At 44.2% G+C, this 288,358-nt stretch overlaps 1 protein-coding gene and 1 non-coding gene across 2 annotated transcripts; both read left to right on the forward strand.

The window, feature by feature from the left end:
- The first annotated feature begins 13,017 nt into the window (after window positions 1–13,017).
- On the forward strand, window positions 13,018–142,434 carry INSC (INSC spindle orientation adaptor protein). Its single transcript, XM_008150999.3, has 13 exons — window positions 13,018–13,116; window positions 49,255–49,355; window positions 75,695–76,040; window positions 77,022–77,074; window positions 78,208–78,331; window positions 92,955–93,068; window positions 100,215–100,340; window positions 118,199–118,370; window positions 122,256–122,434; window positions 131,314–131,380; window positions 133,500–133,655; window positions 135,605–135,681; window positions 142,306–142,434. Exons 1-13 carry the CDS (start codon window positions 13,018–13,020, stop codon window positions 142,432–142,434), a joined length of 1,743 nt encoding a protein of 580 aa, XP_008149221.2.
- On the forward strand, window positions 78,897–79,003 carry LOC114234958 (U6 spliceosomal RNA). The gene has a single exon (XR_003621139.2). It is a non-coding gene; the product is annotated as a U6 spliceosomal RNA (small nuclear RNA).
- Window positions 142,435–288,358: the final 145,924 nt, after the last annotated feature.

A 288,358-nucleotide genomic window follows, 5' to 3' on the forward strand; every position in this document is an offset into this window, starting at 1 on the left:
GCAGGCAGGTGAGCGGTTAGGAGCCAGCAGTCCCAGATTGTGAGAGTGATGTCCGACTGCCAGTTTAGGCTCGATCCCTGTAAACCGGCAGTAGGACATTCTTCGAGGGGTCCCAGATTGGAGAGGGTGCAGGCTGGGCTGAGAGACCCACCCTCCCATGCACGAATTTTGTGCACCAGGCCACTAGTATATATATATATATATATATATATATATATATATATATATATATATGAGTAATATGCACACTGATGGAACAGCGGAACAACCAGAACAACTGCTCGACCAGTCGTTATGAGTTGCACTGACCACCTCTTGGTCCCTCCCCCTGGCCGACAGGCTCCGATCCCTCGATGGTGAGTGGTGAACTGGGGGTGGGTGGCAGCAGCTGCTGGCAGCCAGGGAAGATGGCCCTGATCACAGGCCAGGCCTAGGGATCATACCTGTGCATTAATTTTGTGTGCTGGGCCTCTAGTTAATAAATAAAAGGCCACAAAGCCCATCGTTATTTCTGGAATTCAGCTGTTTCTGTTAAATAATTGCTTCTTGAATTGCTGCAAACCTTTGACTAGTTGCTAGAGTTTTTTGTTTGTTTGTTTGTTTTTGTATTTTTTTAGTTGCTAGAGTTTTGAAAAAGTAAATTGGACAGTTTTTATCACTCTTTTCATTGCTTTTATGGAGGAGGAAATTTTTGGAGACTCTTACTTCACTATTTTCACAGACAAAACTATTTTTGCCTTCATTCATGAAAGATATTTTCACTGGATATCAAATTATGGATTGGCAGTTTTTTCCTTTAGCATTTTAAAGATGTTGTTTTATTCTCTTCTAGTCTCTATGGTTTCTTAGTAGAAATTTGCATTCATTTGAGCCTTTGTTCCTCTATATGTAATGCATTGTTTTTCTCTAGCTGCTTTCAAATTTGTTTTCTTTAAGTTTTATTTTTTACTATTTGATTAACATGTGTCTAGATATAATTTTCTTTTTTTCTGCTCCAGATTCTCTGAGATTGAATCTGTAAATCTATGTTTTCTATGAACTTTAAGAAGTATTTAGCCATTAATTTTTATGTGCCAATATTTTTCTTTCTTTTTGGGTCTCCAGGGACAAATGTTAGGCCTTTTAATATTGTCCCACAATTTTATTCTGTTCAATTTTAAAGTTTTGTTTCTCTGTGTTTTTCAGATTATATAATTTTTATTGACTTATCTTTAAGTTTAATGATTCTTTTTTGTTATCAATCCTTCTTTTATTGATCTCAATGAAATTTTTTGTTTTGGATATTATATTTAAAAACTTTTGTTATGTCCTTTTTTTCTAGTTTTTATTTCTTTGTTAATTGATGCTATCTCTCCATTGATTTACAGACTATTCAATATTACCTCATTGAATATGCTTTTCATAGGTTTGGGTTTGTGGAATTTAAGTTACCCTTGGACAAAGCATTAAAAGATGAGAGAGTGAGAAAAAATATTCCTCTAAAACTTTGGCACCCAAAGAGCTCCCTTTGCAAGTACCTTTTGTCAGAGACACAGGTTTTAGTTGCCCACACCACTGCTATCACTGTGACAGTGCAACACTGACCCTTTCCTGGCATTGGAACAGAGCCAGGAGGAAAGAAAGAATAAACAATGGCGACTCTGGATTTGAAGGGGTTCCTCTGGCCAGAAAGAGGGGGATTCTCAGGGTTTTTGTTATGTGTGCCCATTGCACAGCTCCATGACTGAGACCACCCTTAGGTTAAATTAAGAGGGTAAAAGGGGGAAAATAATACCTTAGGAAACTTGCTGGCATTTTTACCATTTCTTCCCCCTCCCTGGTGCAACTGCTATTGCTTACTTTTTAAAAAAAAATGTTTTTATTGATTTCAGAGGGAGGGAGGGAGAGGGAGAGATATACATATCAACGACTGAATCATTGATTGGCTGCCTCCACAGCCCCCTGCCGGGGATTGCACTCACAACCCAGGCATGTGCTCTGACTGGGAATTGAACCATGACTTCCTGGTTCATGGGTCAATGCTCAACCACTGAGCAACACTGGTGGGGCACTTTTGCTTACTTAAAAAAGTCCTCAAGCAGATTCTTTTTGTGTTTTGTCTGGAGGGTTTTGTTGAAATCAATATATTATAGTTATAAAATTATGAGATACAGATTGTAATGGTCTTTCTTCATCTTGGTCAGCACATTTATTGACCAAAATACAGTTAAGATAGAAGGTACTTTTAATACTTGAAATTGTATAAGATTTTAAATAAGTCAGGATTCAAAGAGAAATCATAATGGAAATTTAAAAATATTTACAATGAAAATACCTCACATCAGAACTTGGAGGTGTGGAAAAGTGGTAAATTTAGAAAATTATATAGCCCTATATAATGTTAAAGAAGGAAAATGGATAAAATGTAATGAGCTAAGTTTTAAATTGAATACTTAAATTGAGGTGTTTAATTTGAGAAATTAGAAAAAAAAAAGTGGAGAAAACCCAAAGAACGTGAAAAGGAGATAATAGAGATTAAAATTAGAAATTAACTATAAGATGAAGATATAACAAGGAGGATCAATGAAGCCAAAAGTTTGTTATTTGAAAAAGCTAACAAAATTGCACACGTCTAGTGAGACTGAGCAGAAATAAAGAGCAGACACAAATAATAAGGATAAAAAAATAACGTATCTGTATGTTCAGCAGAGATGAAATGATAATAAAAACACTACAGCTATCTTTATACCAATAATATTTATAATAGATTAAATGGAAAAATTCCTAGCAAATATAAAACTTATTAGAACTCACTTGAGTAGAAATGGGAATCCTGGATAATTTTATAACTATAATATATTGAATCTGTTTTGTAAAATCTTATCACAATAACAACACAGACCTGTTGGATTTACAGATGAATTCTCATTCTTATCTCTGATGTCCCAGAACAATGAGCTAAGGGTCTAAAAACTTTTCAAGGGCCCATGAAGTAGTTGAGTTTCCAAGTTATGTTATTGACTTCAAACTACAAAAAATGGTAAAACAGATACAAAATATTTGCATGTCCATTGATCTACTCCAATTCAACTCTTATTTAGTTGTATATAAATTATGTTTAACGTGAAATACCGGCACATTTTACTACGATGTGAAATGAAGAAGTCAAAACTAAAAGTAGGGGCCCCGTAGTATTGTAAAATACCCTCTCACCCCATCCCTCCCGTTGGGTGCGATGGAGACCCTTATCCACTAGAGGGCGCACTAAGCAGGCACTTAAGCTTGCTTTGCCAGGATCCTCTCCTCCCATTTGGTCCCAGATTCACTTCTCACTCTTCCCTCTCTCTGAGCCTTGGTTGCTGGCTTGTAAATTTGGGATAATGACGCTTCCTTCACAGAATTGAACCAACGTCCCACCAAAGGCACTTAGGATTCTGGGGGCAGTTGGTAGTCCTTAGTATGGAGGTAGGCTGGAAAGTTCCACTTGTCCAAGGGGCCTTGACTGAGAAAAGGGCAGCCTTTTCTTGATTTTCCTCAAAAGAACAAAGGCTGGGGTAGAGATGGAGAAATGGTGGGAGTGGGGACGCTCTAAGGCAGTGGTTCTCAACCTTCCTAATGCCGCGACCCTTTAATACAGTTCCTCGTGTTGTGGTGACCCCCAACCTTAAAATTATTTTCGTTGCTACTTCATAACTGTAATTTTGCTACTGTTAATGAATCGTAATGTAAATATCTGTGTTTTCCGATGGTCCTAGGGCTCTACAGCAGTGGTTCTCAACCTGTGGGTGGGTCGCGACCCACAGGTTGAGAACCGCTAGCAGGGTCGCCTAAGACCATTGGAAAACACAGATATTTACATTATGATTCATAACAGTAGCAAAATTACAGTTATGAAGTAGCAACGAAAATAATTTTAAGGTTGGGGGTCACCACAACACGAGGAACTGTATTAAAGGGTCGCGGCATTAGGAAGGTTGAGAACCACTGCTCTAAGGGCATGAACTGGGGTCTCACATTTAGACACAGAACTGCTCTTCTTCCTGAGCCTATCTTTCCTCACAAAGATTCATTATTTCAAAATACTGTCTGAGCTCAGCGGAGGCTTAGAAATCTCCCGGCTGGAGTTGGGGGGTGGGTGAAGACAAATTAGGGAGTTTTATGGAGGAGTTATTCTAGAATTCAGTGTTAAGGAGCTGGTAGCTTTTTTTAATTTAAAAAATTAAATAACTTTTTAATTATAAAAATACTTGATATAAAAAATACAGGAAAGCAGCCCCAGCAAGGGGAGCAGTGTGTTTCTTAGTTGTTTTATCACCCAGAGAAATCCACCAGTAAAGTATATTTTTTAAATATTAAGGTTTAATTTATTAGTATTATTTTTTAAATCCTCACCTAAAGACATGCTTCGAGAGAGGAAGGGAGGGAGGGAGAGGAGAGAGAGAGAGAGAGAGAGAGAGAGAGAGAGAGAAGAAGTTGTCTTTTGTAAGTCCCCTGACGTGATCGAACAGGCAACCTTTCGGTGCACAGGATGGGCGTCACTCTGGCTGGGCCACCAGTAATATTTTGGTGTATGACCTTTCCTTTATATGTTATGCACATATTTATAAAAACATAAAACCATTTTGAAGCTGCCTTTTCTCAGTATACATTTTTCTGTGTCATTCCATGTTCTTCTATTGCATAATTTATGCCCATTTCACATTCCATTGAATAAAGGTGTCAGTTTATTTAATTAATTCCTTATATACAGTAGGTCCTCGGGTTACGTGGGAGATCCATTCCTATGGCGCGATGTAACTCAGTTTTTGCCATAAGTCGGAACACACCTACATAAGCACCTACGTCGCTCACATGGAGCACATACACAGCAGTAATGAAGTGAAACAGTAAAAAAAAATTTAAAAGAAAGATAACAATTCCTGGCCTTTACTTGTGGTAAATAAGTAATAAAAAACATAAAGCACATATGTACATAGGTCGAAATGACGTAACTTTTCTTTTTTATAAATAAATAGGAGATGGTGACGTAACCACAAAACCATGTACGTTGAGTCCGACGTAACCCGAGGACTGCCTGTATAATGCAAATTGTTTCCATGCACACTGTTGGCATCTGATCCCAGATACGCTTGCTTCTTCCACTAGTTGCAGTAGATGGGCCTTCCATGGTCCTAGCTAAAGCCATTTCTTCCATTTGTGCCCAGAATCCCATCCCTTTTCTAGTGCTCACGTGCCGGAAACCGATCATCGTCACTAATAGAGAAATGTGAAAAGGGAATCGGGGTCAACCTTAATTGCTCTGAATGGTCGGAGCTAATCACTCATTGTTTAGTTGAGACATTGGTAGTTAAAGCCACCTCCACCTGTTAATCATATGTAAATTCTTGCTGATTGTCTATTATTGGAATTTCCTGCCTAAAGGATATGGGTGTATCTCAGAACCTCAATAAAAGGGATGGCAAAGGCCAGAGCAGGGTAGTCCTCCCCCTAGAGGTGACTTCCACCTGGCCCCCCAATTTCCCAAATTAACTCTTTTCCAGTCTCTTTTCATTTGTGTGCGGCCTTCTCTAGAACACGGGAACTACACGGGACGTGGAAGGGGCTCCCACACTCATGGGCTATTCTCTGTCTATTTTTTCCCTCATCTCCTCCTCTTCCTCTCTAGGATCCTTGCTCCTGCTTAAAGACACCAGGCACACTCCTACCTTAGAGCCTTGCCTTTGTTTTCTTTCCTTGGAGATCTCTTCTCACAGATAACCATTTGCATGGCACACAATGCCTTTACCTCCATTTACATTGACTGGATGAAAAGAATCCCCACACACGGGCCTAATTATAGGCTCTTTACAAGAGGCATCTGAAACATAACGCTATCCAAAGGGAAAAAGGAAACGAATGAACAATTTACCATAAAAAACGGTAACCAAGATAATGGTAGTGCTAAATTAATTTTGAATAAAATTGACTTTAAGGCAAAGAGGACCAGAGAGATATTGAAGGCTATCTTATATCAATAAAGATTTGCTGGCAGAATGTAAGAATTCTAAATATATATGCACCTGATAATATAGCCTCAAAATATATAAAGTAAAAATCCACCATTATAGTGAGACATGTTCACACACCTCTTTCATTATCTCCTACCATGGGGATGGTCTAATAAAACTTTCTCCACTCTGAGACTGTGAGTATCCCAGGGTCAGAGACTACCTTGATCATGGCTGTATCCCACGTAACGTGCACAGTGCCAGGCACAGGCTGGTCTTCGTTCACTATTTTCTTCCAGCAACAATGAAGTCACCATGCTCTGAAGAAGCACCTTCTTTATTCGGGAATGCTCTGACTCCTTGCAGGGTCTTAGTTGTCTGGATTGAAACCCATTCTACCCCCAGTTTTCTTAATGTGTCTTGGGCATGGAAGGGTTCTGGACAATTTCCCTCCGTGAAGAGTAAGTGTGTCTGAGGCCAGACTTTTAAAACCATAGGTGGGTATTAATTGCAGAGAATTTAAAGTAGATCAATTCTTTTTTTTTTCTTTCCTACAAAGTCCAAGGCTGAGCATGGTTTGTATTAGAGGAATCCTTTCTGGGTAATTACCCATCCATCCTCAATAATGTATCTGGGCATTGGCATTAAGGCTTTTCAATTATTCAAATTGTCAGAGTTTTCATCTCCTGGTGAAACTTTTCTGGAAGCCCCTGTGGCAGCTCTTGTGTGTGCTCGATAGCGTAGCTAAAGCTCTTGTCTTTGTCTTTGGCAGGCCCTTAGCGAAAGGTTGTAAATCTGGGAAATGATCATGGCAATTCAGTGGTTTTTCTGGAGGGTTCAGTGCGTCTCTAGAGAGATTTAGATGAGAGGGAGGCTGTGAGGATTTAGAGTCTGCAGTCTCGGCTTTTCTCCGGGTTCTAGTTATTTTCCATTTGTACTGGCCACCCTCCCCATAGCTTTTCCATGCTTCTCTGCTTTGCTCGGTGCCCCCAGGAGCTGGGCCTCCGATCACATCACCTGGGCTCCCTGGTCAGGTTCTGCCGATGGAGGCCTGGGCTGGAGATCAGAGGGAGGAGCAGAGAATTTCTTCTGGCCTCTGATGCCGTGGTTTGGGGATTAGCCGTTCGATGGTTCCATCGAACACCAGCAAGCCATTTCCCCCGTGCCCCTCTAGACTTAGAGGTGGTAACAGCTTTCCAAGTTGTCTGTTGTTGGGTAGCTCCAACCAGTTTTTATTCTATTCACACTGCCCATCAATAGCCCTTCATTAAATTGTCTTCCAGATCCTACCCGAGCGGACTTCTTTTCCTGCTGGGACCTGCCTGGGGTACGAAATGGTGCAGAATACGCCTTATGTCTGAAGAGCAGCCCTGTTCTCACTTTACGGGCTCAGAGGCTCTGTTGGATACATCCGAGAGGACTCTTGGACTCGATCTCAGATCCTGCGACCCAGAGAAGGAAAGACACTCAGGGTCACAGAGGTACGAGAGAAGCCTCAGCTTCTTAGCCCCTGTGCTGTGCTAGTCCCAGGACCTGCTGGGCCTTCCCTGGTGCCGTCTTTATTGAGGAGCTATGGGGAGGAGGTACTTCCCATGCTTTACCTCATTTATGCCTCGCCGCAATGTAATCCTGTAGTTATCACTACCCCTGCTGCAGAGGTCAGGAAAGGGGGGGCTGCGAGAGGTTAAGTAGCTCGCCAACATCACACAGCCAACGAGTGGAAGATCAGAGTCAAACCCAGTTCTGTCTGAGTGTAGCCCCAGAAGTTTCTCAGGTGCGCCAGAACACAGATGCAGAGATCCCCCTGGGACAGGAGGAAGTGCACCTGCTGCTGAGAGGAGGCCAGGCACTGGCTTAGATAGGATGGGGGAGTGGGGAGAGGTAGAGTTGGAGGCCACGTGAATACAGGGACAGGAGTGGGGGAGGGTCGTGAGGAGTCAAGGAAGGGACAGAACATGCTTAGTGTGACAGAGCTGGTATACAGGAAAAAGGCAATACCTGTTAGTGTAGCCATAGTTACTTTTATTATTATTTTGTGGAGAGGCCAAAGCGGCTTCTAGAGCCAGGCCCTTGGCAGGCTTCCTCCCAGGACACCTAAAGCCATCTCCAGGCCAGCAGAGCAAGCCCCCCAGAACCCAAGTGGCCAGGGAATGTCCACTGAGTCACCCCCTCAGTTAGACACCAGGACAGTGACAGAAGTAGCATTTCCCTGGCAGGTGTCTGCTGCGGTTGGCCGGGTGTGTTTGGAAAGGTGTTGCCCCTCAGACTTTGGATAGAGGGCTCTGTCTTAGCTCAGGGTGCATGGCCACTGCTCAGGCTCCCCAGTTTCCTCAGGAGTGTGGGGCTAAGCAGGCTGGCCAAGAAGGAGTGTGACTGGCCACACAGCCGGTGCTGGCCTGGCACTCAGATGGCCTTCGATTAGTTGTTAGGGAGGCAGAAGCTCGGCTCCTCCCATCAGAGCGGTGGTCCTCAAAGTTCAGCAAGCGGCCAAATCACATGGAAGGCTTGTTAAAACATAGCTCACTGGCCCTAGCCCGTTAGGCTCAGTGGATAGAGTGTCAGCTTTTGGACTGAAGGGTCCTGACCATGTACGTCAGTTGCAGGCTCAATCCCCTGCCCTGGTTGGGGCACGTGTGGGAGGCAACCAATCAATGTGTTTCTCTCTCTGTCTCTCCCCCTGCCTCCCACTCTCTCTAGAAATCAATGGAAAAATGTTCTCAGGTGAGGATTAAAACAAAAATGAAAACAAAACAAGACACAGCTTGCTGGACCCTAGCCGGAGAGTTTTTGGTTCAGTGGTTCTGGGGGAGGCCTGAGAACATGCATTTCCTAAACAATCCCAGAGGTTGCTAGTGCTGCTGGACCAGGGTCATTCCTGGAAAACTGCTGCCCTGGGAAACTGGGTATTTGCACACACTCCTTTTCATCCTGTCTGAGGGCTGGATCTAGGGGCAAGGCAACAGTGAAGGAATCTTGAGTTCTTATTTCTACTAACTTGCTCCGTGACTGCATTTCTGAAGGTGGCCTTGGTTGTAATGGGAAGTAGCTTGTTACTTTAAGCAAGACAGGGAATTTTTTGGGGTTTGGGAATCTCTCTGAATTTAATGAAGAGTTGAACAGTTAGGGATTGGTTAGGGCAGGGCAGGCCTGGAGCCCTCAGTATCTGGAATTCACATGCTGGCTGTCCAGGGCACCCCAGTCAGGTGATCTGGCCGCTACTAACCTCCGGTCCAGCTTATTCCAATTCCAAATGTGGATGAGAGGTGATCTGATTGGCCCACAATGGGCAGGACCTTCCAGCCCTTCTCTTACTTAGCCAATAAGCCACAGCCAGTGAGTGGTGGAGAGGATGCAGTTTTGTGGTGGAGAGGACTCCGGAGAGGGTCTGGAAAACAGGCGGGGCTCCCCCAGTCCCTACCGCCTTGAACAGAGCAGCTGTGATCCCACAAGGAGCTTATTAGGATGACCGTGACTAAGATTCTTCCCCTCACTGGGCCTCCGTTTCTCTACCTGTACATGAGGGTTTGGGGTTAGAGCCTCATCACTGGGTCATTGTTCCTTTCTCAAAACGGGCCTGCATCTTAACGGCTTGGGATGCTTGAAAACAGAGGCCCATGTGCTCCACGCTGTGCTGCTAAATGGTCCATGACCGGTATTTCAAAACAAAGTAAAACAAAACAAAATGCCCTGCTTTGTAGTGTTTGCCCAGTTTCCAGGGTGTAAATAAATACTCTCACTATGGCCAACTGCACTAGTCAAGTGGAGCCACTGAATAAGGAGCTGGGAAGAGAGCTGCACCAGGCCCCACCTCACCACCCGCCTGCGGACTCAGAACCTCAGAGGGGGCCTGGGTCTCTGCATTTCACCCCCAGGTGATCCTGGTGGAGAATACAATTTTCGAACTCTGCACCCAGAGATCTCTGAGGGCTTTTCCGTCCTTACATTGCCTCATTCTAAATATATTGTAAGTTGCCAAAACCGGTTTGGCTCAGTGGATGGAGCGTCGGCCTTCGGACTCAAGGGTCCCAGGTTCGATTCCGGTCAAGGGCATGTACCTTGGTTGCGGGCACATCCCCAGTAGGGGGTGTGCAAGAGGCAGCTGATCGATGTTTCTCTCTCATCGATGTTTCTAACTCTCTATCCCTCTCTCTTCCTCTCTGTGAAAAATCAATAAAATACATTTAAAAAAATATATTGTAAGTTCTCACATTGGCTCTGGGGGTTGGGGAAATTTTTCTCTTTTGAGAGCAATGCATGGGAAGGCCTGGAGAGACTGATGGGCCCAAGTGAGTCAATGGTGCATCTGCTCCAGCCTGTCTGGTACCCTGGGGCCAGATCCACCTCTGCTGGTCCCCCGTGAGTGCCCGGTCCCACCATTGCTCCTGGAGGCAGGGCAGCAGCATCTCGATGTGCAGGTCTCAGCGATGCAGGAGGGGACTGCCGGACATGGGGTTGCAGCTGTGGGCACTGGGATCCTGGTCCATCTCTCATCTCTCTGGGTGGCCTGGCCTTTCAGCTGCCATCATCATGAACTTCTGATCTGATATCTCCATCCCCAGGTCAGAGAGCCTGCCAGGTCATCAGGTATTTTTGTGCAGGTTTCTCATCTTGATGACCTTTTCTGAGCGGGTGGGGACAGAGTGGACACCATCTCTTACTTGACTTGAGATGTGCTGAGTCAGAGAGAGCCATCACAGAACCCAGGGGAGACCCGCCAACACACAGCAGGGCTGAGGCAGAAGCTGGGAAGCTGGCGGTCGGGGAGGGGAAAGTACAAACTACTGGCAGGAGTGTAAAGTCTTTCTTTAGGGACCTTTCAGAAGAAACCATTTAGTTTTGGGCTAGAATAATCTCTGACTTCCTCTTGTGCTCTAAAGTAGTGGTTCTCAAAGTGTGATCCCCAGACCAGTAGCATCTGCACCACCTGGGAACTTTTTAGAAATGCAAATTCTCAGACTCAGAATGTTCCCCCTCTTAGAGCCATTGCCTGACAACAGGATTCCAGGTCCATTTGTGGGGGGTCAAGAAGTTCTCGCTCAAGAAACCCTTTCTCAGTCCAAATGCGTCACAGGACGGCTATGCTGAGCTTAGGCCACAGAGTGGATGAGCTGTGACTGTAGAAGTGATGGGGGTTCTGGGATGGGGATGGGGGTGGGAAAGCACAAGAGACAAAAGTGATCGCTCTGGATAGGACAGGTCTTTCCAGGTGCTCTCTAGTGGGGATGCTTGTGAGAAGGCCCAGGGCCATCACAGCCTCTGCTTGGAGATGTCCTGCTTAGCATGGAAACTTCAAGCAGTGGACAAGTTCCTGGACTGCTAACTCTTCTCTCTTCTTCTGCAGTTCTCTTAGCGTTCTTGGCTCTGGATTTTGCTGCTTATCCTCCATCATGGCCCTGCCCCATCTTCCCAGCCACTCTGCCTCCCATCAGAGTCTTGCCATCTCTGCATTGTGGTTCCGGCTCCCTTGAGCAGCACATGCTCTGTATTACTAGAAGTTTGGGCTTTCATGCCGTGCTTTATTCTACAGCCCTGTCCAGCCTCATCTGGTCCTGGAGGCCAGAACCCTCCTTGGCCAGCTCCTGGACAGTGCCCAGAGTCTCTGAGGAGCCCCCTACATCAAGCATGTCAAACTCAAAGGCTAACATGGGCCAAATATACAAGGTTTAAGTTTATGTGGACCGCAAAAAAACAAAAGCTTCAATTTTCATAGAAATGTAGGTTTATTTCAATAGAGACATGCTGAATACAAAGGGATGAAATAAATAAGTCATCGTTAACATAAAATCATAGAACATTTTAATAAAAATTAATATTTTTTCTTGAACATTAACTTATTAGACACTAAATAACTGCACAAATTAATAAGCATAATGCAAATAAACCTATTTTTCTTGTTCTCTGAAAGTGAAATATTTTCTGTTGCACACACCAAATAAGTCAGTCCAAGACTAATGATGTGGTAATTGGCTGCTAAATATTCGCTGCTAGTATTAGTGGAGAGAAATGGTGTACCTGCATGTAAGGTGTGTAAGGGAAATGAATGCAACACGATTATAGTAATCAGTCATTAGTGAATGTTATAGTTATTAATAACTAGAGGCCTGGTGCACGAAATTTGTGCATGGGAGCCGGGGAGGGAGGTGTCCCTCAGCCAGGCCTGCACCTTCTCACAATCCGGGACTGCTGGCTCCTAATTGCTCGCCTCCCTGCCTACCTGATCACCCCTAACCCCTCTGCCTGCCTTCCTGATCACCCCTAACCACTCACCTGCCTGATCACCCTTAACAACTTGCCTGCCTGCCTAATCGCCCCTAACCGCTTGCCTGCCTGCCTGATTACCCCTAACTGCCTCTGCCTCAGCCCCTGCCACCGTGGCTTTGTCCGGAATGATGTCTGGAAGTTCGTTCAACTGTCCAGTCTAATTAGCATATTATACTTTTATTATTATAGATGCCTCATGCAAGTTAACTTAGCCTCTTCATGCATCAGTTTCCTGATGTGTAAATTGAAGTAATACCAGAACCTAGTGTTGTGAGGATTAGGGAAGTTGCTATTTGTATTTACTACCTTGCAATAACTATTTGTGGTCATAGTGCCTATTATCTTTCTGTGTATGATGTGTCTGGGCAAGAATCTCTGAGTTTGTAAATGTCTTGTGTGTGTATGTACGTATGTGTATATGTGTGTATCTGTGTTTATATGACCGGGCAGGCCTCCTGTCTCTGGGTGGAGTTTGTTGTTGGCTGAAGCCTGGATTCCGTGAGCCAGCCAGGGCTGGCGCCGGGGATGGAATTTCCATTAAGAATTAAGCAGGACAGCACTATGAAGCCAGGCAGGCCGAGGGGAGGGGATGGAGGGGGATGATGCTCCAACTCTGAGCTTCCTCCAGCAGCCTCAGTTTTGGACTGTCTCAGAGAAGGCCTCTGCTACCTTTGCTTTGAGTTTCAGGCCTTGCTGGGGCCATGGCCCAGAAGGATGGGCAAGGAGAGAGGAGTTGCCCTCATGGGCCTTGGTAGGGAAACTTGGAGTTGCTGCGGCCAAGACTGGAGCCATGAGGCGGCCTCCCGAGAATGGAGAGGCAGCCAGCGAGGAGGGTATAGGCGGCTGGGGCCTATGGGGCCAACAGGAGACAAGGAGGCTGGGCTGTGCAGTACGTATCTGGGAAAGTGGATGTGTGTGTCTCTGTGTGCACTCGCATGTTGTGGGATGCAGGTGGGGAATATTCATATCAAAGGTCCTAAGGGAACATCTAGCAAACCAAGTCTGTTTCTTTCTTGCCCTGAAACCCAGGCACAGAATTTGGTCCTGGAAATAAAAGATCTCTTAGGCTTTTTTTTTTTTTTTTTTGGCTAATATTTATCCTGTTTATGATCTAAACCTCGTTCCATTTCTAGCACACTAAAAATATCTTAGCTTTCTAGGCAATTTTACATTCCTGATCTCATCTTATACTTTCAACAATCCATGAGCTATTATGATCACCAACGTAGCTATGGGAAAACTGAGCTTCAGAGAGGTTAAGTGACTTGTCCAAGGACACACAGCTAGAAAGTAGTAGAGGTAGGACGCAAAGTCAAGTCTCTTTGAGGACAAAGCCCAGACTACTTTTATTACACTACCTAACCTACCAGAAAGGGACTCAGAGAAAAGATTTTGCAAACTCCAGTGTTTATGCCCAGCCATGTGGGTGGCTGGGGCCCAAACTCTGTCCCAGGCTCTGAGATAGCCTTTGTTGAGATAGGAGATGAAGCTACTCTCAGGGAACTTGGTTGGGGTAGTGTAGAATCAGGCTGTCCACAAATGGATGGAGGCCAGGGTCGAAGCTGGCTTGTCCCCGGGGGAAAATGACGTGGGCACCCACAGAGCTTGGGGTCCCCAAGAGCTGAGGCTGTTGAGTTAATATCAGGAGCTGTATTGTGTCCAGGGCAGGAATCAATGGTCATTGTTAGCCAGGGCCTGAAGAGAACAGACGACTGAGATGGGACCTTGGAGTGGTCATTGTGTTATGGAGATGGAGCCAGCCTCCCTCTCCCTGGACACATAGTGGGGACACATGGACATAGTTTGCGCACGAGGGATTTAGGTTAGCTGCCAAGTGAACTTCCTGCCAATGAGAGGGCTCAAATTTGGGAAGAAGGCCCAAGGGAGGCTAGGGGCTGCCTCTCCTTGGTTGTCCCTAAGGGTGGGTAGAGACCCCCCCACCCCAGCGTCCTCCTCCCCCCATTCTTGGCAGAGTGGAGGGAGTTGGACGGAGTGACCTTGAAGCTTCCTTCCAGTTCAAGAATGCAACATTCCTGAGCTTTTGGGTAGGAATCAGCCATCTGACACAAGAAGTCCGGAGAAGTTTGATGAGCCCCAAGTTAGAAGGAGTCTCTGTCATTTTTGGCAGGTCTGTGATCTGGAGGCCGGTGTTCTTCTGTGGGACTGAGGCTCCAAAGGGAAGCACCTGTGGTGAATAAACCAAGTCGCATTCCAGGCATTGGGGACTGCTCAAAGTTTGGCGGCTCCTCCGCGGAGCCTGTGAACCGCACCCACACCCCTCCTTATTTTGTTTCAGCTCCAAGGGAAACAATCACAGCGCATTCCCTTCCTTCTCCAGATGTTGGCATGAGGGGCGCATGTGGGCACCCCCGCCCGGCCGGCTCTCTGAGGCTCCCGGGCGCTTACCCGCGGTGACTCCCGCCCAGCCCGGGGTGAGCCAGGTCTCTAATTAGACGTGACCGCGTCCCCATTCCAGTGCTCCCCACCGAGGGCCCAGAGCGACGTCTCCAAAATAGCCTCGCAGCAGCGGGGCTGGGACTCCAGGCAGCGGAGGCTGCCGCGGGACGGAGGCTTGGCAGGGAGCGCGCTGTTGTTGAAGGACCTGCAGCGGCCCCGGGAGGCGTGGGGCGGGCGGGGGCGCGGGGCAGCGGGCGGCCCCCGGGGGCTGGGCCGGCCCAGCGCAGCCACTTGCGCGCGGCCTCTGGAGCCCCAGCTGCGCGCCGCCACCGCTGGCCGCTGTGCGCACCCCTCTAGCCCGCCAAGTTCCTCCGAGTAAGTAGACGCACTGCTGGCTGGATTCAGGGGCCGGCGCTGGACCCGCCAGCAGAGTTGGGGACAGAGCATGTTTGCGACTATTTGGACAGTAGGTCTAAGTGTGTCAGTGATGCCAATGGTTGGGAGTGTGTGTGGGCCGCTGTGCTAGCATGTGGAACTTTCTAACATTGTCCCATATGAGTGTGGGTGGCGGAGTTGTCAGTGTGTGTAGAGACTGGCATGTAGGGGACTGGAGTGTGCCCACAGGTGGCCCGTGTCTGTGGCCGGCAGCCCTGTGTGGACCATGTCCGCTGCCCTGGAAGTGCACTCAGGGGTGTGGGAGGAAGGCTCCCTGCGGGCTGAGCGAGTGCAGTGTAGATGGAGAGGTGTGTGTGTGTGTGTGTGTGTGTGTGTGTGTGTGTGTGTGTGTGTGTGAGCCAGGGCTGGCAGGAGCCGGGGGTAAGGAGTGTTATCTGAACTCAGACTTTCTAGGGTGACCTGACTTGTCCCTACCTGGGGTGTCTTTTCTGTGGGTCATCTGGCTTTGGTTTCTCAGGACTAAGCAGGGCAAGAGCTCAGAGCCTTCACCCAACACTACAGGGACCTCAGCTGGCTGGCGGGGGTGGGGGAAACAGCTTGGGGGGACCCCACTGTCACACCAGAAGAGGCAGGAGGAAACGGAGAGGGGATGAGCGGACACAGTCATGCCCACCCGCACACACTCACAGGGCATCCACACCCACATGCACAGCTGCTCATGTGTACAGACATCCCTGCCCACACACTGCAGACTTGCAGTTCCTCTCAGGACATCCATGCAAACATTCACGTACTTCCAATGTGTACAACTGCAGGCAAGGACAAAGAGGCAACAGACACCTACATGTGTAAAACATGCATATACGCAAACATGAATCCCTGGTTAGACCTGCTCTCAGCCTGCAGCCCCCTTTTTAGGCCCCCATTAGCCTATATATGGCACTTTGGGCAATGAGTTCAAGAAACAAGCCAAAACCGGTTTGGCTCAGTGGATAGAGCGTCGGCCTGCGGACTGAAGGGTCCCGGGTTCGATTCCGGTCAGGGGCATGTGCCTTGGTTGCAGGCACATCCCCAGTAGGGGTTGTGCAAGAGGCAGCTGATCGATGTCTCTCTATCATCGATGTTTCTAACTCTCTATCCCTCTCTCTTACTCTCTGTAAAAAAAAAAAATCAATAAAATATATTTAAAAGAAAAAAGAAACAGACCTTGGTAGGGAATATCTTTTTTAAAAAAAATATATATTTTATTGATTTTTACAGAGAGGAAGGGAGAAGGATAGAGAGTTAGAAACATCAATGAGAGAGAAACATCCATCAGCTGCCTCCTGCACACCTCCTACGGAGGTACATGCCCTTGACCGGAATCGAACCTGGGACCTTTCAGTCCGCAGGCCAATGCTCTATCCACTGAGCCAAACCGGTTAGGGCAGTAGGGAATATCTTAAGTCAGGGGCTTTGGCTGGGGGTCAGGGCAGATGGTGACACAGTGCCTTTGGAGTGCCCTATTTGATCTGGAACTGAGGCTGCCGTGGAGCCTGGGGTCTCAGGGTTTGGGCTTTACAAGTAGCTTTTGCTGTCTTACAAGTGAAAAGGCCATTCTGGCGGGGCTGAGGTGGAGCGCACACCTGTAATTTGCTCCAGGCTCTAGTTTATACTCTGGGTCCCCCTGTAGCAGACAAGCAGTGTGGTCCTTCTGTGTGTGGCTGGGGTCTGAACTGCCCGGTGCCAGGGAGGAGTAGTGAGTTGAGCTGGGCTGATTCCTTCTCTTGTTTGGTTTTAATCAACACTATTTTGAGTCTCCCATATGCAGGTGAGGATGGAAGAGCTGGCCTTTGCTTTGCTCCTTTCTCCTCTCTCTCCCGTTCCTTTACAGAATTTGTTCTCCTTGCCCTCCTTTCCCTGGGGGTTTCCGGGGACACACTAAACAGTGCTCAGAAGAGTAGGTGCCCTCAGATATCAGCTGGTTGTTGTTGTTGTCATTATTATTGCTTCTAGACCTCTCCCATCCTGGCCATTCTCCTATGGACAGCCTTCAGTGAGGCGGTCAGACTAACTGTGCTCCTTCAGTTGGGAAGTTAGAAGATGACATTGGCTTTCTCTTCCTTAGTGTTTAGGGTTCGGTTGGAGGAGTGCCTGAGCTCTCACTCCATCGACTTCCCTAATGCAGGGGAGCAGATGGGCGTCAGCCATTTCCTGAGGGGTTGCACCTGGCCTGGTCCCCGCCTGACCTTGGAGATGGTTAAATAGACAGGCTGTGCTTTGCCTGGTAGCCTTCTTGCAGAGTAAAGATGGGGGTGAGGGGTGGGAGGAGGAATTCCCTAGATCTCTCCTTAGTGAGGGTCCCCAACAACTTTATGACTCCAGAAAGGCTCCCGAAAACTGGAGGAGTCATGGTGACTCAGTCTCAGGCCGCTTCCCCATTCTTTATTTCAGAGAAACAATAAGGAATCAGAGAGCATCAAGGACAACCCCACTAAGTTATCATAGTTCCAGTTTAAAGACGAGAAATCAGACAACAGAGCAACAATAATAACAACCACCATTTGTTGAACCTTTAATAAATGCTTTATTTCATTTACTTTTCATAACAACTTTGTTAGGTCAGTAGTCCTCTACCCCCTTTTTTTCCTGACAAGGAGATTAAGGTTTAGTAAGCTCACGGGATTTCTACAGGTTTGTGTGACTCCTAGGCTGTTGATATAATCTGTGTATTTCCCTTTTTACTCTGGCTGCTACGAAGCTCTTAGTCTATCATATTGCTCCATTCTAGCAACTGTTACTCCAAATCTTGGCTTCGACTTTTAATTTCTGCTTAAACAGCTTTATAGCATTCACATATTTAACTCCCACATCTTTTGTAGAGAGAGATTAGAATAAGTGAATGAACAACCAGCAGTTGAACATTCTCTTGGTCTCTGAGGATGGGAACCATATTGCATGGATTTTTTTTTTTTTTTTGAACATCCCCATTTGCAAATATTTTATCTGGTTTTCAAACCATATGTCTCAGCTTTGGCTTCTGTATCTTGGGACTCCACTTCGTGACCATGTCTTAGAGCTTTTCTTTCTAGCAGCTCTGAGAGATAATGCCCATCTCTGTGCTGGCCCAGACAATGGGGATTGTTGGGAATGAATTGGGCCATTGATAAATGCCCCATGCTCTGAGTGCTTTAGCTGCCAGCTCTTCCCTGACTCAAAAGCGTGAGTGTGTGGGTTCCTGAAGGAGTTTGACCCCTGCCCCAAGCCTGGCCCTGGCTCCATCACCACCCCTTCCTCATGTGACCTCGCCTAGGCCTAGGGCTCTGCTGGGAGGTCTGTGTCTCTTGGACCTCAGCTCTGCCTCCCCCTGGGCCACGCAGTGTCTGATTAGGGATGGCTCTTCTGGAACAGAAGCTTCTTAGGACAAGGAGCTGCCCCCTTACCTGGATCTCTGAGGCCATTGACTCACTTCTTTCTCCTTCCTCATGAGGGGTCTCAAGTCTCCCAAGTGATTCTAACCACATTGCAAATTTGGGGAAACTTTTAACTAATTCACTCCAAGACTGATTCTCTTACCCTACCCAAGGCGAGTAATGTTTGGAAAGGGGAGCAGTGGGGGCAATGTATAGCACTAAAGAGTGCTTAGAAGGACCCTGATGGTGGGTTTTTAGGTATCATGTTGAGATTCTGCTTCTCAGTAAGCAATAGGTCACTCCATACTGGTGGCTGTTGCCCACATTCAAGACTCATCCTTCCAAAAGCATTTGGCTACAAAGTGGGATGGAGGACTCTTTGGTCTGAGGCTCTGGGAATGCCTGGCAGTGGGTGGTGTGCTGGTGGGTTAGTGTGGGCAAGTTGTTTGTTCCTTCTCAGGCAAATGTCATCTCGGAAAGGTAAGACTAAGACTTGATTGCGTCTCTGCCGAGGATTCTGGTTGTTCCCTGGACTTTAATCTTAGCCAAGTAAAAACAGGCTTAAAAATCCAGTAAGATCATATTGGGTGGGGCGGTCAGGAACTTTTGTGGGGAAGTCTCACCCACGGTTACTCACACTTATTTAGTGTCGATTAAGGCCAACCTTTCTGTTAGGTTATTTGCACCTTTCACTTTATGAAACCTCTGGATGAGCCCTGTGAGACGGGTGCTACTTGTCAAGACAGGGAAACTGAAGCACCTGGGGTTAAATGATTTGCTTAGGGTCAGAGCCAGGACTGAATGTCTGCTGATTTTCCCCCCAGTACAAAGGCCGGCCTTAAAAGCAGGGGAATCCGCCCCCGTGGGCCACCTGGAGAAGTTCTAAGGGCCTGGCTTCTCTGACCCAGGACCTGAAGGTCATCAGCATCATTGGCCTTTCCAGCCTGTGCCAGAGACTGCTGGTCTGTGGGAAGCAGGGATGGAGTGGGGAAGGCCTTCTGGGCTGGCAGGGATTTCCCCCTCTCCCACCCCTCCCCTGCCTAGGGGTTGGGCAACACTGGGCTTCTGGGGCTTCACTTCTCCCCTCCCCCCCTCACCTCGGGGCAATCTCTATCCTGGGAATGGAGCCTTTGCCCAGACTGTGCTGCATACAGCCAGCCAGGCCTCCCCTCCCCCAGCTCCAGGGTCCCCTCAGTGCCAAGCCCTGGGGGAGTCCTAGATCCTCTGAAGAACGTCTCTGGGCAGACCAGACTCCGTTTGGCGTGATGCAGTGTCTGTAAGCGTCAGCAGTTTGGCTGGATAATTGTGTATAGTGTTCACTTTCTGCCGGAGAAATGGAGGTTTTGTCTTACAACCCAAATATCCCGGGTTTGGAAACCATGCGAAATGAAGCCTGTGGTCTGGGGGTGTGGGCCATCTTGTGGGCCCGCGTGTGGTGCTGGTTTAAAGGATGCGGTTGAGGATGATTGGCTCAGGCCTCTCACATCCTCCGATGGAGGGTCAGAGGTGGGCCTCCGTATGGCAGTGTGCAGAGAAAAGGGCACGGGCTTTGCAGTCAGATGGATTGGACGTGGAGCCTCAGTTTCCTTGTCTGCAAATGGGGTTCCTTACAATGCAATGGTGATGCTAGAAACAGCAAGTTTATTCGAAGCCGAGAGTCTGACATAGACTAGGCAAACCGCAAATGGCATCTCCTTCCTTATTTTCTCACCCACCTACCTTCTGGGAAAGAACTGATAGACAAGCGATCTGGATTGCAGCTATAGCTCAGCTCTGGGGACACTGTTACCTTATCCTCTCTGAACCTCACTTTCCTTGTGTGTAAAGTAAGGGGAGAACTAATTTCCCGCACTCATCTGTATTTTTTGAAGATAATGAAAGAGACTGAAGTCAGGACTTCCTCCCTTGGAGGATGCAGAAAGTTCAGACACTGGTATGCATGCTGCAAATATTAATTGAGCCCCTGTGATGTGCCAGGACCTGTGCAAAGCACTGGGCTTACAGGTGAGTGGATAATCCCTGTCCTTAAGTAGCAATCAGACCCCTGTGACAAGACAGACTTGTAAACAAAGAGTGGCCGGCCTGTCTGTGGGACATGACCGTGGCAGGTCCTGGAGGTGTTGGTGTATCAGAAGAGGTGGTGTCATCTCCGACTGGGGTAATCAGAGAGGCCTTCCTAGAGGTGAACATTCTTGGTCTGGATCTTGAAACATAATAAGAAGTTGCCAGGAAGATAAGAGAAGGTCATTCTGGGCTCAGAGGCCAGCACATAGTAAGGCACAGAAGTGTTGCCTAGTGTGATAAGCTGGGGGATTGTAAACAGTTAGTATGAATGGAGCTTGTAGTGTGTGCGGTCAGTAGTGAAGAGAAATGAGATAAAAGATGCTACAAAGGGCTTTCAGTGGATGTCAGGCCTGGAAGGCTGTGCTGAGGTGTTTGGACTTTTTTCATGATTGTTATGAGCAGCCACTGGGGTATTTTAAGCAGGTCGTGGTTGGACATGGGCTCAATCAGTCATTCAGCAAACATAAAAACAATACTCTCAACAATAAAGATAAAAAAAACCCCTGAAAATAAAATGAAGAATCCCCTTTAAAAAAACCCTAAAAAACATAAAAACAAACCATTTATATGTTTCTTTTAATTTTGATATCAGACCAAATTGATGAAAATTTGCAAGACTGGTAAGAGAAATCCCTCTTTATCCATATCCCTTAATCACTTATAGAATGTTCCATTTACTTTATTATTTTCATTGCCTTTCTCTCCAATGATTTAAAAATATATCTTTATTTTTTATAAAATTTTTATTTGTTGTTCATTCATTATTATATTTACTGTTTTTATATGTACATATAACTATATATAAAATATTCATAGTTTTGATTAATTGAAGAGTAAATTGGAGATGTGGTGCCTCTTTACCCCTAAATACTCAGTGTGCATTTCCTTAAAAGCATATATTCTTACCACAGCACAATTCTGTCCCAACAATGTCTTTATAGCTCTCCCATCTCCCTCACCCCACTCAGGATCCAATCCACAGATTGCATTTAATTGTCATGTCTCTTTAGTTTCCTTTAATCTAGAGCAAATCTTCTGCTTTAGCTTTCATGACCTTTATGCTTTTGAGTCGTACAGGCCAGTTATTATGTTGAGTGTCCCTCAATTTGGGTTTATCTGATGGTTCTGCATGATTAGATTCAAGCTATGCCTTTTGGGCAGGAATACCACTGAAGTGAGGTTATCATATCAGCAAGCACAGAATGTGGGCATCATCCCAATGCTGGCAAAAGAAGCCTTCATCGCTTGTTTAAGGTGATGCTCACCAGTTTCTCCACCGTGGAATTACTATTTTTCCCTTTGTATTTAACACATAATTTTTGGACAGATACTTTGAGATTATGGAAATATCCTGTTCCTCATCAAAACTTTGCTCACTAATTTTACCATCATTGATACTTTTGGGTCCATAATTTCTTTTGTATTGATTAGTTGGAATTCTAGTGTAAGAAAGAACTTTTCCCCTCCCTCCCTCCCTCCCTTCCTTCCTTCCTTCCTTCCTTCCTTCCTTCCTTCCTTCCTTCCTTCCTTCCTTCCTTCTTTCCTTCCTTCCTTTTTTCTTTCTTTCTCTTTCTCTCCTTCCTTTCTTCCTATAGACTCACATATTCTTAATTTATTTACTCAGTGTATTATAATCAATTAATATATTTTATTTTGATGTTCAAATTGTCCCAGATTTGATAGTGGGAGGCTCTACCAACTGGCCTTTTTTCTTAAAAAGTTTTTTTATTGACTTCAGAGAGGAAGGGAGAGGGAGAGAGAGATAGAAACATCCATGATGAGAATCATGGATTGGCTGCCTTGTGCATGCCCCCTATTGGGGCTTGAGCTCGTAACCCGGGCATGTGCCCCTGACAGGGAATTGAACAGTGACCTCCTGGTTCATAGGTCAATACTCAACCATTGAACCACACTGGGGGAGTCCTAGATCCTCTGAAGACAGAGGCTTGGCCTGTTTCTCTTGACTCGTTCCCATGATTTTCTAAGCACTTGCTTACTATCTGCTATAGCAGGATGTCCCAGGCTCATTTTATTGTTTCCTTGCTCCAGCCCTGGAATTAGCCATAGATCCAAGAAGCCCTGGGTCCTTTTCATGGAGAATGGTATTTAGAAACCAAGCTCTGGGGCTACATGTGTTTCTTGTTTTGGGTGTACCATTGCTTCTATGCCCTCTTAGCAAATGGAGCTGGTCATATATGTATATGTCCATATTTATTTCTATAATAAAACCACAACTCATTATTATATGTTTTCAGAAAGTAAAAACCCCAAGAGACTGAGATAGAGAGTAATAGGATAAAGGTACTTTAGATTGGGTAGTCAGAAAGGGCTTCTTGGAGAAGGCGACATTTAGAAAGACCTACAGTGTGGAATGGATGGATTGGAACGAGAAAGAGCCTGGAGATTATTGTAATTATCCAGGAGATAATTATAAGGGCCTGAATTAAGACAGAATGGAGAGGAACTAGAATCAGGTGTCTGATTGAATACAGAAAGTCAGGGAGACAATGGATTCAAGGAGACTTCCAGATCCACGTTTCAAAGGCCTCTCAAACTCAGCATGTCCAAACAGAATTTCTGCATTGTCCCTCAGCACTATCCTATTCATATGTGCTCCTCCTCGGGTATTTCATTTCTCACTGAATGGCTTTTTCATTTAAGCAGCTTCAAAAGTCAGAGAGAGATGGTGATCATCCTCAACACCTCTATCCCTCAAAAGCCCATATTCAATCCATCACCAAATCTGATCAATGTTCTTTCTTTTAAATTTTTCAATTACAGTTGACATTTAATATTATATTAGTTTCAGGTATACATAGTGGTTAGACATTTATATAATTTACTAAGTGGTTTCCCCCATAAGTCTAGTACAGGTTGATGTTCTCTTGTAAATCTTCTCAAATCCATCACTTCTCCATCTTCATCAGCATCACTCTAGTTCAAGGCACCATTTTCATCTTTCTGGGGTACTGCAGGAGTCTCCTAACTGGTCCCCCTATATCCACGCTGCCTCTTTCCAGTTTGTTCTGTACTCTGTGTATTTCAAAGCACAACTTGATCATGTAATTTTCTTCCTTAAAAATGCTTCAAGTGCTTCATATTGATCTTAACTCTTTAGTAAGTCCTGCAAGTGTGTCAGACCTGTGCTATCATTGTGTATATTACCCTTCCCAGCTCTCCCCTGGCTCTCTCTTCATTCACACTGGCCTTGTCTCAGTCCCTTGGGCTTGTAATGTTCCCTCCTGCCATAGGCTTTTGCATTTGTGGTTTCTCTGCCTACAACATTCTTCTTTTATGTTTTTGCTTATGGAATTCCTCCTTATCTCTCAGATCACAGCTCAGTTGTCACTTCTTGACCTCAGTAGTTAGATCAAATCCTATTTTATAAAGCTTTAAAACACCACATTCCTCCTTCAAGGCTTTATTATAGTTGCAAGTTTATATTTATTTGCAATTATCCTATGTAATAAAGAGGTAATATGCATATTAACCATCACTCCAACACACAAGATGGCTGCCCCCATGTGGACACAAAATGGCCACCACAAGATGGCCAGCAGGGGAGGGCAGTTGTGGGCAATGAGGCCAGCAGGGAAGGGCAGTTGGGAGGGACCAGGCCGGTAGAGGAGGACAGTTGGGGGGGACTGGGCCTGTAGAGGAGGGCAGTTGGGGGGGACCAGGCCTGCAGGAGAGGGCAGTTAGGTGCGACCAGGCTGGCAAGGGAGGGAAGTTAGGGGCAATCGGGCCTGCAGGGGAGGGCAGTTAGGTGCAACCAGGCTGGCAAGGGAGGAAAGTTAGGGGTGACTGGGCCAGCAGGGGAGGGCAGTTAGGGGTGACCAGGCCGGCAGGGGCGGGCAGTTAGGGGCAATCGGGCTGGCAGGGGAGCAGTTAGGCATTGATCAGGCTGGCAGGGAAGTGGTTAGGGGGCAATCAGACAGGCAGGCAGGTGAGCGGTTGGGAGCCAGCAGTCCTGGATTGTGAGAGGGATGTCCGACTGCCCGTTTAGACTTGATCCCACTGGGCAGTCGGACATCCCTCGAGGGGTTCCAGATTGGAGAGGGTGCAGGCTGGGTTGAGGGACACCCTCTCCCCCTCCATGAATTTCGTGCACTGGGCCTCTAGTTATGTGATAATTAACGCTCGTTTTTCCTACTTGATATTGAACTCCATGAGGTCTGGGACCATATCTGGTTTTGCTTATTACTTTGTCCTAGCAAGGTAGTATGTTATTGATACATGCCACAGATATTTGTTGGATAAATGAGTGAATGAACTTTTATCAGCTGAGCAATCAGATAAATGGTGGTGCCATTCAGTAGAATAAAAATTTTAAGGGAGTAATAGGAAGATAATTCATTTTAGAACATGTTACTTTTGAGGTGCCTCTCGGACACATGTTTGACCCCCAAAGTGCTTGCCATCTTCTAGGCAAACAAATTAGAATGTCATTCAGGAGCTTTAGGGGGACTGGTGGTAAGTGACATCTAATTCCTGGATGATTCTAAGGAGCTCCCTGAAGGAGATAGCTAAGTTACAGGGCACCCCTGAGCTATGGCTTCTTCACCATCCCCTCGGATTTGTAGAGGTTATAGGAGATCTGAGGGGCCTTCAGTGGTTTTGAATTGGCTCCTTGGCTGCTTGTATGAAGAATCTTTACAAACCCTTATGAAGGCTCCTTGGACCTCGAGAGTTACTTGCATTGCATAATTTCTATCAGTCAGGAGTTGTCAACCTCCTCCCCACCCCTACCCCACCCCACCCAATCTTCATCACTAGACATAAGCCTAAAAAGGAATTCAGAGAAAGGGTCTTAGTAAGCCCAGTGAGCCATTCTTGCAAAAATGCCATTATCAGTAAGACAAATCCTATTCAGTCACTCTGGCTCACTCACTCTTGCATTCCTCATTCACTCATTCAATTACCTATTTTGCCTCAGTCTCTTACCCATTTACCCACCTAGTACCCACCTTTTCATCCACAAACAGGAATTTTTGTTGGATTTATAGTGGGACTCAAGGCTGAGTCACCCTCACACCCCTCTCCCTTATACCTCTTTCATATGGTCCTCCTAACCCAGAGCCCAGGTGAGGAGACTGTTGAGGTGGGGAGATGTCACTGTGCTGATTGAGTGCTAGGCCATGAGTGATTGCAGGGTGTTAACAGGAAGAGAGGGAGACTAGAAGCTGCCACACTGATTGCTCCTCTTATCTTGCCTTTTGCTTTCCTAGCTTCCTGTTCCCTCTTCTAGTGGTGATGAGAGCTGAGGAATTAGGCTCCTTGATCAGATAGGCACAAGGTGGTGGCTGCAGAGGGGCTTGGGGTGCAGGCCCAAAGAGCAAAGAGAAAACAGCTCCCTCTGAGCCCTAGCATGGAAAAAAGGATACGTTTGTTTTCTTCATTTTCTACTAGGATTGCACTTTGAACCCTGTGGAATTTGCAGGGAGGCTGGGGGGAAGGGTGGGAGAATGGGATTTAAAAATGTGGCATTTAGAAACCAGTCAGTAGACTAATGCTGGCCACGTCCCTCCAAAAGGGTTGTCATTTACAAAGAGCCCCATCCCCCAAGAATGCGTGCTGTCCATCTGTCACGACATCAGACAGGCTGGAATGGAGCAGACATAGGACAATGGCATCCACATCAGATAAGAGCATCTTGGAAAATTGCCCAAAGGTGCTAAAGATCTAAGTTACAGACTCATTCCCTCATTCCCTCCCTCCCTCATTCATTCAACAGCTATCTATATAGCACCTACTCTGTGCCATGCATTGTTCTAGGCACTGGAGATACAGCAGTGAGCAAAACTTGTGCCCTTGTAGAATTTGCTTTCTGGTGGGGGAAGACAGACAGTAAACAAGCTGATATACAGCGGTGCTGAGTGCTATAGAGAAATATAAAGAATGGTAAGGGGGTTTCAAGGGTGGGAGAGGGTTTGTACATTTATCCAGGGTCATGAGGGTCTCTCTGATTTGCAGATATTTAAACAGAGACCAGGAGTAAGGGAAAGAGACATCTATGTCGATATTTGGGGCAGTGGGGGGTGGGGGTGGAGGGTGGGAGGAGAGCAATAAAATAGAAGAAAAAAGGCAAAAGTCCTGAGGTTTGAGGAAGAGCATGAAGGCCAGTCAATATAACTGACGAGTGAAATGAGAGTCAAATGAGTTGAGGTCAATGCAAAAATGGGGGCCAGATCATGAAGGCTCTTGCAGGTTATTTGGAGAACTTTGGCTTTTAATTTGAGTAATATGGGTGGACATTGGAGGTTTTGCTTAATGTAGCGTCTTTTTTTTGCTTGACTAGTAGTGCTTTGAAGTTAATTAAAAGAAAACACGCAAGTTACAAAAACAGAAGAGCAACTTACCAAACCTGACCTAACAAGCACCCCTGAAATTTCCCTAAGACCAGGTAGATTTCCTGTACGTTGACCCAACTATCTGGAAGAAAATGACTGAAACTGTCTGCATTTATTACCTGATGTAATGAAGCTTATTTTCATAAAAAATGCTCTGGCTGCTATGAAGGTAATAGATTGTTGAGGGGAGGGGAGAAGATAAGTTAGGAGCCTATTATAGTAATGTAGCTGAGAGATAGTGGCAGATGGAACCAAATTTCACTTATTTATTCATTTACCATCACTTTTTGTTCTACCCATTTCTATGCAACATTGCCTATGTATGACACCCTGCCTGTGTCACTATTCATCCATTCCCTCTGTCCTTCAGTGATCTGTCCAACTATCTTTACTGCCTTTGAACAAATCTTTCCCTGCTACATGTAGAGCATTGTGCCAGATGCTGGTTGATTTGGGCATATTTTCTGGGACTTTGGCCCTAGCAGGGGAGACAATAAGAGAACACCAGTCAGTTACAAAACCTAGTAGTCCCTTGAAGGCACAGGATGAATGGTGTCAGCCCTTTAGTATTCTAGGTGCCCCGTGGTCTGGGGGTCGGAATAAGCTTCCAGAAAGAGGGTGAGTGGGGACAGCAAGCCAGTCTTGAAGAATGGCAGGGAACTTGTCTTGAAGCTTGAATATAAAGGGACATTTTGGGACTACAGGATGGTAATGCCAGAAGAGGTGGGGTGGGCTGGAAGCAGGGTCTTAACAATAGGCTAAAGAGTTCAGACCCGAGTAGAGAGACACTGGGGAAACATAATAGCTATTCAAGATGTTACAATGAGAGCTGTGCTTTAAAAGGCTGAAACTAACATTAGCGCGAAGAGGGATAAGCTTGGAGCAAGGAGGCCAACAAGAAGACAATTGCTCATGTAAGCCGTCTTGGCCTTATTGCCAACAGGGGTCCTGAGTTGGTGGGACTGTTGGGGTGGCCCCCAGTTGCACACTGGGCCAGGATGCAATGACGTGGGAGTCTAATGGCTAGCACATGCAACAAGTTATTTGAGTGGCCGTCATCAGGACAAGCCACACATGTCTCCTGTAAAACTTGAAGCCATCTTTGGGCAAAGAACACACAGCAGCCTGGGTTCTGGGCAGAGCAGAAAGGAGTTGGAGCTGGCCTCTGGTCATGAATGACTCTGCTAGGACCTTCTGGGGAAGGGGGTGGGCTATTGAATCATAGGAATATTAGAGTCAGATTAGGAGCTCATCTAAGCCAGACTTCTCCTCTTACAGAGGGGAAATTGGAATCCCAGCAAAAGGGCATAAATTGTCCAAAGCCAGATAGAGCAGTTGTGGCAGAGAAAGGTTAAGCATCTTATTTGTGCTCATGTTGGAGGAATTACTGTTTTATTTAATCATGTATTTACATATCTCTTTCAATGGAAGAGGAAATTCTAAGGAGAAAATTGTTTTCGTTGTCTACTTCTCTGTCATCTAGCTGGGGCCTGATGCAGAACAGATGCCCTGTTGACCCAGACCAAGGCTGGTGTTAGACTGGTCTCTGAGTGGGCCAGAGGTGGGATCAGAAAGACTGCCTGTGGATGGGGCTAGAGCTCCGACTCCTGATCCCTCATGCAAATAATTTGTTTATACATTTCAGAATATTCATGGCCTGAGCTATGATCATTTCTTTTTTTTTTATTTAATAAATCTTTATTGTTAAGATTATTACAATTGTTCCTCTTTTCCCCCGCCCCATAGCTCCCCTCCACCCAGTTCCTACCCCACCCTCTGCCCTTACCCCACCCCCCGACTGTCCTCATCCATAGGTGTACGATTTTTGTCCAGTCTCTTCCCGCACCCCCACACCCCTTTCCCCCGAAGAATTGTCAGTCCACTCCTTTTCTATGCCCCTGATTCTATTATATTCACCAGTTTATTCTGTTTATCAGATTTTTTATTCACTTGATTTTTAGAATCACTTGTTGATAGATATGTATTTGTTGTTCATAATTTTTATCTTTACCTTTTTCTTTTTCTTCCTCTTCTTAAAGAATACCTTTCAGCATTTCATATAATGCTGGTTTGGTGGTGATGAACTCCTTTAGCTTTTTCTTATCTGGGAAGCTCTTTATCTGACCTTTAATTCTGAATGATAGCTTTGCTGGGTAAGGTACTCTTGGTTGTAGTTTCTTGCTATTCATCACTTTTCTTGCCACTCCCATCTGGCCTGCATAGTTTCTGTTGAGAAATCAGCTGACTATCGTATGGGTGCTCCCTTGAAGGTAACTAACTTTTTCTCTTGCTGCTTTTAATATTCTCTCTTTGTCTTTTGCTCTTGGCATTTTAATTATGATGTGTCTTGGTGTGGTCCTCTTGGGGTTCTGTGTGCTTCCTGGACTTGTAAGTCTATTTCTTTCACCAGGTGGGGGAAGTTTTTTGTCATTATTTCTTCAAATAGATTTTCAGTATCTTACTCTCTCTCTTCTTCTGGCACCCCCATAATTCTGATGTTGGTACGCTTGAAGTTGTCCCAGAGGCTCCTTACATTATCTTCAACTTTTTGGATTTTTTTTTCTTTTTGCTTTACTGGTTGGGTGTTTTTTGCTTCTTTGTATTTCAAATCTTTGACTTGATTCTTGTGATCCTCTAGTCTGCTGTTGGATCTCTGTATATTATTCTTTATTTCAGTCAGTGTATGCTTAATTTCTAGTTGGTCCTTTTTTATATCCTTGAGGGTCTCACTAAATTTATCGGCCTTTTCTAGGAAATTCTTGAAAAACCTTATAACCGTGGTTTTGAACTCTATATCCAGTCGTTTGCTTTCCTCCATTTCTTTCATTTGTGACCTGTTTCTTTGTCTCTGCATTTTGGCTGCTTCCCTGAGTTGATAGAGTGTCTTTGTGTGCTAGGTGTCCTATAGGGCCCAGTGCCTCAGCCTCCCCAATTACCTGAGGTGGACACTCTTAGTGCACCCCTTTGTGGGCTGTGTGCACAGTCTTGTAGTTAAGCCTTGATTGTTGTTGGTATCACTGGGGGGAATTGACCTCCAGGCTAATTGGCTGTGAGTATCAGCTGTGTCTACACTGGGAGAACTTCTGTGCTGGAGACACCCTTATGAGACAAGACTTGCAAAAGCCTCTGTGGTCAGCTTGGATGGGGCGGAGTCTCAGGGTGGAGCAGACAGCATTGACTTCCTGTTAGCCCCGCCCTAAGAGGCCCTGGATCTCAGTGTCCCATGGTAATAGCTGCAAGCACCTCTGAGAGAAAGCCACCCTCGAGTTTCGTCCGCTGCCAGACAGTCCAGTTTTTCCCTGAATGAGTCTGGGTCCCCAGAGTCTCGCCTGGAACTGGAGTTCAGTGCAGTCGGGAGCTTTTGTCTCCTTCCTGCTTGAGAAAGCCAGCCGCATACTCAGTTGCCAGTCCTCTCTGTGCGCGTGTCTCTGTACCTCTGCCTTCTGCAGATCCTCTGAGTCTCAGTGTGCTTTTCTCTTTCCTTCTAGTTGTAGAATTTCCACTCAGCCAGCCTTCCTGTGGTTCTGGATGATGTCCGTTTTGTCTTTTAGTTGTAGTTGTGAAATTGTTGTGCGAGGCAGCAGTTTAGGTGTTTATCTATGCCGCCATCTTGGTTTCCCCCTCTCCCCCATCTCTTTCCTGAGCTATGACCATTTCTACCTCAATTATACTCCCAGCCCTTGGCAAAGGCTCACTAGGAGACATGAAAACAAATGAGTGAAGGAGGCTGTTGCCACAAAGGTGCCTGCTGAGAGGGAGAAGACACAGGGGTGGGTGAGGACTGGCATGTCCTGTACCTGAAGCCACAGCAGGAGATAAAGTCCCTGCCCGGTTTGAGAGAGAAGAGCAGCTCACAGAGGGTTTTACAGCCTCCAGATGAGCACCTGGGATGCATATTTTGAGCTTAAGTCCTATACTTAGTCTGGCCTAAGGCTGAGCCCTCAGGGATCTCATTGGACCCACTTATTTGCTCCCTTGCTGTCCAGATGAGCTGAAGGCTGCTTCTTTAAGAACAGGTCCTGTTCTCTTCCCACTATCATGCAGTGCTCCATGACTTAACAGCAAGTTTTCACATGGAATTGTCTTTTGTCATGTCTCTATCCTTGCATTCAGGATCCTAGTGGGGAGGGCTGAGATGGAGATATTTTCCTGAAAAGTCAGAGGGATTTGGGCTATAGCTCCTGCCCAGCCCAGGGCCCTGGGTCTGTGTCAATACTGGATAGGTAATTGCTTCTCAAGCTCTTTGTCAACATGTTCTGTTTGTCTTGTGCTTTGGAGTTGGCAGAGGGATTTGTAGCATTATGGACTAGGCCAGGTTGTGGACAGAACCTGAGTGAGAGAGAGAGAGAGAGAGAGAGAAGGAGGATTTGGGTTCCAGTCTGGGTTCAGCCACAAATTTACTCTGTGAGTTGGGCAAGTCGTTTGCTCTCTCTGAGCCATAGTTTCCTTGTTATAAACCACAGGATTGGAAAAGAAATTCCTGAGAATTTGTCCTCTGTCTTCCTATAACGTTCTAGGTTCCTTGCTTACATTATGCTAATGGAATTTTGGTTAGGACTTTAACTTGCAGATTTCTGTTTTGGCTAAGGGCTCATTTTTCACTTTGCCTGAAATTCCACCTTGATAGATTCATTTCTTTGGGTCTTTTCAGAGACTATTATTTCCATAGACCATGTTCCCTAACAAAATCCCTCTTATTTTTATGACCTTATATAGGAATACAAAGCAGTGTCATCTCCATTAGTATATTTCAGTCTTTTAAAAAATATATTTTTATTGATTTCAGAGAGGAAGGTAGAGGGAGAGAATTCATTTCTTTTCATCAAGAATCATTGATGGCTGCCTCCTGCATGCCCCCTACTGGGGATTGAGCCCACAACCCGGGCATGTGCCTTAACTAGAAATCTCGAACAGTGACCTCCTGGTTCATAGATCGATGCTCAACCACTGAGCAACACCGGCCGGGCTATATTTCAGTCTTTATAACAACTGTGCCAGGTAATCAAAGATATATCCAGTCTGCATATGAATCACCCTTACATTCCAGGGACAAGTCCCGCTTGATCATTCAAACCGAATTCAAAAAAGCACATTGAAAGGATGATATGCCAAGTCTTCTTAATTAAACTTCCATTTCTCATTTTCAGAAACTTTTCCATCTGCTTGTCCTGGAGATGGGCTGGACTTTTCTCTCTGCAGAAGGGGGCTCTTAGAGCAACCCTGTGAGCAGTTTCTCTCTAGCTCAGACCAGTTAGATCTTTGCTCTGGGCCAAGAGGGAGCCTCAGAGGCAGGAGTCTGTGGCAAGAAGGAGCTCTCCCCTCATACGCCAGACAGGAGCAAAGGTGGGCATCTCCTGCCCCTCACCCAGTTCCCCTTCCCCTTCTGGTTTGGATGTGCACGTGCGTTCTGACTCTGTCTCCCTCTCACTGCCTCTCCTCTGTCATTAAGCAAGTGTCCTCATTTTCTTTGATCTATTTTGGGGCTCACTATTTAATTCTATATGTTTATTCCAGGATCAATATCACGTTGTATTTACTGTTTGAAAATGTCATGTTCTAGCAGGAAAGTCCCCTTAATTTCTTTTCCTTTTTGAGGAATAATTTGTTTATATATTTTAGAATCAACTCATCTGGTTGCAGGAAAAAATCCTGTGGGGATTTGCCTGGGATTATATTGAATCTGCAGATGACATTATTGTGGAATTCACGTTTTCCTGTCTAAATACATGCACTACTTCTTCATTTAATAATATTTTGTAATTTTCTCAATGAGGGACTTGAGCATGTAAAGATCCATTTTTATATACCTTACCTATATGTTTTGCTCTTGTTATTACATCCTCCCCTAAATTTCACTTTATGTTTGTGCTGGTGTCTAGGACTAGACCGTACTTGACTTTTGTATATTCATTTCTAGCCAACTTTCTAAGGCCTTTTATAAGTTAAAATAATTTATTTGTAGATACTTATGGGTTTTCTACATTGACAATGAGCGTGACTTGTTAGGTCATGCTACATGTTTATAAGAATTAAGGGAAGAAACCGTGTCTGGGAAGACATAGCCCCATGGAGACTTGGCTTGCCCAGTGGACTGCAGGTTTGTGCTGGTGGACTCAGGCCCGGGTAGGGTGTGTGGCTCAGTGGGCACAGCTTCACTCACTTCCTTGGTTGTGAGCATTTGTGCCCAGGCAGATGTGGTAGCCCTGTGGAAAATCATATCAACTGCAAATAATGACAATTTTGTTTCTTTTCATTCTTATACATTTAATTTCTTTCTACACCAGCTAAGATCTGCAACACAATAATGAATAGACGTTGGAAGCTGAGCATTTTAATTTTATTTCTGATCTCACAGGAAATGCTTTCAACATGTCATCATTATGTATGTTGTTCTTGTTTCTCTCTCTCTCTCTCTCTCTTTCTGTAAATGCCCTTTAGTCCGTTTAAGGAAGGTCTCTTGTATTCCTAGTTTGCTAAAAGGTTTTGTTATAAATGGCTGTTGAATTTCATAAAATTATTTTTCTTCATCTATAGAAATGATCAAGTGTTTTATTCCTTAGTCTACTAATGTAGCAAGTTTCATTAATCTATTTTCTAATGTTAAAACAGCCATGTATTTTTTAGGCTAACTTATACCCAACTTGGCCATGCTGTACTATCCCTTTCATGTGTAGCTGAATTTTGTTTACTAATATTTTAATATATTTTCATCTATGCTCATACATGAGATTGGCCTATAAAGTTCCTTCTTTGTTTTCTTGCTTAGTTTCAATGTGAAAATTATGTCAGTCTCATAAAATGAATTAAAGTGTTTTTTCTTTTTTCTTATTCCCTGGAAGAGGTTGGGTAAGTTTATTTTTCCTTTGAAAGATAGCAACTTACACTTTGTGCCTGGTGTTTTCTTCTAGGAAGATGTTAAATTACTGCTTAATTTATTCATTGGTTCTAGGTCTATTTCTTCATGAGTCAACTTGGGCAAATTGTCCTTTTCTAGGACTTACCTAGTTTATTTATGATTTCAATGATATTGCATAATATTACTTTATCTCTGCTGTATTTATAGGAATAGACTCCCTTTCACTGTTAAAATTATTGGTTTCCTTTCCTTTTATTCTGATTTAGAAGAGATTTATTTGTATTTTCAAAAACTAAGTTTAATTCTATTGATCATTTCATTTGTGTTTACACTTGTTTTGTTTTTGTTGTGTTTTGCTTAATATTTGCTCCTATCTTATTGTCTTATGCTATTTTCTTTGGAATTATTTTTCTCTTCTTTATGAAATTTCTTATGTTGTTAGAAGTTAGACATTCTAATTTTCAGATTTTCTAATTTATGGCTATAATTTTTGCTATCAATTCTACTCATCTGTATAGGATATTATTTTTATGTGTATTTTCATAATTATTCAGGTTTATTTTCTAATTTCTGTTATAATATCTTCTTTGACCAATTATTTTTATGTTTAAGATATCCAAATGTATGAGGGTATTTATATTGGGGTAGAGATTGCAATCTGTAGAGAACCAATCATTTGAAATTTGTGGAAGCTTGCTTTGAGATGTAGGCACTAGTCATTTAAAAAAAAAAATTCATTAATCCTTGAAAAGAATGTGTAGTTCCAATAAGTTGAATGCAGTGTTCTACTCATAAATATTAAATCTAACTTAACTGTGTCACTCAAATCTCCTATATTCTTACCAATAATTTTTCTGCTTAACCTATTAATTAATGACAAAATGTGTTGATTCTAGATTTATTCATTTATTATTTATTCATTTATTCATCTGTAATTCTAGATTTATTCATTTCTTAAAATTTTATCAGTTTTTACTTTGTACAGATTAAGACTATATTATTGTTATTAGGTACATCCTCATTATTATGTCTTCTTGATGAGCTGAACTTTTTATTTTTATGTAGTGAATCTCTTTATCTTTATAATATTTATTATCTTAAAGTTTGTCTTATATTTTTTTGAATACATTAGCACCAGAATTTTTTAGCTTTAACTTTAAGCTATTTTGCTTTGTGTCTTTTATTTTACAAGATTTCTAATAGCCAGCACATAGCACACTTTTTATCTTCTCTAATGCATGCTTTGTAATCTTTGCTTACAATTGGCTAGGTTAGTTCATCTCCCCTTACTGTGATTACTATTATACATTGATACTCCCGCCTACACACTCATTTCTTTCCTCTTTTGTTTTTTTTCTTTATTACTTATTTCCCCCACACTCCTACATATTTGAAGGTTAATATCTATTTCTTTCTTTATGTATATTCTTTTCGTTGGTTTCCCTAGATATTGCAACCTTAAAAATAAACTAAGGTCCTGACCAGTGTGGCTCAGTTGGTTGAGCATCGGTCCCCAGTAGGGGGCATGCAGGAGGCAGTCAATTGATGTTTTGCTCTCACATCAATGTTTTTTTCTCTCCCTCTCCTTCTCCCTGCCTATCGTTCTAAAAAAATTAAATAAATAAAAACATATTAAAAAATAAAGTTAATTTTCCTCCTCCCAAAGTGAAAGAAATTTAGAACACTTTAACTTACTCTAGTCATCCTCTTCTAAATTTACTTACAATATTTTAGATTTATCTTATTTCCTTATGCCACAAATGAGGTATTATAATTATTTCTTATAATAAAGATTTGTTTGAATTTACTCACATAGTTACATGTAAGTATGTTTAGCATTCTTTCTTATATCTCATACCTTCCATTTGTTTTTCTGCCTGATATAAATCCTTTAGAATTCCCTTTACTGTGGGATTTTTACTTGTTTGAAGAAACCTTTATTTTATCCTTATTCTTGAAAGAGAGTTTCTCTTAGTATAGAATTTTAGGACAATCATTTCTGTAATAAAGTATTTTCTCACTGTCTGCTGACTTTCATCATTGCTATTAAGCAGTCACCTGTTGAACTAATTTCTCTCTTTGGTGTTCTTTAGTCTTGTGAGTTGTCTAAGGTGTGAATATCTATTGTATTTTTCCTGCTTAGGATTCATTGGTATTCTGTATTTTTTAAAATTTAAATTCTTTATTGTTTAAAGTATTACATAAGTCTCCTCCTCCCCCCCACCCCATTGACCTCTCCCTGGCCACTCCCACCCCCTAGCACATGCCCTCACCCCCCTACTATCTGTGTCCATTGGGGTTATGCTCATATGCATGCATACAAGTCCTTTGGTTGACCTCTTACCTTCTCCCTTCCCCCACCCCCCTGCCTTCTGTCTTCCCTCTTAGGTTGGACGGTCTATTCAATGCTTCTATGTCTCTGGCTCTATATTTGTTCATCAGTTTATGTTGTTCATTATATTTCACAAATGAGTGAAATTATGTGATATTTATCTTTCTCTGAATGGCTTAGCATACACTTAGCATAATGCTCTCCAAGTCCATCCATGCTGTTGCAAATGGTAAGAGTTCCTTCTTTTTTATAGCAGTGTAGTATTCCATTGTGTAGATGTACCACCATTTTTTAATCCACTCATCTGTTGATGGGCACTTAGGCTGTTTCCAAATCTTAGCTATTGTAAATGTGCTGTTATGAAATATTCTTTTATACTAGTATATTCTTTCTGATTGGTATTTCTGATTTCTTGGAATATATTCCTAAAAGTTGGATTACTGGGTCAAATGGGAGTTCCATTTTTAATTTTTTGAGGAAACTCCATACTGTTCTCCATAGTGGCTGCACCAGTCTGCATTCCCACCAGCAGTGCACGAGGATTCCTTTTTTTCCCACATCCTTGCCAGCACTTGTCGTTTGTTGATGATAGACATTCTGACAGGTATGAGATGGTACCTCATTGTCGTTTTGATTTGCATTTCTCAGATGATTAGTGACTTGAGCATGTTTTCATATGTCTCTTGACCTTCTGTATGTCCTCTTTTGAAAAGTGTATATTTAGGTCCTTTGGCTATTTTTTGATTGGATTGTTTATCTTCCTTTTGTTAAGTTGTATGAGTTCCCTGTAAATTTTGGAGATTAAACCCTTATTAGAGGTAACATTGGCAAATATATTCTCCCATGCAGTGGGTTTTCTTGTTGTTTTGTTGATGGTTTCTTTTGCTGTGCAGAAGCTTTTTATTTTGATGTAGTCCCCTTTGTTTATTTTCTCCTTAGTTTCCATTGTCCTAGGAGCTATATCAGTAAAGATATTGCTACGACATATGTCTAATATTTTGCTGCCTATGGATTCTTCTAAGACTTTTATGGTTTCCTGTCTTACCTTTAAGTCCTTTATCCATTTTGAGTTTGTGGTATTCTGTATTTGTAAGTTGTTTTGTCTTTTAAAAATTCTTGGAAAAATTTCAGCCACTATTTTTTTTTTTTTACTGTTTTTGCATCTTCACTTTTATTATTATTATTTTTATTTATTTTTTATTTATTTTTATTTATTTTTTATTTTTAATTTTTAATTTCTTTATTGATTAAGGTGTCACATATTTGTCCTCATCCCCCCATTCCCATCCCACACCCCTCCCCACGGATGCCCCAACCCCCTGTTGAACTTAACCATTGGATAGGCTCATATGCATGCACACAAGTCCTTTGGTTGATCTCTACCCCATCCCCCCAACCTCCCCTATCCTCCGTCTGAGGCCCGCTAGTCCGATTGATGTCTCCTTGTTTCTGGTTCTGTTCTTGTTCATCAGTCTATGTTGTTCATCATTTCCCCTAGATGAGCGAGATCATGTGTCCCTAGAGATATACTTATAAGAACTGAATGTGAGACGAGCAATAATAGTTATGCTGACAGGCAAATGAATCAGTCTGTAGTGAGTTTCTTTCTGGACCAACAGTTCTTTAGAGACCCAATTTCAATGTCCACCAGTTCCTTATGTGTACATGTCAGCACTGACCCCTCAGCTCTGGATGGTAGACAAATGGTGGTAACGTAGGTCCAACTCCCTCTGGTTTGGTCTCGGCCTGACCTAGGGGCACGGCTTCACCCGGACTCAGGGGCACGTGGCCTCACCCAGACCCAGGGGCGTGTGGCCTCACCCGGACCTAGGTGCGCGAGGCCTCACCCGGATCCAGGGACACATGGCCTCACCCGTACCCAGGGGCGCGTGGCCTCTCCCAGACCCAGGGGCGCGTGGCCTCACCCGGACCCGGGACCCAGCCTCACCCGGATCCAGGGACACATGGCCTCACCTGGACCCAGGAGTGCGTGGCCTCTCCCAGACCCAGGGGCGCGTGGCCTCACACGGACCCGGGACCCAGCCTCACCCGGATCCAGGGATACATGTCCTCACCTGGACCCAGGGGTGTGTGGCCTCTCCCAGACCCAGGGGCACGTGGCCTCACCTGGACCTAGGTGCTCGAGGCCTCACCCGGATCCAGGGACACATGGCCTCACCTGGACCCGGGGGCGCGTCATCCACTATTTCTTTATAATTTCCTCCTCTATTCTACCTCTTGTCTCCCTTTAGAAATCTGATTAAATACCTGTTAGACTATTTTACTCTCTATTCCTTAGATTTAATTCTCTCCTATTTTCTCTCTGTCTCTCTGGGCTGCTTGGATAACTTTTTTTGTTCTATCGTTTAATACAGCAATCCATTCTTTAGCTGTGATCAATCTGTCCAATGAGTTTTTCATTTTAATTATTATATTTTTAATTTATAGAATATAATTTGGTTCTTTCTCAAATCTTCTTGGCTATATTTCATAGACGTTGTTCCTTGAAAATGTTTCCAAGATTGTCTTTTATTTCTTGAAACTGAAGTCTTTGAGTTTTTATTCCCCCTCACAGATAATGTGTGTTCAGGCCACAAATCTATATGAAGATCATATTGCGATAATTCGTTTTTAAGAGTGGTTTTGGTTCCTTTTACCTAAGTTAGGATAAACAACTTTTGTTGTTTTGTACCTTCTGTATTGAAGATTTATTTCTCACTTACCCTTATACTGAGTTGCTGATCTTCTGGACTCCTATTTGATTTTTTCCCTATTCCCTAGGCCTTGTCCCTAGTCTGTCCTGCTCTATACACACATGAAACAGAAGCTTAGGGAATATAACATTCAGCAGATGTTCTTAGGATAAAAACTCCCTTCATTTATTGCTTATTATTCCTGGTTCCTGCTTTTGCTTTCCTTTCAGTCTCTTTAGATTTCATTTTCAATAGCTCAGTGATGCATTAAAAAACACACAGTAAGATCATCTTTATCAATTCTCTAAAATTCTTCTTATGGGGAAGTATTTTAGAATAATGGTCTATGATATTGCTGAATATAGAATATGCTTGTGAGCTTTCTTTATAGGAAGAAGAATCAATTGCCTAGTAAAAATCAGGTGCTAAAAAATAGCGGCATGGTGTGGAGTTCCTTAAAGAGAGGATAGAGTCTTTCCCCCCACTCAACTTACCAGCTGTATACCTTAGCAAATTATTGAATCTCTCTGCATCTTCATTTTAATGTCTTTAAAATTGGGTAATAGTAGTATTAATTATTTTGGATTTTTGAGAAATAAATGAATTTATTTATATTAATCCCTTAGAAGAGTGCTTGGTACACAGTGCCCAGAACCACATTTCCACTGAATTTAAGATGCCACAGATTGTAAACTTACCTGTTACTTCACAAAAAAGAGATTATGCTTCCAACTAAACTATGAAACAATGCCAAGATGTCATCAACTGAAACATACATCCCAATTGCAGATGTTAAAATATGATAAAAATGCACCTTAGAAATACCTGTAATAAATTTTGGCTGTTATTATGAATGGATGCATAGGAACAGAGAAGGCACAGGCTGAGAAACAGAATCTTAGTCTCAGAAGTGATATGACTTCAAATGTTTGTAAGTATTTATTTCATCACACCCTCATCTTATCAACTTCTGGACCCTGGCTATATTGTGCATGAACTAGTCGGTGTCCAGTAGACTGAACAGTGTCCAGTAATTGTCAGTAGACAAACACAATATTCCACCCTCTTCTCCAAGACTGTGGAAGAAGAGAAAAGGAACTTATATTTATTAAGATACCAGTATCTAGCATACTTATAGGTACCTTTAATATATCATTTACTTTAATTCTTATAATTAGTCAGATTAATGAAAATTAGTTGCTGTAACAAGCAAACCCCCAAGTATCGGTGGCTTAGCACATTATGTTCATTTCTTGCTTACATCACAGACTGTTGTAGGTTGGGTGGCTCTACTCTAAACTGTGATTTGGGACTCAACTTCTTCCATCTTCTGGCCTTGCCATGGTGTGGCTTTTCAGTTGCTCTGGCATCATGCCGTAGGCAGAAAGGGGAAGAGAGAGGGACTAGGGAGAAAGCATGCTTTGTCTTATAATTTAAAATTGTTCAAGACCTCACAGTTTTATTTATTCCTAGGTAACTTTTTGAAGGGAGCAATTACTATAGGTTTAGGGTGATTGGGGAAGTCCTCTCAGATGAGGTAGGATAAAAGCTGAGTCCAGAAACACTGGTATCACCTGGAGATAGAAAAAGGGGATTGAGGAGATTTCAGTATGGATGTGCTGGGTGCAATGAATTATGGAAAAGCAAGGTGTTTTTGGAGAACCAGGGAATACTCTGTTGGGGAATGATTAACATTTATTGAGCTCCTACTTTGTGCTGGATATAATGCAATGCACTGTTCAGATGCCACTGTGACATGTGACACAGTGACATAAATGAGCCTTGATAAGATAGCAATCTGTAAAAGGACTGCTTGACCCATTCTGTGCCCCAGTTAATTAACTCAGATGGTTACTAGTATATGTTGACCATGTGGACCATGTTCCTGACACCAGGCTCCCACATAAAAGATTCTTTATCTGAGGATGTTATGGCAATGACAGTAGGATTTGTTGAGATTGGTTGCATTGTGTTCACACTTGAGGTTATTCCATTTGTATATACTGTGACCCTAGAGTGGGTTCTGGTTCTCTGTCTTTGGTTCCTTTTATTAATGAACTGGTGAGAACCCTTTGTCATTGTGGCCGAACCAAGGTTCTGGTTCCGTCTGGATTTTCCTTAGAATGCCCTATACTACTTAGGTCACAGAGAGTATGAGTAGGATGTTAATTATTTCTTCAGGGCCAGTGTTGCGATCACAGAAAAAGTTTTAGTGTTGTTGTTGTTTGTAATTACTCAAAGGGTGGTCTTTATGTACTAGGTCTTTATCAAATCTCTTCCATGGAAGGTTTTTTTCTTCCCATATATTAAATATATTTTGCTTTTTAATCCCCTAGTGGGTAGCAACTTTTTGGGTCTGATGTCTGGGTCGGAAATGGATCTTTTATTGGGCACAAAGATGGATATCATGATATTTCCTGTGTAGCACCATTAACTATCCTTCCGGGTCAAAGCAGCTTATTTTATTATCACTTGTTCTTGTAAGAATCATGCAAGATACATGATCTTACTGATTATATCCACAGCCTTGAGAATAGGTTCTATTCCTATTTTTACAGATGAGGAGGCTAAAGGTAGGAGAGGTCTAGAAGGAGACAGAACTGGGATTGGAATCTCAATCCTGAACTTTGGATTTCCATGATCTCATCATGCGATCTTCCAAATGTTATTGAGCAAACTGCAGCTTGGAGGATTTGAGAAGGAAATAAAATTGGAAATGAGAGTTGGATTATTATGGTTGTTAAAATAGCACTATCACCTACCTGCTCATGGCTCTAGAAGAACATTATATTTGTGAAGTTACAAAACATTGTACAGTTCTCTCTCCTGTGTTCACTTTCCCAAGGGTATGTGGACCCCCTCAACCTGGGTCTTCATCATGACTCAGAGAGTGAAATAGCTTGCCCAGTGACCTCTGGTCATGATTTATGAAACAGGATGTATCCAAATTTTCACCACGTTGGAGCTATTCAATTTTCTCTAATGGCCCTTATCTGAGAATTATGTCTATTCGTGGCAGCCACAACCAGTAAGTCATTAACTTAAAGTATACTTATTGTTAATTTTAGCACCCTGGGACCTGCGCCCAATGAGAGAGGGCTCTCACTTTTGCAAATCAAGGCTGACGGACATTCGAGCAGTTGGCTAACATTCACATGAGGAAAAGTTAGAAGTAAAAAGTGATAATTAAAAAGTTAAAGAGTAAAAAGCAGTTGACTAGCTGCACATAGTTCAGAATGGCCTCCTTCTGGCTGCCTCCCTACTGCTAGGCACTGTCCTCACCAGAAGAGAGATTGAACCAATCTTTATATGGAGCAGCCCTGTGTGCCAGGTACTTCCCTTATGTGATCTCACTGATCCGCACAGAGTGCCACGAGGAAGGAACCATCACTCCCATTTTATCCTTTATCAATCCTTTAAAATTCATCTTGAACCTGAGCAGCCCTGAGGTCTGGGCAGGCCCCCTTCTCCCTGATACACAGTCCTTTTGGGCTGTCCAACCAGGGTTTTTAGTGCCTCAAGGGACAAGGCCTGGCTCTTTGAGGTCTGGTCTGCCAACTTGCTGGGCTCTGTCGCCTGGCAGCTGTGAGGGGCCACTGGGGCTTCCTCAAGGGAGCCAGAGCTGTCTATATTTCATGAGGTTCAGCCCATTCATCAGGGCTGGGTGACAGCTTGGATCTCCCCCGGGAATGAGGATTCTTAAAGTATCTGGTTGCTGCAGAGTGCTGGCCACCACACCTAGCAATACTGAAATATCTCTGATGACTGTTGCCACCCTCCTATAAGTCAAACAGAGACCCCGAGTCGGGGTGAGAAGAGAGGCTTATTGTTGTTGCTTCCCAAATCCCATTTCAGTCCTCCTTGCCCCTCCAGGTCCCCACCTCTTCGGCCCCAGGCTTTTGTGGTCCCACTGGGGGCTTACATCGTTCTCTTAAATAAACTGCTGCTGCTGGTCTCATTCCCTGGAGTCCATCCACTCCACTGGTCACCGTGCGTGCTGAAATTCCACGCCGATCATTTCGCCCTCCCTCGCAAACACCTTCAGTGGCCCCCCTCACCATCCATAGCATAGAGTCCAAAGAACCAACCTTTCATATGCAGGGCCATAGAGGCACCTTCTCTCCAACCCCTGGGAGATATCTGGGTCTCTGGATACCCACTACATTTTCTGGTCTCCTTGCCATGGCTCGAAGTGCTCTCCTGGCACGGAATGTCCTTGTCCCATTTACATCTGGCAAAATCCCACCCTGCATGCAAGATCCAGATGTCACCTCCTCTAAGAAGTCTGCCTTCCTCCCCTAGCTGAAAGGGACCACTCGTTTTCCTGCATTCCCATGCCACTGGGGTAGTTTCCTCTAAACTCCACCCCCAGCCTAGCATGCTCCACTCAGCCTTCTAGAATCTCTTCTGTACTCACGATCCTGTGCCTTTCACGTGCTCTTCCTGCTGCCTGCATTCTCTTCCTTCCGGTCCCCTCTCCTTCCTTCGCTTCCACATTCTTTCAAGTGGCAGCTTTAGGGTCAAGCCCTGAGAAACTTTCCCTGACCTCTTCTCCACACCTTCCATTCTCACCTAGTACTGGTGGAAGCCCTCAGGACCTCTCTTAGCATCCTCTTGGTTACCTGTGGCTGTAGTTTTCCTGCAGCAGTGGGATTGTCTGTGGAATGTCTGTCTGTCTGTAGAACGTGGTGAAGACAGAGCTGGGAGTGAGGAGGGAGGCTGTCCAGCTGGGTATGACAGACAGTGTAGACTATGAGAACTCAGCAGGGACAGGGGGCTTTGTCTCAATGGATATTAGGATGCCCTTTCCAGGTATATGTATAGTCACAAAAGACCCTCCCACAATTGTCTCACCGAGTACTCATAACACATGCTGCGATAGGTACCTTCATCTCCCATTACCAATGAGGAAGCTGAAGTTCCTTCAACAAGAAGCTGCCTGGTCAGTCAGCAAATGTTCATTGATTTGATCGTTATGCACAAGGCACTGCTTCAGGAAGGTGGGCCTGGGGATACAGTAGTGAACAGGACAGACCTCCAGTCCATGCCCCTGGGACCCTCAGCGAAGAAAGATGTAAAGCTACTAATTCCAGAGAGAAATGTTTAAATACAATTGTGAGGGCTTCTATGGGGTGAGGAATAAAGAGGGGTAGGGGATCATATAATGAGGGACCTGACTGCATCCCCAGGTCTCATTCCTCTCTTACCTCCACCCCTGCCTCCTACCTAGCATTTCAGCTGGAGCTTAACTGCTTTCCCCAATGTTTACCATCCTGCCCCCCCCCCCCTCCCCGTTGACAGCCATAATGGCTTCTGCAGATTAAACAATTTTCGCCTTGCCGTGAGCTGCACTCGGATTGGCCCATTAGACAACAGCAGAAACCTCCCTTTCTCCTGGTTCTAATTGAGTAATTTACTGTAAACAGGCTCCCTTTCCTCCAGAGCCCAGGCTGGCTCATTAGCCAAATGGAGGTGAGCAAGCGCTGCCTCTAATGGGATGCAGGAGAGAAATGAGCTGTCCAAATGCGCGGCTGTCCCAGCAGGCGTTGAACTAAATCAGTGAACTTTAAGGCTTCAAGTCTTTTTTTGTAAACCAGCCCCTCCTAGTGAAGGAGGCATAGAACCAAGGTTGAAGTTCCAGGGTGAGATTTTCAATGAGTTAGGGAGCCCTTTGAGGTGGGGTAGAGGTGATAATGGAGTTTCCTCTTTCCTGCTCACTCCGACATGTGTCCTCATCTCTTTTGTGGGCAAGGTAGCATCGCTGCCTTGAGATGTGTCTCAACTCCTACTGCCATGAGGAAGGACGCTCCTTCTTTGAGGCTACCATGTGCCAAGCACATGATTGATATGATATTTTATGATATACTAGAGGCCCAGTGCACAAGATTCGTGCATGGCGGCGGGTGTCCCTCAGCCCAGCCTGCACCCTCTCCAATCTGGGACATCCCTCTCACAATCCAGGACTGCTGGCTCCCAACCACTTGCCTGCCTGCCTGCCTGCCTGCCTGACTGCCTGCCTGCCTGACTGCCCCTAACCACTTCTGCCTGCCTGATTGATGCCTAACGGCTCCCCTGCTGGCCCAATTGCCCCTAACTGCCCTCCCCTGCCAGCCTGGTCACCCCTAACTGCCCTCCCCTGCTGGCCCGATTGCCCCTAACTGCCCTCCCCTGCTGGCCCAGTCATCCCTAACTGCCCTCCCTTGCCAGCCTGGTCCCCTGCAACTGCCCTTCCCTGCAGGCCTGGTCACTCCTAACTTCCCTCCCCTGCTGGCCCGGTTGCCCCCAACTGCCCTCCCCTGAAGGCCTGGTCCCCCACAACTGCCCTCCCCTGCTGGCCTGGTTTCCCCCAACTGCCCTCCCTTGCAGGCCTGTTCCCTCCCAACCACCCTCCCCTGCTGGCCATCTTGTGGTGGCCATCTTGTGTCCACATGGGGCAGCCATCTTGTGTGTTGGAGTGACAGTCTGCATATTTGGAGTGCAATTTGCATATTATTCTGTTATTAGATAGGATGATATGATATGATATTATTAGGAACTCTTGTGAGTGGTTTCATTTAATCCTCATGAAGCTCCTAGGAGGCAGGTATAACTGAAGAAAACACCTTCATGGGGGCTGATGATTTTCTCAAGTTCATGTACTAATGAGGCACAGTCTCTGGATCTGTCAGATTCCCAAATTTAAGTTTATGTTGCAACACAGATAGCTTGGGGCAAAGAGGGTGCCTTGAATCTATTCTTGGCTTCCTGACATGCTGTATAGCTTTGGAGGGGTTCTACTCTGAGCCCCTGTCAATAGAATGAGTTCAGCCTAGGGCAGTGGGAAGGGGTGGCTGTCAGGGCAGCAGGCCACAGGGGTGTCCCTGAGGGCTGCATGCTTGCAACAGGTCTCTCTATAAACCTAGTGACACTTTAGGCTTAGCTGGGACTGCGGTGTTCCCTCCCCTAATCCCTTTACGCCCCATAACTCTGTCCATGTGACTGTCATGAAAGAAACCTACAGATGAGGAACAGGGAGATGGCCCCACTGTCTGTGCTTCTCTTCCTCCCACCATTTGGTTGCAGTTTTTGTGATTTGTTTCATTTTTTCTGAGGACTGTTCTGTCCTCTCTCTGGCTGTGTCATTGAAGGGCATCCCTAGAAGGAGCTGGGAGACTCACAGTCTGGGTGGTGGGAACAGTGGGAGGTGCTGGTGAGAGAGAAGAGGGCTTGGCTATGAAGTTTGGGGCTGGAATTCAGTCAGGCTGCCTGTTATCAAATGCTGAACACATGTCACCTGTTCATTGCTCTCATCATCATCTGCAATCATAAAACTTGGATTCTAGTCCTCCGTCACTTACTAGCTGTGTGACCTTGGGCAATGGACATAATTCCACTGAATTTCAGAGGTCTCACCTGTAACAAAGGGATGATGATAATATTAAATGAGTTAATACTATATGAACCATTTAGAACAGGGCCGGGCACATAGTACCTAGTCAATAAATATTACCTATTGTTTTCATTATAGAGGTACTTTATAAACATCAGCTGGGTTAAAGTCTTTGATATTCCCTCTGTCACCTTATAGATTTCTCTAACCTGTTTCTTATTCCCATTGAATGTGAAGTGTAGCTCCTCTGAGATCTCATTGGAATCATAATCTCAGTTTGACTGAGCAGTTCATTGTGTAGGGTCCTGTGCCTAGTCTCACACTGAGCAAGATGTAGTTTCAGACATCAAGGAATCTTGTCCCATTGGGGAAAGGAGACAGGCATCATAATGCAGTCTGTGAAGGCCAGTGGTTTATATACAGTCCAGATGTGCCCAAGAGGCCTCCCCAGGTTTTGTTAGCGGGCAGCCTCCACCAGCATAACTGCTGGGAGACTATGAATGAAATGGATGAGCAAAGACATCTCACCAGGGTGCTTTGACAAAACAAATCCATCTTAGATTTAGTGCATTTCCCTCAGCTAAGAGCCCAGTGTCCCTAACGAAAAGGGTATAGATTTTTGGGGCATGACTTGTTCCTACTGTGCCTTTGCTGGCCTCTTGTGCTCATGGCTTTTGTCCAAAAGGCCCCCCATCAGTGATTAGGAATCTGTTCTAGAATTTTATGCACTGCAAGCTGTGTTCCTGGAATCTGCCTCTTAGAAATTCAAAACATCCAGGCTTTTGTGCCCAACAGCTCTCCCTCTGGGTCCCTCCGATATGACTTGATCAGATCCAGAGGTTCCTTCAATATTCTAGAGTGTGCTTCACCTAGTTACAGAATCCTGACTGGTTCATACTTAGTTATTTAAAAAATATATATATATATTTATTGATTTCAGAAAAAGAGAGGGGGAGAGAGAGAGAGAGAGAGAGAGAGAGAGAGAGAGAGAGAGCTAGAAACATCAATGATGAGAGAGAATCATTGATCGGCTGTCTCCTGCATGCCCTCTATAGGGGATCGAGCAGCAACCTGGGCATCAAACCGTGACACCGGCCTGGACTGATTGGTTCACAGCTTAAAGGACCTCAAACTTCCTGATCGTCTCTGTCTCCTCAGCTGCTCTGAGCTTTAATTCCCTCTTCGGCAGTTTTTCTCTGCCCCCCTTCCCTTCTCCATGACAACGATGGCGGTAAATTAAGGCCTGCTTGTTCATGCACTCTGAACACATCATAACTTTTGGAGAAATTGGTATTACTTTCTGGTTCTTTAGTCAGACACATCACAAAGGGAATTTTGTTATTTCTAACTTTTTCTTTTGTGTCATACTTTTCAGGCGAGTGACTCACTGGGTTCCCAAAATACATTTTCTCAATAACGATGGTAATGGTAGAAATAACAATGCTGACACCAGTGACGCACATTGTCCCTGTGCGAGAAGCTTCATACACTTCATCTCATTTTCCTCATCACCTTTATCTGATCACGGGGCTGAGCACACAGCAGACTCCCAGGACACAATAATAATAACAGCTTCTATTTATTTAGCTCCCGTCTCTGTTACTTATCTCACGTCATTGTTATAGAGTTCTGTGAAATAGATATCAGCCTCAGTTATAGATAAATAATTAGGGCTCAACATAAAGGTATTAAAAATCCATTCCACCCCTTCTTTCAACAGGCAACATAGAGTGCTTGCAAGTGGTTCTTGCCCTTGAAGGGCTCACAGTCTATCGGGGCCCACAGTGGCCGTGAGTCCCTGGAATTAACCAAAGCCTTAGTTTATTCTGGGCCTCTGCCTCCCCATACTTTTTCGATGGACACACGCATTCTTTATTCCAAGCATCATAAGGGGTACTTTATGTCCAGCCACACCACTATTAATTGAAGTCCTCCTCTGCTCTTTTCTCATAAGGGTCACTGTAACCACAGAGTAAGAGTTTAATTTTCCTGGACTTAGCTTGCCCACCTCCGCTGTATCTTTCCACCAGTTCATTCTTGTGTTTTCTCTGAATGTCTTGAAATCTGCTGTCCTCAAACCAGGGCATGTCAGGGGACAGCCATCCCTCTCTTTTATTACTTTGCCCAGGCAACAGTGATAGAATCTCCATTTCCCACAGGGAGGGCTTCTTTATTGGCTCAGAGAAGGAGTTGGCAGAGAGGGAGGACTGGGGAAGGGACAAGGCAAGGCAGGAGGAGACAGAGAGGTGGGCAGCTTGTTTTATGGGGGAAAAAGGATGCTATTGTCTCAATCCAACCTGTGAAGCACAGACAAGCCAAGTGGGTCTTCAGTGCTGGGACTGGAGCCCCTGGGACCTGGTTCCCCTTTATCAGTCAGCCTGCTTTTGTCTACAGAGAACCCAAATCCTCACTTAAACAACAACTTCATTATCTTACATAACAGGAAGCCTAGAGGTGGGCCCAACTCCAGGTTCAGGGATCAAGGACCTTTCTTCTCCAGCTAGGTCCTCTCTTGATTGCAAGATGGTTTCTAGCAGCAATGAAATGATATTCTTTCCTTGTTCAGGTTCAATGGGAGAGATCCAGTCTTACCTTGTAGTTAGGAGAATATTTTTCCTAGAAGCACTCTGAACCAATTACTGGCAGTCTGGGTGAAATTACGTCATCTGAAGTGGAATGGATTTTGGGAAGCAACCACCATGCCCATTACAGAGTCACATTTTCCAGGCATAATCAAAGTGAATAACCCAGTGCTGTGATGGTATACAGTTAGGGAATTAGCATGTAGAGTTGCCAGATTTAGCAAAAATATGGGATGCCCAGTTAAATGTGCATTTCAGATAAACCATAGACTTAAGTATAAGTTTTCCTCCTGTTATGTTTGCTGGTCCCTGTGGTCCAATATTTGGTACAAAGCAAAATGGGTCAGGCACATATTTGACAATGGGATAAAAGATTGCGGAAGTTCATAGTGGGCTAGGGACTTAGAACCAAGATCAGAGTCTTGTATTACTTGTGTGAGGACAGCAGAGCATAAACTGGTTCAAAAAGCAGAGGAGGGCTAGGGGGTCTTCCTCCACATCTGCCTTGACTCCTTGTGGCCAAGATCTGGGAGAGAAAGTAATTGGGTCTCCTCTCTTGGGGCCCTCATTGACCCCATCCTTCCTTCTCTTTCCAGGGTCCCGACCGCTGTGGGCAGGCTTTGCTTCAGATTGGGATCAACATGATGGCGCTGCCTGGAGGCCGCCAGGTGGACTCCATCACCCTCCCGGGTCAGCGGTAAGTCCCACAGCTGACTCTCAGGGTCAGACCTGGGTCCCAAGACCGCAGGTGGTGCCCTCTCCATGCACCATCCTGGGGAGGAAGCTCAGGACAAGGTGTTGGGGATACCAGGTTCACTCAGCATATATGCATGGAACTGCACCCTGGGGCATGGAGGAGTCAGGCACATCCTATCTCCCAAGGAGCTACAGTCTAAGATCCAGGCAGGCAGTGAAGCAAAGAATCAAGTGGGGTGTGCTGCTAAGATAGGGGACCCCAGAGGAGGTTCCTGATCCTTCCTAGGCCAGGAGGCTGGAGTCACTGGGGGCCCTCAGGGTTTGTGACGGTCCTCTCTGAGCCTCTTTGAAGGGTTAGTCTACCTTTAAGTGTCTCCTCTTTCCCCCAGAGCTCCAGGGAGAGAAGTGAGCTCAGAGCTGGTCCTTGGGAAATGACTATTGCCCTGAGTTGGGCAGTAGAGGGGCAGGGGGGTGAGGGAGGGAAGAATGCACTGAACAGGTAAAGTCCAGATGATGAAGTTGGGGAAAGGAGAGACTCATGGCCCCAGAGGTGCCTTCTCAGCATCTTGGTTCCCTCATGTGTCAAATGGGGAGATAACAGTACTACTTCATAGGGTTGATGTGTGGATTAAATGAGTTAATATAAATAAGTGTCCGTCATACAGAGAGAGCTACATCGGGGGAGCTATGGTTTAATGAGGGCCTGCTGTATCTCAGAGGCCCTCTGTGGCTCCTCATGTAGGTGATCTTGGGGAGTTCTTCCAGAAATCCCTCCTCTGATCTCCCTTAGCAAGTGACCTCACTGAGAAAATAAGCAATCACAGACAGACACTCTCAGCAGCCTAATATTGTAAGCCAGGAGAAAGTGGAACTGATGTAGATGAAGTAGACTCTTAGTTTTACAGCTCCGGTGCCAGCCAGGTGGGAGGTCCATAGCTATGGAGCCAGGTGGGCGGTATCAGCTCTGACAGTAGTACTTTGGGACACCTCCACAGAGCCTGCTGGGTCCCGGGATGGTCAGATCAGAGCTTGTGGGAAGGTGAGGAAGATATCCTCACAGGGCCGTTAGGACAGTGATTAGGAGTTGGGAGAGTCTCAACTTGATTCTTGGTTCTGTTACTTATTAGCTGTAACCTTGGGCTTTAGTTTCTGCATCTATGAAAGGGAGATATTTATGCTTACATCATCGGGTTGTTATGAGAGTTTAGGAAAATTTGCATAAAGCACCTGCCTGACATGGGAGCTGCTCCATCAATGTCAACTTCCTCAGAAGAGGAATAGCTCCCCGGAGTAGGGCACGTGGGCCAAGGTAGATCAGCTCCTGGCGCCCTTCCAAGCTTCTGGGAACCACTGATATCTCTTTCTCACTTCCAACCTCCCCAGAAGTTATAAGGATAAAAGGAAATTAAATCACACAAAAATGATTTAGAAATTAGATTTCATTTACCCGTGGTCTTCCGAGATCTGAAAATATTAAATGGAAAGTTTCAGAAATAAACAATTCATAAGTTTTAAATTGTGTGATGTTCCGAGTATCATGATTAAATCTTGTGCTGTCTTCCTCAGTCTCGCCTGGGACATGAGTCATCCCTTTGTCCTGGCTGGAGACGCTACCTGCCTATTAGTCACTAAGAAGCTGTCTCAGTTATCAGATTGCCTCCTGCGGTGCTTGTGTTCTAGCAACTTATTTTAATAGTCACTTTAAAAGTTATTTTAAAGCGAAAGAGTAGTGATGCTGGCAATTTCAACCTGCCAAAGAGAAGCCATATAGTGCTTGTTATGTATCATCAGAAGGTTACTCTTAGCCTAAGGCCATGTCAATGCCTCCGTCATTCATTCACCTCATTTCATCTCATCACATAGGCATTTTATCATCTCACATCACCAAGGGAAGGGTGAGGTCAGGGCAATAAGATATTTTGAGAGACCACATTCACATAACTTTCATTACAGTATATTGTTCTATTTTATTATTAGTTATTGTTGTTAATCTCTTACTGTGCCTAAATTATAAATTAAACTTTACCATAGGTATGTATGCATAGGGAAAAAACAACAACAGTATGCCTAGGGTTTGGTGCTATTATTCACAGTTTCAGGCACCCTCTGGGAGCCTTGGAATGTATCCCTGCAGATAAGGGGGGATACTGTATACTTTTAGAGGCAGGATAGGGCTTCTAGTTGATATTATATAGCAGATACCTTGACAGGAAAACTCTCAACTAAGATGACTTCATGAGTTCTGGCTGGCCACAAGCATTGCAACCTGAGAAAATGCTTTTTTAGAATGTCTTCATCCTCACAGGGTGGGCTGCAAAGAGAAGATGTTATTTCCTCTAATATAGCCACAGCCTGAAATTGGCAGGCTTTCCCAGAACACTGGGGGAATACAATCCCTGTGCCTACCAACATATCAATCATGTGTGTTCTGGGGGCAGGTGCATAGGCCAAACTCACAGAGAAGACTCATGTGTATTTACAGGATGTGGGAGGGGTTAATTCATTGAATCTGAGTCTGCATTGGGGGCAGACAATAGCAGCCACCTCTTCTTTCCTCTTGTTCCAAGTTGCGGAGGCCTCTGTCATGGGGAACAACACCATGATTATTGTGCCCAGATAAATAATTCATGTTAGATAATTGGCTTCTTTCTGTTGCGTTCCACTGAAACTCAATTTCACTCTGTGGTGCCAATGTTCACCTCAATATACAAAATAAACAAATGCTGCGAAGTTGTGTGGGACCATCCATCAGCCTGGGTGAATCATATGGGTCAGGCTTTTGGTTTTTGAGACCCTTATAAGTAAACTAGAAGCCTGATGCATGAAGATTCGTGCAAGAATGGGCCTTCCTTCCCCTGGCTGCTGGCACTGCCTTTCCACCTTCCCACACTGCCCAGAGGCCTGGAGCGGCTGGGGCACTGTGGAACGCAAGCGTCCTGCCCTGCCCCCGGCTGCTTGGTGCCTGTGTATGCAAATTAACCTGCCATCTTTGTTGGGTTAATTTGCATATTCACTCCTGATTGGCTGGTGGGTGTCACGAAGGTACGGTCAATTTGCATCTCACTCTTTTATTAGTGTAGATAGCATCAAAAGGGCTTTTCTAGGTGCAGGCTCCTGGGTGAGAGTAGAGGGCGAGGAGCAACAGCATCCCTGTCCAGGGCTTGGGATCCTATGCTGAACTGACATGGGTGTTAGGAGGGGATGTGACAGGCTTTATAACACTGACTGTATCTGAATCTCCTGGGGAACTTTCATATTTAAAAGCAATAAAATAAGGAAGCCAAAGTACAAAACCCTTTCTTGGAAACTTTAATGTGGGCCTAAGTGGCGACAACTTATAGGCCTTAGAATTGGACTTGGGCTCAACTCCCAGCTTCGCTTCCTACCAGCTGTGTGCCCTTGGCTGGCCCTAAAGCCATGTAAGCACCAGTTTCATCTTCTATAACAGGGTGGCAGTGATCGTTACTTTAAAAGTTTGTGTAAGTACTGGGGTTCAAGAAGGAAGGTCTCTCTAGGGTGCAGGGTGCTTGGTAGTGCACAACCCACACTTCACCAGCCGTCCTGGTGACAGAAACTATCCCTCCCTCCATCCCTCAGTAGTGGAAACCTTGCCAGCTCAGGTCCAAATACCTCCCTGGAGGGTCAAGAATTTATGAGTGGCAGTGAAGAGGGCAGGAGATCAGCTCTCTGGAGAACAGGAGACTGTGGCTGCTATGTGTCTAGCTGGAGCTGTTTGCTAATGATACTCCCAGCAGCTAGAGACAAGTCCTTTCTTAAAGAGGAATCAGAGCGCCATGTACAACGTTCACCTCATGAGGAAACTGAGGCTGGAAGCGGTGAAGTGACTTGCCAAGGACAGAGCTGGGAAGGAGCAGAGCTTGATACATGCTCCCAGAGGGAGCTTGAGCCTGAGCACTGGCCCATCCTCGATCCAGTCTGTCTTTTCCACAGTATTCCTGGGAGCATTACACAAGCAAATTGTTCACTCCTTTATTCATTAGCCTTCAACTAAATTTTTCCTATAAATACTAGTAATGTATTAAGTGCAGATCACATGCCTTGTGCGTTGCTTATATTGTTAACCAAATAGGGCACGATCCCTTCCTATGGAACTCACTTGACTTATCTCTTGACCTGATGAGGCCTGGATCTGTAGCCAGTGTACAACGTGGTTCTTTCATTCGGGACCCCTCACTGTCCGAGATGAGCCGGGACGGGGGAGTGCAACTGCTGGGTCACCGCTGGCCTGCTGGCGAGGAGCCCTCCAGCTTCCTGAGCCAGTGGGGACCTTCGCAGGCCAGCCTGTCTCCAAGGAGATAATGGCTTGCATGTGTGTGCCCCTGGTCTGTGGCTGGTTTTCTGCTGCTGGGCTGATTTCTGGGCCTGCGGTGAAATGTGCAGACTGTAATTGTCAATGGGATAATTGGATATTTTTCTGTTGTTTAAACCAACAGGAAGGCCAATCAAAGTTAGAATCAAATTCCCTCCCTTCTCAACATCTCCCAAGAGAAATCCACAGAGACAAAGGGCGTGACCTGGTGAAGGCAGAGGGACAGTGATTCAACAGTTGTTTTTAAGAAGAGAGGTTAGATTTAAATTCAATACAGTGCTGGGAACTGGGATCATAGAAGCATGGAACATTGTTGCTGGACATGCCTCAGAGCTCATCTGTGTCATCCCTTCATGACAAGATGGGGAAACTGAGGCCGAGAGAAAGGAATAGAGCTGCCAAAATGCTCTTCAGGCTTCCTCCTGCCCATTGTGGAGTCCTGCCTTCTCTGGGCTGTCTCTTAAAGCTCATTCTCCCACCCAGCCTCCAGTAAGTCCTAGAAGCTCTGTGTCCAAGCCCCAGAGTAATTCTCATTAGCAATGATCTGTAACAGACACCATTTCATTCATCCACTCATTCATTCAAATGAGATTTACTTTGGGCTAAGAACTTTAGGCCAGGCCCTGGGTAGTACAATAATGATTTATGTAAATACTATCTTTCCTACTCAGTGATAAATGTCCTGAGGGCTGAATTCATTTCTGATTCATATTTGTGCTCCTGTGAGCATTAGAATACACACAGTAGGAGCTCAGTAAGTGGTTGAATGAATAAGTGTTTAATAAATGTTTGATGAATGAAGGACACATGGCTGATGGGTCTCAGGTGACTGTGAGAATTAGCTTGGATTTTGTTTCTTTCTCCAAAATATCCCTACTTCCAGCAAGCCGTTCTCATTCTTTTTGGTAGAAAACTGCTGCTTAGAGGGAAAGAGTAAGCTAGCGTTTTATCTTCATTAATTTAAATACTCTTTCTGAGTGAAAGCCAAAGGTTTAATTGCTTGATGGAGTCAGAGAGCTGGAGAGACATTTTTCTCCCTTCTAAAGAATAGTAATTCAGAAATATTTTCAGTTTTTAGTTTTAAATTCACTGGAAAATAGGCTGCAGTTTTATTATGCAGTCTGTTGCTGAAGAATAGAATGCAGTGGGGAGCAGAGACTTAGAGGCAAAGACTCCCTCCCTCCCCCCCTCCCTCCCTTCCTTCCTGGCCCTGCTTTTTATTTACCTGCTGTGTGTCATCAGGCAAATCCCCCCACCCCCTGCCGCCCCCGGCCCCGCTCAACTGCCCCACTCTATGAGGGTTAATTTCTTTGTGTGAGGATGAGGAGGAGACAAGTTTCCCCAGGGACCCTTTCAGCCTTTACTATTCTAGAAGTCTGTGAGTGAGTTTTGGATAGTCTGTTCCCTGTTCTGGAAAAAACAACAACATTCCACTTCAATGCCTCAGGGCTGGGGAAGCAATCCCATTGACCAAAATGAGGTCTTCTATTCCTTCCTATGACATGCACAGAGGTCTAGGGTTTGCCTTGTAGCTGGCATGGAAGTTGTAAGACCTACCGGCTTGGGAGTCCCTTCCAGATTCTGAGGCGGTGTCCAGTTCAGGTTTTATGGAAGCTTTTGGTATATTCAGGAGAAGTGTTCTAGGGGGAGGAAGAGGTTGCCCTACTTTGATGGGATACAAAACAGATAAATCTATAAATCCCAGCACTCCCACATGCTTCGTGATTTCAAGTCCTTGCTTTTGACTTCATCTTCACCCCTCTGACTATACTTAGCAACTTGCCATTTTCTCAGCGTGTGGTCTGATGCCATCACTCATTTGCACATGCTATTTGTTTCTTCTGTGGGAACCCTCTGCTTCTTCCGCTGGTGAACTTGAGGCATCCTTCCGTGCTGGCCTTGGGGAGCTTTCTCAGAGAGTCTAGCTTGGGCTAAGCCTCCATTCTCTGTGCTTCCAAAATTTGTTGTGCTCACCTCCAAATGCCACGTGAAGGACAGTGAGCCACAATTGCTTATTTGCAGTCATTCATTCAGTAAATAGTATCCAGTGCCTACGGTGTAGCAGGTGCTGAGCTTGGTGGAGGGACCATGTCATTTGCATTACAAGGTCCTGCCTTCTCGGAGAACATGTTTTCATCATCTTCCCTCTGTAATCCCAGCGACGTAGCCCAGTACCTGACACACTGGGGCGCCTAGTAAGGGTTGGGGGCCGTTACAAAGTGTTCTCAGCATAGTAGAGTGTTCCCTTACAGAGAATTCACCACTTCACACAGTAGGTGGAATAGAGTAAGGCAGAGACATCCAAACTCTAGACTTTGAAGGAACAATCGAAGTCCATTTTAAGTGAAAAAAAGACACTAAAACGAACCAACAAGAGTGTAGACATAGCTTTCCATAAACTATTGACCTCCAACATTTGGGGGAACACTGGATGGCAGGCCAACAAGATTAGCTGGGGGTGATGAACTGGTACCAGCAGCTGGCGGGGGGGGGGAGTTGGGGGGCAAGGTATGGGTCTGTTGAATTGGAAAATAGTGTTCCCTTTGGCATCTGAAGGATGAGGCACTATTACCTTCCCCCAGTGATGGGATTTGATGAATGAAGGTGGCAATCTAAGGACAGAAGCAGAGACAGAGCAAGGCCAGTGAGGGGGTGGGAGAACTCTTTGCAGCTGGAGTCCTGAGAGGGTTACTTCCCACCTTGTGTACATGGTCTTCCTGGCTCCCTGCTCTGGCACTTCTGGCACAAACTTGTCAGATGTGGATGGGGCCACAGGCATCTGACAAGTTTTGTCTTGACTTGAAACAATGTATAAACAATTCTCTCCCAGAAAGAAATGAGACAAGGGTTTGAAAAATGACTAGATATACCGTAGTCAAATCAGCGGTCGCCACCTGGTGGTCTGTGGACCACTGGTGGCCCATGAGGTCCGAAAGGTTGGCGACCGCTGGTCTAAATGATCACAAGTTTTAAAAGGGCATTGATATGTCACATAGGGTAGTCTAGCATAGTAGAAAGAGCTCTGGCTATGGATTTGAAGGTGAGAATAGCACCTAAATTGCTAAAGAAATCAGAGAGCCTAGTATGATAGTCAAGAGCAAGCTCTGGTCTTAGACATCCTAGGTTGTTTTTTTTTTTTTAATATATTTTATTGATTTTTTTTTTTTTTTTACAGAGAGGAAGGGAGAGTGATAGAGAGTTAGAAACATTGATGAGAGAGAAACATCGATCAGCTGCCTCCTGCACACTCCCTACTGGGGATGTGCCCGCAACCAAGGTACATGCTCTTGACCAGAATCAAACCTGGGACCCTTGAGTCCACAGGCCGACGCTCTATCCAGTTAGGGCAAGACCTCCTAGGTTCTTATTTCTACTTATCCACTGAATGACCTTGGTCAAGTCATTTAACCTACCAAATCTCAGTTATGTGAGGCTCGAGGAATTGTTTTGAAGGTTAAGTGAATAATTAAGATTGAATTAAGCCCTTAACACAGTGCCTAGTATGTAATAAGCATTCAATAACTTTACTTTTATTGTCACTATTGGCAGTGAGTTTTGGACAAGTTATATAATGTTTCTAAGCCTCAGTTTCTAAATCTGTAAAATGGGATGGTAATCTCCAACCATGTAACAGCTATAAGGGCTAAAGGAGAGAATGCTTGATACACAGAGGTACTCTATTGTTGATAATCCTCTGCTTGCTGTGTGGGCAGTTAATTCCCTCTGACTTTAGAAATATTTTAGGGAGCCCATTGTTGCATACTGCAATTTCTTGGTCTGTTACTATGCCACTCCCTTCTCTTACACCAACTCCACCCTGAATAAATCCAGCTTAAAAAAAAATGTATCCAACCAGTAGCCTGGTATGTGGAGATGATTGTGGTCACATCTGGCTTTGTGTTTAGAATCTGCCAGACTCCAGAAAGCCCAGGTTTTGAGGCTTGGTCACCTCCTTCCAGATGTTCTAGGAAAGCTGCCATCAGAGAGCAAGGAGTGGGGTTACTCGGGGATTAGGCATTTGCTTATCTCAGGGGTTCTGCTGAGTACCTCACAGGAGCCCCACTCTGGGATGCCCTCGCTGCTCCCAGGCGTGGGGGCAATGTTTATAGCATCAGGCTCAGATTCTAGTTCACTGTGGAGACAGAGGAAATTCAACCCCGGTCCCGGCCCCTGGCCCCTCCAGCTCTTTGGCTGGAGACCCTACGGCTCCACAAAGGGAATGTGATTCATTGCCAGTCCATCTGCTTTGACCTCAATTTTCAGTTTCCTTCCTCTGTGTGAGTAATCGGAGCAGTCGACTGTACTCGCAAAGGAAAGATTTCATGCACAGTGAGATGGCACCTTGAAGTTCATTGCTTAAGACAATTGAACCACTGGGAGTTGCGAGATGCAGGGCCAGCAAGCAGCCCCCACTGCACAGCAGGCGCTGCCCAGTTTAACCAGACTTTATGTATTAGAGTTAATCGACAAATCCGATAGAAGAGGTGGAACCCAGAGGACCAGAAAGCTAATGACAGAGTCAGGCAAGCTATGCAATTACGGGATGCTCAACAGGAACACGGGCCAAACCTTAATGAGCCTCAGTCCCTAGACTCTCAAATTGAGAAGAGCAGCTCATTATGTGGCGGCATGGTGACTGAGTCAGGGAGTGGACTGGCGAGTGGTGGGGCCATGCGGGGCTCACCAGGCCTGGTCCCCTCCTTCTCCGGGAAAGTTTGGGGCCTCTTTGACGGACCTCTCTGCAGGGCCTGGCCCCTTCTGCTGTGACCTCGTATATCCCACTTGTCATGGTTCCTCACCCTGCAACCAAGCAAAATGAAGCCCCGGCTCCTCCCTGGGTGGGCTTCCTGTCTCGGCCAGGGCAGTGGCTTCACCCAGAGCAGAAACCCAAGGGCCAGCCTCACTCTTTCCTTCTGCTCATGTCCCTCCCAGGTCATCTGCTTTTCCTATCCCACGTCACTGCCCTCGTTCCGGCTTCTGTCCTCTCTTTGTTTTATAACCGTCATCTCCCAGCAGGCCATCCTCCTATCTGCTCTGGCTCATTTTTCATTTTCTACTAACTCTCTGCATAGTTCTGTCACTGCCCTGCTCTAAGATGTTTTCCGTGGCTCCAAACTGCCTCCAGGGTTACATTCAAATTCCGAATCATGTCAAGGTCTTTGATCCATGGGTCCCTGTTTTTCCCTTTAAGCCCCTTCCTGGCCCCTCCCTCACGGGCCCCCGACGCTTGATTGAGTCCAATGAGACTTCTTGTGGTATTGCTATTTTTATACCTCAAGGCCTTTTCACATTTATGTGGAAATCGTTTTGTCCTTGTCATCCTGGCCAACTCCCCTCCTCTAAGAACCGGGCAAATGTCATTTCCTTTGTGTACACATTCCCAGGCGAAGTCAGGCCTTGTTTGCTAGGATCCTGGGCTCCTGCTCACAGCTTTGTGGTGGCCCATGGCCCTGCGGCGGTCAGTTGATAAGAGCAGAGACGCAGGACTCCAGAGACTGAGTTTGAGTGATGGCCCCACCACTTACTCACCATGTGACCTCTCCGCACAGAAGTCTCCGGGTCTGTAAATGGGGGTAATAATAGTCTTTCTCACTGGGTCTGGGGGCCCTTCTGGAGGGCCCAGCATGATGAGTCTTCCCACAACTGGGGGTAGAGAACCCTTGGTCAGGGCCTGAGGCTTGGGGATAGAGCGAGCGTGTGGTGGAGGAGAGGGGTCCAAGTGGTGGGGCCTGGAGGCTGATGAGGCTCCGCAGCCCTGCAGACTGGGTAGATTGGCTCTTGGCCACCCTCTAGTGGTGGCTTCTGTATTCTCACCTGCATTTTCTAGAACCACACGGGGGTATCAGGATGGCAACTAGCATATTAGATCTGTGAATTCTCCTAAATGTTTCACTGCAGCAAATGAAAAGAATTCTCCTTAAAGTAAGGAGGAGAACAGAATGGGAAAGACAAAGCCAAACCCTTTTAGTTTACACACCAGGCCCCTTGTTTAGCCATGAAGGTTGAGGGCAGCTGAGGCTGACTTAGTGCCTGTGAGAATGCAGTTATAATTTCACCTGGCAGTACTAACATGCCATTTGGACAGAGTAACATTAAGGACATGGGGTCCAGAGCCCGATGGGCTGGGTTCAGAGCCAAACTTGGCCACTCACAAGCTAGGTGATCTCCAAGCTTCAGTTTCCTCATCTCTAAAACTGAGATACTACGAGGCCCCTCCTCACAGGGTCGTTGTGAAAGCTAAATGAGATAATACACATGAAGCCGACCACATGATTGCTGGCACAGGGCCCAGCCTCAGTAAATGTTAGCAGTAATGATTATGGATTTCTTTTCCTTGACCCTCACACAACCCAATGAGACAGACCGTACAACTGTATAGATTCTTGTCCTTCCCGTTTGATACTTAATTCAGTTTTATAAACAGACACTGAGCATCTACAGTGCTAGAGGTGGCATGTAGGAAGGACATGGCAGATACAAGCCCTCCTCTGCTTGTAGTCTATTGGACACAGCAGATGTTAATCAAGGAGTTAAACACTTGAAACTGGTCTCTTGATGGGGGAAAGACAGGGTATTGCAGACACGTGTGGAACATGGGACATAAGTTCATGTCAGAGAAACCTGCTTCAGAGGAGACATTTAGGCTGGGATTTCGAGGATGCACAGGCATCAGCAAGGCGAAGGGGAGATGGAGAGAGGGGGGTCCGTATGTGCAAAGTCTGGAGGCTGGAGGTCATAGCAGAGGGACTGAAACCGTGGCTGGCACAGTGGTTGGAAATGAGGGAGAAGGCAGGTCAGGGACTGGGGCTCAGAGAGGGCAAGCATCCTGTAGAACGAACATTTAGCGAGGGGTAGCAGCGGGAGGGGGACCGGATGCTGCTTCCGCCTCAGGTGTCCTTGCTGCTAGCATCGTCATGCTGACTCTCATGCGTACATTGGCAACGCACAAGTGTATCTTTTTTAGATGTTGAAAATGAGTTGCTGCTGAGCTAATAGAGGCCAGGAAATGTTCAGAGCGCCCCCGCGCTCTCTGAGGGCATCTGAAATGCCAGTGTTCGACAGCGTGAGATGATGAGCTCTGAGTCATGGAGAGGAGGCGGTTGTCAAATGCACACACTGGCTCATTGGGCTGGAAAGTTACCTGAACTAACTTCATGTTTCTTAACTTTCTGAAACAAATAACAGCCCGCTGTCTCAGGGTGCCGGACGGACTGTGGAGGCGGCCAGGGCTTTGGAGCCAGGCAGACCTGGATTGAAGTCTGGGCTCTGCCATTGATTAGCCAGAGGCACCTCTCTGAGCCTCCGTTCTGTTCCTTCTCTGTAAAATGAGGATAATAAAAAGTCTTGCTGTGAATACAAAGTAGATATTGTATATGCAAGCACTTGATATGTGCCCGGCATACAGAAAAGTACTCAATAACGTTTTCTGTATAGCAAGCTTGGAAACGAGCTAGATTTTTTTTTAATGGGTTTTTAGAGTGGTCGAACCTCTTCCTTAACCTTCAAACCCTTCTGTAGACTGATGGAAGGCCACAACCTGGAGAAATGGATAGGGCAAAGTGACATTATTCATGCCCCTTCACAAATGACTCCTGGTGTACGGTGGGCCCCACTGCCCCTTCCCCAGCATTCCTGAGGATATCGGAAATGTGGGATCAACCCACTACGGTGTTAGGTTGGGGATTTCTGGGGAACAATCAGGAAACTCCAGTGCTACAGCTTGGAGCAGAGGGTCGGTGCAGGAGATGGCAGAGAACATGGGATCACAGAGGGAAAGAGGCCAACCCAAGGTAACAGGTGGATGCAGGAGGCTTTTTGCAGAATCCATGGAAGGAGAGAAAGCCTCCTTCCTGGTTCTCTGGCTTCGATGCTGCACAGATGGATCCACAGCCGGTCGGGAGCAGGACTGCTGTGAGCTGTCCAACACCAGACCCTGGGGAGGCTCTGCACTTGAAGTGTGAACTCGGAGTCAGGCCTGGAGAATGGTCTGCTCCTCACACGGAAGCCCCGATGCACAGAGGCCCGTGCCGAGGCAGCTCAGCGTGGGGTTCGGAGGTGGATCAGAAGCAGGGTCATCCTGACAGCACTGGACGATTTGAACAAACTCAGAGAAGTGACATTTCCTTTAGTCACAACCGGCTGGGGCTTCAGTGCCTTAGTGAGGAGGGGCTGAACTTAATGCCCCAAACCACACTGTAAATTATTTATAGCTTGTTGCATAAATAATTATGCTCAAGTTAACTGTTTAGTAAACAGTTTATACTTCACTGCATCCATCAGAGGTTAAGGCATTCTAAAACAACCTGTGTTGTTTCTGTACAGCCCTTCGCCAGAGAGCCTTCCAGGTTGGGTTGAAGAGAGATGTCAGGTGGACCCAGCTGCCATCTGGTGACATCAGATGACTCAGAGAGAATTCTCCCGTGTGTTCAGTGTGGAACCCAGCGTGCTTGCAGTGGCTTCCTACGTGGCCTAGCCCGAGTCCCTTCTCCGAGTGCACGTCCTCTCACCTTTCCCTTGCTCTCGGCACTCTAGCCCACTTCTCTCCATACTGTTTCCCCGAACAAACCAGGCGCACTCCCGCCGAGGGCCTCTGCCTGTCTGTTCCCTCTGCCTGGAATGTCTGTGTCCATATTTCGGCTTAGTTGATTCTCTAACCTCTTTGACATGTTTACTTAAGTCTTACGTTCCCAAAGGCCCCACCCTGACCACTTATTTAAAGTGGCCATTACCTTCCTGCTTCCCACATGGACAAGCTTTTCCCCACTTATTCTGACTCTACTTTTTTAAAAAAGGATCTTTATTATTCAAAGTATTACAGCTGTCCCCTTTTTGTTCCCATTGACCCCTCCTCCCCACTCCTAGCCTCTCCCCAGGCCTTCACTATTGTGTGTCATGGGTTATGCATATATGCATGTAAGTTCTGACTCTACTTTTTTTTTTAAAAAATATTTTTATTGATTTCGGAGAGGAAAGGAGAGGGAGAGAAAGATAGAAACATCAATGATGAGAGAGAATCATGGATCGGCTGCCTCCTGCATATCCCACACTGGGGATCCAGCCTGTAACCCAGGCATGTGGCCTGACCGAGAATTGAACCATTGGCCTCTATGGTTCATAGATCGATGCTCAATGACTGAGCCATGCCAGCTGGGTCCTGGTTCTACTTTCTAATAGAAGTTATTGGCTTGTAACATACTATATACTGTTAAATTTATTATAGTCTGTTTTCCCTTGCTATAAAGTACCCTTCATAGGGACAGGGATTTTGTACTTTTTGTTTGTAATGTATCCCAAGCAGCTAGAGCAGGTCTGGGCACATAGGTAGGCACTAAGGAAGTATTTACTGAGTGGATGAATGAATATTCAGGGTGGGAACTGTGAAAGCACGAAGGCTGCACATTCCGCGAGGATGCTGGGAGTGCCTGGAAGTTGTGGGGATGCAGTTTTTTTGGGGGAGGTCCAGTCGGTGAGAGGGACTGGGCATCCTCAAAAGAGGAGACAGTAGTCCCATTAGACTTACCCTGTGGGACTCAAACCGAACTCATCTTCCTGATTTTCCAAAAATTGTTTCTTCTAATCCACTCAGCAACTCAAGTAAAAAAAAACCCACGTCACATCTTTATTTCCAGTTATTCATTATCCACATGAGTCAGTATCTGGGTCCTGCTGATTTTATCTTTTTAATTATTCTGGCATAATTATTCTCCAGCGTCACCGCAATCACCGCCAGCATTCAGAGGGAGGCAGGGTTCAGGAAAGCTGCTCTACATACACAGAGCTTCATCATCTTTTGTTTTTGCGTAGGATTCAAAAATCTGGTGCGTGCCTTCCGAGAGTTCCCCCAGCGCTGCTTCCGCCCCTCCCACCCGAGGACCTGAGCATCCTTTGTCTCTGCCGTCCCTGCCCTGCTCACTTGCCATTCTAACCCCAGAAGTTTCTTCCCAGTGTGGTACGTGGTTGTAGGGTTGGATCGGCTTTGAGAGGATGTCTTGCTTTCACCCGACATCGGAGAGGCCGCCCTCCTCGGAGTTTCAGTTACTGTTCTCAAATTGTCCTGCTGTGCTTCCCGGTCAATACCTGCTGGTTGCTTTGGGGTCCTCCGTTCTCACATGCATCAGATGCCACCTTCTTGCTTCCCTCTTCTTCCTCTCCTACAGAGGACACCAGGCAGGCCTTGCAGCTGTAGGGGGCTTGTCCCACCTGCCTGTATTTTGAGGTTTGTGGGGGCTATTTGACCATCTAGTTTTGTTGTAAAATATTATCCACGGGGTTTGGATAGTGTTAGCTAATGGTTCTGTCAGTTCTTATGTGGGGATTTGGAGAGATTAACTATCTATGCTGCCATCACTGCCATCTTTCTAGAATTTTTCCGATTTCTCTGACTTTTAAGTAACTAAGCTCTGAGGATACAGCTTTCTTTTTTAAAAATAGAATTTTATTGGTTTCAGAGAGGAAGGGAGGAAAGAGAGATGGAAACATCAGTGATGAGAGAGAATCATTGATTGGCTGCCTCTTGCATGTCCCACACTGGGGATCGAACCTGCGACCCAGGCATGTGTCCTGACTGGGAATCAAACTTTGACCTCGTGGTTCATGGGTCGATGCTCAACCACTGAGCCACACCACCTGGGCGTCTTTTATTTAAAAAAATATAAATTCTTATTGATTTCAGAGAGGAAGGGAGAAGACAGAGGCAGCTTCTTTAATTTAAACAGTTTCAATAATCATAAGCACACATAGCACTGCCTGTCAGGGATGCTTATTCTAAGCAAATGTGTATGTAAGTGAAATGGTGACTGTGACAGCCAGAGATGTCTAGTGGAGTCCAGACAGCATGGCACTGCCCAGAAGGCAAGGTGGTTATGTGGGGTGGGCCTGGCAGGGCCTGGCAGCTAGAGTGATACCCAGTGTGAGGTGCTGAAGGGAGAAAGGAGGACAGTTGTCCAATGCCACTTTGTGGCTGCCTGAACTGGTCTTTTTTTGGGTGTGTGTGTGGGGGTGGGTATACATGAGATGAACTCTAGGGACTCCTGGAAATACTTGAGACTTCTGGCTGTTGTTTTGGGATGAGGGTGAGGTTGAGTTACATCTCTTCTCTGGGACCACATGAGCTTTCCGAGGGCAGGCAATGATCACCAGCACAAGGCCTGGCACACAATTAGCATCAAACGTGTTCCGTGAAATCAGGTGCATCAGGGATTGACTGAGAGACACTGCTTAATGTTTTAAACCTGGTTGAACTGGTTGAGAGTATCATATGTCTGTTACAGTATCATGTGGGGCAGACACTTCCCCGAAGAGCTCAGATCTCCCTTCAGCCTCTTCCCCTGGGCTTGAGGAAATATACCTCACCTCACCAGAAAACTGTCTATTTCTAAGTTCTGAGAATTGGGACAATGGTTGCTAAGGGTACAAGCTCTGCCCAGCCACAGCATTGCTTTAGTTGAGTATAGGAATGTTTAGAAAATCCTATATAATAAAGAGGTAATATGCAAATTGACCCTCACACTATCACAAAAGATGGTTGCCCCCATGTGGTCAAAGATGGCTGCCACAAGATGGCCGGCAGGGGAGGGTAGGAGATCAGGCTGGCAGGGTAGGGCAGTTGGGGACGACCAGGCCTGCAGGGGAGGGCAGTTAGGGGTGACCAGGCTGGCAGGGAAGGGCAGTTAGGGGTGACTGGGCTGGCAGGGGAGGGCAGTTGGGGGCGACCAGGCTGACAGGGGAGGGCAGTTGGGTGTGACCAGGCCTACAGGGAAGGGCAGTTGCGGGGGACTGGGCCAGCAGGGGAGGGCAGTTGGGAGTTACTGGGCCAGCAGGGGAGGGCAGTTGGGGGTGATTGGGCTGGCAGGGGAGGGCTGTTGGGGGCAATTGGGCTGGCAGGGGAGCAGTTAGGTGTCGATCATGCTGGCAGGGTAGTGGTTAAGGGTGATCAGGTTGGCAGGCAGGTGAGTGGTTGGGAGCCAGCAGTCCCAGATTATGAAAGGGATGTCTGACTGCTGGTTTAGGCTGTGGGATCAGGCCTAAACCAGCAGTTGGACATCTCCCAAGGGGTCCCAGAGGGTGCAGGCTGGGCTGAGGGACACCCCCCAGTGCACGAATTTTATGCACCGGGCCTCTAGTTACTTGTATAAAAGGCATCTCTGGTTCTATTGATACCTGCTTCAAGTATTTCTATTTAAGACAAAAATTTTATTATTGTCTTTTGTTACTTGCCCATCTTTCACACTTTTACCACAGTGCAGGGAACTCACCTATATTTTGCCTGAGATCCCAGCCAAAGACAGAATCTGAAAATCCTGAAATCTAGTTCCAGAACAGAGGAGAGAGTGAGTTCAGAGGGTTCCTATGTGCCAGGCCAGGGCAGTCATGCTCATCTTGAGTAACACTCTGCAAGTTCAGAAAACACTTGCAGCTGCTGTAGCAAGGCTCACATGTTTGATGTTTCCCAGGCAGTCTTTGGTTTACTTGATTCGATTAAATATTTATTGCTGCCTACTATGTGTCAGACTCCATGCTGAGTGCTGGTGATGCTGAGATAAATCAGACAGTGCTTGTCATTGAGGCTCTCTCCAAGTCTGCTGGAGGAGCGAGACCGGTGGAGAAACTCGGTGGTGTGGTCGGTAGGTGCAGTCTTTGGAACCAGGCTGTTTGCATGGAGTGCTGGCTCTCTTCAGTCACGTAAGTCTCCTGTACCTCCACATTTTCACCTGTAAAATGGAGACAATAATAGTGTGCACTTAATCAGGTTACTGTGTGAATAAAATAATGCATGATGAGTGCACAGCCTTAGGGGGTGCTGTAAGAGTCCAATAAAACTTGGTTATTATTATGGGTGGCTTTTGTCTACTGTGATTCCCTTTTCCTGTGATTTCAGAACTGCTTTCCACCCTATTCTCCATTTTTTAAAAAAGCTAAACACAGCTATATTATTATCGTAATGATTTAGCTGTAACTTGGGCAGTTTGGGTGCAAAACATGCTGGGAGAAGTCAGGCGGGATGGGATGCCTTGACCGGCCAATCTATTGTTCCCTCCACCTGCTGGTGGGCCAAAGTCCCTAATGTCCTCCCGTGTCTTGGGCAGAGTTGGCCTTGGACCTGGCAGGAGCTGGGGACTAGCCACTGAGTAGGGTTGAGAAGAGGCAGGGATCAATGGCTTTACTTGTTGGCTCGGTTTAGTCTTCTCTGTGTTTGGTTCCTACTTGGGGAGGAGAAGGTATCTGTTTAACGATCTCTAAAGAGAAGTTATTTTAAGCTCATTCTTAAAGAAAACCAGATTCCTCTTTCCCCACAGGTGTGCACCATCTGTCCTCATTTCGGAGGCTGTCACCCTGGAAGTGGCTCCTGCCACTGGACAGCCAGGAGTGGGTGTGGCCTGAAAGCAGTAATTACATTTCTGGGGCCCCAGATCCTGGTCTGCCCGCCATTTTTTTTTGTTTTGTTTTGTTTAGTTTTGTTAATCCTTACCCAAGGATATTTTTTCCATTTATTTTTTTTTAGAGAGAGTGGAAGGAAGGAGGAGAGACAGAGAGAAACATCAGTATGAGATGTTTCTCCCACATGTGCCCTGACTGGGGTCAGGGATCGAGCCTGCAACTGACGTATGTGCCCTTGACCAGAATTGAACCTGAGACCCTTCATTCCATGGGCCAATGCTCTAACCACTGAGCAAACCAGCTAGGGCCATGTGGCATTTTAGACAGAATCGGGCTCACAGCTTCCCTTTGTCTTCCTATTGCTCATAAGCTGCCCCGAAATGCTTGCTTGGAAATGGTCCTTCCTGTCTCCCTGTGTTAAGGCAGCCTCATCTTGCTCTCTGCCCCTCTATTTTTCTTTTTTGAGGGGTGGGCAGAGAGGGAAGCAGCAAAGCATAGAGGTGAAGAGCAGACTCAAGTCAGCAAGACCAGGGTTCCAATCGCAGGGCTACTACTTTCTACCTGGTGATTTTTCTTCTCTGCATCTCAGCTTCCTCATCTGTAAAAATGGGGATAACAATGGGACCTAGCTCAGAAAGTTGTCCTGAGAAGTAAATAAAATAATCCATGTGAAGCACTTAGCACTGTGCTCACCACGTGGAGTGTGCTAAATAAATGCTAGCCCTATTATAGTTATTATCATAGGTGCTAACGTGTTACATATGGGAAAGGGCAGCAAAAAGAACTAAGATTTTTGAGTATCTCCTTTGTGCCAGTCACTGTTCTAGGCCCTTCACATTCACCATTTAATTATTCCATCAACCTGGTGTGGAAAGTTCAATTACTCTGTTTTATAGATGGATACATTGAGACTCAGAGAAGTTAAGAATCTTACTCAAAAGACTAAGGTATCCTGTCAAAAGTCAGGATACTGGTTGTCCTGGTTGGGGAGTGACCAGCTGGCGGCACAGGGAGACTTCTGGGATCTGGAACTATTCTGTTTCTTTATCTGGCTCCTGGATACAGGGGTATGTTGACCTCATGAAAATTCATTGAGCTGCAACTCGATATTATGATTTACTAACTGTTATTTACATATGTTATTTCAATAAAAATTTCAGAAACAGGAAAACATAAATGGCAGCAGTAGCAGCAGCAGGAGGCTGCCCTTGGCCACAGATTATGGGGAGCACAGCCAGCTCTTCCTACCCCCGCACACTGACGGGAAGCCTTGGTCTGCCGAAGCTCCTTGTGGGCTCAAGGCCCTTTCACAATGGGCTGTTCCGTCCCAAGGAAGCTCTGGTTCAAGGCCTGTTCATGTAATGAAGGAAAAAGCTGGGTTATCATGAGCCAATGTGAGCACCTGACTCTGCCAGAGGGAGGCCTCTCTGAGGCAGCTAAGCACAGAAGGTGCGGATCCTAGAGGCTTGCCTGGGGGTCAGCCACTGGTGGGCTCCAGGGCGGATAATGGGCCGACTGGAAGACAAACCCAGCTAGGCTTGCCATGTTTCCTTCTCCTGAGAGAACAACTTCTATTCGTTGGCCCACCTGGGGACCCCCTTTTCACCACTTTCAGATTAATATATACTTAAATTAATTTCAGAGAGGAAGGGAGAGTGAGAGAGAGATAGAAACATCAATGATGAGAGAGAATCATTGATCAGCTACCTCCTGCATGCCCCCCTCCCCGCCACTGGAGATCTAGTCCACAACCAGGGCATGTGCCATGATGGGGATTGAACCATGACCTCCTGGTTTATGGGTCAACCCTCAAACACTGAGGCACGCCAGCCGGGCACTTTCAGGTTCCTTGAGGAAGCTTCCACTCCTGCTCCATAGCCAGGTCCCTCCTACCCATGCACTGGAGCTTGGTTTCTCTAGGTCTTCCATCCACGGGGCACGTGACACGAAGTCAGAGAGATAGTCCGTCTCAGCCTGTGCTTCTGGCTGGGGAAGAAGCAAACGAAGTGAAATTCTTTCTGGGGGAATGTGGTGAGACATCCTCAGGCCTATCCTCCAGACTCCACCTCCAACCCCAAGCCCTCTATATTTTTAAAGAAACTTTTTTAAAATTTGAAAATAGTGTTAGATTTACAGAAAGTTTCAAATGTGGCACAGAGTGTTCCCCCACACCCCACACCCCACACCACACACCCCACACCCAGTTCCCCTGATTGTTCACGTCTTATATGAGCAAGGGACATTTGTCACAACCAAGGAACCAGCACAGGTCCATCACTATTAACTAAATGCGAGACTTTATTCAGATGCCACTAGTTTTCCATGAATGTCCTTTCTCTTTCAGGATTCCATCCTGGGTGTCCTATTACACTCAGTCATGTCCTCTGGCCTATGGCAGTGCCTCATTCCTCCCTTGTTTTTGGTGGCCCTGGTGACCTTGAGGAGTTCTGGTCCTGTATCTTGTAGAATGTCCCTCAGTTTGGGTCCCTGATGTCTTTCCCATGATGAGACAGAGGTTGTGTATTTTGGGGAATAATGCCTTAGAAGCAAAGTGTCCTTCTCAACACATTGCATCAGGATCACATGCTATCAACAAAGCTTATCAAGTGGCGAGATTCAGTTCGATCACTTGGCTAAGGTGGTGCCAGGTTTCTACACTGCAAAGCTACCTTTTCCCTCCACTTTCTCAACTCTTTTCTCTGGAATTGAGTCACTAAGTAAAGCCCACGCTCAAACCCCATCCCATCTGTTTGTAATCGTGTTTATCTGATGCAAGGCCTGTAAACACACACGCATCTGAGTCCGAGAGATACACAGACTCACACCCAGGCACCCAGACTTGGGCATACAGATAATACAGACATTCACCCAGACGAGTCCATATCCACAAACAGATGCTCACAGGAACAAATACGCAGATACTGAGAAATCCATAGTTTTGTCATCCCATTTCTCTGACCAGCAGAGTGATAAATCAATTAGGATTTTAATGAACACAGCATCTGAAATCCCACTTCCTGTCTACTTTGTAAGTGTCTTAGAGAGCAAGAACTAGGTATGCCTCCAGGGAGTTGGGGGTGGAGGGGGGTGACAGAAATGCAAGTTTTGGATCTAATCAGGCCTCTGGTGGCTCCCCTTTCTTACTTCCTGTCTCTTTCATGGCCCTTTTCCACCCAGGCCAGAAGGAAGAGGGTGTGAATGTCTCCCCAGAGCTCTTCCACCAGGGAGGTGCGCTGAGATCCCACCCCAGGACTGGTTTCCTTGGTGCCAGGTGCTGCGAGGCAGCAGTCTTTCAGCCCCACTAGCCACTGCCTCTGTTGCCCTTCCCTGTCCTCCTTCAATAGCATCTCAGAACTTTCAGCATAAACCTGACTCTGGCTTTCAAAGCTTCTAAGATCAGGGTCCTGGCCACCTCTCCTGTTTTCCCTCTCACTGCTCCCTCTTTTCCAGCCCAACTGACCATCGTCCTGTTGTCTGCCCCCTGGAATATGCTCCCACTTCTTCATGTGTCCAACCCTCCCCGACTCTGAAGCCACCTTCTCCAGGCACCTTCCCCTGTCCTCCAACTGGTTGCGACAGCTCCCTTCTTTACATTTCCAGAAAACCCTTTCTTTAAGGGATGGCACGCACTCACCTCTGCTCAGTTGTTTGTGTACTTGTGTTGTAGAAAGAGTTCTTTTTATTAGAAGCAATAGAAGTGGACTCTTGGACATACTGTGTAGTCCCTCACTGAAGCTGCTGTTGTGAATGTGACCCACGTTCAGCAGCTCTGGTCTCTGTGACTCTTGGTTTTAAGTGTCACAGTTTGGGGAGAGGAAATTGGATGAGTGCACCTTGGTTCGGGAGCCCACCCATGGCTCACCCAGCAACTATGGCTGGGGACATTTTCCCAGCACAGACAGGACCACTGGGGCACCGTTCCTGTATTTGGAAGGAGAGATCTTTCCCAAAGAGAAGGGAAAAGCGGAAGCCTCCCCAGGAGGCAGCTGAGTGTAACGTGTCTTTGCTACTGAAAGAAGGAGGAAGGAGGCTGGGAAGCCAAGAACAACAGATGTCCACTGCAAAGTGTTTATGGAGCGAGTGCCAGTGAGCGAGTGATGAGTTCATTTGTTGCCTTTTAAAACCCCAAGATCAGTTGGTCTCCCAGTTCTCTATCTCTAGAACATGATGATCATATGCTTTTCCATTTTCTGTCTCCCCTTTCCAGTCCTGTGGTCTTGGGGTAGCCTGAGTGGTGGAGGCATAGGGAGTCCTCTGCAGGGGAAAGCATTACATGCCTGCACTCTGACACTCATTTGCTGGAGTATGTTTACTGAGTAGCTGGTATATGCAGGGCACTGGCAATAAACCAGATACGAGGGATTGTCCCTCACAGGACTTGGAAAGTTTCAGAAAAACACCAATTACGATAGAAAGTTGTTAGTGCTTCAGTGGAGGATGCATGAAGGGGTATGAGGCCCTTGGGAGTAGCTGGGGAGCTCTGGATTTTCAAAGAAAGTAACATTAGAGCTGGGTTTTGAAGAGTGAGTAGGAGCTTGCTAGGTAGAGAGGAAGGAAAGGAGGGTCTGTAGGAGAGAACTGTGCAAGGCCACAGGGCTTTGTAGAAGAGAGTGGTGTGGCTGGGAAATAGGAAAGTTGATTGTGCGGAGTGTACTTCCAGTTAATAATAGCGCGTTTTGTAATCAAAGAAAACACTATAATTTCAAGAGAAACATCAAAAGTGCTTTATTCAAAGTAATGTCCATCACTAGCTACACATTTCCCCATCTTTCAGGTAATTTGTGGATACTGTCCCAATAGAATTTTTCTTGTTTTGAGGCAAACCGTTCAAAGACCCAATTTTCCACTTCTTCGTATGTTTTTAAAATGCTGCTCAGAAAGTGCATGTTCCATCAATCGAAACAAGTGGTAATCTGAAGGAGCAAGGTCTGGTGAATACAGCCGGTGGGTTAATACTTCCCAGGCAAGATCTTTTAACGTGTCTTTAACTGGTTTTGAAGTGTGTGATGGTGCGTCATCATGAAGCAAAATTTCTTTGCCGTGTCTTCTGGCACATTCTGGTCATTTTACAATCAAAGTGTGGTTCAAATTGATTATTTGTTGTTGGTAGTGATCAGTACTAACGGTTTCACCTGGTTTTAGAAGCTCACAATACACCACACCTTCCTGATCCCACCATATGCAGAACGTTGTCTTCTTTCCGAAGCGATTTGGCCTTGCAGTCGATGTTGATGGTTGACCTGGATCAACCCATGATTTTGTGCATTTGGGATTCTCAAAGTAAATCCACTTTTCATCGCCAGTTACTATTTGATCCAAAAAAGACTTTCTTTCATGCCATTGAAGCAACATTTTACTGATGACTTTTCGGTTTTCCATTTGTCTTTCGTTCAGTTGATGTGGCACCCATTTTCCTTCCTTTAAAATCTTTCCCATTGCTTGTAAACGATCGGAAATTGTTTGCTGAGCAACGTTTAATCTTCTGCAAGTTGTTTTTGAGTTTGACACACATCTTCATCTAGTAATACTTGTAATTGTTGGTCTTCAAACTTTTTCGGTTGACCTGATGTTCTTTGTCTTTCACATTGAAATCATCACTTTTAAAGCATTTAAACCAGCGTTCACAAGTATCTTGAGATGAAGCATGTTCACCATAAGCTTCCCGAAGTATTCAGCAGTACTTTAATTCAAAATAAAGTAATGAATTATAACTTCCCACAAATGCTCTTTTTTTGGCACAAAATTCAGCATTGTTAAGTGTAAAAATATCTATGCTGTTAATACCTTCAGCAAATTGGACATATGAAGTTTTGAAGCTTATTGTCAATACAACAAATAGCATACATATCAAATCGCATATATATCAACATATGTGTAACTCCATCTATTGAAAAATATCCGCATTATTAACCAGTACACTTATAGTATGTGTTTTTGGCAAGGGTGCTAAGAAGTGGAGGAAGATGGAAAAGAGAGAGGCATGGGAAGGGAGGATGGAGTTAGATCTTGGATGCCCCTGATCTGAGCCTTATGAATTTTAGTTATGCAGGGGGGCAGTGGTGGTGGTAGGGACACACAGGGAATAATAATAATAATATATATATTTATATATATTCCCACTTACATAAAACGAGAGGCTCGGTGCATGAAATTCATGCATGGGTAGGGTTCCTAGGCCTGGCTGGCAATCAGGGCCAATGGAGGCCTTCTGGTTGCCGGCCGGGGCCTCCCTTCCCCACCCCCTGGTGGTCAGCACACATCATAGCGAGCGATCGAACTCCCGGTCTCCCAGTTGAACTCCCAAGGGGACACTTTGCATATTAGGCTTTTATATATACATATATATATAGATTAAATATGAGTTCATAAAGATAGTGTGGACAGCAGGGCACTGTGATTTCAGGTTGTTCTCTCTATTTCATTATTCATACATATATATTTATATAATCTTTATAAAACATAATAGCTATTTTTATAAAGGGAGAGCAAGAAAGAAAGGTCATTGGTGAGTTTTTGCTTTTAACAATAGTCAAACAGTTACACCGTTCAGAAAGTCCTGCTCCTTCTCTATAAATAACAGTAAATATGAAGGTATGGTTTAACTGCAATAAATGGAGCATGCCTTTATAATTCTAGTTCTGCTGGGTGCATTTGCCTCACCTAGCTGGCCTCATCAGTGCCCTCTGGATGCTGTCTTGACTCAAAATAAAACCTATGTCCTCACCAGTGTCCCACACAGCCTTACAGAAGCTGCCTCCCTGCCCCGCCCTCCCTGCCCCCACCTCTCTCACCTCATGTGCTGCATCCCTCTCTCTTCCTGGCTGACACCGGCATCCTTGCTATTCCCACCCATCTCAAGGACACTCGTGCCCCAGAGCCTTTGCACTTGCTGTGCTCTCTCCCTAAAACAGTTTGCTCCCAGATATCCACGTAGCTCACTCTCTCATATCCTTCCAATCTTGGCTCAAATGCCCCTATCTCAGTAAGCCTTCTCTCACCCACCTATTTTAAATTGCTATGTCTACTGCCCCTCCCACTCCCAACACTCTCTACTCTCCTTCCCCGTTCTCTTGTCCTTCACAGCACGTACCACCTCGAACATATTACATGCATTGCTTATTTATTTTGGAAGTTGCTTAGAAAGTTGACTGTCACCTCACTTGAATGTAAGCTTCCCAAGGGAAGTGATCTTATGTATGTGTTTGCTGTTACAGCCCAGGGCTTTGAAGAGTACTTGGCACATATTAGGCACCAAGTACATATTTTTAACATAAGTGAAAGTGGGAGGCAGGTGGGGAATGGCTTGAGGCAGCAAGATCAGGGACAGAAACACTAGTTAGAGGACTGTTGCAAGCCAGAGACAAAGGGGCTTGAGCCTGGCCTTAAAGATGAACTGTGCACGTCTTCTGTCCTAATCTTCAGATGATGTTGAAATCTGTCATTGTGAAATTTCTTCCTACTTTGTCTCGATGCTCTAGGCAGATCAAAAGCCCCAGGAGAGTGGAGGCTTGGCATGTTCATCTCCATTTTCCCGCAGTGCCTGGCATTTATATGATATTAAATGTGAGGCACTCAACAAATGTTCAGTGCTTCATTAATGATGTTATTACTGAACTGTATTTGACTTAGTGAATTTCAGAGAGAATTATATTCAATAAATATCTTGGGATCTAATCTACATTCTCATGCTGTTATACTGGAGTTAATTTTGTCTCATTAAAAAAAAACAACAGCATACATGCTGATGATAGGAAATTGATAAATTAGGGAAAAGTTGAAAAAAATAAAAGCCTTAGTTCCACCACCCATAAAGAACCATCAACATTTTAATCTTTTATTTAAATATTTTTTTTCCAGACATAGTTTTTTAAAACACAATTATAACAATTATGTGTTTACAGTCTTGCATACCACTTTCCCTACTTTATTAGTGCACACATTTTTCTTTGCTCTAAACTTTTGGAAAGCATTATTTTTTAAATAAATGCATACTATATAACCAAGTAGTTGTACCACAGCTTACTTAACTAACATTTGATAATTACACTGTTTCCAGTTTCCTCTTATTACAAAGATCATGTGCTACTCTGCAAACTTATTGCTTATTATTTGTCTGGTCATCTGCCTCTGAAACTTCTGTGACTGTCTTATTATCTGTTAAATGAACATAATCCTATATAATAAAAGGCTAATATGCAAATTGACTGAACGGCAGAACGACTGGTTGCTATGACATGCACTGACCACTAGGGGGCAGACGCTGAATGCAGGAGGAGCACCACTCAGCCAGAAGCTGGGCTCATGGCTGCGAGCGCAGCAGCGGAGGCGGGACCCCTTCCTGCCTCTGTGGCAGCACTAAGGATGTCCAACTGCAGGCCTAAGCCGGCAGTCGGACATTTCCTGAGGGCTCCTGGACTGTGAGAGGGCACAGGCTGGGCTGAGGGACCCCTTCTCCCCCCGAGTGCACAGATTTTGTGCACTGGGCTTCTAGTGAGAAATAAAAGGATTAAGGTAGGCAAATGCAAGACACAGTGATGAGCACATAGGTGTTCAGTAAACATCAGGTGTCTTGGAATTAAAACCTTTGGAAATTGTGGAGGGTTGATAGCCACTGCACTGTTCCCCTGCTGCAGGCTGCACCTGATGCAGGTGGACTCGGTCCAACGCTGGATGGAGGACCTGAAGCTCATGACCGAGTGCGAGTGCATGTGTGTCCTGCAGGCGAAGCCCATCAGCCTGGAGGAGGATGCACAAGGTGACCTCATCCTGGCGGGTGGCCCAGGCCCTGGAGACCCCCTGCAGCTGCTGCTCAAGCGGGGCTGGGTCATCAGCACCGAGCTGCGCAGGATCGGCCAGAAGCTGGCCCAGGACCGCTGGGCACGTGTCCACAGCATGAGCGTGCGTCTGACCTGCCACGCCCGCTCCATGGTCAGCGAGTACAGTGCTGTCAGCAGGAGTTCCTCGCAGGAGATGGGCCAGGTCAGTTGTCCTGGGTTGGGTGTGGGAGGGCATGCTTTCTAGAAGAATGGGTCTAAATTCTGGGGCATCTGAACTCTCCCTGCCCCAGGGACCTCCTTCCTCTTCCAGGAAGGCAGGGAAGGCAGTAAGGACATTTATTGAGTGTAAACTCTGTGCTGGGAAGTGTGCTAGGCCTTTTTACACACATATCCTTTAACTTGCACAACCTCTGAAGCAGATATAGCCATTATGAGAGGCTGCGCAATGATTAAGTATACCACTTTAACGCCAGACTGCCTGGGTTCAAATGTCAGCTCTGCTGTGTGACGTTGGCAAGTTACTTAACTTCTCTGTGCCCTAGTTCTATCATCCTAATGAGTATAATAACAGTATTTGTTTCCTAGAACTGTTGTGAGGACTGATTTGTTACATGTAAAACATTAAAAACAGCTGATTAAGAATATTAGCTGGTATGTAGTATTGTCCTCACTTTATAGATAAGAAAACAGAAACTCAGAGAACCTAACTAACTTGTCCAAAGTGATGCACTAAATGGTGTAATCAGGATTCAACCTAAACCTTTCTAATTCCAAAGCCCATGACTTCTTCTCCAAGACCAAGGTGCACCACTGGAACCTCACCCCTATTGTTTCTCTTTCCACTGGCATTTGCTTTCCACCTTAGTGCTTTACCTTCTCCTGGCCTCACTTTGCAGGCAGTAAACTTCTATTCATGCTTGGAAGCCCAGCTCGAATGCCTCTTCCTCTCTGAAGCTTCCCAGATTGCCAGGCATAACTAATTGCTCAGTATTCTCTTCTTAGCGCTCCCCACGCAGCTGGTGATGATCTCTTTTGTCATATCACACTGTATTATAACTTATGTGCCTGTTTCCCAAATCGGATGATTCGATTCTTCATCTTTATGCCCCACAGGGCCCAGTGCAGCAGTTGGTCCTCAGTCAATGTTTATTGAATCGAACAAAATTGACCTATTTTTCTATAGGTTGAGAAGCTGCTAATGGAGAAGTGCTCAGAGCTCTCAGCAGTCACAGAGAGGTAAATCTGGGTGCTGGGTAAACGTGGACAGGGGGTGCCCTGTCCTCAGGTGGTGGAAGGGGCTGGCATCTTCTCCCAGAGGGAGAGTGGGAGTCGGGGGGAGGGGGGACTGGTGATGGTCTGGGAATTTCCTTCTGCTGACTTTTATCAGCAGCACTGAAAAACTCCCTTGGGATTTTCTGTCCCATTTTCAGTCCCTGGGTAGAATGTAAACGACAGAGGAGAGGCCTGGGCATGGGAAGAAAGGATTCTTGAGGGTTGGTTTTAAGGAATAGGTTCCCACAGCTTTGGGAAGGCCCTCTGGCCCCCGGGGTCAAGGCAAGGTGAAGGCAGACACTCACATCCTTACATTCACATACACCATAGACACGGATTTCACAGACACTCACTTGCTCATACGCAGATATATAAACACACACTCGTGCAATCTCAGAAATACACTCACACCCTCTTCTCTGTATGTCACACACATACACATACATCATTTATACTCGGACACCCCCTCCCCCCAACACACACACTCAACCTCACATGTACACACACCCAGTTATGTGTTGGCATTCTCCCTCACCCCTTCCGGCCCCCATGCCTTGGAAGAAAAACCTGGAACTGGGGACCCCCCAGGCCCCCATGAGGCCCTGGGCCTCCCAGTGTGGAATATTCTCAGGACATAGGGATACATTTGAGCCTCATCCCCAGAAGGTTTTCCTGTCTGGGGTGAAAATCCTCAAGGCTCCTTTCTGCACATTGTAGGCAGCAATGCCTTAAAGGGCATTGCCATACACCTGCAGTGAGCACCAGCGAAGCTCCCATTCCCCCTTCCCCTGACCCTGGCTGCGGCGATGGCAGGTTCTCCCAGGTAGGATTTGGCGGCTTTCTGGTGTCCTTTCTTCCTGGTGCCCTGGACTGTTAACTCCCATCTCAGGCCAGCACTTACCTGATCTGAACCCTAGGAGGCCAGGGGGTGAGCTGTCTATGGAATGTTCCATCTTAGACTCCCCAGGAGTTGCTGTGTCCTCCCCAGGCCACTCGTGCCCCAGCAGGCCTGCAGCAGGCGCACATCTGGCCCCTGCAGCACTCTGGGTTGACTGCCTGCCCCTGGCCGTGGCCCACCCATGTTGTATTTTCCCCAGGTGCCTCCAGGTTGAGAATGAGCATGTCCTGAAGTCAATGAAGGCCTGCGTGAGCGAGACCCTGAGCACGCTGGGCCAGCATTTTGGCCAGCTGCTGGAGCTGGCCCTGACCCGGGAGGTGCAGGTCAGTGCAGGCTGGGCTGCAGGGGGCGGGGTGGGCAGAGGAACTGGGCCAGGCTGGGGGAAGCTCCGAGTCCCCTTTCTTGGAGGACATCCTCCTTAGACCTCCCACGGGAACTCCAGCACAAGAGAGACAGGGCTGTCGGGGCTGAGCAGCCTTCTCAAGCAGTTAGCTCAACCCTGCACTTCCCAGAGGTAAACACTGCAGCCCAGAGAGAGAAGACACTTACCCGAGGTCACCCAGCACGGCAGTGGTTCAGTCGCACTTTCAGAATGGCTCCCACCACCCTAGCTCTTCTCTGCTGTTCCTGTTCACAGTGCGCACACTGGATTTTTATCGTCCTGAAAGACTTAAGGCACCTGAAGAAAACAAGCTGATTCTTGGCTATAGATAAGAATCTAGAAAGGTCATACAGTCCAGTCCGGCCTCTAGGCAGACTCAAGCTTGGTTCCAGAAAGGGTGAGGGTTTCTGGAGCCAATAGGTCTATCGCCAACCTGTGGTTCACCACGAGACCTTGGCACATGAGCCTCTTCAGCCTCCTTTTCCTCATCTACAACGTGCCACCCTGCGCTCGCTTCGGCAGCACATATACTGAAATGGGAGCAGTACAGAGACGACTAGCATGGCCCCCGAGCAAGGATGGCATGCGGCTTCACTAAGCGTTCCATATTTAACAAACAAATAAATCAAGGGCAGCCCTTTCCCTGAAGGAAAGTGAGAGAACTAAGCAAACAACATATGGAAACTGCTTAGCACAGAGTACGGGTTAAGTACATGTTATTTCTCTCTCTTGCCTTTTCCTATTTTAAAAGGCTTCCATAAGGTTTTCATTCCGAAAGGTATTTACATGTTATTTATAGTTACAGGAAGATTGTGTTACATATTTGCCATTCTTTTCCCACCGCCAAATAAAAGCCTTCCACAAATAACAAATCCCTCTCCATGTCGGCTTTCCTCCAAGCTCAGCCCCTCTGCCGAGGCGGGACTTGGCTTTGTCTCTTTCCCGTGACTGGCTCGTTTTGCACGGGCACCGGCCCTGCTGGCCTGGCTCACCTGCTGGCCAGCGAGGCTGGCCCCACGCATCCTCACCCTCCCAACCCAGAAAGACGAAGGCCACTCATCCTGCCTTGAGAGTCTGGGGCAAGGGGAAGAAAGGGCCAGGCTGGGGTGCTGGGGCCGGCATTTAGAGCTGATGAGCAAATGCTGACAGTCACATGTAGGGGCAGGCGGAGGTTCCAGCTGGGGTCAGTGTCCCAAACTGAACCATGAAGTCCCAGAGGGACCCAGTGGAACACGAGGGCCAAATGGAGGAGTGATGAGTGAGGATCTTGAAGTTAGTGGTGGGGAGGAGGGGGGCCTGGAGGAATGTTTGAGCAGGGGCTCAGGGGCCGCTGATGCTGTTTATGCCGTTTTTGGGTTCTCTTGCCTAAAAGTACCAGGCTCAATGAAAAGGGCCGAAATGGAAGAGTAACGTTGGATTGTAAACAAAAGCCAGCTGGGTTTGGAAGCAGCCATCAGCTCTTTTACCCAGGGGCAAAGGGGAGGGTGTCTTTTTGATGCTCTAAGTCACAGAATCCTGGGAAAAGCTCCCTGGGTTGCAAAAGCCTACTTGGGCTCTTTGGAGTTTGTATCTAATTTCTTCTAAAAGGTCTTCACACATTCATAGTATTCCATAGACAGGGATTTTGGTGTGTTTTGTTCATGGATATATATCTAGTGACTAGAACAGTACCTGGCATACAGTAGGCAGTCAATAAAGATTTACTGCCCAGCCGGCATAGCTTAGTGGTTGAGCATTGACCTATGAACCAAAAGGTCATGGTTCGATTCCAGGTCAGGTCATATGCCTGGGTTTTGGGCTCGATCCCCAGTGGGGGGCATGCAGGAGGCAGCTGATCAATGCTTCTCTCTCATCATTGATGTTTCTATCTCTCTGTCCCTCTCCCTTCCTCTCTGAAATTAAACAAAATATATATTTAAAAAATGTTTAGCAGTGAACAAATGGTAAGCAGTATATCACAGATCTTTTTTATTCTTTTTAAAAAATATATTTTATTGAGTTTTTACAGAGAGGAAGAGAGAGGGATAGAGAGTTAGAAACATCGATGAGAGAGAAACATGGATCAGCTGCCTCTTGCACACCCCCTACTGGGGATGTGCCCGCAACCAAGGTACATGCCCTTGACCGGAATCGAACCCGGGACCCTTGAGTCCACAGGCCGACGCTCTATCCACTGAGCCAAACCGGTTTCGACTTTTTTTTTTTATTCTTAAAAAGCATCTATTCACTTATACTGGGCTGCTGGTGCTTTAGAAAATACAATTTGGGAAACATTTTTTTTTTTTTTTTTTTTGCATCAGGGAGCCACACAGACACTTGAATAGAGGAACAATGCTCTTCCCACTCCCCCCACCTCACAGTGCTTACAGAAAGGGCAGTGATGATTTAGCACTACTCTGCACTGGCCTGGTCCATCCTGGAATGTTTCCAGACCCCAGATGTGTCACTGGCAATGATTGTGCTCAGAGGTTCCTGGAAGGATAGGGTCAGGCTGATGATCAACGTACGTGGAGAATAGGCGGAGGAGCAGGGGATGTTTACTCTAATGATGGGTACTCTGCTACCTCCAAAGTTCTGTGCTTTGAAAGGAAAGAAGGACCTCAAGCCAGTGGAGTGAATTTACAAGACCTTCTATGTGAAAAGTTTATGAAGCAACTAGAGGCCTGGTGCACAAAAATCCGTGCACTCGTGTGTGTGTGTGTGTGTGTGTGTGTGTGTGTGTGTGTGTGGTTCCTCAGCCTGGCCTGTGCTCTCTTGCAGTCTGAGACCCCTTGGGGGATGTCCACCTGCCAGCTTAGGCCCACTCCCCAGGGGATTGGGCCTAAGCTGGCAGACAGACATCCCTCTGGCAGCTGGGAGCCATCAGGGGATATCCAATTGACGTCTTAGGTCCGCTCCCTCGGGGAGCAGGACTAAGCTATCAGTTGGACATCCTTAGCACTGTCGAGGAGGTGGAAGAGGCTCCCGCCACTGCCGTTGCACTCACAGCCATCAGCCTTGCTTGTGGCTGAGTAGAGCGTCCTCTGTGGGAGCACACTGACCACCAGGGGCATCTCCTGAGTTGAGCGTCTGCCCCCTGGTGGTCAGTGAGCATCATAGTGACCGGTCATTCTGCTGTTAGGGTCAATTTGTATATTACCCTTTTATTATATAGGATAGGGCTGCTTCACAATGGAAGGGGCCACCTTAGGAACTCCCCACCACTGAAACGGGCAAGGCATGCCTGGGAGGACATCAGCAGGGGATGGAGGTTAGGCTGAGTGACTTGCAAAGGTTTTTCCAATCTTGAGAGTATGTGATTCTATGAATGCGGGTACTGTAGGGTTGCCTGAGCATGGAATTTGGAGGTACATCAGGCTTCGAATCCTGGCCATGCTACTTACTGGATATGCAAACTTGGGCAAGTTACTTAATTTCTCTGATCCTCAGTTTCCTCACCTCTACAGTGAGGCTTAAATGAAATAACACGTGAGTATTGGGTGGCATTCTTCTGAATGTGTCAACTGACTTATTCACTAGAAATCAATAGCAAGCTTTGCTAAAAAAACAACAACTCCTAATCACCTAATTAATTATTAAAATAATTTAACTACTTAGTGGTCATGGAAAAATTTAAGTCTTAAATTTTGGGAGTCATGAGTGGGAAATTAATGAGCATTGATGCTTAGTCTATCTGGGAATAAAGGGTTAGCCATGTGGGAGGTAAGGGGAAAAGACTTGACTTACAAAAACCTATCTATTTGAAGATGACTTCTAGGACTCTCTCCATTGAACCGCTGGCTCAGCTTCATGTGGATAGATGTTATATTTACTCATCCTTTCGTTCCATTAATCCCTTTTTCTTTTAGTTTAAACTAGCACATTGATGCTAATAAAACTGACTGGAAATGCATTTTAAAAAATTATATATATTTTTAATTGATTTCAGAGAGGAAGGAACAGGGAGAGAGAGATAGAAACATCAGTGATGAGAGAGAATCATTGATCTGCTGTCTCCTGCATGCCGCACACACCTCGGGCATGTGCCCTGACCAGGAATTGAACTGGTGACCTCTTGGTTCCTGGATTGACACTCAACCGCTGAGCCACACCAGCCAGGCAAGGGGAATGTATTTTGGCTCTGTGGCTAAGTAAGCTTGTTAAAACTTTATCTCACAAATTTCCCCTTCATGGCCCAGGCAGAGCTGGACAACCTTGGGCCTCACCTGAGGGACAAACACCTATCCTGTAACAAAGGTCAAACCACAGGGACACTTTCTTTTTTTTTTTTTTAAATATATTTTTATTGATTTTTTACAGAGAGGAAGGGAGAGGGATAGAAAGTTAGAAACATCGATGAGAGAGAAACATCGATTCAGCTGCCTCTTGCACACCCCCTACTGGGGATGTGCCCGCAACCAAGATACATGCCCTTGACCGGAATGGAACCTGGGACCCTTGAGTCCGCAGGCCGACGCTCTATCCACTGAGCCAAACCGGTTTCGGCCACAGGGACACTTTCTAAGTGAAGAGGGGTGGGCACCAAGCTGAACATATTCAGTTCCTTCTTCCAAACTCACTCAACTCACCCCTAACCTCTCAGAATGGTGACATGAAGGGGTAGGGAGTGAAGCCAACAGATGGTGATGCTGAAATCCCATCAGGGGAACAGGAGAAGTGGGAACCAAGTATTGCTCCTTAGTACTTCACAGTTTTGTCCTATTATATCATTGGATTTATCCATTAGGCTATGCTGAGGCCGGAGTGTGGCTGTGCCCCTTGGAGAAGGAGGTCAGCTGCCCGTGGAGCAATCTTTTCTACCTTTATGAGGCCATTTCACCAAATAACAACTCCTACTCCTTCGTAGACTCTTTGGAATCACAGTGGGCAATTTCGACTTTGCTCCCAGCAGGCTCGGAAATGACTAACAATATTACCTTCATTAAATTAACTCTAAGGAGGCTTTGTAGCAAAAGCTCAAAATTGCTTTTCTGTTTTATTCCCCACTCTCCGATTTAGCTCAGCTCTGTTGTCTAAAATAGGTAATTAGCCTGGCCGGTGTGGTTCAGTGGTTGAGCATGGACAAATGAACCAGGACGTCATGGTTCGATTTCTGGTCAGGGCACGTGCTGGGGTTGTGGGTTCCATCCCTGGTAGGGGTCGTTCAAGAGGCAGCCGATCAATGATTCTCATCATTGATGTTTCTATTTCTCTCTCCCTCTGCCTTCCTTTCTGAAATCAAGAAAAATCAATCAATCAATCAATTGGCAATTAGAGGCTGCAATGTGATTAAATGACAGCACAAAGATAATCCAAACATAATGGCCAGATGAGAAAGATGTCCAAAAATATTAATATAGTCTCCTATCTCATTTTAAAGATCCCTTGGAGAAAATAAAGTAAAAGAAAAAAGAAAATGGAACCCCTTTACCCTCAGGAGTATTTCAAAGCACCAGATTCTTAGGTTAATATAATTCTTTTCAATTTTCTTGCTCATCTCAGCCAGGAGGGTCTCATTTGTGTGTGTGTGGGAGGGGAGGCGGGGGGCGGGGGAGTCACATTTCCTTGGGCAGACAGTCCAGGCTGTCTCTCCAGCAGTGGGAGGGAGGTCCATCAGAGCTTCTCAGTTTTTCTTTCCCCACCATTGGTGAAAGGGTCCAAGAGTAAACACATTGGATACACAATCTTATCACAGCCTTACCCCTCCATTGGCAGTGTTTAAACAGGCTAACCCTCAATTGCTAGAGCAGGGACTCCAAGCATCATGTTATCCCAGACTCCACTCTTATAGCCAGACACTCTGTACCTGGGAGAGGACGGTGGTGGTGACACCGTATTGGTTGCAGCTGCAGCAGGTTGTCACTCAGTTTATTTCACTTGTCCATAGTCCACAAGGACGTATCAACATACATTCCCTGGGGGGAAGCATCCTTTCTCTTCGAGGGTGTTGGTAAGTTTTCATCTTCCTGCAAAGTCAGGCATTTGCTTCCCAAGGACTTACTGATTTGTATCCTGGCCTATCCAGCATTTTTAACATTCTTACTTCCTAGCTCCCCTCTGAATGCTGTGTTCCTGCTACCTTAGGCTCCTCTTGGTTGCGTTAGCATTAGTTATCATCAGTGCTAAAGGTCAAAACAATATAGACTATAAGTTTAATAAATGATTATAAATCATAAAGCTTAAAATATTAATAAATAGATCTCTTAATAAGATGAATAAGATGAAAATTCTGAGGGAGAATTGGGATGGAAATATAAGTATGAAAAGGAAAATGCAAATTGTTCAAATGTTAATTGTTCAAATGTGTTGATCTGGGCTCCTTGGAGTGATGTAGGCCAGTGGTCTTCACACCACGCCAATGCACTGTGTTCTCCAGGTTCCCGAAGATTTCCCTGGGGAAATGCAAGCACATATAGTTTTAAGGAAATTAATTTCCAGATCTCCCATTTTTATTTGTTCCTTCCCTAAAATGATTCTCCCAATATTATACAGAGTTTATAGTGTCCTCTTACTTTCCAAAAGAAAGGCATACTCAGACTCATCCCAAACTTTACAGCACATTGCCTGGCTGTGCAGAAACCTTGGGACGGTAGTGGCGAGATCAAGCAAAGGAGCACTTTCATTCATGAACCATAAAGCCCTTTGGCCTCCATGAATTGCTTTACATATATTTCTGTTGAGCAAGGCATTAGAAATTGTGTCTTTTGCCCAGTGTGGGGCTTTTCTGAATTCAGATACCTGGGGGGATGGGGGGTGGGCGGGGAGTGTGGGGAGAGAGAGAGAGAGAGAGAGAGAGAGAGAGAGAGAGAGAGAGATGGAGGGGAGGGTATAAAAGTTTCCCATTTACCTTATCCCTCTCATCTCCATTTCATCTCTAATGTGCATGGCTCTTGAGGGACATTCTCCTTAGACAAAGGAAAGAAAGCACTGGTAGGACACACAGAACCCTAAATTTTTTTTTTTGAGAACATAATTAAATGCAAACAATTTTTCTCAGCTATATTTTATCCTCAGTCCTATGTCATTAACTGTAAAGAAAAGTATCTTTGAAAACTCCAAGACTCTAAAGGTTAATGAGATTGACTCTTTTCAAAGTAATTGAGATATTTTTTAGAACAACCACATTTTTCAAGCTATAGTGGTTAGAATCTACAGAGATAAGTTTTACATGATTTTTTTTTCAGATTTGGTGCACATTATTTAAGAATGCAGTTAAAGCCTATTTTGTCAAAACATTTAATGACATATTTATAGTAATTCTACTTCCTGTTAACAAAAGATAAAATTAATTTTTAGCAGCTGAACTAATTAGTTTAAGCAGTAAATACCTTTTTTTCCTTCTCTAAATACATGAAGTGTGATCATGAGAGCTACTAAATATAATCAGACGCTTTCTGATTTGTTCTCAGATCTTATTTCATTGTTCTGTAAAATGAACAGCAGAGTTTAATACATATACACACCTATTTGCTGAAGGAACACAATGCCATTTTATCATATTTTTAGATTTACAATGAATTTACAGTGTTAGCTGCATATTACTTGAATTATTAAAATACTAGTAAATTGTTTTATTTTGGCTTTATAACATATACAAATAAATAAAAATTTATTTTTGGTCTACATTATTTTAATATTGATAGTTTTTAGCATTTCCCTTAGAGAATGATTTCCATTAATTATTGTCAGTGGATTTTTTTAGCATCTTTTGAAACACATATCAACACATTTTAAAATTAAAAATGAAGTCAGGTCTTAGTTAGAGAAAGTTAAGAAGTATCTTTGCCAATTAGTTTACAGGGTGGGTATTCCCCACAAATTAAATAAGCAAAAGCTATAGCTTCAAGGTTTTGGTAAAACATATTTGAAACATCCAAAAATATTTTATTTAAAAAGTTGTATTGGCAATGATATTAATAATATTTTGAGTTTCCTAATTCTTTTGGAATAATTTGGATAACCCAAGAGTCTCTTAGTGAAAGAGCAGTGGGTATAATTAATAGTTCCTTGATAAGCCTTGGTAAAGTACTTTTTGGAATTTTTCCCAGAAATTGAAATAGTGAATGAATATCTGTAATGACTGGGTAACAAATGCTTTTTCAAATCAAATGGTTTCCAATTCTTTGCTTTTTACCACTGTAAAGGAGGACCAATTTAGAGGAGTTATCAGCTGGCAGATCATTAAAAATAGTGTTTGATGATAGATCACTATGTGATTACATAACTCAGAATGTGCTCAAAGGGCTGAATAACTTGGCTATCCAACTTGGCTATACAACTCCCATCCCTCTCTATAGATTTATGGGAACAAGCTTTTTCAGGGTTTACATCTAAAAATATAACACTAAATCAATATTCAATCATGGATTTGTGGATGAATTAGAAAGTCTTAAAAGAATAAAAAGACTGGCCAGGCTGGTGTGGCTCAGTAGTTGAGCGTAGACACATGAACAAAGAGGTTACCAGTTCCGTTCCTGGTCAGGGTACATGCCCGGGTTGTGGACTTGGTGCCCAGTGTGGGGTGTACAGTAGGAAGCATTGTTGTTTCTCTCTCATGGATGTTTCTATCTCTCTATCCCTCTCCTTTCCTCTCTCTCAAAAAACCCCAAACACCTTATTCATCTTATTAAGAGATCTATTTATTAATATTTTAAGCTTTATGATTTATAATTATTTATTAAACTTATAGTCTATATTGTTTTGACCTTTAGTACTGATGATAACTAATGCTAACGCAACCAAGAAGAGACTATTTTTAAACACTTATTGCCTTAGAATCAGAGGAAATAAAATAAAATTTCAATGTTAAGTATGATAAGGGCGAGCAATAAAACACTTTAACACTTAAATGTATGACATAAGTATAAAATTCTGAGGGAGAATTGGGATGGAAATATAAGTATGAAAAGGAAAATGCAAATTATTCAAATGTTAAAGAGATTATTCATGTATTTTTAAATGGATGATGATGGCATCAAGTTGTTTTCATATTTAGATTTCATTGACTACATCTGTAAGAGTAATACAATGGTTATATTTTATGTCAATATTTACAATCTGTTACCTCCTTCTGTACTTTGTCTTTTTAAATATATGGTGAAAAATTTTCCCTGTCAAGTAAAAAATGTGCAAGGGGTCATATATATATATATATATTTTTTTTAAAGATATATTTTATTGATTTTTTACAGAGAGGAAGAGAGAGGGATAGAGAGTTAGAAACATCGATGAGAGAGAAACATCGATCATCTGCCTCCTGCACACCCCCTACTGGGGATGCGCCCATAACCAAGGCACATGCCCCTGACCAGAATCGAACCTGGGACCCTTGAGTCCGCAGGCCGACGCTCTATCCACTGAGCCAAACCGGTTCCGGCCATATATATTTTTTAAAATTCTTTTAGGTCTTAATGAGAAAAAACAAAACAAAACTTGACGAGGATGCACAAGTGCTCTGGTTCCTTGTCATGATGGCTGCTGGCCCTGCCCCATGCTGGAGAATTGCTCAGGCCTTGAGCAATCTTCAAGGGAGAGTATTACTACTGATGTCTGACTTTATGCACCTAGTGAGTCCGTTGGTCATGTGATTCTCAGAGCACTGTCTTTCCATCTCTTTTGAACATTTTAGCCTTGAGTAGCATTTCTTTCTGCTACATCTTTTTGTGTGCAGTAATAAATTCTGCCTCCAGCGTTCTCTTGCCTTCTGTTACTCCCCTCCTGTTTTCAGGGAAACTCAGCTGAATTTCTAAGTTTGCCCTGCATCTCATGCGAGTTTGTTTCATTCTCTAATTCATAGAATGAGCACCAGTTGCTGGATCTGATCGGCTTTCCCGCTTTGACTTCTCTTTCTTTTCCAGCACATTTTTTATTTGTTTTGTTTTTGTTTTCCCAAAACTTTCTTTTAGATTTGGGGATGTGCCTTATTGAGAGAAATGAAATAAATTAAGGTCTGGGTCTGCCCCAAACCTCCAGTTTTAAGAGATCTTATCTACATTTGCCTCCCTCAATTGGATGTTCTCACCCAGGAGATATTTCTCCATCAAACCAATAGCTAATCTGAGCCTGGATGGAATTATTATTTTGTCTGTCTCCTACTAAGTATGTCCAATCTTTCTGTGTCTTTCCTCAGAGTCCTAACTTATGCATTTCTCCAATATGTACTCTTAGGGCAGAGACAATACTATAGCCACATATTCAAAACATTTCACTTAGAAATTTATCCTTTGAATATTTCATGCTGATCTCTGATTCTTTTTCTGTGCTCCAGAACTCCATTAATGCCCAACAACAATAATTTTTATTCTATCTTATAATTTTAAGGGTCAAGAATTTGATCCAGCCCTAACCGGTTTGGCTCAGTGGATAGAGTGTTGGCCTGCAGACTCTAGGGTCCCAGGTTCGATTCTGGTCAAGGGCATGTACCTTGGTTGCGGGCACATTCCCAGTGGGGAGTGTGCAGGATGCAGCTGATCAATGTTTCTCTCTCATCAATGTTTCTAACTCTCTATCCCTCTCCCTTCCTCTCTGTAAAACATCAATAAAATACATTTTTTTAAAAAAAGAATTTGGTCCAGGCTTGGCTGAGTGATTCTTCTGTTCCACGAGGCATCAGCAGAGCTCACTTGGTGGTATTCAGCTGGCAAATGGTTTACAGAGTCTTAGAAAGCATCATCTTGTGTGTGGTCTCTTGCATCATCTTGTGTGTGGTCTCTTGGAGGGGATGACTGGAAAGTGCGTCTCAACTGAGAGTATTGATCAGGGATCCTACACATGGCTTCTCCATCATGGCAGCCTTAGGGTTATCATACTTCTTACATCAGGACTCCGACAAGAATATCCCAAGGAGTCTGAGTGGCAGCTTCAAGGCTTCTTATGACCTGGTCTTGGACATCCTAGAACATCATTTCTGCCAAGTGCTGGCTTTTGTTAGTTACTGAGGCCATCCCAGATTCAAAGGGAGGGAAATTAGAACCCACATCTCTCTGGGAGGAATAGCAAAGCATTTGTGACCATCTTGAACATACTGCCCCCTGTCCAAACAGCCCACATTTATGTAGTCCTTGTGCATAGCTGGGCTGCCCTAACCATGCCCAACTGTGGATCTTCCACCTGAAGCTCCAGGAAGAGGCCTCCTCATATTTTCCTGGCTCCTTCTGAGAACTCATTCCAGATGGTTGTTTGAGAGTTTACCTCTCTTGATAAATATCACTGAGCTGCAGTCGTTCTTTCTGATTGAAAAACAATGAAAAATCTATCGTCCTTTTCTAATGTCTTATTTAGAGCAGTTAAGTTGCATGCATCCCTTTAACTCTTTCTTATCCCTGTCTCTTGCTTATATCTCATTGTTGTGTTTCACATCTGCATAGTCTATCTTTTAAGGAAATATATCTGTCATTCAACCTAATTGGTTTACTTTCCTTTATTTTGTTTCTAATTTTTTCAACACTCTATTCATGATATAGGGTGAAGCACATTTTTGAAACTTACCCAATTCCTCATTGATTTCCTGAAAAACAAATTGACTTCAGAGACTGTGTGAGTTTAAAGCTGACACCAAGACAGAATTTGATAAGAAATGCCTGTGACAGATAAATGGAAGGAAGCAGGAGCGGGCATAGAAAACTACGTTGCTGTTTTGACAACTGAGAAAGAGGAAGAAGGAAGAACTGAGTAGAAAGAGACTCAGAATTTTCAAGTCAAAGTCACCCATTAGAGGAGTCTCCTGTCCCACAGTCATGGGCCTGCACTGCAGTCAGATACAGCTGGGCGTAGCTCAGGGCAAGGGTGACCTTGGCCAGAACACGGGTGGTGGATCCTGAGGGGCAGCAGCTGGGACTCTGTCACCTCTGCCCCTGCAGCAGGAGCCCTGGCCACTAGAGGTCAGAGCATTGTAGATGCTTATGGAAGGCAGGATGGAGGCTGGATACTTTCATCTCTACTGGTCCGGCTGAGGTCCCGCTGACAATGAAGGAGGAGTCACTAACTTTTGGCAACAGGAAGTCCAATTCACGTGGTTAAGATCTAGCTTCACTAGGTACCACACGCCAGATTTCTGAGTCTCAGTTTCCTCAATTGTGTAATAAGGTTTGGACTACTCTTCTGAGGGCCCATCCAGCCCTGACGTTTTATGATACTTTGGGCCTTGACGACTTCAGAGGAGCCTTTGCACTCACGTCTTTCCGCATTTACTAATATACCTGTGAACATGATGCTAAACGCTTTTCATGGTCAGAGAGCTGGTTCACTGAGACATAGCTGGGGGGTAATATGCACATGGACATTAAAAGAAATTATTCTTAGACATAAATTGTCTCACAGTCTCAGGTGATTGCACAAGACATTGGGTTTGGATTGTTTAATGTAATGCTAATTTGCTTCAAGTGCAAACACTAATCAGGAACATTAGGTAATTATCATTTAGGTAGAGGACCCCGTATATGACATCTGCATTTTCATGTGAGCATTAGTATCACTTATGTAACTGCTTACGGTAACGAGAGGGGAGGCTTCTAAGAAATAGGCTCATTATAGAGATTTGTAGTGACAAATCTTGATTATTAATTTTACCTTTTGTTGAATATCTTACAAAAGGCATCTATCAGATCTTAGGGGATAATTTTTATATTTATGTAATTTGATTAGATACACACTTAATCTTAGTGTGAAGAACCCTATGAGTTTGAATAAAGAAGAAAAAGAGGGAGAGCCATTTATGTGGAGCCTCAAACCCCCTTAGTTTCAATCATGTTACAAAAGGGGAAACCGAGGCCTAGGGAGTTTATCTCAATTGCCCAAGATCACAAAAACAATTTTATTTTGCTTCTCAGTGCCAGGTACCTTTAAAAGTTCTTTATATGTTTTGACAACCTTAATAGATGGGTATAATCACCATAATCACGATACACATTGTTATTGCCACCATTTTGCAGATGACAAAACTGAGGCAAATAGGGCTAAGTTACTTGCTCTAGGGCACATACACAGAAGTTGCGTCAAGATTTGAACCCAGGCAGTTTGGCTCTGAAATCCACGCTTTTACCATACACACACTTCCTGATCAACATAGTGTGTTAAAAAAGGCAAGCTGGACTAGAACTCAGATCTCATTAAGTATCTTTTCCATAATACCAGAGTTAATAAAAACTAAATCCATTTAATATTTTAAAATAAACATGGCAACTGAAAGTGCAAAAATGGCTGCTCAGAGCACCCATCTCTGAAGAGCTTACTTTCTTGCATGAGGCCCCCCAAAGGCAGCTCTCCCCCATCTCCATCTCCACACCTCTCAAATAAAAACCCTCAAGAAATTAGTATTAATTAGCAGGCAGGAATCATTTATAAATGAGCAATGTGCTTTAAAGCAAATGGCTGAGTATGAAGTAGTTTCAAGATACCTGGAAAGGTTTTACTTAGAAATAACCTAACTCTTCTAGGAATAATGTTCTTACCTTCTTGATAATTTACTATTTGTTTCCTTCCCGGGCCTCCCTGGGTCCTGTGTTTAGTGTTCCCAGACCTCTCACCGCTAGCCTGGGATTCCTCAGCCTTGATCAATGCGACATTCCTCACCGAGTTTACCCACTTTTGGACAGGACCAGAGCTGCTATTTTGGCCTGGCTAGAGACCCAATGCAAGCGTGCCCCCTACCCCTACCCCCCATTAAGCTACTGTAGAGTAGACTGCTTCTTTTCACTTAACCCCTTACCCAGCTGGGGTTCTCTGTTGGCTAATAGCCATCCAAAAATAAGAAGCTTCTTTGGTCACCACAGCTCTGTTTTCAACGTGATGGTTTATTTAGTAACTGATGTTTTCTGTTCTCTTAGGAGTCAGTAGCACAACAAAATGGTACTTGCTGCCCTGGCCGGTGTGGCTCAGTGGATAGAGCGTCGGCCTGCAGACTCAAGGGTCCCAGGTTCGATTCCGGTCAAGGGCATGTACCTTGGTTGCGGGCACGTCCCCAGTAGGGGGCATGCAGGAGGCAGCTGATCGATGTTTCTCTCTCATCGATGTTTCTAACTCTCTATCCCTCTCCCTTCCTCTCTGCAAAAATATCAATAAAATATATTTTAAAAAAAATGGTACTTGCTGAGACCATCAGTATTTCCTGATCCACTGGAGCAGGGCATGTTTGTCATCTAGGGCCTCAAGATTCGAAATGATCCCATGTTTCTGAAATGTAGCTCCGATTCCATGCTGGCTCATGTCTTTCCCAAAGTTAGAACCTCATCACCCCATAGTAGGACGGGACAGGATTATAGATTCCAGAGGGCCCTTAAGAGCATGAAACCATTGATGCTTTGTTAAGGAAGAGGAACAGAAGGTAGATGGGGGTGAGCAGTGGTCGGCAAACTCATTAGTCAACAGAGCCAAATATCAACAGTACAACGACTGAAATTTATTTTGAGAGCCAAATTTTTTAAACTTAGACTATATGGGTAGGTACATTGTTATTAATTTAATTAGGGTATGTGGTATTTTGTGGAAGAGCCACACTCAAGGGGCCAAAGAGCTGCATGTGGCTCGCGAGCCACAGTTTGCCGACCACTGGGGGTGAGTAACTGTGAACCTCTGCTCTCTTTTCTTAGGCACTGGTGAGAAAAATTGATGCCTCGGACAATATCTACACCACGGAATCCACCACAGGGAACCTGTTTAGCCTGACCCAGGAGGGGGCTCCCTTGTGCCGCATAATAGCTAAGGTGAGGTTCATGGTTAGGGGCCAACATTGACAGGCTGGGGGAGAGTGCAAGGAAGCTGGTTTTGGGGAATAACTGGCTCGGGAAGCTGTCCTGGCTCTAGCATTTGCTTGCTGTGTGACCTTGAAAGAGACACCTCCCCTCCCTGGACCTTGGTGTCTCCATCTTTAATAGTGGCTTGCCCCTCTGATCCATTCCCTACTTGATGTCTCAGTGCCCTCAGACCCTCTACCATCATTCTTCATGTATGGTGCCTATTATAAAAACCAACCTTCTTTCCTCGTCTCCACGTATCCCACCAAACCCCAAACCCAAACTCAGGTTGCTGGCTGGATCCCCAAAATGTCTGCAGCCACAAGGGGAAGACACACTCGAAAAGACAGTGGTTTTCAGCAATTACAACGGGAGTTATAATTCATTCGCTTCATGATCAATATACTCGTGCCCTAAAGGTCCAAACATGTAGGGCAAACATAGGTAATTGGTAACCTTTGGACCTCACCAGGCCCTGCTTCATTTGTACTTTTCTACTTGAGAAATGACATCCCATTGGGGATAGAAGCAGTGGTCTCATTGGAAGCAAAGTAATGCCCTTCAGTTGACTTAGGATGCCAGTCACCGGAAGATGCTCCAGCGCTGGGGTTTCCAGGGAGTTTTGGAAAACACAGATCCTTTTGCTCCACCCCAAATTTACTGAGGTCCTGGGATAAGACTGGGCATTTAACAAGTTCCATGGGTGACTCTGAGGCATGGCCAGACCCTCAGATTCAGTGATCTAAGCCCTTGAGGACATCTGGAAGAGTAGGGTAAATGCTTATGAACCCTGGTCAGGGAGCAGGAAATTCTATAGAACAGCAATAGCTGACATTTGCACTGAATGCCTTGCACACATTGTTTCTTTTTAATCACAAACCATCCTATGAAGTAGGCGTCATGTTGTTTCCATCTCTAGTTGAAGAAATGGTTTGAGGGATTTGCTCAGAGTCCTACAACTGATAAAGAGTGAAGTCAGAATTCAAACCCAAGTCTCTTTACTTTAGAGCTCATGGTCCTAGAACCCACAATGGTGACTTCTGGTTCAGTCTTTGGCCTTTCAGATTCTTGGACCAAAGTGTGACTCAGACGTTCTCAACTCTACACATTAGAGTCACTGGGGAGCTTTAAGAATGTTCTGATTCAGACTTAATTGGTCCAGAATAGGATCTGGGGTGAATAGTTTTGCATTCTGCGTGACTCTAATGTGCCTCTTGGGTTGGGGACCATCTCTTAGAGAGTGCTTTGGGTGTGATTTGACTTGGAAAGCTTGTGGTGTTGATGGGCAAAGGGCACAGTGAGGGTAGCATGAGGTCTGTCCTCTCCAAGGATTCTGTGACCCAGTCACTCAGCTTTGTCCAGAGTGTTGACTCTGCAGAGCTCTGCTCAGTGCTCAGTGCTATGGGGACTGGAATTGGGGCTGGAACTGACTCAATGGCAGTTTAATGATTAACTTCAAACAGAATTTAGCTGACTGTCTTTTAGAACGAGAACTATTTTCTCCTTCAAAATGAGTTGCAAATATTGGCTAGGTTTGAGCTCCAGGTATGGATCTGAGGCATGGAAGGGGCAAGGAACTCTTCTGAATGGCTCCATGGGGCCTGAAAAGTTTTTGTTGTTGTTGCTGTTAATCCTCACCAGAGGACATTTTTCCCCATTTATTTTTTAGAGAGAGTGGAAGGGAGGGGGTGAGACATACCGAGGGAAACATAGACGTGAGCGAGACATGTTGATTGGTTGCCTCCCACATGTGCCCTGACCAGGGCTGGGGATCAAGCCTACAAGCAACATACATGCCCTTGACTGGAATTGAACCCGTGACATTTCCGTCCTCAGGCCAATGTTCTAACTACTGAGCAAAACCGTCTAGAGCCTGAAATGTTTTTACACTTTGGAAAGAACAGGCCTTAACATTTTTCTGGGAAGGAAAGTTTGCCAGAGCTCTTATTCTGTTTCAGGGCCTGGGCTCGCTGAGCTCTGTCTCCATGCACTGCAGATGGCCCCTACTGCCTACATTTGTACTCCACTTTCAGAAGCAGAGAGGGATGTAAGCTGAAGATGGCCTTAGTCTTCTCTGGGGACCAGGATTAAGTCTGGTTAAATATCCATCCCAGATATTTTCTGTGTTAAGAAAGCAGTGGGCTTTTGCTGGGACCCACTCCTCAGCTATTTAACTACTCTCAATCCCAACATCGGCCCTGGGCTTTCAAAAACTATGACCAGTAGTTGTTTAAAGATTTGGATGGTCCTTTGAGTGTGGACATTATCCACATGTTATATCTTGTCTACACACATACTTCTGAGATGGGTATCAGTGACCCTGTTTTTTTAAAAAACATTTTTTAAAAATTGATTTCAGAGAGGAAGGGGAGGGAGAGAGAGATAGAAACATCAATGATGAGAGAGAATCATTGATTGGCTGCCTCCTGCACCCCCTCTACTGGGGATCAAGCTGAAACTCGGGGATGTGCCCTTGACCAGAATCCAACCTGGGACCCTTCAGTCTACAGGCTGATGCTCTATCCACAGAGCCAAACCGGGTAGGTAGGGCTAGTGACCCTGTTTTACAAAAAAGGATATAGGACTCACAGTGGTTGAGTACCTGGAGCAGTTGACTACCTGGTATACCCTGCACAGCACCTCACTGTCCGTGTTCAGGAGATGTGCTCAAGATTGCAACAGCTGTGGGGCAGCTCCCCCACTGGACTTCTCCACCCACCTCCTTGGGGCCCAGTGTGATCTCTCTTTGGGTCTTCCATCCATCTGAGCTGCCTCCAGGAGACGATGTAACAGCCTGTCTGAGGTCCATCATCTCAGCTTCCTGGGTTCCTCTGCAGACCACGGAGCAAGCCCAGTCTTCCCCATCCCTTCCTGAGTGCAAAGCACAGAAAACTCCACTGTGCTCTGTCAAGATTGCCCTGCACCCCAACTCCTCTATTCTTCCCACCACCAGTCTACACACCCCAGAGCTTTGGTACCTTATCCCAAGTCTGCCTGAATCACGCATACTATATACAACTGGGCTCTGAGCCCAGAGCTTTCTATAAAATTAAATAAGCTCCAGCCAAATGTGCGATTCTGCTGGCTCCAGCGATTCCCGGCTCCACGCGAAGATGAGTGCTGCTCTTGGGTCCTCGGCGGGCACTTCAGGGTGGTCCCTGCCACTAATCCATCTCACTCACTCACTGTCCCATTCCTCCTCACCCTCCCACATATTCCAGCACTTGAGACACCATCCTTCATGAGGTTAAGAGACACCCTTCTAACCAGGATCCCTTCCATAGCGTGCCGTCACCCGGCTGTCCAGAACTGGGTGCTAGGCCCTTTCATTTACATGAACTCATGGACTCACCGCAAAACCCCATCATGTAGCTGTATCATGACCCCATTTTTGGCCAAAGTTAACCAGCAGCAGAACCAGGATTTGAAGAATCCCCTCAGTTTGGGGAATTGCCCCCCTTCCTCTCCCAGTAACTAAAAATGCTAAGAAGGCCATTATTTCCCCCCCCCAGGCCTGGGAAAGGATGTAATGAGAAGCAAATGCAAATGGGAACAGAGGCTTAAATATATGCTGGGCTCAGTGCTTCCTGAGCCAAAGAAAGGCGGCCACATTGATCCTGGCTTTCGGCCTGCATTTTTTGGCACCATTTCTTCATTGGCTATTCCAGATATAAATGATCTACAGCTATCTATCTATCTATCTATCTATCTATCTATCTATCTATCTATCTATCTATCATCTATCTATCTATCTATCTATCAGCATCATCATCATCATTTATTTCATGTATGATTACCAATCAATCAATCTATCTATCATTTATCTAATGTATGATTATCTATCAACCTATCTATACTAATAAAAGGGTAATATGCTAATTAGACGAGGTTGACCGGACATCTTGTGGACGTCCGACTTCCTTCTGGACAAAGCCACAGTGGTGGGGGCAAGGCAGAGGCAGTTAGGGGCGATCAGGCCGGCAGGGGGGGCGATCAGGCCGGCGGGAGAGCAAGCAGTTAGGGGTGAGACCAGGCTGGCATGGGGGAGCAAGCAGTTAGGAGAGAGATCAGGCTGGTACGGGGGAGAAAGCAGTTAAGGGGCGATCAGGCCGGCAGGGGAGGGCAGTTAAGGGGCGATCAGGCCAGCAGGGGAGGGCAGTTGGGGTGATCAGGTCGATAAGGGTGGGCAGTTGGGGCAATCAGGCTGGCAGGAGAGCAGTTAGGGGGCGATCAGGCTGGCAGAGGTGCTTAGGGGGAAGGAGCGATCAGGCTGGCAGGCAGGCAAGTGGTTAGGAGTCAGCAGTCCTGGATTGTGAGAGGGATGTCTGACTGCTGGTTTAGGCCCGATCCCTGCAGGATTGGGCCTAAACCAGCAGTTGGACATCCCCCGAGGGGTCCCAGATTGGAGAGGGTGCAGGCTGGGCAGAGGGACACCCCCGCCCCCACATGAATTTCATGCACCAGGCCTCTAGTCTATTATAATTTATCTTCTATCTATCTATCTATCTATCTATCTATCTATCTATCTATCTATCTATCATCTATCTCTATTATGTATATAAAATAATATTTATATAATATATCATGATTAAGTATAAATACAGACATATCTAAATGTACATACCTATGTAAACATGCATATATAAATATTTTATCTGGAGGGAGGTCATTAATGACCAGCAGGGCTGGCTGTTTCTTTCTTCCCACTTTAAAGGATAATTTGATTTTACTTCAGTGGCTCTCTGAGTGAGGCCTTTAAGTGGCCCTTCATTAGATGTCGCAGGAACTGTGGGAAAGCAGGAAGGCAGGGAGGGGGGATGTGGAGCACGGACTCAGAGGGGGTGCTTGTCCTATATCAGAGCAGGTTTTCATCCGAGTAAGGCTGAGCGTCTGAAATCAGAGTTCTTCACTTTGACCTCAGATTAGGACAAGAGTGCCTGCTCCATGCCTCTTTAACCCTGCACCCCCTCCCCATGTCACTGCACCTTTACCCAGGCTTCTTCCTGCCTTTAACATGATCTGCCTTCCCCTGACTCATCGTCCATCAGACCATGAGCTCAGTGTGGACAGGGACCGAGGCTGTGTGCTCAGTGCCCAGCACAGAGTCTGGCACATAATAGACCATTCATGTTTTTTGGCTGCTTGAATGAATGTACCAGTCCTAAGATAGGCCCTTTCCCAACAAATGAACTACCTCAAAAGGCAGTAGGAATAGAAAAGTTAAGAATCACTGTGAGCTGATTCTAAAATGCCAGCATTTATAAACTCCCCCGCAGTGAGACACTTTCATCTGGGTCCCTGCAGTGATAAGCCATAAACTCTGAGAATGAAAAGGGCCCAGAGCCTGTCTTTATGATGTGCCGGGGGAGGGATGATGTGCGATGACTCATTCCGATGAGTCTGTGTGGGAAGTCTTCACAAGTTAAAGGTGTTTGCGTGAGCAGCTCACAAAATGAAAAGTACAGCTCATCTCAAGAGCCAGGCTGATGGGTCCTAAAGGTTGTTGTTTCTGTCCTTTTACAAACAGGAGTGAAGGAGTTAAAACAAGGATAATGTGAATTATTCCACCCATCTGGACTTTAGTTGTTTCATTACAAAATAGGAATAAATGATAGTATTAATATAAATAAAATCCCTTTTCTTTTTTCTTCTTCTTTGTGTGTGTGTGTGTGTGTGTGTGTGTGTTTGTGTGTGTGTTTGTGAGTGTGTGTGTCCTTGACCGGAATCAAACCTGGGACCCTTCAGTCTGCAGGATGATGCTCTATCCACTGAGCCAAACCGGCCAGGGCATAAAACTCCTTTTCTGCCTATTGTGGTTGGAAGGACCTGAGAAATAATGGGTGTTTGTGGCAGGGCAAGAACCAGCAGTGGGCCTCTCGGCTTCAGCTCCCTCCACCTGCTTCAGACTTATTTCTAGAAACTATTTCAGGTGACTGCAGGCTTGCTCCATGGGGGGAGTTACCAGGTACCTGGGAGTAGTGTTGAGTGGAGTTGAGCCTGGTCCTAGCAAACATGCCTGCCCAGGTCCCTGGCACTTGAACCCCAGAGCATTTGGGGACTCCTACCTCCAGTTTAGACTATCAAGGCCAACATTTTACTGCAGCATGCATGTGAGCCTGGGAGTGTGTATGTATGTGTGTGTGTGCAGAGGAGAACATTATTTTATCCACCACCTTCCAAGGTTCTCTGTCTGGTGCCCTGTGAAATGGGCTGACAAAAGACAGATTAACAAGAGAAAAACAAATAGCATTTTATTAGCTCGTACACATGGGAGCGCTCAGAGATGATTAACTCAGAGTTGGTTAGAACTGGAATCTTAGCAAAGGAATAATGTATTTTTAAAGAAGTGACAAGACAAAGAAAAAGGACCTTGAGTCTCTGGGGCAGCAAACTGTGGGAAGGCAAATATCTGGGGAACCAATTGTAGATAAAGGCCGGTAGGAAAGTTTGTTGTGTAGATCCCTCTGATGCCATTCCAGGCTGTTAAAGGTCTAAAGTTGTCTCTGGTGATTAACTTTGTCCTTCCTGGTAGAGAGGAGAAGGGGGATAATTCAATAAATGTACACTAAGTGGCCAGATTATTATGATCTCTGAACGCATAATAATCTGGCCACTCAGTGTGTGTGTGTGTGTGTGTGTGTGTGTGTGTGTGTGTGTGTGTGTGTATGTTAGAGGCCCAGTGAATGAATTCGTGCATGGGTGGGGTCCGGCCAGCCTGGCCAGGGGGAGGGGACACGGGCAGTTGGCCGGCCTGCTGGTCGAACTCCTGGTTGAGGGGACAATTTACATACTAGCCTTTTATTATATAGGATATACACTGAGTGGCCAGATTATTATGATCTCTGAACGCATAATAATCTGGCCACTCAGTGTATGTTCTGTTTTTAGGCAAATAGAAGGCCGGCAGATATTTTTTTTTGTATCTGCTTTTTCCCAATGTCTTCAGTTCAAAATAATCCTTATGCCAAAGTGGCATATTTTGGGGTGCCATCTTCTGCCACCCTACAGACTCAAAACATCCCTGCCAAGTGAGGAGAGGTATCAATTATTTATTTTTGAGTCAGCCCCAGGAAAGGTCACACGGTAAGGTCATGTGCCATTTTCTTTTCTTGGCAGGAGGGTGGGGTCGTAGCACTCTTCAAGGTCTGCCGACAGGACAGTTTCCGGTGTTTGTACCCCCAGGCGCTCCGTACGCTGGCCTCCATCTGCTGCGTAGAGGAGGGTGTCCACCAGCTGGAGAAGGTAAGAGTGCAGCTGGCTGGGCGGGGCCTGAGGTCCCAGGTGGGTAGATGGGAGAAAAGACCTCCTGGTGGCCACCTGGGCCTCTTTGTGGAGCAAGTCCCCGAGTCCCTCCTTTTCTGAGGCATCATTCAGATGGGGCTGGGATCTTGGCGATGGGAGATGATGAAGAGGTGAAGGGAATAGGGACTGAGGAGCTGGAGCAGGAAAGGCAGGGCCCACAGGGGCACTGGGCACTTCCTGGGTGGAGTGGGACAGAGCCAGTGGGTAGAACAGAGCTGGAGGCAGCAGGTTGGGTGGGAGTGGTGTCCAGGGTCAGGGGGTTGGTTCTTCACTCAGGGCAGGACCCTAGGAGAAGAGGATCCAGCTCCTCAGGGGACAGAATGGGCAAGAGCATGGTGGGTACTAGATGCCTTGGCAAGCAGGTGGGGCTCCACCAAAACTAGAGACCAGACAGTTTGGGTAAGAGAAAGTGAAGCCTAAGTCCAAGCATATGCCAGGTCAACAAGGCACAGGGTTGGGTGGGGTTAGACAAACCTAGGCAATGTGACCAGTTCCGGCCACTGCACTCACCCCAGTTTGGAGGGCTGGGCTGCTCCTCCCCGGGGACCTGAGTGGGTCTGAGCCTGCGGAAAGGTCCTCAGGGACTTTAGCCAGGAGGGGAGGGGGGGCTACTTTCAAGGAAAGATGCTGAACATGTCTGTGGAAGAGAGGTAGAAAGGCCTGGTGTGTCCCGGTGACAACTGTGCTGCTTGCAGGGTTGGGGGTAGGAACCTTGAGTCTGTTCCTGTGACTGGTCTAAAGGGGGATGGGCAAGCACACTGCTTCCCTTTCTCTGCGTCGTGCCCCACAGTCTGGTTCAGGCTGCCCCGAAGACTTGCCTTCTCCTCCCGCTTCCAAAGTTTGGTCTGGACTCCTGGACGGATCCTCCTGCTTCTCTCCAAACGGACTCAAAATTGTGGGGCAGGGTCCCAGCACCGACGGGCTCGGAGATGCTCTTAGCTGAGGCTGGAGGGCAGATGGGGAGTCTGCTCGCTGCATAGATGAGAATGCTGTGGCTCAGAATGGGGGAGTGATTTGTCTGAGGTCACACAGCAATGTGGTGGAGGAGCGAGTGCCAGCCCTCTGGGCAGAGCGCCCCCTTCCCATGGGGCTGGAAGCCTTGGTATGTGTGTGCTTGCTGAGATGGCCAAATGGAGCAGGGGGCGGTGGTGAGGGAGACAGACAGACAGACAGAATCCAGGGCATAAACACACCAGGAGTCTCCGGCTTCGTGCGCTGAATCGTCCTCTCTTTTTTGGTAAAGTCTTCCCCTGAGCAGTGGTAAAATGGCCCATGGGGTATTCTCACCGTCTTTCATGCCGGTTGGCAGGATAAGAGGAGAAAATAGGACAGGCTAGAATCACAAGTTCTCTGGTTTCTTGGTTATCGAGAGTTTGAAAAGCAGCAGGAAATGCTCAGTCTGGGGAAGAAACACAGCAGGGCATTTTGTTTAGAGTGGAAAACCTTTACCAGAAGGCTGGAAGCTGCAGGCAATTTAAAAAATATATATTTTTTTTATTGATTTCAGAGAGGAAGGGAGAGGGAGAGAGAGATAGGAACATCAATGATGAGGGGGAATTACCGATCGGCTGCCTCCTGCTCACCCCCACTGGGGGTTAAGCCCACAACTGTGATCTGCTGGTTCATAGGTCGATGCTCAACCACTGAGCCAGGCTGGCCGGGCCAATTGGCACAGGAATAGGTATCCCTCCCTGGGCATTCCTCTCTCCAGGTCCGATTTCTTTCCATACACAGGCAACTGTCATTCCCACTCGGTGCCTGGCAGAGAGGGGATGCTTCAGGAGTGTCTTGACGGGGAGAGAGTTCCTTGAGAAGAGCCCCCGTGTGGTCAGAAACAGCAACTACATTGTACGGCAGCTGTAGAGCTTGCAAAGTGGCATTCTCCTTTCATGTGATGTTGGCCTCAGTGTGCAAACATCCCCATTGCACAGATGAAGACACCAAGGCCGAGAGAGGTTAAGTGACTTAGACAAATCGCACAGCTCCTAATTCATATTCAGCAAATATTTATTGACTATCTGCTATTTGCCAGGCACTGTTGTAGGTGCTGGGAGAACAGCAGCGAACCAAGCAGACAAAAGCCCTTGTCCTCATAGAACTCACATTCTAGTGCAGGCGGTGGCAAGTGACGGACGTGGGCCAACGTCAGCCTGCTGCCTCTTTTGCTATTATCTGTATGACCTATGAGCTAAGAATATATGTTCTTTCATTTATAAATGGTTGAAAAAAATGAGAAGAATAACATTTTGTGTCACATGAAAAGGATGTGAAATTCAAATTTTTTGAGTCATGAAGATTTATTGGAACCCAGCCGTGATCCTTTGTATAGGTGTTGTCTTTGTCCGCTTTTGAGTGACTGAGGAGGCATGCGGCCTGCGAAGTAAAACATGTTTTCTGTGAGGCTCTCTGCAGGAAATGAGATGGACCCCTGTGTTATCAGGTCATCAGGGTATCATGACCACATGAAAACGACAGTAACTCACGCGTATGGAACACTGGCTTTGGGCAAGCGCTTCGCTAAGCCCCTCCTTTCATGTGTCACTTAACTGTGAACCCGTTGGTGCAGTTAGAAGGAGGGGAGACTCAGAGAACCGAGCAACTTGCTCCAGAACACACGGCGAATACACGGCTGGGCAGTAATTGAATTCCAGCTCCGCTGAGCCAGAGCCAGCCAGGCTGGGGCCCACTCGGTGGACAGGACTCACATCCCATGTCGTGAGGCCCATGTCCACACTCACCTCCCACAAGCTGTGGGAAGTCCTAGACACCCAGGAAGGGCCTGGGAGTCCCCTGCCCTCTGCCTCTGTCTCCCTCCCTTGCCCAGGCCCTGCTAATACCCATTTGTGACCTGGGGTGCCCAGGGGCTCTCGCCAGCCCCCCACCCACCAGGCACAGCGTGTGCCCTAATTAGATAATGTCAAAGTCCCAGCCTTCCCCTGATTTCCTGGCCTGGCCTCCTCAATGAAGCTCAGTTAATTCACTGGCAGCAGGAAACTGTGCAGGACCTGGTGAAATTCATCTCTGTCGTGCAGCTCCCCCACATCCCCCCAACATTAAATCACACACACAGACCTTGCTGCGGGGGTGTGAGTCTCGACAGGTCGCCAGACACCCCCCGTCCATCTCCAGGCCTGCTGTGTGACGGGTCGGGGCGTTTGCTCGGTCCTAATTCCATCCACTCGCGTCAGGTCACTTAGTCATCTGCGCCTTCATTCTTTCTGTCGCCCGGTCAGTCGCTTTAACTCGCTCACTTACTCGCTCACTCACCCGGGCAGTCACCAGCTGGTCACGCTGTGGGTTCATCCCTTTACCACACCTTCGTGGGAAACCAGGCTCTCCACCTGTGAGCTTGGACATGTATCCTTGGGTGAGCGACTTGCCTTCCAGGATGTGGGGTATCTTCATCAGGCCAATGGGCACGATGAACTCTCCCCGCAGGGCTGTCAGAGGAGGGATGTGCAGTAACGTGGTGCCCGGCACGCACTGGGCACAAATGAATGGTAGCCATTATGATGGTGCCAGGGACGAAGCGAACCGCTGGGGTTAAACAGATCGGTGGCCTGGGGAAGATTCCCGGCTGGTGGAGAAGGGAGCGTTGGGGGTACCAGCAGGAGGGGCTGGCGGGTCCCAGACACCGCCCAGGGCGCAGTATGGAGAAGTCGGGTGGGGCTTGAGCAGGAGTCCTCACACCGTTTCCATTTTACAGATGAGGAAACTGAGACTTGGAGGCTGTGTGCCCTCAGCTCATGCATGTAGAGCTGAGATTCAAACCCAAGTCTGGCTGGTTCTAAAGCCGTGTTCTTCACCCTCTGTGGCCTGGGAAGAGCTGGCCTCCTGAGGTGGGGACCGCAGGGAGGGCTCCCTGGCGCCAGGCTCCGAGTGTGGGCCTGGCTGGCGGCAGAGGTGGAGACTCCCCAGGTGGGGATGGGGGTGGGGGGCAAGATGTGAGACACAGCAAAGTCCTCTCCAGGGGTGTCTGAGGGTCGGGTCTTCCATTCTTTCTTTCTAGAGGCCTGTCATCCTGGCCACAGATTCCCCACCATCATATTCCCTCTGGAACAGTGAGGTTCAGGAAGCCTGCCCTACCTCCCCTGTGTCCTGGGCCAACAAGCCCCCTGCGTCCCCCAGTCCCCATGCTGGGCTCTGGGGAGGAGAGACAAGCAGCTGTCTCCCCTGCCTCCCGGTGGCCGCGCAAGAGAGGCCCAGCTGTGCAGACAGGGGGAAGGCTGTCCCAAGGCCCTCAGAGGCCACAGGCCAGTGGCATCACCTCTGCCGGGAGCTGGAGGAGGCCGCCTGATGAGGCAGTGGAGCTGGGCCCAGAGCGTCACAGAGGAGCTCCCTGGCAGCCCAGGGGAAAGTGACCTCAACCGACCAGAGACTCCACAGCTGCCCACTTGGCCGGTGGGGCGCTCAGTCCTTGGGAAGCTCTGTGTTCAGTGAATTGGGGGAGCACAGGAGAGGAGGTGGTGTTCTCTGAACCACACCTTGGGAGGAAGAGGTGAGGGCTAGGACCAGGATGGGATTGGAGGGGGCTGGGGACCAGAGCAGGACTGGGGGCCCTGGTCCAGGGAGGAGGCTGGGGATCTGAGGGGCAGGGATCTTCACATCTAGGGCCATAAGGGTGGGGGACTCTCAAAGCCCAGTGCTCAGAGAGCCTCAGACACAACCTCCAAGAGTCCCAGGAATTGCTTTCTCCAGCCTTGAGACCAGAGACCATCTTGCTTTCAACAGAGGGTCCTTCTATTCCCCTCCCACCTCCTGTTTTAGTTTTTCAGATAAGGAGATCACTCTGTGCTGGAGCCAAGGGGAGAGTTTAATGAAAATCGATGAAGAAATTAAAGACGAGCAGGGGGCAGGAGGGGAGAGCTACATTTAATGTCTGAGGAGGAAATCATTAGAGGGGCGGGGAGCAGAAACTGCTCTGTCTCCACGCAACTCCCTCACCGTTCCCCTCCCTTTGTTTCCAGGACAGAGACAGGGAGGCCTGGACCGGCTACTGAAATCACAGAGACCCCGGGCAGCAGGGAACGGGGTGCAAGGGGGGGGGCAGCAGGGAACGGGGTGCAAGGGGGACGATGGGGAGGCTCCGATGCTCCAGTCCCCACTCCCTGTAGGGTTGCAGGTGGTCAGAAATAGGTAACATTTGCAAGAAAATAAAGCAAAATAAAAACCCAAAATAGTTAACTAGTTTTTCTTATCCTTTTGCTTATTTGACTCTCAAAATCATTTTTCAAGGAAGGCAGGGAGAGATGGTCATGGCCATTTTATAGAAGGGAAAGTTGAGGCTGGAGGGCACAGAGACACTAAGAGAGGCAGAGCCTGGGCTGGGAACCCCATGCTTTTGTTCCCAGCCAGAGGCTCAGTTTACTTTAACTGCCCCGGGTGTGGGGGGCAGTTATGCAGACCCAGGGTGAGACAGCTGCTTCATGTGATTGAGTCAGTTCTAGTCTGTAAGCGAGGCTGGGTAGGGAGACAGGAGCTGTGAATGCCGGGCAAGAAATAGTTTCTCAATTTGACTTGCAGCCCTTCTTTACCCAGGAGTGAGAGAGAAGGAGAATGCCTTTGAATGGAGATCCCAGCTGCCTCCTCACTTCTCTTTGGGGCCTAACTCACCTGGACTCATCAGCTTCTTCCACCCCTCACACCCCATGGCACAGGCCTTCAGCCGCCCTGGGAATGGGCTGGGACTGTGCAGAGAACCCCAGGGTGCCAGCTGTTTGTGCTGTGACTGGCCAACAGGCAGATTGGAGTGGAGACTGCCACTGTCACCTCACCCAGCCCTGCAAGTGGGGCTTTCTAGAGGGGGTGTGGTTCATTCACTTCTCCACTGCCAAGTCTCCCAACCTCATCCGTCTTTCTTGAGGGGCGGGTAGTATTTGAAGGAGGCCAGGATGAGAAGTGAGAACAAAATTAGGCACACTGCCCCGCCTCTCCCCGCGAAGATTCACGCTGAGATTACCGGCCAATATTGTTAAGACAGAAGGAAGGCCCAGGTGTTTCGGGGGCTGCACCCCAAGCACCAAGTGCAACCTGAGCTTGGAAACGGCATGGCGCGATCTGGCGGCCTGAGTCAGAAGTGCAGCAGCAGGCGAAGACTCTGCTCGGTCAGGGCCTGAGGTCCCCATGTGCTGTGCAACGGCGGCCTCTGGTGGACAGAAGCGTCAGTGGCAGCCCTGCCACGCTGCTTGGGATTGTTTACTCCTGAACAAGCAGGATGTGGACTCTGGTCTGGAACCAAGGTCAGGGCCGGTGTGTCCTGTGTGTGTCATGCATGTTGGGGGGGAGAGCTACAAATTCAGGGCAACAGGGGATTCTTCCTATGGAGCCAGTCTTTTTCAGGAGGAGGATGTGGATACATCTTGTAATGTAATAGGTTTCCAACTTGTCCTGGGCCTTCTCAGAGCAGAACCTTTAACCCAAATCCCCCACTTTTCACTGGAAAAAATCCAGACCCCCTCAGCGTAGGAAGGCGCCTTAACACATTGTGGGCGGATCACGAGCATTCTCGTGTTTTCATATTACACAGTGTTTTACATAAATGTTAAGCACGCCTTTAAAATTAAATACACATTGCATTTTGAAGTTATTTATTACATGTCCTTACAAGCTAATATATTTTTAAAGTATGATATTTTGTAAAACTTTTTTGTATTCATTCAATAGAAACTTATCTGGCCACTGGGTAAAGCTAGCAATAAAACTACTGGTGCGCATTAAGAACAATCCCCCAATTCTGACCTGCTTGGGTGTATAGTAATTCCTCATGATGGTTTTAATTTTCTTTTTTCCTGATGAGTAATGATTTTGAGCATTTTCCTTTATTCTTATTGATCATTTGGTTATTGTCTTTTCTGAAATGTTGGTCTGAGACTTTTGCCCATTTAAAAATTAAGTTGTCTTTTTCTTATTGAATTACAAACTTTAAAAAATATATTCTACATGTGAGTCCTTTGTAATATATATTTTCAGCCAGTGATTTGACTTTTTGAAAAACATACTTTTAACGAAAATATATACTTTTATTGACTTCAGAGAGGAAGGGAGAGGGAGAGAGAGATAGAAACATCAATGATGAGAGAGAATCATTGATTGGCTGCCTCCTGCACGCCCCACACTGGGGATCGAGTCCACACCAGGACCAGGATTTGAACCATGACCTCCTGGTTTATAGGTGGATGCTCAACCACTGAGCCATGCCAGCCAGGCTGCTTTTTTGCTTTTTCATTTTCTTAATGGCATATTCTGATGAGTAAAAATTCTTAACTTTCATAAAGTCCAATTTATTGATATTTTCTTTTGTAGTTAGTGTTTTTGTGTTCATTTAAGAAATGCTTGTGTTTACCAACTCATTGATACAGACAACAGAGGGAAGGGGGACTGGGGGATGGATGAAAAGGGGAAAGGATTAAGAGGTAAATCTTGGTAGTTACAGAATAGTCACCAGATGTAAAGTACAGCATAGGAACTATAGTCAATAATATTGTAATAAGTATGTAGGGTGCCAGGCAGGTACTAGACTTATTGGAAGGATCACTTGTAAATTATGATTGTCTAACCACTATGCTGTACACCTGAAACTAATACAAAATAATATTAAATGTAAACTGTCATGAAAAATATAAAAATCATGAAGGTAAGACTCCTCTATTTTTTTTATTCTAGGAACATTATTGTTTTACCATTTAGGTATATGATCCATTTAAATTGAAAATTTTCAATGGTGTTCCCAATTTAACCAGCACCATTTATCAAAAAGACCATCTTTTTACCATTGAATTAAAGTGGCAGCTTTGTTGTAAGTAAAATGATTACAGATGCATGAGTTTGTTTTGGGTTGTTTTTTGTTCTATTAGTCTTTTTGGCCATCCTTTTGCCAATATGTCACTGTTTGAGCTCCTAAATTACTAAGTAACAAAACAATACATTGTTATTTAGTAGTATAAATCCTACAACTTTGTCCTTCTTTATCAGGAATTATATATATACTAGAGGCCTGGTGCATGAAATTTGTGTACTGGGAGGGGTTCCCTCAGCCCGACCTGCGCCCTCTTGCAGTCCGGGACCCCTCAGGGGATGTAGCAGCGTGCCAAGTGGCAGGCGGCCAGGGAGGAACTCAAACCGGGGCCGGGCACCGTGCTGCTCACGCTTATGCTGGCCCGCTGTGCCTGCTGCCGCTGCTTGGTAGTGCTGTCACGGAGTCGGGAGAGGCTCCCCGCTGCCACAGCTATGCTCGCTAGCTGTGAGCCCAGCTTCTGGCAGAGTGGCGCTCCCTCTGTGGGAGCGCACTGACAGCCAGGGGGCAGCTCCTTCATTGAGCATCTGCCATCTGGTGGTCAGTGCACAACATAGCAACCGGTCATTCCGGTCATTCCGGTCATTCCACTGTAATGGTTGCTTAGGCTATTATAATATAGATATTTTTGCATTTCTATGTACATTTTAGAATAAGGTTGTTAATGCCACAAAAATACCTGCTGAGGCTTTGATTGAGATTTCTTTAAATTTATAAAGAAATTTTGGGATAATTGACATCTTAAATAATATAAGGTGTTCTAATCAATAAACGTGGTTTATTTCTTTACTTACACAGACCATTAATTTCTCTCAGCAATGTTTTAAGTTTTTAGTGTCAGCATCTTACACATCTATTTTAGACTTATTTCTAGGTATGTTTCTATGTTAACATAAGTATTATTTTTAAATATTTATTTTTTAATTGTTAGTTGCTAGTCATAGAAAATACAGTCTTGAATATTGCATTTAATTACCTTGCTAAAGTCACTAATTAATTTTAATGGTGTGTAGATTCTTTTGGATTTTACAGATACCTAGTATACACAATTTGAGATCTGTAAATTATGGCAGTTTGCCAGTTTGCTTCCCCTTTTCCAATCATTATACCTTTTAATTTATTTTTTAAAATTAATTTTTATTGATTTCAGAGAGGAAGAGAAAGGGAGAGAGAGATAGAAACATCAATGATGAGAGAGAATCATTGATCAGCTGCCTCCTGCACTCCCTCCTACTGGCGATTGAACCTGCAACCCAGGCATGTGCTCTTGAGCGGAATCGAACCTGGGACCCTTCAGTCCATAGGCCAATGCTCTATCCACTGAGTTAAACCAGCTAGGGCCCTTTTCATTTCTTTTCCCTGTCATATTGCATTGGCTAGGGCCACTGTAAAATGTTGACTAGGAGAGGTAAAAATTGATATCTCTGGTCTTCATATTGATTTCAGAGGGAACGATTTTGGCATTTTATTTACTATTTAATTATTAAGTGTGATATCATTATCACTTTAGGAATTAGAAAACGAGGCTCAGACAATGTCAATCACTTGCTCATGTCACCAGGTCAGCAGGTAGCACAGCCGAGTTGTGACCCAGGCTTTCCCCACCCACTGCTAAGACTGTGTCACTTGCACTGCACCACAGGTTCTCCAGAAGCGGTGTTCCACCCAGGATCTCCTCTAACATTACTTAAAGGACTTTCCAACTTCTGAGGCCAGGCCTCCACCTCAGAACAATTAAATCAGAATTTCTGGTGGGGAAGCCTGGGCATTCGTATCTTAAAACTTTCCTAGGTGATTCTAATCATCTGAGAACTAGGCTGAGAACCACTGATCTTCTATTTTTGGTACAGGGCAGATCCCAGCTGCACCCACTGGTACTTTGCTGGAAACTTGGTATTTTAACATCTGCGCATGCCTAATGGTTCTAACCCAAAGGGAGATGAACTTGTTCTTATGACCTTCTGCTGCCTCCTCATGATCTCCACTCCTCTCCCCTACACATGCCTTCAGAGCATCTTTGTGATAATCTGCTATAAGGAAATACCATCTGCTTGATGGGGGAAATTATTTTCTATTTATATTCTTAAGTGATTTAATTCTTGATTTCTTTCCACCTCAACGACTCAGCTCTTTCTACCTCGCTGACTTGCTTGCCAGACAGGCTATATAATCTCTCACATCCATTATTTCAGTCCCTATTACATATTAATATTTGTATTTATCCATTTTGGCACTTAACTTTTAATCAAAGATTCTTGTTTGACATAGCAAAACAGGTTGAGAGGGGCTGGAATATATTAGTTTGGGAGGAGGATAGAAGGCTGGTTGGGCTTTCTGTCACTTTTATTGAGCTACTAGAGGCCTGATACATGAATCTGTGCATGGGTGGGGTCCGGCCAGCCTGCCCTGATAGGGGCCCATTGGGCTGGGCTGGCAGGGGTTGGCCGGCAGGGGCCACAGGTGGTTGGCCGGCCAAGGGGAGGGGCTGAGGGCAGTTGGCTGAGTGGGCCCTGCCCCCAATCGGGGTGTTGGGGGCCAATCAGGGGTGTGGCCAGCTGGGGAGAGGGGCCATGGGCAGTTGGCTGGTTGCCCCACCCCCAATTGGGGTGTTGGGGGCCGATCTGGGGTGGGGCCGGCCAGGGGTAGGGTCCGAGGGCAGTTGGCTGGCTGGCCCTGCCCCCAACCAGGGTGTTGGGGGCTGATCAGGGGCTGGGCTGGCGGGGGGCAGGGGTTGGGGCCTGGATCAGGCTGGTTGGCTGCCACAGTGAGTGTCATAGACAACCGGTTGTTCTGGTCGTTCCGCTGTTCTGGTCGCTGGGCTTTTATATATATAGATTAGCTCTACTATCGCTCCTTAAAATAAATACCTCATTTATAAAGCAAGCGTTTAGCCTCTTCCATTGTCCACAGACTTTGTCCTGAACCGTCCCTGATCTGGTTTACATCCCTCGTTCAGATCCTGCTTCTGGCCCACAGGGTCCTGTATTCCACATGAAGCTTTCCCTGCCCCCTGGCTGACACTTGGCTTTGCTTCCTGGGTGTGGCCGTTGCTCCCTCTCAATGATTGGATTTTCTCTCTGGCTCTTCCCGGGGCAAACAGGTCGGTCCTGCCTGGACCTGTGAGAGGCAGTCCAAGGGCTTCGTGGTTCCCACTTGTCTGTTTTCTTTTTTGTGTGCAGAATTGAGGTGTCTGAGTGAACAGAAAGGAGGAGGAAACTTGGGGGTTTTAGGTCATGCTCCCTTCCCTGCATTTGCATGATTCTGTTTAACTGTCACAACCCAGCAACCCACTCCTCTGCCTTTCCCAAACGCTAGACCTGTAAGAAGGAACTGGAAGTGGGCAGACAGCACCGGTGATATATGACGGGCCTGTGCACCAGCCTGTGTCCCTGAGATATCGCATAAAAGCCACCACGGATGCGTTTCCAGTAATCAGCAGAAAAATGTCGCCCATAAATCTCAGCGGTGTTTACTGAATATTTTAGGTCCCTCAGCTGTGTGGGTTCCATGCTCCTTTGCCCACTGCTCAGGGAGACCCTCACCGTCCACCAGCTCTGGACACCCTGTGTCTGAGCTCCGGGTGCGTCGTCCTGCTGCCCAGGGGATGGCCAGGCCAGACCATCCTCGCCACCACTGGCCTGCCCTCCCTTAAGGGGAGCTTGGCCTCAGGCCCAGGCCCATCCCACTACACGTAAAAGCTAATTACCTAGAAGTGCTTGCAGCAGCAATTTCTTCAGGATGTGAAAGTGCTTTGGTTAGATTGTTCTCTTGGCATCATTAAGTGTATGGCTGGGGACGGGTCGTGGGTGCTTTGGGGATGGAGGCGGTCCATAAATGGGACCCGTGTCTGAGGAAGCTGGCCTCAGGCTGGGTTACTCCTAGGCCCACAGTAGGCGCTGAGCTGAGCAGCCCCACCGGCCTGGCCCTCTCACCCCTTTCTCCCTTCATTGCCTTTCCCAGAGGCCCCTCTTAGGGGACACAGACCAGGAGGGGGGCCAGGATGAAGTGTCAGTCCTGGCATTAATGTGCTGCGTTGCTTAGTCGGTCTGTTTCCCACCCTGGGTCTCTGTTTCTCCACCATGCAGCCCACCCTTGACAAGTGAACTGCTATGTGTCAGGCCTCAGCTGGGTGCTGGGACCAGAGGGGTTTTAATATGGAAGCTGCCCTGAGCAGCTCAAATCTGGTGCAGAGATGAGCGTCCAAACCGATAAGGATAGCCCAACATAAGTGCTGCAGCTGTGGTCAGACCAGGTGGTTGGGAGGACAGAGACTCTCTGGGTGGGGGGTGGGGGGGATGGGGGGAGTAGGTGCATGTTCCCAGAGGAGGTGGCTTCTCACCTGGTCTGAGAGGACAGTGAGGAGGGAAGACAGGGACGATGGACCACTTCAGGGTTAAGTGAACTGGGTTTGAGGTGGCCATGAAATATCCAGGCAAATTAGTTTTGGAATTAAAGAGATCCAGTAGCAGGTTTGAAATGTGGGTCTTAGGAAAGAAAGTCAGGGATGGAGGGCTAGACGCGTGTATGTGTGTGGGGCCGTCATAGTGAGCCACTGAGGCCACTTGGGTTTGGGTGCTATTGACTGAGATGGGACAAAGTGGGCTGACAGCAAAACCTGGCGTGAGTCACCTTCGGATGCAGAGGAGGAGAGGCTAAAAGAGATGATAATTAGTAGTTAGCTAGGGAGCCCCCAAAAATGGGGTGTCAGGGAGTCCCAGGAAGGAAAGAAGGCCGAGATGGAGAGTTTTCAGCAGGAGGAGGTGTTACAGAGAGGCCAAGTAAGACTGCGAGGCTGGGCTCCACCCCAGACAAATCCCCACATCCTTTTAAGCATGCGCTGCGTCTGTCTGTCTCTCTCATTTTTTTGTTTCTCTGTGTGTCTGTCTGTGTTTCTCCGTCTCTTATTTCTTCCTGACCTGTGTCAGTGCCGAGGTCAGCGCCAATCACAAGGTAAGTGCTCCATTCATGTTGAACTAGAAAGAGGTGCAGGGATAAGACTATTTGTCTCTCCAGAGAGATTGTAATTATTCATCTTCTTGGTCCTGGTCAGGAATTAAAACAGGACTCACTCTGCTTATTAAGTTTTAGTTCTGGGCTGCAGGATCCAGGGAAGTCCCAACAAGTGGGTAAACTTGTGGGCCCCAGGTTTCAGTGGGGTCTCAGTTCCAGATGAACCTGCAGAAAAACCAGGCAGGACCAGGGCCCTGGGTCTAGAGGAGGTGACTGCAGCCACCAGATGGGAATCAGCCGGGATGATGGCGCCACCTGTGGCAGGCATTGTACATGCATTATCCCAGTTACCTCCCAGTGTCCTCTGAGGTTGGGATTTTTATCCCCATTTTATAGATAAAGGCTCAAATTGTCTAGGTCAGTGATTGGCAAACTCATTAGTCAACAGAGCCAAGTATCAACAGTACAACGATTGAAATTTCTTTTGAGAGCCAAATTTTTTAAACTTAAACTTCTTCTAACGCCACTTCTTCAAAATAGACTCGCCCAGGCCGTGGTATTTTGTGGAAGAGCCACACTCAAGGGGCCAAAGAGCCGCATGTGGCTCGCGAGCCGCAGTTTGCCGACCACGGGTCTAGGTACACAAATTGTCTAGGTAGGAAGATACAGAGGCAGGATTTATACCCAGGCGTGACTCTAGAACCTGTGCTTGTTCTGACACTACCAGAATTGGTTCAGGCGCCAGGGGGCCCAGAGCCCAGTGGTGTGAGGCCCCTCAGGGCCACCCGCTGTGATGAGATGGAGCCACTGAGATGGTGATGGGTACGATCAACTTGAGCGGGTGGCAGCTGGCTGGCCGCAGGCTAAGTGGCAGGTTAATAACATCAGAGCCAAAGGCCTGAGAAACAGACCCACAGGACAACGCACCAAATAGAAAAATGAGCAAAACGCACGAAACACACTTCATAGGAAACCCAGATGTCAAAAACCAAAGGAAAGCAAAAACAAAAACATATGAAAAGACTCTTAGCTTCATTGTAGTAAGTGGAGACATGCATATTAGAATAAACATTTTACACACCCACCCAAATGGCAAACATTCAAAACCCGACAGTACCCAATGTTGGCAAGAATATGGAGTTGAGTGAGTTAATACTTTGCTGGTGGGACTGTAAATTGCTACAGCTGTTCTGCAAAGCAATTCAGCAACACCGGTAAAACGAAAGGTGTGTAGACTCTATCAGCTGGTAATCCCACTCCTAGGCTGAGACGACCAGAGAAATTGGCCCTTGTGTAGCAGAAGACGCTTAGAAGAATATTTATGGCAGCATTGTACATTGTAGCAAAAACTGGGAAATGACTCAGATAGCCTCTGACTGGAGAATGCGGAAGTGAATTCTCTATTCAATTGCAAATGATTTACGCAATGAAACACCACGCTGCAGTGACCTCAGCCACATGCAGCAGCAGGAAGGAGTTCCCCAAACGTAATGCTGACTGAGGAAAAAAAGCATATTTCTACGTACAGTATGATCCCATTTATGTCAAGTTCAAAACCTTGTAAACGAAACAACATACACATGCAATACATCTTTAAAGAAAACATGGGAAAGGCAAGCACACAATTCAGGGGGGAGAAGCAGAGGTATGAGATCAAGAATGGTGTCCAGGGGGATTCTGGTGTTATTTTATTCCTAAGAGTAGATTTCCCAGATATTAGACACATAGACATACATATAGTATAGGTGTTTATTTTATTACTAGTAGCCCTGTGCATGAATCTATGCACCAGTAGCTCTCTGCAGGGCCTGGCCGCTCCACGCCCGCTGCCCAGAGGCTCTCCGTGGCCCAGAGGCCCATCTGCAGCTGGGCGCAGAACGCTTGCCTCATCGACAAAGCAAGCATTCCGCCAGGCTGCTCACACTGCCCCGGAACTGGGGGACTCTGGTGGGGCTGAGAGGACTGGGCGCCATCTTGTGGCTATGGGTGCCACCATCTTTGTGATGGAGTGATGGTTAATTTGCATATTACCCTGTTATTCGATAGGATTTTGTAATGCCTAATAAATTTGCAAATGCTCTCTTTGGAAGGGACAACATGTTTCATAATAATAAATGAACAAAAATGGTCTGAGGCATATAAAACAAGTCAGAAGGAAAGCGAGACAGTGGTCAGTTGCCTGGACAGGACACCAGATGCTCTTCTCTGGGAAACCTAAGGCAGGGAAGAGATTGGGATCTACATCAGGGTGGGGTGAGGGTCAGGAACCTGCAGAATCCATGCTTCTGAGCTGCCTGCTTCCCCAAAGCTGCCCTTCCCTGCAGCGGCTGTCGATCCCGCCGTGCCCTCCACCTGCATGGAGGTTCCTCCACCTTTGCTTGTCTGAGGTGTGTCCTCGGGTCTTCCGTCAAGTTTTACTCTCTTGAATTTATTCCCCATTTACCGAGAGCCTGCTATGTGCCTGGCCTGGAGCAGCCACGAGTGAACAAGCTGTGGTCCCCAGGCTCGCAGAGCTCCCTACAGAACAGGGACAGACAGACAGACAGGAGAGCAGAGAATCACATTACACGGGGCTTCTGGTGCACACAGTTCGCTGCAGACCTTGTTAAAAGGCAGATCCCGGGTCTCCCGGAGTCCAGTCGAGTAAGTCTGGGTGGGGCCCCGGAATGTGTTTTAAAGAAACCCCCCGTGGTGCAGCTGGCCCACACCTTGGAGAAACAGGACCGGTCAGTGCGGGAAACACTACGATGACAGCAGACGTGCTGGGCTGTGGATTACGAGGAGGGCCACCTCCCGCAACTGGGGTGTGGGCGTGGAGTCAGGGCGGCTTGTGGGAGGCTGCCCCTTCCTCATGGGAAGTCACGTTGCAAATGGTTATTGTGGATGATGCCCCATGCCCCTCGGCCCCTCTGCTCCAGCGCGAGGGCTGGCACCCATACGCGCTCAGGGACATGGTGCTCAGTGGGTTTGCCAAGCAGCATCCTGGGCTGGGGAGCTGGCCTGGCATCCAGGCCCTGGGTGGCGCCAGGCCCATGGGGACCATCGACTCCTTGGCCTCTCTGGTGTTTTCCGATTGGCCCATCTCCAAGCACGTGTTGGGGACTAGCTTTGGGTCTGACCTGTATTCCCAGCTGGGTCAGGGATGTAACTCCATCAGCATCCCAGGTGAGATTAGGGAAACTGGATGATTGACACATCCCCTCATCGGAGACCCCTTAGCTATAGCCTTGGATGGTGCTGGAGGGAGGGAAGGGATGAAGGCCAGACAGGCCTGAGAGGTTTCTTTGGTTGGCAATAATAGGGCTGTTTCCTATTTCGAGGCCCAAATGAGGCCTGGTCTCTCAGGGCCTGTTAGTCAACACCTGGCATGAACTCAGTCCTGCGGGCGGGGCAGCCGGGTTGCTGTTTGTTCTCTTTTATTGAGCACACCCAGGTGAGTTTTACTGAGGACAGTTCCCCCGGGCTCTGGTTTCCACATTTGTCTCTTTTGAATCTGAGATTGCCAAGGCTTTCAGAGCTAATGGACCTCATAGCTCCCAGGAGCCACTTAAGGGAGCTCAGAACTCCCTGGTGGTAATTAGTCAAACAAGACACGGGCCTCCGGGGAGCTGGGGTTGAGTGGCAGGAAGTCAGGGTGTAGGGACAGGAGCCCCAGGCCTGCGGCAGGTGTGGGGAGCATCTCCTCAAATCACCTCTCCCTGGTTCTTCCCCTGCCTCATTCCTACCCCGCCGCTCCTAACAGGGAGGACCTCCTTGGTTCTCAGCTGCAGGGGCCTCAGGCAGGCTGGTGTCCTGGGGTGTCTGAGGGGCTGCAGTGGCACTGCTGAGTAACCTTGACAAGTTACTGTCCCCCTCCCCCCCAAATTCTCATCTGCTGCCCCTTGGTGGAGGCACAGGGTCTGTGCTCAGGTGGCCCTTCTCAGAAGGCAGCATAACGTCCTGGTTCTTCCATGGGCTTATGGACCATGTGGGTTCAAATCTCAAATCGACTGCTTTCAACGTTTGTGATCTGGGGCAAGTCAGTGAACCTTTCTGTGTCTCAGTTTCTTCCTCTGTAAAATGGGGATAATAATAACACAGAGGGTGATTGCAAGGATCAGTGTACTAAGCATATGCACTGCACTTCGAGTGGTAGCTGGAACATATAGAACATTCAATAAGCAGAAGCTATTATTCTGATGCCAAGAGCAGGTCTGACGGGGGCAGAGCTGGCAGTGAACTCTTTTTCTTTTTTTAACAAATATGTTTTTACTGATTTCAGAGAGAGGAAGGGAGAAGGAGAGAGGGATAGAAATATCAGTGATGGGCGAGAATCATTGATCAGCTGCCTCCTGCATGCCCCTTACTGGGGATTGAGCCCACAACCCAGGCATGTGCCCTGACCAGGAATCGAATTGTGACCTCCGGGTGTGGTTCATAGGTTGATGCTCAACCACTGAGCCACACCAACCAGGTGGGAAGTGAAGTCTTTATCTGGCACTCACGTCCCATCGTGCCCAGGTTTGTTCCTCTGTGGCTGGGCAGAGAGAGAGAGAGAGGCCTCCAGGACGCAGCCGGGCTGTCTGTGGGAGAGGATGGTGCAGAAGGTGGGAAAGGAGAGATGTTGAGCTCAGCCTGCTGCTAACCCAAGGAAGGGAGGAGAGAGCCAACATGTGACGAGCGTCTCTTCAGGAGCCAGCATCACCTGCTTCATTTTCTTAACCCCCCAACACCCTGTGGGTGGGTGAGAGAACAGAGCCTTAGAAAAACGAAGTGACTTATGCCAAGTCATACAACATATGCAAGAGGGCGCCAGGCTGGGAGCTCTGGGAAGTGAGAGCTCTAAGTGGCTTTTTTCTCTGGTAGTTTGCTGTGGTGGATGGCCAGGGCCTGCTCCCTGGATGCCTGGCTTGCTGCCTTCTCTCTATGAAGCCCAGGATTTCTGCTGGAGCCAAAGGATAGGCCTCCAGAGTCGCTGGATCCAGGGCTGGGCCATGCAGGGCCTGGTTCTCCGTCTCATTAGCGTCACGAGCTGTGGTGCTCCCAGGTGCACAGGACGTCCTCTCTCCATCTGCAGGTGGATGGCGTTCTGTGCTTGGCCGACATCCTGACTGACGACAGCCACTCAGAGGCCACACGGGCCGAGGCCGCGGCCGTGGTCGCCCAGGTCACTTCCCCACACCTGCCTTTCACGCAGCACCTCAGCAGCTTCCTGGAGAGCATGGAGGAGATAGTGACTGCTCTCCTCAGTGAGTCACCCTGGGGGCGGGGACACTGAGGGAGGGGCTTTGCTGCATCGTCTTCAGGGAGGGACAGTAAGATCAAGCTGGCCCCACATGCCTTCCGCAAGGATAATCATTGTCACCACCGAAGCGTCAGTGAGGCTTGGAACAGCTGTGTTGTGGAGTCTTCTGTTAAAATGCATGCAGCCCTTCCGGAAGCTCCTTGAATGGAGGTCAGATTGGGATTAATTGACCTTTCAGATCAGAGACCAGGACTGACCCCAGGGAAGAGGGGGGCCTCAAATTTTGAGGTTCAGATACTTGACTAGAGAGACTCTGATGGGCTTTGCTCCTGAAATCTCAGTTGATTGTAGCCAATAAATATGGCAGCAATGACTGGGGACAACAGCCTCTCAGAGAGCACCGGTTCACCCCATACTACTCCCTGCAGCCCCTCCATTGCTCTTCAGTCATGGGGCCTCAAGGCATTGACTCTTCCAGGTTCCCCTATTCAGACAAATGTGCTCCTGGCAGGAGAACCGGAGCCCAGTATCTAGAACATCTCCCTCCCCTCCCCCAGCATTCCTGTGCAGAACTGCAGATTCTAGAACTCATCTGGATAACAATCCTTAGGAAATTTGTTTTGCAAACCACATTCTTTCCTTTAGAGTGCTGGTGATAACCTGTGTTTTTGCTTCTATCTCCCTGTCTGTCACTGTTTTAGTTCCATGTTATTGAAACTGAATGGAAATTAATTATGTCAGAAAATGCAGGGTTAGCACCAGAGCTGGGAACATCTGGAACAGCACACATTTAGGGGCAACACAGAACACTGGACTTGGAGTCAGAGCACTCGGGTGTGGATTTTTGCCTTTTCATTCATCCATTCTGCAAATAGTACAGTGCAGGTGCTGCGTGAGATCCTGCCACTCACTGGCCCTGTCACATTGCAAGGCTCACAGGACAATTTTCCTAACATAGAAAGCAAGGGTTTGAAACCCATTCCTCTCAAGGGTCCTTCTAGCTCTACAGTTTGAAGATACACAATTACTTTGCGCAGAGGAGGCACCAGTTAAGTTGACTTTGTGGCTGATTCCAGTCACTGGAGAAGGGGCACCCACAGGCCAGGCTGGGAGAAATCAGTTTGCCAGCATACACATTTATTCAAGGTTGGGAAAATGCAGAAGCCCAGTTGTTGAAAGTCTTAGCTGGAGGGAATTCAAGAGATCATGAACTTTAATGCCCACTTTATAGGAGAAGAAACCCAGGCCCAGAAAGGCTGAGGAACTTCTTCAAGGCCACACACCAGAGTTAGGATTTACGTCTGCCGGGAGTCTCATGTTCAGTCACTCACCAGAGCCAGGCAGGAAGCAGAAATGAGTTGCAGAGACCAGATGGAAGGAGAAAATAAAAGGTGATTTAAGTCCTGCTTTGAATTGAAAACCACAGCTGTGACTAAAGGGGTCAGTCACTGATAAACACCAGTTGATTTTTGCCATGTAGGAAAGACTTATTTTTAAAGATAAGACAAAAATCCTAAGTTTTATAGAAAATCTCCTAATTTATAAATGATAGAAAATCATTAAAAAATCATATATAGTCTGAATGACCTTTCACTATTGCCACATGTCTATCCCTACTTCCTTGGCTGGGCTGGATTTCTGGCTGGAGAAGAGGAGTCTCCCTATGTACTGCACTCTGATGAAGATGTATTGTGGAGTCGGCCCTGAGCGTCAGCAGATGGGATATATCTGCTGGGCAGGACGCCAGGGCTCTGTTCTTTGGTGGGAAATAGCCCTCCAATTTCTTGCCATTCATTGGAAACATTTATAAATGAGTCACTGGAATCCTCCATTTAATCTTCCTAACACATCCCAGGTGACTCAGACAGAAAATGTGCACCAAATAAACGCGCACCCAAATTAAAAGGCACTTAGGCGGCTGTGTTCATTGCTGTGTCTGCAGCAATGATGATTGCATAAAAATGAGGGTGGGCATTTAGACCTAGAAGAGAACTCGAAGCAAAGTGGGCCACTGAGTCCTAAGGTCTCGCCTAAACTCTATATGTAGGCAGGTGGTCTGGAAGGGGTTGGTTGTCCTCAGTGGTTACCCAAAAATCAGAGGATAGGGAGTCACTGGAAAAGGGAAATTATAAACTTCTTGACTCCTTGGTTAAGCCACCGTCACAACCATGGGTGGTTAGGTCAAGATTCCGGGTTGTTTAGTGGTCACACCTGGGCTGTGGGGAGCAGGGATGCCCAGAAGCAGACATTGCCTCCTGATAGAACTGAAACCCAGATCTGCAGGAGCATCAATGGGATGAATCAAAGAGGCCGAGAGAGGAGAAGCACCCTGGGGTACAGAAAAATGGGGACTTTGGGGTCAGGCAGCCCTAGTTTTGATTCTAGGTTTCAGCAGTTACCAACAATCCTCAATTCCACGATTTTGGGAAAATCACTTAACATTTGAATCCTCAATTCCATCATCTATAAAATTGTGATAAACACTGGGTGGTTGTGAGGATGGAGTGCCTTGCACAGAGTAAACAACCGAGATAAATGGTGGCTGCTGCTGCTAGCTTCTCTGTCTCAGCTTCTACAGCTGTAATGGAGGCAACATTTTCTACTTTAAGGGTGCTGAGAATTTAATGGCAAAGTGTGAGGCACACTTCAGGAGGTTGAACTAATGTTATTTTCTGTCCATTTGTAGTAAGGGACCAGGCCCTGGAATGTGCCAGATGGTGCCAGTTTCAATATCAGAACCTAGAAGTACAGACTTTTTGTCTGGAAGCAAGAACTAGGGATCAAGATAAAACATAGTTCAGTCTGTCTTAGAAATTGTGTTTCTCTCCTGGGACCATATCCCCAAAGTGTGGCTTCTCCTCCTGTATTTTCATAGAGGTGTTATCAGCAGGAGAGGGCCTGGACCCAGGAGGCATCTTGATTGATGATCAAGTTGGAGCTGAGAGTCAGAAGTCAGATCCATTGGGATGGGCAGGCAGCATCATGGACAAAGTTTCCCATGCCTTCTCCTAAGGGAGGAGTCCATTCTTGGTCCAGTGGGGTCCATGGGGGAATGTGTTAGGTGGTTATGGGATACTGGGATTGGGGAAGGTCCTCCCTGCCTTAGAGAACCATCATACCCATCTACTATTATAGATGGTTAGATCGGGGTTATGACCACTAGTATTAGAAAGAACCCAACATTCAGGGTCTTAGTGTAGGACTTACTCTGTGACCAAAAGGAAACACTGAAGCTCTGCTGATGGCAGCTGGAGAGGTAGAATCTTTATGTTTTAACTTCTGCCTTTTTGTCAAGGCAAATGCAACAACAGTAGGACTAGGAGCTGTTTTCTGCCTCAGGACCTTTGTATATGGTGTCCCTTTGGCCCAGAACATACTCTTCCCTCAAATATTCTCATGATTGTCCCATTTTATCCTTAAGGGCTAAGTTGTCATATTCTTCAGGAGACCTTCCTTATGCACCTCATTGGGCTTTTTTTTTTTTTTTCCTGTCTTAGCATTCGTTTATTTTCTCTCTCACATTTATTAGAATTTGCTATTATTTATATTAATTTTTTAAAAGCTCATTTTCTCCCGCCCACTACTAGTATGTGAGCTTAACAGGAGCAAAGACCTGATCTATATTGTTCACTGTGTCATCCCAAGACTTCAGTAGTGCCTGGTACATAGTAGATAAAGAAGTGAATAGGAGTCACATACCAGTATTCAAATCCAAGCTGTGCCACTTATACAGATACATTTCCCTCCTTAGTAACACTTTCCTTATCTGTAACATGGGTGCGATAACACTCGCCCAGATTTTCTCCCAGAGCTATTGTGAGAACCAAATGAGAACACTGATGTGAAAGCACTTTTCAGTGAAGCTATTTTCTCCCTCCTTGCCATCCAGAACTGTGCCAAGAGGCCTCGTCCGGGGAAGTCTTCCTGCTGGCCTCTGCGGCCCTTGCCAACATCACCTTCTTTGACACGATGGCCTGCGAGATGCTCCTGCAGCTGAATGCCGTCCGTGTCCTCCTGGAAGCCTGCGGCGACAAGCAGAGGGTGGACACGCCTTATACCCGGGACCAGGTGAGAAGCTGGGGAGGGACCAGGCACAGCACCTGTCACCATGAAGACAGGTCAGTCGGACATCCCTCTCACAATCTGGGACTGCTGGCTCCTAATCACTTGCCTGCCTGCTTGATCACCGCTAACCCCTCTGCCTGCCTGCCTGATTGCCCCTAATCTCTCTGCCTGCCTGCCTGATCTCGTCCTCAACTGCCCTCCCCTGCTGGCCTGATTGTCCCTAACCCCCTGCTGGCCTGATCTCACCCCAACTGTCCTCCCCTGCTGGCCTAATCGCCCATAACTACCTCGGCCCCCACCACCATAGCTTTGTCTGGAAGGAAGTCGGATGTTCGGAAGATGGCTGGTCGACCCGGTCTAATTCGTATATTACCCTTTTATTAGTATAGATAGATTATATAGGATAGGATTGCTTAAATGGGGGGTGGGGAGCCTTTTTCAGCAGAAGGAGATGCTCTAGGCAGACAAAAATATATAATCCCTATATCTGGACTGATAGCCAGCCATATGCACCACTATACTGCCAAACCGGTCATTAAAAAATTGTACCGCTTTCTTACACCTTACACCAAACAGCTGTTGTCCTTAAAATCCCTCCTCAGCCCCCACTTTAGGTTCTATCTTCGCAGTTCACCCAGATTAGGTTCTGATTGATCAGTTTCTATGCCAGTCAGTGTCAAAAGCTCCGCCTTCTAGGCAGCCACTGGCTCCTCGCAGTTCACCCAGATTTGGTTCTGATTGGTCAGTTTCTATGCCAGTCAGCATCAAAGGTGGCTGCGGATCAGGCCCTGCCTCTTTTTCTGGGCCTATCTCTGGGCCTGATCCACAGCCTCCCTGGCAGCTGCTGATCAGGCCCTACCTCTCCCTCTCTCCGGGCCTCACCAGCAGCTGTGATGGCTGCAGATCAGGCCCTGCCTCTCTCTGGGCCTCTCTCGGGGCCTGATCCACAATTGCTCACCATGCCCGCCTTGGCCCCCCCCCCCCCCTGCTGCCCCGCCCACTGGCCACCAGCCTTGCTGTGATAGGAGCCTGTAGGCCATGGGGGAGGGACCGAGAGGTGCTCCATGCACTTCCTGGTGACCGGTCATCCGTCTGGTCATTTAGGTTGTGATGGCCCCTGGCCTTTTATAATGTAGATTTTTAAACTTGATGCTCCAAGGAAGAGCATGGATAGTGAATTATTCAAAGTCCTCAACTTGGCTTCCCAAGCCATGCATGGTATGGTTCATGACGTCCTTTCCAGTCAAATCTCTCACTTCTTAGAGTTGGACAAGTTTCCCATAGAAACAAGGTGTGACAGTACAGACAGAGGGACATTGCATTCATAGCCCTTGGCTGTGGGGAGTGGGGTGGAGGGCACACTCTGTGTGATGTGCCTTGCACTTTCTCTTCTTCAGCTAGATACCTCCAGTTTCTGGGTCTGTCATCTACCTGACAGTATTAGGTCCCTTCACCTTCAAGTTCCTTCTTGTGGCCAACTCTGGTCATTTCATAAAAGATCTAGTTGTAAAACAATAAGAACAGGAATTTTGGGGGCCAGATGACCTGGGTTCAAAACTCCTCTATTATGATAATCATATAACGTAAGATATTTTACTTCTAGCCTCACTTTTCTTATTTGTGGATGTGGTTGAATAAGAGATACTTCACAAATTTGAAATAAGAATTCAATAAATGAATGATTATAAACTCTTGCTACAATTCTTGGCACAAAGAAACTATGAAATAAATGGAGGCTCATATCAATGTTATTATTACTATTAGCCTTTGAATGTGGCACACAGCCCTGAGTGGGGGCATCTCCGGAGTGGGATTTTCTTACCTGTAAAAGGGGCAAGACTTCTCCAGCTCAGACATCTCCAAGCTCTGTGCAGAGACCCTTGTTTCAGCACGAGCATTATGAAGGAGGAGGGGGTTCAGGGTGGGGAGAGAATGTGGTCAAGTTCTAGCAGATGGAAACTCTTTCTGAATCTGGAGTCAGGAGTTTTTCTGCTTCACTCCATAACCACCCTGTCCCCCAAATCCCATCTTCTCCACACACTTTTCCCCATACCCTTGAAGTCTGAGCCAGGCACGGCTCCCAGTATCCTCAGGGTGGCTTAGTTTTCTGCTCTGAGTCAGAGCAGCCACTTAGCTAGTGAGAGTGCATCCATTAAAGAAACAAATGGCCCTTTCCTGTGGCAGAGGGAGGATTAAGATGACCAGAGAGCTCTGCGCAATGAAGACAAAGAAGATGAATTAGACTCTGAAGTGCTCACCGCCCCCTGAAACACTTAGGAGATTAAATGCCCGTGAAGTTTCCAGTAATGCATCTGCCAATGACGCCAATGCTGTGCAGAGCCTCTTGGTCTTGGATGTGTACTTGGTCCACCTCCATTTGGACATCTTGATGAGAACCTCTCCATCATCTCAGCAAGCTGAGTCCACTTAATTTGTCCAACAGAAGCCTCGACAGCCAGGCCTATCCTAGACCCACACTTGGGGTGTGGATGGGGTAAGGGCAGCATTGTGTCTGGTTCTTCCTCCCCCTGCTGCTAATCTAGGGGAGCCATTGTGGTCAGACATCCAGAAGAACCCCCTGCTAACAAACCATCTGTGTGGCTCAAATTTTAATCCCCAGGAGGTATTTCCTAGGGGTCATGCTGTGCAGGGAATCCAGCTACAGGTGTGCCATGGGCAATTGGAGAGGGGTTGCCTCATGCTTACTCACCTCTGCCCTGCCTGTCAAGCAGTGACAGCCGTGGGTGAGAGACCCTGTTATCTAACCCACAATAGAGACTTCCACTGAGCAGGACTTTGTGTGGCCTTCAGAAATTAGTGGCTTTCATGGAGGTGGAGGGTGCTGGTATACACTTCCCATGAAAACACATCGTCTGCTTTGCATTTTAGAATGTCAAGATTTTGTAGCATTTCTGAGACCTCACTGTGAATACCATTATCAGGAGTCCTTTTATTAGAAATGCCAGTTACTAGGGTTTGTAATGTTGACTCACATTGAAAAAGACCTTTATAGTTTATAAAGTCCTGTCATATGCACATGTGACATAGTAGAAACTGCATGGACTTTGGGTTCAGACAGACCTGAGTTCAAATCCCAACTCTGCCATTGCCTAGCTGTGTGACCTTAGACAAATCACTTGATCTCTCTAAGCCACACTTCCCTCATATGGGTAATGGGGATAATGTTTTCTCCCTCCTGTGACCAGATGGCATAATGCTTGTAAAGTGGTTAGCACCAAAGTGTATGCTCAAACACGAGTAGGGCAGGGGTCTGTGATAGAACCAGGAATTGGGGCGGGTCTGAGATAGGGAAGGTCAGCTTTGAGGCAGGAAAGTAGGTCAGGAAAGGTAGTTAATGAGGTGGTGAGTGTAGTGTGGTATAAGGCAATGTGTGGTGTGTGTTGTTTCAATCTGTGTCTGGGAAGATGCAAGTTGTGGTGTGTGATAAAGACTATAAGCCATGCAAAAGAGTGGACACAGCCCTGGCCAGTGTGGTTCAGTTGGTTGAACATTGTCCCATGTACCAAAAGGTTGCTGGCTCAATTCCCAGTCAGGGCACATGCTTGGATTGCAGGCTTGATCCCCAGTAGGGGGCATGCAGGAGGCAGCTGATCAATGTTACACTCTCACATCGATGTTTGTCTCTCTCTCTCTTTTTCTCCCTCCCTCTTCCCTTCTCTCTCAAATTAATAAGATCATATATATTTTTTTAAAAAAGCGTGGCCATAGTATATAAAAGAGACTACATCCTTCTTCTCTCAGACCCCTTCATTCTTCAGACCAAATCCTGGTCTTGATTCTTTCAGATCTCTGGTGGAAGAAGTGGTGTGGAGGGAAGAAGGCAGGCCAGAGAGAGCAGTGGGCTTTCGCTAGAGGCTGAAAGGGATTTTGCTGGCTGGTCTCAAGGCTGCAGTTGACATGGTTGGTAAAGCTTTTAGAGAGCTAACACAGGGATAACAGAAATCTAAATATTCCATCTAGCAATTAGAGAGTAATTCTAATTACAGTCATATGAACTGTTGGCCTTCTTGCCCTAATTACTGCACAGCATAGAAGCAATTATAACTTTTTATTAAATGTATGTCAGATATTCTGTGTGGTAAGTTCTATTAGACCAGAGCACTTGCCTCTATTTGGGTGTCCTGGGTAACCCTCTCTAGGGTTTTATGTGGTATGGTCTTCAGGGTTAGTTTACACATAGCGCACAAAAGGGACAGAGGCAGAGACCATGTGTGATCACAGGCAGATATTGGTGAGGATGTGAGACAAGCCCGGTTCCTGCCTTGGGATGGGCTGTGGACAAGTGTTCCCAGAGCATCTGCCCTGGGCCAGCACAGAGTAAACCTCTTCCTCCACATCCAGGCTGACATCAAAGGCTTTGCCAGCCTCCTTCTTGCCACACAGGGCCAGTGACACGGGAGGTCCCCTGCCTTTTGATTCAATTTGCTGTTCACCTCGATTTTCCTAATGTGGTCAGTCAGTTTTTGGGATGCCAAAGGGAAAGTGATTTCAAAATGTGGCAGAAAGCAATAAGCGCCAAGTTTGTTGGGTTCTCTTCTGGGAAGGGTTCCTCCTGAGCTGGGACCTGGCCTCCCTTTGGGAATATCTCACATCAGCAAAACATGTGCCAACACTGGGGATTGTGTTGGTTAGTGCTCCCTGACAGTTGTTCACAGTCTGGGTGCCTTCAGGTTGTTTCCTTCAGGCATGTCATACTCATTTCGTTTAACAAATATTCTGGGTGCTACCACAGGAGCTCATAGTAATATAATTGACTAGAAGCCCGGTGCACGAAATTCGTGCATGGAGGGGGGTTGTCCCTCAGCACAGCCTGTACCCTCTCCAATCTGGGATCCCTCTCACAATCCAGGACTGCTGGCTCCCAACTGCTTGCCTGCCTGCCTTCCTGATTGCCCCTAACCACTTCTGCCTGCCTCTCACAATCCAGGACTGCTGGCTCCCAACTGCTTGCCTGCCTGCCTTCCTGATTGCCCCTAACCGCTTCTGCCTGCCAGCCTGATCACCCCCTAACCACTCTGCTGCCAGCCTGTTTGCCCCCAACTTCCCTCCTCTGCCGGCCTGGTCTCCCCTAACTGCCCTCTCCTTCAGGGTTGATCACCTCCAACTGCCCTCCCTTGCAGGCTTGGTCCCTTTCAACTGCCCTCCCTTGCAGGCCGGGTGCCTCCCAACTGCCCTCTCCTGCTGGCCATCTTGTGGTGGCGATCCTGTGTCCACATGGGGGCAGGATCTTTGACCACATGGGAGCAGCTATATTGTGTTTTGCAGTGATGATCAATCTGCATAGTACTCTTTTATTAGATAGGATAGAGGCCTGGTACAGGTGTGGGGGCCAGCTGGTTTGCCCTGAAGGGCGTCCCGGATCAGGATGGGGTACCCTTGGGGCGTGGGGCGGCCTGAGCGAGGGGCCTGTGGTGGTTTGCAGGCCGGCCACGCCCCCTGGCAACGCAAGCGGAGGCCCTGGTATCTGGAATTTATTTTCCTTCTATAATTGAAACTTTGTAGCCTGGAGCAGAGCCAAGCCTGGGGCTCCCTCCGAGGCCCAAAGCCATTTGTGTTGGGGTTATAATTGAAACTTTGTTGCCTTAAGCGGGTGGGCCCGGCCAGGGTGTGTAGAAAGCTTTGCTTCCCCTGTTGCCAGCGGCAACCCTGGCCTGCTCTCTCAAGCTCCATTCTGCCGCCATTTGTTTGAATTTGTTTACCTTCTATAATTGAAACTTTGTAGCTTGAGTGGAGGCTTAGGCCTGCAACGGCTGGCAGAAAGCTTGGCTTCCTCTGTTACCTAGGAAACCTTGCTTTCTGTGGCTGTAGCCATCTTGGTTTGGGTTAATTTGCATGCTCGCTCTGATTGGATGGTGGGCGTGGCTTGTGGGTGTGTCGGAGGTATGGTCAATTTGCATATTTGTCTATTATTATATAGGATAAGACTGTGATGAGCATTAAATGAGTTAGTATTTTGCTCCCTGCAAAGATGTCCACATCTGAATCCCAAAATCTGTGAATAAGTTTTCTTACGTGTCCAAAGGGAATTTGCAGATGAGATAAGGTTAAGGGTTTTGATGTAGGAGTATTATCCTGGGTTGTCCATATGGGCCCAGTGTAGCCACAAGTGTTCTTATAAGAAGGAGGTAGGAGGATGGGAGTCAGAGACCGAGATGTGATTGAGGGACCAGAGGTCAGAGTGATGTGGCACCAAGAGCCAAGTACTGCAGGCAGCCTCTAGAAACTAGAAAAGACAAGGACATGATTCTCCCCTAGAGTCTCCATAAGGAACACAGCTCCATCCATACCCTGATGTTCCCTCCACTCGGCTCACTTAGGACTTCTGACCCCCAGCACTGTGCAATAAGATTGTTATAGCAGCAACAGAAATCTAATACACCTTCATTAACCAAGGCACAGAGGTTAAGAAATGTGGCCAAGGTCACATGGAAAATGAATGACAGAGCCGAGACTCGGAACTAGTCTGATCCTTTGCGCAGCCACTACACTTCATAGCTTCTCGCCTAGGGCTGCCCCAGAGGCCAGTGGCCTCTCTGTTCACCAATAACCACACAGGGAACCGTGCCTTTTTGCTCAGGGGGAATGGAACTTAATTGAAAATCATCAGACAGGATGGAAGTAGCCTGGGCCAGGGGAAACTGCCTGCCTGGCTCCTGCACTCTGTCCCCTGACAGCATCACCACCCAGTACCCAACAAGGTGAACCAGTTGTGCCTAAAATTCCAGCCCTGGGCTCCACTGTGCAAAGCAACCTGGATCCCCCTTCCCCTCTACATGGCGATGCATGTAAGGATGTTTTAAAAGGGGGACTCAAAGCAGGGCCTAATTGGCATTTATTCAAATTGTGCTTAATTGAATACGTTATCTGCACCTAGAAAACCACATGGGGTACGGGCTCTGTAAAGAGGAAGTTATTTTCATTAACAGTCTAAAACACCTACCTAATAATTGCCATGTGATGAACCTGATGCTGCAGACAAAGGTTTCTTTTTCTGTTTAAAATTTTGTCCTTCCTCCCTCATTTCCTCCATTCCTCCATCCCTCCCTTCCCTGTTGGATCTGTATGTCAAACATGGATCTATTCAGAGAGGCCAGGCTGGTGGTGGCTGGAGGGTAGCGGCCACTGTGTAGCCGGAGCAGGGGTCATGCTCCCAGCTACTACGGACAGCTCAGAGAAAGCCAATAGCCTTGTCTCCTTTCTCAGAAGACTGCGCACTCTGTGCTTCCTGGCGAACCTTCCACTTTTAACTACATCATCTACCCATATTTTTCCTCTAACTCCTTCCACTTAGCCCACAAACACTATCTTAAAAGGGGGGGCGGGGGCGCAGGTGGGAAAGGGCTTCCAAGGACTAACCCTCCTTTGGTCACATTATCTTTCTAAAATGCAAACAGGAGCTTGTCACCCCCTTCCCAAAACGTCTGGTGGGGCAGACTTGCCTTGGGATCAGCTCTTGGGTGATTCTTCGGTCTCTCCCCTTGCAACCCCTCCTGGTCATGCTTACCTCGCCCCACCCCTGCCCAGATCTGAGCTGGAATGGCTGTAGGCACGGGGGCCACAGCACCATAAGATGAGTACCAACATCTGTGTAATGGGGAAGTGGGGAGATAGATATTCTATTAATATGGCAAACTTACTTTCTGTTGAAAAGAGATTTGTTACATACATTTGTTATCCAGAGTAATATGCCAATATTGAGCCAATTAAAATCTTGCTAACACTCTTTCTTGGCAAATGTCACATTACTACCTAGTAATAGTCGAGTTTCAGGTTTTAAGCTGCCTAAACGGTCCTCAGGAGACCGCCAGCTGCCGCCTGAGAGCGGGGCATGACCTGCAGTTATACTGCGCCCCAAGCTTTGGAGAAACCTTTCAGCAGAGATAGGCCTGCACCGGTGAGAAACCCTATCTCATTTTATTTCACTACTTATTGTAACCACCACATGAAAGGGTTGTCTGTTTGCATGGACGTGGTTGGATAGTCATTTTGTCGTTTATGTCAGGAGCGGTGTCATGGGTGGTACCTGAGTTAAAAGGTGCCAGGTAGTCAACATTTTCCAGTGGTATTTTGGCACCCTGTCCAGTTTGGGGGTCTGCAGTGGGTCCCTTGGTGGTACACTCCTTAATCCAGTTTTGCGCTGTGAGTTCTCTCTGCAACCTTGACTAGGCCGGGGGGTGGACATTGGTGAGGCTGTTGGCTGCCCAGCCCGCGAGGTTGTAACCACGGCTCACTGTCCACCTGATGCCAGCACCCCTTTACTATAGGCAGGGCCTTCAGCGATGCCCAGCAAGCAAGGCCTGCAGGCCCAGACCTGCAAAGTGTAGCTGAGCATGACCTTTCTCATCAGATTCCCCAGAATACCTGATACTTGGGGTGGAATACTACTTTCTATCCCACTCATGTTCTCTAACTTGACCTTAGTCTCCGTTGATTTCAAGTTGAAAGTAGGTGGGGTTCAGTATCAGGGCACAGATCTAGGATGGAGTGAGCCCAATCCAGGGCAGGGGATAGCCAGGAACCTGCCAGTTCTGTCTGCATTTCAGGGTCTGGGACCAGAAGGATCCTGTAGAAAGATGATGGGACCCCCTCTTGGCTCAGGTGACATTGTTCTCTCCAGTGGAGTCCTGGGTTCCACCTCAGGGTCACGTGCTGATGAACAGGCATCCAGGCACTGGAGAAGCACACCTGGGTGGCAGGAGCCCCCGGGGCCAAAAGAAAATACCCTGGAAGTATGGGCCAGGTGTGCAGGAAGGAGTCACAGGCTAAAGGAAAGCTTTGTAGCCCCTGGCTCAGCTGCGTGTAGGGCGCACCTTTTGGCTCAGGTGTGCCCACTTTCTTAGCTTCTCAATCCTCTTTTCCAGATTGTGACAATCTTGGCAAACATGTCTGTCCTGGAGCAGTGCGCCTCGGACATCATTCAGGAGAACGGTATGCGTTTTCAGCATGTGCATGTTGTGTGGGTGGTGTGGCCATACAGAACTGCGGGCCTTTGTGTTTGTGTGAAGGCTACGTGGAGGCAAGTGCATTTGTACATGTAGGTCACAACTGCATGAGCATGTATATGTGTGCTTATGTGTGCAGCTGGGCCAATGTGTAATTGTTTGCTTGCCTTCATGAGGCTTCAATTCCAGTGGGAGACAGTGAACAGGAGATAGAGAAGGTCAGATGATGGTAGTGACATGAGGAAGATAAAGGGGGTAAGGGGTAAGGTAGACAGACCCAAGGGAAGAGGGTGGCAGTTGCTATTTTCACTAGGATGGTAAAGAGAAGACAAAGCTTTCATTATGATCCAAAAAGTAAAAATCCATTCCTACCAAAGGATGTATTCCAATTTTCAATCATTCTGATCCGATTGGCTTTGGCCTCAGTAGAATGCTGAAGAGCCTGAGGAGTGGGGAGCAGGTCAGGGCCAGCCGGATCCCTCAACACCTCACCTGAGAGCATTGCTTTCGCACTTTCTCCCCCTCCCACCTTGTGCTGGGTGTGTCACCAAGGTCCATGTGAAGTGGGCCAGGTTTCAGTGCCTGGGTCCTGTAGAAAGATGATGGGACCCCCATCACCTGGGAACAAAGTGGTGAGGGCTTCCTGTGACTGGAAAATAAGGCAGCAATTAGCAACGGGTTGGAAACCAGAGATGCTAATGAGCTCACCAGTTGCTTCTGCTCTTGCTAAACCCCCTTTTTCCAGGTTGCCCTGTGGTTTAAACAAACATACACGTTCCACACACCCCATTACTCTATTACTAATTGAAAGACATCATTTTGTGTTCATTCTATGTGATGAGCTAATAATGAAAAACTTTCCTGAACCAGTTGGGAAGCTGGGAGCCCAAGGGGTGTCATTGTGGCCTATTCCTTCAGTACTTGGAGCCTTAAGTTCAGCTGGTCAGCAGGAGTGTAATACAGAGGCGATGGGTTTGGGATTGGATGATCTGGCATCTGTAGAGGGTTTTATGGTTCATAAAGGGCTATGGATGGGCTCAAGCAGTCAATAGTTTTAGAGATCTACTGTGTGCCTGGCATTGTGCTAAACAAATAAACACAGACATCAATAAATCCTTGCCTTTGTCCTGGAGGAGATCACAGTCTAGAAGGAGAGGCCAATTTGATAAAAGTGACAACATGACAAAAGTGTGACATCCACAATAAGACAATGCAGTGGAGGGAGGGTAACATAGCAGCTGATACCATAAAAACTGGAAACAGCTCTACTATTTACTAGCTGTATGACCTCTGTGCTTCCATCTGCAAAATGGGTACAATAGTAACACCTACCTCATAGGGCTGATGGGAGGAGAGCATGTTAGAAGGATACCTGGCACAGAATGAGCACTATGCCAAGGGTATCTGCTCTTTCAGGAAACAGTGGCAGTCCCCATGGGCCAATTGAAGAGAGTTTGATGAAGAGACTATTTACCAAAGTGGGGCAGCACCTGAGGGATCCGCAGTAATGATGACACAGACAGTAGGCCCCCTGGGCTGGACAGGGCAGGCCCTATTGCACAGGCTGGACTTTGAAAGGGGTCCTCTTCCCAGGGTGCACTTGACTCTGATGTCTCTTGCCCTGCAGTCTGGTGCTGTCATCTCTGTCCTGCCCCAAATTATGTATGATATTGGTGATGGGGTGGTGGGAGGTCAGATAACTGCATGACCCTGAAAAGACACTTCACTTCTCTCTGGGCCTCAAAGGGAATTATACTAATACCAAATTCAAAACTATTGGAGGTTTTAGGGGATCATGTACTTACTATGCATTTGGCACGGTATCAGACATGTAGTCATAAAGCTCAGTAATAGCATTTAAAAAGTATAAAAGAATATCGTCCAGAGGTTCTTGCCAAGTACAGTGACTTGGTGCATGGAACCAGAGACACTCCCAGGCAGAAGGAGTAGAAGAGGTGGCCTTGTCTAGCTTCCTTCCAGTGCGTGATATCCCCTCAGTCATTCTGACAGCCTCTACTCCAGCCCTGCAGCTATCCATCCAGCAGGCTCCAAGGAGAAGGCTCCCAACTGAGATGGGTGCCAACTATTCATTGCCTCTTGTCCAGGGGTCCAGCTTATCATGGGCATGCTGTCTGAGAAGCCAAGATCTGGGACCCCTGCTGAGGTGGCAGCCTGCGAGCGAGTCCAGCAGAAGGCTGCAGTGACCCTGGCCCGTCTCAGCCGGGACCCAGACGTGGCACGGGAGGCAGTGCAGCTGAGCTGTAAGTGGTACTGGCTGTAGCAGGAATGGAGTTGGGGGGTGGGGGAGCAGCCTCGATTTCACGGTGGCAACAGAGGGCTGGCTGGGGTAAGCCCCACTCTCTGGGTGCTGGGAAATGCTGGCATGGAGGCCCGGGGTGCAGCCCCTAGTCTAGCTTGTAATTTGGGGCTGAAGCAAGACAGAGGACGGGCCTAGGGAGGTTTTAATTGGCCAGAACAATGACTCACCTGCAGACTTCCTGTTAATCAGGACTCCATTTCTTCATCCAACTAGTGCATTTCCTCATTCAGTTATTCACTTACTCATTTATGTACTCCTTTGTTCATTCACTCATTAATTCATCCTTTTGCTTATTCATTCATTAGCACATTTATTACTTTATTTATTCACCATTAACTCATTTATTAATTAACTCATTAAATCACTCATTCCTTCAGTTAGTCACTTATTTACCCAACAAATGCTGGGCTCTGTTCTGAGTGGTAGGGATATAACATCAACTATAGCATTGTCCGGACCGCAGGCACTTACACACCTATGGCATGGCAGGTGTGAAAAGAAACATTTGCACTTGAATGTCATAGAGCCATGGTCGGCAAACTGCGGCTCGCGAGCCACATGCGGCTCTTTGGCCCCTTGAGGGTGGCTCTTCCACAAAATACCACGGCCTGGGCGAGTCTATTTTGAAGAAGTGGTGTTAGAAGAAGTTTAAGTTTAAAAAATTTGGCTCTCAAAAGAAATTTCAATCGTTGTACTGTTGATATTTGGCTCTGTTGACTAATGAGTTTGCCGACCACTGTGACAGAGCAATGCTCAAAGCATGTCCATAGCACATTTGCTATACAAGGGAAGTAGCCCACATTCATCTGGGTGGGTCAGAGAATATTTTAGCAAGGAGGTGAGTCATCACCTGTGGTTTGAGGAGTTATCCTGGTGTTAAAGTTGAGAAAGGACTCTCCAGGTAGAAACAGTATCATGCCTGTCCTCCTGGTACAACAAGGTTGGCAAGAGGTGACCCAGAATGTGTCACATACCATTTATCACTATGTTATAATGAAGTGGTTTTTTAAGTTTGTAGAAAGTCAGTTTGCACTGAAAAGCAGGTATTTATTTAACTTTTCTTCTCTAAAGGCCTAGGCAACATTAACCTACTCAATCTGTATTTTTCTACAGTTTCAGCTACAATATATATATTTTCTCTTTTAAAAAATGTTTTTTTTTTATTGATTTTTTTTTTAGAGAGAGAGAGAGGAAGGGAGAGGGATAGAGGATAGAAACATCAATGAGAGAGAAACATCTATAGTCTGCCTCCTGCATGCCCCCTACTGGGGATTGAGCCCACAACCCGTACATGTGCCCTGACTGAGAATCAAACTGGTGACCTCCTGGTGCATGGGGCGAGGCTCAATCCACTGAGCGACACCAGCTGGGCATCAACATCTTTTCTGATAGACAATTGAGAAATAAAAGGTGCCGACAGTTCCACTGATAAAGATGCAAACACTCAATGTGGCTCTGGTAAAATCAGAGGTACCTCCACAGAAGTAGCTCTTCAGAGAGACCTGTACCACCTTGGCTTCAGTTTTAACCAAGTTCAGTCCCAGCCAGGGTTCTAGCACTTAGGGGTTTGGTTTTGAACCTGCAGCTCATCCTGGCCCTGACAAGGGTCTGGTCACACCTGAGGAAGCAGGTCTCCACCATGAGCTCCTCCAGGTGGGTTCACTCTCCTTCCCCGGCTGATTGATGGGCTGACAGGGGCCCTGGGAACCACCTGCTTCCACAGGTCCCATGTGGAGAGCTGTGAGAGAGAGAGAGAGAAAGAGAGAGAGAGAGAGAGAGAGAGAGAGAGAGAGAGAGAGAGAGAGAGAGAGAGAGAGGAGCACCCCTGGCTCAGGCCTGGCCAGGCTGGTCCCCACCCAAGGCTTGAGGTTTTCCATGTGTTTCACGCAGGTATGTCCCGCCTCATTGAGCTCTGCCGATCGCCCTCGGAGAGGAACAGCAGCGACGCCGTGCTGGTGGCCTGCCTGGTGAGTTCTCAGTCTTTCCCCATCTTTCCCTCTGGTCAGGGTAGCTGGCTATGCCATGGTTGGCTTGCATAAGCCATGAAACTTCTCTGGGCTTCACCTTTTCTCTTTAAAATGGTGATAAGAGTAATACTTGTTCACTTAATTCATAAAATTGTGAAGAAATTGATATGAGGTCATGTATGTGAAAGATGGGAGGCTGGGGAACCACAAACCTTTAGGTTCTAGGGAATCTGAACAATGATCAAGACTGAGTGGCTGGCGGCGGGATGCTAGGTGGTGTTAGTGATGTCATTGTGCCTGATGTATGTGGGAGCTAGGGTATGGGTGTCCCCTGCCTCTTCCAAATTGGCACAGTGAGAAAGCTTCCCTCCCCTCCTTGGAAGGAAGCATTGTGGCTTCCTTCTCTCTTTTGTGGAACAGGACTGGAGGCAATAGGATGGGACAGAGAATATTATTCAGCCAGCCACCAGGACCTTCACCTGAACCAAGCAAGTGCATCCTGGGAAGTTCCCACCCGACTTCTCCTTGCTGCTTGGGTCTCTCATTAATTCATCCTGTAACACCAGATGGGGAATGTATGCTTTGTCTCTGAACTCCTCCCTGATGGGGTGTAACAGATCCCAAAGCAGAGCAGCTTCCAGTTGGAAGCATGAAGGAGCAGGGAAGCCATTGGATAAATAGACCCATTTAGCTTCCAGATCCTTGATGGGTCCTCAAAAGATGCAAGGGAGAAGGGATGAATTTAGAGATCCTTCAAGCTCTTTCACAGTAAAGCCCCCTCTCACCAATCTTGTTTTAACTGAGTTCATCTCATTTCTGGGAGCTCCTGATGGGCACTGTGGGGTAGCAACAGCAGGGCCTTACAGTCAGACACACCTGTCTTGGTTTTGCCATTAATGAGCTGTGTGACATTGGGTAGGTCATTAAATGCTATACATTTTATTCAATAAATATTTACTGAGTGATTCTATCTGAAAATGCACTCTTCTAGGCTATGAGGATATAGCTGTGAAAAAACAGACAAAAAATCTATGCTGTCATGGGGCTTTTATTCTGGTACAAGCAGAACAACCTTAATCTTTCTTGCACCTTGGTGATCTGGAGAAGCTTATGGAACCCTTGTCAGAATGATGTTTTAAACATATACAATAAAATATGAATTTATGCACATTGAGAGGTAATTAATTAGAAGAAATATTTTAATATCGCTATTTGCCCTTTCTCTATAATAGAAGTGTCAACCAAATTCACAATCGATCATGACAGATGGAAACACATGCATGCGATTGGTGCCAGCAAGAGCTTTATATATATCGCATCTGTGCTAGTCAACTTAGCCTTTTATAGATATAGAATAAACTTGCTTAATTAGACCGGCTTTCTGATGTAGCTAAGCTTTTTCCAGCCCAGTGAAGCACCCCAACTTCTCTTTCAGGTAATTGTCAGCAATACAGCAGTAAATATCAACACGAAGCAGATTATTATTGTAGATCATGCAGGGAGAACAAAGGGTAAAATATTTAACTGCAGCAGTGTTTGACGATATTTTGCACAGTGAGAAACCTGAAGTCATTTTCAAGGTCCACCATTTCTTCTTTTCAGTTGGGTTAAGTTTCTTTTTTTCTTTTTTTTTTTTAAATATATTTTATTGACTTTTTACAGAGAGGAAGAGAGAGGGATAGAGAGTTAGAAACATCGATGAGAGAGAAACGTCGATCAGCTGCCTCTTGCACACCCCCTACTGGGGATGTGCCCGCAACCAAGGTACATGCCCTTGACCGGAATCGAACCTGGGACCCTTGAGTCCACAGGCCGACGCTCTATCCACTGAGTTGGGTTAAGTTTCTAAGCTTTCTAAATCTCCGTTTTCTGGCTAATGAAAAGAAAATAGGATTCCATGGACTTATTCCAGGACTTCTGTGAGGATCAAATGAGATGAGGCATTGGAAAATGCTTCACAGACATTTGGTTACAGTGTAAAGTGTTTCCACCTGGCTATAAAGCAAGTTGTGTTCATGGGCTGAAGAAATTGCAAGGAGGCTAGTCGCTAGGGAGAGGAAGCCGGGTGTTACTATGTGATGTCATTACCCGGACAGACATTTAGCATATTAGCCTTTTACATATATATACATAATTATAGAGTATTTAAACATGTGTACTTTTAACTAATAACTTAAATAAGATTGAGCAGTGAGTCTAATAAGCATTGTAACCTGCCTAGCAACGTGCATCAATGGTATTTGAAGCTACCTATCACAATCGTGAGATATGGAAGTTCCTGGGATTTCTACTGGTGAACAAATTTCAGGGCTTGCTGAGACTTCATGGTTTGTTGCTACATCCACAATAGAAGGAAAGGCTACGTTTCAACTAGAGATTAGTGAATGTCAAGATGTGATTTTCTGGGTTCATAGAGCTTCTTAATTCTGTCGAGTCTAGTGAGTCAAATGGAGAAGATTAATACCTGGCAAGTACAATAATTGCAACTCCCATTATCTTCACAACTCAGGCATCTAGCAACTGCTTGACACTAACCAGGCCCTGAGGAAGTGTTGGGAACCTATAAAGCTCCATGCAGATACATGGGCTTGCTGTGATTCCTTTTTCATTTATGCCATTAGTTTGAAGAAGAGCACACAGAAAGGCTTAGCCGCTACCTTCAATCTCTGAAAGGGGTTTCCAGTGGAAAAGGGATTACATTTCTCCTTGTGGACAAGTTGCTGGACGCAGAGGGGAGCCCCTCTCTTCCTAATTCACCCTCCATCTGGCTTGCTTGGCTAATTTTCCTCATGACAGTTTACAACCATGACACTCCATGACCAATCCTTTCATGGTCCCCGTTATCTACAGCCTGCTGTCCATGTGGTCAGCCCTTCACAGTGGGAATCCCACCCACCCTAGGCTCTGGAGGCCTCCCACTGCCTCCAGGCCCCGTCCTCCTGGCTAGGCCAGAGTGCTATGAGCCACCAGACACCACCCTTGTCCCTTGGCCCAAGCAGATACCCTTTCTACAGCTCTGCCAGCACCTCCTTCAAGGCTTAGATCAAAACACCTCTCCTCCATGCAGCTTCCTGGGAGCTCTCTATGCTCAAGATAGGAGCACACAGCATGCACCTGGGCCTGCCTGCTCAGATTTTGTTTTCCCCAGTAGGAGGCAGGTTGAGCTCTTTGGTGTTCTGGGTGCTATAAAGGGAGGCTCTTAGAATTCAAACACAGGCCAGCCTGATGCTGAAGACCTTGACTTTTGACCAAACCATCTTGTCTCCAGCCGTGCTTTCTCCCCCATGCCTTATGGTCCTGGTCTTGTTACCTGGGCTCATGAGGGGATTTGAATTTCTCCCCTTCTAGCCTGGGGCCTTCTTGTGGTCGGGATCCTTTTCCAGTTCTTTGTTTCTCCATAGGACTTTGGGTTTGGTGACTGTTTTTGGCTTGGTTGAGGAACTGATAGACTTGGCCACCCTCAGCACCCCCTGTTGGTGAGTGTTTGTGGTTTGGCTGCCAGAAGGGCCTCCCTATTTGAGTGCTGCCCCCCTGGCTGGTGAGACGGAGTTACTAGGTGCCTTGCCTTGTGGATGGAGTTGGAGACTGCCACTCCTGTCGGTCCTCAAGGTGTTCTTTCCAGCTTTAAAGGCTCCTTTCAGGGGGATGGAAGACATTTCAATCACTGTTTCCCACATCTGCGAAAGTGGCAGCACAGATTGTCTCCTGCAAACAGGCTTGATTTTTTCCTTAATGAAGCAGCTGTCAGTGGGCTGCTGGGCTTGTTAAATACTTACGTGTTTTCAGACTGTCTGGGAATGAGATCCTGAGGTGATTGGTTGTTAACTCCCCGAGGAAAGCAGAGGCTGAGAGAGAAAGGCTTTGGAAGGGTGGGAGGTCCTTTAAGCCCCTGGGCCCCGAGGAGACAGTGCTCCCAGATGGTTTGGGTTCATGCCCTGTAGACTTTCTAGGGACCCTGGGTATCTATTTGCTTTTGTGTTTTTTCAGGTCTGTTTCTAGTTCTCTCTCTTGGGTTTTGTTTTTGCTTTTCTTTCCTTCTAGAGCAGTGGTTCTCAACCTTTCTAATGCCGTGACCCTTTAATACAGTTCCTCATGTTGTGGTGACCCCCAACCATAACATTATTTTCGTTGCTACTTCATAACTGTAATTTTGCTACTGTTAATGAATCGTAATGTAAATATCTGTGTTTTCCGATGGTCTTAGGCGACCCACAGGTTGAGAATCGCTGCTGTAGAGCCTAAGACCATCGGAAAACACAGATATTTATATTACGATTCATTAACAGTAGCAAAATTACAGTTATGAAGTAGCAACGAAAATAATTTTATGGTTGGGGGTCACCACAACATGAGGAACTATATTAAAGGGTCGTGGAATTAGAAAGGTTGAGAACCACTGTTCTAGAGGTTGCCTCCGCTCTTAGAGGTTTTTCTCTCTCTCCTTTCCCTTTCTTTCTTTTTATTCCCCCTAAAACCTTCTCTCCTCCTCTTCCTGACTCCTCAACTCTTCCTACCTCTCTCCTGTGCTTCCTGCCCCAGGGTGTGCTCTCTTTCTTTTTCTTTTTTTTTCCTTTTGTCATCACTCGTCCTCTTTCCATATCCCTTTCATGAATGGTTTCATTTTTTTTCATCAGTTCATCTCTGTCTCTCTGTTTTAATATTACCTTTTGTTAATTTTTTTTTCTGTTGTCTCCTTTTCTCTGTCTCTGCTACTTTCTTCTATCTTATTTTTCTCTGTGTGGGTTTATTTTCTCTCTCTGTCTAGTTTTTCTTCCTTTTTTCTTTTTGCTTTATTTTTATCCCTGTTGATGTAAAATACATCGATGGTCTCACCTCTTCTGCTGAAGATCCTGGCTTGTTTTTACTGTGATAACTCAAGGGTAATGGGGTTATTTTCTCTTTGTTGGGTCAAGAGCAATCAGAAAGTCTTATGGAATCAGCCTCTCTAGCCCTTAGGGAAATCATGCCTCAGGGGAAATAGGACACACTAATAAGAGATAGTCTTCTGGAGCCTCCTTCCTGCCACTAGTGTCTCAGACCCTGTCCCTGTGCACAGAGGCACATGCCTCTCTTAACCCAGTGGACATGGCAGAGCCTGTTAGTCCCACAGCCAACTAAAGCCATCCTCCCCTTCCACCGACTTGGTGATTTCTCAGCTATAGGTTACCTCTCATGTCTAGGTAATAAGTTCTATGCCCACCTTAAATGCAATATAAACTAGTGTCCTGGACTTGCCGTATCCTGCTGTGTGTGTAGGTATGAGAGCGCTGGAGTTGAACTTCTGTGTGATCTCAGGAAGGCCACTTTCTCTCTGAGCCTTAGTGTCCTTATTTCCAAATTGGGGATCACGATACTTACCTTGCAGTATCCTGTAAGGATTAAATGAAACACTAGGTTCTTCCTTCTTTGCTTCTTCTGCCACTCCAGATATTGCCCTCTGTCTTTGTTTCCCAGGGGAAGGACATCCTTAAGCTCGCACCTTGTTTCCTGATGTGTACAGGTTCTAGAAGAGGGAAGGAATTCGTATTTATTGAACACTTAGTATGCATTACTTCAGCTCCCTGATAAAGAGGGCTATGTAGATGCACCGCTCACATGTGCAGCTTCAGGTAGTTTTAGCAGTAGACTCAATTTTAAAGCACTTTATTTGATCCCTTTTCTCAGCAAACATTTATTGAGTCCCATGCCAGCCCCTGTTCTACCTGCTGTAGATAGAGAAAAAACAAAAAAAAAAAACAAAAACAAAAAACAAACAGTCTGTACCCTTGAGGAGCTCAGAGTGTAGTGTGGGAGATACACATTTAAAAGACAATTGCAGTCATGTATGAGAAGGTTAAGGTCAGTGCAGGGACTGTGCATGCACAGGGTAGGGAGGAACTGTCTCTGCTTTAAGGAATCAGCGGAAAAGAGTGGGGAGGGACTTCATGTCATAGAGTGGAGCTGAGGAAAGGCATGTGGGTGTGAAACAGGATAGCATACTCAGGAAAGTGAAACTCTCAGTGTGTGAAGATCTGAGCGGTGATTTCATTCTGCTTGCACCTCTCTTTCCTGTTCATCCACATCTTAGTGGCAAAATCTTCACCTCCTTCAACTTTATGAGCTTCCTTCCTCTTTCTTTATTTCTTCCCTCCTTCTCATCTCATAATGCTTTGCTCAGAACACAGCTGAATTTATGGATAAGTGAATAGCCCTTGCCATTCTAAGGTTCCTCTAAGGATCTGGAAGCATCTACTGATGCCCCTGGCAGTTCTTGTCTGTAAGATGACCATATATTTCACCAAGTTGACCAGATCCTAAAATGACGGATATTGAAAAGAACCAGGTTCCTAGGATGGCTGAAAAACCAAGATGGCAAGACCATTATTAAGATCATGAAGACTTTCAGATGACATCCACCATGGTGACCAAGGTGCAAATGAAACCAGGGGACCAAGTGATAGGATTGCTATGATGATCAGGTGACCAAAAGAACCAGATGACTAAAGGTGTTAAGGTGACAATCAGCTCAAATTACATGGTAAACAAGCCATTTCCTGAAATGCATCTCTCTGGGAGTTGAAGGAAATACATGCACCTGAGCGGAGCCCAGTCCGACTCGTGTCATCTCTTCTGTTTTCTTCCCAGGCTGCTCTGCGTAGATTGGCCGGGGTTTGTCCTGAAGGCCTCCAGGACTCCGACTTCCAGCAACTGGTCCAGCCCCGGCTTGTGGACTCTTTCTTACTCTGCAGCAACATGGAGGAGAGTTTTGTGTAGCGAGTGTGGGAGAGGAAAGGCATTTGGCCCCATTCTCTTGCCCCTCTGAGTACACACCTGTGAACACACCTGAGTACACACCAGCCCCCTCACCTCATTATTTATACTTAATTTATTTTTTACATGAAGTGGACATAGGGCTAAATATTCTAGCAACATCATCAGGCAGTCTGTGTTCCTTGGGAGTCTTTTTTGTTTTTATTTTTTGACTTCTGTGACTTTTCAGTTGCAGATGTTGAAATGCATAATGGCTAATATGACAGATTGTCATGGGTGATTTCACTTCATCTTGCTTTCTCTACTCTCACTATATAATCTTGCCTCATTTTTTAAAACTTGGCAACCGAAGTATTATAACTACCTAGAATTTTTTTAAAAAGTGGATTTGCTCTTTCTAAAATATTTTAAATGAAATTCATAGTTGGACAGAACATACTAGAAGGAAACTTTTATCCTTTAATAAATGAAATCATACTAAATTTGTCTTGGATTTTTCTGAATAAATTATGCCTTAGACTAACTTCTTGCTTCCCAAGGTTTTATGCCACAAAAATTTCCCACTGTTAAAACTGCATAGAGAGTTGTATTTTTTTCATAAGTACATAAATGGATAAAGTTCTAAGTTAGTGGGAAATAAAAAATATTTCCAAAGTCTCCAGAAACTCAGTTTCCCTTAGCTTCTTCGCTTTTGTGTAACCTTGTGGTGAATAGTACTTCTTCAAAAGTATACTTGAAAGTAGTGGTGTGCTGGATGATGTAACCTTTGTGGCAGGGTTCAGGATCTAAAGGAGGGGCCAACGTACAAATGAAAATGCTATACAAGAAATATGAGTTTAGAAGGCATTGGGGGCCAGGTGGAGCCTCTTTCTTGAAGAGACACACCGAAACTGGGTCCCGTCTGCTTTTATTCAGTTTTAGATACACATCTTGCCCTCAGTCAAGCCCGGCAAACAGGTAGGAGACAGACCATCTCTAAGGTCAATAAAGACCAGTAAAGATCAGTAAGATCTAGTAAACATTTACTTGGAGGCTATCAGGTCAGGAAATTGCTTTGAGCCACCACTAACAACACGAACAATCAGTGCTTAGCGTCAGCCCTACTAATGCTCAAGGTCCATTGGCGTTGAAGTTCCTTGGTGCACTCTCATGATAGTATTGGCAAGTGGTGGCTTCCCGCAGCTGGAACTTGCAAGCAACTATTGGGAGCATTTCCTCTCGATTCCACATTCAGTGACCTCATGTTGGTAGCTTGAAATTGGCAACAATGAGAATATTTACACCATAGAAACTGGCAGATACTACAAAGCAGAGATTTAAAAAATATCCTCAACCAAAGGCATGCTAAGAGAGAGGAAAGAGAGAGAGAGAGAGAAAGAGAAGAGAAGAAAGGAGAGAGAAACATCAATGTGATGAAATCCTCAAACCACTCTTGGTCCCCCTCAATTTTACAGTCTAGAGGTTGACTGTGTGCTTGGCTGTATCTGTGAGCAGCTTCAGGGCTTTCAGGAGCTGCCTTAGCCAGGCTCCAGGCCAGAGAATAGCACTCTAAGCTCAGAATAAGAGCCCTTCTTTAGTTCAGTGGCTTCATTTGAAGTTTGCCTCAGGATCAGTCCTAATGCTGATCCTATTTAGTGACTGCCTCCTAAATACAGTCATTTTACCATGTATTACGCCTCATAATTTTCACAATTGTGAGTAATTAATATTCCCACTTATACCTTCCATTACTGATGGGGAAACTGAGGCTAGGAGAAGTTAAATAATGTTGCCAGAATCAAACAGTTAATGCTGATGTGGGGAGTATATGAACCCACATGTCTTTGACTTCAGAGGCCAATTAGGAAGAAAGCAGGACCTTTGCACCAGACACTTACTAGAAGGTAAGTGTGGCTCTGGACCTATGCAGAACATTATCCTCCAGCAAATGTATCATGAGGTTCTATTCTGGGCCCAGGAAAGAAAAGTAAAAATAACTACTAAGTACTGGGTTACCTGTGAATTTGAACTGGAGGATGCTGGGTTAGTTGTCAGTAAGTCAATCCCCTTAGAAAAGTTATAAAGCAAAATGGTTTAAACAAATAGGAGCTCTGTAGCCTATCTTGGTTTGAATCTTGGCTCTGCACTTACTGTGTGACTTTGGGCAAAGTACATAACCACTCTGTGTCTCAGTTTCTTCATCTCTAAGATGGGATTAAGAATATTGCCTTAATCATAGAGTTGTGAGAATTAAGTACACTAATACATGGGAAAGGCTTAGAATAGTCTCTGATGAAAAGTGCACAAAAAATGTGGCTATGAAGCCAACCAAATCTCACTTTTGCATCTCTTTAGGTTGCTTGGTCCTTCTTGATGGTGCCTCAAATGTAGACTCATAGTGTGTTAGAAACGAAGACTTATTCTGTGAGGAATGGAGAGACCATCCCATTCCATATATACACCCCACACTTAGGAGTAACGAGTCTTGCTTAAAATTACACAGGTAATTAATGGAAAGGCTGGGATTTGGATCAAAGAAGTAACTACTACCCCCATAGCTGCCATTTTTTATTTTATTTTATTTTTTTTTAGCATCTGCTCTGGCTGGGAACTGTAACATACACCACTTCATTCAACTTCTAAAATGACAATGCTGAGTTATTATTCCCTTTTTACAAGCAAAGAAACTGAGGTTCAAAGAGACTCTTGATCTTACCCAAAATCTCACAACTGGTAATGGAAGACCAGGATTTGACTCCAAAATCCATGATCCTTCCACTTTGGTAAACACACATTTGTTTACTATCCTACTGGGGATGTGCCCGCAACCAAGGTACATGCCCTTGGCTGGAATCGAACCTGGGACCTTTAAGTCCACAGGCCGATGCTCTATCCACTGAGCCAAACCAGTTTCGGCTCAGCTCCGTTTTAAAATCAATACCAGCCTTTGGGAACAATTGTTTTAAATGTGTATTCATGTATGTATAAGCCCAAACACGATGCTTGAGCTTAAAAATAGTACCATAACACTTTGGCAAATTCTGAACTTTCTTTATATTTGAAACCCCCCCCCCCCGCCCACACACACACATTTGAGTTTTAACTATCTAATTTTAGGAACTAATACCAACCTTTAGTTATTCATTTGTTAAAATTGCAGTAATAGACATGGAGATTACTTCATTGAGAAAGGATAGGAATAAAACAATGAAATATACAAAATAATCAAAATAGAAAACCTATATAGTTTATGATCAATACCATGAAAATCTCTAAAATAGCTACTCCTTAGTCTAGTTTCAGAGTAGAGCCTCAAAGACAAATCAAAATCAATTCTGAATATTATCAGCTCCGTTTTTTTTCTTTTTTTTTTTAAAAAAAATATTTTATTTTATTGCTTTTTTACAGAGAGGAAGAGAGAGGGATAGAGAGTTAGAAACATCGATGATAGAGAAACACCTATCAGCTGCCTCTTGTACACCCCCTACTGGGGATGTGCCCGCAACCAAGGTACATGCCCTTGGCCGGAATCGAACCTGGGACCTTTAAGTCCACAGGCCGACGCTCTATCCACTGAGCCAAACCAGTTTCGGCTCAGCTCCGTTTTAAAATCAATACCAGCCTTTGGGAACAATTGTTTTAAAACTGTCTGTTTTGTTAGAAATGTCTGATGGTCCCTTTGTAGGGATTCCATTTATGTCCACAATCTTATAGCATCCTTCCCCATGAATTTTATTCATGGTTTATCATACAGCTTTTGGGGCTATTCATGACTGACAGCAGAAATGAGAAGATATTTGTGTGTGTGTGTGTGTGTGTGTGTGTGTGTGTGTGTGTCTCAAACTTGAGGCCCTCAAGGGAAACTATAGAGTCCAAATAGAAGTTCTTAGAAAAATCCATAAAAGGCTATTTGTATATTTTCAAATTTTGGAATCATATAGAAACAAGAATCTTGTCAATTTATCTATAAATTGTGTATGGCCATTTATATGGCATTGAAAACAAAGTCAATGGCCTCTCTCTTCTCCACCCTGAGACTTCATCAGTCCCACCGCAGGCTTTTCCCACTGTCATACTTTAATGCAGAATCATTTCTCACTTTGGTGCACGCCGGTGTGACAAGGATGACAGCTGGGACAGGGGAGTCAGGCTCCTGGGGCTTCGGCCTTTAGGGAAGGCAGGGAGAGGGGAGATTTCAGGGCATTTCAGCCCCATTTTTCAGGCTGCTTCCAGTTGTGTGTGCTTTCTGCTGAATCCAGGTGTGCCTTGAAGTAGGAGGTGGCAGGAGGCACATTCTCATTTTTAACAGTCCTTGAAAAATTTAGTCTTTAGATCGCACACATGTTAAAATTTAATAATAAACTTACCTATACTTCTAAAGTACTTCTAAAGTTAAAAGTTCATCTGGGGAGTTTCATGTAGATGGTTTGTCATAAGAAATGCTTCGTATGACCCATCTCGAGGTCCTTCCTGCCTCCCATAGGGTGGCACTTTCCTTATGGAGGATCTTGGGAAGAATCAACAAAATTTGAACATGACATTGCAAAGGCCCATGCAGCAGACAAAAAAAGTGGAGATCTTTCCTTAAAGCTCATATCCAACCTCATTTCCCACCTCCAGAAGACAAAGCTCATCTGATTTCCCAGCATTTTCCTCAAGGGCCTAGTATTTGGAAGTTTGACATGGGGCTCTTCCATAGGGATTCTTCAGAGAGTGATAGCAATGGAGGGACACAAAAGCAGAAGGTGCTCGCTGGTGCCAGAGGTGACGCCATCCAACAGGAAGAAAGTGGCCCTGAGCAGAGGCAGTCAATACCTCTTCTTTTGAGCCTCCTTCTCAGGAAGGCTCCCATCACACCATCCATGCTGGTGACTCCAAGTCAAATGACCAGTGGACCTTTTTACTTTTTCTAAGAACTTGCCCAGGATGGCCATCTCCTTGTCTATCTCTTGGCACCTGAGTTTGACAGCTTTGTGGAGTACCTGCACGTGCCGGTGGGCCTTCCTCTCCTCCCCGCGGTTGGCTACATGAGCCCACCTCAGCTGTGCTGTATCTTCCACCTTTAAGAGCAAGACATTCTTCACCTTACTGAATCCCAGGTCAGCCATGGCTGACACCCTGGCCAGGGGCGATCCCAGATAAGCAGGCGAGGTTCCGGGCTGTGCACTTGCAAGAATGTCTGTGAGCCTTTCCATAGCGTTCAGGTTACTATTTAACTCCCCTTTGCAGGGTTGGCTGCTCACTGTGACTTGTGATCAAAAGACATTGGGGTCAACCTCCTGCCCCAAAGAGCTGTCCAGGAGACTCAGGGAGTGGGGCACACACCTCATCTTCAGCTTTGCCTTCCTCCCACAGGCATATCTCACAGGCTGGAGACATGCAGCTGTCATCCAGAGCTCTCTCAAACCAAACTCCAACTTTTAGTGCTTATTCATCTCTTCAAATATCTTCCTTCTCTTCTTTGTTGCTTAGTGATGTTCCCCAACAGTTAAGTGGCTCTCCTTCTGCTGCCCGAAATGTCCTCAACAATAAAAACTGCTGAGGCCTGAAATTATAAGATTGCAGGGTCACAAAATACAATTGAAGATCCAGGGGGTCTTGGCAAGGACTGGAACCAGAGAGCTCCCGGAGTCTAAGACTAAGACTCATGTATCTGTTATTATTCATGGAATGAATGGCATTTTAAACTTTGTCGATATTTCTAATTTTAGTGTAGAGAGGATAGCTGTACATTCATATAGTGAAGTACTATACATGAACTAGTATATTAGTAAATTTGTCTCATTAATACAACTCAAGAAGAGAGTGCTAGATAAAAAAGTTACAAAGGATACATATAATATAATGCCACATTTATAAAATTGTTATGCACAAAATAATATATGTTTGTGAAAAAAATCAAATGTAGTAAAAGTATTAATACATGGATAGTGTTATGGGTTGAGCGTTTGTCCTTCTAAATTCATATGTTAAAGTCCTAAGCCATAGTACCTCAGAACACGACCTTATTTGGAAATGGAGTAATTGCAGGTGTAATTTTTTAAGATGGATTCACACTGGAGAATGGTGGGTCCCTAATCCAATATGACTGGTGTCCTTATCAAAAGCAGACACATGGACACAGAGACATGCACACAGGGAGGACGTCATGTGCTGCCACAGCCAAGGAACTACCAGAAGCTGGGATGCCTGGGTGATATCCAGCATCTAGAAGGATTCAGGAATCTGGAGAAAGGCTGCGTGTAAATTAATAAAGAGGCTAGAGAAGAAATATGAATTTGGAAGGCATTTTTGGGAGCCAGAGGAAGCTTAGCTGTAGTAGCTAAGTTCTCCCTATCTCCGGACCCAGGGCTCTTTTTATTCCCCCATTTTTCCCTATAGCAAAGTAGATATACATATCAAAAGTAAGATTTAGTATACAGTAGGCATTGTCAGGTTGGGGGAAATGCCCTCAGCTGTTCAGCTGTTTGGCCAGCAGGAGGCAATAACATGTAAATTGAAATGCCCTCAGCTGTCTGGTAACAGGCAATAATATGTGCAGATCTTCAGGTTTGGGGAAATGCTTTAGGCTATTCCAGTAGGCAATAACATGTATTCAGCCCTGCTGAATATAGAAGCCCATCAACCTTTTGAGGACTTCTTGCATTTATTATGACATGCTGGAATTAGCCTCCAGCACTGGGAGAGTCTTGGAACAGATGCTGCCCTAGTGCCTTCAGAGGGAGCATGACTTTGTCCTCACCTTGATCTCTAACATCCAGCCTCCTGTGAGACAATACATTTTGGTTGTTTAAATTATTCAATCTGTGGGACTTTATTATGGCAACCCCAGAAGACTAATACAAGCGGAAAAGATACACATGAACTTTAAGATAAAGCTTATCCTGGGGCATGGATTGAAGAAGTATATATGAGACCTTTAGTTCATCTATAATAATAAAAGCACAATATGCTAATTAGACCAGACAGCCGAATGACCTTCCGGATGTCCTTCTGGATGAAGCCTCAGTGGTGGGGGCAGAGGTGGTTAGGGGCAATCAGGCAGGCAGGTGAGCGGTTAGGGGCAATCAGGCAGGCAGGCAGAGTGGTTAGGGACAATGAGGCAGGCAGGCAGGCGAGCGGTTAGGAGCCAGTGGTCCCGGATTGCAAGAGGGATGTCCAACTGCCAGTTTAGGCCCGATCCCACAGGCCTAAACCAGCAGTCGGATATCCCTGGAGGGCTCCCGGATTGACAGGGTGCAGGCTGGGCTGAGGGGTTCCCCCACCCCCGTGCATGAATTTTGTGTACTGGGCCTCTAGTTAATAATGAAAAGATCTGGCCCTAGTGGGTTTGTCTCAGTGGATAGAGCATCAGCCTGGGGACTGAAGGGTCCCAGGTTCGATTCTGGTCAAGGGTACATGCCTGGGTTGTGGGCCTGATCCCCAGTTGAGGGTATGCAGAAAGCAACCAATCAATGATTCTCTCTCATCATTGATGTTTCTCTCTCTCTCTCTGTCTCTCTTCCTCTCTGAAATCAATAAAAAATATATTTTAAATAAAGATCTGTAATATGTAATGACAACTAGCAAAATGTTAGTAGTAGTTAAATCTGGGTAGTTAATACATGGCACTTGTATATTATTCTCTGTACTTTGCTTCATATGCAAAGAATCCCAAAAAGAATCACAAAGTTATTCAGGGGAGTGTTTCAGCACACCCAAAACATGGTATGTTTTCTCTGGTTGTTGACTCTAAATGCACAATAAACCTAAAGCTCGGCCTCATCTTCAGTAACAAAGGGCGAGCCTGCTGAATTAGTGACTGAAGATGCTGAGAATCAATCCAGATGGGCTGTGCAGAGAACACCAGGTAGCTGGCCTGGACTAGATTCATTTTAGAAGCATTCACTTGTTCAGCCCTCATCAGTTCTTTATAGTTGAGACTGCATCATTCATCCAGCTTTGGGGTTGAGATATAAGATAATAATTTTACCAATTAGAGGTGAGTAGATCCTTATGAAAAATATTGTCTCTGATCCTTATGAAAAATATCGTCTCCTGTTTAAAGACAGCTCTCCAGGGCAGTGGGTAATGTAATCTGATGTGTTAATACTCAACCTAGAGAGACTCAGGAATTCATACTGACATCTGCTGGACCCTTTGAATACTTCTGGTCTAAGTTAGAACCAGAATTCTGGAGCAGAACTCCCCAAAGCCACTTCTCTGCCCTGGGCGGGTCTGGCAGCATGCTGAGATATGCAACTTGAAATCAAATTGAAGATATTTTGCTCACTGCACACATTTAGCATAATACACCCATGGCAGAATGAGGCAGGGCACGCAGGGTGTAATTAACAATCACTGTTCTACGGCAGTCCCGGCAACACAAATGCCAATTTGCTTGTCAAATTCCAAAGAGCGTGGAAGGGGCCATGTGGTAACCATACAAAATAGTGCTTGTTTTCAGGGCCCAACTCAGCAATTGCTCTGTCCTTGTGCAGCAGGAAAAAAAAAAATCTTGTCAGATTCTGGTCCACTGGGCTCTAGATGTACTAGTAAGTTCACAGCCTGGACATCTCTCCAGAGTCACATTTCAATCCAACTGGTTTCCATGGATCCTTAGGGGAGTCAGTGAATATGTAAATGAACCAGGAAGAGGCAGTTCAAACCAAGTTCTCTTGCTTTGGGGCATGCTGATACATGCCAATTGAAAGCTCTAATTGTCATTTGAGTTTGTTGTTGCTTAATAAAGACAAGAAAGTGAATTATTATCTAATATCTGCAGTTTATTTTGCAGAAAAATTTTTCTAAGAGTGGGGTTATCATTAAAAAATAATGAAAACAATCTAACAATCTCTCGGGGCATGAATGTTGAATGCTATCTTTGTAGATAATAATGAAATTACTTTTTTTTTCTGGAAAAGGAACTATTGATCATAACAAATAACTATTTTTTTTTTTATCTTTTCCAACCTATGCCTTCCCAATATAAGAAAGTGTTGTGTGATGAGAGTTGAAATTGGATTGTAAAGCAAATTTCACTCCTATTTGTCTATTGTGGGATAAAAGTCAACTCTTAGATTCTTTCTGTTTAGGAGACAGGATTAAGGAAGGAGATAAGCATTTATTAAAGTGCTAGACATTTTACATGCCTCCTTACATTTCATTCTTAACAGCTATTATTATGCCCACTTTACAGATGAGCAACTTTGTGTCAAAGAAGTTAAATTTTACCCCAAATTTAATGACTAGTAAGTAGCAGACCTATAATAGGAACCTGGTTTTGTCTGACTTGACAGCCCACTCTCTCTCCCTGTATAATATTGCTTACTTTCTATTATAATTGCTGCATGTAAATGACCTGATTCTACTTAGGTCTCTTTTGTGTGCCTAGGCAATAGAAAATATCTATAATTCCAGCATTCAGAGCTGAATCTCTGCTCTGTGGTCCAACGTGGGAGAGAATCAGAAAGCAAAAGTGGCAGAATGATCAGTGAGTGAAGGCAACACAGGTGGAGCTTTAGTTTTACAGCCATGATAGGCAAGGATCCAAGAAACATGGGACAGTGGGAGGACTCTTCCCAGCCCAGCCTGACTGGGGAGACGTGGCCCACACCCCCAAAACATCGTGCTGGGTCCTAGCACCTCAGAAGGTATGAGAGAGAGAGAGAGAGAGAGAGAGAGAGAGAGAGAGAGAGAGAGAACGAGTTCAAGCAGGGGGTAGCTTGTCCTCCCCTTGGAGAATTCATCTTGCAGAAGAAAAAAACTCCTGGAACTTCCATTTCTAGCAGTGTGCCAGATACGAGGTACTCTGACTGGCCCTCACTGAAAACAGTGAATAAATTATAGACAACATCTTATTAAAGGCTCTAATGAGCTGGCAAGAGAATAAGAAGCTATGAACCAAGGGAAAGTAGAAACCCAAGAGGCAGGCTTTACCAGGAGGGCATTTGCTAAAGCAGATGAAAAGGAGCTACAGCTTTCAGAGCCTTGCATGGTATTGCTGAATGGCAACTAAATCCAGAGCCTGCCTGAAGTGGAACCTGCCAGCAAAAAGTCGAGGCTCTAAAGGATTGCATTCTCAGGATAAGGGTGAGCTAGAAATAAGCCCAAATCTCCCCAGGAGGTAGAAAGAAAGACTGCCTGCCTTGATTCTTGGCACCAATACAGAGGGAAATTTGTGCTACAAGATGGCTTTCATATGAATTTGCAGCTGCCTGAATTCATGTTATTTGGAAGATTAAGAAATAAATCTCCAGGACACGGGTTTTAATTAAAGTGGTCATTTAATCAGATAAGAATACAATTTTCTCTCAATGTCCTCAAAGCATTTCCACAGAAAAATTCCAAAATATATAAATTCAGAAAAAAAGCATGTGAAACAAAAGGAAATAAAGTATTTTGAGAAAGGCTGAAAGAAAAAAGAAATAGAAGAATTATATCTACACTAAACATAGAGAATTTAATAATCACATAAAGAATATAAGTAAGGATATTTAATTTTTAGAAAAATAAAGAGGATTCACAATATTTGAAAAGAGCAACACTACTATAAATGACCAAATGGATTTAAAATAAAAGCAATAAAATTTCTAAAAATAATAAAAAATAAAGTAATGAAAACAAGAATTTAATAGGTGGTTTTAAAAGCAGATTAGAAGAAGCTGAGTAGTAAATTAATGATCTAGCAGATATATCTGGAAAAAAGTGTACATCTGAGAGTCTCTCATGAAAAATATGAAAGAGAGGTTAAGAAAAGTTAGATACAGAGTCCATAGGTTCAAGATATGTTAACTGGAATTCCAGAAGAGGAGGAGAGAATGGGGCAATGATCATATTTAAAGATATCAGAGCTCAAAATTTCCCAACACCGATAAAAGACAGCACAGTGTATTCTAGCAGGACAAATAAAAAGAAACACACATGTTTTGTATAGGTATGTAAAAGTGAAACCAAAGAACATTAAAGACAAAGATAAGATCTCAATGGTAGGCAGAGAAAATATTACTTTAAAAATTGCATTTTTGCTGGTTTCTCAACAGCAAAAATGAAATCCACAAGTGGAGTGATATTTTATTTTATTTTTATTTTTATTTTAAAAAATATATATTTTTATTGATTTTTTACAGAGAGGAAGAGAGAGGAATAGAGAGTCAGAAACATTGATGAGAGAGAAACATCGATCAGCTGCCTCCTGCACACCCACCACTGGGGATGTGCCCGCAACCAAGGTACATGCCCCTGACCAGAATCGAACCTGGGACCTTTCAGTCCGCAGGCCGACACTATCCACTGAGCCAAACCGGTTTCGGCTGGAGTGATATTTTAATGTACTGAGTATTAATTTTTTCTATTGCTGTCATAACAAATGACCAAATGACCACTAGTTTAACAACTTAAAATAACACAAAGGTATCATTTCACAGTCTGCGAGTCAGAAGTCCAATGAATTTCTGTGCTCTGAGGGTTACAAGACTGAAAACAAGCTGTCAGCCCGCTGGTCTCTTTTTGGGAGACCCCAGGAAGAAGCCATTTCCAAACTCATTGAGGTTGTTTCTATAATCCAGTTCCAAATATCTGTAGGACAGAGGCTCCTGATTCTTTACTGGCTCCAGCTAGGGGTTGTCCTTAGATCCTATGAGTCTCTCTCTGGCCCCTGTGCCCATATGAGTCCCTGTATCCCAGAGCCATCAAAAGAACCCCAAGTTCTCATGCTTGGAATCTTCTGTCTTCCCCTTTGCCACAACTCTCCTCCTCCTCTTCTGCTGCATATCTATGACTTTAGCACAGTAAATTCTATGCTTTTTAAGGCTCTTGTTGGTTAGATTGGACTCACCTGGATACTCCAGAATACTCTCCCTTTGTAAACGTCAATAACCTAAACCCGTGGTCGGCAAACTGCGGCTCACGAGCCACATGCGGCTCTTTGGCCCCTTGAGTGTGGCTCTTCCACAAAATACCACGACCTGGGCGAGTCTATTTTGAAGAAGTGGGCGAGTCTATTTAGAAGAAGTTTAAGTTAAAAATATTTGGCTCTCAAAAGAAATTTCAATCGTTGTACTGTTGATATTTGGCTCTGTTGACTGAGTTTGCCGACCACTGACCTAAACTACATCTGCAGACTCCCCTTTGCTATGCAACGGAACCTATTCCCAGGTTCCAGGCATTAAAGTGTGGACATTTTTGGGGAGGGGACAAGATTCTGCTCACCACACACTAAAAATATATATATATATTTGGAAATCCTTTTCAAGAATAAAGAGAGTAACACTTTTAGATAAACAAGCAATAGGAGAATTTGTCATCACACAGTTCTTACTAAAGGAAGGTCTGAGGGGTGAAGGATTAAAAAGTAAAGTGGTAAAATGTGGGTACGTCTTAGTGAATATTGTATAAGTCAGTAAAGAATCAGGAGCCTCTGTCCTACAGATATTTGGAACTGGATTATAGAAACAACCTCAATGAGTTTGGAAATGGCTTCTTCCTGGGGTCTCCCAAAAAGAGACCAGCGGGCTGACAGCTTGTTTTCAGTCTTGTAACCCTCAGAGCACAGAAATTCATTGGACTTCTGACTCGCAGAACTGTGAAATGATACCACATGCGGCTCTTTGGCCCCTTGAGTGTGGCTCTTCCACAAAATACCATGGCCTGGGCAAGTCTATTTTGAAGAAGTGGCATTAGAAGAAGTTTAAGTTTAAAAAATTTGGCTCTCAAAAGTAATTTCAATCGTTGTACTATTGATATTTGGCTCTGTTGACTAATGAGTTTGCCGACCACTGGTATAAGATAATAGTAAGAACACTTAGTGGACTAAGCAAACTGAAGTTAAAATATCTGTCAACAGAAATGTGTAAGTTAGGTGGAATGAATATATTCTAAATTCTTTCTATGTATTCTTTGAATGCAAATAGTTCTACTTCAGGCAGAAAACTTCTGTAGTGTCTCTTTGTCACCAATCAAATTTTTAAAATCTGATTAGGTTTTGAAATTAAGATTATGCTATTCTCATAATAAAAGTGATATAAGTTTCTTTCTGGAATATTTTTTAAGATAAGAATATTTTTGAATAATCAGTAAAACAAATAATAAGACCAATTAGAATTCTTTGAGGGAAGATTATTTTTAAAAGTACAGTTCACTTTATTTAACTATTGGACTATTCATCTTTTTAATTTTTTTCTAGAGTCAATTTTGATAAATTGTATTTTGAGAGGATTTTGTAATTCATGTTTCAGTTATTTATTGGCATAACAATTTCAGAATATCTCTTTATTATCTTTTAAGTTCTACTCAATCTGAGTTGTGTCCCATTCTTCATTTCTAGCATTTTTGAGCTTTTATTTTTTTGGATTGATCAAGCTTGCCAGAAGTTTGTAAATTTCTTAGTCCATTAAAAAAACGAATGCATAGTTTTTTGTATTCACTCAATTTTATGTTTATATTATTGATAGATCTTTATTATGATACTAGAGGCCCGGTGCATGAAATTCATGCACGGGGGAGTGGGAGGGGCCAAGTGAGTCCCTCAGCCCAGCCTGCACCCTCTCCAATCTGGGATCCCTCGAGGGATGTCCGACTGCCCGTTTAGGCCTGATCCCACTGGGCAGTTGGACATCCCTCTCACAATCCAACTGCTTGCCTTCCTGCCTGCCTGATTGCCCCTAACCGCTTCTGCCTGACAGTCTGATCACCCCCTAACCACTCCCCTGCCAGCCTGATTGATGCCTAACTGCTCCCCTGCCAGCTCGATTGCCCCTAACTGCCCTCCCCTGCTGGCCTGGTCACCTCTAACTGCCCTCCCCTGCAAGGCCTGGTCACCCCTAACTGCCCTCCCCTGCAGGTCTGGTTGCCCCCAACAGCCCTCCCCTGCAGGCCTGGTCACCCCCAACTGTCCTCCCCTGCAGGTCTGATTGCCCCCAACTGCCCTTTCCTGCTGGCCATCTTGTGTCCACATGGGGGTAGCCATCTTTGACCACATGGGGGCATCCATCTTGTGTGTTGGAGTGATAGTCAATTTGCATATTACCTCTTTATTAGATAGGATTTATAAGGTATATATTTTTCTTTCTTTAACTGTTAATCTTTCTGTGTCCTTGTATTTTACCAATAGTTTTTTTTCAGTCATCATAGTAAAATTTATCTAAAATCTAGAAGTCAATTATAACTTGTGTCTCAATAAAATTTCCCAAGCGGCTTGTGATTCTCTCAGGCTGAAGTTTCTGCAGGTACTCAGGAAGAGCATCCATAAGGCCTGAGACCACAGGCAGATGTTTGTCTAAGTTCTGACATGATTTTTAGGAACAGGGGATGGTCCACCCGATTATAATGATAAAGTCTCAACATGCTTCTTAGACAAAATGTCAGAATCTACCCAAGAGTTAATTTTATCCTAAGAAGAATATTATTTATATTTTTGGAGAAGGGAATAAAATAAGTTAAAATTAAGTCCTGTATAGAATGAGATAAAAATAGGTTCAAAAGTTATTTGTCTATAAAAAGGTGGAGTCCATAGTCTCATTATAAATACAAAGTATGCCCTTTTGTGTCACAGGAAAAAAGAAATGTCACACATCTTTACATCATTCGTGAGGGGATGAGATACCCCAATACTAACAGAAGAAGGAATGAGATATTAGCAACACTGCTCTTCAATGAAATATCATCTGATGTTTTTCAAGGCTCACTATGATATTTTTAAGGCTAGATGCAAGCACTTTCAGGCACATTTATACTATTAAGAGAAGAGAAAAAAATCACAGTTTTACCATGTATCACACTAAACCAAGGCCAAAAGCAGCATCTTGCCAACTGTTCATATAAGAAATATCATCAGGGCTCTCATTTAAGTAAGATGTTTATGAGACAGATTGGGTATCTCCACAGCACCAGTAGAAGATCCATATAATGTCTCTAGAACATTTTTTGGATTTTTTTCCCAATTAAGAGAAAGTGAGACTTCACAGTTATTACAATGATATGGAATTTTGGAATACTGTAAGGTAAGTACCCTTAAAAGGAATATTGACAATTCCTCATTAATGAGACTACACTTAGGTAAGTCTAGATAGGATCTAGATAAGAGGCAATTTTTAAAATACTTTATTAAAATACAAAGAAGCCCTTGTCCAGCCTTTATTTTGGGAACATATATATTAGAACAAAAGTTTGGAGTTGGCTCCTGCTTCAATGAGAAATACAATGGTCATTCACAGGGAGTGTGCCAAGTAAGATATGTGGACAATCGTCATCCAGGAAGCATTGATACAGACAAAGACAGCTATGAAATCATATTGTCCAGATGTTCCTTATGGAGGAGTAAAGGCAGCCTTCATTTTCCAGATCTTGTTCTGACCAACATTTTAAACTACAAATTGAAGGAATATGTCACGTTTGCAGTCACTTTTGGCCAGGGATGGGATTCAGTCAATGAATAACATGATGTAATCTCGTAGAGGTCCTTTGCACATTTTTCAACATCGGAATGTCAGGGACACACATCAGAACAGAAACTTTTAAATATGCCTTAGGAACTGCACTGGCCTTCATAGGGGTCTATTAGCAATTTTCAGATCATTTATTGTTACTTTCTTTAATTAAGTAGAGACTTCCTGGTCATATCTATAATCTGTGAGGAATGGATCATTAAATTTTATAAGAAATGAGCTAAGTAGAAGCTTTTTGAAATGGGTGGAACTAAGGGCTAGAAGAAGACCAATATACAGGGCTGGGCAATAGTAAGTTTACAGTCATGACTATGCAAAACAGAGTTTATTCTTGTATTACTAATTATTGTATTGCTAGAGGCCCAATGCACAAAATTCGTGCAAGAGTAGGCCTTCCTTCCCCTGGCTGCTGGCACCCGGGACCCGGCTTCCCTCGCAGAGGGAGGCCCCGCCCACCCACTGCAGCCCGCCTGTTGGTGGCCTGGGCCTCCCTCTGCAGGGCAATCATGGGGTGATGGCAGGCCCCCGACCAATCACATCGCACCCACTGTGGCTGGCCTGGTGCTAGTGGATGTCATAGCGTGGTCCCAGATGGTCGTCCAGATGGTCTATTTGCATATCACACTTTTATTATATAGGATTTATTTGTATTATAACTATAAACCTCCTTTTGCCCACCCCTGAATTTCCTACATACCTTGGTTGCTATTGCAGACTGTATTAAAATCCCATGTCCAACTCACAAGTTATCTCAATATACACATTCTTTTGGTATAAGAGTCCACTGTCACAGGTGCCACGATTAGTGGAGCAATAGGATGCACCAGCACACACAGCAAATAGGACCTTTTCTGCACTCTGTCACTCTGTTCTGGGGCTTCACCCTGACCCTCTGAACAGTGGTCATGGAAGCTGAAATGTAAGATTATATGGACAGATACACTCTATGATGGTTTTTCTTATAGCTTTAGTTTCTTGAAGAAAAAAAAAAGCTATTTGAAAGTAAGAATTACCTTCAATACCTATATTACTAACTTCAAATTGGTACAGAAACTGTAACATCTGTTAATCATAGAGCGATACAGGGTAATCTGCAATTTTTACATTTTTGCATTCATTTGAATCTGAATTCCTTGTGATAAAATATCCCAATTAACTAGCAGCCACTGCTTGTGAAACAATGATTCTCTACTCAGTATGTCAACAATTTTGTCTTCAAAGGTATAGCTATTTCATTAGCAGTTATTATTATATCAATACTGCAATACTTTTCCCTTCCAGGTGCTCAAACATTCATAAACACCTACTTATCCTTTTGGAATGGGTACTTTGATTAAATCGTTGTCTATTGTATATTAAAGTAACCTATTGAATATTCAATTAGCCACAGTTTTGAGATGATATGGCTTTTGCTACATGCTCTGAGCCTTCATTTGAGGCACTAATGTCTCTTTTTCTAATCTGTGATCAAATGGACAAAGTCTCCCAACTGTATTTAGGCACTTACCATGCAATGCTTGTGGCTTCTCCATTCTCTGGAGGCCTTTTTCTTCTACCAGCTGTGACATGGTGCTCCTTTTCTCCATCCACAGCTGTTTGGAATTCCTGGTGTCTTTTGGATTTTGTTTCTTTTTCTTCAAACCTCTCATGGAAATTCCTTCATTAGCAGTGGTGAGGAAGATCCTACTGTGAAGTGTTTATAATGGATCAAATAGACCTTTGAACAGCATCCCACATGACATCTTCTTGTCTTTTTTTGTGTTCAAATCTTCATCATCGTTCAGCTCCATGGGAATCAAAGCTATGCCCATATATAGCTAAGATTTGTGACTTTCCAGAAATAAAAAAGCAATGTTTCCATATTATCAATCAGATTGGTTTTTTACGCCAACCCCAGATTTGATTCCATGGCACGTTCCAGTACATGACAGCTCACTGTCACCAAGGAAGTTTTTCATTGCAACTATCCCCTGCAGAGGTTCACTCTTCTTTCTATCCTCAGGCTTCTTCCAAATAGAATTAGATTGGTCAAGTCAGGGCCACGTTGCACAGTTCCTGGGGGCCACTGTTCACATGGTAGCATAGCTAAATGGTGCACCCCTAAGGTTATCCTATACTGCATCCTTGGGCCAAGTCATCCTCAAATTCCCCGGGGCCAAATTGTTGACTGTATGCATACATTTCTGCAAATCATTACAGTTATTTTGTATAATTAATCAACCCTGAGGTCTTCAAGAGGGGTGATCTGGATTTTCACAGCTTTTTCATTCTTTTGAAACCCTTCACTAAAGATTTATATATGTGTATACTTTTCATGAAATGGAAGTCTTTATATCAGATGGCCTGGATGATTTTCCATATCCAAATTGTCCTGTGCTCCTGTAGTCACCTTCATCTCAGATGGTGACAAATCCTTGTTCCAGGTGCTCAGGCTGAAAGGCCTCGATTGATATCTATTCTTCCTTTTTCTCACAACCCCTTCCAAGTTTAACAGCAGATCCGCTCATCTACAACTTCCATTTGGACATACATCTTACTTAGTTCTTCTGGGCATAGTTTTCCTTACTGCTTCCATGAGAAAACTTTGTAAATCACATCTGAAACAGATTGTTTGAGAGCTGAGTTTGAGCTAATATTTAAAGAAAAAGTAAGTACTAAAACTATTCCAGTCCAGAGACAAACACGGAAATGTTGAAATTTATTTTAAAAAATCAATATAGCATTAATACAAACTCTGTCCATGGAGCCTTGAACCTACAGCTGAGGGCATACATCCTATGTGGGGTCCCACCTCAGTTCTAGAAAGCCCTGTGTGGGAACTTACGCAACTCTTGGAGGCACCTCCTACTTAGATGTGGCTGTTTGATTTAAAAAAAATCTAGTCTGACAATATTTGTGTTTAAAAACACCTGGTCCGTTTACATTTATTGTAACTATTCATTTCTACCACTTTATTTTGTGCTTTCTAAGTGTCTTAACTTTTCTTTCTATTACTCTTTCTTCTTGCCTTTCTTTTTTGAATTATTTCCCCCCTTTTTGCATTTTCAGCTTTATTTATTTCTCTTTGTTTAAGGGTTACCCTAGAAATGTACCATGAATATTTAACATGTCAAAGTAAAAAAATGAACAATATGTTTACCACCCTCCAAAACATTACAAGGACCTTAACTTCAATCAGTTCTTGCCAGAAGGTGTTGGGCATATTTTGGTATATTTATCCGTGTGTATTTTTTTAATCCATATGATATTATTATATTACTTTACATAGTTAAAATTTATTTGGATTCACTTCCATCATTTCTACTGGCATCTCAGACATTTCATCTTAGATAACTTTGGTAGAAAATTTTTTGCCCAAGACTATTAGGAGACAAGTACAAGAATATATATAGCAACACCTTCCATAATTCCCAAACTGGAGACAAGTTAAATGTTTATTTGATAGTATAATGGATAATTAATTTGTTATATTCCTTCAGTGGAAATCTATACAACCGTGAAAAATGAATGAACTCCAGCTATGCAGAAGAAGGAATAAATATTAGTAAAATAATATTGAGCAAAAGCAGTAAAGTCACAAAATACCTGCATCCATTTATACAAACTTTTGAAAATGTATAACTAAAAACTATGTTGTTTATGGCTATAATCATAGGTGGTAAGACTATAAAGGAAAAACAGAAAATAATAAACACAAAATTCAGGATGACAGTTACCTCTGAGGTGGGAAGGAAAGGGGCTGGCACCTGAGAAGGGCACAGAAGGCACCTATAACAATAATGTTCTTTTTAAAAAATATAGATATTTTATTGATTTTTTACAGAGAGGAAGGGAGAGGGATAGAGAGTTAGAAACATCAATGAGAGAAACATAGATTCAGCTGCCTCCTGCACACTCCCTACTGGGGATGTGCCTGCAACCAAGGTTCATGCCCTTGACTGGAATCGAACCTTTGACCCTTCAGTCCGCAGGGTGATGCTCTATCCACTGAGTCAAACCGGTTAGGGCTAATGTTCTTTTTCGTAACTTTGTTGATGAGTACAGAGGTGATTTCTCTAGAGAGAGAGACTTGTGTACCAAAGGTCAGTGTGACCTCCAGCTGACTCTCTCCCATGACTTTATGTTGAGATGAAGGAGACACAAGATCAAAGCCTCCTGAATCGCTGAGTTTGAGTTTCACTCTCGTAGAGAGTTACTCTGGAGAGGTGTCTGGATCCCCAGTGGGTTTTGCAGAGGAAATAAATCACGTTTGTTGTGTGAAGCCATTGGCATTTTGTTTGTCCCTGTGAGATACCCTAGCTACATGGACTAATACACATATTTAAAAAAAATTATTTTGTGTTTACTCAATATTTAATAAAGTCAATTTAGAAGGCCCACATTCAAAAATTCAAATAATATAAAAAAATAAATGAAGAACAAGCGCGACCCAAGACTAGGTGTAAGTCAATCATAAATATTTCCAAGTTCTTCTAATTTAGAATGGTAATGAAAATGAATATGCTGAACTTCTGACCTCTTGTTGGGTCCAGAGAAGAGTGAGTGGGGCAAAGACCAGAGGGTTCTCACTAGAACCAGCTGGATGGGCTTGGCCAGGGCTGACCTTGCTGCCTCCAGCCTGCTTTGCATCATTATTGAACTTGGCCACATGGGTAGGTTTGGGCTCCACAGTGAAGTTGAACATTCCTTAAGGCAGGGACTATGGTGCGTCTTGAATCTCCCTGCCATCCTCGTTCTTGTTGCAGGCCTGTAAGTGGCCCAGAAGTACTTGTTGCATTGAGCTCAGGAAACCATCCTACCTCTCCTCTCCAGCTGAAATTCTTGACAGCCGCCTCATCCTCCCGGCTTTCTGTAACCTTACTGCGCACCTCTGGCCTGGAGGCCTGCCAGACAAGACCCAGGGGACACAGTTTTCTAAGAAAAGCTGACTTTTCCAGCAGGGGAGATTTGCCAGCCGGTGGATGTCATGCGAGACAGATTGCAGATGCCTCGCCTCCGTGGCCATCGGAATCAGAAATGCTTGCCTGCCAATCAGCATTACGGTGAAGAGCTGTGACATGACAGTTGTCTGACTTGTGTTAATACGTTCTAATCTTGCAAACTAATTTTGTTCCCCAACTTGACCGTCCCCACATTGTGTTTGGCCTGCCAGGGCTCGCATCATCCATCAATCTTAGTTAGTGGCCTGCTCCTTCCACTGAGAGTGTCCCTGGTCCCACTGAGATGCCTGTAACCCCCTCGACAAAGCGTCCTTTGCAATCAGCCCTGTAAGAATGCGTCATCTGGTTCAGAACAAAGAGGCGTGTCCTTGTCTAGGAGGACTGACAAATGGCCATTGTCTAGTAATGTTTTTCAGGACAGCTTTTCTTGGGGGGTAGGGGGGAAAATTCTCCATGACTTAAGGAGAGCATAATGGGCCATCATTTATGAACCAGTGGAACATGTTAAATTTGTTGGAGTCAAACGCACTCAACTTACTTTGGACTTAGTTTCTCCATCTGGACGTAGAGGTCTGGGCTCCATGCTCTCCCAGGTACTTCTTGTCTTTGAAATTTGATGACTTCAACCTGACATTCGACGCCTGCTGATTCTCCTGTGTCTGGTAACAGCGATTCTCTCAGGTCCCTTTAGGTTACTGTTTGAACATTTTCCTGAGGGGGTATGGGGAGTTATAAACCCCTTGAGAAGCTGAGGAAAGATATAAACTTCCTCCCTAGAAAAGTGCACTAACACAGAATTTGTACTTAAAATTTCCTGAGGTTTGTAAACCCCCAAAGCCTACTCATGATGCCTAGCTTGAGAGACTAATTTTTATGTGTCTTCATTTTACTTCTTACTCTGCCATTCACTTTATTTTTAAACTTGCAAAACATTTTAAAGACTTTTGTGTGCTTTCTCCAAACTTTTTATTTTGAAAACTTTGAAGATTATAGAAAAAAAAGGGAAAGAAAAGGTACAGTGATTATCCATATACCCTGCAGCTAGTTGCCAATGGTGACATTTGCTATCTTTCTGTTCTCTTTCTTTTTGCCCTCCTCCTTCTCATCTTCTTTTTTCATCTCTTCCTCCTCTTTCTCCTCCTCTGACTCCTCCTTTCCTCTTCCCTCCCTTTCTTTTCTTCTGAATCATGTGAAAATAAGTTGCAGAGATCATTGAACTACTTCAGGAATGCAGGTGTGCCACACATTTGAAAAGCAGACATAGGTAACCAGAACTGTCGTTGTCTGGGAAATCCTCATGGAGAGGAATGAATACACTCTGGGACTACTGTAGCCTCACACCCAGTCTCACCTGACCCCTCTGTCATGGGATGGAGACACTCATTGCTCATGGATGAGGTCACTTCCAAGTCCATGACCAAAAACATTCACTGAATGTTCCCTAAGCACCTCCTATGCAGCGGGCCATATGCTGCAGGCTGGGTCTTTGAAGATGAACAAAACCCAGCCTTTTCCCTGTCCCCATTATTCTCTCATGGGATGGTAAGACAAGGACACTTAAAAATTGCAACAGAAAGCAGACCTGACCGATGTCATATTAGAGCCCTCAATAAGGTGCTATAGGGAGAAAACACTTCTAGAGGGGTTAAGGGTCCGGGGAGGGTTTGGTAAGAATATATGAAAAAAGTGACATTAACCCTGGCTCTTGAAGGATGGGCACCTGGTGTAGGTTATAGTCAGCAACGGCATGGAGACGGCTTGGAGCAATGAAGGATGCAGTTCTCTTTTGGGCTTGTTCTGTTCTGTCCCCAAATGAGTGTACCTTCCTCCTCACCCCAAAATAGCCTTTTGGGGGCATTCCTGAGATAAACTGGTACTCTTTCTTGGAGCTTCTTTTTCCCTTTAATGACGCAAGAGAGCAGCAGGTTCTTTCTCTCATATGACCCTTGGATAAGGAGCAGGTGATGTGTGTGACTACTGCCCAGCCTGGCCACCTCCCCTCCCAGCTGCCTTGTCCAGAACGGCCAGCCTTAAGTGCTCACCAGTTTTGAAATAGAAATCCACTAAAAGGCTAGGACACCTGTAATTTTCTGGTGAGCCACAAGAGGGGGAAGTATGAACACAAATGACAAAGAGGAAAGAAAAAAAGAAAAAAGAAAAAAAAAAAAAAACAACAGAAAAAGGAAAAGAAAGAACGAAAGAAAGCTGCTGGGAAAGAAACAGCTTTTTCCAATGCCCTCACTCCTGATGCCAGGCTAGCAGTTTCAATCTGTTCCATCTCTGTCTCTCTCTGTTTCCCCCACCACCCTCCCCTGGCTCTTTCACTTTCTCTCTGAAATTTCTTTGGGGAAAAATGCAATTTCATGTTTTTGCCTCTAAGTTCACCAATCAGTTGCACAGTTCCAATATGGGGCAAGTCCAAGATCTGAGGGGGCTTGCCTTCAATCTTAATATCAGTCAATGGTCAGTTTTAGCAGCCAACTCCTCTCTCCCCACAAAATAGAACAGAAAAACCCAAATGCAAAGCAGTGCAGTTTGGGTCACAATAATAACAGCTAATCCTTGCAGTAGTCTCCTTGTGCCAGTCATCACCACTTTATCTGAGGCACGGGGATGTCAGAGATTGGTCAATGTCACAGCGAGTGGCAGACCTGAGATTTGAACCAAGCAGACTACCTCTCCATTGTAGCTGGATCTTAAGATGAATGTATTGTGTTCCAAGCAAGGGAGGTGATGGCCCTAATACAACTTGCCACAGTCAAGGCATATTTGAAGAGAGATAGTTGATATTGGGAGCTGCCCCAAACAAAGGTGACTAGAGTGATGGGAATAGGGTCCTATGAGAACAGTAGACTCCAGTGAGGGGATTTAGTCTCCAAAATAAAACAAAACAAGCTAAGAGTGGAGGACAGGAAAATTGTTCTTGAATATTTGAGACCTGTCTCTGTCCCTGGAGGCTCCATGGCTTTCATCCTGAGGCCCACGGAGCTTTTCTGGGCAGAGGGACCATATCTGGTTTATTTGACCCAGGCAGGCAGGTGTCCTGTGATCTGGGAAGGAGATTGACCAAGGTCATTTGCATTCCCTTGTCTCCTACTTGGCTGTCCATTAAGGGCCTACTTTCCCCAAATGTGGGATTATATCTGTTTATGAAAGATGACATGAAATTTGAGATTTACTCATGTATCATTGCAGACATACCAGGACTGGTTTTCTTTTTTAAAATAATGTTGTTTTATTACTATAAACACAATGCATGTTCAATATAGAAAATCCAGAAGTTACAGAAAAGTATGGAGAAAGAGATCTCCCACTGTCCCACCACCCTGAGAAAGCCATGGTTCCAGACTTTTCTTAATGGTCCTAAAAGGGGTCCTTCCTGGAAAAGCCATAAAGAAAACTCAGAGAAATATCACAGCCCTTTATGAAGCATGAGCCGGAGCTTCTTCCAGGCTCGAAGGAACATGTCTGTTGGAAATATTTCAAAATCATTCTGAAAGAGAGCAGCAATGTGATTCCTTCTAGAGTCTCCTATAGAAGGTGGCGTTTCTTAGACACAGAACAGAGGATGGACTATTCAGACTTCATAATTCCAGGGAAAGGCAAGAGGAAGAGAACACATTACCTAGAGGCTCCTGTGGGCCAGGCACTCGGCAGGGCACTTCACTCATTTATTCATTTATTCAGGAAGTAACTGAGTTCCTACAGGGATGAGCACTGGGGTGCAATGGGAAGCACACTGAGCACACATGGATCCACTCTGAGGGAGAAAACAGCCATAGGAGGGAGGCTGGCAGTAAGCAGTGGCCGGAACAATCAAAGAATAGCACCTGATCTAGCCTGAGGCAAGGGTAGGGGTGGTTAGGAAAAGCTTGCCTTCTGGAAGGATCTGAGTTCTAAAGAATCCCTTTAGTTCTCCCACTCTATTACAGCAAGGATGCTACATTAGCAGTGGGAGCCAACTTACTAGTATCATGGGCTCTTTAGCTCCTAAGTCCCTGATATGGCTTTGACATTCCCACATAGTAGTGAAAGGAACATAAAAAATGATCAAGAGGGAATAAGATCAAGGGTGTAAATTATGATAGAAACATAAACAAGAATTGTGGGGATCCAGAAGAAGGAGCAATCATGTCTTAAGGAATAGGTAATATTTGATATGAGATCTAAAGGATGAATAGGAGTTTGTCAGTCAAAAAGTGTGGGGGAAAGGCAATTCATTAGAGAGAAAAACATATGAAAAGGCTCAGAGATAGGAGATAGCATCACATGCTAGGGGAGGAGGAAGTAATGGTGTGGAGGGGTGGGGGATGGTGAGCTGGGGTCATAGGAGCACCTGGAAAGGTAGTCTAGTTCCAAGGTAAAGATCTTGGAATATCAAGATAAGAAGCTTAAATTTGTATCTGTGAGAAAGAGGGAACTAGCAGAGTTTTGCTTTTTAAACTTGCTTTCTGACACGACCAATATATATTTATTTTTAAAGAATTAGATAATACAGATAATTAAAAAAAACTACTTGTAATGCCACCAAAGATAACCACTGGTAACAATTTGATCTATGTCTATCCAGAATTCTGTATTCTGTCTGTCCAGAATATTCTCTCTCTCAATCTATTCATCTTTCATCCATCTATCCTATATAATAATATAATAAAAGGCTAATATGCAAACAGACCGAATGGCAGAACAACTGGTCGCTATGACCTGCACTGACTAGTAGGGAAGCCCCGCTTAGCCAGAAGCCAGGCTCACGGCTGGGGAGTGCAGTGGCGAGAGCCTCTCCCACCTCTGTGGCAGCGCTAAGGACCCCTTGGGGGATGTCTGCCTGCCGGCTGAGGCCTGCTCCCTAAGTGGGCAAGCGGACATCCCCTGAGGGGTCCTGGACTGTGAAAGGGGGCAGGCCAGGCTAAGGGACCACCCCCAGGGCACAAATGTTGTACACTAGGCCTCTAGTATTTTAAATAAGAACATATTATATACACCATTATTTATTTAGCTTTTAAAAAATTTAATAGGCATTTTTTCATTGTCATCCTTCTATGACTAACTGGTATTTTATTGCATGGATGCACATCAAGATTTCATTTATCCAGTCTTCTATTATTGGGGATTTGGGTGATTTTCAATTTTCTCCTTTGACAACAATTCTGTAACAAAAATCTTTGCAAGTACATACTTGTATACATTTTTGTATTCTTTCCTTTGGATAACTCCACAAGAGTGTAATTTACAGCTTCTTAGAATTTTGGATATTTAAATATCCGGGAAAAAAATTTAAACAGAGAAGCAGTATACGGTTTTTATGTAGGGAGGTCACTCTGGCTGCTGGATGTTGGGAGCAGTCAGGGAAAAAGCTGCTGCAAGAATCTAAGTGAAGGATGATGAAGACTTGAGGAAGAGAAATGAGAGAAATTTAGGAGATAAAATTAGTAGACACATTTGTAATTTGATAATTTGATATGGGTGACAGATTTAGGGAATATAAATGTAAATTTTTAAGAGGAAACATTTTAAGGCGGTGATAATCTCTCCTTTAAAAAATGGAGGAAGAGAAGGTTAGGCTCGACTGGGCTTAATTGTGTCCTCCCCCACCCAACCCCAAATTCATATGTTGAAATCTTAACCCTGAGTACTTTAGAATGTGACCGGATTTAAAGTGAGGTATTTAAAGAGGTAATTAAGTGAAAATGAGGTCCACAGGGTGGGCCCTAATTCGATAGGATTGCTATCCTTATAGGAAGGGAAAAATTGGACACAGGTGGAGACAGAGAGAAGACCACGTGTAAACACAGGAGGGTAGCTATCTACAAGCCAAGGGGAAAGAAACCCTACCGACACTCTGATTCCTGACTTCTGGCCTCCAGAACTGTGAGAAAATAAGTTTTTGTTGTTTAAGTCAGCCAATCTGCGGTTTTGTGTTATGGCAGTCCTAGCAAACTAACACCACTAGAACACAAGGAGAAGGAGAGAGAAGGGTGAGTTGTAATTTTAAAAAATGTTTTTTGAATCCTCCTTCTACCCTTTGTTCTTTGCCACTGACTAATTTGTAGCACAAAGGAACTATGGTATAATCAAACTCTATTTACTAAAGATATAAAAATAGTACAACTCATCAAATCAAAATAGTGTTATCAAAGGAATTTCCATCAAGTTTTCTAACCATTTACTAGGTAACTCTCTCACTTATTATTTGTTCTTTTTTTATGAGTAATGATCGTTGTAAATTTCCTGCGTGTCCCCAAGGTTGTTTTCGCCTATAATTATCCTATACTGTGTTTGTGGGCTTCCAACTAGCTGCCCTCCATCCTTTGTAGACAATTTCAGCCTCGGGTTTGTTTACCTGTGATTATTAACAAATTTAAGCGCAACTGCAGGATTCTGATGGTTAATTTCGAGTTGATATGTTGAGATGTTTCAAGAGGAAATTAATGTAGCTGATAAAATTATTTCTATAATTTTCAGGAATTTTAATAGCATATGTAAGGGAACAGCAAGAGTGTTACAGAATTTTGTTCATGAGATTATTGGAAACTTATTTATATCGGGCCCAGGTATTTCTGCTGAAACATTCTCTGAAGTGTTAGCAGCCAGGAATAACTCCTAATTTCAGATGCAATTGAATTTAGTTGAAGTCTGGAGACTGGAGAAGCATCCTTGTTGAACCTCTCTCTACCTTCTCAGTGCTATGGAGAGTCTATACAGGACTGAGGCCATTGTATATCTGTGATGTAAGCTCAGGATGTCAGCTTCTTATTTTAGGTCAGTGTCATTCCACTAACATTTTCTAAGCATTTTGTCCCAGGTTCTGTCCTGGGCACTGGCAATCTCAAAAAAAGATAAGTCACTCTTTCCTCAACTTATTCACAATATTACCAACACCTTTCTCATATTCCTAAATGTGCTCTGCAGAACAGGAGATCTGGGTGATATTCTGTAGAAAAGATATTTCCTGATCAAATACATATAAGATCTTTAAGAAACATCACATCATACTACGTAAGAAAATATTAAAGGTTCTACTGCGAAGATGCCTACTTAGCAATTCCCAGGTAAAATATTTAGAAACATCTCAAACTATGCACTTGAGAAAATGCTGAACTGCTGGTATCTTTCAGTTCTGGGCTTTGGCTGACTTTGGTCCTATTGGGTAACTTCGTCAAAGCTACATGCCACCTCATCGTTTGCCCGGTGTTCTTAGGTACTCAATTACACAGCAAGTGTTTATATAGGCCAAAGCTTTTTACAAAGACCCCAAGGGCTTCTTTGAATTCTTTCCCTGTTACAGGAGGTTTTATTGTTTTAAATATTGCTTACAGTCAGTGCGTCACTGGCTGGGAATCTTTGGTTAAACTGAGATTTCACAGAAATAGGAACTGATTTAGTCTCTGGGGTTCATTGTGCACATTGTTGGTTGGGTTTTTCACTCGGGTTTACAAGGATAATTACAGTCCTACTGGTTTTAACCTCTCATTAGATGGGGGACTCCCTGAAGGCAGGAACAGGGGTCCCTTTCCCATCTGTGCTTGTTCACATGCCCATCACTAAATCCCCTCCTTCCTCCTGTGGCACTTAGAGGACTTTCCATCCCTGCTGTCAAGACAACAATTTATTTCAAGGCTATGAGTTAGTAGTTCCTGCTTATATGAATGTGACATTAGGTGTTCATCAAGGTCATAGCAACCTTTCTTTTACTTTTATCTTTCAGCTCAGATGTCTTTCTTCTATTTTTTATATTTTTGTTAATCTCAGAGAGGAAGGGAGAGGCTAGAAGGAACATCAATAATGAGAGACAATCATTGATTGGCTCCCTCCTGCACAACCCACACTAGGGATTGAGCCCGCAACCCAGGCATGTGCCTTGACCAGGAATTGATGGAACCGTGACCTCCTGGTTCATAGGTTGATGCTCAACTACTGAGCCACACTGGCCAGGCTGTCCTACTTCTCTTCACTTAAGGCTAGGCAGAAGAATGTTCTAGAAAACCTCAGACTTGGCCATCTTTCTATTTTCTCAGCCTCCCAATGACTTGGGAATGTTTCTCCTTGTGTTTCTTGGATCCTCAGCCCCATTCTTGCCTCATCTCCACCTATTCCCTCCAACCTCATGTAAGCCACCTCTGGGCATTACTCTAAGATTAGGGAAAGATGATGGAGAAATGAGATTTTGAAACACTGAACTAATAATAATAAAAATTTGTGTGTGGATATCGGGTTGTTCTTTCTTCTCCCTAATTAACTCATGTTTCTGAAGCTATTTCGGTCTGAAATGGCTCCGCCTTGGGAAGCACTGACAAGAATCAGGCAAGGCTGAGGCTTGTCCTATAAATGTCACCAGAGCTCCCACTCAGTGATCTGGGTCTGCCCCATCCCAAACTGGGCACATGGTTCAGCTTGCTAGGTTTGTGCTCGAGTCTGTGGCTCAGGTATCAACCACGATCCCTCCCTAGTTCATCTATTATTCATAATTTACTTGCTATGACCTATGGGAGAAAAACAAATGAAAAAAAAAATGTAGTTCCTTCCCTTGAAGTCTCACAGTCCAATGAAGGAAGCAGGCATCTCAGCAGATGACTGCAGTGCCAGGAGCCGGGCATGGGGACAGAAAGGATGGTGAGAGGTGTCAGAGTCAGTATATTCTTCAACTAAATTTTCAAGTAGGGGGTCAACGCAGTTGTTCTGTAAAGAGACAGGTAGTAAATTGTTTAGGCTTTGGGGTCTGTACAGTTTCTGTCACAACTGCTCAACTTTGCCATTGTAACAGGAAAGCAAATAGATAGTAATAAACAGTGGGTGTGACTGTGCTCCAATAATAAAGCTGAATTTATGAAAGCAAGTAAGATTTGGCAAAAAAAAAACAAAAAAAAATCTCAAAAAAAAAAAAAGGAAAGAAAACAAGATGGATTTGGCCTGTAGGTCATTGTTTGTGGACTTTATATTAAAGGGTAATAATAACAACAAATAGCTATATAATGTGTGCCAGACACAATGAATACATACATACAATATATGCACACACTATACTCATTGACTCCTCACAATAGCCCTGTGATGGAGATATCACAGTTTCCTATTTATAGTGAAGAAGGTGGAGGTATTAACAGGTTAAAATTGCCCAAAGCAAAATAACTGGTGAACTGTGATTCAAACTCTAGGTTGGCCTTGGGGTTCGTGCACTTAACAAACTACTTTACATCAGGCAAGAATATAAGGGAGTGGGCATCCAGGCAGAGGGAGCGGCAGAATCAGAAGCCCAAAGGCAAGGGACTGTACGGAGAGTGCAGGGAGGCTAAGCAGGAAGCAGAGAGTGTCAAGCAGTTAGGTAAGAAGGGCCAGATGGTGGGGGGGCTTTGACTGCTATGCTGACAAGTGAGGGCTGTTAAACATACAAGGCAACACCAGCCCCCTGGGAAGAGGTAACACATTATTCTGAGATTTGACCCTTCTCCCTTGCATTCCTGCAGGCAATGCTTTGACTGCAGGGAGGCAGGAGTGAGTGCCAGGTTCCTGCGGAGGCCAGGAAAGGAGCAGGAAGGAGAGTCTTTTGGCCAATATTGGTGTTACTAAGGGCCAGCGCTGTTTGGGGTAAAGCCTGACCCCAGGAGCTTTTGAACGGTAGGGGGGCGGTCTCAGCACAGTTTCCCTGGCCTCCCTCCTGGGTTGCCAACCTGTTTGCCTTGGCAGAGGTGGAGTAGCACAGTTAGCCCATAAGGCCGAAATTCCTCTGCCAGATGTGAAGTTTAATAGTCATCAGAGCCCCATAGCTGGGGAGAGTTTATAAATTCCCATACTTATTACGCGCAAGGCATAAGACTGTTTATTGAGAACTTTTTTTTTTAATTAAAGCTCCAGCTCAATCCCCACCCACACCATTATTTTACTGAGTGAGTTATTTCTCTCTCCATCTTTTTAATGGGCCACAGTCACCCTGGTCTCTTGCCTCAGGTGCAGAGAGAGCTCTACTGGAAATAAAAGTGTCCAGTTTGGAAGAGATCAGCAAGCTGCAGGCCAGGCTGGGCCAGTAATTGGCTGAGATGATACTGGAGGCTCGGCTAACAGTCCCAAATTGGTCCCTAATCAAGTCCAACCTGAGAGCTGCTCACTTCCCAGGGCTGCCAATTCTAGCAGAGAGAGTGCTGTTGGGCAGGATTCCGGGCTGCCTGTGCACATGGCTCTACAATAGTTCAGGGCAGGAGCGCAAACGCTCTTCAGAATCCATTAGAACATGTCGACTTCACTCATCTCTTGGTTACTGGTGCCAAGGACTCCGCCTAGCTTTGGGGAACTCCCCTTGCATTTATGTGCATCAGGGGACTCTCCACACATTTGGACCCCAGGATGGCTCCGTGTGTTAGCCCAGAAGGCATTATAACCCCCCATTTTGCCAGTGAAGGAAAATCCCCATTGCACAGATGAGAAGGGATTCTCTGTTTGGGGTATAAAAACAAAAAACAAAAACAAAAACAAAAAAAACAACAAACTTATAGAAGTCAAGCAACCTGCCCCCAAGATCCCACAGCAGCGTGTGGTGCTGAGACTAGACGTTAAGACAACTGACCCTTGACCTGGGCTCTTTGCCTTTGGTGCTTTTCCTCCATGAGAGCAGGCCTGCTGGTGGATTTCTGGGCTGGTGGACTCTGGTTAAATAAGCCTGGGGCCTGACCCAGGGGCTGGGGTGGGAGTAGAGAGTTGTGTTACTGGGACAGGCAGTGGCCTGTGGGAAGGGAATGACATCAGAGGTCATATATATATATATATTAGAGGCCCATTGCATGAAGAGATCCATGCAATAGGCCTTCCTTCCCTTGGCTTCCAGCACCGGTTTTCCTCCGGCACCCAGGACCCAGGCCTTCACTCTGGCCAGAGTCTGCCATCTTCGTCTTTGCTGCAGACTGCGGAGTCTGCAGTCTTGTCTTCGCTGCAGCACTGTGCTCCTGTAGATCCCTTGGCCCACTCCCCCCACCCTCCGTGCCTGGAGCAGCTGGGCGGCTGCCATCTTTGGCCTTCTATTTTGCATACTCACTCTGATTGGCTGTGGGTGTAGCAGAGGTATGGTCAATTTACATGTTTGTCTATTATTAGGAAAGATAGATCTATATCTATATCTCTATATCTATATCTATATCTATATCTATATCTATATCTATATCTATATCTATATCTATATCTACCTATATATATGGGTATATATAGGAGTAGAGAGGTGGGCATCATTGCCAGGCAACTAATCCCACATTGTCCCAGTTACCTAGGTGATGGTGGGCCAAAGAGGATCTGGATGATGCTAAGACTAGGTAGGATCCTGTCCTTCACTGTTTCCAGGGCTTGGAGGAAGAATTCCTCCATTTTCTGCTGATGATCTTCCTCTAGTTATCTGGTCCACACTGCAGCACGAGGATGCCTCTTCCTTTTTCTTTACCCCAGGAATGAATCTCCTTGTAGATTCCCTGTTCCTCCCCCAAGTTGCCTCAGTGTCTGCCTCAGAGTCTGAGCCTTGGAGGACAGGGCCCAATCAAAAGAAAACCAATGTATATGTATTGAGTTCCTGGTAAATGGGAGACTTGTACTGGGACTTCCCATGCATTAACTCATCTAATCTGAGTTGTGGGCTGGCAGCTCTGGCTCAGGTTGGCTTGCAAATCCAAGTGTGCACAAATTCCCAACTCAGCATCCATCTCTGAGTTGGTAACGTGATGTCAGCTGCAGTGAGAGTATTTATACCACAGGAACCAGCAAGTGCTACAAACCAGGGCTTTTTTTGTAGTTCAGAAAGCTGGTGGTTAAATGTTTACCAGCATGCCACTCTAGTCCTCTCCACAACAAAATAACAAAAGTACAGCTATTTTCTTTCACCTTATAGATGAAAAAACTGAGACTCAGTGAACATAAGTAATTTGTTCAAGGGCACTCAACTAGTAATGGTAGAATCCACATTTGAACCAGCAACAATCTGATCCCAAAGACTTTGCTCTTTTCATGTTACTCCATTTATGGTCCCGGTAATGCTTCAATTCCATGTATCAGAGATTGGAATGCTGGTGGCCCAAATCATGAGCACAAGACACATACCCTTTTGACAGCATTTCTAAATGTTCCAAATACTTTCATATTCATTATATTACTTGATCTTCACAACCATCTTGTGGTAACTAATATTAGTTCCACTCAAAGTTGAAGATATTGATACCCACAGAGATTAAATAAATGTCCCATTGTCACACCTATAAGAGATAGTGCATTTCAGACTAGAACCCTTGTTAACTAATGCTTGATTTAGAGTTCTTTTAAAAATTATATTTTTATTGATTTCAGAGAGTAAGGGAGAAGGAGAGAGCGAGAGAGAAACATCAATGATGAGAGATAATCATTGATCAGCTGCCTCTTGCATGCCCCACATTGGGGATCAAGCCCGCAACCCAGGCATGTGTGCTGACTGGGAATTAATCATGACCACCTGGTTCATAAGTCAATGCTCAAGCAATGAGCCACATCAGCTGAGTTCTTTTTATCAGACAATGTGGACTCTCACCTTAACAAAATAGATCCTCCATAATCAAATACTTCACTGAAATAGGATTTTTATTTTCCCTTTGCTTTTTTTTTTTAATGGAACATGGGGTATAACACAATAAAACAGACTCATATTAAGGGTTTATTAGTATGAAAGAAAACATATATGCTAGGATCAGCCCTTATCTAAGTCAGCCAAGTCACTGTCTCTTTCGGGTTGCTAATCTCTGATATGGTGGGAGTGGAGGTAAAGTTAGGGGTGGCAAGGAGAGGGAGCCAGATGAGAGAACTTGGACATTCAGGGATACCGGGATTCCCACTACTCCTAGTCCTGGATGGTGTTCAAAGAGATCTCTTCCGTGAGTGGCTCCTTTCTAGAAAGACTCTAATTCACCTTGCTCTCTGCATGGGCCAGTACAGAAAACAGATCTGGATATTGTCCCAAACTTTTCAACTACCATGGCTAAAACAGAAGGGTTTTGTCTTTAACTCTGAGTAAAATGAGGAGGATTATTAAAGAAAAACCCAGGTGCCAGCGGTTCTGGTTAACTGAGGTTTATTGGTCTTTATCGAACCATGGCTGGGGGTGCAGAACAAGCAAACTAGGTGTCTGGGGGGTCCTGGGAAGAGCTTTGGGAGCAGAGTCAAAATATCCACCTGCAGCTCGGCTACAGGTCCTCTACGGGTCCTTGGCCAGATCACTTTGGTTTCTCTCACCTCCAGTTTCTGCTTTTATAAAAAATGTGAATAAAACCGCTATATGTTTGTTTGAGAATGAAAGGAAATGGGATACCCAATGCAGAAGTGCATAGTGGGTATTCAATAAATATGTTCAAAAAATATTTTTCAAATGAATAAGCCATCCAAATGGCTTGCTATTAAGAAGTTAACTCTTGATATTTCTTTGTCAAAAATTCACTTAAAAGACTTAAGTTTGATTCAGCAATCCAACGAACTGTCCTCTTTTTGCAAGCTTGTTTAGGGCATGAGGCCATTCTACTGCCACATCCCTGGTGGCATGGTGCCCAACTGCTTTCTGTAGGCAATGGTGTGAAAAAGATTTTAATAGTCAGTCATGCCCTAGAGTGGGCAGAGCTTATAATTTTCCATGACTTACCATGCTCAGCCCCAATTACTCTTGATTGAATATATATATATATATATATATAAATATATATATATATATATTAAATCACCTCATTAATAGTGGTGCTTGTGATTTTGCCTTCTATTTCTAATAGAAATCTACCATTTCTTCATTCAATGGTTTCCTAGCCAAGTGGGAAAAAGACAGCCAGGATAAAAAAGACCCACTGAAAATAGTTTATGGAGAATATGGGCAGGAAAATGTTTTCAAAACGAATGACAGTGACACAAAAGAGATACCCCGCAGGCCATTTTCTTTCTTTCTTCTTACTGGCTCACTATCACACCTATCCATCTTAGTCACTTTGGTAATCTTTTAGCCCATGAATTACTTTATCTGCGCAAAGTAGTGAGCCCAAGAGCTGGAGAGAAAAGGATTAAGGGAGTTAATGGATATGAAGTGCTTACAACTGTGCCCAACATGCAGAAATAATTTCATCAGTGCTCAGCCACAAGGATCTTCACTTTGAATGTGAGTGGACAGGCCTTCTGCAAATGGAGCTGTTGGTACAGTTTGTCTTCTAAGCTTCCAGCTTGCTGTCTTTACATTTCCATATCCTCCGCCGCTCCTCAACCTTATCCAGTTCCTTACATGCTCCCCACATCCTTCCCACAAAATCCAGCTTTCGCCGAAACCGGTTTGGCTCAGTGGATAGAGCCTCGGCCTGTGGACTGAGAGGTCCCAGGTTTGATTCCAGTCAAGGGCATGTACCTTGGTTGCGGGCACATCCCCAGTGGGGAGTGTGCAGGAGGCAGCTGATCGATGTTTCTCTCTCATGGATGTTTCTAACTCTATCCCTCTCCATTCCTCTCTATAAAAAATCAATAAAATACATTTAAAAAAAAATCCAGCTTTCAGGAAAGGCTCTGATAGATTTTTTCACAGTGAGGTCTCAAAGAAGAATATTGTTCTGCATGATATCTAGGTGGGGGTTGGGGTTGAACCAAGGATTCCCTTTACAGAGCAATCCCATGGGAGTTTCAAGCCCAGTTGTAGGAATTCACCTCTGGGAATTACCCACACAATTTTTACTGTTCACTGTAGATGGCCCCGTGGGCTGGACATGCCTCATGTGACCAACAGATAAGGAAATAGCATAAAACAAGGTCAACCCCCAATGCCACATCCCCCAGTGGCCTCAGCACCTGATGAAACTATACATTCTTCTTCTAGGTCTCAGCCAAGTAAGATGTCTTCCTAGCGCCCATTGGGTACCAATGGAGTCTCCCCAGTTTTCTGATAGAGCTTTAGAAACATACACGCCTGGTACAATGTGCAACCAGGCTGTATTTCCTGGGCTTTCTGGATTCTGCATCAGCCTGGATGAAATATTCTTAGGGCTTCATTATGCAGCAATTTCTATGTCACCAGTCCTCCAAATTAAATCAATCCCAAGAAACTAGCAGAACAAATCTGCCTTCCCAACACTGGTCAGGTGTAGGCTTAAACAATTTGCAGGCACAGTGTCCTCTGTCCCTATGTCAGCCCCTGTGCCAGTGGGCTGAAAGCCACCAGCAAGCGGGGTCTGTAGTTACTCAGTGTTGCCATGGATGCCCATCTGGGAGCTCTTGATGGGAAATTGGAAGTGAGCTGAGACCAGATTGGAGCTGAGAAAAACAGATCATGACATCTGCAGAGTCTGGTTGTGAGGAGTGTGCCATACTAGGAAGGATACAGCTCTGCAGTCAAGAGAGTGTGTTCAAATCCTGGCTGCTCTTAACCAGGTGACATGGACAAGTCTTTTCATCACTACACACCTCAGTGTTACTTATCTGTGACATGGATATAGTTATCTCTGCCCTAATGACACCCACAGTTGCTTTGGGCATCAGATGAGATACTGGCCTGATGCTAAGATTATGTGGGAGCTACCTCTAGACCCTGAGCTTGAGTTTTCCAAAAGAGGGGTTGTAGAGAATCAGCTGACATTGTAGAGAAGAGCCAGGAGGGGATGCACAGGGAGCTGGGCATCCGTGTCCAGAGAGAGTCTGTCCTGATACCAGTTGAGATTTGAAAGGATGGAACCCTTGGGCTGAGTATAAGACCAGATTGTGGAGAGGAAATTGACAAAAATTACAACTGACAGGTCACAGATTTAAACATTTATTGACTCCAGCTAACTATGCATACTTATTCCAGTGCTACATACACTGACTTTGATCTCACACACACACTCTCTCAAGATGTCACAAATGCTTGGATGTTACACACACTCAGCCTGTTACACAAACACACCCATGCAGATGTTACACATAATTTCTCAGATGTCACCTACACTCATTCAGATGTTACAGACACTCAATCACATACTTGTTCTGTTTAGCTTCACACTGTTCTTGGTATTATTTGATTACATGAGATGGAGCCCACTCAAACCAACTTAGGCAAAAAGAGAATTTATTGGGAAGATTAGCTGGGTCACAGAGCTCAGCCAGGTCTCCTGGGGTGTCAGGAGCCAGGGTGTGACTTTCCCTCTTTATTTTTTTTTTTCAGGAGAGGAGTGCAGTGTAGGCTCTGCTCGCTGCCTCTTTGAGCACAAGGTTCATTCTGTTTCTCCTCTGGCCAGTTTTACTTTTTCTGCTTGCATTCAAATCATCACAGCCATCCCTACATATTAACCCAACTTTTATTTATTTTTTAAAATATCATGATAGACTTCATTTGTCTCTGTGCTAGAAGCTAAGCATGGTCCCCACCCACCTTAAAATTTTTTAATGTAAACTTAATGTGCTTTTTCTTCATAAGGCAAAACTGGAAAAAATATAGAAAATAGGTTAAAAGAAAAATTACCTATTATTACACTCACCAATAATGTCCAAGTAAATTTTACTTACTTTTTTCTTACCCTTGTTTCTGGGTGGTTATTCTTACAGTTATCTATATATATAAAATATATATATAAAAGCCTAAGTGACCGTTGCAACCGAAACAATTGAACGGACGACTGAACAGGCTGCGTGGGGCAACCAGGTCGACAGGGGGCTTAGTGAGGGACGACCAAACGACTGAGCAGCAGGCTGGCAGGGGGGGGGCAGTTAGGGGTGATCATGCCAGTGGGGGGGCAGAGGGGGACAACCAGGCTGGCAGAGGGGGGCAGTAAGGGGTGAACAGGCCATCGGGGGGGCAGTTAGGGGTGATCAGGCAGGCAGTCAGGTGAGCAGTTAGGAGCCAGTGGTCCTGGATTGTGAGAGGGATGTCCAACTGCCGGTTTAGGCCTGATCCCACAGGGGGCCCGGAGGGGTCCCAGATTTGAGAGGGTTCAGGCTGGGCTGAGGGGACCCCCCACCCCTTTTGCATGAATTTCGTGCACCAGGCCTCTAATGGTGATATAAAATAGTATAATGTGTAATTAACAGTTTTTACATCTTCTGCAGAAATGTGGTTGAGATATCTTCCTTTAAGCACATACTCCTAGGTGAGCCGATCAAGGCTCTGGTGCCTTGAGATGGGCCCTTGTCCACCTTGGTCTCAATGAAAGACACAGGGATCTTTAGGCATCTTAGATAAATTGTACTTGACCAGGTTGGGGACCCCTGACTCAGGCCATCTTCCTTAATTCTCATTGATACACCTGCATGCCCAGGAATCTTATGGGCCCTCATCCCCACAATATTTCTGTTTTGAGCCATTCCTGGCTTTTTAATCAGGAAGCCAGGGTGATCTTCAGGTTCTTAGGAGATGTTTCATACTGTACACCACATTTAGTAGATTTGCACTTTTTTTTTTTTTTTTTGAGGATAGACTCCACAGCTTAAAGGTAGTGATGATCCTGGAATTTAAGAGCCCTTGTTCAGCATCAATGGCAGAGACCATCCCAGCCTGCAGAAGCTTCTGCTCATCTGGTTTCCAGCCCAGCCCAGCCCCAGCCAGGGAGAACCAGCAAAAGAAACCAGTTTATCTCTTCTTCCTCTAGTTTTTTTTTTTTTTAACTTTTGTTTTCATTTTTTGAGGTCTGATACACATTATTCCAAAGTGTTAAAAGGGGTGAGAACCTTCCCACACAGAAGAAAATAGAATTGGTATGCAAAGTAGCCAAGTCTTGAATAATTAATCCTGATTTGCATGTTCAGATGAGCCTGAGAGCTGTCCTGGCAGCCAGGAGGGAATTCACATGAAGAAAATTGGAGGGGTGTGGGTGCTCAGCGGGGGTGATTTAGCTTCTCCATGACCTCTACTGACTCTCTCAAGTCCATACTATGGGCTATTGAGCTGTGAAATCCCTGGGTGATGGGGAATTGAGGCTCAGGGAGGGGAAGTGTATTGCCCAAGCTCACACAGCTGGTTAATGACAGGAAATATCACATAGTGGTTAAAAACAGGGGCTCAGGGACTCTTGGACCACAAAAGTCCCATCATATACTGGTTATGTGGCCTTGGCAAGATACTTAACCTCTCTAAGCCTCAGTTTCTTCATCTACAAAATGGGGCTAAATAATAGTATCCACTTTACAGGGTTCTTATAAGCATTCGTTTTAGTGTGCCTGATGTTTATAAGCAGGGTAGAAATGGTGATTGCTCTTGTTGTGTCCCTTATAAAAATCCTCCTCCTCCTCCTCATCTTTAATAGTGAGACTGTACTTAAAATTCAGATTTCCTTATCACCACAATTTATGTTCATCAAAGTAGTGTGAGGTCTTTGGTGAGCCTTAGTGCCTCCCCTCTGCTAATAACCCTGGGATACTATTGCCAGGTAACAACAACAACAATAATCTATACTAATAAAAGGGTAATATGCTAATTAGACGGGATAGACCAGACATTTTCTGGACATCCTTCTGGACAAAGCCATGGTAGCGGGGGCTGAGGCAGAGCAGTTAGGGGTGATCAGGCTGGCAGGGGAGAGCTGTTAGGGGCAATCAGGCAGGCAGGCAGAATGGTTAGGGGTGATCAGGCAGGCAGGCAGGTGAGAAGTTAGGAGCCAGCAGTCCTAGAGTGTGAGAGGGATGTCTGACTACTGACCCCCTCCCTTGTGCATGAATTTTGTGCACGGGACCTCTAGCAGTATTAATAATACCATTTAGTCAGTGGGCATTTCTTCCAGGTACTCTGTCAAGCACTTAGATCTTTAGGCCCCTTGGGTGAATGATTCACAAAGGTCCTGGGCCCCAATGTTGAGGATGAAGAGGAGGTGTTGTCTGGTGGGATGAGAGTCTGACCAGTGGAGGCCAAGGAGGCTCCAGCCTGACCAGAGCACATGCCCCTATTTAGCCCCAGTCAGAGAGGGCCAGTCAGATCATTGCAGGGCTCACGCAGGTCTGGTTGCCTCCTGGTCTGTAAGTCTGAGACCCACTGAAGCTCATTGAGGAGAATGGAAACCACCAACAGACCCCAGGTATGCATCCCGAGGAAGAGCCTGTGGCCTCGCTGCTGCCACCCACATAATAGAAAGGGGGTCCCACAGAGGAAGGGCCTGTGTTGGACCAGTTGGTGGAACCTATAGAGAGACAGATTTCAACTCTAGTTTAGTTCTGTAGAACAAGAACTCTATAATGTATCTCATTGAGAAGAATTCACAGCTACCAAGAACTTTAAAATAGAGGCCTCTGGCAAGTTGCAAAGAGGTTAGACTAGATGATGCTTGAGGTCCATAGGTCCATGGGAGTCTCTGTTCTAAGCCCCTAGTCTGGGTGACGAGGCTCTCTTGACATCAGGAGGCACAGAACTAGGTCTTTTCCCAACACTCTTGGAGACTCTGGAGACCCCAGCCATGGAGCTAGGTGCCTCCGTGATAAGATACAGTCAATCCTCTTTTCTGTACCATGAACCCCAAACTGGAAGGAACTTCCCAGATATGATAGGTTTAGCCTTTGGGGGGCATGAGGAACTTAGAGGTAGCATAGGTGAGGGAAAGAACACTGGACTTAGAGTCAGACAGCCTGTGTCCAAATCCCAGCACTTCGCTCATAGCTTTGTGACTTTGTGTAACTTGCTTAACCTCTCTGTACCTCTGATTTCTTAGGGCCATGTTATCCACTTGCAGCATTATACAGAATTGAGATGATGCTTGCATGGTGCCTGGCACAGCATAGGTGAATTCTATAATGTGCCTTATGTACACTGCACATTACAAATGTACATATTTACAAGGTGGTTGAGCAGAATAAGTAAGAGAGCACACAGGAAAGCATACATGTAATTGTCCTTTCCCCAAACCCTTTTGGAGTTTCAAGGGGCGGGGGGGAGGTGCTGCATCCTCTGATGCATCACTTTACGTATTCTAACATCTTTCTTCAAGTTTTGCCTTCAGAAATTGCTATTTCCGCTGATTCTGATGGGGAGACCCACCCAGAACTGGGATACTGACAGAGGATCTGGAAAAATGCAAAGGGAAGAGAGTCTCTCAATTAGTGATGACAATACCAGCTGATTGGTACGGAAACATTTTAAGCATCTGCCATAAGACCTCAGGTCTCTGGAACCCGGGGACAATTTGTTGTTCTAAAAGAAGAAATAGAAGTAGAAAGAGTGAGAAACAAAAGGAGTGTCCTTGCCCTATACTACCCATATTCTCTGTTTTGGTTTCCTCATCTCTGATGTGGGGGTGATACATTCTGCTTCTCAGGATTTTGATAAGGATTCTGTGAGATGACTGGTGGAAATATCTAGCCCAAGGCCTTGTTGGCACTCAGTATGTGCTTGTGAATATGAAACTGGATAGTTGAACTTTCTGAATAGCCAGAGACTAAACCTTTAAACTTCAAATCTTTTAAAAAGTATTTTGCTGGAGATCTTTATACCTTATTTCACCGGAGCAAACTGAATATGATTTAACCTTCTCTTAGGGTCTCGGGTCATCATGATGAACACCAAGCTCTGCCCAGAGAGGCCCTGGGGAAGTGGGTAGGGCGTTGTGCCTCCATGATAAATGGCCCCAGAACAAACTTCTTCCTCATCACTTCTGGTGATATATCTGTGAATAGTAGCATTCTCTACAAATTGAATTAGTTACCTCCTCTCTTCGTTAGGCTGGAAAAAGAACATCCAAGAATTTTGTGAGTAAAACGAGTTTCCACATGCCTGAAGGGCCCCCTGTGAATAAAGTGCGTGGGTTTGTGACAGTGCTTTTGGCTGGCTCCCACCTTGATTGTTTCCCCTCTTGTACCTGGACGTGCTCTGGACACACATAGTATAGTTATGACCTACCCTCCAACTGGGAAACAAATTGTGGAGTCTTCTACTGCTCTCTGATGTTGTCTGAGAGCAATGCTGACTCCTTGATTTAAAAAATACTAAAATCAGGGCTTGTTCTTTTGTGTTCATGCATGTGTGCACAATTGTATACGGCTGAGCTAGAGCTAGATTCAGAAGTTACTATAGTTTGGTTGATTTCTCTATATCTGGCACTCTTAGTACTTGAAAGAGAAGATTGTTTAGAAATCCCTGACTTGTGAATTCTTATGCTACTAATAACCTTGTGCTCAAAATCAGAGGGTAAGTGTATCTTCCATTAGCCTCTGGGAAGTTCTGTGCTTCTGTAAATAAGAACCTCAGGCAATCACGGTACATGAAAGCTTGATTTGCTGCCCCGAGCCTTCCAAAGTCATGGCCCTTTGCTCTCTACTTGCATCATTTACACCCAGAGGGGCAGGGTCTGGTTTTGAGATAGTATTTCCTGCCAGGGGGTGCTATGCTTCTTACACATTGAGGTCTGGGTATACAAAGGTGCATGCACCCATGTGTTGCCCAAAGGACTCACACAGGCACCCACATGGACCCTAGACAAAATGTATCTGCCACGTGCACGATACATGCCTGCACACAAAGGCACCTACCTGCATTTTCTTCACCTGGCTCCCTTGCTTTGCCTGGCTGACTCCTTCTGATATTCAGGCCTCAGCTAACATTGCATTTCTTTGGAGAAATCTTTGCTAATTTCTCTTAACGTATGTTCTATGTCCCTCCTATGCACACCAAAAATACTCCTTTCCCCATTTTAGCACTTGTATACTCTACCGTGATTGAACATTAATTGATGTATAGCGTTCCCCACCAGACATTAGTTCCCTGAGTAGAGATGCTTTTAAAGATTTTATAACCATTGTAACTTCACATTGTCTACTACATAATAGGTGCTCAATAAATATTGTTGAATGAATACAAGAAACAGTCATGCAAATTCAAACAAACCCATGAAGTCACTCACACATACATATTATCAGAGATATAAATGTATGCACAAATATGATATATGCACAGAGATATGAGCTTATGCACTGTTACCCCATCACCCCTCCCCCCACCCCAGATCCATGTGCACTAGGCAGACACACACTCCCTCAGGCACAGAGATGCAAACATACAAATCAGGCCCACCCGGGTGCTATCATACACATACCCACAAGCAAAACACACACACACACACACACACACACACACACACACACACACACACGCATCTCAAGGTGGATATTTTCCTTGCACTTGTACTGACAACTTGTGCATGCAAATTGGATTTTCAGACCCTTCTAATCCTTTGTTGACATTTATTAAGACAAAACAGAAGTGAGCAGACAGAGCCTTTTGGCTGGGCGGATGCGTTTTTGCTGCGATGTAATGTCGGAAACTGTTGATGCAGAATTAATGCTCATTTTTACGAGTTTATCTTATGTCATAGAGTTGAAAAAAACCTCGGTGTAAATATTCATCATATGGCTTAATTGGTTTGATGTACCGTAGCAACAAGCACAGCGCCAGACACTTGCTATGGAGGCCTCCGCGTTGTTTCAAAGTCTTTATTATTATGACAGCAAAGTCTTGTTCATTAAAGTTTCACAATCCATTTTCATTAGGTTGAAGCTGAGTCTGTAAATGAACAGTTGCTCTGAAAAAATCAAGCCCTCACAGTTCTCGCTGGGGAGGCAGCGCGTCTGTATTAATTATCAGGACGCTGGTGTCGATCGACGATGTTAATTGCACTGATGGCTCGTTATTTGGGGAATTGCCATGCATTTCATGCAGGGATAATAAAAATGAATTTTTAAACAAAGAGACTTAAAATAATATCGAATCTGCAGAGAATACCAACATCAAAGGCTTATCTCAAAGCTTTGAATTTTATCTTTGTGGTCCAAAATGTTAAAGAGGCGCCCGCAATGCAGTTGGTGCCAGTTTGCAGTGAAGGAAAACAAAACAAGAGTTAATTAACTGTTATTACAAACCTTTTCAACTTTAATTTGACTTTCAAATATTAGCATTTATCTATGAACTGTGCTTCTGGGTTTGACAAATTAGTTTTCACAGAACAAGTTTAATTAGGCGTCATTGTGCTTTTATGTCAGTTTTCAGAGCTCCAGACAATGAATGGATTAACTTATTAAAAGTCATCTGTTTAAAAGACTTTGTCAAATGGCAAATGGGTGGGCAAAGTTGCTTGGCTTTGCAAGGAGATGGGGAAAATGATATCGCTGGTTGGGTGTCATGGGGGTTATAGATCAGAAGACAAGAGGGCTGGCATTCCTTCCAGCTGGAGCCTGCTTTGGGGGCACCTCCCCCTCTTTGCCCCTTCAGGGATCTGAGATTATCACTCCAACACAGTGCCTAGGAAAACCGAGTTGAAGGCACCATCTCTGTTGTAGGGAAGGAAAATGACACAGAGAAAGTACTTACTATAACATTAAGGTCGGTTCACATGGCAACCTGCACTTGACTATGTATTATATTCCATGATTCTCTAATTCCAAGGTCCGTAAACTTCTCCTGAGAAGGCCTTACCATTCAGTCAATGTCACAACTGCTCAACTCTGTCATTGTAGTGTGAAAACAGTCCAAGGAAGCAGTGGGAGTTGCTGAGTTGCAATAAAATTTTATTTACCAAATCAGGTTGGAGGCCATCCTTGTCCTAGGTCCTGGTTTGCTGACCTTGCTCTAGTGAATGCCACATGTGGATCTGGTCATGCCAACCAGAATACATTCAACCAAAGGGAGACTTCTCTACCAATTTTCTCCTAAGAAGGACCCAGGACTTCTCATTCATCAAGCACGTTTCTGACTTTCATCTAAGGCAATAGGCATTGCTAGATAAATACACAGATCATTAAATAGACAGATCGTTAAAAAAAAAAAGGTGTCCTGGTCCTGGCAGGTGGTGCTAAGTGGTTAGAACATTGGCCCACACACCAAAGGGTCATGGGTTCGGTTCCTAGTCAAGGGCACGTACCTGGGTTGCAGGTTCATTCCTGGCCCTGGTTGGGGCATGTGCGGCAGGCAACCAATTGATGTGTCTCTCTCACATTGATGTTTTTCTCTCTCACTTCCTCCCTCCTCTCTTCCACTCTCTCTAAAAATCATTGAAAACAACAACAAAGAAAGGTCTCTTGATGTCAAGGAGGTCACATTCTAATGGTGAAGTTCTTTCTTTGGAATCTGCTATTAGAGTGCTAGGATTTATTTATTTTGGTGATTGAATTAGATGACTAATCTATCAGAGAAAAGGTTTTTATGAAGTTGGGTCCAGGATTAACTTACAAATGCATCTGTGGAAGGAAGCCATTTCTTACTACTATCTTTGCTGACCCTTCTAACCACCCTGCAAAGCAGACCATCAGAGAGAAAGGCACATAATTTGCTTAGAAACAAGGGAGCAGCCACTAGTCAGTGGGGTCAGCATTAGTAGGAATATCTATAAGGACGGCTCAGTGTTGGGCCAATGGGGGTTCTGCCCTTGGAGAGCTCATAGTCTACAGAGGAGACAGATCTATTAAACTGCTGTAATTGAGGATTTGCAAAATACTGTGAAAACTCAGGAGAAGAAGAAAGCAATGGTATCTATCTGTCTGGGAAGCCTATAAATAAGTGTTTTTTAAGATGGGTTTTGAAGAATGAATAGGAGTTTGCCAGGCAGAGAAAAAAAGGGTAAAATGCATGTCAAGTAGAGGGAATAGCAGTTGCAACACTCAAGGTATTAAAGATCACTTTTAATGTGGCTGAAGCATGGGAGTGTGAGGGAGTGTGAGGGAAGGCATGCATTTGTTTCTTGAACACCACTGAGGAGCTTCATGCTCACTGTTCTCACTCCGGAAACGATCATCCCACATGGCTTGTTTCCTTGATTCCAGTAACTCTCTCCTTAAACAGCAGCTCCTCAGAGAGGCCTTCCTTGAACACTATCTTCTTTCCTTCTTTCCTTCCTTCCTTCCTTCCTTTTTTCCTTCCTTCCTTCCTTCCTTCCTTCCCTCCCTCCCTTCCCTCCCTCCCTCCCTCCCTCCCTCCCTCCCTCCCTTCCTTCCTTCCTTCCTTCCTTCCTTCCTTCCTTCCTTCCTTCCTTCCTTCCTTCCTTCCTTCCTTCTTCCCTCCCTCTTTATTTTTTAAAAATATTTTTAATGCTTTCAGAGAAACAGAGAGTGAGGGAGAGATAGAAACATCAATGATGAGAGAGAATCATTGATCAGCTGCCTCCTGCATTCCCCACCCTGGGGATTGAGCCTGCAACCTGGGCATGTGCCCTGACTGGGAATCAAACTGTGACCTCCTATTCATAGGTCAATGCTCAACCACTGAGCCAGGCTGGCCGGGCTTGAGCACTATATATAAAACAGCATCCCTCACTTTGTCACCCTGTCCCTTTGACAGGCTTCATTTTCTTCTTAGCACATGCATCATGTAGTGTGTTATGTATTTAATTCATATTTTGTTTGTGACTCCCAACTAGAGTGTAAGTCCCATGAAGGCAGGGGCTTAGTCTATGGTAATTTCTGTAGTATACCCAGAATTGGGTATAGAGTCTGCACAGAATAGGTGCTCACTAACTCATCAGGTATCTTTGAGCCTGGCATTGGGATGGGGGGTATTGCTTGCCCTGGAGATGCTCACCATCCAATTTGGTCATACAGCAAGTGGTTACAGCAAAGTATGCTAAAAGCTAGTAGAGACAATGACCTTGACTTAAAGAGGTTGGCTGTTATTCCATGGGTGATGGGCTTGCCATAGAGACCACCCAGACAGGGAAGAGGCTGGACTGGATTTAAGCATTAGTATCTCTGCATAATTCCCCAGGGACCATAAGGAGCCAAGAGAAAGTGTGTCTGTCCAGGCAGGGATGTGAGTGTCTCTCCTCTTCCCAGTGAAGCCTGTTAGGACAGAGCATGGTGTGGTCTTAAGAATTGCTCTGGAAAATCCAAGATGCTCATTGCTGTGATCCCAGGACTCCTCACACAGGCCCTGGGAGTGGAGGCTCAGGCCAGGACTTGGGTAAGCAAGGGAGGCAAGCATTATGTGCTGGGCCTGCACCTGCCTGCATCTGAGAGAGAGCGCCTCCTTATATCTCATGCTCTGGACTCCTTTCCTGCCTCACCCTACTCCCAGCCCCCGGGTGGAGGCTGGTCCAGAAGGGGCATGGTCTGAGTGGCAAGGCCTTTTAACTCCTGTTCAGAATGAAGAAACTGAAGTCTAGAAAGGGATCTGGACTTTCTTGACTAGAAATCATGGAAAGAATAATAGGCTCAGGAGGTGGGGGGGTCTTAAGGAAAGAGAAGGGAAAGGAGGCAGATTCCAGGGGTCTGAATGCCACCTCAGGGCCATTGTTGCCCCACCCCACCTCTGGCCTCTGCTTCTCCAGCTCCGCACTTCTGGGCTCAGTCCCCTCTGTGTCCTCCCATAGATTCAGCCAGACCAGTGGGTACACTGGGCAGATAGGATTGGAACAGCCTTGGTTCACCACCACCCTTGCTGGACATGATGAGCTTCTGGGGACTGTGCATGGCCTCCCTCCTGGGGTTCTCTGCTGAGCTTCTGCTGCTCCTCTTCTTGGTTCCCCTGTCCTGGGGCTGCTTACGCTGAGGACTTAGCTTTGGTTTAGCTGGAGGCCCAACCTTGGCTGCCTTGGGATGGGCCTGAGGAGGGCTGCCCACACACTTGGCCCTGTGAGCTGGATTCCCCTCCCCAGGGCCATGTGTTCCAGTGGGAGATGTCCTACGTACAGCTTCCTCTAATGTCCGGAGACTTCTGTGCCTCTGGGACCCTGAGTTTCTTCTGCCTCAGAGGCCAGGCCCTGCATATGTCCAAGATCAACCCACAGTTCCTTGCAGACCTTTGTGAGCCCTGGGAGATTGCTATTAGTGTTACACTCTGGGCATGAAAATTATAGTCTGGCCGTAATACAGAAGAGAAAGGGAACATCAGGCAGTATCTTGTGGATGGAGTGGAGGTGAATAAATAAAACCACAGTCGGGAAATCACTAACTGTGCTTGAGAAAAGCGGACCAGCCTTCCCTGAGGCTTCCAATGTTTAATGTAGCCTCAGATGCATCTCCCATGCCACTACCCAGGACGTGCCTCTGTGAGAAGATAACAAAATAATTTTATTTTATCTTTATGGGACTCTTTTAAAGATAGGTTTATGATTCCCATTTCACAGATGTGAACACTGAGGTTTGGAGAGTGAAATGACTTGGGTTTGAGAGCTGTTAAGTTGCCAGTCTGATCCCAAGACCATGCTCTTTCATGGCTTTCCACACTGACCACACCCTGGAGTTCTTGCCAGGGGGATTTGAGCCCAGGGTGTCTAGGGAAGCTAAGCACACTGAGCACCTTCTTCTCATTACCTTGTCATTCCCAGGAGAGTCAATGATGGATTGGTACATACATGCAAATGATATCTAGCTTCTCACCGCCGTATCCCTGAGCACAAGCACTTGTTCATTTCTATAAATGTTAGCTTATCAGGATGTATTTTGACACACTACTAAGATAAGTGCTAGAGCTGACAATAATAATGTATAATTTATGTCTCTCATATTACCTTCCCATCACTGTGCTTACGTTATTACATAAATTAGTTTAATGTATCTGACATTCATCAGATAATTTAAGCATTTGTTCTTTTGTCTCAGTCTCCTGCTCGCAGGCTTCTAGGCTAGAGATCACGACACCATTTTGGCACTGATTTGGAGGAACGCTGGGAAAGTTATGGGAAACTTTCCTGATGTGTGTAGAGGAGATCTGCTTTCTGTGTGAGCCACTGGGTCATAGGAAGCAGACAGCCCTGGAAGAAGCACTTATCTCAGAGGTAACTTGTAAAAATAGCCATGAATACTTTCCACCCTAGTATGTATACTCTTGTGTAATGTGGTGTTGGAACTCCTCCCACCCAGAGGTGAAATCTATTTCTCCACCTTTTGAATCTGGGACTGGCCCTGTGTCTGGCTTTGGCCAGAGGAGCATCAGCAAACTTGTGCATAATGACTTGCCCTCTTGCTACTCTTGGAAATCTGCACTTACTATTGTGTGCTGGATGGTGAGACCCAATAGCCTGCCGGATGATGAGACCCATGACCCAGTTACATTCTCTGCCTCTGCAGATACTCAACCATTTGCCAGACATGTGAGTGAGCCATTGACTGCAGGCCCATGGATGAGCCCCGCAGAGGCCAGCAAAAGAACCGGCCAGCAGATCCCAGCTTAACTGCTGATCCACAGAATTCTGAGAGAACTGCAAGGTTGTTATTTTAAGCCAATAAACTTACAGTGATATATTATACAACAAAAGTGACAGAAGGCTGAGGCTGATGGATAGGGGAGTCCCACTTACAGTTGTTAGAGAGAAGGGGATATTTCTTGACTTCCTGCTATACCTTTAGGCTGGGCCAGGCAATTATACATGTAACATCACTTTTGGTTCTTATACTGGGTATATTATTTTCTTGATGAAGTTTTCACTTTTATCATTCCCATTTTAGAGTCAAGGAGACTCGAGATTCAGAATATTTAGGTCACTAGTCCAAGATCACAGAGCTAGTAAATGGTAAAGACAGGATTCAGAGTCAGGTCTATTTACCTGAACACTCCAACCATGATCATTTATTAGAATCTTTAAAAAGGGAGAAAAGTTAAGACCAATTAATTCTGTATTTTTTTCCCTGGTGAGGAATGTCCATAAAACAACTCCAAGTGTGTGATATGATGATAATCCAAGGAGCATCAGTACCATGCCATTTGCAAGGCCTTTTCACTTGCATATCTCAATAACTAATTAACCTAGCCTTATAGTCAGTATTGATGTTCCTTTTTCTAGGTGAGGCAAGTCAATTCAAAGATGTTAAAGAATTTGCCAAAGTAAGCAGGGCAGTCAGGACTTGAGCTCAGAATCTCTGAATTCAAACCCCATGCAGGCTCCCCGAGTCAGGCATCTCTGTCTCCAGTTTTCCTAGTGGGACCTCAGGCTGGATGTTACCCTCAATGATTTCCTCATTGACAGAGATGAAGACAATAGATTCAGAGATACTACCTGTATGTAGGGCCCTCTCAGATTGCAGAAACAAACATGGCTTAGTCCCTGCCCTCACAGAGCTTGCTCTCTGGCTGGAGAGGCAACAGTCTGCAGTGTGGAATACCTGGGTCTATGTAGTGCTGCTGTGTGGTGGAGTGTCGTCACAGGATTTGTTGTATCACCTCCTCCTTTTTTAAAAAAAATATATTTTATTGATTTTTACAGAGAGGAAAGGAGAGGGAGAGAGAGTTAGAAACATCAATGATGAGAGAGAAACATCATTCAGCTGCCTCCTGCACACCCCCCACTGGGGATATGCCTGTAACCAAGGTACATGCCCTTGACTGGAATTGAACCTGGGACCCTTGAGTCCATAGGCCGATGCTCTATCCACTGAGCCAAACCAGTTAGGGCACCTCTTCCTTTTTTAAGGGATGCTAACACCTGTCCACTTAAATAAGTCAAAATGTCCACTTTCACAGTCAATGCCTGTGACCCAGGGGTGTCCCATGAGACCACTCCAAAGTGCATGACTCTGTTTTCATGTTCACAAGTGTTAAGAAGCCATCGGAGGTTTAAAACTGAAATGTCCAGTATTGGCAAAGATTTGGAGAAGTTGATAGGATTTGTAAGTTGATATAAATTTTTCTGGAGGGCAGTTTGGATTAGGTGACATTTTACCCTCAAAATTCTAGGAATTAATCTAAGGAAATTACCTACCATAAAGATTTAGTTACACTGTTTTTTTTTTAAAATAATATTTTTATGGATTTCAGAGAGGAAGGGAGAGAATCATTGATCGGCTGCCTCCTGTGCACTCCCTATTGGGGATTGATCCTACAACCAGGGGGATGTGCCTTGATGGGGAATCGAACTATGACCTCCTTGTTCATAGGTTGACTCTCAACCACTGAACCACACTGGCCAGGCTAGTTACACTATTTTTTAATGATGATGACATTTCATTGAAAATAACTAAAAACTAAAGCATAGGTATTACCACCAATGAAGAAAATTTCAAAACTACAAACATACAGAAGAAAATAGGAAATAATCCTAACGTCCTAATCTCTCCACCAGAATTAGCCATCGTTACTGCTTTAGGGCATAGCCTTCCAGAATTTTCTTGTACTTTGTTTACATGAATTCATACTGCAATATTATTTTTATAACCTGCCTTTTCTCTTTATGACCTCTACTGCATCATTTTAACTCACTGAAAAATAGTTGCAGAATTTAAGAAGCAAGAGCTGGGGGAAACATTAACAAGATTTGTGAAACAGAGTCCAATTCTTTCTGCCCCGACCCCAAGCCTATCTGGGTTTCTTATTCACAGAGCTCATGTTGTCTCTTATTTTGATTCAAAACAGACTGACCACTATTTAGGACAAAAAGAAGAGGCTTTGGTGTCACACAGATATGGGCTCAATCCTACCCTCTTACTACCAAGTGATATTGGACAAGTCACAGAACTTCTCTGTGTGTTCATTTCTTTATCTATAAAGTGTGACTATACAACCTCACTTGCAGCAATGTTGAGAGAATTAGACACAGTGTGTATAAAGAGGCAAGCATAGTTTTTGATATATAATAGGTGCTCAATAAACTGTTATTATATTATTGTTGTTCTGATATCATTATTACTTCATAGAGGAACCAGAGAGTATGAATACTATACCCATCTTTTTTCTGGTGGAAAGATTGAATCAACAATATAAATGGACTTTTGCAAGGTCCCAAGCGCAGTAAAGAAATGCTGGTTGACTGTTGAGCCCAGAACTTGTCTCCTCCTTGGCAGTGCATTTTAAACAGGCTCCTATACATTTCCCAGGGCTCAACTCAAAGCATCTCCACTCTGGGGAAAAGCATATTTCCTTTTACAGTTAGGTCATGTGTAGGAAAGTGCACCATTCTCTCTCATTATAAATGTGACAGCCTAGAATGGAGCTTGGTGCTCCACTTGGCACTGAATGCCTGTTCTGATGGCAGATGTTGGTAATTGATCATGATGTTCTTTCTTACCCAGCCTAGGCACAGTCTTAGGGACTGTTCCCAACACGGTGTTTCTTGCAACTCTTGCCAAGTAATCAGAGGTTGCAAACTAAATGAAACACATTTGCCTCTTTTGGATGAGAGCTAGGTTGGGGAGATGGTGGGGGTGTTGAGAATTCATCTATTTCAACCTCATAATTTATTTCTGGGAGGTTAGAAGAATTCTTCCTCTTCTGCACCTCATTTTCTTCATTGATTCAATGAAGTCTTAGGACTAGATCAGGGCTGGTGATAAGTTTTCTTTCATGAGTATTTTGACGAATTGGTATCTCTACAAAGAGTATTTTGTGCAGAATGATTCAGAGGTTTATTTTGTGCAAAAGTATTCAGAGGTTGCATTCAGACTAGGCTAGAGGGGTGCTATGTGGATTAGTGATGTCCCCACATGCCATGGAGAGGTTGCAGCAGTGGTAGGTGTGCTAGGTGTTTGTCATTCCTGGATTGAATGGTTTCTAGAAGCTCTAGGAAACTGAAGCTCATAGGGGAAAGTGACTGGTCCAAATGAGTTATGGCAAAGCCAGGATTGTGTCCTGGGGCTCCACTCCCTGTTTGGGACTTGTTCCACAAAGACTCAAGTCCAACATCAAGTCTGGGTACTATGAGTGTTCCTCAAGAGGAAATACAAGTTCTGGGTGAATGGGCAATGTCAGTCCCTCCGTCCCTGGGACTGAGCTTGGCTGCCTCAGGGGGATCATCCACTTTGACCAAAGCAGTGGGCTTCAGAGCAGGGGGCCAGACTGCTCCTCCAGGGGTCCTCTCTGGGTCCTTCCTAAAAGGCTTGAGAAATAAGTGATTAGATTCCAATGCCATTCTCCTGGGGTAGGTAACATTACCCAGAGTGGGTCTTTGGCTAGGCAGGGGGCTCAGCTAAGAGCTACAGGGAAGCATCAGGGGATCCTTAAATATGCAGAGGGAGCATCTGCCTTTGATCTCTTAGGCAGCAGACACAGCCACTCCCCGCTGAGCTGGAGTGTGTGTGTGCACCCAGGCATGTGGGTGTGGGTTGACATGTAAATGAGGGTAGACTGGACCCCAACATGTACATGGTGCATGGATGTCTGCATGTGTAAGCACTGCTACAGGTTCATATGTGTGTGTACATGTCTGCATATACTACTATGTGCTTGTATCTCCACATGGGAGTTAAGTATGTGTACATATGTATGCCATGTGGTTTGTTGGGCTGAGCACATGTCTGCACATTAGTTTATCTGTAATATAGTGATATTATCTACCCAGCAATCCCCACTTGGGGCAACTCATTCCCAGCATTGCTGATGGACCCACCATAGTAGCTGGTCTTGCTTCCTGCCCAATTTAATTTGTCAAGCGATGAATCATTCTAGTATCCACTCACCTGGACACGGACAGTCATGAGATGATATGGTAGATTGGATTACTCTTCAAAACTTTCACTGTCTCCTTTCCCTTATTCATGTTAGGAATGGTTGAATGACTTCTTTTGGCCAGTGGAAGGAGAGTCCAGGTGACACATGGCACACTTGAGCAGATGTTCTCAGAGCCCTTGCATGACTGGCCACCTCTTCTCCTTTCCCTCTGCTGTGAGACTTGTAATATTTAGATAAAGGCTGTTTTGTCACCCTGAGTCCCAGAGCCAGAGCCAGCACATGATAAACACGTATCACATGTAAGAAATCAACTTTGTGGGAGTAAATCGTAGAGATTTTAGTGCTTTTTTGTTTTGTTTTGTTACCGTAACAGAACCTATCTTAAGCTGACTAACCTAAATGGACACTAGGATCAATTGTCCTATCACTTGGACTTTTTTTTTTTCTTGAAATCAGAAAGCACTTGTAGTAATTTCTATCTTTTGTGACCTGTGTCTAGAGATCAGGAAATGTATGGCCATGTTTGTCATACATGGATAAATGTCATAGTTCCCACATTTGGCCACACATATGCTTTTTGTGTGAAGCCAGCACAGAGAGAAATAGAGACCAAGTGGGTTATGAAATTGATAAAGTCCATGGTTCTGAGTTCACTTATTCCTGAGACCCAGCTGCATCCTTGCTCTGAACCTAGCTTCATTGCCCCAGCTCATCTTGGTTCACAATAAATCCCCCTTCTAATTAAAGCCTATGTGAGTTGGTTTCTGTCACTTTTACCAAGATTCCTGGGAAATGTAATATGCCTGATTTGTGTGACTATATACATGGGCACTGCTATGTGTTTGCATGTGTATTTGTGTGCATTCAAGTATATGTTGACATTTGTGAAATATGTGTCTGTGTATCCTTGTGCATTTGTGTGTGTGTTCTGGTAATCCTATGCAGCCATGTACATGTGTTTATGGTATATATGTATGTGCCTGCATTTGCCTGTCACATAGTAGTGTTCAATAAATATTTAAAAAATACGTATACTGCATTACAATAGAAAGTGTACTCTTTTTTTTGCAATACCCGTGACTTAGAATGCTGTGAGGAAGAGGAGTTGGTAATACATGGCAGTATTCTGCTGGGACAACTCCTGGCTGTACTTGAACTCTGGGTGGGGAATCCTCTAAAACTTCTGTTCCTTTCAAAAGGTTTACATATTACATCACAGGTTGTCCCTTAGGTTTCTTGTTGTTTTTTTTTTAAAATATAAATATATATATATATATTTCAGAGAGGAAGGGAGATGGGGAGAGAGATAGAACCATCAATGATGAGAGAGAATCATTGATTGGCTGCCTCCTGCATGTCCCCTACTGGGAATCAAGCCTGCAACCCAGCCATGTGCCCTGACCAGGAATCAAACCATGACCTCCTGGTTCATAGATCGAGGCTCAACCACTGAGCCATGCTGGCCGGGCCCCTTGGGTTTCTTTTTGGCTGGACTTCAGCCTACCTTGATCACTTGAGAAAGATAGTAAAACAGCCCAGTCCCACCTAGCTGGTCTATGGTAGTGCTGGGACAGCCACTGCACAGGCCCAGGAAAGGCCAGGTGTCAGGAGGCATTCCTGACAGGATCACTGAGGTGCAGAGTCAGGATGGCTAATGTCACACCCATTCCTCTACTGGAGCTTTGGGTCAGGTGTTCGTTGTTGTTACAGAGGATTTTAATCAACAGACTTTCCATGTTTGACTCTATCAGTTTTATGGTTAGGTGGTTTGACAGAAACTTGGGACTTGATTTTTGCTATTTGCACTTTATTGTCATGTGTTAGGAAAATATTTTGAATTGGTGAGGTGGAAATATTAAAGAGATAGCAGTGAAGGGCAGAGGAGGTGAGATGGCAAGATTGCTACAGAGAAGGGAAGTATTACATTTGGGGGCTTTCTGAGTGAGAATTGGGGGCTCCTGGGGCTTGAAGAAACTTTGAAGATCAGCTGGTCCAACTCCACCTCTAGGCTCAAATTCTCTTTATAAATATTAATTGTAATGACTATAATAATAGTGACTATGTTGAGCTCCTACCAGCATCACAGGAAGTTGTTCTAGTCAGGCTTGATAGGTTGCAGGGAATAGAGACCCACCGTAGGTGTCTCATGTCTCCTCTCCTCTCCTCTCCTCTCCTCTCCTCTCCTCTCCTCTCCTCTCCTCTCCTCTCCTCTCCTCTCCTCTCCTCTCCTCTCCTCTCCTCTCCTCTCCTCTCCTCTCCTCTCCTCTCCTCTCCTCTCCCTCCTCTCCTACCTCCCTCCCTTCTTCCTTCTTTTCCTCTCCTTCTTCTCTCCCACCACTCCTTCCTCTTTCCTCTCCTCCCATTGCCCCCACCCCCAATCAGTGCTAACTATAAACATCTCTTTATTATTACTTATTCTCAACTTGTGTCTTTTGTTCTATGTTATTTTCTTGGGTTAATTAAAAAAACAAAAACAAGCCCAAAGCTTTTCCTGTGGGATTACCCTGCAGAGGTGTGAACTTAGGGGTTGTGACTCCCAGAGTGGAATCTTCTCCAGACCCTATAGTTTCAACCCTTCCTCCTCTGACCTTATCCTAAGCCCCCTCCCTATCTTGTCTTCCTTAGACAAATCAACCTTGTCAGTTTCTCACTTCAAGTATGGCTCTCAATTCTTGACTCTTTCCTTTCTTGTAGGCAAACACCATATTTAAATACCTGGAAACAGGAGAGAGTGCAAGAAAGCAAAGCAAGAGCCAGGAAAGGCAGGGGAGAAAGAAAGAGAGGGGGTGGGAGGAGACTAGTATTGTTCTGGGAGTATTAATATAGTGAGAACATAAAGTATCAGGCAGAGACAAATAAGAGAGTAGGACAGAATAATAGTAATATATGGTCTGAGAGGAATATTTAACTCTCAGGGTATAAAAATAAGGCTGAGGTGTGTGGTCTAGACTCTTACACAATAGAATTTTTAGGCTATTTCAATTGCTTGTGAAATGGATCGTGTGTCACTAGGATAGTTAGACGTCAGATCCTCAAGAGTCATAGCCCATAACTGTCAGTGGGACCCTACAGGGCATAGAGGAAGCTCTGGTATGAAAACCCTTACTAGGCACTACTTATTTCAAGGCCATTGCCTGGACCTTGTCTGGAGGTTTGAGAATTTCTCTAGGGTAATGTTGAATTCTATTTCCTCAACAAGGGTTGTTGGGAGCTGGGCCTGGGCCTTCTGGGAATGCCTAAGATGGATCCAGAAGCATCTAGTTCTCAGAAGCGACCTGGAGAATGTAGGACCAGATAAAGGGGGCCCGCTTGGACCCCAAGAGTTGGAGGACCCTAAGGAGCCCTTTGCTGAGAATGCTGGTCTAGCCTGAAGGGGGTCAATAGGAAGGTGATCCCAGGATATCCCCTTACTGAGTCAAATGGGACAATCCAGTACGGAAACCTCTATGTCTCTTTGGAGGCACCTGTTATCTGGGGCTGCAAAGGCAGCAGATCAGAGAATGGAATGATACAGGATCAAACTCCCGCCTGTCTGTGTCCTCTCTCCTGTTTCCCTTTTCTACCTCTTCGACCTTTTGCCCTTGTCTTTTCCCCCCCTTCTTACTGCCTTGATCCTCTTTCTTTGTTGAAAGTGGGTTGAAGCCAGGTCATGAATGACAAATTAAAGAATTAGATTTCATGTTAAATGTATCCATTAATATACTCAGCAAATATCTATCACTTTTTAGTTCCTTACACAGTGAGTAACACATATAAAATTCTCAAAAATATTTGTTAAATGAATATGTGGATAAATACATTTGAGTCTTAGCTTAATTGTCATCTCCTTGGACTAGATTCTTTCTGACCAACTTATGGACAATAGTCCTGCATTCCAAGTTGATCTTTATACCATTGCTTCATTTAATTTCCTTCACAATAGTTACAAGTATCTGAAATTGGATTAATGTCCTATGTGGGATAGGATATTTCTGGAAATGATACAATTGGAGCTCCACTTGAGGCTGACTCATCTGCCACCATGGAGACAGTAAGCAACCACTAACTGCTGTAACAAACAGCCCCAAAGATCAGTGACATAATCCAATAAAATTCTATTTTTCTCTCTTCACAGTTCAATGAGGATCCGGCAGCTCTTTGCCAAATGTTGACTTGGGAACCTGGGATCTTCCATTCTATGATCCATTTTCAGCATCAATATATGGTCATTGTGAAATAGGAGGAGAGTGAAAGATCACAAGTGGGGGATTTTTATGGGCAATACCGGAAGTGACATGCATGATGCTGGTCTACATTTCATTGGTCAGAGCCCAGTCATATGGCCCCAACTAATGCCAAAAGCTACATCTAAGTGCCAGAAGGAAAAGAAAGTGAATTTGGTGATCACAGAGCTTTTTGTCTTTGCCATAAATGAGATGGAAGGGAGAGGTCATGGACTAAGACACGGAGACAACTTACAAGAATTCCTGAGAACAGGTATGAAGGTAATAGCAGTGGCCATAGTGGTTGTAAGAGAATTGGACAAGACTATTATCATATTCAGTTCAAGTCACATAATGATGCACTAGTTTGGTGAGTCCTTTAATAAAATTACCATGAAACTTGATTCAGAGATGACTTCTGACTGCTCTTGCTTCATCATTTGTCATTATTCTGAGGATGGCATTATCTCTGCGGCTCTGTGAGTTTTGCTGATACAAAATGACAAGGTTCTGTCTTGCTAAAGGGATAATTGGAGGATGGATAAAGGGTGAGTTTGGAGGCACAGAAATTGCCTAGATCTTTTCTGTATTACTTCCATTCTTTAAATTTCAGATGAAGTCCTCACCACAATGAGAAATTGCCCATTATGTGCTGATAGTATGCCAGATGCTCTGGGAATATGAGAGGGGAAAGATGTGAGCCTGGCTCTCAAGTGACTTAAATTTTTCTTCAGGGAGCTTCAAGTAAGTCATGTGACACAATTATGGAACTCAAAGGCATCAAAATCTTGAGATACAGGTGCTTAGGATTGTGTGTGTTCCCAGCAAGGTAAGACAAGTATAGGCAGGTGCTGATGGAAACATTTCTGATGAAGGAGGTGGTGTTTGAGTTGAGTCTCCTAGAATTTCCTCAAAAACCACCATTCACTTGTATATCCCAGCGCTCACATCATAACTTTGGAGTCAGATGGGCCTACATTCGGATTGGGTTTTATCCCTTACTAACTCTATGATAGAGTAAGGGTGGGTAAGTGAGATACCATAAACACAGAGTGCCTGGCACAGAGTAAAGGCTCAATAAGTGGTAGATATTATATTGTAAGAGAATGGTAAATGTATATGCCCTGAGGCCAGATTTCTTGGATGTGAATCCCAGTGTAGTCTTTTACTTTCTGTGTGTTTTGGGCAAGTTAATTAACCTCCCTGGGCCTCAGATTTTTTTCATCTGTGATACAGATATCATGAGACTTTCTATCTTGTAGGGTTGCAATGAATGGTACATCCATTAATATGTATAAAGAGCATGTAGCAGTGCTATGTAAAGTTGTAGCTGTTATTATCACTATTAGAAAAGTAATCATTTCACTTCCACACATGATCACTTCTACACTGAAAATCAGTGGCATTTCCTTTCTTGGGGATCCACAGAATAATTCAGACACATGCAGTGCATTTTATTCTCCTCTCTCTGTCTCTCTCTCTCTCCCCCCATATGTGTGTGTGATGGGGAGTGATGGCCCGAAAGACAGCACCTTTCTCACATTGTGACATTGACGCATGCATTTTCAATTAAATTGAGTTCCCATTCACTCTACTCATTTGGCAGCCACCACAAGTTCATGGAAAAATATGAATAGACAAGGGGAAAGTGAACAAATGAGGGTGGGAGTGGGAGAGTCAGAAAATCAATTTACAGTTTGTCAAGACAAGAGTATTAATGCCTCCTTTTTATAAAAAAAATTAATGCACTGGGTCTTTGTCTGGCATGGATCATAACAGCTATAGAAATCACACATTGAATATCACTATGTGTCAGGCATGTTGTGGGACACTTTACAAATGTATTATCTCATTTAAGCTTCATAATATCCTAGTGGTATTTCTATGGTAGCATTTGGAAGAACGTTAAGAGATTAGTTGGCCTGAGGTCATATGGTCAATATATGGTAAAGCCAGGATTAAAACAGAAGACTTTCTGACTCCAAAGGTCATGGTCTTAACTGGGGCTGATGTCCAGTCAGGACATGTCAGGTTGGCAGCACAGGAAGTTTTTAGCTGCTGTTCTTTCTGATGGGTAGGACCCCTTCTCAACTGCAAGGCAATATTGCATTGTTATAATTGGAAGTAAGAAGAAAAAGAGACCAATGTGGATTATCTTCTTAGAACCTATGACACATGGATTTGAATCGAAAGGGTAATAAAACTTCACTTTAAAATGCACTTAGGAATAAAGTGGTTATCAAGTGTGTTTGCAACACTTAATCAGCATGGTCAAAGGCAAAGGGCACTGTGATGGGAGTCAGGGAGCTGACTTATTAAAAACATTCTTCCCTCCCCAGGAGAAAGATGTTTCAGAGAGAGAGAGAGAGAGAGAGAGAGAGAGAGAGAGAGAGAGAGAGAGAGAGAATGTAAATCAATCAATTGCCCACAATTCTCAAATCCTTATCTCCTAAGAAAAAACCTTTGAGTACTATTGTTAGCACTTTAGTGCACTGTATGTAATTTTAGAAATACATTTATATATTACGCCAGCTGTGGGCTGAGGGCTTTGATCTTAGAGGTCCCTTCCCTGGGAAAGCATTCTGACAATAATTCAATTACCCCTGTCAAGGCATCCAAATGGGAGAAGCTGGAGATGTGTAACTTTTGACTGGCTGGCTGGGCTCTAGTTCATCCCTAGTGAAAATTTTGTCTAAGGGGAAAATTTCGTAGTATGTAAAAACCGAAAAGCAGAACTCAAATAGTATATAATCCTAACAATGCTGAATAAAAATGCAGCAAAAATAGAGTCAATTATACACTGTCAAAGCTTTTCTCTAAACAGCTGCCTAACAGAATATGACAATTTCTCCTACAATGTAGTAAAACATGTTTTAAAAAAAGTTCTCTCACAATGCCAACCACACAGGGCCGAATACATTAACACTTTATTACCTTGAACTCCATTGTAAGAGAAAAACGACGCAACTTATCACTTTTTTCTTTTCCCAGTTTTGTTACTGTGATACATTAAGATTTGGGCGCCTGCTAGTCTGTTGTGATCTACATTTAATCATCTTAACAGGGACTTAGTAAGACATTGTTCGTTTCTCTTGCGCTATCCCTGAGCGGAGTGTTACATGAACAGTGAGACCCAATTATATCATAGTGTAATTTACAAAGGAGAGAAAAAAGTTCTTTTCATGGTGTGTTCCCCAAGGAGAGTAGGAGTATTGTAGCAGTTTCTTGGCTCTGCTTTACAACAAAATAATTAGCTATAATCTGAGCATTTGCATATAGTACATAGAGCAGGAGTAATTCTCCGCTTGCTGGGTTAGCATGTAAAATGGTCTTTTATAAGCCAGTTGCTCTGATACACCTAATTTTACTTAGCACATTTGCATCTATGTTGTGGCTGATCATCACAAATGGAAATTGTCACTCTCAATACGGAAGAAAAATGAGGAAATGCATCATAATGAAAGGTAATTTTTTTTTTTTTAACCAACATATTTTAATCAAGGGCCTACTGTGGATTGAGAACTGGGACAGAATTCTTATGCCTTAGAGATAAAAGTCTGGACTTTATTTTAGTCCAGAATTTGTATGGATTTACAGCCCAGGCTTACATTTCATACACCTTGTAATTTATACTTGGGGCTGTCATAATATCTGGAGTTTCTGCTCTAAGCACATCTTTTATTCTTTAATACAGAAAACACCACTTTAGGGGATTGAGGACTAGATAGGAGAGTTTATTAGTTTGCTATCTTTTGTAAACTGTTCACTTCCTCTCTTTTTCTTACCCTTCACCACCACACTTGGTGACTGACAATAGGTTCATAAATGGGCACATTAGTTGACTTCACCTAGGGAGTGTGTGAGTATGGTTCCAAAGTGTAATGCAAAAACCCCAGAATCAAAATGAGCCTTGAAAAATCCCACAGAATTACACTCAAGAAATTTGAGAAGCTCCAGTATGAGAGGTCAATGGGGACTGAGCCAATTGAGGAAGCAGTAGATCCACACAATTTCCCTCCAGGCCACAACCTAATTGTGAGTGAAATGGCATCATGTTGAAGTACTTATCTCTCAAGATCCCCATCTCACCCTCTTTTTCTCTTCATTCCATTTCAACACAAGAATTTGGTTGGCAATAAGCATAACCCTCATTTACTTCCCCTAGAACGTAAGCTCCCATGGAGTGTTGGTCTTGTACACCTTTCAGCACTAGCACTGTGCCTTACACATAGTAGGCACTGGTAAGTATTTATGTAAAGAATGATTGAAAGGATTTGCTAGAATGACTATGTTGCATATCAAGCCCCTATGGTCTTGTTCAACATCTCCAGCTTACTACTTGGAAAATTCAAAAGATGATAGAGATGTGTTTTCTCCAAAGTGTGATTCGTTTCCTCATTGCAGCTTTGGAATGAAAAGTTAATGATTGTGTTTGGAATGGATTGGAGTTTCATTTGGCCAGTCAATTTGCACCGATTGGATATTGGGAGTTTTGGACTTCTAGAAATGTAAAATGTTAATGCTACAAGGGCTCTTAGAGGTAATGGAGTCCAGGACTCTAACCTCACAGGTGGGTGTTACAGGTTTAATTATGCCACCCAAACATTACATGTGAAAGTCCTAACCTCTCAGACCTCAGAATGTGATCTTATTTGGAGATTCAGCCTTTACAGAGATATTCAAGTTAAAATGGAGTCATTAGGGTGAGCTCTAAAACAATATGACTGGTATCCTTATACTAAAAAGGGGAACCTTGGACCCAAGACTCATAAAGAGTAAAAAATGTGAGAAGACACAGGTAGAAGATGGCCATCTACAAGTTAAGGAGAGAGACCTGGAAGATCCTCCCCTTACAGCCCTTAGAAAGGACCAACCCTGCTTGACTTTGGACCTGTAGTCTCCAGAACTGTGAGACTATAACTTTGTTTTTTAAAGCCCATTCTGGGGCATTTTGTTATGACAGCTCTGGAAGATTAACCAAGTGTGTAAACTGAAGCCTAAACCTAGACCAGTTCCCAGACCCCTTGTGGTTAAGCAAGGTAGTTGATGATTTTGACCAGGCTTGGTTAAATATGAAGAATCTTATCACTAGATGGTATTTTCAGATGATCCTTCAGTCTTCTCCATGTGTGAACTCTTCTTCAAAGAGCCAAGCTCTTTCTACTATAATTCTCTGTTTTTCACTCCACCAACAAATTTGAAGAACATCAGTGAACTTTTTCTACCACCAAATATTAGGAAATGTTAGATTTACTTTCCCTACTATTTTCAGTGATTGTTTTTTCTTTTCTTTATTTGGTGGAAGTTTTTAAAGCAATAGAGGAAAGAGGCAAAGAATATAGGAAATGGAAAGCAATGCAAGTAAATACAATGAATAATTTTTCATGATTTATGTACCAAGACTTTAATTTTTTAACTTTTTAACTTGAAATAATTTTATAATCTTACCCCAAATTTTTAATAATAGTGAAAGAGCTCTCATATACCTTACACCCAGGTTCACAAATTGTCAACCTTTGCCACAATTATATCTATATTCCTTTCTTCCTAAGTATTCTAGTGTGTCTTTTGTTTTTGGCTTGGGATCATACATTATATGTAATTTTCATGAATTTTTAGTCTCTTTTTATCTGGAAAGATTGCCTAAGTCTAAAGATATTGTCACGTTTCTAAGAGATTCTGGTATATTCTCAGTATATCACCTCTAATTACGGTTTGTCTCACCAGCTCCACCCTCCTCCATATATTTTACTATGTGGATTTAAAAAAAACCAGGGTAATATAAGTACCACTAAGGATAAGTTTTGAGAGGAAAGTTCATGCCTTCATCCATTAATTCGTCACACACAGAATTTTATAATCTCTAGAGCACCTTATTTGTATTTTTTTTTTGAGGACAGATTTATTAATTTTTGCTTTGTTTCAAAGGATTTCAAAAACAGGTCAGGCTGTAGAATTCCTGAAAATCAGGGCCTTTCCCCCAAGTTTTTAAAAAGAACTTCTTTCTAGATGCACATATCAGAAAACAAACTTTAAAAGCACTCCCATGTCCTCACACAAAACGTGAAGCAAAACAAACTATTGGACCAAACATTATCATTTGTCTGAGTTTTCCTGTTCATACCTCATTTCTTGTCCATTCATTCTGTTTCCTGTGATCTCAATCTAGCAGTTTAGAGGTAGCTGGATCAGAAGTTTTAAAGGAAAAGTTGTGGGGAAAAAAGGTTGTAGCTAAGGAAATGTTCCTTGTTAATATAATGTATTCTACAAATTGGGTAAGTAGTGGAGATGTTGGATTTTAACTGCAGAATCCATGTTCAACTGGTAGAATACAAATGCCTGCAAAGAGCAAAGATAGGAACTATGATTTTCTACCAGCATATGTTCTCAAAGGGTACATGGTGAATGGGTTAATACTGTGTGGAGATACTGGCCACCCAATCCTGTGGGGATTTGGTGGGGTCTGGGGAGCTAGAACCCCTAGGCCGATTACCTCTGACCACTAACAGCTTTATGAATTTCTCCCAGTTTTCCCTTAAGATTATTATTATTTTCTGTGTCCATCAGGAAGTAAAGAAACTGGGAAACACTACAGTGACCTGCTTTATTTTATCCTCCCCTGAAAACAGGTGCCTAAAGGCAAGACTTGGGTCATACTCACTTGTCATCTTCAATGCACAGGTCAGATCCAAGCCCAGAATAATTGCTCAAAATGTACCATTACATCAAAATTGCTGAATATCTGCTTCTTACAGACACTGTGGAAAGAGTCATGATGGTTAAGCAATGAGATACTGTTTGAGGGGCCACTTTCCAACAGCTGTTGACTTAGAGGACAGAGAGTCTTTTAAAGCATAGCTTAAAGGACACCTTGAATCTAAAATAGAGCAAATGACAAAGTGGTGAAAGAAGAGACACATAACACATTTCTGGAGAAAGAGAGTGAACCCAATCCCTGACAGGATTAGCAGGTTAATTAAAGAATCTACCCTGATGATGCTGGCACATCTTCAAGTCAGACTGACATTAACTCGAGGCACAGGCCCCAATCTATCTTTCCCACCAGCTGCCATGGAGCTGAAATGCTTACCAGACAAGTCGATTCTTAAGGACCTTCCAGACAAGTGTAATTGTATCCTAGGCAGAAGCCTGCTCCATGAGAGAGAAAGAGAGCTCACGGATTAGCAGGAACAAGGTTATCTGATTAACTCTTGACTACCTAGTAATGGGCAACAGGAAGGGAAAGTTTAGCTAGAACAAGCAAATTAATACTCTCTGCACATATCTAACATGCCTGGCCCAGTGCTAGTCACATTACACAACTTGGTGTGATTGCTCAGAGTTCAAGCCGTATTCTGGCTGGATGATTTTGGGTAAGTCACTTTTCTATGAGCCTTTCTGTTTTCTTATCTGTAAAGCGGGAACAATAATACGTATTTCTTTCTTTCTCAGGGATTCCATAACAAATTACAACAAACTTGGTGGCTTAAAATGGCAAAAATGTATTTTGACAAATAAAAAATTAAGGTATCAGCAGGGTCAAGCTCCCACTAAGAGATCGAGGGGAAGATTCTGCCTTGCTTCTTCCAGCCCCTGGTGACTCCAGGCATCCCTTGGCCTGCAGATGCCGACTCCAGTCTCTGCCTCTGCCTTCACGTGGCCTTCTGCCTCTGTCTTCTCCTCTGCTGTCCCTTTAAGGTCATTCTTCATTGAATTTAGGGTCTACTGGAGGAATCAGATGAACCAGAATGTTCTCATCTCCATATCATTAACCTAATTATATCTGCAAAGACCCCTTTTCCAAATAAAGTCAAAGGTTTCAGGGGTTAGGGCATGGATATATCTTTTGGGGGGCCACCACCATCAGCCCACTACAACCTTCTTTCTAGTTTTTGTTGGTGAAAATTTTATGCACAACACACACATGACATCATCTTAGCACAATTTCTGGCACATAGTAAATACTCAGTGAATGTAACTGCAGAGAGCTGTGTCACACACGATGCTCTGAAGTCTGAAAAGGTCTTATTAAACTCTTTTTACATGTTGAAGTAGGCTCAGAGGTGACTTTCCCCAAAGTCATCAAACTGGGTTTCCTATCCCATGCTGAGTAACTACAAAGTCTGTGTTTTGGCCCCTCACCATGAAGAATGAACTGTATCCCCCAATGCAGAACCTGATGCAAAGAATAGGGTAGAAGTAGATTATTTACAAAGTGATTCCAGAAAGCACTGAGATAGTGGGGACGTGAACAGGAAAGGAGAGAAGGAAAGTGCATAAATGAGTGGGGTACCACTGTAGGCACTTGGGCCTCAATCCCACTGTGGCTTCCTTAGGATTCATATGGGCTAAGGGGGATATGAGAGTGCTCCCAAAGCATCTCCTATCACTAGCAACTTTGTGGGGCAGAGTTTTTGTAGGTAAAGGTGAGAGGAGGTGCTGACATTGAAGGCAACAGAAGCCAATTCTAACTTTTGATAACTCTGCATGGCCCATCTTGGGAGCTTAGGTTCAGTGTTGAAATGAACCTTACGTACAAATCGTGTGGTCTGACCTCACTCCCATTGCTGTGGTCCCCTGCACAATACTCTATATGTTCTCAGATTTGCCCTCAGTGCTCATCTATAGCCACTACTTACATTCTTGCAGGACTAGAGGGCTCACTGCTTCCTGATGCAGCCTGATCCATTCCTGCACAGTGTTCATCACGAGTAAGACCCGTGTGTTAAGCCAAACTTTGACTCCTTAGGTTTTTCAGGAGTCAAATGGGATGTTGTTCTTTTCCTTGGACTGTCCATTCTCCCTAAGGGATCTGCTTTTGCTTATACAATATTTTCAACTCTACAATCGCACCCTGTCCCTGCCCTAGAACTAGCTAGGGCTCTTTGGAGATACTGTGTTCTGCTCCTGTAGAGCTCCTGCTTATAATGGCCTAGGAAGTCACTTAAGTGGTTTTAGAATAAAATATAACTGTACCCTCAGGGACAATTACAGCATATGGTGTAGTGAGAAGAACGTCCATTCAACAAATGCCAAATAAGCACTTACTTTGTGTTAGATCCTCAGATCCCTGGCCAAGAGTCTGTTGGGAGCAATGGAAATAGAAACAGTCAACTACAATGGCCAAGATAAAGGTCTCAAAAGATCATTATAGGAAGGGCAGAATGAGGTGTGCCATGCTTACCAAAGCCTGAAGGACCACATGCTCTGAGCATAGTAATTTCATCAAGGGAATTAGGGAAGACTTCATGGAGGTGGCATTTGCATTTTGAAGGTTGGTTTGGATTTTAGCAGATTCTGGTACCTGCAGGAAAGGGATCTGAGAATAAGGGAATGGCACAAGAAAGTCCTATGCATGCAGCCTCATTCAGGGAATGGAAAGTTGTTAGGTGTTTCTAGAGTTTAGGGTGTGTGTGTGTGTGTGTGTGTGTGTGTGTGTGTGTGTGTGTGTTAATAAGCACATGAGGCCAATATGGTAAAAGAAGGACCCATTTAGATTATATTATCGGAAAACTGGTCTTGAATTATGTATTAGATAATAGAAAGTCTTCAAATGCTTTTGAACAAGGGAAGAGAAAGACAGTTAAATTTTTAAAAGGGTCACTCTAATACCACTGTGGAGAACAGGCTACATTGTGGGGAAACTGGAGACAGGGAGAGTAGGTAAGAGGTAGAAATTCTGTGTGAAAGACATTCACTTATGTTTCCTTCCTTCCTTCAGTCCTTCCTTCCTTCCTACATTCCTTCCTCCATCCTTCCCTCTCTTCTTTCCTCCCTCCCTTTCTTCCCTATTTTCATCCAATCTTAAGCATTAGGGTGTGGATCTGGGACTTTTGAACAAGGACACTGACCTCCCCCTGCTCTATAGACTGGCTGCCTCATCCCTCTAGCCTACAGATTGGTCATTTCCCTCCCCTTGGTCTCTCCTTAGGGCCTTAGCACAATTTGGAAAATAAGAACCATTAACGTCATAGAGTGAGGATTCTGGGAGGATAGGAACCATCCTTGACAGAAAACTGAGATCTTCTGAAGGGCAAAGGTCATGCATTGGTACTTGCTGAATCCTCAGCCTCTAACACAGAACCTGGTCTATAATAGGTGCTCAGTCAATGTTCATTGAAAGAATGAACGGTTGAATGAATGATTGAAACTAGTCATGTATAAATAATGGAACTGAGGTCCAGGATGGCCAAGTGGCTTCTGAGTTAGCTAGAATCTATCTCAATGCCATTTCTTCTTGGTTGTAGTTCTTTAAAATTAAGAAAATAATACATGCCCTGCAAAGATGGCTGTTATTAAGATTAGAAAGTTATCACATATAAATCACCTACAATGGTGCTAAACACACAGTTTGCACCCAATAATTTTAGGCTCTAGTGCAAGGCTGTTCAGAATATCAAACGTAATTCCCTGATCTTTGGAAAAGAATTAGGGGAATCATATGAGGAAACCTTTATTTGAAAAGTGTTAAAACCATAGAAAGCCTCATCTGTTTAAGGCAGCTCTGGATACAGCTTTGTTAGAGGGAGAGGAGAGGGATGGACCCAATGACTCTGGACCCTTTGCAAATCCTTTTGGTTCTTGAACCAGGGCTGCATTTCTGATGCTGACCATTGGGTGGCACCAGCCCATCAGGTTAGATAACTCACAAGGCTGCCAGGCTGCTCAGCTTCCCAGCAGGGGAGTTGGAAAGGGATGGGGGGCGGGAGTGAGCAGGAGTGGGGTGGAGGAAGGAGCAGCTTAGAGAGTCCAGGTGTTTGTGCCTCTGTGAGCCTGTATGTGTGTGCCTTTGTGCATGACTGGGGTGGGGGGTGGGCTGTATAAGCATTATGAGGTTGTGCGTGCATGTGTGTGAGTGTGTGTGCCTGTGTGAGAGAGAGCGAGCTAACAACTCAGAGAAAAGGGGTCTTTGTTTCACTCCTGTTTATGTGCAAGGAAATCATTTGACCTAAATGAAATGGCTCTGCCCCAAGGATATTAGTGTAGCGTTGTGGATGAAGTCAGGCTTGGGCATATGGAATTTTCAAGATATTAGAGCTACTAAAATGTGTCTAGTCCACAGTCTCATTTTTCAGATGGGAAAAACTGAGGCCAGAGGAGCTATTCCTGAGCTGGGGTGTGCCACAGATCCTTGGTTGGCAGGGCCAGACAAATGGCTCCCTAACCCTGTCTATCAAAGTCTCCACATTTGAGCTTCTAGCTACCTCAGGTCAATGAGGCTGGATCATCAAATAAGATAGATGACTTCCAGCAGGTAAACAGGCAAGATGGAGCCCAAGGTCCTTGCTTAGTCTAAGCCATGTTTCAGGTGAGCATCCTGGCTTCTCTGCCGTGTGCTTTGGTGCTCACAGCTGGTCCCTGAGCCAGCCCAGCCAGCTGTTGCCATGCCCTGGGCAGAAACTTGAGGGGAGCTCACTTTGCTCAGGGTCCCATGGCAGGCAGGGGACAGTCGGGGACCAGAATCCAGATATCAGGTCTTCTACCTGTGTCCTTTTCCTGCCATCCTTATGTCTGTCTCACTCCTGGGGGCTCTGTCTATTCCCAGTAGCCCAGGGATCAACCCTCTGGGGACACCAGGCAACTCTGGCTCTGCCTTGCCAAGGCGCCTCAATGTGTCTCTATCCCATTTAATGAGGATCTAGAGCTATACTCAAGGTCTGATGGTGCTAACAAAGATCTGTGTATGGAATGGGCCCAAAGCTGGCAAAAATGATGACAGGAACTGTCTTTTATTTCTGGAGTGTTTACTCTGCTCCAGGCACTGTGTTGAGTTACTTGGCTCTGGAGTCAGACTGCCTGGGCTTGAAATTTGGCTCCATCACTCACCAGCTCTGTGACCTTAAGACAACCTCTCAACTTCTACATTTTAAAACTGCAGATGTTACTAGTGCCCACCACAAAGGCTTGTTGAGAGGTTTAAATGCATTAACACATAGAAAGTACCTGAATCACATAAGTCTCAATACATGCTATTATGTTTTAATTTTCAAAACAGCCCTGCCCAAAGTGTGAGGTATGGTGATCCCATTTTATGAGTGAGGAAATTGAGACTCAGGGAAGTGATGTGTATGGTTCAAGGTAACACAAGCTAGTAAGTGTGGAGCTGATAACAGAACCCAAGTCTGTAGGTGAGAGCTGATGCCACGTCTCTACAATTCTTTATTGTCCCATCACCAAGGCAAGACACATGGCCTTTCTAAAAATTTTTTTTCAATAAAAGCGGAATCAAAGATTTTATGCATTTATACATTTATATATAAATAAGAAAGTAGAAGAGAAAAATTAAGAAAATAAAAAAGAGCGTAAAAGCGACACTCTCCTAGACCTAAAGTTTTCATTAAGCTCCAGGTCTGTCTTGAATTCAAATAGATTGGAACCAGGGTATTTTAGGGGAGGGACATATCCAAAGAAATCCTTCCTAGTCTGCCAGGAATCCTGCTCCTACAGCTCCCTCCCTTCCCAATCTACCCATCCTCTGTCATTGAAATGCATCCCACAGGGGCTATGGACTGGGTAGTAGATGATGGGTGCACCAAAGACTCCCAGCACAGTTCATAATCACTGCCCTTTTATGGGCTCTGTGCAAATGCATAATCGGTTTTATATAAAACATAGTTATGGGCACTCATTATGGTGGGAGGTAGTAGTTAACATAGAAATTACACAATTGCAGATGTGTGATGTCAGGCCTCTAATGAGTCAGGCTGGCAGCCTCACAGGTCCCACCTGATCCAACGAGGGGCCTCTGGGCAGCTTCACCCCAGCCAGCGTGGAACATTTAAGATAAGACGCTATTTCCTGGGCTCCAGCTTCCTTGCAACTTCTCCTCAGGATTCCTCCATCAGTGGAGGCTCCCTCCATCCCGGCCTGACAATGAGCACCCAGCACATCTATTCCCATCCATTTATCCAACCAATGTCTTTGGAGCACCCGCTCTGCCTAGCAATGGAGAAAACTTGATGAACAATAGCAACTCTTTTCTCTGTTTTTGTGGATCTTGCAAATGACACATTTGGATTTTACTATTGGCATTTATGAACTAAACCAATGCCTTTTGGGATCCAGGGGACCTATCTGATCCCCACTTGTGCAGAGCCAGGTGGGCAGGTGAGATGCTGAAGTGTCTAGCAGCAATAGCTGAGTACTGGGGAGCTGGGGGTGGGGGTGGAAGAAACCAGGAAATCAAAATTGTTCAGCAGAAACTTTGGGGTCGGAAACAGGAGCCAAATCAGCAGGCCAGACATACAGGAGAAAGTGAACAGAGTCTCCAAAATTCCATTTTTGTTGCCTACAGTTCATTCTTCATTTGGCAGCTGGAGTGATCTTTTAAACACTTAAGTCATATTGTATTTCTCTCCATTAAAGCTCTCCAGTGGTTCCCCGTTATGCTAGGAATATGATCCAAACTTCCTACTTTGGCCTGTAAGGGCCTGGATAGTCGGTTCCCTGCCTGCTTCTCAGGGCTCTCAGGCCTGATATCTTACCATTCTCCCTCCTGCTCATCTGCTCTACCTACACCAGCCTGCTTTCTGTCCCTGGAACACTGAGTCCAAACTCAGGGACTTCGCACTCACTTTTTTCTCTGCCTGAAATGCTGTTCTCCCAGATTTTCTGAAATCTGGCTACCTCTGAAAGTTGGAATTTTACCACTTGTTTATTGTATGTTTCCTCCCACCAGACTATACATTCCACAAAAGAAAGGAACTCATCTGGTTTGTTCATTGCTCTATTCTTAGAGCCTAGAACACTGCCTGACACACAGTAGGAACCCAACCACATTTGTTGAATGAATGAATGAATGAATGAATGAATGAATAGAAAGTGAACAGCCAGTTATGGGAGTGAGATGAGAGAACTCAGTGTAATTTCTGTCAGAGCCTCCCCCTGCCATTGGCTCATTTGGCTGATCTGCCAGCTGCATGGTGTACACAAAGGTGTCATCTAAGCATCCCAGTGGGTAGAGGTCTGAGTACTTGGGGAATAGGCCCAGTCAGCAGAGTTAACTTAGAATCAGGCTTAAATGGCCACTGAGATATTCCTTATATAACTTCTGGGTATCAATAACTTCTGAGTTGTGGTGATGGGAGTCTTGGTCTTTTCTTGGATTGGTTATGAAGTCCTTGGAAAGACATTGCCATAACTGTGACACTGGAGATGTGGTCCGGGTCAGATCCTCATGGACCAGGAGAAGTCTGCATTCCAGCAGTGATGCATCAGAAATGTCATAGATTGCTCTATAATAGTGTTGGGAAATGCAGAGAAAGTTTGCCATCATCCATTTGGAACTCCTAAAAACCAGTATTCTGGCTACATCCAGATATGAAAAGAATAAAAATTAACCCATGATCACAATATCTCAACAGAGCAAAGAGGTCTAATTTGCCTTTTCTTCTAGGCTTTGTCCATATAATCAAGTCAAAGTATTTTCTTTTTTGCCTCGATTGAAAGAAATTGCAACTCTTCCAAGATCATGACTCTTCCAGGGTCATGTCTCTTTTCAAGGGCTTCCAGCTTTCAAGGGCTGCCAGCTTCCAAAGCCTGATGACCTTGCGGCATCAAGGTCCAGTCCCTTGCCCTCACTGGACATGACGCTGAAGGCCATTGTAGCCCCAGAACTCCCCATGGGCACCTTGGGTCTTCACTTGGCCTGTATTAGAGCTCAGTTTCTGCATCTGACCCTTCTTGCTTCCTTCATCTTTGAATTAGCTCAGGCTGCCATAACAAAATATCACACAGCGGGTGCCTCAGAATACAGAAATCTGTTAGCTTACAGTTTTGGAGGCTAAAGTATAAGATCAAGGAGCTGGCAGGGTTGGTTTTTGGTGGCGACCTCTCTCCCTGGCTTACAGATGGCTACCTTTTTGCGGCGTCCTCCTTTGGTTTTTCCCTCTGTGTATATACAGAGAGCTCTGATCTCTCTCTTCTCATAAAGACACCAGTCCTATAAAATTAGAGCCTCATCCTATGACTTTATTTAACCTTAATTACCCCCTTAAAGTCTCTATCCCCAAGTACAGTCCCATTGGGAATTTAGGGCTTCACATATGAATTTTGGAGGGACACAATTCAGTCCATATCTCCTTTTTATGGATGTGGACTCTAAACATACTTCTTAATAACATTTCCCAACTGATGTCTGTCTCAGTGTCTGTTTTCCAGAAAACTCAAGTTGCAAACACACTTTTAAACCATCCCAGGGCACATAGTGCTTGGAACAGAGTAGTACTCAATAAACGTTGACTGAATGAATTGATATTTGGATTTGAGTTCCAGTGTGAAGGATTACTCGGCACCATTAATTGCTAATGGTCAGAAAGAATAAAAATCCAGCTGTTTCCTTATGGGTTTTTATTTATGATTTGTTCCAACATGTCAGAGGCTGTTCACCTTGGACACCTGCTGTGGATATGGGTACGGTGGGTTTTTATTTAATATTCATGTGTACAAACACCACAGACTTCAACCCAGTGATCCTGGGGTCAAATAGCCTTTACTTACTGAGGTAGGAAAGGGTTATTCAGACTGGCTGGGTCCCAGTTAGGAATGTCTCAAAGGAAGAACAGAGAAAGAAATTTCCTTTACTGACAGCTTTCTGTAAGTTAGTGCTACTCCTGAAGTCTTGTTGGCACGTATTTTCTCACATGCTTCTCACAAATGCTCTATAAAGTAGGAACCCTCGTTCACTTCATTTGACAGATAGAGAAACTGAGGCTTCCTTGCCAATGGCACACAGCAGAGAGTGGCATAGTTGAGAGTCAACCCTGTCCAGCATCAAAGTCCCTGAAAGGAGGGTAGGACTTCCCAGTTCGATTCTATTCCATTTCAACAGAGGCATCTGCTCCCGGCTGCTCCTGTCACCTCCTGCCTCTCCAGGTTGATAGTGACATGCTTGCCTGCCCTCTCCCTCCCCTTTTGGATGTGCACAGGCCCCAGCCCAGCTGCTCTTTTCCCAGAGGCCTTTGCAAAGCTGAGGAACCAGACCTCTGGGGGTAAGGCTGACACTAGAAGTTAATGATTATCAGTTGAAACAAAACACTTGTTTACATGTTGCCATCATTAGAGGTTCCAGCCTTACTTCTGCTGGGCCTCCTGCCAGATGTTTGGAGGGGGTTTTCACAAGCTGTGCAGTTTAGTAAATACAAAAGCACTCATATTAAGGAGTTTTAGTATTAGGCAGTGCAGTTCTGATAATAGGTAAGTGAATTTCTTCATCTGGTGCAAAAGGGACCAAGGCATTCCTTGAATTTCCTCAACTGGGGCACATAGATGGTTGCTGAACCCCCAGTGAGGAGAGCCGTTTGTTTTAATGGTATTCTGAGCATGTGTCTGGGTCCTGGTAGATGCTGATGCAACTCTTCCTGGGAAAATCAGGGGAGATTTTAGAGGAAAGTGACATTTGCTCTTGACATTAAAGAATACGTCCTCCTCCTCCCCCAGGTAGAAAGAAGAGACGGAGAAGAGAATTTCAGGGGAGACAACAGCATGTGCAAAGGCACTGGGGCATGGAAGTCTGTCTTTTTGAGGATAGAAATCAGCTCCTATAACACCATGCACTTGTTAGTGTCTAGCTGGTTGCTATCCAGACCAATGGTTCTCAGCCCTACTTGAATATTAGAATCATCAGAGGAGCTTAAAATAATGACTTAGTCCTCCTCCCTAGATCTTAATTTAATCAGTCTGGGAGGGGATTCGAACATCTGTGTGTTTGAAAAGTTCTCCAGATTATTCTAATATACAGCCAAAGTATAGATTGATCCTTACATCACCATGGCCTCTCATTGTCCCAACTTAGGGACAAATGTATTAGTGAGAAACTTTGGTCAACTGTTTAAATTTGTCCCTGAGTGTGACAAAAGTGCAAGATGGGGCTTCTTGAGTGTTCAGCCTTGAGGGTAAACATTTCCCTCTTTCCTGTCGGCGCCTGTTAGGGAAAGAATAACTTGCATGAAGAGCTCACCTTTGACCAGAGCCAGACCACATCCATCAATCACGTAGGTAAACAAATACAAATACAACTCTCCTTCTGCTGACTTTACTAGATGAAGAAAAAAATTGGTAAATTATTCAAGGTGGGGAGAGCAGGTTTGTAACCGTGAATTGTAAGAGGGCTGAATAAGAATCTATAGTAACCTATACATATTTTATCTCTATTTTTTTCGCTCCCTTGCTGAAGATTTCAGTTTTCGTTTCTCCCAAGCAGGACTGCTCACTTTGACATTCCCCGGGTGTCTGTAGTACTAGGCAATAATTAAATATCAGGTGCATAAGTTGCTCTTTAATTTGACATGTGTGCTCCAGGCAATAACGGCACGCAGTGCCATGTGGGAGTGTAATTGCTAAGGAATAAAATCTTGTAGCGAGTGAGATCATTGTATCAGGTATGGTGTGACAGCTCATTTGATCATTATGCCCAGGCTAAAGAGTTTGCCTAATTAGTTTCCATTAAAACTCACCCTTTAATCAAGAGTTATTCTTGCATAAAGAATGTCACTCGGTCCAGATGAATGAACAATGGTTCCCCCCTGAGATTGGACTCTCAGATGCACTGGGATGCCATATGTCTTTTCAAACAATCCACACCCGGCCTTCAGCTGGGAAGCCTGAGCTGGAATGGCTGGTATGAATGAAGAGCAGGGAAGTCACTGGGAGGAGAGAATTGCATGCCGCCAACCTTGGTGGGTGGGGCTTAGGGTCTCTAAGGGAAGGCCCCTGCCAGTCACAGAAATCTGGGATTCCAGAATCTTCCGTATTCAGAGAGAATGGGGAACCACAGAGTGGAAGTGACTTGGTCACGATCATACAGCAAGTGTGGCAAAGCTTGGTCTGAAGTGACTTGGTCGCAGTCACACAGCAAGGGTGGCAAAGCTTGGCCCAGTTCTTCTGGCTTGAAGCCCAAAGCTCATTCTTATTCATTAAATGGTGACCTCAGTTCTCAAGCTTTTTAGGACCAAGATATGAACCTCTCCCTTCAGATCCACTCTGAGTGTTGGGCTTTGGGAAAGTGAGAATGAGTTCTGGGGATACTCAGCATTCAATCTCATTTCATTTCCACCCTGTAGGCTCTGAAGCCAACCTACTCTCCATTTGAATCACAGCTCTACCCCTGAATAATTGTATGACCTTGGGCAAGTCACTTAATCTCTCTCAGATTTAGTTTCTTTACCTACAAGATAGGAGTAATAATGCATATCTTCTGGATAAAGGGACTCTTCTCTGTTCATGCAATTCAGAGACACCTCTTTCCAATTTAGGTTTCTCAAGCGACCTGAAAACTCCTGTATTCCTGTATCACAGTGTGAGGTGTAACTCGAAAGAATTCAGACTTTTGACAATCTGAGTGTGGGGATGATTTACCTTCTTTACCAGAAGATTGACATCCGATTCAGACCCTATTCTGGGGTATCTGATGAGCCAGCCCAGTCTGGTTGGTGGAAGATGCCACAACTGAACTGGGATGTGACTAACGAAGAAAGCACTAAGCCACTGTGATCATGAGCTTTCCAGTTTCCTCTCTGGGCCAGTGATCTACTCCAGGGAAATGTCTCTGTCCTGAGAAAGTGTTTGCCAACATTATGAGGTGCATTATTGCTGCAGCTTCATTCACTCCCATGAACGCACCTACCTCTATATGCTGTGGATTCCAAAATTTGTATCTTTAGACTTGGTCTTTTACATTTAACCTGAATTTCTAATTGTCAACTGGAAACTCGGGCACTTCAGAACAACCCACCTGATCCTAAACTTATAGTTCATCTACTTTCCAGCTTCATTTACTTTTTATTAAAAAAATATTTTTCATTGATTTCAGAGAGGAAGGGAGAGGGAGTGAGAGATAGACACATCAATGATGAGAGAGAATCATTGATTGGCTGCCTCCCGCATGCCCCCTACTGGAGACTGAGCCCGAAACCCCTGGACATGTGCCCTGTCCTCCTGGTTCATAGGTTGATGCTCAACCACTGAGCCATGCTGGCTGGGCTTTATTTACTTTTTAAATTTTTGACTGACTTTGCCAAACACTAACACCCAAGTTAAGGAACCTCAGAGCCGCCTTAGAATGGGAGGACATGTGATGCAGTGAAAGAGTAGATCTCCAGCTGGAAGCCCGACTTGGGCAAATTGCTTAACTTATATGAGCTTAGTTCCCATATATTTAAAATGGGGTTTGAATACACTGCTTTTCTCATCTGACTCTTGCTTGCCTTTCAACTTTCCCTCAAGTAGCCTTTGCTCAAGACACACCAGACTACCTACTCCTCCCAGATCACAGCAAGCATTTTCCCTCATGCTTTCATACATTGGCACATATTGTTTTCTGTCCGAAATGCTTTTCCCTCCCATGCCCAACGGCAAGCTCCTGCCATTCTTTATGTCTCAACTTAAGAGTTAATGTTCCTAAAATTTTCTTGGTTTCTCAGTCAGAGCTGGGGACTCTGTTGTTTACTCTTTCAGAATACTTTATTTCTCTCTAGGGGACTCCTATACTCCAAATATTCTATTTTATCACTCCAAATATTCTATTTTATCTTTAATATCTTTTAGCTTTTTAAAAAATAGTTTCTATCATTTCCTCAATCTGACTTTCCAATTCACTACTTCATTTTTCTTTAAAAATTTATCTCATAGCCTGCATTGTTTCCTTCAGCTATTTATCTTTTTTATGCTTAATACTTTTACTTGCTATCTCTTATCAATTTATTGTTCTTGCATCATATTGATAATGTCCCTACTGCCCCAACTCATATGTTCTTAAGTGTATATGGCATGTTTATTTTACATTTTGAATCATTTATCTTAATAAATCTGCTCCAGATATTGTTCTCTGTGTTGCCTTTTTTATAGTAATTATATCCTCAAATCTAGTTATTTTGGTTTGTGAAGTTGTGTTTTCCTGAAACTATCTGTCAACCACATTGGCAATGTGTATTGGGGAAAGTGGTTCTTGGAACCTATATTTTGCTATTGCTTCTACATTTTTTAAAGTGTTGATTTAAGAGGAAGGAGAGAAAAATAATCAAGTGTCTTGGCAGAAACCAAAATTTTATCCTATCTAATAAAAGAGTAATATGCAAATTAACCATCACTCTGCTACACTCACAAGCCACACCCACAATCCAATCAGGAGCAAGTATGCAAATTAACCCAACCAAGATGGTTGCAGCCACCAAGCAAACAGGAGGCTTGGGTTGCCCCAGCAATGGAGGAAGCCAAGTTTCCACACACCCTGGCCGGCCAAGGCCTCCACTCAAGGTTACAAAGTTTCAATTATAGAAGATAAATAAATCCCAACAAAAATGGCTGTGGCCACGGAGCAAGCAGAATTCTTGGCTCCACTCAAGGCTACAAAGTTTCAATTATAGAAGATAAATAAATACCAGATACCAGGGCCTCCACTTGGGTTGCCAGGGGAGCGTGGCTGGCCTGCAAACCACCACAGGCCCCTCGCCCAGGCTGCCCCATGCCCCAAGGGAACCCCCACCCTGATCTGGGACACCCTTCAGGGCAAACCAGCTGGACCCACTCATGCAACAGCCTTCTATCCTATCTAATAAAAGAGTAATATGCAAATTGACCATCACTCCAACACACAAGATGGCTGCCCCCATGTGGACACAAGATGGCCAGCAGGGGAGGGCAGTTGGGAGGGACCAGGCCCTGCAAGGGAAGGCAGTTGGGGGCGATCAAGCCTGCAGGGGAGGGCAGTTAGGGGTGACCAGGTTGGCAGAGGAGGGAAGTTGGGGGTGACTGGGCCTGCAAGGAAAGGCAGTTGGGGGGGACCCAGGCCTGCAGAGGAGAGCAGTTGGGGACGGGGGACCAGGCCTGCAGGGGAGGGCAGTTAGGGGCAAACAGGCTGGCAAGGGAGCAGTTAGGCATCAATCAGGCTGGCAGAGGAGTGGTTAGGGGGTGATCAGGCTGGCAGGCAGTAGCGGTTAGGGGCAATCAGGAAGGCAGGCATGTGAACAGTTGGGAGCCAGCAGTCCTGGATTGGGGAGGGGTCGCAGATTGAAGAGGTTACAGGCTGGGCTGAGGGACACACATCCCTGTGCACAAATTTCATGCACTGGGCCTCTAGTATTTTATAATACTTGATATGATCTCTACAAATGTATGTCATATTTGTTAGTGGTTAAAAATAAGGACTCTGAAGTTAGACTGATGGATTTTTTATTTTTACTTTAAAAATGTTAAATAAACTTTATGGTGGTATATAATTTACGTAAAATAAAACTTACTCATTTTGTAGATAGTATGGTGACTTTTGACAAATATATATATATATATATATATAAAACTACTACTACAATCTATATATTGAATATTTTCATCACCCACAAGTTCCCATTCCTAGTCAATGTTCACTCAGTTCCCTAGCCCTAGGTAAACACTGCTCTGCTTTCTTATACTATTAGATTTCTGTTTCTTTTTCTTCCCTAAAGTTTCATAAAGAACACATCATATTGTATGTGCTCTTTTCTGTCTGGCTTCTTTTACTCATCATGAAGTTTTAGAGATTAATTTGTATTATTTTATCCATGTTGTATTTGTTGCTTTAAGTTGCCAAGTAGTAGTCTATTATAGGTATGTACCAAAATTTGTTCACCCAGGTTTCTATTGGTGAACATTTGCATAATTTCCTGCTTTTGATCATTATGAATCCCCAGCCTGCCACTTTTTAGGTGTATGCTCTCTGAAAATTTGCTTAACTTTCTTTTGTTTCAGTTTTTCTATGTGAAAATGGAATAATAATAGTACCTAGCTTATAAATTTACTAGAGGCCCAGTGCACGAAATTTGTGCATGGGTAGGGTCCCTAGGCCTGGCTGGCGATCAGGGCCAATCTGTGGGGTGACTGGTGGGGCAATCAGGGGGCCCCCACTGGCACCCGCCTTGGCTGGCCTGGGGCCTGCGGGCTGGGGGCAGCTCTTGCATTGGGCATCTGCCCCCTGATGGTCAGTGTGCATCATAACAACCAGTCGTTCCACTGGTCGTTCTGCTGTTTGGTCGATTTGGATATTAGGCTTTTATTATATAGGATTATGATGATGATGACCAAATGAGTTAATACATGTGAATTGCTTAGTCCCTGGCATATAGTGAGCACTTAATAAATGCTATTATTAAAATTGTTGTACTTTTGTTTTCCCACTGGAGTGTGGATTCATTGAAAATAAGAATTATGGTTTATTCTAGGACAGTGCCTAGCATTCATTCCTTCATTCATGTCTTCATTCATTTCTTCAGTCAATAAGTTTTAACTGAGATGTACTATATGCCATACTCCACGCTGGTTGCTAAGGCTACATGTCCTGTCATAGCCCCTGCTGTCATAGAGCTTCAAGGCTAAAGTTAGAGACAAACACTCTAGGTTGTTACAATACAGGATGTTAGGGGGAGCTTAAGGGCTGTGAATGTCACCTAAACCAGACCCTGGAAGGAGCAAGAAAAAAAGTGATGACTCAACTGTGTATACAGGATGAATGAGAATGACTTAGTTTGTGTGGAGAGCAGGAAGAGTGTGACAAATAATAGGAACAGTCTGTATAAAGGCTCAGGGGCAAGAGAGGATATGCACATAAAATGTATAGCATAAAGGTTTGATGATAGAATAAATAGCAAAGCTATTATAATGGGCCAAGAAAGAGCTATCAAAAACTGTGACAGAGAAATGGATATGGGGCTTTAGTGGATGAGAGAGACTGATGGAGTGGAAACTATTGAGAAAACAGATTGAATGCAGTGGGAAGGAGAATGAAGTCAAAGTGCAGCCAAGGTTCTATAATACAGGCGACTCAGAAGATGAAATTGTCATTAAAAATCAGATGTTAGGAAGGAAGCTGTGTGTGTGTGTGGTGATGGAATAACTTCCTTTCTGGACATAATGGCTTTGAGGTGTTGGTGAATTTCCTACATTGAGGTACTCAGGGGACTTGGGGGAGATGTGAGAGATGGAGAAAAGCATTTGAGTGGAGAGAAGCAAGAGCAGCCCCTCAGTGAACACCTGGGAGGGGACTTTCAGGTGGAGCTCAACTCGCCCAGGTGTGTCTGATGAACTATGTGGAGGGGCAGCCGGCTCATGGCATCTATTTGCACAAGCTCATTCTTTGCACTTGGGAAAGAAGCCTGCTTGTGGGAAGAGGAGAAGGGGCGGAGCGGACCTGTTCCAGGTCTGCCACGGAACCTGGTCCAGCCTCAGTGATTCAGGTCGAAGATCAGCGTAAAGAGGAACAAAGAAACTACTTTTTAGAAAGTAGATTATGAGGCTCCAGTGGGAAGTCGATTTTTTTTCTCATCAATATTATAACGTAATGACGTGAAACGTAAGGACATTGAAGGGAATCATGTTATCTGAGGACCTGCTGTACTTTTTTGCTCCTGACTTTCCTGGACCCCACTCGGCGGTGAGATAACCCCCAGGTCTGCGCCGATTCACCCGGTACACCAGTTCATGGAGGACACGGAACAGGGCGAATCTGCATTTTCTCCTCTCACACCAGCACAGTGAGTGATTAAAGGCTTTCATTTTTGGCTTGTTGCTTTACTAGGCTACTCTGACCCTTGACAGACAGCTGAGCTCTCTCTCCCAACTCGGCTGGGCTCCTGACAAAACCCTTGGATCTGCTCCCCCAATGTAGGCTTGGCTTCATGGGCCTGGGTCCATGCTTGATTTTATTCTCTGTGCTTGCTGTCTTGAGATCTTAATAATTTTGAACAAGTGGCCCCACCTTTTCATGTTATACTGGGCCTACCAAATGATGTGGTTGGTCCTGCCCTAATGTTAACATTTTACATAGCCATGGTACATTTATGACAACTGAGAAATTAACATTGATTGGTATAGCACTGTTAGCTAAACTACAGACTTTGTTTGGATTTTACCAGTTTTTCTGCAAATATCCTTTTGTGTTCCAGAATCAGAATACCATATTATATGTCCTGTCTCCCAGTCTCCTCTTAATCTGCAACATTTCTTTGGTCTTCCTTTGTCGTTCACCTGGAAACTTTGGAAGAGTCCTCCTAACCAGTTAACTTTGTAGAATGTTCCACAGTTTGTGTTGGCCTGACGTGTTCTCTTGATTAGACCGAGGTTACAGATTTTTTGGGGAAAATACCACAGAGGTGAAATTTCCTCAATGTGACTTATCATGTCCACTTGATGAGGGTGGTGTCTGCCAGGATTCCCAACTATGAAGTTACTATATTTCCTGTTCCATACTCTTATCTGTTCGAATGGAATAACTAGTTCCAGCTGGAAGGGAATTAAGCCCCACCTCCTGGTGGGAGGAATATCTAACAACTTGTGAACAAATGTTTCAACCACCCAGCAATAAATAAATATTTGGAGGAGACACTTTGAGAGTCTGCAAATATCCTATTTTTCTTTAATGTTTCAGCTGCTAATTTTAGCATTCATCAATGGATCTTGCCTGCAGCAATTATTACTAAGGTGTTGGCGGTGTTCGAATGGTGATCTTTTATTTTAAGAGGGGCCTTTAACATTATGGTGTTAACCTCATTTGTGTAGTGATTTGTTCTTTTTACTGAATAAGCAAAGCCTGCACTCCGCCTGCAGCCTTTAGGTTCTCAATGAAACTTTGTTCAATTGAGCTGCATGGAATCAATTTCATCAGATGATGTTTAAAGACAGCAAAAGATGGATGGCTGGGCTGTGGTTCCAGGGGCAGGAATATCACCCGGGAACTTGTTGGGAATGCAAATTATCAAGTCCCATTCCACACCTATTCAGTTAGAAGCTGTAGGGGTGGGGCTCAGCAACCTGTGTTTTAAGGCCCTCTGGGTGATTCCAATGCCCACCACTGATGTAGGGGGTTCTTTAGTAATTAACTGTGTGTACTAGTATATTCTAATGCTATATAGGGACACAAGTCCCATTGAAAACTACTATCTTTCCTGAAGTCATGAATGACTGTTCTGTGGATGAATGAATAAACTAGCTGATTGTTTAAGTCGATTTAATCAACATGTATGGAGTGTTCAGTCTATGCCAAGCATTGTTCTTTGTCCTGGAGATATTACTATCCTGAGCTTGAGAAGTTTATCATCTAGTGAGTGAAACAGTATGAAAACATATAATTGAACAACATGTTAAGTCTCTAATAGGCGCTTGGGCAAACCATGCTCATAATGCCTACTACTTTTTGAGAATCTGTTATTTGCCAGATAGTTTTATGTATAGTACCTTATTTATAGATGCTAAAACTGAGTCTCTGAGAGGTGAAATCTCAGGAATGGAGCTTGAACCCTCGTCCTGCTGACCCCAGAAGCTCTCTTCTCATTGCCAATCTGCCCTTGCCCAGGGAGTGACTCATTCTGTTTTGGATGGAGGAGGTGGGTGTGCAGTTTGTTAGAAGGAGTGGAATAAATGGGAGTTTTTCAGGCGGAAAAGATGGACAGGGAACTCCAGGCAGAGGGGATCTCTTGAAAAAAAGCACAGGTTGTGAAAATATGAAGCCTGTTGATCCAAGGTAGGTGATCCCACTGAAGCTAGAACAGGAGCTGCTGGATAGTGAGGGAAGGAGGGGCTGGAGAGAAGCTGAAGAGGTGGGCTGGGCTAGAGGAGGTGGTGGCTCAGATGTCTTGAGGTCCACTTCCTGCTGGTTGCAGAGAGCCAGTGTGCTGTGGATAGAAAATCTATGGGACCCATAGTACAAATTACCTCTGAGTCTCCCTAAAGGGAAGTGGCCTAGAAGGGTGATTAGTAACACAGGCTTTGGCATTATACAGACTGGGGTTCAGATGCATCTGTGATATGTACAATAATAATCACAGCATTCACAGGCACCTACCACGCATCGGGCATTTTCCTAACTACTTTACATGACCTCATTTGTTTACATTCATGACAACTTTATGGAATTAATAACATTATTATTCCCATTTTACAGAGAGCAAATTGAGACATGCAGAGGATATGTTCACAGAACTTTTAAGCAAGGTAGATGGGATTCAAATGCAAAATTTTAAAATTTTATTTTTTTTGTATTTGAGCCACTTAAAATTCTTATTTGAAAAAGAGTGAGGATATAATGAAATCAAATCAATGAACTTATTAAATGTGCCTTTTATTCATCAAAGTAGGTTTTGAAAGGACCCAGGCTAAGCAAGCCTTATTCTAGCCTGGAGTTCCTCTAAATTCTTAAAATAAATAATAATAATATTTATTAATAACATATTAATAATTTATTATTACAAATAATATATATATTTCCTGATGCCTCTTTTATTGCAATTTCACCTGAAGTAAAGAACAGTGGCACCCTGCTGGTGCGGTTCAGTTGGTTGAGTGTTGTCCCATGCACCAGGAGGTCACCTGGTTCGATTCCCTGTCAGGGCACATGCCCAGGTATCAGGCTTGATCCCCAGGAGGCGGTGTGTAAGAGTCAGCCAATTACTGTTTCTGTCTCATTGATGTCTCTATCTCTCCCTATCCCTTGCTCTCTATCTCTAAAAAAAAAAATCAATAAAATAAATTAAAGAACAGTGGCAATTGATGATATTAGAGGCAATGAATGAAATCTGGAAGGTACAATCTCTGGCCTCCCTATCATGAACTTAGACTTCTTGAAGGTCTCATAATGAACACAACTGTTTTTAAAAGGCTGTCTTCACCCTCACAGATGGGAAGGCCTAGACCCACCCCAGGAGATGGGCAGTGGTGGGAGCGATTTTCACCCCATTTATCTCTTCAATATCAGCAATTTCTGTGTGTTTCTGACAGCAATGGTTGTCATGCTGGGTAATCCTCTTCCTGTTGTGAAGGGACCTAAGCAATTACCAGTGAAGTATTCATGAAAGATCCAAGGAGAAAAGATAACTAATGACAGTTTTTATCAGATCTACTAACAAATGAGAAAACACACTTTGGAGAAAACAGAGATTTTTTTTTTCTCTTTAGAGGTAAAGTTGTGTTATGTTTTTGAGTGTGTCTGACTGCATATGCTTTAAAAGTCTTATCGGTATTAATATTAATGAATTAATTTCACTTTAAGGCCAGCCTTCACCTTGTTACACAATTATGTGAGAATAAAAAAAAAAAAAAACTTGGTCCACTAACTTCTCTTACAGTTCATTCTTGCAATACTACTATCTCTTATCCTCATGGCAACCAGAGTGGTCTTTTGAAACATAAAACGGATCATAACCTGTCCTTCCTTAAAATTCTCCCCATGATATCTCATGGCACTTAGAATAAAATCTGAACTTGAGCCTCACCATGGCCTTCAAGGCCCTGCAGGATCTGGCCTCTGCCCCCCTTTCCAGCTTGCTCTGAGCCAGTCTCGCCTGGGCTCTGGCTCACTGCCCTTCTCAGGTCTTTAACCACTCTGAGCCCATGCTCCTCTCAGAGCTCTTGCACCTGATGGTCCTGCTGTTCGGAAGCAGGAACCGCCCATCTGCTCACTCTGCCTTGCTTTTCCTTGTATGATGGTCTTTAGAGCATTTATCACTTTTTGAAATTGTCCTTTGTTTCTGTGTTTAGTGTCTACCCTCCCCTCAACATAAGCTACATAAGAGAGGAATCTCATCACTCTTACCCACCACAGTGTCCCAGCACCTGGCAGAGTACCTGGACACTAACAGCTGCCCCTAAATGTTTTTGAATGACTGACTGACAATTAATGAATGTAAAACTTGGCTGCCACCGCTATCCGCTGTGCTGCTCCTGGTCTAGTGTTTCTGTTTGTGTTCTAATTAAGCATTGGAGGAAGTTCCAGTCAGCTCACCAAGTAAGAGTGAGTGCTCTGTGGGTTGTGGAGATCTGGCTCAGAAACTGGCCAAACCTCGATGAATCAGATTAGAACAGGTATTTAGGACTCAGGGGCTGTGATATGAAAGTCTCATCTTCAAGTTTGAGACTTGGGTGTCAGGGAGTTTACTGAAAGAAATGTTTGCTGGACAGTCAAAAGTTATACAATGATGCTTTCCAAACTGAATGAATGATGCCATGAACATAGGGGCTTCAGAGAGCTTCCTTTAGCAAATAAGCCCATTAATTAAATTTCTAAAATACCTTCTACCTCTATTCTGAAACTTCTGTTTCTACTGTACTGACCTAGTTAAGGTTTACTTTTCCCTCTTCTGAAGGAGATTCTGAGGATCTTTCTTAAAGGCTAATGCAACCATGAAAATCCCCTCCTTGCCCCTCAACACAGGGATCCCAGCCTGAGGCTGTGGGGATTGCACATCAGTTACCATCAGATGGAGGCGAAAGGGTGTTTGCTGCCTGGTTGATAATCAGTTTCAATCCTTTGTGGTCATTCTCCTTGTAGACATTGACCCTCTTTTATTCCTAGTTGCCAAATACAGTTCATTTGTACACCCACCTCCCCTGCCCAAAGTTCTACATTTACCATTTTTTACCAATCAGAAGAGAGTAACAGAGAGAAAAGTGTTCCTCATGAATCAACCTAGAAACTGAAGACGTTTTTGTAGGAATCTTGGTGCAAGAACTCAATGTCATGTCTCACTCCAAGGAGTTCCTTTAGAACAGAAGTGGGGAACCTTTTTTCTGCCAAGGGCCATTTGGATATTTATAACATCACTAGAGGCCCGGTGCACGAAATTCGTGCAGGGGGGAGTGTGTCCTTCAACTCAGCCTGCACACTCTCCAATCTGGGACCCCTCAAGGGATGTCCGATTGCCTGTTTAGGCCTGATCCCAGTAGGATTGGGCCTAAACGGGCAGTCAGACATCCCTCTCACAATCCAGGACTGCTGGCTCCCAACTGCTCGCCTGCCTGCCTTCCTGATTGCCCCTAACTGCTTCTGCCTGCCAGCCTGATCACCCCCTAACCACTCCCCTGCCAGCCTGATTGATGCCTAACTGCGCCCCTGCCAGCCCAATTGCCCCTAACTGCCCTCCCCTGCCGGCCTGGTCACCCCTAACTGCCCTCCCCTGCACGCCTTGTCCCCCAAAACTGCCCTCCCCTGCCAGACTCATTGTCCCTAACTGCTTTCCACTGCTGGTCTAGTCCCCCCTGCTCCCCGCAACTGCCCTCCCATGCAGGCTTGATTGCACCCAACTGCCCTCCCTTGCAGGCCTGGGTCCCTCCCAACTGCCCTTCCCTGCAGGCCCGGTCGCCCCCAACTACCCTCCCCTGCAGGCCCGGTCACCCCCAACTTCCCTCCTCTGCCAGCCTGGTCACCCCCAACTTCCTTCCTCTGCCAGCCTGGTCACCCCTAACTGCCCTCCCCTGCAAGCTTGATTGCCCCCAACTGCCCTCCCTTGCAGGCCTGGTCCCTCCCAACTGCCCTCCCCTGCTGGCCTGATTGCCCACAACTGCTCTCTGTTGCAGGCCTGGTCACTCCCAACTGCCCTCCCCTGCTGGCCATCTTGTGGCAGCCATCTTGTGTCCACATGGGGGCAGCCATCTTGTGTGTTGGAGTGACAGTCAATTTGTATATTACTCTTTTATGAGACAGGATAGAGGCCTGGTGCACAGGTAGGGGCCAGCTGGTTTGCCCTGAAGGGTGTCCCGGATCAGGGTGGGGGTTCCCTTGGGGCGTGGGGTGGCCTGAGAGGGGCCTGTGGTGGTTTGCAGGCTGGCCACGTCCCCCAGTGACCCAAGCATAGGCCAGGGCTGGCTGGAAGCAGGTGTCTGGTATTTATTTATCTTGTATAATTGAAACTTTGTAGCCTTGAGTGGAGGCCAGGGCAGGCCAGGGTGGGCGGGAAGCTTGGCTTCCTCCATCACTGGGGGCCACCCAAGACTCCAGCTGGCTCTAGCTCTGTGGCTGTTGCCATCTTTGTTGGGATTTATTTATCTTCTATAATTGAAACTTTGTAGCCTTGAGCAGAGGCCAGGGCCAGCCAGGGCGGGCAGGAAGCTTGGCTTCCTCCATTGCCGGGGGCAACCCAAGCCTCCTGTTTGCTCTAGCTCTGTGGCAGCAGCCATCTTATTTGGGTTAATTTGCATACTTGCTCTGATTGGCTGGTGGGCATAGCAGAGTGATGGTCAATTTACATGTTTCTCTTTTATTAGTGTAGATTCCCGGGTCATACAAAATTATCAACTTAAAAATTAGCCTGCTATATTTGGTCAAATGTTTAATTAACTCATCCCTAATACCTTGGCAGGGCAAGTCCAAATGATTTCGTGGGCCTTATAGGGCCTGTGGGCTGGATGTTCCCCACCCCTGCTTTAGGAAAAAGGTTATAAGACACATACTAGCTAGAGAAAGCATTATGAGAGACAAATGAAGCAAGGCTACTAATGTGTTTTGTCCTTAATCTGAAGATTTTTGTTCAGTGAAGTCTTAGTTGATAAATTTTATTTTTAAGAAATAATTTTAATTTATTAGAAAACAATTCTCAATTTTTTGTGTGAGCTTTTTGAATTTTGTGAAATATAATGTTTATCCATGAGCATGTGAAAATCTTCCAGGTAAATCTTGGACCAACGGTCACTCCTGCATCCAGGAATGTCCTTCCCCATCAGAGCATCAGTAGATGAAAGTAAAACTCAAATTACATCAATACTACATGTTTGTAAAAAGGCATTTACAAAACTGGTGACCAAGGGAACACATTTTTCAAGATATTAATATGTCACAAAAATATTTAGTGCATGATTTTTACATTTACTCTAAAAGAAGATCCATGAAAAGAGGGACTTTGTCTTGTTTACTGTTGTGTTTCCAGCATTAAAGTGGAGCCTTGCACATGGCACCAAATATATTTATTTTTGAGTTAAATGTGTTCAACTTAAATAGGTTTCTTTACGGCATGACTTCTCAGAGTCGTATTATGCTTATGTACATAGAACAGCTTCAAGAGGAGGTCCTAATATGCCTTACTTTCCAAACTTGGTTACCCTAGGGCAGTGGTCGGCAAACCGCGGCTCGAGAGCCACATGCGGCTCTTTGGCCCCTTGTGTGTGGCTCTTCCACAAAATACCACGTCATGGGCGAGTCTATTTTGAAGAAGTGGCATTAGAAGAAGCTTAAGTTTTAAAAATTTGGCTCTCAAAAGAAATTTCAGTCATTGTACTGTTGATATTTGGCTCTGCTGACTAATGAGTTTGCTGACCACTGCCCTAGGGCACATCTCTTAGCATCTACTGGAACAGTGTTTCATTAACGACAATTTGGGAAATGTTGAATTAAATTAAAATAACAGATAAACATTTCCCAGGCAAAAGAAAGTACAGGTGGTATTGTTGCAGAAGACCAAAGAAAACCAAGGACACTTCAAAGAAGAGGAGGGACACTGTTTAATACACCAGCGGACTCAGGGAACAGCCTTCCAAATCTGAGTGAAAGAACATAAATGGGGCCCTCCCTTATATCTCCCCGTGGTCCTTGTTCTGCAAACATGGATTATGCTTCCAGTCCTTTTCGCGGGCCTTGCAAGCAGGCCCCCAGGTGTTGGGGGTCTCCAGGCCATATCTGATGGTCTGGCCTGGTGCCAGCGTTAATAACCCTCCCTCTGGGGCAGTGCACTGTCCACAGCCCAATGGCCTCTGTAACCGGTTCTGTAAGACCAGTATCTGGGAAGGAGGTAGTGACTTAATTATAGGTTATCAAGAATGTACACTGAGCTTGCTGGCATGGATTCAGATCACTATCCCCCAAATATCAGGGTTACAGTGGAATTAGCCCTTTTTAGCCTTCTCATTAAATTCAACTTGAAAAAGTTAAATCTACAATGTAAGCTCTGTTGCAAGCTTTTGCTAACCTATATATTTTGATTCTTGAAAGAGAGAGAGAGTGAGAAAGAGATGCTTGAGATGGGAAAAGTGACAGTCCTTTGGCATGCAGAAAAAATTCCTACTGCTCTGGGCCTGGCTAGTAGATAAATTGACATCTAGAGGCTTCTCATGGAACCCACTGATAGAGGTTGTCCACAGAGTGGCTCTATCTTGAAAAGGGTTGCTTGAAGTTTATTGATTCAATTGGCTGTGGCCAGGATAGGGGACACTGATGGTTGGGTCTTTTTTCTCCTTTTCCATGTGAGTTTATTCACCTTTTGTTGTTGTTGTTCTATGTTGTATGTCTATGGGACATACATTAATGTATGGTCTGGGTTTATTACTACAGAGGAACATAGGCACAGAGGCTGTTGGGTTGCTAGTGAGTGTCCTTGAGTGATCTTGGACCTGTTGTAAATCTCCTCTTCCAAAAGATGGAGATGATAACATTTATTTCCTAAGATTGTGATGGCCAAATAGGATGAAATATATCCACTTATTGCAGCAACTAGCTATAATCATTGGTATCATTGGTAATAGTAATAAAAATAATATTTCTGGGAGCTCAGTTCACTCATAACTTATATTTCATTTTAAAACATGTATTTCTGAGAACTCTGCATATAGTATTTTGTAAGAAGACCCTGTAAATTATTTCTTTTAATGCAAAACACATGCTTCAGGGAAGTTGATATGTGGTTTTGAAGGTGGGTGTGTAGTGGCAAGAGGGGATTGCTTACCATTGGGAACTTTACCACTCACCTTCTATCATTGCTCCCTGTCTCTAAAGAAAATAAAATGAACAATGTCTAACCTGGAGAAAAAAGGGAAGAAAAATTAGGACTCTTGCCTCTCAAGCTATTTGTTCACTATCCCATTTCAATTTCATTTTATACCCTCTTTTTATTTGGTTTAATAAGTTCCAAGGCCAAAAGTCTATAAGTTCAGTTATTTTGGTTCTACTCTACTATATGAATAACATACAATATAGCAGGAAAGAATAAGCCCTTTTCTGCATGTCATTGTTTAAGGCAGGGTATGTTCACCTGGTATGTTCACCTTTGGCTCCTAGGTCAACTGGCCTCACTTTGTCCTAAGGTCTCAGCCCAGCCACCTGGAGGACCCCAGCAACCTGAGACACTCTAAAGAAAATAGAAACATTGATAGCTGATCATGTACAAGGTTGAATTATATTTAATTTACAAAGCACATTGTTTAGGCCCAATTGTGTATTTATCCTGCAAATTCTGTAGCCCAAATACTTAGTACAGTGCCTGACACATGGGAGGAACTCAGTGAATGCTTATTGAATAAAGAAATATTAAATCTAAATGTTGCTACAATGTTTAAAGTATAAAGAGGAAATCAATCAATCAATCAAACAAACAAACAAAAGTTTCGTGCCCAGATAAACCATACTATCCCCATATGAGTGATGTATAAATCAGATTTAAAAAGTTAAACTAAACAGAAATTATTGGAAGAATTCTATGAAAGGAAGGGTGTGGAGGAGGTGATTTTTGAGGATCCTTCCACCTCTGATAGGCTGCAGTTCTTAATTTATTGAGGCCCAGTCACCCCAGTTCTACTTGGAACCTCACAGCAGCAAACTCCTTGGGATGGAAAAAGCATTTCCCTTGCCTGACTCATCTAGTTCAGGCCTTGGAGGACTTGGGGGGCCTGTGAGTCTGCCTCGGGATGCAACTATTTACTCCTCGGATGTGATTGGAAATAATCTCTAAAAGCTTTGATGAGCATCTTCTCCAGTTTCTGCACAGACCCCATCACTGCACAAATGAATACTGTGCAGCTCCGAGGGATGCTGACTGCCTATTCCATGTTTATGTGTGCTTGCATTTGCCCAGAGTAGATGTGGACTGGTGAGCTGAGGCAGCCAGGGGTATACATTGAGGCAGCCTTCCTTCTAGCTTTTTCTTTGGACCGTTTCTTCCTGTCCATTCAAGAGAGGCAGCTGGTGGTATAGCTTACACCAGAAAACATCTTTGTAAATGCATTCTGCAAATTGTGGAGCAGAGGCCCTGGCTAATGAGGCCTTCTTTAGCTCAAACCAAGGCCTGTGTCTCTTCAGCACCCCCTGGATGAGTTTGCAGTTGCCGTCTAGCTGATGCTAACTGCATATTAGAACACCAGGAAAGAATGGTGATTCAGCTTATTCACACCTCCCCTAGATGGTTCAGTGGTCAGACCTCCCCATCCAGACTCAGAACCCACCTGCAACTGAATACCAACTAACATTTAGGCTTTCATTTTTATCTTTATTTTTTAGATTAAAGATACATTTTATTGAGGAAATTTGATATATAACATTGTGTAAGTGTCCACATTTATACATGATAATAATTGTCGATGTGGCAATATTTATCACATTATGTAATTATAATCCAACGTTATTGTCTGTATTCATTATACTGTGTATTAGATCCCTATGGCTAATTATTACTTCTTACAAGTTTGTACCCTTAAATACCATCACTCTTATCCCCCACCCTGCACCCCATGTCTTGGTAACCACCATATTACTGTGTGTGTGTGTTTTTTTTATAGGTTTTAACTCATTTAGAATCCACATATAAGTGATATCATACAGTATTTGTCTTCCAGCTAACATTTAATGAGCACTTCTGTGCACAACACTACCTGCATCACCCACATATTCACACCTTCTCCATTTATTGATGAGGATACTAAGATTTGGAGACACAAGTTATACAGTTAGTTAGTGGCAGAGTGTACATGGTCTGACTCAAGAGCCTGAGTGGTATGCTCAGATCGTGTATCACAAGATTGGTATGCTCAGATTGTGTATCACCTGCTTCACGAAGCTCCCTCAGGGGTCCATATTGCAGAGACAGGCCCAGGGACCACAGAGCAGAATAAAGTCCACGGAGAGCCAGTGGTTAGGAAGGGTCCAAAGAATGTCACACCAAGTGGGGAGTTTAGGCGTCAAAAGAGCTCTGTGTTTTCAAAGATGTTTGCCTCATATAGAAAAAATATTTTTTTATAATTAAAAAATTTCCCCTCTATTTATTCTAATTTCCCTGATTTTATTTCCAATTTTTTGTAATTTATATTTTGTCATCTCCATGCTATTTATCACACCCTCTCCCATTTCCTTCAACCGATTGTCACCATGCAGTGGTAGTCTCTGTTGGTACAAACACCAACAATTTGGGTTATTTGGCAATCACATCACAGAGCTTTTTCATATCAAACTCATAACTAATAAACACATCTTAAGCTTATATTTTCACCACATAATGACTACTGTTTAGCTGGGTATTCTCTATGTCTATCTATGAGAAGTTGACTTTTTTAACCTATTGGAAAATATTATATTTATTCCTTGTCAAGTGGATACCTGCCTATATTTCATTGTTATCTGATTATTCTTCCAACTTTTTGTCATCTGTATATTTTGATGGGCATGCTGCCTACATCTAAACAAAATTCTGGGAAAACTATTAAATAGTTTAGAGCAAGGACACCTCTCTTACTAAGGGTGACCATAACTCCAGAATTTTTTTATGATGGTCTTAATCACAAATACTCTCTTCTATGATCTTCAATTATTGGTACAACAAATAGTCAATGAGTCTACAGTATTCCACTAGAGATTTTTATCTAATAGTCATCACTTCTATATAAATGTTCAACCAGTTATTCAGCAAATTCCCATATTTTTCTGATTTCAGACTTATCACTATATACTTTGTCAAATACCTGACCGAAAACAGGATATAACTGATCCACTGACAACTCAAACAATAATGGCTGACAACTCAAACAATAATGGCTAGGTCCCCTAAGGACAAATCTTACTAAATAAACCCACTGGGTAAAAAAGTAAATAAAAGCTTACTTTCTAAGCTTTCAAAACCACTCATTTAATTATTATTGCTTTGATAATGGTTGAAATAACTAGTCTTTAGTGTCTGGATCTGCCTCGGTCTTTTGTGAAAACCAACACATCATCATTCATTGATTCACTCATTCAACAAATACTCAGTGAGTGTCCCTTGCATGTCAGACACTGTTCTTGGTTCTGGCAACACAAGAGTTATCTTTATATGCATTCATCTTCTTTTTAAGCATCTTTCCTTTTGATTACTTTTTTTCATTATTTTTCAAAAATCACTGGCTTGTAGATTCCCCTCTCAAAAGAAAAAAAAAATCTGTGAACAGGGCTATTTCTGTTGATTTTGCTGGGGATTGCACTAGTTGGAAGTTGGGAGGATGGGGTTGGGATTGAATATCAAAAGTCCTAGGCACTACTTATTATTTATTTATTCTTCAATTGATCAGTATTGAAGAAAAGAGATAGGATAAAGGGAAGGAGGGCAGTCTTATGAATGAATAGAACCAAAGCTGATGAAGCCAGAATAATTTCCTCCCCATTAATTCCTAGCATCATCAGCCACCTCCATTGGTTCTCTACAACGTAAGCTCCTTAACTATCACTTAACAGGATAAACACTTTCATCTCTGCAATAGTGTGTGACAAGGAATAATAGTAATTTACAGTACTTGAATCCAAGCAATTAACTCTACAGCATTTTATAAAAATGCAATTATTCTCTAAGTAGGAACTCCTGGGCCACTGCTGGAAGAGATGGGCTTTGCACAGTTGCACACACTTCTGCCTTAGCTGGGACTAAGGGCTTTTTCTGTTTGTTGCATATCCTCAGCACACTGAACAGGCTGGGTTACAGCTCACTCTCATTTTAGCTTTGGGTCTTTTGTGATGAGAGCCACACATTTTCAGTGAAGATTTGGGGATGAATCATCTGGGTATATATCACCAACGTTTGCAACTTTCTGAAAAGCAAAACATGCTGCTTTTCTAGAAGTCTTTTTTCTTCTTTTGGTTTTACTCTGCAATCCTCAGCCTTCTCACTGGAATAAAATCCACATTCATGTGAGTGTGTGCACATGCACACACACATACACACATACACCCACACACCCCAGAGCTGTTGGGCTTGGAGAACACCATTAATAATGTAACCAAGTCTGGGTGCTTTTTAAAAGTCTATTTCTTGCTTATAAATAAATGGTAATTTGTTTAAAAGCATCATTACACACAGTGTTCAGCCAGATCCCATGCATTCGATTATTTTAAATAAATGGACCATAAATGGAACAAGTTCTTTCTAATTTACAAATGATAGGAAACATTTTTCAAGAAAAAAAAGGAAAAAGTGTAAAATTTGTTCTTAACTACATCTCATTAATGTGGAACTGTTCAATGACCTGTAAAGATTAAAGAATTAGTGAATTGGTGGAATTATCAGAATGAAAAATCTGTATAATTTTGGTTTCAATTTAAAAATCTACTAAACAGTCTAGCGACTTTAGCCTCAGATATTACTTTTTAATATCAGTTCCTACAAATGCAGTGGCATTGGGGTTACAAATGAACTGAATGGAAAGCAACAAATAGTATGTTCAAATTCACAGTACAACAGAGGAGCTAAGTGGGAAGGAGGGATGCCTTGTGGGGAGAGAATTTTTTTTCCTCAATAAAACAACTGAAGACATTTAATTAAGTGACCACTCTACTAAGTGAAGCAAAAATTAATACACATAAATGCATTTATGTCCAGGAGATGGTGTCTTAATTAAGAAGTTAGTTTTAAATGGAGAACGAGAGACAGAGCTATTTAACCAACATTGATAGAACATCTTCCTTCCTAAAAATTTTCCAGTGATCACACATAGGAGGGACAACAGGAAGGAAGTGGGAAGGTCTTACATAATAGATATGACTCAAAAGGTGTGGATATCCCAGTTGATGAGATCTGCTATAAGCAAGGTATGGCTTAAGTACCCCTTCTTCACCTCTTCCTCACCTGCCCACATCAACCTTCTCCACCCCATGATGGCTTACACCTATCAGCAAGGGATATCTCTCTTCTGAATATCCCCACTGGTCCCTTTCTATTGGAAATCAATTTAAACATGTGTATATGTGTGTGATTTTTAAAAATCTATCCTGCTGGACTATAATTCTTTTTTTAAAAAAATATATTTTATTGATTTTTTACAGAGAGGAAGAGAGAGGGATAGAGAGTTAGAAACATCAATGAGAGAGAAACATCGATCAGCTGCCTCCTGCACACCCCCCACTGGGGATGTGCCCGCAACCAAGGTACATGCCCTTGACCGGAATCGAACCTGGGACCTTTCAGTCCACAGACCGATGCTCTATCCACTGAGCCAAACCGGTTTCGGCTATAATTCTTTTGAGGTAACATTATTTTTAAGGTCTCTGAATGACCTCATCATACCAAGCTCAGGGTAAAGGCACAATAAATGTTTTTAATCTGGGATTCCAGATCCCCGAGGACTTTGTGGAGGCAATTTGTGCTAGGGCCTTAGCCCCTTGCCCAGGAAAAGAAGGTCTGGAGAGGGGGATTCCTAAGGATCTGGTCTCTGGACAATTTGCACCTATCCCAGGGGGCAGGTTCAGCCCGTGGCCAGGCTTGTTGCAGGAGTCAAAACCAAGGGACGCTGGTCACTCCCAGGAAGTCAGGTGACCTGGTGCCATAGATTGAATGTGTCTGAGGAACGAGGTGCTGGGACCATGGAGGAGCACATCTCTTTCTCTCCTTCTGTCAGCTGCAATAGGCCAGGATTGTAATGCCTGCTTCTGGGAAGGGGGGCAAGTGGCTTTCCCCAAATCTGGGCCCAGTTGATGGCTTGTCCGGGTTTGGGGACAAGAAATATTGTACATATTGTACCCTCAAGTTCCTACTCCTTGCCCTGCTTCCAGGTGCCCTGAGAAATAGATGATGTGTGGGCAGGTTGCTGGGGCCCTTCTTGCGCTGCACTCATTCTGTGGGAAGGACTCTCCCCTCTGCCGAAGGGAAAGGAAGAAGGCAGGGCCCTTGGCTTTGACAGTGACTCTTGGGAACTCTTTTTTCTTTTTGCACATCTGTATTGAGGAATAATTGACTGATAAAAATTGTATATATTTTAAGGTGTACAACTTGATGATTTGAACTCTTCTCACACATGATGGCCGTAGGACAATGTCGGGCAGATGAGGGCATCCCAGAGCTTGAACCATGTCAGCCACTGGGGAATACACAGACAAATCAGACAAGATTTCTGTCCTCAGGAGGTGTATAATCTGGTATAAATTCAGTTTTGGCTGGACATTTATAAAATATGAACAGGAAAGTTGGAGCCAACAGCCCAAGAGTTTTTGTTGGACATAGTTTCCTCCATTGTGGTCTCCTTCAAACAAACCTTCTGGCTTCAGAAGTGAGCTATGCAGCTAGCACAATGCCACCACTGCCATCACTAGGCATTCAGGATTCGACCAGGTCACTTTTCACAGCTTGCTTTAGGGTAATTATCTAGCCTTTCCCTTTCTTGCTCTGGGCTTTGTCTCTGATTGTTTTCCTAACTTCCTTGACTGTGTCATGGCCATAGTCACAGCCCAGAAATCCTCTGTTGGACACCTTTCATCTTTTCTTCTTTTCACCTGTGCTGGATATTTTCTGTTGCCTTCAATACCTCACTCTCCCTACACTCTATTCTGTTCTCTTGGAGTCTTACCTATCAGAATGGCCTCAATGGCTCCATTGCTTCTGGAGGAAAGAATGAAGTTGGAAGAAGAATAGGGTCAGGGAGTTTCTTCTTCGCTCCTTCCCTCCTGGGCCACTGTGGGTGGCTATTTTCCAGAGTTCTTCTCAGAAAACCCTTTCCATACAGCTTTTTGATTAATCTCTCCCTTCCCTTCCCATTATGGCATAGAGGTGAGAGTGGCTCAGTAATTAATGGACCTGGGCAGGAGGAGCATGATCTAGGCCAGTGGTTGGCAAACTGCGACTCTGTTGACTAATGAGTTTGCCGACCACTGACCTAGACTCTTTATTCCAATAATTACAGGCTGTTGTTGTTCTTTGTGATTAAGCCCCTATCCCAGTGGTCGGCAAACTCATTAGTCAACAGAGCCGCAGTTTGCCGACCACTGATCTAGGCCTACAGTATCACAAATCTGCAGAAGTTGTCTCTACATCACAGAAACTCTGCCCTTTCAGTAATGAAGATGTTGTTTTTGAGAACATCCTCAGTAGATCCCCAGCTCCTTCCTGGCTCTGGGGAGAAGTGTCAGTAATCATGCCCAGGTGGTTGAGGAAGAGGAGGGATCAGGTTTTCTGGATGAGTTGATCTGGAGGTTGGCATGAAGGATGATTGTGGTGGAGATGTCTGCAGATGCATGGCTTCGTCCAAGCACACAAGGGCTTCCAGCATCCTTTGAAATCAGTCAGTGGTCTGCCTGTAATAATTGATGTGCATGGTTCCCTAATCAGGGTCCAGAGTCCAATGCCAATTGTTGCTTTTACTTTTTAATGGATTCGAACTCCATACTGGAGCTCAGGAAATCAAAGTGCTTCTGGAAGATATTTATTAGTGGCCAAATTACAAAAACACATAGCAAACCTTTAGTTTGCATTACAAGTGTTAATATATGCAGAGCCCTGTGAATAGCTCATCTTTCTGCCTCTCTTGTATCTTAAATTTTTCATTACAAATTTCTAGGGCTTCAAAGTAGACTCTCACAGCCAGTGTCTTTTTTTCTCCCTTGCATGACAAAGAGCTGTCAAAAATGGTTCCTGGGCTGGCTAGTTTCTTCCCCTTTTTTCTCTCATCTAAATGTCAAACAACTTAGCTTAAATAAAGCCCAGCATTCTTCGTCTGGTGCTTTTCAAAAGAAAAACACCCCCACAGAAGGCATCTACAAAGGCCCTAATTAATGTTTCTCATTGATTTGGTTTTAGTGTGATGTATTTTATTAAAAAAATATGAATCCAGAAGGCACTCTCATTAAAATCATTAGCGACTCAACATTGGCTGCAAACAGCCTGGTGCATGGTAGGGCTTAAGAACCCAGACTCACACACACAGACACACAACTCACACGTGCACTTGTACATGCATTTGACATGCCTTCCAGGTTATGTACAACACACCTGGGTGTGTACACATACAAAATTGTGTGCAATATATGCATAGACACACATGCATACATACAGGGGTAAGGGGTGTACATACAAGCACACCAACGTGTATGCATCTGATTCCCTATTGCATGCCCAAAATATAGAAGATAGTATATGTTCACACACAGAGTGTACACATACATGCTCACACTGAATAGGTGCCAATGGATACCTATGTATTAGAGGGAGAGAGAAAGAGAACTGTCTCTTATGTTTCTTGGGATTATATTTTTGGAAGAGATCAAGAAACACTGGTACCAGTGGATTTCCACATTGTCTCTCACTAAGGCTTTTTAAAAATTTCTTTTTCAGTTGGCCTCCTTATTCCAGGGACCAAAGCCATGAGGACATAGCAGGGACATGCTCCTGTCCACCTCTCCTGCTGAGACTTGAGTTTTCTTTCGATAGGCGGGATGTTTTCTGGAGCTCTCTCTTCTGACTGGTCTCTAGACTTTCATGGTGAGGATGGAAAAGGGAAGAAGAAGAAGAGAGGGCTTCTTGATCTTAGTTGAATGAGGAGGAGAAGTTCTTGCTCAGAAACTACCCAAGCTGAGATTTAGGCTCTTTAGGTGGCAGCTATACCAGTGGTGGCTTTTGATGAAATCCCACCTGTTGTTTGCTTTCTAGAAGTCAATTCATGGCTAAACAAATCCTGTCTCCTTCTTATATCCTATTTTTAAAGTGCCCTTCGTTGTTTTCCAAAAGTGGCAATTTCAAAGGGGCTTCTATGACTTATAGGAGGATCTGGTGAAGTTCCCTCCTCAACCTCACCTCCAAGACACATGGGCTCTCTGCTCCCATTGTGATGTTCCTTTTCTCTTGACAGTCAGTGGGGGTCTGAGATTAACCCAAGTGTTCTTCCTCCCAGGCCAGCCTAGCTGGCTGGAGTTCAGTGTTAGAATCTGGGGCCATAGCTGTTACAAAAGAGCAGATTTGCTCTTAAGATGCTTTGCCGTTATTTCACATACATATATTTCTTTCAAGACTTTGCAGGGGGAAAGTTACTGAGCCAAGGCATGGTTTATGTATATTCAGGACCCACTTGTCAAGATATTATCTCACCCTAAATGATACATGAAACTTGGGCTGGATGGTACTGCAAATCCTCTGAAATGAGGCTCCATGTTTTACTTTTTACTAGGGTTCCCCCCTCTCCTCCCCCGCCCCCTCCCCAAAGCTCATGGGGAGCAAAGACTTATTTTCAATGACCCTTTTCTCTCCTCCCCCAGGGACCACTGTGGCATACCCACATTTTCCCATAGAGGAGAAATTGCTCACCCAAGTATTAAAAAAACCTTACATTTGAGGGCCATATTACCCCGGGGAAGGGGGCCTCTGTGTTCAAGGTCAAATGCCTACTTAACCTTTCATCTTATCTTGAGTTTCCTGCCTTTTTCTCACCCATGTGGTAAAATCAGTAGACTGGCATATAGGTCATTTCTCTCTTTCACTCCCTTAAAGCGTGAATGATTGTGGGGTCCCCAAATTTTAGATCTGGGAGGAAGAAGGAAAACTATGTTCATCCTTAGTCCTAAGACCTGTTCTATGACCCATTTTTACCAAGCTTTGGGGCTTAGGGTACTTACTGGTAATTAACAATATAATAAATAATTTGCATCTTATTTAATAGTGACCAGAGTATATCATCATTCAGAAACCCAAATATCTGAGTAGGAATGAAGGCAACTTCCATTCATAACATATAGGAGCACAAATAACATTCAATAGCAACCCATCGAGATAAAATAAGTAATGGCTACTTTAAGCATTAGAGATAGAGTGGGGGCAGGGAGAATTATGCACCAAAGCCTCTCCAGGTAATGAAAGCACAGTCTTCATGTTTTGCCGTTTGTCAGAACAAAGTAAATATTGGAATCTTAACACTTGCATCCCCTCGGCTAAATATCCTTCTGTGGCTATTGCTCAAATACTAAAAATACTAGTGTAAGTTCTAGTGCAAAACTGACATCAGAGTGATTTATGAAGAGACATAACCTGCTGCCTCTCTGAATTCATACATCCACCATCAGAGTTCATATCAATTTTGCTCTGGTCCCCATTAGCAATATTGTCAAAAAAATCACAGAAAAATAACGACTCGGCAAGCCAAGAAATTTAGATCCGGATATGAGCCATAAATCTGTATTAATTTAATAGTTAAAGTGCGTTAATGCTTTGTAATATTTTTTCTTTATAGAGAACACAATAGTGAGGTCATCTGTAATAAAGATGTTAATCCTGAGCCACCTGCTAGTTTGTTTTGCCTCTTGGGGCAAGAGGACATTAATGGATGAAATATGGCCTCAAGCTCCTTAAAATGGTGTTTTATGGCAACCTCTATGCAGGGCTATAAAACACTCACTCTGAGTGATAAAGAATCTCAAGAAGGGATATACACTCTCCATCATACCTGATCTGACATTAGCCTTGCTTAACTTATCACCCATCTACAGGCACCCACTAGGCTGGGCAGCAAAGTGAGACCAGGAGCAGCCTCAGGGCTCAGGGAGGAGTAGAGTGAGTTATCTGGCCTTTTGGACCAGAGTTTTCAGGACTCAGTTCCTGGGGAAGGTCTCCATTCTGCAATCTATTGCCTGTTTTTCTCCCTGGCTCTTTTGTTTAAGACAGTGGTTGGCAAACTCATTAGTCAACAGAGCCAAATATCAACAGTACAACGATTGAAATTTCTTTTAAGAGCCAAATTTTTTAAACTTAACTTCTTCTAACGCCACTTCTTCAAAATAGACTCGCCCAGGCCATGGTATTTTGTGGACGAGCCACACTCAAGGGGCCAAAGAGCCTCATGTGGCTCGTAAGCTGCGGTTTGCAGACCACTGGTTTAAGAAAATGATTGATCCATCATTGGATCTCTGGGTAGGTTATTGTTACATACACAAGAAAATAATAAGTTATACTCACCCACCTATCTCTGAAAGTATTTTCCTTTCACCTTGTGGAGAACATCCTTTGTTTACATTTCAGTGGTTTCTTTCTAGAATAAACAAGTAAGCCCCATGCAGAGTCTTCTCATTCCCTTTTAGTATGCAGATTTCTTTCTTTCTTTTGATTTGGAACAGGTCACTTTCATGGACACACCCAATGACCTATTCAGATTGTGCCAATCTCCAGGTGGGAAACCCTGTCTCCTCAGGACTTGCTGAATTAGGGTACACACTTCACCTTGGCACTCGAGGCTCTTGGACCATGGAGAAAATGAGGACACTCAGTTTGTCAGAGAGCAGGTGTCTAAGGGAACAGCTCTCATATCTGCCCTAGACATATTTGGGGAGTCTCTCCTTGGTGTCTTCTCTAAGAGAACACAGACTCCAAGTGGTCCATGAGAAGGAAAGGCAAAGCTGCCTAGAAGGTCAGTGTCAATGAACTGTCAGGGGGTTTGTTACACAGACTTGCTCACCAGTAATTGTGGGGTAGCTGGACAGGGGATACAGGCCTTAAGTAAAAGAATGGCATATACAGATCAAGTCCCAGCAGGAAGTGATTGACATGCAAGTGAGAGGCAGGCACAGGAGGAGGTTATGCCTTCTTTTCAAAGTCCCCAATGCTAAGATCAGAGCAAGGAAGCCCCAGCCAGCTGATGCTTCTCAATGTTAGTGGTCTAGTGAGGATAAAGCTAGGATTTCTCAGAGGATACTGATGGCTTAAGGCCCACACAGGGACACAAGCCACTAGCACTACCTCTAAGGGTGCATCCTTTCTGACTGGGAACAAGCCTTTATACCCATTCAATGATTGTAGAAGGAAGATGAGGCCTACAGCTCCTATAGGCACCTGTGGAACACTCAGGCTGGACCAGGGTGGGTACAGGCTGTGCATCTCTAGTCATACCCCCTCTGAGTGGCTGAGAGACTTTCTAAGACACATGACCAACTCACTGCATGTGTACGGATGAAACATTCTAGGTGGTGGAGGTTCTCCTTTTCTTAGTTCTCCTTACCTTAGATTTTAAAGTCCTGTCATCAGCTTTGTTGGAAAGTACTCCTAAATGAGTGTAAATGCAGACATAGGCTCCCTTTCCACCTTTATCTATACTAATAAAAGCCTAGGTGGCATCTCGCCCTCGCATCATCACAAGATGGCCGCCTCCATGTCATCACAAGATGGCTGCCCCATGTCATCACAAGATGGCCACCACAAGATAGCCACCACAAGATGGCCGGCAGGGGAGGGCAGTTGTGGGTGATCAGGCCAGCAGGGGAGGGCAGTTGGGGGAAACCAGACCTGCAGGGGAGGGCAGTTGGGGGCAACTGGGCTGGCAGGGGAGGGCAGTTGGGGGAGATCAGGCTGGCAGAGGAGGGCAGTTATGGGCAATCGGGCCGGCAGGGGAGCAGTTAGGCGTCAATCAGGCTGGCAGGGGAATGGTTAGGGGGTGATCAGGCTGGCAGTCAGAAGTGGTTAGGGGCAATCAGGCAGGCAGGCAGATGAGCAGTTGGGAGCCAGCAGTCCTGGATTGTGAGAGGGATGTTTGACTGCCCGTGGGATCGGGCCTAAACAGGCAGTCAGACATCCCTCAAGGGGTCCCAGATTGGAGAGGGTGCAGGCTGGGCTGAGGGACACTCCCCCCCGCCCCCCCACCCCAGTGCACAAATTTTGTGCACCGGGCCTCTAGTTTATTATAACTGCCCTATATTGTTCATCTACTTGCTAAGCTCATTGCAATATTTTTTCATTAATCCTGAAAATAATACTTAAGGTAGGTTGCCATTGTTATTCTCTTTTTACAAAGGAGGAACTTGAGGCCAACAACATGAATGAAGTCATCTAAGATCACGGAGCTAGTGAGTGGCAGAGCTAGGATTCAGTCCCATGTCAGCCCGATTTCAATGGCTGTGATCAGAACCACTGGCCACACCACCTCCCACAGTGCCCTGTTGCTTTGGTCATAGAATAGATGAACACTACATTTGTTGAAGGAAATAGAGTTGTGACCATTTGCAATCAGCACTGCCAGAAATGACAGGTTGCTATATCAGGTAAGCTTCCATGCTCTTCCATATTTTTCCTCCCAGGTCTGAATCCCTTATGTGCTGGCTTTGAGGACTTGGAGGACCTCAAGCAGAGATGTTTTCTCTCTTTCTCCCTCTTTCCCCTCTTGCTCTCTGAGAATCACAGCCTCTGGTAGCATTTGATTACATGCTTACTGTTAAGTCTCAGCTCAGCTCCAGGCTGAGGAAGACATTTATGGTGATGTGATGGTTCTGTATCATTTTGCAAAAGGCCAGAGAGACATGTGGATCTCAGGGTGTGTTCAGTGTCCACTTTATTAACACAGCCCTCCTGGTGATTTCTGGAGTCCCTGGAATGCTGAGTTGGGTGAAAGGCCTATGGCAATTAATTCTTACTGGATATTACTGTGTTCCATGTTAAGCTCTTAGTTATTAACTTGATCCTTATCTTAAGCCTATGAAGTGATAAGGAAACTGAGTTTCAGAGAGATTTAATCACCTGTCAAAGGCAAATGAGCAGTAGAGTTCATTTGAACCTAGATTTGACCCGAAAGCACATGTTTTTCTCTGTACCGCATAAGGAATAAGCAAGGAAGATTATTGGATGTATCCAGTGGAAAACTGCACACTTTTAAGGTTTATTTGACTTTAGCTTTTCATTGTCCTTGAGCTATTTTACAATGTAAGTTATAAATGATAGCAATGCAAAATAATTTTTATCTATACAGATGCAAATAAATTCTGTCCTCTATAGTTTTAATTGACTCTCCCCTCCCATCCCCTAAGAAAACCAAAACATTTTGTAAACTTATTTAAACATTCATTTATTCAGTAAAACTCTATGGTTGTCTAAGTTCTCCTTTGAATAGGTTGAAGCATCTTTTCCAGTTCTTTCACACATGTTCATCTTATATATATTACTAGAGGCCCGGTGCATGACATTCATGCACTGGGGGGAGGGAAGGTCCCTCAACCCAGCCTGCACCCTTTAGCAGTCTGGGAGCCCTCAGGGGATGTCTGCAGTCGGACATCCTTAGCATTGCCACAGAGGCTGGAGAGGCTCCCGCCACTGCTGCTGCGCTCGCCAGCCGTCAGCCCGGCTGTGGCTGAGTGGCGCTCCCCCTGTGGGAGCGCACTGACCACCAGGGGGCAGCTCCTGCATTGAGCGTCTGCCCCCTGGTGGTCAGTGTGCATCATAGTGACCGGTCTTTCCGCCATTCGGTCAATTTGCGTATTACCCTTTTATTATATAGGATATTCATTTATATACAAAAGTCATGATTTTGCCTTTTTAGAAAACAATTTTTTTTAATAGCCCTGTGACCAAAAGGCAGGGTTACAGATAGATGCTACCAAGAAGTCGAGTTTCTGTCCAGTTGGATTTTATAAGTTTAGGTCAGGCAAGGGGAATTAGGAGACAAGGAGGCCCATCGTCTCCACCATCCCAACCAGCCTAGATAGCTTAGTTATTGATTAAAGAAATCACATACCACTGCTAGTTATACACTCAGGGCTCCAAAGAGATGTTTGTTTTTCCTGCTTTTAATTATTGAACATGCGATGCAAAAGTTGTTTTGCCAACAGCAGCACAATAGGTCTCTAATGAAACTCACTGAGCTACTAATAATTAAACCATCAGGCACAAGTAACCAGTGCAGTGAGATATCAATTAACATTCTTCAATACTCTTTTGTTTTGATTATTTTTTTCTTTATTGATTACAGTATTACATGTGTCCTTATTCCCCCATTGCCCCTCCCCCCGCACCCCACTCTCGTTCATTCCCTCACCCACCTGGTGTCTGTGTCCATTGGTTATGCTTATATGCATGTATACAAGTCCTTTGGTTGATCTCTCCCCCTGACCCCCATGTTTTGATTGTTTTAAGGAAGACTGTTTTTTATGTTATTCCTTCAAACTCATCACATAGAACTGCCACCTCTGATGAAACTGCCATCAGGCCTGATCTCTGAAGTCAGCTATTTCCCAATTCAAGTTGTTTTTTTCCCTAACTAGAGGATGTCTCAGTTTACTCTTCTGTGACTGAATCCTTTAATATAAAAAGAGAAAGTAATAATAGTTACTTGGAAGAATTATTGTGAGGCTAAAATAGGATGATGTAAGCTTAAGAGCTTAACCTATGCTTAGCACATAGCAGAGGTTCAACACTTTTTCATTTTATTATCTTTCTCCCCCAAAACCCACTCTCTTTTCCTGCCTTCTTTCCTCCCTCACTTCCTTCTTTCACTTTCTAGTCTGTTTTATAAGCCTAATTGTCCCATCAGAGATCCCTACAAGTATCTCAAACTATATACCCATCTTTGAAATGACAGTTTAGCCAGCCTTCCCCCGTCCCACCCTACCAAGGGATGGGAGTATGCCACAGGCCCCTGACAACAGGTGATTGGTCCATTGAGAATCAGTTCAGGAACTGGGTCAAGCCAATCAAATTCTCTGTTGTGAGATTCTGTACTAAGAGAAGGAGACTAGACTGTGGTGGGATCTAAAGCTAAAAGGTCACAAAAGGTCAGAGGGAGAGCTGGTACCAGGGCAAACCAAAGGTAATGTTATCTGTCACCATGATGGGAGAACAGGGATTGCAATATCAGAGGAAGGCATGATGCTGTGAGAAGCAGACCCCAGCAGTGATGAGAGACCATGTGGAGACAGAAAGAAAGAGAGACAAAAACCTGCCAAATGAATTCTGGCCTCCATTAAGCCTAAGTGTCCTTTTACCAAAGCAACTAAAAAGTTCCTGATTGAGCAAACTCTGGAAATTAGGCAGAGACAGATAGAAGGGTTATGGGAAGGGACTTCTTATTCAGGGATATGAAGATTGCAAAAGGACAGTAGGAACACTCAGACTTTTAAGGGTGATCCAATGAACATGAACAGGGGAGTAACATGATAGGCCCTGGGCTTGAATTGTCCGAGGCCAGCATCTAGGACCGCATTACTCATTTACAAAGAGTGAGGGTGACTGCCATTGGGAGGTAGCAAGACGGTATTAGCTCACTGCCTCTGGTGTGGGAAGGGGGAAGTGGGGAGCCAGCTGCTCTTCATTAGGGGCTGGAAGACTCAGGTGGCACCTTCCTTGGGGAGACTGGAGAAAGGCTCTTCCTAGTTTGAAGGTTTGAAATATTTCTAAACTTATTTTCCCCCCTTCTGCCCGGGATGTTAATGATTGACTGTAGGGGAACAAATGATCTTTGAGAGAGAGAGGCATCAAGGAGGGAAAGAAGACACTGATGGGATGGAGGGATGTCAAGCTTTATGTAGTTTACAATATAGGGGAGAGTAGTTTTCTGACCTGGTGCTAAATTAAATTAAATATTGTCAACTCTGTTTAATTCAACAACCTCTTACCGATTGCCTAAAATATGAAATAGGTGCAGTAGAGAACACAGATCATTCTTAATTCTCAAGTGAGGACATGACATGCGTATGAATAACTATGAGTTAGACTATCACGAGATTATCACACAGAGCGATTAGGACCAAAATAAAGGGAAAGTTACTCTAGGCTGGGGGACTTCATGGAAAAGGTGGATTATAGTTGACAAAAGCCTAGATGGTAGTATGACAGGTGCCAAGGGAAGGACACAAAAAAGTATTCCAGGGGGGAAGAAACATCATGTGGAAAAGTATTAATCAGAAAAACGTGGGAATGTTTGGAATGCAGGAATAGTTCTTCCTTGAGTGAGATGTAGGGTTAGGCTATGGTAAGATAGGCCTGTTCTAGACCATCAATGCCAGTAACAGGAATTTGTTCTCAATTTGGCAGGCAAAGGGAAGCCTTCTTTGAGCTGGGATCAATGCTATCAGGTTTAGGAACATTAATTGAGCAGTTGAGAATAAGATGGGCTGAGGAAGAAAGAAACTTCATTCAAGGGAGCCAAACAGATGCCAGGTTAGTGCAGAGGAGCATGTGGTCCCAAAGTGGTTCAAGAAGCCCTTGTGGGGGTGATGGGAGATGAGCTGGTGAAGTCTGAGGTCAATTCCTGCTCTAACCAGAGCCCTCAGAGCAGCTGAGCTTTATTCATTTTATCACATGGGAGTTACAGTGAGGCTGTATTTGTACAGTGGTTTGGACTGCCAACTATAACAACAATAAAAACATAGCAAAAACAAGAACACCTTAAGAATTCTGGTGTAGGTGAAAGGAGACTGGCTTACTTGGAAGTTCAGCAGGTCTGGCATTTAAATCCTGCTAGACCTACCAGTGACAGGACAGTGTTTGCCAAGCTCCTTAATCATTGTCTCATTCTTAAAAATTGGGATACTAAAACCTACTGCATGATGTTATTATAAGGACTAAATAATATGATGAATGGAAAAATTACCACAGGACCTGGCATAAGACAGACACTAAACAAATGTTCATTTCCTGTCTCCATTTCCTTAGGGAGGGGGGCTGGGCAATTATAATAAATTTTTTAAATTGATTTCAGAGAGGAAGTGAGAGGGAGAGAGAGATAGAAACATCAATGATGAGAGAGAATCATTAGTCGGCTGCCTCCTTCACTCCCCACACGGGGGATCAAGACCACAACCCGGTCATATGCCCTGACCAGAATCTAACCGTGACCTCCTGATTCATAAATTGATGCTCAACCACTGAGTCATGCCAGCTGGTAATTATAATAATTTTGTTGGGTATCATAGATACCTATATACTTAAATGAGTACAAATACAAATATTATTGTTAGGTACATTATTGTGCTCCATTATGCTCTACTTGGGGCGGTTGTTCTATTATTTTCATTATAGGTCTCATGATTAATGGCTTTTGGCTTCCAGTAAACTGCCTCACCCACTTTCCAGTGGACCGCCTACACCTTGCCTCACCCTTTACCTGGTTTGACTGGTTACTCAGACTGACCTTTACAAGAGACATAAATATCCTGCTCCCCCTACTCTGCCTCGCTGATGCCATTTTGGTCTCAGCCATTCTGCTAGCAGGTGTAACAATACATTTACAATTCTTTACCCTTTTGGCCTCCTGCATCCTCCTTCGGTGACCCTAACAATTATATGGTGGAAATGCCATATGCCAGGCACTGTGTGTATCAATCATGGCCTAGTTAGAAAAAATTATTCAAGTATTTATCCTGCATGAGTTTTAATGTAGGAAATTGTGGAAAAGATCAGAAGCCAGAGGTCAGGGTAGTAACCTGAGATTAACAGGAAGGCACCACTGCTCTGGATCTGGGGTGACAGAGAGAGAAGGCAGCATTATGGGCCACCCAGTGGAATGTGGAACCAAGACAGGCCTGTCCTGTGTGAGCTGGAGCCAAAGAGGAAATGCAGCTACCAAAAGAGAAACATCCTGAGGCAGAGAAACACCTGCCCCTCCTGCCCTCCAATCTCCCTCCAATGCTTCCCTTTGGCTGAATCCATCTGGAAGCTAGAGGATAAAGGAGCCTGGGAAGATAGCTTGCAGGAGTCAGCATCAGACCAAGACAATGGTTGGTCTCTGTGGACCTCCATATTTCTGTTATGAGGGAGTTGGCTTACATCACAACTATGGGTTTTTCTAACTCTGTGTCAACCCAATAAAGAAATGGAAGAAAGATTTTGATTAATAAAAATGATATCAATAGCTATAATTTATTGAGCACACTTGTGTTCATGCATTGTTGCTTTTAGTCTTGATCCAGGAGACTCTCCTATGTTGTATGATCTTGTTTGCAGCTGCCTGTTGTAGATAGTACCTCTATTGCTAGCCACTCTCAGCTTCTGGATCCATCAAAGCACCCCAGGATTTCAGGTCCAATTGCTTTCTTTTTCTAAACCCATGCTTGCTTTATTCAAACATGGTAAAGTCAACACACTGAGAGGCAGACAAAATACAATCAGGCATTCAGCTTTCACCCCCCAATTCCAATACTCAGAATATGTACACTGCTTAAGCTCACCTGCTGTGTGCTTCTGAAATTCCTTGCTTAATCTCTACAAAAAGGAATTAGGCCTGGTAGAGAGTATTTTAAATTAAATTAAAATATTTGCCTCATGTTAAATTTCCTTGTATAGCTTATCAATGAGGAAATGGTAAAAATAAGATACAGGGTATCTAAAGTTTGGCAAGAATAAGCATATCAATTTTAAGGCTTGTGGGTTTTGACACATACCCAAAGTTATGTGCTGTCCCCTCTGTCTGCTAGGTCCATTTCAGTACCTCATAATAGCCTTCAGTAAATAACATTATTATCCCATTTTTAGAAATGAAGCAACTGAGGCTTAGTTCACTGACTTGCTGAAAGTCATCCAACCCTTTCTGTCACGGTAGATTAATTCTCTCGGCGTGTTGGAAGCTGTACCTTGTATATGGGCAAACAGCTCTCGGAGAGCTTTACATATGGGTTTGCTCCCTCCCATTCCCTATCCAACCACTGCCATGTCACCAGCTCAGAATCAGGATTTGGCTTTTTGTGGAGAATGAGGGAGTGAGGCATGGGCAGTCACATTTGACTCCAACTTAATGATTACAAATTTATGGTAAGGTGGGCTCACGGTGTAAGGCTGGAGATTGGATGACCAATTAAGAAGCTGTTGATAAAATTGAAGTAAAAGATGATGAGGTCTGATTCTGATCAGAGGAGAACTGAGAAAAGAGGGACAAATGCATGATGCTAAGATAGAACAGCCAGTGGCGCTTGGCTAATGATTAGATGTGGATGTGAAGGGCGAGAGTGGTATCATAGATGACTTCCAGCTATTTGACATGTAGACTGTGTTCCCATTCCTTAAGATGTGAAACACAGGAGAGGTGCAGTCCCAAAGCATCTTCTCCTTCCCTTCCTTGAAGATCCCTTTCTCTGGCATACACTGGGAGAGCTGTGTGTTGTACACTCACACAGAACTGAGTTGTTTGAATTGTCCCTCTGATGGCCACTTCCTTTTATAGGTTCCTGCAGCTGCTCTCTATTCCACCTGGTACCAGGCTGCTTACAACCTCTTCTCCTAACTAGAATCCTACATCTCTCACAGGGGTGAGTGGGACTAGGTTACCCTTCCTTGTTTGGTACAAACCCATTATTTTCAGCACTAAACTGACACACTGCTGTATGGTCATCTCAGATTTTACTGAGGAGTTAGAAGCAGTAAATGGAACTGAAACTCCTGATGAGAAGTATTGTAAATTGTACCATTCATGTGACTACTTCTCTTGCTTATCCATTGAACACATTCATTCTATCTTAATATCATGAAGTTGTCTCCCTTTCTGGCTCCATTCCCCCTCCCACCTAAATCTGACCACAGAAGAAGAAAAGTCCTCCATGGAGGGTCCCCTTGTGGGCACAATCTGGCTTGTTCTCTGTCTTTAAGATTTCCCTGCTCTCAGATGGTACCTCGTTTCTTAAACTCTGTCCATGTGAATGGTCATTCCTTTGAGGTAAAGCCCCATTCATACTAATGCAGTTAGGTTTGGGCTAGAATCCATCCCTTTTCCCCCAACAGCTGATACTTGGGATGCAGTGATCCTAAATTGTACATTTTCCTTCTATGAATATTTTAGAGTAAGGCCTGGGGAAGTTTTGTTAGGATAAGCCATTAATTACCCAGTAAGTTACTATTGACTCAGATTCAAGCCAATATGTCCTGAAGACTGACCTTAGTTCCCAGAGAGGAAGTCTCGATCCCAACTAATAAGGGGAAACAATCTTCTAAATGAGACACAGTCCACAAAGACTCCTGCTCTACATGAAGTAGAACTTACGTAGCTATGCCAACCACTGTGAGGCCCTCTTTTCTTTGGTTTTTGGTTTTACAGAATATATTTTGGGTCTCTGGTGTACTTGCATGTATGAACTTCAGCACTGCTGTGTACCATCACTTTACCTGGACTAACTCAGTCTACCTATGACTATCTCCACTTCACAGATGAAACAAGTGAGGCTTTAGAGAGGTTCAATGACTTGAACAAGTCATTGTATAAGTCACCCAGCTATTAAGTAGTGGTGAAGCATGATGTGCACAACACTATATTAAGTGGACAGATCACGAGAATTCTCATGTTTTCATATTATACAGTGTTTTACAAAGTATCATACTTTAAAAAGATATTAGCTTGTAAGGACATGTAATAAATAACTTCAAAATGCAATGGGTACTTAATTTTAAGGTGTGCCTTTAACATTTACATAAAACATTTTTTGTACTCGTTCAATAGAAACTTATCTGGCCACTGGGTAAAGCTAGCAATAAAACTACTGGTCCACAATGTGTTAACTCTGTAAATGGTTCTTTACAGAGACTCTACCCTTTCAAGGACATGCAGACTTCATGCAGAAGAAGCCTTGAAATGACAACTGTGTATATCTTAGAATAAACCTCATTTTTAGACAACATCCCATACCGTGGAAGGGAGGCAATATGAAGACTTTTAATTGTTTTAAATACGTAATCCCCATAGGCAGGGATTGAAGTGTTTCAAAAGGAGGGGAGAGAATATGATTCTTATATTTTCAGTTTACTCTTCCTGTGGAGGAGCCAAGTTTGGACATGGAAAAGGGCGAGGAGCCCAGGGCTCACCCAGATGGACATCTCAGTGGGTGTGGCGTCCATGGTGTGGAGCTCAGGAACATTGCAGTGTTGAGTGCAACCAGAAGCCTGGCTGGAATGTGGCCCTGAGAAAGCTCCTCTATCTTATCACAGACCCAGCGTGTCAGTCTAACTTGGTATCTCCAAGTAGTTAGGCTGGCTTTGCCTTCTGTGCTCAAATGGTAAGCCTGAAGGTGGCTACCTGAAAAATAAGTTGAGAGTCTGAGGCCTGGAGCCAGGCAGCCCCTGGTGAATCTTCAGCCTCCTGTCCTGGTTCAAGGACATCCTACTTCAGGGCAGCTGCCACCAGTTCAACAGGTCCAGAGAGGGGCTGGTCAGATTCCCCTTGCTGAGACCCGAAGGGATGGCAGCAGGTTTTTAGAGCTGTTTTTAGGCCATTTTCTGCACACAGCTCCAGCTTTCTCGGGAAATCGGCTAACAGCTTTTCCTTGGCTTTCTTTGGACTGCTAATGTAATAGTGCTTATTTTCAGAATCTTCCGGAGGCTGTAGGAAAGCATCGGAGTTTCATTGTAAATCCATTATGTCTTCTTTGGTTAGAAATTATCCCTGACAAGCAGTCCCACAGCAAAGAAAAGTCAGTATTATTTTGCAGAATAAAAAGGGGGGTTGGCCACTTCTTTTATTATTTTTTTATTATGACTGTCGTCCTTTTGGTTATGACATTCGATGTATTATTTAGCTTAAGTGCTTGATTAAGGAAGAACTGGTGGGGGGTGGAGTAGGAACTGAAGGGGCAATTGCTCAGACTCTGGTCTTCCTGCTCCTCATCTTGGTAGTTGGGATGGAAATAAACTGCCACAACCCTTTGGGGATCCCGACTTGTTACCCTCAGCAAGGAGATCACATCCTGACTAAGGGCCCTTCTGGACGTTTCTGGGTCAGCAGAACCTTGGTGCGTTTCTTTCACATACCAGAACCCTTGTGTCTTTATTAAATATTAATTTGCTGTCAATAATTAAATGCTGATTATTTGATCTCTAATGGGGTCAGGATTCCCACAGTCCCATATTAATGTAATAATGCAAAAGTAAAAATTGCCTTTCAGATGGGAAAAAAATGTACTTATTATTCTTTCTTTGTTCAGAGTAAAATGGTTTGTCTTAAATTAAAAATTAAAAGCAGAATTTTCTTTAATCTTCGAATTAAATTAGTGCTAATTAGTTCTATTTTCTGTACAACATTCACATGCTAAAATCTCGGCCATTCCTTCAGCGTATTAATGGTGCCCTTTGGCTGTAATCAAGATTGTCTTACATTAAAAATGATACAGTTAACTCAATTATATTAAGATTCATTGTTCTCAAATCACAGGGTTATGGCTAGAAGCCGTTGGAACTGTTGGAAGGGCTGAGATTGCCAGGGTGCAGAATAAAGTCATCCATCATTTCCATTTCAAAATCCCAAATGCTGGTGTGAGGCTCACAAAGCATCTGAGGTTGCCAGGTCTCCCCAGGGAGGGTGGTAGGCGCAGAGTCTGGTGCAGATTTCATCCCCATTCTGCGGAGCCCATGCAAATATTCACTACCCCTTTTTTGAAAGAGGAGGGGAAAAAGAGAGAAAGCCCAGTGAGCCTTCATTCTTGGGCAAAGTCATATTGAGAACTGCCTGTTTCCTCCTCATCCCACTGCCTAGGGCAGTGGTCCCTGAATCCCAGGTCAGGCAGTGACAGCAGTAACAGCAGCAGTCACTGCATGTACTGTAGGACTACTACCACCGCATCTTCTTATCGGTCATTTGCTAAGTGTGCCAGGAACTGTGAACCAAATGTTATACCATCACTTCATTTAAATAATACCCTGCAAAGATGATATTTTTAGTCTTAACTGACACTCGACTAAGGCTCAGAGAGATTGAGTGACTTACCCAACATCACACAGCTAGTTCAGTGGCAGAACCCAAATGTGTCTGACTCAAAAGCCCATACTCTTACCTATGCTATCACATAAATTCATCTTGAAGAGGCACTTTTGTTTTCACAACTGAAAAGATGCTGTGTGTAGTGTGTATGTACTGGGAGAGAAAAGGGGCTGTAATTTTCCATCAAGGCATCACAGTGACCTACATGTCCTTGACAGGAGAATGATTTTTCTTCCTCTGAGGCATCATCTTTGTGTAGAGTTGTGTAGGGAGGAAGGGGAAGATTCCATCTCAGACCCCTACCACTGTCTAAGGGATGTGGCATTCATTTTACTCTACCTGACTCTGAAAGGATTCATAAGGAAAACTCTTACTATTACATGGTCAGTCCAGGTGCCTCCACATAACACAGGCTCAAACAATAACCTGGACTCAATTGCAATACCTCCCTACACACGGTACATTTTAATAGTGCTGATGTCTGTATGCAGTGAATCTCAATGTTTTGAGTTTTGTGATCATATGGCGTGGGATCTAGAGTAGTCATAACCTTGGAGAGAGGAAAATTCTCCCAGGATTTATTGCAAAGATTTTATTGGATGTCCAAACCAATTGGTTGAGCATGATGTATATCTTAATCTCATTTTACCCTCACAGCCACCCTATGAGGTAAGGTATGTCCATTTTATAGATGAGAAAGTAGAGTCTTGATTTGAAATTTTGTCTTATTCCACATCCTATGCTTTGTCCACAAAACCAGACACCTTGATGGGGAGACTGTGTGTTTGGATGCTTGAGCTAGGATAGAACTGCATTAGAAATGCAGGTATAAATCAGAGCCTGGTCTGTCCAGCTGAGGATTCTGTTTCCATCTAGGGCCCTGGAGGAAGGGCAGTGTTTCCTTAAAAACACCATTCACCAGGTTTAACACAGCAATGAAATGGAGAGTTTGAAGTAGATATATATTTTCTTATGATTCCATACTTAAATAGACTTTTTGTCAACCAATGCGGATTCTGATAACAGAGTTTCTAGTATATGTTTCTTCTGTGTCTGTTCTTCAAAACTTTCAGGCCTGCCCTAACCGGTTTGGCTCAGTGGATAGAGCATCAGCCTGTGGACTCAAGGGTCCCAGGTTCAATTCTGGTCAAGTGCATGTACCTTGGTTGCAGGCACATACCCAGTAAGGAGTGTGCAGGAGACAGCTGATCGTTGTTTCTCTCTCATGGATGTTTCTAATTCTCTATCCCTCTCCCTTCCTCTTTGTAAAAAATCAATAAAATGTATTAAAAAAGAAAAGAAAAGAAAAGAAAAGAAAAAAAACTTCCAGGCCTGAATTCCAGGTATTGGCCAAAGATGAAGGTCTAATTTTGATTAAGAGAGCTGGAATATCAGATAGAGAGGTGGTGGAGCCTGGCTTAACAGTGGCTCACCAGCAAATGCCTGTGGGCTTTGACTAAGCTTGTGGTTCCTCAAAGATCACATTGTCAGTCTGCTACTCATACTTCATTAGTTCTTCTGTAGTGTCTGGAACAGGGAAAATCATGTCCCTCGTGGTTCTGAGGGACAAAGTGAGAGAAGGGAAAACCTAAAAGTCACATCCAGAGAAACAGGGAGCAAAGGTAACAAAATCAGTGACAGAAAGAGAGACTATGAAAGACAGATGGAGTTAAGAGGGAGGCAGCAGGAGAGAGGAAAGGAGAGAGAGGGAGAGAGAATATGAACTAGGGAGTAAAAGTGAAAGGCTGGCAAAGAGAGAACTGCCTTTGCACTTTTGTATTCTGCAATAATGATAGCCAGAAAAATAAATGTAGTGATATGGTCTGAATGTTTGTATCTCCTCAAAAGTCATAAGTTGAAATGCTAGCCTTCAAAGGTGATATTAATAGGAGGTAGGCCTTTGGGAGGTGCTTAAGTTATGAGGGTGGAGCCCTCATGAATTGGATTAGTGCCCTTGTAAAAGAGGTTCCAAAGAGATCCCTCATTGCTTCCACCATGTGAAGGCACAGAAAGAAATCATATCTATAAACTAGGAAATGGGCGCCCGCTAGCCATCACAGTGAATCTGCTCGCACCATGATGTTGGACTTCCCAGCCTCCAGCACTGTGAGCAGTAAATTTCTGTTGTTTATAAACCACCCAGTCTGTGGTGTTTTGTTAGAGCAGCCTGCATGGACTAAGACAGTTAGTTCATAAGTTTTAATGACAATGCCTTTCTTTCATGTATTCATGTACTAGATTTCTGAATCATCTTTCTCACATAAACATTTCCATAATTCGTTGGTTCTGACTTTTAGTTTTGATTCTATTAAAGTGGATCTATAACTTAATGATACATTTGAAGCAATTCAAAAAAGGAATCCTTCTAGATTTTTATTATTAAACTTATTTGATTCATTAGAATTGTCTTGCTTACTTTTAATTCACAATCTATTTTAGCAACAATCCTTCTAAAGTTTTTCAAAGCATTTAACTTAGTTTTCATAGAAACAGAACTTTCCTTTGTTATGTTTGTATTTACTTGATTGTGTGATACTTTATTAGGCATATAATAAAATGTAAGTGGAATTGGCATAAATAGGTTTGTGTACAAGCACACCTAAGTGAGGAGAGCAGTTACAAGCTACAGGAACTCAGGGTTGGAGGGAATCAGTCAATGTTTTTCTGAGGGACTGGACGGTATAGGAATCCAGTGAGTCAGTTGTGCGGAGGACAGAGAAAAGCACTTTACACATGGGGGTCTGAGTAGCTCTTTTCAACATCACATTACGTTTTTGTCACAGTTCTAGCAGTGCTTCCACGTTCTCACCTGGTCACTATTTTCTCTTCTGATTTTTCACCTAACCTTTCAATTACCCATGCTTAAAAGAATAAGCAGATTTCTGACTTGGAGAGAGTTTTGAAATTAGACATTGAATCCTCCATTTTTCAGTCCTGGATTACATGTTTGAGAAATATTTTTAATGGTTAAAAAAGATAACATAAAAGCTTGTACCTAGAAACTAGAGAGAGTGTCATCCACAGACGTTTCAAAAAATCACTGCTGCCTGTGCTATCGCTGGGGCCAGATTGAAGGAGGGCAGTCTGACCCCTCCATTTTCCCTTGAGGAAGTGACAGAGTGGTCTGCAAGAGGACTGAGGGCACTGCTGCTGCCTCCTAATTGAGAAGGGCGATGGTTGACTGTGAGGGTGATGTTCATGACGGTTGGGAAGCACTGACAGGCAGTCACATTTCCTAAGGTAGATCACCCGCATACGAATAAGACGCAAGATGCTCCCACACGGAACACTGGTAGGTGCCAGGGCTTCTTTGGTTCAGAGCCAAGGGGTGCTTGAAATATTGATCAACTCAGAGAGAAAACCTGTTTGGACTGGTGGCCCCGCAGCACCTTCCAACAAACACAAGGATGTGCAGAGACACTTCCTCTCACTGGGAGTGCTTTCAGGTGGGGCCCTCACCCTACGCCTCCCAGGCTGCTCTGAACAAGTCATACAAAATTATGTCTACCAGACCTGCCTTTTACAATTGGACAGGAAACTTCTAACCATGTTAGGTGGACTGTCAGTCCATCTAGAGGGAATATCTTCAACTACCCACTTTTGAGAAAGTCTGGTCTTGAAAGAGCTGTTATCATTCAAGAATGAGAATATAGAAAACAATAACAGAAAACATCTATTTAAAATGATCTACAACATAAAAAAAGAACATAGCTCTGGATGGGCAGAGGAAAAGCAGAAGCCAGAGTAAATGTTTTTCTCTTTCTGCTTTGAGTTCTTAATAAAACTCAATGTCATAAGACACAGATTGAGAAACGAATGAAACTGGCTGAGAGAAAGGCAAAAGTACAAAAGGGATCTGGAGAAGATAAAGAAACAATGCTGAAATGCCACGGCAAAGTCTAAATTGTATTGGAAGCCTTAAAGAACAAAATAAACACTGTAGAAAATTAAATTATCGATGAAGAGGAACATTTTGAGAATCTCCCCTAAAACTTGAAATAATAGGATAAAGGAATTAAAACCATAAACTCAGCCAAAACCGGTTTGGCTCAGTGGATAGAGCGTCGGCCTGCGGACTGAAAGGTCCCAGGTTCGATTCCGGTCAACCTTGGTTGCGGGCACATCCCCAGTAGGGGGTGTGCAGGAGGCAGCTGATCAATGTTTCTAACTCTCTATCCCTCTCCTTTCCTCTCTGTAAAAAGTCAATAAAATATATAGAAAAACAAACAAAAATAACCCTCAAAGTTGATAGATATGGAGGGCAGAGAATAGAAGTTTCATGGACAGATATTTTGGGCTTCAAAAATAGGCACCAGAAAAATGGATCTGAAACCATAAAAAAGACACAACATTTAAAAACTAACACTCAATTTTTAAATGTAACAGAACTTCAAGAAAAATTAATTTAAAACATGATGGACAAATTTGTTCTATTGAAAATTTAATTTTGAGGGAAAGAAAAATTTCTACATGTATCCATGTAGAAAATGAACAAAATAGAATTCCCTGTCATGGATGAGCCTGATCACATTTCTTTACCACAAAACTAAACTTGAGATGGTAATGGAGCAGTAACTGTAATATTATGAAGGACAACATGAGTCAGAAATTTTATATCTAGCTAAGTTGTTATTTACTGTAGGTGCAACAGAAATACATTCTTAGACATTCATTTTATTATGAAGCCCAATGGTCTTTATTTTTAATTTGCCTACTGTCTAAAATGTCCTCACCTATAGTAACTTGATATTATAAATTTGCATTATAAGTTAGGATAGTTGCAAATAATATAAAAAGTAAATATAGACATTTAAAAGAGTTAGCGTGATGGTAATATAATCTACATAGAGTAAGTGACTATTATAACTTCTTAGAGATTATAAGAACTGCCTATAAAACATTTAAAAAACAGAAGTATATCAGTTATTACAACAAATGCAAATTGGTTAAATGTTATATTGAGCAAGTCTCAATTGTGAAAAGATAAGTGACTCAGAAAGAAGGAAAAAAAATGGTTGAATAAAATAAAATTTATACAAATGCAAATAAAAGAAAATCATAAATTATATTATTTTTAACAATCAAAATAATTCAAGAAAAGATAGGATAAAAAGTATTTTATAGGTTTTAAGATACAAAAAAATTATGATTATCAGTTTAAAAATTATGTGAAGAAAAATAAAACTGATAGAGACAAAAGGAAAATATGAGACATTTACCAAAATTGATTAAAGGTGAATAATAAAGTTCAGAACAGTGACTATATGAAAACAAACAAAAAAAGAAGTGGGCTTGGGTCAGGTTAGAAATTTTACCTTTAGTCATGTAATCTTACCTAATAATAGACAAACATGTAAATTGACCGTACCTCCACTACGCCCATAGCCAATCAGAGTGAGTATGCAAATTAACCCAACAAAGATGGCGGTTATTTTGCATACATAGGCACCCAGCACCTGTGTCCCGGGAACATCCTGGCACCCAGGTCACTGTGAGGTAAGGCCGTGTGGGCCCAGAGCAGCCTGGAAAGGGCCTGAGCCAGGGGGCTCCTGGGCAGGGCCAAGCCTGCGATCAGAACGAGGGGGCAGGGCAGAGCCTGCAATCGCAGGGAGCTGGGGGTCCCCTGCCCAAGGCTGAAAGCCTGGGCCAGAGGTAGAGGCTTTCGGCCTGGGCAGGCCTGGGCAGGGGCGGAGCCGGCGATCAGAGGGAGCTGGAGGGCCCCTGCCCAGGCCTAAAGCTTCGGCCAGAGGCTTTAGGCCTCGGCAGGGCCCAGCCGGCGATTGGTGTGAACTACAGAGGAAACACCTTTTCTGACTGCTCATTGGCTAAGCTTCCTGTATGCCACTGGTAATATTCTTAGTAACTTGGGTAATAAGAATCCAAAAAGTTGATCTAGGGTTTTTCCACCACACTTCTGGAGAAAAAAACAAAGGTCCACTGGTAGAGGGCTAAGAAATGCCATATCCTGCCCTAGCCGGTTTGACTCAGTGGATAATGCCTCGGCCTGCAGACAGCAGGGTCTGGGTTGATTCTGATCAAGGGCATGTACCTAGTTTGCAGGCTCCTCCCTGGCCAGGGCCCAGGTCAGGGCTCATGCAGGAGGCAACCAAACAAAGTGTTCCTCTCACTTTGATGTTTCTCTCTGTCTTTCCCTTTCTCTTCCACATTCTCTAAAAGTCAATGGAAACATATACTCAGGTGAGGATAAAAAAAAAATAAAGAAAGAAATGCATATCCTATGAAAGACACATCTTGAAAATGCCTAAAGAAAGTTGTCATTTTTTCTTGGTGAGGGGACTGGAGTCCGTGTTGATGAAAACACCTTGGTGGCTGTGGTGACTGGCAGTGGCTGCAGCAGTGGGATGATGGGGCTGGTGCCTTCCCCTAATCAGCCCTGTTGCCTCCCACAAAGGGAGGCCAGACTGTGGCTTAGGCCCGCTCCCCGTGGAGAGCAGGGAGCTCTCCGTGGGGAGCGGGCCTAAGCCGTCAGTAGGACATCCCCTGAGGGCTCCCAGTATTTGAGAGGGGGCAGGTTGGGCTGAGGGACCTCCCACCCCAGTGCACGAATTTCGTGCACCAGGCCCCTAGTATCTGAAATAAAAAGGGACTACTACATTGAGATCTACACTATTATTTTGCTATTTTGGGGAAAATATAAATTACCAGAATTTATTTTAAAAGTAATAAATAAAATCTGAAAAAAATAACTGAAGACAAAAAGTTTTAATAAATGTGGAAGTTTTAGCTTTAGTAAAAAGATTTTACTGGGGCAATATAACTTTTCTGATTATTTTTCTAATTGTCAAACAAATTATTCCAAAAGATCATTCTAGAATGTAGAAAAATTGACACATTTACAAACTGATTTATTTAAATAATTATGGTTTCAAAGTAAAAAGCTTAAATAAAAGACACAAGGAAGTAAATGAATACTGTTGAATTTATTTTGGTCAGGCACTGTTTGAAGCTCTTCTAGATATATAAAAGTCTAATATGCAAAGTGTCCCCTTGGGAGTTTGACCGGGAGACTGGGAGTTTGATCACTCACTATGACATGTGCTGACCACCAGGGGGTGGCAGGAAATGAAGGAAGACCCCGGCCAGCAGCCAGAAGGCCCTGATTGGCCCTGATTGCTGGCCAGGCCTAGGGACCATACCCGTGCACGAATTTCATGCACAGGGCCTCAAATTAAATATAAGACAGGAAGAAAAAATGAAAGCTTATCAGTAGGTCAGTTGGAAAGAAGAAAAGAGAGAAGGAAGAAAGGAAATATCAGATTATATCTGATTATAGCAATTTATAATCTAAAAGTAAAAATCTCAAAATACAATTCCTACCAATCAAATCTGGCAGCATACTATTTTAAGACATATATATCAAGACTAAGAAAAATCTATTATAAAAATGTAAGGTTGGTTCAATACTCATTTTTGATTTTTAAACTCCCTCTACAAGCAATGGGAGATTTTATCCTTAAAATGACAAAAACACTCTCTCAAACAAGTAACATGGAAAACTTTGAAAAAAGCAGAAGTATTTATACTCAAAATGAAGACATGAATCCCCATTATTTTTATTATTTTAAAATATTTTTATGTAACCGCTAGCCTCACAATGCAAAATTGAAAATAATACACACTGTAATAATTGAAAAATAAAGAATATACCCTTTTTATTTTTGTATTAAATACATTTATATCCCTGGTAATTACTTGGTAATCTATTTAAGCTAGTTATATTCAATAATGTTAATTGCTTAAAAATGTATAAAAATCACAGAGATGGACCTGGAGATTATTGTGCTAAGTGAAATAAGCCAGTCAGAGAAAGACAAATACCAATATGATCTCACTGATATGTGGAATCTAATGAACAAGATAAACTGATGAACAAAATGGAACCAGAAGCATGGATACATGGAACAGACTGACAGCTGTCAGAGGGGTGATGGGAGGGGGGACTGAATGAAAGAAGATGAAGCTATTAGTGAAAGAACATATATGTGTAACACATTGACATAGACAACAGTGATGGCCAGAGGGAAGTGGGGCAGGAGCTGAGAGGAGGTGAGCAAATCGGGGGCGGGGGGGGTGGTGTGGAGCAGAGAATGGGGACATGTTTAATAGTGTCAACAATAAAAATAAAGAAGGAAAAAAGAAAAATGTTTAAAAATCAGTATTCTTTCTACATATTAGCAATATATAGTAAATAATAGTAATAATAATAAAGATCTAAATTCTCAAAGCAACTAAATGCTAACAAAAACAAGCAAAGAGAAAAACATTAACCAAAAGATGTATAAAGTTTTCATTAAGAAAATGGTACATCAAGATACTTGAAGCCCTTTATGCTACAAACCCTTGGAAATGCTGTATTAAATATAAGGGGGAAAATGTAAATTTTTAGCCGAATTTTCAAGAAAGAAAGATCCCCAGGAGGCAGGCAAAACTAAGAAACTGAAAATCAGGAGTGAGTGATAAGTGGATGAGCTGATTTTGTTGCTGCCCTGTGGTAAGTGAATGAATTCAGAGCTATGGGTCCTGTAGCAGTGGGGTTGGCTTTTAACACACTCGCAGCTTCAGGCAATGAGGATTGATACCTAGGTGAAGTAAGGCAGAGAGAGTGAGAATCCTGTAGGAAGCAGGGATCCTTGAAGGACATCTCCCTTAGTGCCAGGGGTGGACTAGAAAAGATGAAACTGTTGCTAACAAAGGGACACATTTTGAGAATTCAAAGAAAGCTGTCTTTGAGTCCTTGGAGGAAAAGAAAACTCTCTGAGAAATCTAAATATTGATTTTGTTCCTTGTGTGGACTTGGGGTTGAAATTTACACTACTCATGAGGTCTGTAACTATGACATTGAGAAATTATTTCCTAGCTAAGATATCTCTTAGATGCCTGGCAAAAGTAAATTCAAGAACTCTCTGAAAAAATACTTCCATACCTCAGCCCACGTGGCATTATTCCCAAAGCCATTGAAGATGAGTTCAAAATTAAAAATAAAACACACACACACACACACACACACACACAAATAGATGGTTTACTGTGAGTTATAGTCAGCAAGCAACAGGAAGATTAGAATTCCAAGAAATTAAAATAAAACAATCTGAAGAAAGACCATTAAAAGTATGCTTAAAATGGATAGAAATATGTGTTAGATTAAAAAAATAATAAGATATTGAGAAAAACCCAAACCATTTCTTTTAGAGTATCCACTGTAACTTAAAGACATTAAAAAATGTAATTCTAGACATCAAAATGTAATTCTAGACATCAAAAACCCCATTGACAATAAAAAGAGCAGGTTAGATACTAATGCAAAAGAATGAGTGTACTGGTTGATTAATCTGGGTAAGGCATTCACAGAGGGAAAAAAAAGGAAAATACAAATGAATATTTAAGAGTTATAATTTAAAACACACAGCAGGCAACTAATAGGTGTTCTAGAAAGAGCTTGTGGGATGGCAAAGTCCAAAGAGATAATGGTAAAATTTACCAGAATTGATGAAAGGCATGGAACCTTGGGTTTAAAAGAAGTTCTGATCAAAATAAGTAGAAATAAATCACCCTCACCACATGCTAATAAAACTGTGGATCAGCAAAATCAAGAAGAAGATCTTAGAAGTAATTATGAAGAAAGACTGTGGAAACAAATATATGATAATTTGAACATCAAACCTTTCAACTGCAAAAATAGAGACCAGAAGATGGTGAAATACTATTTTCAAAATATTGAGGAAAATTATGCATCACCATAGAATTCTATGCACATCTAAATTACCATTCAAAAGTAAAGTGAGAGCAATGTAAAAATATCCTCAGGAAAAATAAAAACAGATTTTGACACTCACAGACATTCAGAAGTAACTTCAGGAAGAAGGAATTAAATGTAGAAGAAAGGAGCAGGGTGCAGACAGCAATCATTTATTTAAAATATATTTTTTTATTTAAAAATTAGAATTTATCAAGGGAGGTGAATAAAACCGAGCAAGTGGAGAATTATATCAAAGTTTTAAATGGGAAGAATCACTGTAAAAGTGTCAGCTTTTCCCAAATCAATGCTAATTACATTCTAATTTAAACCGGTTTGGCCTTATTTAAAAATGTGAATGTCTTTTTCTTTTACGTTGTCATGTATACGATTGTTTTCCTCTGGTATACCTCGGGCATTTTTCTAGTTTTCAGGAAGGTGATGAAATGATGTGGTTAATATTCTTCCAAGAATAGGCATTCAAAGAGTTAATACTTGGCTTTCAACATGCTTCAAGAAAATAGAAGTACAGAAATGATTAAGCCAGAAAAGAGATTTCTCACTTCCTGTATCTTTTTCTTTAATAAATGAAAAGGTGGGTCTGGGTGGACTAGATCGTGGTTTATCTGGGAGAGATCTTGAGCTGACAGCAAGAAAAAGAGGAAATACTTCCTTAGTCCATCCTGAAAGTTTTGTGGGAATGAAGAAGAGGAAGGGTGCTTAGGTTTCTTATTTCCCTATCCAGGCCCTGCAATGTGCAACCTCAGAGTGGGGAAGGGGGACCGAGGAGCACCCAGAGTTGTTCCTGAGGACATCAGCACAAGTGTCACCTTTCTGCGGGCATCCTTAGAAGGTGCACCTTCCAAGAGCCTTTCAGAAAAGCCTTTCATTGTGACACCTGCCTCCACAGTGTGGGATGCTGGTGCCGTGGGATTCGTGGGAGATAGGAGATAGGTGAGCACAGGCAGTTCCTGGCTCCCTGTGCTTGGCTTGTGAAATGCAGGAGGCTGGTGGGTTCTCATCAGAAGGGGGCATAGCTTCAGAATCTTATTTAGAGGCTCAGAAGGGCTGAGGGCCTCTGTGGATTGGTGTCCAAAGATGCCTCTACAAACAGGACCGAAAAAGGCTAGAATCATTTTATCTTCTCCCCCCAACCCCCCATGTAGTTAGCCAGTTTTCCTATTTCATTTATTTGCACGTTCTTCTTTGATTTTTTGAATTGGTCTTGCCAGAGAAATGTATCTTTTCTCATAGATGATTTTAGCATTCTGGCATGCCCTCCTGGTTTTACCTTCTACTTCATCATTTCTTCTAACTGAACTTAATTTTAAGATTAGACCTGTTACTTTCCCAGGTCCTCTTAGTCCGCACACCCACATTTTCCGGTGACCCTCTACCTCCTTGGTTTGCTGAGGGGAATAGGAAGTACAGTTTTGCAATTAACATTTCAGACCCCCTCTCAAGCCCACCTACCTTATCCATGTGGCTCATAATGGCCAATCTTTCTCTTTCCTGAATTTAATCCAGTCTCCCCACCTAGAAGGAAGCCTTTCAGGGACAGAACTGTTCCTCTGGCTCTTTTTCCTATCTCTCCCCCACTCCATTTTTGGATGCTTGTCACCACGTTCTGGCTAAGTCCTTTAGACAACTCTTATTAGTTAATTTAGTCAACAGATTGCTTCAAGGAGGGCCATAGCCACGTCTGAAGAGCTTAGAAGGGTGGCAGGACTCATTTGCAAGTTCATCATGTACCCTTGGAAGCAGCCACTCCCGCTCTAGCGCGTGGCCCATTTGGCTTGCTAAAAGTTCTTATTACTCAGAGTTAATTGCCTCTGGCACCACACTTTCCACTTTCTTCAGGGCACCACTGACAGCAGGGGTCAAATTAGATTTTCTCCTCTTTGAGTTATGCTCCTGATGTTAATATTGCCTGAAGGTGGGGCTGAAGGCATAGGTTTCTTAGCCAATTCTGAGCCAGAAGTGGACATGGCATCAAATGATTTGGATTTAAATCTAAGCCTGCCTTTGTCTAAATATGTGGCCTCAAACAAGTGACTTAACTTCCATGAAGCTTAACTTCTTTATCTGAATAAGGATTGATGCATGACTTTCCTGATAGCATTGCCATTGAATTAAATAGGCTATGTCTATGGTGGTACAGTTCCTAGCACACAGTGTATGCAACAGATGTGTACTGAGTCTAGTATAGTGGAAGTGCTAAGTATTGTTTTGGGATCTGTTTTGGAGGTCTGTCTCCTTGTGGTTTAGGAATTCTGTGCAATTCAGTGATTACCTAATTCAGTGAGTATATAATACTGAATCCTAGGTACTGTGCACAGCATGGAGTTATGGGGATGAGTAAGACTGCTCTCTGCCCTTGAATTCACAATCCAGTGAGAAAGGAACAGGGAGTGTTAAGGGTCTGACAGAGGGAGTTTTACATACGGCAGTTTTGTAATGTGCCTTCTTGGTGAGGCTGCACTATATTCCTCAGAATTTGTTTGCCTTTATGTTTCCAGTTAGGGTGGGCCATCAGAGAAATTCTTTTGAGGAAGCAGCCATTTTGTAGCTCCTACCGATAGTCACTTATCTGCTAGCTCACCTCCTGCATGTGAGGCAACAGGCAGAATGGCCCCAGCTCTATCCACCTTCCCAGGATCCAATGTCAGCTTCTCAGACCTCTGGGGCAGGTATGTGGGTCTAGCTCTATGACTAAGGTCCTGACTTCTGCAGGACACCTACACCAGCAGGTTGAAGGTCACAAACCTGTACTGGTTTTGGTCTGCTCTCAGAGGCTCCAGCTTGCGTCTGTGGGTTCTGTTTTGTTCTTGCTCTTCCCCACTTTACATAGGGCTTCCCTTTCTGTCTGCCCCATAGTGTTCAAGCTCCAGCATCAGGCGTGAAGAGGGCAGCCTGACAGACTGCTGAGCTAGCTCCCACAGGTTCTTCTGCTCTGATTGAACAGTAACTTACACATCAGGCCACAATTTGGGACAGGTCCAAGGGGAAGAGTTGTTAGAGGGGCAATTTTCTGCCCACAGGGCCCTGATGAGGCTGGCCTTCAGGCTCAGAGAGGATTCTGGGAGCAGGAAGATTCATATCACGATCCCTCTCTTATTTTACAACCTTGATTTAACTTAAGGTTAGTTGTAGAATGCTCTTGTTAAATGAAATCTTATGCAGAGAGGCTCAATGTAAAAGGCAGATTGTAGGGGCTTTGAATGTGTCTCTAAAAATGATGTGTTCAAGTCCTAACCCCCAGAACATGTGAATGTGACCTTATTTGGAAATAGGTTCCTTGCAGATGTAATGAATTTATGATAAAGTCGAACTGGAGTAGGTGGGCCTTTATCCAGTGAATGGTGTTTTATAAAAGAAAGGACAGGAAGATTGGATACAGAGGCATAAGAAGGCCAGCTGAAGACAGAGGCAGAGACTGGGGTGATTTTCTACAAGCCAAGGAATTCCAAGGGTTGTTGGTAACCACCAGAAGCAAAGAGAGAGGCATGGGATAGATTCTCCCTCAGAGCCTCCAGAAAGAGCCAATATAGTCAGCACCTTGGTTTCAGACTTCCAGCCTCCAGAGATGCAAAACACACTTCTGTTGTGTTTAAGCCATCTAGATCATGGTGTCATTGGTGTAGAGCCCTATCACTTGCTCTCATCTAATCCCCCAAATTCAGGCAGCTCCTGAGATGCTTCTGTGGAACTCTGGGGCTCCTCAGGAAAAGTGTGAAAATCCTTGTTTTAAAGTTTTCAGATTCAACAGTCCCCCTAGGTCCACCACTGGACCCACCAACTCACTGGGGAACCTTGTAGCCCCAACCCTTCAATACCTGCAACACCTTGCAAGGCGAGCCTTCGACTATTTCTATAAGGTGCCGTGGTGTCTACGGCAGCCACGTGTCTAAGGCAGGCCAAAGATTCCCAGAGTTAATCAGCCCTCTGAGGACCCCAGTCTGGCCACTCCCCAGGCCTGGTGAGTAACCCAAAGGCGTGATTATCTGATGGTTCAGCACTGAGGCCTTTTGCTTAATTAATGACAGAAACGTTCTGCCTCTTCAGACAACAAGATAATGAGCAGGCCTGTAAGAGGTTCAAAGACTGCGGGAAAAGCAAGCACTCCCTGAGGAAAAGGCCCGTTGGAAAAGGGAGGTCGGAAAAAATATCACTGGTATCTGTTAGCACTGCTACTTGTATGTTGAATGCCCCTTTTAATATAAATATAATAATAGTGCAAATGTGTGTATAGAGAAGATTAACATATATACACCATTTAGATTTTAGAACCAGAAAATGTTGAGTGTTGAGAAGGACTGTAGAGGTCATCTGGGTTTACTGGCTCCTTTTATAGATGAAGACAATGAAGTCTATGGAGGATAAGTGACTTGCTTAGGGCCATGTGGCTGGAGCATGACAGAGCCAGCCTAGGACCCAGATCTCTTAGCTCTAAGACTGTACAAGTGAGGATGGAGGACACTTGAGCTGGGAGGCAGCTTGGAAGTCACAGAGAAAAAAAATCAGGATAGAGGTTAGGTAAGAACTCACCAGAATTAGAAGGCAGATGTCAGATCAGAGCACAAAGCATGTCAGAGGTTGGAGAGAATGATAAGGCATCAGCAAAGTCAGAAGGTGGAGGCCAGGTGAGAGCTTGTAGAACAGAGGGTAAGGCCAAATTAATTGTCTTGGCCGTTTATAATCTGAGCATGAGACTTTGGGTGTTGTAAATTTGTATAAGACGTGAAGTCTATTTTTAAGGAGCTCAAGAATGTATGTTCAAGAGTTAAGGAGAATACATCTTAGATACCAGAAAGGGCTGAATCAGTACTATAGGAGCAAATGCTGAGGGAGTTTAGAGGGGTCTGGGGGCCCCTTCCCGCTGCTGTGGCATTGGAGCAGGAGGTGTTAGGGCATGTGAAGACTAGGGCATGGATGTGTCATGCAGAGGGAACAACTTGAGCAGGACGTGATGAGTAAAATTCTAGAAAGGTAGAGAGATTCAGAATTCAGATTTATTGGAAAAGAAGGCACATGAAGTGGGAACTAAGTAGGTGGGACCAATTGAGAAGAGTCTTACTTGGAGATTGGACTCTGTTTAGAAGACAGTGGGAGGCCATTGACCAGATCCACCATATCTTATGTTCAGGTTGTGTCTTGCACAGAGATCCATGAGTATAGGGCCATCATTCACATCTAGAATTAACTTGGGTGAGTTCCTGAGAGAAGGAACAGAGAGAGGGAACAGAGACTCTAAGCCTCTCTGCTCAACCCTAGAGCAACAGTGGAGAGCCCCTTCTACATAAACTTACACTGGCCCCAAGACCATGAATATATTTACTAGCACTCACATGTGCCCATGGCTATGCCCTAGGCTAGTCATTCTCTAGATGTCCCTTGAGGTTGTTTCTCAAGCCTACTCACTTTGGAAGCTGATTCATGCCCTCAACTTGGCCACGCAAGGCTGTGTAGGGTTGCTCAATAATTGATTAGCTTTTTTTTTTTTTCTTGAGGAAGGATACTTTTGCTAATAACATTGTTGAGGACAGTTCTGCTTTAGAGACAGTACTTTGACAGCTGTATGCAGGATGAATTGGAGGTGGAAGACTCAAGGTGGTAGGCTGAGCAAGGAAATATTGGTAGCAATTCAGGAAGCCACTGGTGAGGCCAGTGTGCAAGGCAGTAAGGAGTAGAGGGGACAGAAGTCTAAAAGGTAGAATCATAGACTTTATACCTGATAAGCCATTCTTGCCCAGACTTCATATGTGATCTCAGTTGACAACTCTCATTTCTCTGCTTCGTTTGCATGTTGAACCAACAGAATAAACTCCCTGGACACATACTTCATCTCTGTGAGGGTTTCAGATTGGGGAGGAAAACTACTTATAAAAAAGATTAGTAATAGTGGTCCAAACCATATACTGTTTTAATGTATAAAACATTTTAATCATAAAATGTATAGAAGAAGGATGACCTGACTTCTTTAGAAATGTATGATATGAGAAGTAAGATATGAAGGAAGACCTATCTATTCCTCCCTGAGGAGGGAGCCAGAGGCTGTGGATTGTAAGTCATGGGGAGAAAGGCATTCCCAGCAGCGGGGCCATTGGTAGGCCAGGAGTGACCTGACAGGAAGCAGATCAGGAGCAGCTGCCAATGAACACAAGTGTTTATAAGGCAGGAAACGCCTGCCCTTCAAGAAGCCAGGAAAGGCCAGACTGCATAACCCAAAGGTAGTGTATATGCTGTGGGATGCATCATAGGGTAAGAAGGAAGGTATGCATGTATGTATGTATGTATGTATGGAAAGGTTGGTTTGAGCTGTGAGGTTGGTAGTCAGCAAGTGATGGTATCTCCAAGTTTTGCCACTAGCATGAGAGACCTGAGGACTGTTTTTGTTCCCCATCAGCAGAATGTGCAGCCAAAGATTGGAGTTAATGTTACAGATCACTGGATCGCCAGTAGATGCATCTATGTTCACCGGATTGGTGCTAGTGCTGGCCACTTGTAGCTCTGTTTTGAGCCAACTATGCAGCTCAGTGGGTGAGAGAGTGGTGATCACTTGACATTGTCTCCAATGTCATTGGACAAGGGAAGAGATGGCCCACAGGACAGGTGATCACTAACTCTGATTGGAGAAGGGCCTGGTAAAGAGGACTTACATTTTGGATCTGCTAAATGATAGAATTTAGTAAAATCTGATAGATCATGATAACATATCAATTTCACAAATTGAGTTGGGGGTGGTGGGCTCTATGGGCTCAATAATAGTCATGTTTTATTCTTTCACAGCACAACTTCATGATACTTACTAGTAGTACAGTGATGATTGTGTTGACTACATGGTCCATGAGGAGGAGGATACTTTGCTCTCTGTTGCCCACGGGTTCAATTAACAGATGCCAAATGACTGACTCACTGAATGAATGAAGACACCATGTGGCAGGCACCAACTGTGTTAGGTACTAGCACTTAAAGCTCCATTGGAGGATCAGCTATGGGTGAAGGGTAGGCTGCATGCTTCCTGCTGTGTGAGGTACTGGAGTAGTGCAACCACTCCAGAGAACTGGGCTTACACACAGTTTTGACTCCCCAGACTCAGAGCTCTCCCAAATAAATCAGAGACATGACAGAAGACAGAAAGAGGGCGCTATTGAGTACAGATCTGTGTTTGCTCTGGTCTCAGGACACCTTGATATCTGCCAAATCTCTAAAGTAAACCTTTTCTGAAAGCAAAACTGAACTGGAGCAAAAACCCTAGGAGATACCTTGCCTCTGCAGCCATGACCTCATGCACTTCATCAGGAACCTTCTTTGCCAGGAAAGAACAATAGAGACCTCTGTGCCTCTTGCTCTCAGGCCCCAGGGTGGCCTTTAGAGGAAAGCCCTAGGCCATGGTGTTGTGGCCCTGTGAAGGTGGGGAGAAAGAAAATGGTTCCCAGAGCAGGTATCAGTTACCTGACTCCCAGAACGTTTTTAGCAGCTTCTCTCTCATTCCTGTCCAGAAATGTGTGAAGGAAGGGGCTGGGGTTGCCTGGTCGAAGTACAACATTCAGGCAGTGGTTTCCAGGGAGGCACTGAGAGAGGGTTATGAAGTGATAATGGCTTTCTCATTGCAGAATGGAGAAGCTGGCTCTGAGCTGGAGTCTCCATCAAGTATTTGAGGGGTTGGGGAGGTATTTATGAAACTGTCCCTTCAGTATCTGGAGGGCATCATGTGCTTGATGGGAGAGTCCAGGATACCTCATCTCTCTGTGGTCATCTGCAGGGCAATTCCTAGTTTCCTGAGGATTCTTTAAGCAGGAAACTAGTCTTGGCTATTCCGAGGCATTTCAGAGAGTGAAGGAAGAGCAAAATATCAGGGAAACTCACAGCTACCTGACACTGATGAGAACACTTCCCATGTTCACACACCTCAAATTAAGTGTGACTCTGGGCACAGTCCCCTCCTCCTGCTCAGGTTACTGCTATTGCCATTAGTTGAGGTCTTAAAGGGCTGTTGGGTAAACACCTGTGGAGCATCATTTAAAGAGGTATTAAAATGTCCACTTCCTGAAGGAGCACATGGGCCCCAACTGCACATTGGTCAGTTGGTCAAGTTGGAAGTCCCAGGGAGCCCAAGGAGAGCGAGTCTAGGTGAGAAAGTGCTGCAGAGCATTGTGGGAGAGCCAAAACCAGGAATGAAATTCCAGTTCAAAGGGTTAAGTAGATCACCAATGAGAGATGGGGCCTAATTTGGTGGATGGATCTGGACTGGAGCAAGGGGGAAATCTACAAACCAGTACAGATTCCCGATGAGTACTCTACACACTGTTGGAGCCCAGTTTCCCATTAGAGGCGAATGAATGTGTCCATTTGTTTAAAACCCACCAGGTAGAAGTGGATACATGTGATGGGATAAGTAGTGGGCCAGAAAATAGGAGTTCAAAGTTGTAGCCTAGCTGTATCCCACTACACTCTGGGCGTCAGTGTAATGACCCCCCCCCCCTTTCTATACAAAGAGGAGTCTAGAAAGATAGACCCAAAGGCACTTCTAGCTGAGAGATATTGAGGTCTCTAGATAAATCCTCTTGTGCTCACTCCTACATTTAATTTTTTTGGGTTGCCACAATAGCTTTTTTTATGTTAAAATAATGTCTCAGGGCTTCTCTCCCTGAGTAAATAAAGCAAAACAAAGCCGATATACTAATACACAAAAATGTTGGACCCCAAAGAATGGTTGTATTGCTCTGAGGAGCAGAAGAGCAGCATCTCCCATCATCCAGAGGATTTTTAGAGTTTGGGATGCATCTGATGTGCAGGGAGAGCTCTCTCTTGGAGCTGGAGATTGTGTGAACCCCAGGGATGATGAAAAGAGGATACAAAACCCTGGAGGAGACAAGAGGGGTTCTTAGCTAAGGCAGCCTGTAGCAATGGAGAGAGGGGAGCTTTGCAGTAGTCGAGGTTGGAGAAGCCAAGGTGTAGCTCCTAAACCAGTGCTCAAACTTCATCTGGGAGTTGAATTAGGGCTGAAAGTGGGAAAAGGTAACTAGGTCAGAAGCTAGGAAGGGGGGAGCAGCACAAATTACAAGGGAGAAAGGTGGTCTAGGTCTTGGCAATTAGTTCAGCCTGAGATGCCAGTCCTGGAACCTAGGGGGCGGCTGGTGTATAGTAATGCACAGGATCAGGCAGAGGTGAGAGAGGAAGTTGCCTCCTGAGGGACCTGAACATCTGCTAGCTTAGACTTTTAGTGAGGTAAGTGTGGCTAGGGTAGTAGGAGACCCTCCCACCATCCAGGCTGGATTAATGGAATTTGGGAAGGCAGAGATGGAGTCAAATTTGCTAAATGGAAACTACTGGAGCAGAGGAAGTGATAGGAATCCCAGTGTGATTCAGGTACAACTGGATAACAATCTCTGCCTTTCCTGTGACCTTTAATCTTTAGGTTGGCACATGGCATATGGCTTTGGATCTATCTCATCCAACTGTTGGTGAGTCTGTCCTATTGCATTTCTGTCTTTTAGAACACCTTCCTTCAATGTTGGCTCTTATTACCAAGGACAAAACACTGATGACCAAGATTAGATACCCTTCCTCTTGACTCAGCTTATAGAGGTTAAAGGGTACCTCAAATTCACAATTAAACAATAATTAACCTAGAAAAAGGAGAAGGATTTATTGAGCAAGATTCTTGAAATACATTGTTATCTAACTGAATACTCATCAAAAGTCCTATGAAAATTATTTTATCATTAGTAGCAGACCATATTCTAAGAGATGTATATGCCTTATGTTTATATGCTGAACAATTAATACATCAATTTTACATCTGAAGGAACTAAAGCTTAGAAATACTAAGCAACTTAAAGTTACACAGCATTTAGTTAAAATACTTATTCTCAGTCTCTACCATTAATTTTTCATAGTTCAGAGAGCTTACGTGTTTGTCTGAGATCACACAGCTAATAAGAACTGAGATTCAAACCCAGATCTGGATTCAAAAGCCCTTGCTCCCTTCCAGGAGATGAGAGGATCCTGGCATCTTTTGGTGGGAAGGAGAGGAGGAGGTATCATTATCATGAGGGGGCTGACCCCTGTTTCAGGCATGGGCTACTGAGCAGTCTCAAATTGTCAGGTCTGGAATCTGTAATTCTGCAGAGGTCAAAGCATTACTGAGCAACTTGTCCTAGGTTCTCCACGTAGCATCATGCCAGTTCCTGCTGTAGTCTCTCCTATTTCTGCATCTGACCAAGCCTGGGTACCTGCACTGAGCCCTGCTGGTCCTTGTCCTCTTACCTTGACACCTGTGCTTGCTTATGTTCTAGATGACCTCTGTTTTTCACATCACTCTGCTCTGTTGCTGCCTCAGGACCCTCTCTTCTTGCCCACTCTCCACAGATGCACACTCTTTTGTTTAGAATTCATTGTGTATGCCTCCTGCTGTGAGTTTCAGAGGCAGAGGGGAGAGTGGCGGGGGAGGGGGGGATGACAAAACACCCTTAATTGATATTAAAAAATTAAAACTTGGGGAGGAGGGTGGAGATAGACAATTTACCTAGGGCTGCATATTCAAAAATGAGCACATAATTACTGTTTTTAAGTAAGGTGTCAGAAGCAAGATTGATTTAAATCTGACATCTGTTTACACACAGTGAGCTGTCATTAGATGCATATGTAAGGTCAGAAGAGCTGTGTTCGTCACCACGGCAGCTTAGTTAGCTTCTGGAAATTTGACTCCATGTGTTTCTGCAAGGGGGCAGCAAGTTACCTTCCAAATGGCTGCTCTCTCTGTTCCTCTTCCTCTCCCAAGCAACCGTGAGTTTCCACACACCTGCTATATGCTTGATACTATCCTAACCACATGCAATAAAACAGGCAATTTGAGGTAGTGGTAAAGAATATGGCAGTGCTGACTGGTGTGGCTCAGTAGTTGAGCATTGACCCATGAACCAAGAGGTCGCTGGTTCAATTCCTGGTCAGGGCACATGCCTGGGTTGCGGGCTTGATCCCAGTAGGGAGCATGCAGGACGCAGCCATTCGATGATTCTCTCTCATCATGGATGTTTTTATTTTACCTCTCTCTCCCTTCCCTTCCTCTCTGAAGTCAATAAAAATATATATTTTTAAAAAAGAATGTGGCAAAGAGGTTGGAAGCATGAAAGTTCAGATTCTGAATTCTGTCTCTGCTACTTCCTTGCCAGAAGTCAAGTTGATTCTCTAAGCTTCAATGTCCTTTTTCCATAAAACAAAGATAACTACAACACTGCACTTACAGGGCAACTGTTACATGAAGTGATATGTATTCAGAGCACTTAGGCCAGGACCAGACAAGAGTAGATGCTCAATAAATGGTGACCATGGATATTATTCATATCAGACAAGATCCTGACCCCAAAGCCTTTGGGATCTTGTCAAGAAAAGAAGATCCAGTGGGCTTTCTTATTGTTTTGTTGATGGTTTCTTTTGCTGTGCAGAAGCTTTTTCCATATTTGCCAATGTTGTATCTGATAAGGGTCTAATCTCCTATAGCAGTGGTCAGCAAACTGCGGCTTGCGAGGCACATGCGACTTGTGAGCGGCGGTTTGCCGCTCTGTTGACTAATGAGTTTGCCGACCACTGTCCTATAGGGAACTCATACACTTTAACAAAAGGAAGATAAACAATCCAATCAAAAAAATGGGCAAAGGACCTAAATAGACACTTTTTGAAAGTGGACATATGGAAGGCCAAGAGACATATGAAAACATGCTCAAAGTCACTAATCATTTGAGAGATGCAAATCAAAACAACAATGAGGTGCCATCTCACACCTGTCACAATGGCTATCATCAACAAATTAACAAGTGCTGGCAAGGATGCAGAGAAAAAGGAATCTTTGTGCACTGCTGGTGGAAATGCAGACTGGTGCACCCACAGTGGATAACAGTACTGAGTTTCCTCAAAAAATTAAAAATGGAACTCCCATGTGACCCAGTAATCCCATTTCTAGGAATATATCCCAAAAAATCAGAAACACCAATCAGAAAGGACATATGCATTCCTATGTTCACAGCAACACAATTTACAATAGCTAAGATTTGGAAACAGCCTAATTGCCCATCAGCAGATGAGTGGATTAAAAAATGGTGGTACATCTACACAATGGAATACTATGTTACTGTAAAAAAGAAAGAACTCTCAGCATTAGCAACAGCATGGATGGACCTGGAGAGCATTATGCTAAGTGAAATAAGCCAGTCAGAGAAAGATAAATAGCACATGATCTCACTCATTTGTGGAATATAATGAACAACATAAACTGATGAACAAAAAATAGATCCAGAGACAGAGAAGCATCGAACAGACCATCAAACCTCAAAGGGAGGATGTATGTGGGAGGTAAAAGATCAACCAAAGGACTTGTATGCATGCATATAAGCATAACCAATGGACACAAACACTAAAGGGGTGAGGGCATGTGCTGGGGGATGGGAGTGGGAGCGGCCTGGGAGAGGTCAATGGGGGAAAAAGGAGACATATGTAATACTTTGAACAATAAAGAATTAATTCATTGGATGTCAGGTGAACATCGTATGCTGTAGGAGTCCAGAAGAAGATAGGATCTGCTTTCTAGAAAGACACAGAAAGGTGTCAAGGATGAGGGGAGATTAAGCAGGGCTCTCAATAAGTTTCCATGCAGGAGCAAAATGGGACTTATGGGAGGTGGGCCCTGCATCTGCCTGGAGTGCCTTTTCTAAGTGTTTGTTCTCCATATAAATTCTTATTCATTTTAACCCCTTGCTGACCAGTCACGAGATAGCGTGTTTCTGCACTTGTGTTAATTTAAGTAATTAAAAACCCTACATTGCTTTCAGAACTTAAAATTACTTAAATTTAAATGAATGTAAGTGCAGACACATGTTATCTCGTGACTGGTCAGCAAGGTGTTCGGTGAATCCTTTAAGGAAACTTCCCTCTCAGTCAGTCTTCATTGGACCTTTCCTTATTCTCATAACATAAGCCTCATTCTATGTCAGCATCTCATTGACTTACTTTTTTTTTTTTACTCCTGGATTTTTTCTCCTTTTTCCTTTAAGTGTTTACCTTTTTAAATCAAAGTTACACATTCCCATACTTTAACAAGCCAAATTTATCTATATGGTGTGTTATGCAAAATAGCACTTTCTCATAGCCTCCTACCCTTTTTCCTCTCTCCAGAGGCAGCTCTTTTTACCTCTTCTAGCTGATCATGTTGACATCTGCTTCCCTGTCTCTAAAAAACATGGCCGTATTGCTTCCTCTTGATTTGTCAGTGTTGTAATTATGGCTTGGCTCCCCCTTGTGTTGTGTGGAAGATGAGGTTTTGCTTTATTACTCCCCCAGCCCCAAAACTAGATACACAGACACACTTCCTGTCTTCCCCATCCTTCCAATATAATTCGTCATAACTTTGGCTAGATCAGTATCTAGTGTTTAAATTATCATAACTATGTGGAGCAGTGAATTTTATGCATCTACTTGGCTAGGCTATTTGGTCAAACACAAGTCTGGATGTCACTATAAAGGTTTTTTTTAAAAGGTGATATTAACATTTAAATCATCAGACTTTGGGTAAAACAACTATCTTTCCTAATGTGGTGGGCCTCACCCAATCAGTTGAAAACCTTAATAGAAAAAAGATTGGCATCTCCTGAGGGAGAGGAAATTCTGTCTCCAACTGCCTTTGGACTGAGCTGCAACATCAGGTCACCCCTGGGTCTCCAGTCTGCTTACCTGCCCTACAGATTTTGGACTTGCCAAGCCCCACAATTGTGTGAGCCAATTCCTTAAAATAAATCTAAGTCTCCTCTTGAGACAGGCAAATGCATGAGGTAATCTCTTGATTTCATCTTTCTGAATTAGTCCCTAACAATGGGACAGTTTCATGGACCACCTGGGCAGTCACACAAGACCCTCTGCTTGGTTTAATGCTCTGTTGTCATCATCTTTAAATTCTTAATAATTTTTTAAAAAGAAGCGTCATATTTTTATTTTGCACTGCACCCTCCAAATTATGTAGTCAGTCCTGTTGACTAGAGCTTTCTGATTAGCTCCAGTCTAAACAGATACACAGCACTCATCTGAGTATTACCTAATATCTCCCTTCACCTATCATAGGACTTACCTTTATCTTTCTTCTGTTCCTCCATCAAAATAAAAGTGTCTTAAAAGTAGGTCTATGTTTTACTCATTTTTATCCTAACACCTAGCAGAGTGCCTCAAGCACAGGGACAATAGATACAATCAAAGTTGAAATATTTAAACAGAATAGGGAGAGGGATGTACTAAGACTTTCTAGGAAGAAGAATTATATGAAGAAATCAGGGGGGTGGGAATGTGTCTTCTGTGGATGGGAAACAGTGAGGAAAGCAGCACAATTGGGTCAGCAAGGGCATATTGGAACCAATGGGAAAGGATTTGAAAATTATGTGGGAACCAAATTGTAGAGAGGCTCAAACACCAGACTAGAAATTTTCTGTAGACTTGTAGGCCCCCAAGGACTTATTTCTCCATCTAATGACATCTGATATGTGTAGTTAGAAAAACTCCAGCTGGGTAGAATTTCACACTTTCCTTTCTTGGCACTGAAGTAGGTGAATGGAATAGGATGGGTGGGGGAACTGGAAAAAAAAAAAAAAAGGAGCCCATGAGAGCGCATTTCCTGTGAATTTTAAAACCCAGTCTTGTACAGAAGCAGGAGTAAAACCATTAGAACTCTGGAGGGTAGCCAGGGAGGTCTGGATACCACGAAATCTAGGCAGAACAACCCCAAACTGGCAGCCCTGTTATCACTAAACTCACATGATTAACGACCGGCAATCATTAGCACCTCATATGTGCTTCTGATCCTTATGGATGCAACACCGAGAAAATGGGGCTTTCCCTCTGGAAATATTCACACTGTGATGACTGTTTCTGGTAAATGTGAAGATTAGTGGGCTAATGGGGACCTCTTGCTGTTTGAACCTCAGCCACAGCTTGTGTGATACAGAATCCTTGCGCTTTCTCCACATGCACACAAAAAAGAAAAGCACCTTTCAGAATCCCCAGCAATATTGTTCCAGAAGGCATATCAGCATTCTAAAAAAGAGACAGTTACAAGGTTTTGAAAGGAATTTGATTGATACTTGACAGCAATGCATGCATTTTCCATACCAAAAGGTATGTGGAAATACTTTCATTGTGGCACTCTTCATAATAGCCAAAATATGGACTAAACCCAAAAGTATATCAACAGTAGAATTGATAAATTAATTGTGGTATTATTCATACAATGGAATAGTTACAGCCATAGAAATGAATAAACCACAGTGTACAATAAAATGAATGAATCCCACAAGCATAATGTTGGGCAAAAGAGATGGAAATGTACATACTGTATGGCTTCACTTCTATAAAGAAAAATGTCTTTTCAGATTTTCTTCTCCACTGTTTGTGTTATGTGGTCTGGTTTTTGTTCATTTGTTTCATTAACCCATTATCAGATATGTGATTTGTAAATGTTTTCTCCCATTCCATAAGCTGTCTTTTCATTTTGTTTATTTATTTATTTATTTTGCTGTACAGAGTCTTTTTTTAGTTAAGTTTTAGTTTAACTTGTTTATTTTTGCTTTTGTTGTTTTTGCTTTTGGTGTCACTCCAAAAACACATTGCCAAGACCAATGTCAAGGAGCTAATTCCTTATAGTTTTACAGTTTCAGGTCTTACATTCAGTTCCATAATCTGTTTGTAGTTGATTTTTTGTGTGCATGGTGTAAGATAGAGAGAGGTCCTATTTCATTCTTTTGCATGTGGGTATCAGTTTTTCAAAGCACCATATATTGAAGAGACTATCTTTTCCCCATTGCATATTCTTGGGCTCCTTTGTTAAAATCAGTTGACCAGCAATGGGGTTATTTCTGTTCCATTGATCTATGTGTCTGTTTTTATGCCAATGCCATATTGTTTTGATTACTATGGCTTTGTAATATAATATGAAATCAAGAAGTGTGATGTCTCCTGCTTTGTTCTTCTTTCTTAATATTGCTTTGGCTATTCAGGGTCTTTGTGGTTCCATATAATTTTAGGATTATTTTTCTATTTCTGTAAAATATTTTGGGAGGTGGGTGGGAAAAGATTAATCAAAGAACTTATATGCATATTTGCATAACCCATGGACACAGACAATAGGGCCTTGAAGGCCTGGGGAGAAGGAAGGAGCAGGATGGAGGTGGTCAATGGGATGGGGGGCGGGGAGAAGTGAACACCTGTAATACTTTCAACAATAAAGATATATTTTTAAAAATGTCATTGGTCTTTTGGTAGAGATTTCATTGAATCTGTAGATTGCGTTGGGTATGGACATTTAACATTAATTCTTCTAATCCACAACATGGATTATCTTTCCATTTATTTTCATCCTCATTTTTTTTCCAATTTTTTTTTATTAATGTATTATATGTGTACATATCTTACCATTGCCACCCCCCACCCCACTCCCGTATATGCCCTCACCCCCCAGAGCATCCTCATTTTTTAAAATCAGTGTTTTATAGTTTCAGTGTACATACCTTTTACCTCCTTTATTACATTTATTTCTAAGTATTTTATTATTTTTGATGCAATTATAAATGGGGTTATTTTCTTAATCTTTTTCCCAATCTGTAGGTTGTTGTTAGTGTATAGAAATGGAACTGATTTTTGTATATTGATTTTGAATTCTGCAACATTATTAAATTGGTTTATTAGTTCTACTAGGTTTAAACAATTTGTGTGTGTGTGTGTGTGTTTGTGTGTGTGTGTGTGTGTGTGTGTTTGTGTGTGTGTAGCCTTTAGAGTTTTCTCTATATAATATCATGTCACCTACAGAGGCAATTTTACTTCTTCCTTTCTGATTTGGATACCTGTTTGTTTGTTTTGCTTATTTGTTTGGTTCAGCCAAACTGGAGAATTAGGATTTGGGATGAAGGTCTTTGAATATGAAATGTTAACTCAATTTCTGGGTCTTAACATATGAAGACTTTCCTTAGAGGACAAATTAGATGATGCATTTGTAGGTAGTACTGCGATTTCAGTTAAGTAGGTCTGAAGTCAGATGGACTTGGATAAATCACTGAATGTATACCAGCTTCCATTTTCTCATTTGAAAATAAAGTTAGTAATGTCACCCATTTCATAGGGTCATTGTCAAGATCTAAATATATAAAAAATGTCAAACATTAAATTTACTAAGTGCTCAACCAATGTCACCTTTCTAACCACTGCAGAACAACTTTAGTTTTTAAAAAAATATGTTTTATTAATTTTTTACAGAGAGAAAAGGAGAGGGATAAAGAGTTAGAAACATCAATGAGAGAGAAACATCAATCAGCTGCCTCCTGCACACTCCCCACTGGGTATGTGCCCACAACCAAGGTACATGCCCTTGACCAGATTTGAACCTGGGACCCTTGAGTCCATAGGGCAACACTCTATCCACTGAGCCAAACTGGTTAGGGCTTTAGTTTTAACTTTAGCTCTAGTTTTAAGTCAAACTTCTGGAGCTGAACTGCCTGAATTCAAATTCTTGCTCACCTGAACTTATTCCAGTCATTTCATTTCTTATTACTTAGGTTTTTTATTTGCAAAATGGAGATAAAATGGTACTTGGTATATTTGGCATCAAGTAAGTGTCAGAAATTATTTTTGTTGTAATTTTACTATTAGAGTTTTCCAGAGTTTTGTTAAGTATAACTTTAGAAACAAAGAGCAGATCACAGAGTGAAGCCATGAATTAATTACTAGGCTTTGCAGTGAGCGCAAATGCCAGATGAATCTGGAACTGGAATGAAGTAGGACACAAGGATTTGGAACCAGGGAAGCAGGTGAGTTAGCCAAACTCAAAACTTGACAGGAGAACAACAATGATCTGGGTGTATGGTTAATATCTATATATATCTATCTATCTATACCTATCTATCTATCTATCTATCTATCTATCTATCTATCTATATATATATATATAAAGCCAGTGTCCGTGATGACCGTGATGACCAAACGACCAGTCACCATGAGGTGCATTGAACTCTTCTTGGTCCCTCCCCCTCAGCCCACAAGCGGGGCAGGGCGGGACTGGGGACTGGTGACTGGTGAGCAAGCTGAACGGCTGACCTCTTGGTCCTTGCCCCTGGCCCACAGGCTCTGATGAATCAGTGATGGTGAATGGGGGAATTAGGGTGGGTGGCGAGAGGACTGGGCTGGCTGTCAGGCCATTGGACTCACCAGCTCATCCCCAGCTGCTTGCAGGAAAGCAGGTGCTGGTGATTTCACCTCCATGCGTGTGTGCCCGGCTGGCCGCTGATGGAATGTGCTGCCCGCTTGGGGCCGCTCACGCCAGGGTGGGTAGGTCACAGGCATGCCCCACAACTTCCATCAGCACCTCAAGCCCAGCAGCAGTGGCAGCGGTGGTGGCAGTGGTGCCCGAATGAGTGGCCCTGAGTAGGCAGCGCATTCCATCAGTTGTCAGCCCCGTGCATGCTCATGGAGGTGAAGTCGCTGGCGCCTGCTTTCCCACAGGTCTCAGCCCCCGCGCAGCCAGGGATGAGCTGATGATCCCAATGGTCTGACAGCCCTGTGGCGGAGGCGGCATTCGGCCTGGGGACTGGCGAACAGGCAGAAGATGGCCCTGATCACAGGAGGCTAGGCCCTAGGGGCCCTACCTGCACAATTTCGTGTGCTGGGCCTCTAGTGTATATATAAATGTGTGTAAGAAACTAACATTTACTTTTCTTCTATAATAGGTCTTTCACTGTGTTATTCATTTTCTAACCATTATCTAATTCAATCTTCCCAATAACCCTGGAGGGCAAGTGTTATTATTTCGATTTAAAATAAAAACAACAATCTTCAAGGAGGTAAAGTCAATTGCTTAGGTAAAGTAGTTGGTCGGTGGAGGACTGAGATTGAGATGGAACTCTCCAGCCAATAATTCTCCACTAGCCTGCCTCCCACAGTGCTGAGAGCTGAGCATTGTGTTTATTAATCCCCCCCTTTTTAGCAGAGTCGCCAGATCTTATCTTTTTTTAAAATGTATTTTTATTGATTTTAGAGAGGAAGGAAGAGGGACAGAGAGATAGAAACATCAATGGTGAGAGAGAATCATTCATCAGCTGCTTCCTGCATGACCCACACTGTGGATCGAACCCACAACCAGGGCACGTGCCCTGACCAGAATTGAACCATGACCTCCTGGTTCATAGGTTGATGCTCAAACACTGAGCCACACCAGCTGGACCAGATCTTATCTGGAAATGGGGCATTGTGGGATTTATTATGGCCACAATCATACAAATGACCTGGGTTCTTATAATAGAATAAAGCACTTATTAGCAATTATTCACTATGTTTAATTGAGAGGGAAAAGCCACTTCTCTTCAGGAAGCTCATTGTGCCTACCTCCAAGATACGAGATTGTCTCAGCCAGGCCACAGCAGCACCAAGAGGACATTCCAACCTGACCCATCCCTTAACTCTCCCCCTACACCCTAGGAATTCACTCCCAAGGTCTTGGTATTTTAGACTCAAGTTCATGTCTTGCAAGGCTAAGGCTATACTGCAAACATGAGTTCTCTTGTTCACCATCAACCGTAACTCTCTTCCAACCCTCATTCTCCTTATTTATGAATAAAATGACATTTGGAATTGAAGAAGCTGTGTGATTATTGCTACAGTTTGTGGACAAGTGGGGACTTGTCTAATTGACTTCTTGGTAGACAGTTTCCATCTTAGATAGTTGTTTACCTGGGCTTCACTGTAGTCTTCAATTGTATATACATTTATGGGAGAAGAGTAGGTTAAAAACCAATCAAATTAGGGCTAGACCCTTTAGTCTGGTACTTTCTATAGGAGAACACAGGTGATTGGCCAAGAGTCAAAAATCCTCTGGTTCCCAATAGCCTAGTGACAGTGATAGCAGTAGACTCTTTGCTTAGCTTTTATACAAAACTAGGGGCCCAGTGCACAAATTCGTGCACCTTGAAAGGAACTGTGGGTCGCAAGGCTGCAGCGGGCACAGGGACAGGTCTGGGCCCATCCTCCATGCCCCCACCCGGCCCACCTGCCATGGCCCCAGTCCCCTATCTACCAGCAGCCCTGCTCCTGCCACCGCCACTCCCATGGGCTGACGGCGCCAGCTGTCAGTGCAGAGCAATTGGGGCTGGCACTGGCAGCAGATGCAAGCAGCAGCTCTGGCACCAGCAGCGGGTGTGAGCGAGGCCATTGCCGGCAGCAGGTACTAGAGGTGGCTGTCAGCCCTGATCACCCCTCAGGAGCAGGGGGAGGTAAAGAAGCCCTGAGGGGTGATCGGGGCCTGCAGCTGTCACTTGCACCTGCTGATGGCACCAAAGGATTCTGGCCAGAGGCGGGCACCGGCAGCAGGTGTGAGCGCCAGGTGGGACGCGGTGTGTGGGAGCAAAGAATTTTCAGTAACCACCAGCGGCTCACCCCGATGAAAGCGACTCACCATCCTGCCTTGTTCTGGCACCCCTGCTCACCTGCTCCACCATCCCACTGTGGCCAATGCCCACCATGTTCTGCGCGTGCCCCCTGGTGGTCAGACCACATCATAGTGACCAGTTGCTGTTCGGTCTATTAGGGTTTTATATATATATATACATATATATATATATATATATATATATATATATATATATATATATTCTAAACATTAAGCCAGTTGATTCATTCTCATTTTCCCCTCCTCTCTTCTTCTACCTCTCTTCTCTATCGAGGGCTGGATCAACTTCCCAGAAAAAGCTACAATGGAACTCTAAGCCTAAATCAATGTTAGGGTTCACTGCACAGTATATAGTTGCCAATTTACTAGTAAGAGAAAGATCAGAAATTATTAAAGAATTATCCAGCTTTGTTGAGACCTGGGCAATTGTTTCTTGAATGTTGCAGAGCCATTGATAGCTTCCACTGCTTATTTGCAGAATTAGAAAGCCTTAGCTATTATTTCTTGTTTAACAAACTTTGACCACACTCAGACGGGGGAGATCTATACAAAAGATGTACAGGCCTAAAAAAAAAAAATTAAAAAAAAAAAACTGATTAAATTTTAACCAGCTGCTGGGCAGATAGTTTGCCTGCGGCACATTTTTCAGTTTCAAAGGGTCTTTTTATTAATTTTGCATTTTGTATTTTGTTAGTGGAAAGAGCTCCCTCTTTGGGGACTGCCAAAAGCTATAGGCTGCGAATCTTCAAGCATCCCAAGGACGCTTCTGAGAATGCCAAGTAGATCTGTGTTCCGAGCATTCCCCATTACATGCTCTTTATCAGTCCTAAAAATATATTAACTTTAGGGGTGAGCTATATGAATTAACTTTACAGGGTCCCTACTGGCTCTGCTTTGGTTAATATGAATCCTACTATTTGTCTGTAATACTGTACATGACCTTACTGTATGAACTTGAGCAATTTGCTTGACTTCTCTGAGACTCAGGTTTCTGGTCTATGAAATAATTGGGTGAGGAGTTTATCGTTTGGAGTTTATCATGCTGCAGTGCTGTATTAGCTCATTTACGACTAGTTGGGGAGTTCTGACATATTAAAACTCACATTCTTTTCTTTTTTTCTGATAATTATATTATTAATAGCCAGAATGTATTAAAAGTTTTGTATATCAGGTTCCACGATAAGTACTTTAGATACATCTTAGTATTAGTTATTTTCAGAGAAAACATCTAAAACTGGTGCTACCATCACTCCCACATTACAGAGAAGGCAGCTGAAGTTACAAGAGATTAAGAAATTGACCAAAGTTAAATAGTAAGTGGCTAAGGCAGGATTTGAGAACAAGACTGCTTGATGACGGCACTAATAAACTGTTCGTTTCCTTGCTCTGGATATAAGGATAAGCTTCTATTTCTGGGCCAGAAAGGTGCAACTGACTTCATACAAATATTTCCAAAATTCACATCTGCCTGGGATTGGATGTGGTGAAAATATTTATGCCAATTTAAAGCTACCCTGAAAGATTCAGATGGGCCTCTCTCAGCTCAGGCAGCTCTAGGCTGAAGGGGGCTGCCTGAAGCATGGAGACAATTTGTGAAAAGGAGGCAAAACTCAGGGGTTAAATGGAAAATACAAACCTCTTCTGTGATGCTGGGAATTTCATAAGTTCCACTCAGGCTTCTTCAAACAGCATTAAATACAAAGTAAAAAAGTCTACCCTCAGGCTAGAATTTGTAGATGACTTACCTGCTGGAAAATATGGCTAAGTTTCTGCCTGAAGACATAGAATCAGGGCTTACATTTACTAAGCAGAAGGATAAGGCAATATACACATATATAAATATTTGTTCATACTGGAGCTTTTAATATATATTTTATACATAAATATATAGTTACACCAGTCAGACTTTTTATGCCAGATCAATACCTGGCGGACTGACTTTTGCATTATTTAATGTCCTTACCTATTGGGAGGAACAGGTACTATCAACCTCAATGTGATCATATTTCCGTGGTCTTTAACTTCCTGCAGAGAATTCTTTTACTTGACTTCTGAAAGCAAATTCTCTGGGGTAAGTTGCCCTACCGAGAACTGGCGTTTTTACTTGCTACTCATCTGGCTTGGGTTCTTCAATCAGGACGACTTAACCTATTGATTAAAAGGGGAGGGAGCCAATTGCACAAAGCTCTTGTGATATTTGGGGTGGAGGAGTGGGACATGTCCCAAAGTGGCCTGTTTTATTCTTTTTGAGCTAAACTATCCTGGATTTCTACAATCATACGTGGCCTGCTATTCAGTGTACTCTAGCTAACAAGATGGGGTAGTTGTTTAGATGCATTCAGGAACCTCAAAGAGCTTTCAAACCAGCATTAGATAATGATAGGGAAACACTTGCATTTGTAATAACATTTAAAAGTTCTCTCATTTGGTAAATGCTTACGACTTAAGAATAACTTGGAAAGAAAGGAAATGTAAACTATACTGGACACACAGTCGCAGAAAACTAGGAATTTTAGGTTCAGAGAAGTCGCACAAGATTCTACAGAGAATTAGCATCAGAGTTAAGTGTGGGACCTGGTTTGTCATTCTTGACCCAGTTCTCTTTGCAATGCACCTGCATTTCCCCGAAGTTCTAATTATATTTATGTACCTTGCGTCTATTACATTAGATTCATTAAAGTTTAGAATTTCTATGTCTTTCTGGTGAATTGAACCTTTATTCTAAGTAGTGATTTATAATAATGCTTCCATATCTAATAATGCTTCTAGGGTATTAGTTATC

The sequence above is a fragment of the Eptesicus fuscus genome, chromosome 13, assembly GCF_027574615.1.
Source record: "Eptesicus fuscus isolate TK198812 chromosome 13, DD_ASM_mEF_20220401, whole genome shotgun sequence".
NCBI classification, from domain to species: Eukaryota; Metazoa; Chordata; class Mammalia; order Chiroptera; family Vespertilionidae; genus Eptesicus; species Eptesicus fuscus.

Coding starts and splice junctions, on each gene's coding strand:
- INSC (XM_008150999.3), top strand. CDS start 13,018: ATGAGGCGGCCTCCCGAGAATGGAGAGGCAGCCAGCGAGGAGGGTATA. Junction 13,117..49,254: donor CAAGGAGGCTGGGCTGTGCA/GTACGTATCTGG, acceptor TTCTCTTTCCAG/GGTCCCGACCGCTGTGGGCA. Junction 78,332..92,954: donor CCCTGACCCGGGAGGTGCAG/GTCAGTGCAGGC, acceptor CTCTTTTCTTAG/GCACTGGTGAGAAAAATTGA.